Source organism: Corapipo altera, unplaced genomic scaffold, assembly GCF_003945725.1.
Source record: "Corapipo altera isolate COAL_440 unplaced genomic scaffold, ASM394572v1 113, whole genome shotgun sequence".
Classification (NCBI taxonomy): Eukaryota; Metazoa; Chordata; class Aves; order Passeriformes; family Pipridae; genus Corapipo; species Corapipo altera.
In genome coordinates this window covers 8,420,555-8,695,225 of record NW_020884895.1, presented here as the reverse complement: position 1 = coordinate 8,695,225, position 274,671 = coordinate 8,420,555, and the positions used below count along the sequence as shown (strand labels likewise).

The following is a 274,671-nucleotide window of genomic DNA, read 5'->3' as shown; positions in this document are numbered from 1 at the left end:
ATCCTCACATCCCCACATCTCACATCCCCACATCCCCTCATCCCCTCATCCCCACACCCCCACACCCTCACATCCTCATCTCCTCGTCCTCCAGAGCAAGTAGGGGATGCTCATTCCCCTGTGTGAGGGGAGGGGGATGAACAGGGGTGTGTATGACACGGGGGGTGTGACATGGGGTATATGTGACACGAGGGGTGTGACAGCGGGTGTGTGACAGTGGAGGTGACACACAGCTCATGGTCTGTGTGGCACAGCCAGCACCGTCTGGGGCTGAGAGGTGAGAGGAAGGCAAAGCCCCAAAGAACCTGTTCTTATAGCCAAGCACCTGAGGCACACCTTTCATAAAATCATAGAATGGCCTGGGTTGGAAGGGATCTTAAAAGTCATCTCATTCCCACCCCCTGCCATGGGCAGGGACACCTCCCACTAGCCCAGGTTGCTCCAAGCCCCATCCAACCTGGCCCTGGACAATCCCAGGGATGGGGCAGCCACAGCTTCTCTGGGCAACCTGTGCCAGGGCCTCATCACTCTCATGGGGAAGATTGTTTCCCCCAACAGTCAGTCTAAACCTACTCATCATAATAACTTATTTTTTCATAGGTTGTTTGCCACAGTTTGCTTTGGGTGCTGTGTCATGGCCTTCACTGCTCTTGGCCTTTCCCTCTCCCAGAGCCCAGCCCAGGCCACTTAATTCAGGCACAGAGTGTGTCTGTGGTAACAGTGCTCCCAAATCCCACTGGGGTGTGTAAAAAGGTGAGACATTGGCATAACTTCAGAATTAGGCTAAACACAGTTCTCTCTCCCAGTCTATTTTATTACAGGAAAAACAAAACCCAACCAAGACTCAAGCTAAACTATCTTGAGTTAGTTAATTAAAAAAAAAAAAATCAAAGATATACTCCAAAGTTATTTTTTCTAAAAATATCTAACTAATTAATCTATGTTTTTCATAGGCATTATTCTGGCCTTAAAGTAAAAACTACATCAAAGAAGCTTAAAAAAATTCTTACATACACCAGTAATTAATAGCAGTCAGTTCCACAAGCTGGTATGGTTTAACTAAGTGTATTTCAAATATCTGTTTGTTATATTTTAATTTATCAGAATGCCTTTCTCTCCATCTGAGGACCAAAGTTTTCAAAATGATGCATTAGACACCCAGGAAGAAACTGTAATGGCTTTGAAATAGTGATAGTTGGAAAAAAAAAAATCATAATTTTTTTCCTTGCCTTTACAAAGGTACTTGAAGTTACATCTAAAATCTTTTGTTCCAAACCATGAGTGTTTCAAGTTGAGGCATTTTCGTGCTGCTTTATAGCATCTATTTCTTTCACGAACTGTTCCCAGAAGGTTTCTTAGTATCCCCCAAACTCCAGGTCCCTTCTCTCTCACAGACTCCTTCAGAGCTGCCCTGTGCTTTTCCCCCTGCCAGGCACCTCAGGCTGAGCTCAGCTGAGTAAAATGAGACAATTCTTTATTTTGAGAGTGAGACTTTGAAATCACTGAAGGTGATTTATACTTCAGTATTGCAGCTCTTCAATGATTTAATTTCTTGTGCTTACACTTGTTGTTTACATCACCTTCCATAAAATCAGCCTATGACTTTATTTTTGATTAGTTTGCACTGGAGAACAATTGGCTAACATTTAAAAATGTTAAAAAATGTTTAAAAATGTTAAAATGTAAATTTAAGAGGACACTGAACTCACATTGTTTTTAATACCTATTCCAAATACATTAAATTCATTATGGTGTAAATATACTTTATCTGCTTTTAGAATTTGACAACATCATTAAAAAAAGGTTAAGGAAAAAAAAGCAAATTAGTATCTCATTCTATTTAATCAAATATTACTTATAACCATTATTAGCTAGTGATATATCTCCTCTTCACCTTGTGTAAATTGTGATTCTTCATGAGCAAACCAATTAAAGCTAAAATGAGGAATTTATTGGGAGCAAGGGACTATTATGCAAAGCTATTAGGCAAATTTGAATTGGAAGTCCCAAAATAGAAAGGTTTGGACCTAAAAGAGACTCCAATATATTCAAAAGCCTTAAATTAGTTGCTAGGAGTGGAATGTTGCTTTGACTAATCTCTGGGTACGTTACTGATATAATCAGAAAAGATGGGGGATAAGTGCTTTCGGAGCCTGCTTGGAGGCTGCAAAGGGAATTCAAGGCAGGAATTTATACCCACCTATTTATCACCTTTAGCTTCATTTCCCGAGCAAATGAGGCTTGTGCAATGAAACCCTCAGACTGTGCTGTGAGGACGAGCCGTTGGCCAAAGCATTGGCCAACTTCAGTCAGATATGACTGGGTTGTAGAAATGCTGAGCAAAAATGAAGTTCCTCTAAGTGTTGAGAAATGAGAGGAGTAATATATCAAGTACAACCCTGTGAGATCCCTCGCAGAAGGAAAGGCTACATGGACTCAGATTCAACTGGAAGCTGATCAGGGGAGAGATGGTGAAAATACCCCATTTTTCAGGGACATGGGTTCTCACTGTTAACACAAGATGTGGGAAGGCTGTAATTTGGGTATCACAGAACTATGTTTGGGGTTTCTTTTTTTTTCCTCCTTTGCCCATTTTCCTCCTCATAGTGTAATTCTTTCGCACTTTCTTTTGTTTTTTTCACTGTCAGTTTTACTAAACTTGATGCCACAATTATTTCGTAACTAGGGATACCAGTTGCTAACAAAAGTGAGCACTGAATAGCTTTGAGGTTTTCCAGAAGGATGCAGTGAGCACAGCAGTTGGATGGATCAGGCAGCAGGTCTTTTATTTACTTATATACATATATATATACATACACATATATATATATATATATACACATATATATAAAAATCCTACCAATCACTGGATCAGGGATCCAAAGTGATGGAAATGTACAGTGAAGGTTGTCCCACACATGTCACAGCCCATTCCCTTGGTTGCCAGAAGCTAAGGAATGTTCTGGCAAGGCATGTGCTTTTACCTCACCAGCTACAAAGTGCATTCCAGCTGCAGATATTTAGCCAAGAATGACCTTTCTGTCCAGTGGCTGAAGCTTACTAATGCATACAAAGATTGCTTTAACTCTCAGTGCCATTTATTAGTGATCAGGAACTGAAGGAATAAAAAGGTTGGGCTTGAAGAGGTGAATGCTCCTGGGAAAAAATTAATTTATCCCTGCCTGAGGTCACAGTTTGTGACATGAGGGGAAGTCAGGATTTTTATAGCTGGCCTATGTCTGAGTGCCCAGCTTGAATAATCAGTTGAACTCTGTTTGTTGATGCCCAAATTTGAGGTGAGGTCAAGGAGGGTTGTGTTTTGATATAGAAAGTGCTGGGGGGAAAAAAATCAAACAAGGTATCCCAAACTAGACACTCAAAATTAACAGAGCTTTGACATTTGTGTTCTAGTGCCCTCAATTCCGGGTGTGGAACAGGAGGTGATGACTGATTTCTACTTCATGAATGCATATAAAGATACATTTTTCTGAATCTCTCAGCACTCATAGTAGGAATGGGGATGAAATACCAGAAACAATTCTGTGGCTCCATAGAATAATTTAAATAACATTTCATGCTGAGGCGAGAAATGTGGATACTGCTGGAGATAACTGAGGAGGCTACACTGTGACTTCGGGTATCTTGTTCCTGGTGCTTCCTGACTTAAACAATCTTGTCATTATAGTGGCTCCAACACATTATCCTTTGTAAATAATTAATGCAGGTGAGCAGATGCACTAAAATCCACAGATGTTTTAGCAGGACTAGGAAGTAATGGAACTGTATTTGCCACACCTCTACAAATTCACTTATGTGTGACATATAGGATGCACTTGGAATTGCCATACATTACTTTATGTCACTGCCATACAGTCACCACAGCTGAACCTCAATGTATCCTGTGCTGGAGACATTACTTGCCTGTCAAGGCAGAGAAACTTTTAAGAAACACTGAAATTTGATCAGCCTTTTGCTGCAATCCCCAGAAAAAAACTCCCTCCTCATGCCATTACATGCTCCGTTGTTCTTAATGTGACAGCTGCTATAAAAACAAGAGTAAACACTGAAAGTAGGATCCCAAAACAACGGGCAGATGATCCACCTTAGGAGAAATTTGCAACTGGAAACCCCTGGGTTCCCGAGGAACAAAAAAGAACAATAATAATGATTGAGTGCTAATGATAATCTGTATACTCCAACGATTATTTGGATATTTGAGCCTTTGGGCACTGATCTAACAGCACGTTTTATTTGCATTAAAACAGGGATTCTGTGGGTATTTTGCTTTTGTGTGTTTTGTTGATGCTGCTGATCCCTCTGAACCACCGGGTGAAACGCAAACAAAAAACAACAATTCAGGCTGCCCCGTGCAGGGGGATGAGTTTTGTAGCACGAACAACAGCACATCAAAGCCGGGGGGTTGTGCTGCGGTGAGATGGGAATGGCAGGGAAAAAATCCAAGTCCTGGGGGAACACCATGGAGGTGTAAGAACACAGGAGCCTGGTGGTTTTTCCATGCACTTGAGGGCTGGGGAATTCTGTGTCCTCGCTGTGAGGGAAATGGGCTTCCCCCTTTTACAGTTTCAAAAGGCAGCAGTTGCATTCCGTATTTTATGAGTTAGAGGAAATTGTTGAGCTTGGGAACGCTGACTACAGACATTGTTTTTCTTCTCATACATAGAATAATCTGCAGTGATTACATTTTCCTGGTGCATTTCCCACTGTGCTGTCCAGACTGGAGGCCATGGTAGAGGCAGGAGCAAATAAGTCAGTGAATTTTGAATTGTTCCATCCCCTGATTTTTCCAGTCTTGTCAGACTTATCCTTTTTTTTTTTTTTCACAGTCTTTGATTTTCCAGCACCTGAACAAAAGCCAGGGTCTGATATCCCACAGCTGTAAAACTGGCCTTCCAGAAATCTCATCTTCATAATAGTTTCCATTATCATTGCACTGTAAGATAGTGAGTAATGAACTAATGTACTTCTCATTGATGTTTATATCTGGGATATCTTTGTGATTTAAGGATGTGAAGTGGAAACTTTTGAATGGAGTTTGGAAACTGTTACTTTGTAGAATTAGAGGAGAGAAAACAAACACTCTGGAATTTACCTATAAAATCTGAAGAAATGCAGATAAAGAAATTTAAATGAGCTTAAAATGAACTCTGGACTTTAACAGCCATATCCACATTCAGCTTTGTCTTCAGGGGACTGCTATCTCTGATAGTGATGCTATCTAAGCCTGCCAGACTCAGAAGCTGTTTTTCCAGTCAGTTACAGGATTATCCCCAAATTGTGGTTTTAATTTAATTGGAGTTATTGACTTCTAGCTTTTGTGCTGCCCTTATTCACCAGGAAAACGTGTGCAGGCTTCTCTCCCAGAGCACGACTATCTGTCCTAATTGTTAGTCTTGGAAGTGTTTACTGTTACATTACAAACTAAAATTAGCTCCAGTGCAAAGGAATTTTACAGATTTGTTTGGGAACATATAAAAATACAGAGGAGTGGAGAAAAGACTTGAATTTGAGTAAAGCCTGTCTGAAAAATCTCAATCTCTTTCCCTGAAAGATATCTAGAAAAATTACTTCAGACCTGTTAGTGAGGAATTTCTCTTGACTACTTCCTGTTGAGACAATTAGTATTTTTTATTTGCTACCAAAACCTTTGTGTAGGACTCTCTCTCCATCCTCTTATTTACTGGAAGATAAATGGCTGCTGGCAGCTCTCAGTCACTGCCACATCAGTTTTCTTCACAGCTTTCCCCACTTCCCAGCTCCTCAGTCTGTCTGGGATAAGGGATGTCCTTGCAGAGATCAGCTTTATTATGCACGTGAGGATGACAAAGTAAAGAACCACTAAGGGCTTGTCTGAAGGTGGTCCTAAAAGAAATAATTAATGGTTATACCAGTTAGATTCTTGAACCAGCTGTAGAAATGACACTGGGAATTGATCTTGGATCCGTTCAGCACTGTAAGGACAGGGAAAAAAGATCCCAGGAGGTGTTTGTTTTTGCAGTTATTAAAACCGATGAGCTCAGAGTTTGGAAATGCTGCAAAAAGGGAGAGAAGACCTGGAGCAAAGCAAGAGGAATTCACACGCAGGGCAGAGAGGGAATGCTGGATATCGGTGCCACCTAGTGGGAACTCTCCAGAAGATCGAGGACAACCGGGTTGCTGCTGTACACCCTAAAATACCTCTCAGAGACATAAAGAAATCCCTGATGAGGGTGGGGGCGCTCTGCAGCATCAATAAGTAAGGCAGGGAGTGTGTGAGATGAAGGCAACAGCTGGTTGATGAAAAAAATAAAGTTAATTAAATCTCTGGTACAGCTCCTTACAAGGGGACTTGTGTCTTTTAGAATTAGTTAACAAAAAACCCTAATGACACTGCTCATCACTGTAGAGGAGCTCTTTGCCTGTGATGTGACACGAGCTGTGCCCTGAAATTTTGGGGAGGGGCAGGAGACACTGTGCACATGCAGGATTTATTAACCATACCTGGATTGTAAGTGCTTGGAGGCAATGGAGCTCATAAAGTTTTACAAGCATTTACAGAGCACATTTACATCGTGAATAAAGAAGTGCCATGGCTGCTGGTGAGAGCCTCAGTGAGGAGTTACTGCATAGTAAATCATGAACCTTGAGAGTAAAACCTGCTCATCTACGTTATCAGACATTCTTGTGCTATGGCCATGATGATGAGCAGCCTCTGAGACACAAAGTCCAGCTCAGTGATTGTCTTTTTTGTTTCATTTTTTTTTTAATTAATTTCCTTAGGAAATTATGTTGCAATCAGCCAAGGGTGTTGTGTTTGTATGTTGTTCTCCTTCAAACCTCACAATTCATTATCTGATTCAAGCAGAATTACCAGAGGGCAGCAATGTCAGATATGACATTCCTGAAAGTTTCATGCAAATAGGTGTCTGGGTAGAGGGGAGTGAACCAGGAGGGAAAGGCCGAACTCTGCCATCAACTAGCCTGTAATGACATGGAAAAACACTTTATACATACTGGAATCACAGAAAAAACCTATCATTACTTTTCATACTAAACTATAAACCACAAGATTTTCGAAGAGAAGCTTCTGTTGGAACTATTTGTTGAGGCAAAAGTAACAGGAAGGAAGTAAAACAGGAATGTGAACGGGATTAGGGCATTAAGCAGCATCAGGGATTTTACTCCTGATTACACTCCCTGCAGTGGAATCACATTGCCAGAGCACAGTCATCACCCTCACAGCCCAGCACCTGCCTGGCACCCTGGTACCATTCAATGCCACAAAGATCTTTGCTGGAATACATTTATATCCTGGCAGAAACCCAAACCCAGGCTGTACCTTACCTGGATGTCTCTTGCTGTTTCGTGACAGAGCAGCCTGGTGCACTCTGAACATATTCTTGCTGTTTGCCACTCATTCTACTTTAAATGTGAGATCACTTTGTGCCCAGGTGAGGGTTCAGAACTGCAATGTGTGATGCCAGCAGACACAGGAACTGGTGGTGCCTCAGGAAGGTGCCCTGTGGTTTAAAAGGGGGTGAAAATTCACACAGGAATGGGCTGAGCTCACCATCTCTGTGCTGCCCTTGGGACATCTTTGCTTCTCTTGTCTCTGGGCTCAAAGAAGCTCTCTTCTCCCTCCCACTTATTCAGCCCTTGATGTGAAAAGAGGAGGATTTGGTTCATGAGGCCTTGCATCTGTAGAGATCAAAGGTGTGTTTACAATAAGTCAGGCCAATCCTTGAGGAGGAGAGGGGGAGAGGGAAGAGATACCACCAACCTGGTGATGCAGTTCATAGAATCACAGAATCAGTTGGAAGGGACCTTAAAGATCGTTTCATTCCAACCCCCCTGCCATGGACAGGGACACCAGACCACTCAACTCCATCCAACCTGGTCTTGGACACTTCCAAGGATGGGATATCCATGATCAGTGGGGACAGTCCACATGTTTCAGTAAATATCCCAAATCCCCACAGCATCAGGTAGACTTGGAAACCTGATTCTCTGTGGTTTCTCTTTGGATATTTTGTGCTTTTTGGAGTCTCACTTATGCTGACCTGCTACAAGGTTGGGACACGAGACTTTGTATATGAGTTTTACATGTGTGTTATCTATAGCATGTTGTTTATTATCTTCAAAGGGAATCTCCTTTCCAAACAGCCCCACAGAAGTTCTTTTATTTAAAAATAGCAACCCTGAAGAGCCTTTGGGCTTTTCTTCTTACAGAGTGCATGAGTCAAGGAAAAGCCTGAACATATAGGGAGGAAGTGACACAGACATACTGCTCATGATGAGAGCAAATGGAAAACAGAAACTTGGCAGAAGCAGTAAGGAAGATTAAAATACATCTGGACTAGAGCTGTGGTATTCCAAGGGGTAAAATAACCAAAACAATTGGAAATCAAACTACATTATTGGATATTTTAGCATTCAAATGCCAGCAACGGCAAGAGTGAATCTGCCAAATTTTGGTGAAATAACATTTTATTATGCTGAGCTTTCTACAGTGGCTCAGGTAAACTTCCTGGTTGCTTAAATTTAAATTGCTTGATTTGTACAGTGCCTCAAAGAATGGAGGCAGCTGCTGCAACAGAGCAACATGGCTTTTGAGTTCATACAGGACATGTAGAAGAAACAGGCTGCTTAGGAAGTGGATGTTCTCCAGTTTCAGAGAACAGAAAGGTCGAAATCTGAAGGTTACAGTTAAATAAAATAATTCCTGAGCTCTTACACTTAAAAATGATGGATTAAAAGTGGAATTCCTAATCAAATCAAGTATGCATTATATTTACCTAAGGTCTGCACTTCTCTGAATTACTCTGTAATGTGTATTACGTGTATGAAACAAAGACTGGAATTCCTACAGGCAGTTTTCTGGGTGACACACTGGTTCTATTAAAGCCAGCATCAGATTATTGACTGTAGCACACTCAAGATTTCACTTTTACTTTCTTTTCCCTTCACAATTTAATATGTGATTGCTTTGTTTTGACTTGACTTATAACCTAAGGCATGACTAATGCTGATATGGAGCGATAAAACTTCCTGTTAGAGTAAATCCCAAGGAACTCCAGGAACTTTATTGTCAATTTGGACTCGTACCAATGTTACAGCGGAGAATTTTTTCATTTTTATTTCCACAGTAAAAGTAAGAGGCCCCAGCTGCAACATGACAGCCAGGCTGTGTGTTAGAACAGTTTAGGTCCAGAGCCAGAACTGTATTCTGCTGTCTGAATCTTTTTCTAATTAAAATACACTTGATCTACTGTTACAGGGCTGGAGAGTTTTTGAAGTCAGATTCTCACTTTTTCACTTTTGCAGGATATTTTGAGGAAAGAAGGTTGTCTCTGTTTTGGGACACATAAATGGAGTTGGTTAATAGATTATATTAACCATAGGGTAGATGACATTGTAAACTTCATGTTCCACTTTGATTTGCTCATCCCAAATTTTTACTACATTTATCACAATGGTATTTGGAGAAATAATTAGGTTTCAGAGGGAGCTTACTGAAATTTCTGAATATGTCTTTTTTTTTCCCCTCAGGTCAGTGTCCACTGTCTTTTGGGGCTCTGTTCATGTGTTCCAGTGCAAATTTTGAAACTAGTTCAAGAAGTAGGTTTTATATGATTATCTGAAGACATGAAGCCTTGGGATCAGTCAGGATTACCCATCCTTTTTGGACACATCCCTTATAACAAAAGATGCCAATATTTCTCTATAAATATCAAAGGCACATGGTCTGGTCTGAAGCAAAGTAAGTTTTTTTAATGGAAAATAAATTTCCATTTTTTGAGTGCGAGTTATGGTATCTGGGATATTTTTCTTGAAAACAAGTTCTTTTCCTTATTTAAAGGGAACAGCTAAACCCCTGACTTTAACAAGCTTCACACTGTTAGCAATGTGCTTTTTACAGCTCACTTCAAAGCCCATGCACATATATCATGTTATATGATATATTCCTGTGAGATGGAACACACAGCCCAGAACTTCAGGGTTTGCAGAGGCTGGATGACACTCCACAAAGTCACTTGAAGGGAGCACAGTTGTTCCAGAAGAGCAGGGTTTGGTTTAAACTTGATGTTTGGCACATTAACCTCAGAGGATACTTTACAGGTGCCTCATTTGGGTTGTGGCTGCCCCATCCCTGGAAGTGTCCAAGGCCATGTTGGACAGGGCTTGGAGCAACCTGGGATAATGGAAGGTGTCCCTGCCTGTGGAAGAGGTGGAATGAGACGGTCTTTGAGGTCCCTTCCAACCCAAACCATTCTGCGATTCTTTTCTGTGATTCTTTTCTATGATTCTATGATTAAAATATTCCAAACCCTGGCCTTCTGACTGGTTTGGATATCACGTTGAAAAGACTTGATGTCATCCCAAGGCAGATGGGGATCATAGTGTAAATCTCCAGTTTTTTGGGCTGATGTGAGTTTCTCCCTTCAAATAATAAGCTGCTTTTACTAAAACAACCAACCAGGAATGTGCTCCTGCCAACTTAAGTTATTTTCCTTTGCACCTAAAGACTGAGACTGGAAAAGCTAGGGGGTTTTTTTTATGTTGTACTTTGATCATACTTTTTGTCTGCCCAGTATCTTATAAATTCCTTATCCCTTAAAGTTTATGTGGACTTTACTTTGGGGCCATATTGACTCCTGGGATCAGGACCCTGTTGTTGCAGGGAATTTGGAAAAGGAATTACAAAATACAGGGTATGAGCACACATAATAAATGTGCGGGAAAGAGCTTTTAGCTTGTGTCTTTCCATCAGTAGAATTTATCTAGTAGTGGCCAATAACTCTGACACAACTGAAAAGAGGATGATGGGAATAGACAAAAAGAAGAGTTATGTTGATCCCCAACTCATTAAGAGCCTTTTTAAAGGAGGGAAACACACTAAAAATTCCTTATCCAAGCTCCCTGGTGTGTCTTAGTTTTTACATTACTTCTAGAATGCAGATTCCTTCTGGACAAGGGCCACCCATGCTATGCATTATTGTGGGTTTCTTATTCATATTCATCAGCAAGAAGCTTATCCAAGCTTTTTTAGGAATCTCCATTTGGATTGAGAGCTGCATGACCTGTAACTTCATCTTTTCCTGACAATAAGCACCACAAAAGTAAATGACTTGAGTACATTTGTGGCAGTATTTGCAGAAACAAATCCAACAGATCCTTCTGGGGTTCTTAGTCACCTCTCAGATGCTGAGTCCTTTGAAGTGAGTGCATAATCCTTTTTTGGGGGGTTTCAATGAAATATGACTTCATTGGCAGTGACAGGGAAGCCTCTGTATGCAAATCAACTTGTGCAGATGAGATATTGTTTTACTTTTTAATGAGAGGAGAAACGCTGACTGAAGTACAGTGGTGTTGTACATTAAAAAGGAGCAGTATATTTGTTAGCCAAATTTAACACCTTGTAAGGAGAACATGTAGTGACAGAAATATTCCTTACAAGCACAGCCTTGTGTGAGATGTTCTGGCTCTCAGTCAGCACAGTTCTACTTTAGACAGGTATGGGCACTCTCAGGATGGGGTGGTTGCTCTCCAAATTACTCAGGCGTGGTTCCAATGTTCATTTTGTGCTGTATTTATTACAATCTATGGATGGCACTGGCATCTGAACCTCTCAGCAAATGCAGAGATTGTAGCCAGGTGGGAGTCAGTCTCTTCTCCCAGGTAACAAGTGACAGGATAAGAGGAAATGGCCTCAAGTTACACCAGGGGAAGGTTTAGATTGGATATTAGGGAAAATTTCTTAGTGGAAAAGCTCTTCAAGCATTGGAACAGGCTGCCCGGGGCAGTGGTGGAATCAGCATCCCTGGAAGTGTTCAAAAAATGTGGCACTTGGGGACATGGTTTAGTGGTGAACATGGTGATGGTGCTGGGGTGACATTGGACTTGATGATCATAAAGGTCCTGTCCAATTTTAATGACTCTATGAATCTGTGATTCTGTGATCCGTGGTCACTACCGAAGAAACTTCTCCAACCCACATGGTGCTTCTCTCTGACCCAGGTTTTTATCCAGTAATTCTGGTTTCTATTCAGGCATCCAAACTGGGAGCCAGCTTGAGATTTGTCCTTCCTCTCCTTTCTTCTCTCCTTGTTCAATCATGTTGAACCGTAATTTTTTTTTTTTTTTTTAATCCCTGCTCTATTTACGCTCTACGATTCCCAACAGCACCGGCACGTGTCAGGAACACGATCCCGAGGATCCCGCAGGCGGAACTCTGAGAACTCCGGTTTGTGCGGGTCTTCAGACAATGACATTTCGGACTTTAGTGCAGGCCCAGAGACCCGGTGTGTCGTTCCTGTGGGGTACAGGTGGATCAAAGACACAAAATCCGGATCCCAGAGGCGCTGGAAAGGCGGGATCGGGCGCTTTCCCGGGATTCCCCCGCCCGGGCGGCTCCGCGGCCGCCGCTCGGTGCCGTTCCAGGGTCCGGCCACCAGGTGGCACCAGGGCACTGAGGCTGGGGAATATCCCGGGAATTCCCGCATCGCCCGCGCGTTCCCGCATGGAATCATAGAATTAGCTGGGTTGGAAGGGACCTCCGAGATCATCAAGTCCAACCCTTGATCCACTACTGCTGCGGTTACTAGACCATGGCACTGATGCCACATCCAGTCTCTTTTTAAAAATCTGCAGGGACGGAGAATCCACCACTTCCCTGGGCAGCCCATTCCAGTGTCTGACCACCCCCTTCGTGAAGAAATTCTTTCTAGTATCTAACCTAAACCTCCCCTGGCACAACTTGAGACCATGTCCTCTTGTCTTGCTAATAGTTGCCTGGAAAAAGAGACCAACCCCCCCTGGCTCCCCCCTCCCGTCAGGGAGTTGTAGAGAGTGAGGAGGTCTCCCCTGAGCCTCCTCTTCTCCAGGCTCCAGCTCCCTCAGCCTCTCCTCACAGCACTTGTGCTCCAGTCCCTTCCCCAGCCTCGTTGCTCTCCTCTGGACCTGCTCCAGCCCCTCAATGTCCTTCCTGAACTGAGGGCCCCAGAGCTGGACACAGCACTCCAGGGGTGGCCTCACCAGCGCTGAGTCCAGGGGCAGAATCACTTCCCTGGACCTGTTGGCCACACTGTTCCTGAGCCAGGCCAGGATCCATTGGCCTTCTTGGCTACCTGGGCACACTCTGGCTCCTGTGCACCTTCTTGTCAATCCAATCTCCCACGTTCCCACATCATCACCTGGACAGGGCAGCCTGGGGAGAGCTGGGTCTGTCTCGGAGAGGGAATGCTGGGCTGAGCAAGGTGAGCTTCAGCCCCGCCTTCGCCTCCTTTTTGTCTGACGAAACTTAAGTCCTGCGAAAGCCAAACCACTTTTGATTTAGGTTTCAGATTTAATAAAATGAAAATTTCTCCAGAAGGTCACTGCGAAGATTGGAACTAAACCCCAAATATTCAAACTTCCTGAAAGAAAAAAAAATGTGGTTACAGAGTTCTCTACAGTAACATGTTTTTTTCATGGGCATCCAAGGAAGTGCTAACTCCTGGTCTGAAGGATCTTTGTGAGAGGATCTTTGTGAGAGGTTCTTTCAAAACATCTACCCTTCATACTCTGGGACAACTTTGTGGAAAGCCATTTGTTGTCATCCACCTAACTCTGGATTCCTTTTCCTCTTGTTTCCTACAGATCTATAGCTGAACAGATTCTGTTCCTTGGGTGGATTTTATGAGCCCTTTAGCAGCTACGTGCTACTGTTGGTTTATTGTTCCTCTCTCCTTACTCCTGCAGTGCCTGTGCAGCTCCAGGTGTTTGGGGAACATTTGTCAGCTCTCGGGAAAGGATCTGCCAGATGTTATAATACATTCATAGACTCACAGAGTGGTTTAGGTCAGAAGAGACCTTAAAGACCACCTCATTCCACCCCCTGCCATGGGCAGGGACACCTTCCACTAGCCCGGGTTGCTCCAAGCCCTGTCCAACCTGGCCTTGGACACTTCAGGAATGGGGCAGCCACCGATTATCTGGGCAACCTTTGCCAGAGCCTCACCACCTTCTGAATAAAGAAGTTCTTTTTAAGTTTATTCTACGTCACTCTGATCCACTTCAAACAGCCTCAGGAAAAGTTCTAGTCTAAAGAGCACACTCAGTTTCTGAGTGAGCTGGTTTGTGAGTTTGGAGATGAATTCATCACTGTACTGACACAAAGGCACTGCCTCAGAGTGCGACGCTTTGGTACACATGTAAATAAAGAGGGTTTTTTTGTTTACTGTGCTCTTTTCATTATTTGCATTGGGCAGCATCTGGCATTGTACAGGGTAGTCTGACTGAAGGGGCTGGTTACTTGGAGCAACAGCATTTCCTCCTCCACAAAGCAGTAAATACTCTATTGACACTCATCTTCCACTCTTCTACTCTCTTCACTTGTCGGTAACCCCGTTCAAGGAAAATCAAAGCTGGTTTTATTTCAGAGGGTTTTTTTATTCAACAGTTTTATTTCAGAGACAAAAAAGAAACGTGAAAAAAGGAAACAGAAAAAAAAAATCCTTCCCCGGATGGTGGCGATTTCTTCACAGAGATGTTCATTATGTCACTAAACAAGAAACTGTATGTTAACGTTCATCTAAAATTCCCATCAACTGATGCGCTTTCATGGGTTAGTTCTATGCCCTCTACTATCTTGAAAAAACCCAAAATATTGTGTTGTACTAGAGTTGTGGCTTGGGAACTGGACCAGGCTCCAAGATAACCATGCCCTGAGCATCCTATCCCTGCTTCTGCTCGACCTTGGGCATGTTACACACAGCCTGTGTCTGCCTGAATGAATTAGAGATGTCCATTTGCTTCTCCCCATATGTTGTTTACTTAAACTATAAAAATTTAACCTCTCACTGTATATTTTTTCACGATTGATTTTGTCTCAGTGGACACTCCTAGATGTTAATACAATGGAAAAATATTTGCTGTGACATTTTTTATTGATTTTTTTCCCCCCTTTCTGTTTAAAAATTGCTGATAACACTCAGGAGAACTTTCCCAGAACTTTAAGGCAGCTTTTGCCAGAGGTTTTTAAATTGTTTTGAGATCTGCAGGAGGAACATTCTGAAGTGCCAAGTGAGATGATAATAGTGTCAGTTTATACAGTCCATAGAGTTTCAGTGCAGACAACTAATAAAGTGCTTGTACCCAGCTGAAACTGGGGGCTTGCAAAACATTTTAATTCCCTTCTTTCCCCCACTCCAGGTCTTGTCCTGCTTTTCCTTGACCTGCTGTTCTCAGTGTGCTGGAAAGTTGCTTATTTTCAGTGCAAATTTGATTCACACAGCCCAAAGTCTGCCCTGGAAGTGAAGCACTTTGGTTCATGTTGCCTCATTATTTTCCTTCTTGACACAAGGGGGGTTTTGCAAAGCTTAATTGAAACCAACAGGAACTGTCTCACAGTTAGAAATACCTACTAGGTATTGAGTTTGTATACTTGGGCTTGGACACCAATATTTATGGCAAATTGGTTTAAAACTTACTGTGACAGAGTTGCTGTGGTCCCATAGGATTATTTATATCTTGGCATTTCACCCCTTAAAGTCCAGGGTTTATTTCACAAATAAAAAATGCATCTGTTCATGTCTGGTAAATGGATTTTTTTGCTGCTGTGAAGTCCCATCACTGGGAATTGCTGAAACTGGAGGCCTCAGTCAGGCCCCTGAAAGGAGAGGAAAGTGGAAATCTGTGTACATGGGGGCTCACCAGGCAGCTCCAAATGGGGCCTTTGGTCACTCATTTTTCACAGGAAAAGCTTTTATAGGAGATGTTTGTGGAAGAAAAATCCTAATAATCTTAAAAGCATTGGAAACATGTTTTTCCTTTCAATGGACATCTGTTGTGCTAAAGACAAAGCAGGGTTAGAAAATAACGATGATTTTGTAGCTCCAGATTGCCTGCTCTGTTTGTCCATCCCCAGAACAAACTGCATTTGTCAAAAGTTTTGCTAAGGATTAGTAAGTGTTGATGTAAGTACAACATGCTGAAGTGTGCCTGGAGAAATCACATCATAACTCATGGAAATGTAAAGCCAAAGGCAGAGCATCCCCAGCAGTCTGGAGTTCACAGTGCTGGAGGGGAGCTCTTGGTTCTTAGGAGAAATTATAAACGCTCCTGGAATGCAACTTCTGCAGCTTTGGGTTGTCATCTCTGAGCACGTTGACTGTGCTCTGTTGGCAGCTAAAAGAGAGGCAGTTATGGCACGAGGAATGTGCTGAACAAGGTCAAGAACATTTGAAAGCAGTAATTTCTTTCCTTGGTAACATGAGGCAGGGATGTTTCAACGGCTAAAAAATCAGGATGATTCAGGGCAGGCTTAAAAGTGCCAGCCCTAAAAGAGTGATAAACACAGAGAGACCCAGAACTTTCTACTGTTCAGCTGGTTTTATAGCTGATTACTCCAGAGTGAGCACAGTAGTCAGTAATCATAAAAAGTCCTGTTGGGTTTGTACCTAAGGGGAGGAGAAGACGGTGGAAGTTTTTTAGAATACCCGTTTTTCGGTAAGTTGTAAACATGCCTTAAGAGTTCTTTGCAGGATGAGAATTTCCTCTGGAGTCCAGGATTTGAAAACTGGATGGACTAAGTAGTGACAAGTCTTTCTTGCATCTTCAGCACTAGCTGGATATAGCCCCTTTTTCTGGAAGAAGATAAGATTATGGGTATTTTGTTTGTTAGAAGAAGATTCACTGAGTGAGAATAATTCATGTTTCCTAAGCATGCCACACTTCCTTAATGTGCCTTTTCTACAGGCAAAATGTGCCTGTGTCCTGTCCATCATCTGTCCTAGAAATGGGGAAATGAGTGACAGAAACTATTTGTTAAAAATTGTTAAAATTGTTCCACAAATGCTGCAGGAAAGATACATTCATGTAGTTGCACTGTGATATATCCTTAAAGTGAAATATACTGGGGGAAGAAACGTGGTCAATGGGATGTGTTAAAGGGCTTTTATCTGCATGGGTGCTTCACTTTGCCAGCTCTGATTTATCAATCTGTGGATTCTGACTAAATATCAATTTGATATTTGTCCCTTCTAACCACATACTAGAGCTGGAGTTTGCTCAGCAAAACTGTCACCTCCAGCTCCAAAGATCAGCTCTTTTCTTATCATCCTGATCTGCCTAAGCCTTAATAGGAAGACATTTGTTTTACATATCTAAGGGTAATAAAACAAAATCATTGCAGAAGGGAACAGGTGGAAACATTCATGTTCTCTGATGTTTAGACTTGTATATCACAACAGATACTGATTTCCAGAGACTGATGGTTTATTATTAGTTTATTTCTCATAATTAGGCTGTCTGTGTGCTCACATGGGCTTCGTGACTCACATCTCAGCACATTATCTTGGGAAACAGACCTATTATTTTTGAAAGCCATCCAGCAATAAATTAGCTTGGAAGAAATGATAGTCCAAAACACCTTTTGAATAGATTGCTGTCATGCTTGGCTCCTATCAAAGAGAAGACTGGATTTTTTGTCATGACATATGGATTAACTGAGCCTCTCCTGCTGTGAGAAAACAAAAGACAATTGGTGATGCATGGAGAAAAAAGATCTTAAAACAGAGACATCAACAAAGAAACACAACAGCATGAAAAGACAGAGTACAGTCTGCTGTCCACATTTACAAAGTCATCTTGCCTGCAACTCCAACATACAGATATTGCCTATTTTTTCCTCAAAGTAAGTGACAGTGTTCCTTAACTACAGCATCTCCAAACCCCTGCACCTCAGGCAGGAGGAGGGAGATGTTAACCATGTTTGTTTTGATCTTGATCGTGCTTTCCTGCTTGCTGTGGAGCCACAATAAGCTAACCCATTGCCAACAAGGAATAATTCTCCAAGCACAGTTCCTTCCTTTACTCTGGCTTTCATTTGCTCTTCCACCCCAGTGGGATATTTCAATGGATATTTCAGTGGGATGCAACAGAACAAGCTGATTGCTGCATTTCCCCTTCATTATTTATGCATGAATATGGCTTTCACCTGACATAATTTTATTTTTTTTTGTGTTATATGCACTTCTGAGGTATTTCAATAGCTCACTACACACAGTTTAATGTGACTTTGTAATTGCCAATTACCTCTTGATGCTGCACCTCGAAAAATATGGAAGTTTAACGCAGCTGGGTCTCATCCGTGTGAGACAAAGGCTCTGTGCTGGATCAGATCACATCTCACTAGGCCATAAAGTAATAGAATATCCTGAGCTGAAAGGGACCCACAAGGATCATCCAGTCCAACTCCTGGCCCTGCACAGACACCCCAACCATCCCACCCTGTCCCTCAGACCAAACACTCTGGGAGCTCTGGCAGCCTTGGGGCCATGACCAAACCCTGGGGAGCCTGGTCAGTGCCCAATCACCTTCTGGGGGAAGAACTTTTTCCTGAGATCCAGCCTAAACCCCCCGTGACTCAGCTCCATGCCAGATCCTGAGGCTCAGAGGCTTGTTTTATTGTGGGTGAGGGAAAGCCCCTGGCTGCCAGCAGAAGTCACACAGCCATGGTGACTTTCTTCCAGGAGTGCAGCTTCACAAATTTTGAACTTCCTGATACAACTCCTAGAACTGAACTGAGTGAATCTTGATCATTGTCTCATGTTCTTGTTCAGGTGGTCTGAACTGGTGCGTTGGCTTTTACCCCTTGAGCATTTTTGTGTCAGTGTCTTCAGTAATAAATGCTGAGCATTTTCTCGGTTTTTAGAGAACCAGGCATTTTATTTCCTATCTCTTTAAAAGTATGTCTCTTCTCTGAAATTCAGGCTATTTGTGTGAAAAATTATTCATCTATTGTGCAGTTGCTGTCATACTGACTATTGCTTTTAAGTGTGATTGATTCTTAAAGAACAGCTAATAGAGCTCTTTGCCCACTATCCTCTTGTCATTGTTGTAGATAGAAAGAACCCTTTCAGCAAGAGAAACTATTGATTTTATTACACCTTCTACAGACTGCCATCAAAACAGAACCAGAGAGCTTGATCCTTCCCTTACTAATCCCTGTTTTACATTGGTAATTCCTCTAGCTTATTGCTGTGAGAAATGAGAGAGGCTCACACAGCCCTCTGCAGATGGAAGGATTGGAACTGTCATCCCTTAAAACACTGTCTCAAAATTATTCATAAGAAAAGCACATGGACTGTGGGACTTGCACAGAAACCCTGAGAAGGTAGAAGAAAATGGTCACATCTTACTTTACCCAAAAAGCCTTTAATTATTGATGAGCTCTACCTGCTTACATAACCCCCATAATGTAAATATACCTGCATATCACAGACATTAATGGATTTGTCCTTAGGCCACCTTGGCAAGGCAGGGAGAACTTAAAGGGAAATTTGAAATTAAAGCACAACCCCCCAGTGCCTTAAGACATCGAGGTGAAATACAAGTGCTTTAATCCTGGCAGTGCAGTGAGAATTGCAAGCCTAAAGCTCATAATGGCCATGGTTTTGATAGTGATGCTTCCCTAATGCTTAACAATCTGTTTCAGCTTGCGTCCAGAACTGTCTCTGTCGTAGCTGGGCTCAGCAGCTCTGCCTGCCCTGTGCTGACACCCCTCTGTGCAGGCTGCTGCCCGAGATAACCTCTCCAGAAGTCATGAAAACAGGATTTATCCTCACTAGGAATTACGCTGAAGGACACAGGTCTCTATTCTTGCACAATAGTTCAAAAGGAAATATTATCCTTCTGTGTTTCCCATACTTCTGCCAGTCTTCCTCTATGGAAGCACCTGACAGATGAGAAATAGGGATGAGAAATCGGGGATTTCTGGAGAAACACTGAGAGAAAGAGGAATCTGAGGCAAGGATGCAGATGGATGGAGGTGCTCTGAGCAGGCTGTGGCTCCTCAGCCTGGTGCAGGAGCAGAAGGAGGCATTGGAGGTGAGAAAGAGGTGACTTGGCCTTGATCCCTCTTCTAAAGATTGCCAATTCATCAGTGATCACTGGACATAAAGATCAGGATAATCCCAGACTGCAGATTCCAAACTGATATAGTTATTTTTTCCTAGGCCAGTTTTATGCCCAGAGGAAGGTGAGATTTAGGACATGTCTTTGTATTTTTCTATAGGATAATTTATAGGCTTCCTCGTGGTGATGCTGTGGATTCATTTCTTCTCTGCTGCAAGATTAGATGCTGCAGCTCTACTTTAGGAGCTAAACAGCCTGAAGTTATCTTTTTTACAACTTTACAGCTCTTCTCATGGCTTCTTTTCAGGTCACCTATGAGCTTTGGGAGCAAGAAAATAAACCCAATGGCCCATAAACTTTTAATTCCTCAGCCATTAAATTCTGGTTCCTGTGCTGCGTTTACTGACTTTTAAGTAAGCGAAAACAAGCCTTAAGATGGACAGGATGGTTTGTCAGTAAAAAATGTATATCTGAAAGACATCACTGCTGAAATCAACACTTAAAGAGAGCAAATACAAAAACCACCATAAATTTAAAGATTCCAGCTGAGTAATGTTGCAACAGCCAAAATACACTACAGCAGTGCAGGAAGCAAATCCCATTTTCACTGAAAATTACAGTAAAATGTATACAAAGAGCAACTGCTTTTCAAACTAGCTTTTAGTACGTTGATGTGATTTCTAATAACATAAGCAGATGTCCCAGGGAGCTGATACCTAGTTCAACACACACAGAGTTAAGTGACAGGGGAGGAGCACCACAGCTGCAGAGGCATCCCCCTTTATCCATATGGCATCCCCCTTTATCCATATGGCATCCCCCTTTATCCATATCACGTCCCCACCAAGTCCTGAATGTCAATTACACATTGCCCTGGCCCAAATTATCAGCTATAATGCAGCTAATTGGTGTTAAGTGAATGTTTTCTACCATATCAATTTAATGAAATTAAATGTTTCTGTTGAATTTTGCTCCCGCGAGTCCAGCACAAAAATGGGGAAAATGCTGCTGCACAGGATGTTCTGCAGTTGTTTAGACCCACAAAATCAACTTTGTAATTGCTGATCAATGGATGGTCTTTTTCCTGTATGTGTCATTGTTGGAGATAAAGGTTCTTTAAAGAAAATTTAGGAGAGAACTTGCTGACGGTGTTCAAAGACGTGATGGAAACTCTAATTCCTCTGTTAGCCCTGCAGTGCTGACCTTGGCTGAGCTGGCTGATTAGCAAATACTTAGTTGCAAAGGACGGTGCTGTCACACTGAAAAGAAAGTTGACATGTATTATTTTCCAACTCTAACTAAATTATATACATATAAAAAAATAACATTTCCCATTGCTAATAACATTGCAATTAAAGTCAGGCTGCAGGTCTGGACTGCCTTGGCACCACCGGTGGTGTTACCCATGCTATCAAGATATGGGTGCAAGAAAATATGCCTTTTGAAATTGTAGCTGGTCTTTGTTTTTTTTAGCCTCTGGGTGTTTTTCTGTGATCTAAAAGACAAAAATATTTCTCTGCTAAGAGAAAACATTATAGCATGCCCTAATATCAGGGTTAGTTTGCCATTTTTTGGTTATTATTTAGGTTAGCGCAAGGCTGAAGATCCCCAGGATTCTCTTGCACACAGACCAAAAAGATTATTCCTATTGCAAGGAGCAAAAGGCTTGGCTGTTGGAAGTCACTGAAAGTTAGTTAAATTGGCAACCTCCAAAGCTATTTTATACAGTTATTTCAGGTATAGCACTGATTTGAGCAGGGGAGTTACTTGAAGAAGATCAGTGTGTTGTTCTTGTACCTGGAGCTGCAACACACTTTGGTTGTGGGGATACAATTCATAAATGAAAGGCTCAAACCCAGCAAGGAATGTGGGATTGAAAGGCACTGCCTGGTGACCAAGTCCAGTCCCCTGTTACCACATAAAAACATATTTTAGAGTTCTTTGAATGAGTTTATAAATTTCCACCACACAGATAGCTCTTTATTTTGTTCCTATTGCTTGTGTTAGGAGGCTATTCCAGACACTCTGCTCAACCCTATGTGTGGCTGGTTTGGACTGGCCTGTTCTCATACCATGTCTTTTCCTGTGCCAACATCCTTGTGAGTCCCTGATATTTATCCTGTCCCACCCCCCTTTTCACAGAGAGCACTCAAATAACAACCTCTCTTTCTACCCTGACCTTCATTTTACTACTTTAAACAAGTCTTATTGCTCGTCTAAACAGATCAAATTCCTTCTCTTTTCCTGGCTGCCTGTTTTGTTCATCCTCACAGACCTGCTCCATGTCTGCATCGTTCTGAATTCTCTTCTCCACACCCCTGTAGAGTCAAAGTTGTATGTGGTATCTCAGAAGACCCCCTGGTAGGAGCAATTATTATTAGTCCCCAAGTGTTCCTTTGAGCTTCTCATGGCTTTAGATTTCATCCACGTTGTCCATAGACTTCAGCCTCAAAATAATCTTGTTTTTCCAGCGTGAGATTCTCGTCCTCTTCAACCTTTTCCCCAGGAAGCTCCATGAGGTTATGCCTATCATTTGTACTATTTTTTCCCTGAGACTCATCACTGAGGCTTCATTAATGAGCTTCCCATAACTAAACAATTCCCTTTTGGACACAACTGACCATTGCATCCTCCTTAGCTTTCCTTGAGGTTAAAGAAGTTATTTTGCACATCTAAGTAATGCTTCACTGAAGTCTTTAGAGAACAGAGTTTGCACCTAAAGAGTCAATAGTAAAAGAAAAATGTTGAGTTAGTTGGACAAGGTTTAGCTTCATAAACTTTTTACAATTTTTTGCCATTTCCATTAATCTTTAGTTTCAGAAATATTTTTGATTTTCGCACTAATTTGGAGGTCAAGTCTAAAACACCTGTTAACTGCTGACATTGCCTTTTCCCTCTGTATATTTGGGTGCCTGATTTCTTATTGTTTTGATATCTGAATTAATAAAGCATGCTTGATTTGCAGTACTTAACCCACTCAATGCTGATTTTGTTGCAGCAAAGACTGCTTTTTGCCTGCTATATATATTCTTAGTCACTTTTTGTGTAACCCTTTGTAGCAATGTGGGTTTCTCAGACACTTTCCTTGCGAGCCTTTTGTGGCAACGTGGGTTTCTCCACAAGTTAATAACGGGCACGGAATTATTATCTGGGGATTCCATTCCAACACCATTTTGTTGTTGTTGGATATAGTGGTGGCACAACCCGTTAAGCTGCAGATAAACAGTCATGCAGGCATGTGTGAAATATTTAATTGCCACTTTCCTGCTGCAGTCCTGTGCTTGCTGTTTCCTGGAGCACGGTCAGCGCAATTCCCATCCTCTGAATGATTTTATTTGCATTTAGCAACAAATACTGCTGATGCTAAAATCTGTCTCCCCTAAGAATTTAAAAAGAAAGCTTATTAAACCATTTTCAGTTCATCAGCTCCCTGTAGACAAGAGTGTTTAAATCCTGCTGTATAATATATAAATACCTATCCACGTGTGCATGGCAGTGTGAGGTTAACTCTGTGTATTAACAGAGCTGTTCCAGGATATGTAGGATTCCTTGAGAATAAAGGAAATTAAATACCTTTTTATGTGTCATGGTTATTACAGTGACAAGAATCCCCTCTGCTCCTCAAAGCAGGAAAACAGGATCTATGTGCTGGTAACTCTTTAATACTTCATTTATTCTTTTAAGGGAACTTGGTTACTAACATTTGAATATTTTTTTATTTATTTATTTATTTAAATCATGGCTGATGAGTGCTTTTGGATTATATGTTTTAGCATGAGACATTCCAGGGAAGCTGTGGCTGCCTCATCCCTGGAAGTGTCCAAGGCCAGGTTGGACAGGGCTTGGAGCAACCTGGGCTAGTGGAAAGTGTCCCTGCCCATGGCAGGGGGGTGGAATGAGATGAGTTTTAAGATCCCTTCCAACCCAGGCCATTCTGTGTTTCTACATTTCACTTTTCTCTTGTCCTTGGTCTCAGACTAAAGTAAAACTGAGTGGTGGTGTTTAAACCACATGTTCAGTCACCTGAGTTTGACCTGTTTTGGTTAAAAGAACCTGGTTAAATTTTGGTGGTTGTAGATCACATGGATCATTCTTGTCTATGGGGAGGGGACCCAGCAGGAGGGAAGGAGAGAAAAAACCTCCTTGTTTTTCTATCAAAATATGACAAAGTTAGCCTAATTTTAAAACATCTGGTTTAGTTCTAAAACCATCTGAAAATCTGGGTCAGGTCTTGCAGTTGCTACTCGTTCCAAAGACATACTGCAGTCCATGAGTGTTAATAGGGGAAAAACAAATGCAAAATCATTTTTTTTTCCCTCTTAGATTTCAGTATCATCAATCCCATGAAATTCGCCTGTTTTCTGTTAATAGTTGGTAAATAGATTTATAGTAGGTGAACTGTCAGGAGGAAAAAGCACAGACAAGTTCTCCTTTATGCTATGGATAAAGCACCTTTCAAAGGCAATAAAAACATGAAGAATAAGGAAAAAAAAAAAAATCTCCCTTTTCATTTCATCCTTCCCTCCAAGCCACTACATTAATTAGCTCTCTGACTGATTACTCAGTCAAGGACTTAAAAGATCAATGGTGACAGTAGCCAGGCAGGTAATTTAGAGGCAAAAACAGGAAAGTCTAATGTCTTTGGGAGAATGAAATGTGGTCTAGTTGTGTCAGCAGAACAGACAGAGAGGAAAGTTATACACAGAAACACACTATTAAGTTTCAGTTCTTCTGTGACAAATTACCTGAAAGTGTATTCCTGGGATTTCATTAGCTCCTAATTGGAAGCAAACAAACAAAGCATTTATTGCTTTGAATTTTAGTATTTTAAGTACCAGTGATGTGCTCAGCACTGTGTCAGACAAAGGAGGAAACACAGGCTCACATGGCAGCTCACATCTGCAACCCATGAGCAATTCCAAAGGGATTGGGAAACCCTGAGGAGAATTCGACTTCTGAGCACTTTTTGTCTTTGATATATTTTGCCACTGCATTTTCAGTGATGTAGATGAGAGTTACTGGTTTTAACATCTAAAACCCAAATTTTGAGGGGGCTGCCTACCCCGGAGGATAAATTAGAATGATTGAAGTATCAGGGCTGGTTTAAGCTGCAGTTTTACCCCAGTGTTGTTATTGCCTGGTTTGTGTGATAGAGTTCACCCCTTTTGTGTTGCCCTGGCACTCTCTGAACTGTGCTGTGAACTAACTAAAAAATTCATCAGGGGAAGAAGACCTCTTTTATCACGTATTTCAATATTTTTTGCATTTATTTGTTCAAATTTTCTTAGAGAGTAACTCTTTGAAATTTCCTATCCTCTGGATAGATCAAGAATATTTAATAATCAGATTGTGTTGTCTCCCTCTTGTTGGCTGTCCAAGTCTCAAAGGACTCTTTGTATCTCCTCACTTGATGAGCCTTTAAACCCTCTGAGCACGAACACCCTGAATTTGATTTCTCTGAACATGTAAGCAAACAGGTACTCTCCTAAATTTTTGAAAGAGTTGCTTGTTCAGCTGTTTGCAGATTTTTCAGGTGGGTAAGAGCATGGCCAAAAGAAAATCCCTGAGAAAAAATTGTTAAAAAACCAAACAAATTATTTCCTCCTAGAAAATATCTTGTAATACACGCACAGCCCTGCCAAATAATGGATGTCTCTGAAGTTTCTAAACCCTAATTCTTCCCTTTGTGTTGAGATGAGGCTGGAATAGCTCCATTAAATTTAGAGTTACATCTGGCTCTCACCTGTGTAGGTCAGAGAAGATGTGAGTCACCCCCAAAAGCGTGATTTTAATTTGAATGTACACAAGCACACCAGATTAGCCACTCACTGGAGTGTCATTATCCCAAATCCAGAAATAGATAAAAGTACTCCCAGTTGCTATTGCCTGCCAACATAAAACTTATTTTAGGATTATATTGTCAAGAGCGTGTTTTTACCAGGGTTTTGGTTAACTAATGCTAAAGAGGAAAGCTCAGGAATGAGATCAGTGTTCTTTATGGAAGTAATTGTGAATGTGGGTAACATTTTATTTTCCCAATCAGATGTAATAGCTCCCTACAGAAATATCCTCCTGACTTGAATATCAATGGGTTTCTACTAATTCTGACAAAAAGAAATACTTTGTTTGAGCATTTTGTTTCCTTTTTGGAGAGACTGAGGGGAGTGAGGGGAGATCTTATTGCTCTCTAGAATTACCAAAAGAATTACCTCCTTCATGTTTTGATAAAGGGGAGGTTTAGATTTGATATTAGGGAAAATTGCTTTCTGGAAGCATAGGAATAGGCTGCCCAGGGCAGTGGTGGGGTCACCATCCCTAGAAGTGTTCAAAAAACGTGTGGATGTGGCACTTGAGGACATGGTTTAGTGGTGAACATGGTGGTGGTGGTGGTTGACATTGGACTCGGTGATCTTAAAGGTCTTTTCCAACCTTAACAATTCTGTGATTCTGCTGCTATGGGGTCAGATTTTTCAGACCCTTTTTATTTTCCCTCCCTTCCAACCCCTCCTGCTCTCTCTTCTCTGAAGGAACATCAGGCATGAATGAAAATCTCTAATTTCTGTTACACTGGGCAAGTGCAGCTGGTGACTGTGGGATGGGCAGCGTGGAAGCAGATGGGGAATGAGCAGGATTTTGACAGAAAATTCCACAGGAGGCAAAACTATTGAACACACATGCCCTGCCTCTCATCACCCCCTGTGCTGGCACTTCCAAAAAAAGGCCCACCACCAGCATCCCAGTCTCCAGTTTGCTCAAACACAGCAAGTTTGTCACTGCACTCCATGCAGGGGCTTGGCTCTGGGTGGCAGGGAGTGTCCCTGGATGGCTCTGTGGCTCCCAAGTAATGGAAGAGAGGGTCAGAGGGCAGAAATGCTCAGAAAGATAGAAATGAAGCAGGAATTTCAATTCAAAGGTAATAGATGGGGTTCGGAAGCTGCTATTAGCAGAAATTATCACTGTGTTAATGTATTTCAGGCAGCATTTTTTACAGTTAAATGGTGTTATTTTCCTAGTTATCCATTCCCTGACAAGTGGTTATAATCAAAGCTGTCTGTGAGCACTATTATCAGAAACTTACTATTATGTGCTGGAGGAAAAAATATCGGGGGACGCTGCAGTGCCAGAAACCTATTATATGTTTTAAAGATCTACTGCAACACCAAGTATTTATTTATGTACTACTTTTACCTCCTGTGGAAGAAAATAATTTTAACTTAATTTTCTTGTCTTCCCCAACTGCTTTAGAAAATGTACCTCCCAAAATAAGCCTATAATTATGATTAACAACGCGGGTTGAATCCTCACTTGCTGTAAATTAGTGTTCCCTACTCCTTGCAATGGAGCAAGGCCAATTCCCTGCAACAGAGAAAGCTCCCAGTGCCCTTGGAATGCAACTTTACGTCTTTAAGGGTATTAACAAACCTTCTTTAATGTAGTATTGCAAAGAATTTGCTCTGGCCAGAACTTAAACCCCAGGATAAATCAGGCATCGTGGTCCTAAAAGTCTTTGAAATTATCTCGTAAGCAAAATGAATCCCTTCAATATATTCTGTGGATGAATTAAATCAACAAAACTGCTATTGCTCTGTCATGTGGCCTGGCTTTGGAGCACAGCTTTATTTTCTTCTTAATTTTCAGGTTAGCCATATATTTAAAAATATTACTGTAATTCTGGCGTAGCTCTGTGAAGGAAGGAACTCCAGTGAGACAACATAGGAAGGAGGTAATTATCAAAAAATGTTTATATTTATATAGTTGACTACAAAACATGAAGGAAAAAAAAATTCACATACCATAGGGATTTTGAGGTCAAGGATATGAATAGGCAATAATAAATTCTTCACTTTTCATTTATTATATCCTTAATAATGATCAGATTAATTGGAGCATCAGAGTAATCAATACATTTTTGAAAACATCCTCTTTTAGGCTGCTCTGCCACACTTTCCATTCAGTAGGTGCTGATGAAAATGATGGTCCAAGACTAAAAGTAGCGAAGAAAAATTCAGAATTCCTGAGGACACACAGATAGACACTTTGCATCCAAAACAGGCACTATCCCTGCAACTTGTTCCTTCCAGATCTCCACTTCTCAGCATCCCCTCTTTTTCATCTTGCACCTGGGAATTGAACAAACAGAATCCAAACAGGGATTTGGAACAATCCTAAATCAGGGATACTGTGAAGACAAATGGTAAATGTCTGTTACCCCAGCTGCTAAGTTAATTACTGTAATGGGAAACATCTTGACAGAAGCATTGCATATGGTTATTAGCAATTAACCCACCACTCCAAAAATCACAATTCCTGCTAATAACAGAACAGAGCTCAGCCTTCCTAATTACAATCTCTGCACGAAAATTTCTTTATATCAGAAGGGAATGTGAAATCCTGTAACTAGCTACGATTTAAAAAGACTGGAAATGGAGATACTGAGAATTAGACAGAAAAATGAAAATACAACAGGATGCTGTGTCACTGACTCAAAGTTGTGGGCAACACTCATTCATGCTTGGGGATACACAGCAACTGTCACAGCATCTTTGTAGGAAGACAAAATTATAAATCAAAATTAAAATGCTAATGAAGAGGGGAATACGCTTTAAAATGGAAAGGATAGGATGGAATGTCATGAGAGATACCAACTCTCCTACAGAATTCATGATCTGGACAGTGCTGTAAACAATGTGCTGAATTTGGATTGCACTGGAATCTGACAGAACAATTTTCTGATCAACAAGAGAGGAGAATCATGTAATTTCCATCCCGCAGAAAGTCCTTCAGTGATATATGGAGGGCGTGAGCTGCTTTTTCCCTAACCACTTGTATTCCAGGCAATTGGACCCCATCATAACTCACCTGCACAAAGCCACCAAGGGGAATTGGTGCTCAGTTCAAAAGCTGGTGTAGCTGAGCAAGATGCAATTTGATTCCCCAACAGGGAAGGGAACTCTTGTCAACATGCTCAGTGACTGGTTTAGTGGTGGCCCCGTTATGCTTTGGAGGTGTCCAGATCAAAGATGGACAATTTATAGCAAATTAATTTCCTGACAGTAGGCACGTGCCTAGTTGGCCATGGCAGGGATGTGGAGTATAAAGAAGTCACTAGTGCTGTATCCAGTGCCCTTTTGTCCTGACACAGCCCACTGTCACCACAGTAAGAACTAGAACAGAGGAGTCAGCTTTTACCTCTGTGTCGGGTCTGAAGGTTTAACTGACTTGGGGCACAGCAGATCAAACATCCCAGCAGGCTTTGAAACTGCTTCCACCAGTGCTGCAACTCCACTCATGGGAATGATGCCATTTAAGTCAACAGCTTTGCAGAGTATTCTCAATTAAAACATATTCTGAGGAGAAAGCATTAGATAATATTAATAAGCAGGGCACATTGCACAGACTGAGTTTACACTGGAGTTCAGGGCAATGCCAGTGTCACAGCAGCTAAAGCCAGGCCTGCAAAGCTTTCTGCCCAGGTTGCAGGAGATTTTACACAGCTCCATCTCCAGAATTTGGCTGCAGCTGTATTTTGCTGTGTGGCCCCCCAGCAAAGGTCTCATCTATTAAGTGGCCTTCACTCTGCATTTCAGTACCTCCCAATTTGCATGTTGCTGTTCCATTATCCTTAACAACTGAGTGTAATAAATGTTGTGTACAATTTGTAATGATCACACACAGCTTTGAAAAATAACATTGAACTGTTTATTTTTGAGTTCTTTAAAGATGGAAAAAATTATTTTTTCAAGGCTAATTTGCCTCTCCTGGAAAAAAAATCTAAACAGCTGAGCAATAAGATCCTTTGCTATTTTGCCATGATGTGATCCTGAATATAAGCCAGGTTGGGATGACATCACAGGACATAATGAACACTCAGCTTTGACATAATGAAGGTCTATTATTTTATGAAGAAAGATTTTCTGGGGTTTAAGAAATAAAATGATTAGAAAACTATGTGCTCTGCAGGAGGTAATGAGATTAGCTCAACACATGGTCCTGCAGAGCTAGAACTACTCCAGACACAAGAAAGACTCAGCCATTCAGTGGAAATTTCAGGGTACAATTAATCTGCTCTAAGGTCAGATAAGGGCTGTGTCTTTGCTTTGCCATGAAAAAGAAATCAGTTGATAAAATCTCAAGGGATCATGTCAATGCAAGCTTCAAAGCAAAGAACAATATAAACCCAGTTTTCTTGTTATGAATGGTAAATGTTTACTTACTTTAGCAAAGGCCTTGGAAAATAAAAACCATACAGGAAACTGCTCGTAAAGTGTGTGTGAAAGGAACAGCCGGTGGATCTTGTTACAGGACTGAAAGGAAGATAAATTAATGCACTGTAAAATGGAGGCTGACTCCTGACCTGTGAGGATGCTGGTGTATCCATCCAGTTCTCTCTGTCACGAATCTGTACAGGAGCTGGCTTGGAGCAACTTGAGTCCAAGCCCATTCTACTGGAGTGGAAAGAAATCGCAGTTTTTAGCATGGGTTGGCTCAGGGCCCATCTGCTTGTTCACAGCCCAGTGCCTGGTTAGTCACAGGTCTCTTGAGAGAGGAAAACCGTGGTGTAATGGACCCTGAGACCTACATTAGATCATAAAATGTTTAAGGTGTGTTTTTCTCATTTTTTATTGCTACTATGTGCAGTTCCCTTTCCAGGTCAGTTGGTCTCCCGTCTCTCACCAGTAAAGGGGAAAGAGTTTCCTTCTGACAGCAGTAAAGGTCTGTAGAGAACATAAAGATGAGAGGATGGATGGTCTAGAGGATGGCAGGCAGCTCTGGGATTTTAAACCCACTCCTCAGTCCCCGATTTTATGTTCTTGCTGTCACTAACTCTCAGCCGTAGCAGTTCATCCCTCCCTGAAGATGTTAAATGCATTTATTTTCATGGTTACCTCTTTGAAGTGCTCAGATGTGATTGCAATGGGCATCACGCACAGAACAAAGGACCAGAGGAAAAAGGAGAAGCCAAGATATGTCTCTGGCAGAGGAACAGAACCAGAGCTGAAGGCAGAGCTGGGGGTGTTCAGCTCTCACATAGAATATCCTGAGTTGGAAGGGACACACAAAGATCATTGAAGCCCAACTCCTACCCATGACCAGGACTATAGCAAGATTCACACCATGTGCCCGAGAGCATTGTTTGAACACTTACTGAGCTCTGCCAGGCTTGGTGCCGGGACCACTGCCCTGGGGAGCCTGTTCCAGTGCCCGACCACCCTCGGGGTGAAGACCCTTTTCCTAACACCCACCCTAACCCTCCCCTGGCACGGCTTCACGCCCTTTCCTCCCATGTTCCTCCCCGGGAACCGGCGACGGGCACGAGCATGAGTTTGCACGTCCCTTCGCGTCCTACTCAGTGCAAACCAACCCCTCCCCTGCGCCGCGCCCGGAGGGATGTGGAGCGGGACGGAACTCCCTTTACAGCAGGGGGATGAGGGGACATTCCAGGGGGGGCAGTGAGGACACGGGCAGCGCACAGCAGAAGCATCTCCCATGCTCTCGGAGCTCGGGGCGGTGCGGGAGCCGCGGGACAGCCCCGGCGGGGGCGGGGCGGGGGCGGGCCGGGGCCGCCCCATCAGTGGCGCGTCTCGCCGCCGCTTTAAATGATTTGGGGGCCGGGGGCGGCGGGGCTGTTGCTGCTGCGGGTGGTGCTGGAGCTGCCGCGGCCGCTCCATCCTCCCTTTCCCCCCCGGCAGCGCGATGGGAGCGGGGCCGGCGCTCCTGTGCCCGTTCCTGTGCTGGGCTCTGGCGAGCGCGGCCGCGGAGCCGCGGCTGCAGCGGGGCATGTGAGTGTGCCGGGGGGCTGGGGGCTCGGGGAGGGGGCAGCACCACCGGGACACGCCGCCTTTGTCCCTGCGGGCGGGTCCTGCGGCCCCAAAGAAAGTTTGGGTGGGAGCGCGCCCCAACTCAGCGCGGTGCCCGCAGCGCGGGGCGCTGACCCGCGGAGCTGCTTTGGGTGGGCACTTGCGAGGCTGCCCGGGCGGGCTCGCCTTTGATGTGGGATCTGAAGGGAGCTCCAGGGAGCGCGTCGGCATCCCCGGGTCTGCTCCTGCCTTCCCGTTTAACGAGCGAGAGCGGAGCTGAGCCCTGCGAGGGGCACGCTGGGCTCTACCCGGGGGAGAGCAGCTGGAGGGAGATCAGAGTAACAAATGTGAATCGAGGAGGGGAGAGCAGAGTAACAAATGTGAATGCAGGAGGGAAGAAAAGAGACGGGGAGCGGGAGAGGTGGGAGCGCGGGGAGCATCCTCCCGCAGCGGTGAGCGCACACAAAGGAGCCGGGGCCACATGTGTGCGGGTGCGGGGGGAAGTTTCTGTGAGGTGTTTTTGCATGGCGTGAGCAACAAATGGCCTTTGTTGCAAATGCGGCGTAACATGTGTGTCTAGATGTAGTTTTCTGATCAAATTCCAAACCAGGGTAGCCGGCAGCGTGCGCAAAATCTGTGGTTAAAGTTTGTGCTCGTCGAAATTGAACGTTTCTGGAAACTGTTTCCTGCTTTGTGTACCTTTTCTCTACAAGGCTCTTGTGTTTTTAAGGAATGTCGTGTGCCTTGCTTCCCCCTCAAAGCAACCTGACAACAGCCTTCAGTCTGTGTATACCCTAATTTCTAACCTCTTCCTGGTTTTTTTTTTTACTTCATCAACTTCATCCCACCCTTTCATGATTTGCTTTCAATGTAGTTATTTCTTCTGTCAGAAAATCGAGATTTCCAAGCCTATTGCTCATTGGTTTTCTCTGTAATACCATGTGTATATATGTATATGTATTCAGCAGAAGTGCTTTTAAGGTGGTTTATATTACTCCATTTTGCTGGAGCACAAAGTATCCATCACAGTGTTTAGAGAAGTTAAGTTCATTCTGTGGTAAAGCATTTTCCTTTGTTAAAAGTGCTCTGTGTTTCTTTCAGACGTCCTCTTGCTCTCTTTCTGAGCAATTACTCTATTAGGAGGAAGAATAGCATTGGCCTACATTAATCTGTTTGCATTTGACATCAGTAATAACTATGATTCTGCACTTTTGAAGCTGGAGGTGCTGTTAGCTGTGATTTGCCTCCAAACAATTTCTGTTTGCTTTTACCTTTTTCAAGATAGTGTCACTGAAAGAATGCAGGAAACATTCCCTTCTGGAAAGGGTGCTGTGTGAGGATGGGCTGAAGTCACTGGGAGCAGCAGTGTACTGTTTGCCAGTAGCAATCACAAACACCCACCCAGACCCACAGACCTGTGGCAGAGCCTTGAGTGCTTCTCCCAAGAGGCATATTCCTGAAATTGCTGCAATTCTTACTGCTTTCCCTGAGCTGTGGCAAGAATAAGTATTACTCCAAACTTATTTTATGCTATTTAGGGACTTTACCTTCGATGTAAACAGAAATACTCAGTCATGACTCCTCAGCCTGCCAGCTTTCACCGAGAAACAGTGGAATGTCCAAGAGGACTCTTTTCATGAATTGTCTTTTTCTAGTAATTCTGGTTTGTTGTTTTGACATTGGTCATCTGCAGTCAATGGAATAAGAACAGCAAATGTATCCCTTGGAACACAGCACTCTGAATATGTTCTTTGCTGTTGTTTTGATTGAGATCTTATGTGGCTGAGGCTATACAGGATATTCTTCGTAATTGTTTTTGTTCTGCTGCTAACTTGAGTGCTCGCTCCTAGCTAGAAATGTGAGGGATCTGTGTAGATGTTGGTGTTCTGCTTCCAAGCCCCCTGAGGAGATTTAATGTAGAACAGATTACAGGATGACTGGTTATTTCCATCAATTACATTTCCAGACAATTAGCCCTTGATGATCTTGTGTTAGAACTTTGGAGAACACTGGAAGGACCAGAGAACAAATATGCCATTTTCGTTGGAAAGTGTATTTGGGCCTCGAAATGAGGAATAACCATCTCTTATGATAAAAAGCACATTTTTAACAGTGAGCTCTGTAGTCCAAAACTGGGGTATGTAAATGAAAGTGTAGATGTCATGTGTGGTTATCCAGCATTGGGTTCACTCTCAGCATCATGCTTCATGGAATTCCAGGGTGGTTGTGGGACGGTTCAGAAACGGGAAGTGAGAGTAGGGGGCTTGAGTTGCAAGAATAGGAGCTAAGAGGAGAGGGCTTGAGCTGCTGTCAGAAGTGGTAAATCCTCTCTTAGAGAAATATTCCACTAGGAGTTTGAGCAGTACAAATATCTGCTCGTAGTTAGTGGTATAGGACAGAGCAAGAGGCAGGAGTGGTTATGAAGTATGTGCAAGGAACCTCCTTTGTGCAATAAATATTACCTTCCATGGTTAGGACTGGGCTCAAGAATGAATTCCCAGGTGACATGAGTGAGGACTTCTTTGAAAAAGCCATGAAACAAGCTTTGTTCCTGGGTTTTCTGAGTCCCTTGACTCGCTCTGTGGTTTTGCAGGTCCAGGATGACATCTGAAGGGGCTGCCTTGGTCTTAGAGGAGCCAGTCACAATCTTGCAATAAAACTGTTTTGTTTAGGGTTTTTCTTTACTGCTCACATGTTGCAGCTGCATATTTTCACTTTATCCATAAACAAGTAAATCTGGTCACATTCCAAGGAGCACCTGGATGTAGAGCTGAATTCCTGGCTGAGTAACTGTTTTCCAGCTTCTTCAATTCTACGGGGCGCTGTAGGATTTCTTGTGCTTCTCCAGATAAATCACGTTCCCAAAAGCAAAATCTTGCATTCAGATGTTTATCTGCACTTGCAGCACTCCAGGAAACTTGGCCTTTCAGCTGTACCAGTTGTTGGGCTGGAATGATACAGGTCTCAGTGCAAACAGATGTGGCTGTGGACGCTACTTCCAAGTGACATAAATAAAGATTTCTTTTAAGGAATAATTAAGAAAGGTGAGGTCCACTTTTCTTGAGGGCTGGAACATATTTTAGGTTAAACTGCTGCTGTTGTACAAAGCATTTCCATATGAAGAGACGGCTCTGGGTTTTGATTGCTACAGTGAAACAAATTGCACAATTTGAATATGTTGGAATGCAATGCAGAAAACAAAGTAACACAAATGCTTCTATGAAGTATATGGTGATACAGCTTGAACTTGGAGCCTGGAGTTGTGTCATAATAATGTCTAAATGATGTGGAAAGTAGGTTATGTAGTAATTTCTTGGTGAGAAATTATCTCAGTGTATTAGCCAATACACTGTATTTTCACCTGTCGTGATGCCAATTTGCAGGTGTGAGGAAAGTTTGTATTCCCAGCATTAAATAGGGGCTTAAAGTATTTCTAGTTTGGTTTTTTGTTTGTTTGTTTGTTTGTTTGTTTTTTACTGAAATCGGTAATGTAGTAGAATCTCCTTCCATTTCTTTCAATGGGTTATCTTCTGTTCAGAGATTCGACACTTTTAAAAAAAATTTAAAAGTGAAAATAAGGACGTGATAATAAAAGCGAGCCACTAGTTTATTTATGTTTGCATCTTACCTTAAGATTAAATCTTATCAGGTCTTTAAAGTGATGCTGGCAGCCCAGAGTCACTGCCAGTTGTTTTCAGCTGAAACCTCAAGCACTGCTTCCCATTTCTGCCTCACCAGAACCTGTAAAGTTGCAATAAACCCTCACTACTCCTGAGTAGCAGCTACTCCAGCCTTTGGTGTTTGGGAAATGTGATTCTAGGAACATGGTTGAAATGCTTTGGCATCAAATTTTATGGTAGTTTCATGCCTTCGATTCCACATCCCTTCCCCCCCAGTCCTTTAATATGCAGTTGAAGTCTGAGGTGTTTCTCATCTTTGTGAACATGAACATCACCCTGAACAAAAATAGTCTGTTTAGCCTGTGCACTACAGAGTGTTGCCACCAGATAGAGCTCATGCTGGTCAGCATTAGAGCACAGAATCCCATTTTTCAAGACTTTGCACTTAAAGCTTCTGTTTCCCAGTTCCTAAAGGAAAATTAATTTTCAATTTAGTCTTTTAACAGATGGTAAAAGGCTCTTCTTTCCCTCTTTTTCCCCCCCTGGTATATTTGCTGTCAGGAGACTTAAAGATAATGAATGAGTGTCATCTTGCTATAGTACTTTTCCTGATTTATGACATTTTCCTGCTCTTCTGGAGAAAAATGAGATCAAGACTTTCTCCTAAACTCTGAAATAGCTGTAAGACAGGACCATAAAATGTGATTGCCTGAAGTTGTTGTATTTATCAAAGATCTCATGATTGACTGGAAATATTTTCCAGTTTTATAAATATTTGTTTCTATGTCAGAGACATCACGAACTGTACTTCTAAGAGGCTCAGAAATTTGCTACCCATAATCACAGTAGCTTATATATACACTGTATGATTCTTAAATCTGCACATTTAAAGTAGGTAAGAACCTGCTGCTTTTCAGTTTTAATGGGATTTGGCTTCTCAAGTTACCCTTGGAAAATGTCCACTAAGAGAGGGGAGAACTTATCAGGTTTCTTTAGGTTTAATTGTTCTGCATTATGAAATGTTGATATAGTTTAGTTATTTATGCAACAGTTTAATGTTCATATACCGTGTGTTTGCAGTATTGCCGATTTCTAGGAAAATTACCTGTTCTTTGCTTTGACTTCTTTCTTCTGCATTGTTTTTTGTCTGGAGCTGTTTATCTATCCTAGTTCTAGGCATGCCATGATCTAGATATGACAGAGAGCATGGAATATTTTTAAAAATTTGAAGAAAGCTCCTGGTGAGGAGGGGTGAGATCATCTGTAATTCAAAACTTCATCTTTGGATGACTTGTCAGTAGAACCTCCTGTGATGGAAGCGATGCTTTGGCTCCCAGAGAGTTAACAGCCCATGTTGCAGACTTGTGTTATTCACCAATTAAATACCTTCTCTTTGAACACAGTTAATAGATTTCCTTCCTCTGAAATTCGAGCCTGTTATTGCTTATGTTCTCTCTCAAATCTATTGCTTTCAATTTATTTCCGAGGAGAAAGAAATTTCCTTTCATTACTGCAAAATCAAAGCATTTTAAAATTACGGACTGAACATATGTAGTCTTGGGTCTATGCTTTGGATTCTAGGCTGGTCTTGGTTTAAAACTAATCATTAATTGTTCCTGAGGTGAACTTGAGATTTCTGCCTTTGGTGTAGGATGATGTGTGCTTTAATGTGTACACAAACTGAGCCCACACTGAGCTGTATTTCAGTGCCTTTGACCTGTGGATGAATATTTGATCTCTTCAGTTTGAAAAGGGGAATGTTATTTTAAATCACTGCTGATGTTCTTATTTTGTGTTCTTTAGTAGGAACACCTTGCTTTCCCCTAAAGTCAGAGCAGAACGTGGCACAAAATGTTGTTGAGTAGGGAATGCCATGCCCAGATCGTGTTTTTATGTCCACAAATTGCTTCAATATTGAAAATATATCACAATATCTTGGACTGTGCCTGGAGAGGAGTTATAAGGTGCTTTGTATTGTTTTATAACAAAAAAATCCACTCAAAATATGAAACACTTTGGTCTTTTCAGGTTAGAATATTCTCATATAGGAAATGAGTTTTCATACATTTTATCCCTTAGAAGACTCTTCAGTGGTTACCCTTGTGTTTGTCATTGCTGGGGCTCTCCCTGCCTGACTGGTGCATCATCAATGGTGAAAAATACCATTGTATAAAGTTATCTCTTATAATTGTATTGTTCATGAGGCAAGTCCTGTCCTTCTCTTTGTCTGTAGAATAATATCAGGAATCTGTGGGTTAATTAGAACTTCAATGTAAGTTTCTAATCCAAAAGATCAAAATGTTTGAGGTTTCTCCCCCCTTCCCCCATTTACCACCCTTGAACAGTAATCCAGTAATGCACACTTGTTAGTTGCCATGTTTATGTGGCTTAACTTCATAAAATATTGAGCTTTACTGAAATTGCTTAATGTTTAAGAAACAACAAGCAAACAAACAAAACCCAAACCAAACAAAAAACCCCATCAAATGGGTATTTGCATCAGTGGTATCAAGGTTTATAGAGGAGTAAAAGACGAGGAATATTTTAACATGTAAAACCTTGGCATGTAGGGATTTTTCTGACATATATTAGATGTTAATTCAAAAGTAAGCTTTCAACATAGAGGTTTTGGCTTAAAACTGTCAAAATCCAGCAACCACCAGAAAAGCAGTGAACAGTTCTTAGATATTGGTTGCCCAAATGAAATGGAGGATTTCACTACCTTCTAGCTAATTTAATTGTCAAACAACAGGGCACTTGCTGTGAACCAAAATGAGTTTTCTCTCCCTATGACAAAGATGACAAAGTGGTGTGACACTTAATGATTTTTTTTTTTAGTATTATTATTTATTTTAATGTTTTAGTATCAGGTCCCTTTGTGCCTTGTTGCCAAAAGAAGCTCAGGTGTGTGTACCTGACAGATTTACTGGGGTAACTTGTGTTACACACCCTTCTGCAGTGGAATGATAAGGGACATGGGTGTAGTGAATGAGAAATTTCAGCTAGAGATGGATGTTGCTATTCAATGCTTTCCTCTATAATGTTGAAATGCTTAGTTTTGTCTATACTTTGGACATTTGTTTGCCTTGTGTTAACAATGAGAACATGCAAGCTATTTCTTAGCATTATATGTGATGTCCTTGATGGTTTTCTAATTACATTAGAGATGGATCCTTGGGACAAGGGTCCTTAAATTGTCTGTAAAGCTGTGTGTTGGTGCTGCTTGAGGCTTTGCAGACCTGATCACTGGCAGTGATGCTGACCCTCTCCTGGATGAAGGAGAATAAACTGTAAAAATGGATGTTGCAGGGGGCTGAGACTACATGACACTATTAAAACCAGGCAGTGATTTTTTTTTTTAAATGCAAAAAAAAAAAAAGGGAAAAAAATGACTTGGCAAATCATAGTAAAATGATCTGGATGTGCATGTTTATCTCCTGCTTTTCCTGCTAACCAAAATAGATTATTCTGTCTTGGGGGAGGGAGGAGGATGGTTAAATAGGAGCTGAACGACAGGAGCTGCACTTTGATAGCAGTAAGAACTAAAAATCTTATTGTTGTTATAATAGCTGAGTGTGTAATTAATCATCTCCTATTGATCTGCTCTTCATCTGGATGCAGTGCACAAAGGCTGAGGGACTCTCCTGTTCTTTAGCTGCTCCCTCTAATCAAGGGGGATGTGAGTAAGACACAGCAGTGCATTAGTCACCTGTGGGCTGGGGAGAGTCTTCTGTGGTGCACCTTCATCCAAAGAGCCAGAGAACAGCAGTGATAATGAGACCTAATCTAAATGAGCTTGGTGCTTACAATCCCCATCCCAGAGGGCATATAAACATCACAAATATTGATACAGGATCAGGAGAGAGCAGGGATTGATTAGTGGTCAAGAGAGAGGGATGTCCTAATTGTCTCTGGTAGTGCTGATGAATTTTATCAGGGAAATGTGGGAAAATGAGCCTTAAAATAGATTAAGGGTAGAAAGGGGAGTTTGGCAGTATAAAAAAGAAAAGCCTTTTCTGTCATTCCAGGCTTTCTGAATTAATATTGCTATGTACATCTAGAGACAAAATTTATCTATATAAATAAATATATGTAACTTGTTCTTTGGACCTTTTGTTTCTGTGGTCTATTTCCGAATTTGACTTTCCTTTTTGTGTTGAAATAAAATTTGCTTTTTTCTCCTTTCCAATTGAGATTATATATATAGAAAACTTTCAACTGACATCTTGTTTGCATACATCATGTTGCTGGCTGTTTCCCCTCTATGGTGCCACACGTCTGCACGGGGTCACCTCGCCTTTCTAGAGATCTGGGGATGTTTTGCTCATGTGGTTGGAGTTGTGAGGGCATTCAGACCATTTTCTGGCCTGAGAAGTTTGTAACCAAAGCCATAGTAGCAATGTACAACTATTTTCTGATCAACATCGGTGTGTCTCTAGAGCAAAAACACTTGTCATCACAGCAGTGGAGAATTTAGCCCTGACTATAATCTTGGTTTCCTTAAGGAGAGTTCTTATTTGATGTTGTCAAACTGAATCTGGAAAGGCAGACTATGCTTTTCTAAACTTTTAATAACGGCATAAAGGCATAAAAGCACTGACCAATTAGTGTTTTGAAAATACAGGATTCCAGCAAGTTGCTTCTTATGACAGGTTTCATCTATTGACTGTTTTATGGGAAGATCAATAGTGTTCAGGCTGCAAATTTGTCAGCTGAGGCAGTACAGGCTACAACAGCTCATTTTTAAGAAGATGTTAACAGCCATCTGACTTAGTGTAGAAGGTAGTGTCATTCACTTAGTCTCTATGGAAAGACCTAAAATCAGACAGACAAATCAGTCTTTGCTTCTTATTCATTAAGGTTTTGATTTAAAGTTTGCACTGTAGAAAGAAGCCTTTAGGGATATGTTGATGTGTGTTTGCTCTCTCACTACGGTTAAATCTGCCTAACTTTAGCTTCTTGTATTGAGCTGGAAGAAAGTAGGCTGGTAGAATGAGAGATTTAATTTAATTGTCATTCCAAGAGCCAGGTGTCAGGCTCATGTTAGGCAGAAAATGAAAATATCCCTGTCACAGAGATATGATGTATGTTCGTAACCGAGAAACAAGAAAAGGAAGTGTCCAAGACCAGGTTGGACAGGGTTTGGAGCAGCCTGGTGTAGTGGAAGGTGTCCCTGCCCATGGCAGGGGAGCTGGAACTAGGTGATCTTTAAGGTCCCTTCCAACTCAAATCCTTCTGTGGTTCTATGGTAGAGCTATTCCCTTTCTTTTTAAAATTCTAAACACAGGAATGACTTACATCCTGCCTGGAGAAGCTTTTAATTGTCCCTGAACTTTCCTGTTGTGCAGTGGTTCACAGGCACCACAGCCACACGATTAGCCCAGGCTGCTCTTGCTTCATGTTGGTCTAATTATCTGTTCATTAGAATCTCAAGTCTTCAGCTGGAAGTGTGTAGGGTGTCTTTTGTTTAAAGGGCAGTCTCCTAATGCAAATATTAAGAGAGCTTTCTGCCTCGCCTGAGTCAGACTGACAAGCTAATAATAGCCTTCGTGTTAGCCTTGGCTAACGGAGAGCATCAGGATAAAAAGGTTTTAAGGGACTGGTGTATCAATCAAATCATAGGCCATGATATGCATTTGAGTGTTTTGCTTGTTTTAACACTTAAACTCCCATTAAGAAGTATTTTCTGAATGCAAAGGGCACAGGAGTAAAAATGGAGCTGTTCTCCTCTAAATACACCATTACATCCACTTGAGGCTTCAGGTTAGCCTTGGATGGCCTCTATTAGCAGAATCCCATAGTACAAAAGCTTTCAATAGCTTTCAATAGCTGTGGCCTTGTTCAAGTCACTGTCCTTAAGTTAATAGGTAAGGTATCAAATAAGTCAGATGGCTTAAAAACTGTTGTGTTGGCTCTGTGGGGGGAGCTGTGAAGATGGTGAATTGTTGGAGAGGGCATGTTTGATTCCCAGCTTTGCCAGCAGAGGATTACATGTTATGCAATTGCTGCAATTTAATTATAGTGTTTCAGTGGTTTTGATATCTGCCTTTAAATTATCCCAAGGGCATCTAGGAGGAATGGCTTACTTTGAATAAATCTTAATAAATATATGACTCTGCTGCTGGCCTGTTTTGCTCTGTGAGCGCCATTTGTTCCTATTAACCATATCCTAGAAGTCAATACAGCTATTCCTGGAAACATGGCAATATCACATGAGCAGGAACTTATGGGATGGGCTCAATATGTCATTACAACAATTGTCAGCTTCTCCCTTTTATTTATGGAAAAGTGATGCATATGAATGTACCTTTATCTGGGAAATTTTAGGCAATTCTAATAAAAGGAGATATGCATGAATTATCAGAACATGATGTTCTATTCACTGGAGGGAGAGTCATTTTAAAAAGCCTGCTAAGTGAGACATGGTTGCTAAGTAAGGAGAGGGTTTTATTAGACCAACTGACGTAATGGAACAAAAAAAAAAAGGCAGGCAAGATTTTGGGTACGCAAAGATCTTCTTCAGATGGGAAACAAATGGCAGACTTTGGGCTAAGAATGGCTTGGGAGCAATGGCTCTGAACTTCAGCTGAATCTGTTAAATGGGGAGGTCATTCCAAAGGGAAGGGGTGGCTGGAACACATGGGAAGGATTGCTTAGTGATGGAAGTGGCATGGGAATGTGGAGGAAGGCTGGTTTCTGGAGGAACTTACAGCAATCTGAAACTGTGCTGTGAGTGTCTTCTATTCTCCTTCAGGGTGTTGGCAGCTGCAGGCAGGGCAGACCCAAAGAATGGGAAATACAGAGCAATATAGCAATTAGACTCTGCTTTGGAGAAGGAAGAACATGGGGGGATGTCCACTGGCAGTGTGGTTCAATATGATGGAGATGAGCAGTTTCTCTAAAGCTTGGGAGCAAGAAACATTCTAGTTCAGGAAACTAACTTCTGTCAGACCAGATTTTCTGGTACGAATGGACTCTTTACTCTCCTTCCATGGTGTGATGGGACAACTGGAACACACAGTTGTGGACTTTTTTCTGACATCCTTTACATTGGCTACCTGAATTCCTGAGGGGGTGGTTGGCTTCAAAATCTGTTTTTAAATCTCATTTGTTTCTCTACTGAAGTGTCCTTGTTGGGCAAAGGACTTCTTTCCCCCGAGGTAAGATCCCAGGCATTTCCCTGGGAGCTGTGGTACCTTTGGGAGACCTGGCTGGATTTCCCATTCTCTGGGCTTGGCAGGACCACTGGTCTCTGTAGAGTACAGGGAATATTGTGGAGTGGATTTGATCTAAGCAGGGTTTCTTCCATGTATTCAGCTCAGCAGTAAAATTGATCATGGTTATAGTATTTTCCTGTTCTGCACAGGCTTAATTTAATGATATTTGTAAACTACTTGAAGACCTGTGGATGAAAGATGTGCTCTATTATTAGCAAGGCTACTTTGTGTGGTGTTCAGACATAATAGGGAGCCTCCGAGATAAAAAGCACCATAAATCTTGAATGAGATATTAACAATATCCAGTGTAGCTGATGAGAACTAACTGCCAGGCAGCTGTTGGGCTGGAACTGTTGTCTCTTATTAGAGCAACCCCCCCTGGTTTTGTAGCACAGGCTCGTGTTTGTACCTGTGTCGACTGACAGAGGAAATAAGTGTGACAGTGTGTGTGTTACTTGATCACTCTTTAGCTTGAAGAGAGGTCTCAGACTGAAATTTGGGGAAAGACTTGTCTGCTGAATGTTGTTGTTGTCAGAGTGGGTAAACAAGGTGCCTGTTCCCCTCTGTGTTTTAGTTATTGAGGCTTAAGTTTGAAAAACCTCATCAGGCTGTCTTGGGGAATGGGTAATTAAATTATTGTGTTAACAATCTCTAAACTACTCAAAAAAAATTAATTTCATTTTGTTGCAGCAAGCTCCTGCCTCAAAAGATGACAAACCCCCTCAGTTTCTGTGGTTTTAGTTAGACTCTGCAAGTTTGCTGTTGTTTTCTGTCATAGAGAATTTCCTCATTTACACCAGGACAAAGGAATTGGGATAAGGCTGACAATCTCTGCAAAACCATCGACATGTAACCTTTTTTTTGACCCTCCATAGCTCCTGCAATCCTGCTATTTTTGAACTCTGGCTAGGTAGCAGGATGAAGATTACATATCATCCTCCAAAGCAGCGCTTTTATTTTGGTCTTGTTATTTTAGGAATAATCAGCAGAGAACAAGGATACTTCCCCTTATGAATTTCATGTGCTTCCCTGAGGGGACTGATAGCAAGGGAGGGCTCTTACAGAATACACAATTTCCCCAGCAATAGTTTAGATAAATCTTATCTGCCCTTGAATCTGTGGTAAATCTTTCAGTGACTTGTGTGGAGCCTGAATTTCAGTGTATGTTTACGTGCTGCTTCCTAAGGTGTAGAGCTGCAATAGTTTTAAACAGCTGTATAAATTCTGTTTCAAACTGTTATTAACTGTTATGAATAGAATAATTTTATGTCTATTTCTCTAAATGTCTGAATTTTATGCTGGAAATAATAAAGTATGTGCTTTTCTTTCCCTCAAGGCCAAATGTGTGCCCAGTGTTTGAGTTGGCACTGGTGGGACACCAAGAGCCCTGTGTTCAAGCCTTTAGTCGGATGGTCAAGATGTGGAAACAAGGGTGTACAAAGAGGAGATGGTGTGTGAGCTATGAGAGAAGGTAATATATTATCTATCCTTATAAATGGATTTCATTGCTAACCTTTGTGCAAGTTCCTTTGCTTTGTGAGAAAGTTGTAAACTTCATCTGAAATATGTGTGACTTGGTTATGGACATACTGCCCTGCTGAGACTTTACTTAAAATCTGTTATTAGTGAGTAGAAAATGTGACTTTTTTAATGTGTTTTGGATTGGTCATGAACTTCTTGGCTGGCTTTAGATCACAATTTTACGTTATCAGAAAATGCTCCTGTCTCATTCTTGTTCAGGTGAAGTCCAGCTGTCAAGTCATTGACTTTGAAAAATTAAACTTCTTTCTGTTTCTGTCATATGCTTGGAACTGATGGGAGATCTGACTCCCCCAACAGCTAAACCCAAAATTGATTGCAAAACAAAATTACTTACCTTTGACTACCCTGAATACAAATTCTTCAAAAAAAATACGTGGACATAATAACATATAAGAGCTATTGGATGATATCAGGATGCAGTTTGCTGTATTTGCTTCATTTTTAACAAGAGCTTCTGATAGAGGCTGAAAAAAAAATATCTAGTAAATATGACAGATGAGTAGAGTTAGTTACTGATGAGATGTGAATAAGTTGAATAGGAGTTGTGATTGTTCTCTGAAACTTCCTCTCCTCAAAGGTCTGGGTACTACACAGTTTACAAGCAGGTGTACAGGATGGAGCACCAGACTGTCTACAAGTGCTGCCCTGGGTGGGTCCAGCGTGACAACGAGCCGGGCTGTTTGCACTGTAAGTTGATGGCAAAACTGTGACAAACCAAGGGAGATGACATCCCTTAGCCCTTGCCTTCCTATTGATGCCTGCTTCTGGAAAGATGGATCTTTTTTTTTTCTTGCTGTCTATAACTGGGATTTCCAGTTCTAAAGAGGTGATCTAGTGATGGGGAAAGGAACATCCTTTAAAATACAAAAGCAGTCATGTAAAAGTACCAGATAGCTCTAATTTTAATCTGACTGTTTAGATTAACAGTCTAAACTCTGATTATAGTTGTTGTAGCATTTTTGTGCCAGTCTGGCTTTGACAGGCCAGCCAAATTTATTGCTGTTACCCAAATTATGCAAAGAAATCTGCTGTAAGGCACTTGTTTCTTGGACGTAGCACTCACTGTAGAGCCTGCCTGGGTTTGGCTTTTTCATTGCTGTTGTTGCCATTGGAGCAATTGTGTTTTTGCCCTGTGGTTCTCCATCTGATGAGAACCTCTTTCTATCTAAGCATGATTGGATGTTTTCCTAAAAGATTGAATTTAATTTAAATGATAAGGAAGCGCTTCAGCCACTGTTAACAAGACATCAGTAGAAGATGGCAACCTACTCAGTGTTTAGTTTTGTTACTGTTTTGTCAGTAATTGTTTTTTCTGTATGAAAGTTAGCATCTGTTCTTATGTATTTTTTTTAATCTTCAAACCAACTTGAGGGCTGCATTCAGACATCTTGCTTTTATGATTGTCTTTGTAGTTAAAAAACTAAAACAAGCCTGAGAGGTGTTCCTGTTAGTTTTAGCCTGAATCTACATATTTAGTGTGCACCTGTTTAGTTGTAAGAAGTCAAAGATATGTTTACAATCTGTATGTTAATCTCTGGTGTAAAGGAATTTAATGTACGTGAGCACCAGTGGCAATATGAAATTATTTTCTTCCTGGAAGAGCAGTGCAGACTTGTTTTGAATTCTTTAAGGCACCGAAGTGGTTGAATTACTCTTTTATATTTGCTACTCTTTGCAACTTTGGCTCAAGTCTGTGGAATTCAAGTTATTGTAAATAAAAACTGTTCTGTGTTGGAGGAAGGGAAGAATTGTCATTCCCTTTAACATGTAGAATATTTTTTAGTACACCAGTGGGTCTTAACCATTGCTGCTTTGTTGTGGAGCAGTTCCTCTGCTCTTTCATTTCTGATTCAGGCAGTACTTTGAGACCTTAGAAACTGCCTCTGAAGCATCTTCAAGTTAAACTGCATTATCTTAGTCTTATTTTTACTAAACTTCTTCATATCAACATGGTAGTTATACCCATGACAACAAGTTCTACTGAAGTCTAACCTTTCCACTTAGATAAAAAGCTGGGTTTCTCCTTATTTGGAAGGTGTTGTTTCAACAGGACTATGACAATGGCAATTCTGGAGGATCCTTGGCACAAAATCCACTAAAATCCCCTGTTTCATTCTGTTTGTGTGCACCAGTGCTCTGCACAGCTGGCACTTGTTTCAATGGAGGCAAATGTTCTGAAGAAGGATCCCAGGTGTGCCAGTGTCCTGCAGGATTTCAGGGTCCTCGCTGCCAGTATGGTGAGTCAAATGTAAATTGTCTCAAATGCATCTGGTGTTTGGGGAAAAAGCACATTCAACAACAATTGCTATAACATGAATATTTTTTTAATGTTGACTTAAAATTAAAGATGCCTTTGCTGCACTTCTGAGCGTTTATTTGGTCATTCTCTTCTTGTCTTTTTTTTTTTTTGGTACTGATTTATAACAAAGCACAATGAAAATTTAATTTGATTGATATCAGATGAGCGAGTGTCTGTAAAGGATTATATCATTGAATATCAGCAGTGGGGTCCAGTGGAATATCTTTCAGCGGTTTCTCAACTTCCACATCCTTGTGGTGCTCTTACTAAATTTCTCAGCATTGTTTTTACACTTGTGAAAGTAAATTCTGAGTAAGAAGAGGTGGGCAGTGGGTAAAGAATGTAGCAAGTGAACCAAATGTACTTGCTCATGGGATTTCTTTTGGTGCATCTGAAAGTAGGAAGGCTGGTTTTACAGGTCGCTACCAAATATTTCCTAGTATTCTTGGAGTAATTTATTCACCGATCTTTCATTTCACTAACTGTTCTAGCATATGATGGACTAAATTCTATATGACTTAGACTATCACCCACTCTCAGTGAGAATCCTTTATGTCTCATACACTGGCTCACAATCTACAAACCCACAATGCTTGTCTTGTAATTTAACATACTGTGTAAAGCTCTCCAAAATTACAGAACTGCATCCATTTGGCTTCTTAAGGGAAGGAAGAAAGTAAGTCTTTTAGAGTAGGCTGTGATTGGGACAAAGGATTTCTTTTGTATCAGGCAAATGATAATTTCCTTTTCAACTGAAGCACATTTTGTTTTGTTCAAAGAAAGGCAGATTTTTAAGTACTTTGGGTCTTCCCTTTTAAATTCTAATATGTTCCTGTCCTCACCTGGCTTGTCTGTCATGAAATATAAGTGAGAAGGAATGTAACAATAAATAAAATGCAGAGCTGCTTACAATGAATGTTCTGCTGACATGAGACCACACTGCCAGCAGCTGCCTTCAGACAGAGTTAGTTCAGTTAAGCTGTGATTGTGTATCTCTTTACTGCCCAGAGAAACCACCAGTTTATATGGATAAGTTGATATGAATCAGAGTGACACCAATGCAGGTTGCTTTGTTCTTAGCTTACAGAAGAGCTGCTGTTTCGAGGTAAGAAAGATCAGGCTCTCTGAGAAGCTTTTACCAGATGCAATATAAGTTTTAGCAAAATGTGAATGTCCTTGCTTGTCCTTTGAGTCTTGTTTTGCTTGGAAATACCTACAGCACTAAGGCATTCCCAATGGGCAGATTATGTGGGTGCAGCCTGTGGACAGCACAGGTCAGGTTTTCAGACTGAACTGAGATTGTTCAGTCTCTATTTCACAGGTTGGTGACTTCAGACACTGTAAAACAATGAGAGGTATCCTGCAGTTCTTGCTCTTTGCAGTTGGGTGGAACTTTTTATCTTGGTCGTTTTGTCTGCTCTCTATTGATTCCTGAGGTCTGAATGGAATTCCAGTCGTCATCATTTTCAGGTTTGTACAGCAGCTGCTATCGCAGCCTGGCAGGAGTAAGTTTATAAATTAAATTCTGAAGGAAAAAAAACCTCCTTTCAGGAAGAATGTTATGGACCATTCACCTGCCTAACAAAAGCAAGGTAATTTAGAGTGTAAGGCCTCTTAACCATTGCAGGCATCTCCAGTCAGATGCTTGTGAGGTTTGTATCATGTTTGTGCAAGCAAAACTGGATAAGAAATGTACTGTGGGACTAGCAGCTACAGCCTCTAGTTTTTCTGGCTGATGTTGGAATATTGCTGTGAAAGTAGCTTGGATTTAATGCATCTGCATTACTTAATGATAATGCACTGTGGGTTTAAATGATCATTAAGTCTAGACCCTGCCTTGCCTACTTGCCTGTGCAGCCTTACTGTAAAATTGACTGTTTTCCTTCCAGCACTTGAACTAAAGGAAAAGGGATCTCTCCTACCAGCATCTTTTACTTTGAGGATTCTGTGGAACAGATGAGTTCCAGGAAAACCACAGATTGTTTTTTGGAGCATGTGCTATAAAACAGTAGTGGAAAAGCTGGTACTATGAGATGTGAGGCTGTCAGTGGGGACTCTTGGTGCAGAGGCCCCTGACCTTGTACCTCGAGACTCTGTCCCTCAGCTGCCTCTTTGGCAGGAGTGCTCAGGAAGCTGTTTCAAGGGCTTTTACACAGGGGAAGGGAGGCTCTAACTGGATATGAGACCATAAACTGCCGGCAGAAATCTGCCCCTTGGACGTTCTTGGTTGTAATCTTGGTTTCTGTCACTTTTGGTTTTGTGGCCTCCTGTCAATCTCCTGACAGAGGAGGAATCATGGGCATTTCATAGCTGCACCTGCACTCACTGGAGCAAAATTGCTGCATGTATCCCATTTATATCTCCCCCTCTACAACCCTTTTGCTTATCTTCTTTCTGTTTCTGTCATCAGTGGTGACAGTTAATTTTAAAGTTCTGCTTTTGCAGTAACTCTCATGATCTCCTTGCTGGGTGCTATGATCTGCAGACAATAGACAAGGAATTATTATAAAAATAATATTAAATTCAGTTACTCTAAAAAGTAAATGGGAACATACATCTCAAGAACCTTCTAATCTTGCTTTTCCTGCTGGCAAAATTTGCTTGCCATTAAGTTAGGAAGTAGATCAGTGTCCTGGAAATGAAGATTTGTTCTGGGCTGTCCTACAGAAAGTTTGTGATGGATCATCCAGAATGACTTATGACAGCCCAGTGCCTCACTTCAATCTGAGCAGAGATGATTATTCACAATAGGCATGATCTCAGCTAATGACTTTTCAAAGATATCCTGTGGTGTTTTTTGCAGCCTGGAACACGACACATTCCTGATTAGATGCTGAAAGGGTCAGGGTTCCTGTAACAAACTTACTGTAATTGTGTTTAGAAATATGTTACTGCATCTCTTGTACACGTCACTCCACAGTTTTATTATTTCACACACACAGGCAGCAAATAAAAACTCAGAAGAAAGATTTATGAGTGAAATGGTCGAGTTCTTCATCCAGCCATTACAGGGATTCGGTAACAGATTGAGCTGTCTCTGGCATTGTCTGCTGCAATTCATCTTGTAATAATAGACTTATATCAATTACAATGTGAACTTGCAAGCTGGATTTCTTTCTATTTTTTTTTTTTAACTTGTTTGGAAGTTGTGATCCCCACTTCTCCCAGAGAAAGGGAGAGAAGACTTGTAACAAAATGAGAAGGTAAAACCCAGCATGGAGAATAAAGTCTGCTGCAGTGCTGGTGTCATTGTTATTCACTAGTTGTCCTGGTAATCTTGTTCAAGGCCTGCTGGCCACCTGAGCTGGACATGGAAGTAAATTAATTTCATTTAGCTTGTTTAATTCAACCCTGGGACTTGCACTTGGACATGCAGCTAGTGAAAACATCCCAAATTCTACAAACCAGTATTATTTATTTACTCTTTGCGTACATAAAATTGCTTAGTGAAAAATGAGGGGTTAGTTTTGGCTCTTTAAACGTTTTGTCATCAAAACCTCAAGTTGTTGCTGGTTTTACCAAGTGTCTCCTGATGGTTTTAATACTTAGAGTAAAAGACAGAGTGAGAACTGAAAAAACTACAGGGTTTGTAATTTCATGACTGCAACAAAGGTTTTGCATGAGGCTCCCATAATTAGGAAAGAATAACTACAACTCTCTGACATGATGGATGTTATCAGAAGATGTTTAAAAATAGGTGAGGAATGTCCGGGGCAGACTTGTCAGGAGAGTCATCTTACGGTGACATGATGTTTGTCATCTTAGCTTAATCATTTGAAGAAAGCTGAACAAAATATTCCAGTGTTTAACAGATCAAGTGTCAATAGATTTAAATTTTACACTGTAATGTTTGCTGTAACACAGGTGGAATTTTAAATGCTTTTACAGTGCCTGATGTAGATTACTGGGGATTGTAGGAAAAGCTTCCCAAGCCCACATCTCGAGGGCAGTGTGGTCTGCTGAGTGCAGTGCTTGCCTGATAAGAGCTTTCTTTTTCACCTGCTACTGACCTTGGATATTAGTGCAGTAACTTTTAGCAAATTATCCCACTATGCCTCGATTTCTTTGTCCATGAAGTGTTGATAATGACAGCGTGTTCCTTTGTAAAGCGCTTTGAGACCCAGGTAATTATGTGTCAGATAATGGCATTGGAATGTGTGTATAAAGGCAAAATGCACACTGCATGGGTAGCTAAATGAAATGCTTATGAGATAGATATTCATCAGTTCATTGACTGGCTGTCAATCTCTTCCCTAGCTCTGGTCACACGCTATTAAGATATTGAACTATATAAAGATTCTAGTAAAGAAAAATGTCAGCACCTCCTAGCCCAGGTAGTTCAGAGTTTTTACACTACAGAGCTACTTAAAACAAAAGTGGCTGTGTTTGTTTTTTTGCTTTTTTTTTTTGAAACCATTGATTAAAATGGCAAGAATTTTGATGTTCCTTCTTGCGAATAAAAATATTTGCTCATTCACCATGAATGAGCTCATTCTTCCGTTTTCTTCTAGGAAATACTTCTTCCTGCAATTAATTATTTGATACAACTTCTGATTAATGCACTGTCTGCCATCCTGGTGTCTTGTAGAGATGCAGATTTTCTTCTTAGAGACTGAAGACCTACACCAACCTTAAAGGGCAGTGTACATCCAAGAGCCAGTGCTATGAATTTTCCTTCTCTGAAGGTCCTTTAAAATAGCAAATGGGAAAGTGAGAGCTCCCATGGATCTATTGCCCATGGATATGTCTTCTGTTTTCATGGATCTCTCTTTCCCAGTGAAAAGACATAATTTGAGTATTTGTGTGGGTAGATTAGTTCTTAAAGTGCTTATGCAGGGCTGCTGATGGCAGAACCTTCACTGTTCCAGGGGTTCTGGCCTTTTTTCCCCCTGTATTTTGGTTATGAGTACTGTGCAGTTTTACCAAAGGTAACACTTTTAACATGAAAATTCTCCATTAGCCCACAGGGAAGGCGGAGAGGAAGGTGCAAAGATAATTTATGCTCAGATTGCTCTACTTTAGTGCATGTAATATCTTGAAGATATCAGGTTTTTTTCTGTTCTAGCACAGTCATTCTGCTCCAAATGACTCAGTCTCATTAGCGAAATTCCAGCGAGCCTCTCATGGCAAGGGAAGCAGAGATGACTGATTAGGCTGCTCAGGGTTGCAAAGTACCTGTCCTCTGATAGGAAGAAACTTTGTGATCATCCTCTACTCCTAGTGGGACCTGCTCTTCTGTTCTTCCTCTGCTCCTTTTCAACTCTCAGGAAAACTGATCCATCAGTCTTGTACCTAATTTTTGGCTACCATACTCTTCTGGTGATTGAGAAGTGCTGGCAGACAGCAAATATGAAGGTGTAGGTGCTTTTAGTCCTTCCTGTGGCAGTGAAGGAGCCCCAGAGAGCTCTTGACAGCTTTGAGAGCATCCTGTGGGCTGGGTATGTGCTGCAGCACTCGAGAGCTGTGCCATCACTTGTGCCTGCATTAGGGACTGTGCTAATGAGCACTTCCTTAGCACTTGTCAGAGCAATAGCAGTGCTGTGTGCTAGAGTGTCCAAAACCCTTCCAAGCAGTAAAACTTGAAAACATGTGTGTTTAAAGCAGCAAACACAGCTAACAAGGTGTGTTGATGTGTTTCATCTCATCAGAAGTTAAGAGCAGAACGTGGCACCTCCTTTCTCTTTGTCATGTGTGAAGCACACGGGGCACGAGCAGCAGGGAGGATGGTGCTTAAGTACCTTTACTTTGCATGTGGCAGGTTGGTTGTGGCCAGCAAGTAATGCTTGATGTGGTGTTAAAGAAGCAGACACTCTCATCTCAGCCAGTTCTAAAGCAAATGGTTTTAATTCAATGAAAGAACAGGCAGTCTTGGTTTTAAACCTTAATATAAATTTGTCATATTGCAAAAGCAGAAGCCCTTGATTTAGATGAATTGATCTGAGAATCCAGTAAATATTTATCTCTTTGCTGTGATTCTTTCCTATGCTGAAGAGATTACAGACACTTAAAAACTACTTCAAAGGCTGTTTCAGGTGATTTTTATTCAGTGTTAAGTGTTCTACTGCTCAACATGCATTTGAAAAATACCCCTTATTTAACTTACTTTTGGTGACTTTGGATTTAAATTCCTACTTCAGTTGGCTTGAAAATTCTGCCCTTGCTAAATGCAGTCTAAAGTAAGGGTGACTTTTTCAAATTTCCTCTCATTGTCAGTATCTTATCTCATACTAAGATACTACTGTTTTTACTGTGTTAGTCCTCTTAGTCTGCACCTCTTCACCTTCCTTGGTGTTGTCTGTAGCACACTGGCATCAGGTGAGTTCCCACCAAAAGCAGCTTTGTGCCTCAGTGTAATCCTCAGGGTATCATCAGCCTCTGTCAGCTTGGACTTGTCAGGGCTGAATTGGTGTCCTGCCTTTGGATGCTCCTTCATTTGGATGTTCCTCATGCAATCTGCCTCTTGGTGACCTTGGAAGCTGCCTTGGGTGGGGCTGTGAAGCATCACAAGGTCTACAAATCCAGGTTTGGCCTTTCCAGGAGCAAAGGGAAAATAGAAAAAAACCCTGATGTCATTCTCTTTGAGTGCATAATTAGTTTACTAACTTCAATGATATTTTAGCCAGAGTAAAGTCTCCTGATATAACCTTTTAGGTAGCTGGAAACCTTTAGCACTTCAGTGACCTAATTACCTCAAAAAGCTGAAAAACAAAAAATGCACTGGTTAATTTTTTTTTTATAATTATGTTTGGGGTTTTTTAGCCCTAAATCTTAATGAAGCCTGTAAATTTTTCATTGGATTTGAAAATGTTTTGAAAAAGAAACTATTTTAAGTACTTAAAAATCTTTCTAATCTACAGTGTCACCCCCTAAGTGTGGATCTGTCAAAACAGTCACCTGCTGTCAGGGTTTGGTCTCATGGTGACACACCTTTCTCTGGTCTGTCTCCTGTACTCTGCACTTTGATGGCAACTGATAGGTGTCCTGAAACTTCAAACATACTGTGATTTGAATATTAAATTTTAGACATCATATATTCATATTTATTTGTGACTAGAGATCATTGGACCTAAATATAAAGGTGTCACAGGCCTGGAGCTGATTAGAAACCCATGAGAAAGATGAGTTGGATGTTCTTTGGTGCAGAGACAAATGTAGTGCTCAGAACACTGCAGAAGGTTCAGGCTATCTGCAATGTCTCAAGAAAAAAAAAGTTATGATTAAGATAAAATGATGTTATCTAAGTGATAGATAACAGTTGATTCAGAGGTTAATTCCAGTTATGAGCAAGACCCTAGGAAGGATTCAAAAAACCTGAAAGCATGGCTTCCTCCAACTTTTCCATTCTTTTTTCTTCACCTTCCCCCTGCCTTTGCTTCCCTCTTCACACCCACCTGCTCTTTGCCAGTGCTGTCTATAGAAACACCTTTCAGTGCTGGTAAGATATGAACCTCTCCAGATAAAAAGCCCTTTAAAGTAGCCACTAAAAAGCCAGGAGGAATAAAAGCCTAGCCATTCTAAAATGAGAATGGTAAAACACTGATTGAAAAATCGTGACTGACTCTCTCCTGGATATGACAGGATATAATAATCAGCCCATCTTGCTGAAAGGCTCTTGAGTGCCTGGGCTTCACAGCCACTAGGATGGAGGGACAGGTAGAGAGGCAGTGGGGAAACAGCAAACAAAGATGTCAAAAGTAAATGAACCTCAGAATAACCACCCAAGAGCAAATTCACCCTTATTGTCTTTGCTACAAAAAGCTGTTTACCTTTGGCAGCAAGCACAAAGTAAAAAAACAATAGGGGAAAAGTTGCTTTCTAGCTGCTGGCATTTATTTGTGGTTGGTTCAGGAAATGTGCTGAATGTTGTGTGCAGAGATGTTGCAGATTCATTCTTCCCACACACACACACAACCAAAAGGTGAGTGAGCAGACCTTGAGTCTCTAGGAACATCTGGGTTCTATTTCATGACTCCTGCTGGTCTCTGTGACCGTGGGCAAATTTATTTGGGTTTGCAGTTTGCTTCAGTGCAGTGCAGAGGGATTTGAGCTGGATCACAATCAGGTAATGTGGAGGAGTTTAGCCTGTGGAACCGTGGCTGGGCTTTGACAACACCCAGTTCATGAAGTGATGTAGCTCTGAATGCAACCCCTATATTACAAAAGCATCTAGATAATGTGGGGTTTTGACTGATTTGGCAGAATATCAAGCAGATCATTATGTTTTTAAAAATCATTTTGCCAGTGTATTTTGGGAGTTTTTCAGAGTGAAGTTGGAGATGGTCACTATGCATCTCATTCTCCTCTCAACAAATAGCTCTCTCTTTTTTAACCTCCCTGTGTTTGGAGTGAGAGGTCAAGCACTTCTGCCTTCTGCTGTGCTTTCTCACCCATCTCAAAAATGTTTGGACTGATGTAGGTTTCCAAAGAGGTACAAGCAAGAGAACACAAACAAAGCTGAGTTGACTGTGGCTTTCTACTTCAGTGCATTAGTCTTGTATGTCATTGCTGATTGCTGTTACTGCCATGAAGTGTTCTTGGGGATTGTCATTGCAATGTTTCTACTAAAAGGTAGGAAGTGGAGTTGCCTTGAGCAGCACCTCAAGAATTGTGACTGACAAAGTCAAATTTAGGTAGCTAATTATTTTTGCTGACCAAAACACTTTGACATATGAGGGTGAACAGATTTTTATCTGTAAAAGAAAAAAGGATACCTCTAGAAATGTGTGTGTACAGCTGTTCAGTCAGGATTGAATACAGAATCATAGAATGGTTTGGGTCTTAATGGACCTTAAAGATCATCTTGTACTACACCTTCCACTACACCAGGTTGCTCCAAGCGCCATCCAACCTGGCCTTGGACACTTCCAGGGATGGGGCAGCCACAGCTTCTCTGGTCTGGTATCTCTAAGTCTGATTCAAGACATGGACAGTGGTCTTTAAGAAATTATTTTAGCATCAAAGGAAGGCCTGTGGTGCCTGTCTTGGTTCCTTTCCTGTCCTTGCCTGCATTTTGTTCAGGCTGGATCTTGATATGTGCTTTATGCCAGAGGCTTAACTGTAGATCTTTAAATGTGTATCCTTTCCTACTCTCTTTCTACAGGAAACTCCTTTCATCCTGTGCCTTGTGTCTCCTTGGGTGTCCTCTCAGTGCTTTTAAAGAAACAGCCATCATCCCCCCTAGAAATTTGTTTTCTCAGCTGTAAGGACTGCAACAGAATTCTTCTATGTAAACATGATTTTACAGTCGTTTAACAACATTTTCAGTGCCGATGTTTATTTCATCTAAAAGGGGCAAAAGAGTTAATTACATTGTCTAGAAAGAGAGACAGAATCTTGCCAGCAACCACAAGGCATTGCTGCTCACTTCGATATAACTGAGCTCACAGTGGTGGCAGCTGGATTTAATTATAAGTTTGCAACCCTGTGGTTTCAGCAGCAGCTGCTGAAGAATGGATAATGCAAGTAGCCTTCGAAGCCATTCACATTAGAGATAAAACCTTGTCATTCACAGAGACAGCTGACTGAACAAGTATTAAAATGAATAAAGATTTCCCCAGGGAGGTTGCAGGATGAGGTTTGTTTTTTGTCTCTCTGGATCTTGCTCAGATATGTCAGGCATGTGGTGTTTTATTCTATTTTCACCCAAAAATATGAGAGTATTCACGAATAAAAGTCTTAGAGTATCTAATCCAAGCATTGGTTGTGTGATTAACCTAAACAAGTTAGAAAGGAAATAATACTTACTGGATTATTTTGTATTTCTGTAGCAGTCTTAAATAAGTACTGTCCCTGCCTGGAACAGGGGGAAGGATGAGAGGAGGCTTAAACATGTGCTAAAGGCACCTTAAAGTTTCACTTTGTTATTTTATACAATGATATATCAGTAATAGGCCATCACAACTGACATACTCTGTGGCTATAGAAATTATATTTTCATCTTCATGGTTGATGTATTTCAGTTTTTCTAGAATGGAAAATTTAAAATTCTAAAGTGAATTTGAGTTTCATAAAACTTAAACTAGAAGCTACAGCCTTCACAGGCAAATTCAAATATTCTCCAATTCAGAATGGAGCAAGAGCTTGGTCTAAATGATGCAGATTATAGGCCTAGTTTCAAACTTGGCTGTAGTGGTGCCATTCAGTATGACATCCTGATACACCTGAAAAAGTGTTTGCTGCTCTGACTGCTTTCTCCAGGAAGATAAATCTGCACTATTTCATGTGTGGATACAGACCCTGTGGTGTCATGTGCAACACAAGGATTTGTCCTAACAAGTTTAATTACCCTTGCTTAATTTTCTCTGCTCAGAAAGGCTTTCCAGCATCTCTGCAATGACAGTAACTACAGTGCAAACCCCAACAATTACTCTGGAAATATGGAGCAGGTTTTCATCTCTATTCAGTCCAACATTTCCTGCTGTCATTTTCCAGCATCGTTGGTCACAGTCACCTCCTAAAATGAATTCACATACTCTTAAATTTTGAGGTGAGTAATGATTTGGAATCCTGGAAACCCTTTTCTGTTTTCCCTGCCATGAGACTTGCTGTTCTCTGAAAATAGGCCCTGTTTAAGGTGAGTTTTGGTGGGCACTTAAAAACCCGTGAAAGTTGGGCAAATTCTGGACTTGACTGTTTCAAAGCTCAGCCTTGCACTGGCCTTCCTTAGGCCTGTTCCTTTTCCCCCAATTATAATGAAGCATTGAATTACACTGCTTAAAGGAAATGCAGCTTTTATTTGTCTAGGCAGATATCTCATTTCTGCTTTGTCACATCCCCTGTGGAGGAAGAGGCAGCTGTGGATGAGGTGGTCCCTGGAGGTGCTGGCCCTGTCAGTCTTTGAAATTATTTTGTTTTTATTGAGTGTCTTCATCAGTCTTCCTTCTTTTCCCTCTTTATTTTTTTTCCCTGTCCTCACTACTTTCCAAACCTGGAGTTGTGACTTAAACTCTAGATCCAATTATTTCAAAATTGTTTTCTTCTTCTTTGGGTGCTTTGTAATAACCTTTTCTAAGTACACCAAAAGTTGAAAAGGCCAAATCTATTTTGTGGCCATCTGGAATAAAAGTGGCTGTTCCTGCTTTTGAGATATTGGAGAGATTCTGATGGTGGTACTGAAGTGAGGGAAGTGGTGTCTGTGCTATCCTTTTAAAGAAAACTTATTTCTAGCTGTTTCCCTTTTTTGTAAAATCTAATTGCTTTTGCTTCGCCAAGAATTCACGGGCAATTGCTTTTCTCACTCTTACCCACACTGCAAGGACAGCTTTTGTGTTCAGGGTTGCTGACCTGAATCTGTTTTCTCTCCCTGTAATCTCATCCTGTTTTGGAGCTGAGAAAGCTGACAGGAGTTAGGGGAGGCAGTGTGATCTGTTGGGTGTCTTACATCGCTTCCTTCATATGTGAATACTAGAAATCCTGTTACTGCATAACATAAAGGCTAAATGAGGGGGGAAATAGTCCATATCTAGGGCTAGAATTTCCACTTTTCCATCCATCTCATCTTCCTACATCTACTCCAATCTAAAATGTATCTGCAGTGTGACTTTTTCTTCCCCCTGACCCTTTGCAACTCCTGCTGTGGCCTCTGGATCCCTATGCTGCATTTATGCTGTAAATAATGTAAAAACTGTAAATGGAACTTATTTGGGGTGGTGGAAAAAAGTCAAAATCAAAGTGATGTTAAACCTCCTGAACGTCTTTCTCATCTTGGATCTTTGTACCCTATGGAACATAGTTTTGAAAGTGTGTGTAGTACTTGTTTAACTGAATAGCCCTGTCTGCTTGTTGTGCTACTGCTACAATTAAGGGGATGTTTATGTGAGTGATGTTTTTCAAGCTGGAGTTTGCAGTCTGTCCCTTCTGGATCTTTGTACAGTCAAAGAAGTTGAGGGTTCAGTTAAATCCTCTCTTCCCTGTTTCCTTTACTTTGTGGTTAAAATCTGCTTTCATCCTCTGGCAGGTGGTACTATATGAATAGATCTGAGAACTGAATTTGTTTATATGGTGTGCAAAAATAATTCCAATCTCCACTTGTAATAATCTTCCTTTAGTTTTATATGGTGTGGGAAGCAACAGGAGGGAGAATGTGCTAACAGAGTAGATAAGATAGACATTCATCAGAGGGCAAATCTAATAACTGTGAAATAAGTGAATGTATTACAATGCTTGCTGAATTCTTTGCATGAAGAGCAAATCCATCTGTGGCATGACTATGCAATTATACATTGATTGCAGCAGAGTTGTACTTCATGTCTCTCAAGAATTTAGCCACAATTTGTTTTGTGTTCCACCTTTGTTCCAGCCAAGTAAACTCGAGACATAAGAAAATTGCACAATACATGGGGAAAAATTGGAAAAAGGGAAAAACTGTAGGTGTAGCTTTGAGTGTTGCTCTCGTCATCATCTTTGTGTTTCAGAGAGCTTTGTGTGACGATCCATTTCTCCTGGCAGTTGTTCATTATCCTGCCAGCACTTGGCATTATCATTCATTCTGACAAGCACATAATAAAGCTGAGAGTTTTAGAGCTGATGAACTACTGCATCTGTGAATAAATAGTCCAGGATCTTCGGGTTGTGCAACTAATTCAATTTCACTAAAAACATTTTCTTTTGGTTTCACCTAATTTTGTATGAAAATGGGATGGCAAATAAAGGAATCCCCTAAAACCTGAACTACCATCACTTCTCTATCATGGATTATGGCCAGCTTATTGGAGGTGAAGGATAAAGCTAACCAGAAATTTAGACAAGTGGATGAAGGGTAACAAAACTTATTAAAGTCTCAGAGAAAATTATAGTTATCCATCCAGAACAGTTCCAAGTGGGGTTTGGTCAGCACCTGACTCTTCTTTCATTTTCTCAAAATCCTTGTGTATTTTGGGATAAGCATTTGTTGCTGTCCTTATTAAAAATAAAAAAGGTGACGTGTTACAAGAATTTTTTTTCCTTTAAAACTCTAACTGGGCACTTGGTGAGTTCCAGCACTTCAGAGTCCAGTTACTCCATCCCAGGAATGCTTCTTTCCACATTCTTACAAATAAATAAGGAAGACTATCCAAAGAAGAAAGCTCGAACTACCACAAAATATCCAGACCCCCATATTTGTGAATTTTCAGATGTACCTAAACATTCTCTCACTACATCTTGCTTTTCTGAGAACTCATGGGAAAAGAACTGAGTGAGGTTAAATCTGCTCTGACTTGGTCTTGGTTAACCAGAATTTCTTGAAACAGGGATATTCTATCAGTGCAAGTTTTCCTTATTAATAGATATATTACTCTTGAGGCCTCTTTATAAATGTTCATTTACATAAGCTTTCAAAAATGCAAATTCAAGGCCAGTATCTTTATTTTTAATAGACATATCAATGTATCAAGTGGAAAGCCTGTATAGCAACAGCACGTTCTAATTTATAAATATGAAAGTATACTCCAAGTATATTGGGATTCAGAAGTTGAATATGCTTGAAGTATAGTTCATCATAATGTAAGTTATAGCCTGGTTACCTTGCACGAACACCTCTGACTGACCTGCAGTGCAGTTCATTCTCTATACAATTCACTGGATATAATGCCTTGAGTTTTGTTTGCCCTTTATCTTGACACAGGTACTTAGTAACTATCCCCTGATTTATTTTATTGGGCTTGTTCCCTTCCAATATCAAATTTCCTGACTTGATTGTTTTAAACAGGTCATATTTCTTGCTCTGTTGGGAGGCCCATATTTCTGTCACCATTTCAAAGGTTTTCTGTGTGTGGTCATTATTAAGCTTGTTCAGTGCTAACAGGAAACCTGTGAGATTTTTAACTAGTGATGGTGAAGAACTCTTGCCCACATAACATACAACATGACAAATGTGCCAGCCTCTTCCTGATGATACTCTCATGTCTGTGGGCTAAATTAGTTGATGACTTACCAGCTTTGCTGCACTGAAGCACCAGGACAAAGGATGGGTGGTTATCTTCAGTCAGAAACCACATCAACATGGTTCATGTCTTATATTGTACACCAGCTTGGGGAAAAGAAAATAGATATGGCCTCTTGTATGAGAACAGAGTGACTGGAGGTTGCTCTCCAGTGTTGCTGTGTCATCATCCCAACTGAGGGACTGGGTATCCCTCCTTTATCCAGCACTTTTGGCAGAAAGAATCCAGCACCTTTCTGAAGTCCCTTTGCCAATGTGATTCAGGGTCATCTTTCAGTGTCTTTCCTTGCTTTCCTTCTGTGTTCAGTCTTGCACAATGTCAGCATAAGCTGTGAGGCTCAGTGCTAGGTGGCTTTATTTGGTAGTCCCTCAGACATGGGCGAGAGCACATTGAAATCTCCTGCAGAACACATCTTGTGTTTTAGTGCACTGGAGTACAAGTGAAGGCTGTACAGGAATTCTGGACAGCATTTGTGAAGCACCTACTCTCTTTCCCAAGCCAGGAAGAAGTTGTTGCTGTTCCAGCAACAATAATCCCCAAAGGAAATGTTAAATGGCACAGTGTCCTCTGACCTGTTCCTCCATGAGTCTTTCCTCCACTGTAAAGGGTTGTCCTATTCCTGCCACTCAGCTCTTTGGGCTTAATACATATGTGTTTCCCTGGAAGGACTGAGTACTATATAGGCCTTGCTATGAGTTTCCAGACCTTAAAGAATCCCCAGGCCTTGTGAAGGAAGTGATGGCTTTTGGGTGTACCCACCAACATAACAACAGATATTCCTCAGGAGCACCATCCCCATCCCTGCTCTTGCCCAGTTCAGCAGGAGCTGTTTCTATTGCTTCTGGCCTCTCACACCCTTTTTGGTGTGGTGGGTGTTTTACCATGTTTAAACTCTACATCAGGTTTATTTTACTTTGCTAGAGAAAATGAACATTTAACTTTACTTTCTTGGGTCTGTCCTTGGCTCGTTCCGTGTCTGGGACAAGCAGCCCTCAGACTTTTCCTCCTTTTACCCATCTATGAAATACATGTAAGTGTGGGTTTGGTTTTTTTCCTTAATAATTTTAAAGCTTTTTGGAAGCCCTTATAAAGAATTTCATCTGTATGGAGAAACACTCATTAAAAATCTGTTCTGTTCACAATGAAAGAAGTAAGATTCTGTGGTTTAAAAAAACCACGCATATCAAAATCCTCCAAGTATTGCAGCAACTACATTAAAACTGAGGAGGGCTATTGATTTAATGCACACAATATGATATTGTGCTATGTTAGGCTTTTCTTTTGCTAGAAATGTATTATTGATTGTTTTCACTTTGATCAGATATTAATGACTAGTGAAGTAAGTCTTTACAAGTTGCCAATATCAAGAAATGCTTGAAAACTTTCTTGCCATTTTTGACTGTAGTGTACTTGTAATGTTCTCATTCTTTGTCATGTTTAAGTAAACATCTTAATTTTCTTAAAAATAGATTTAAGCTGAAAGCACAAGTTTATATAAATGGCAGTACTTTGTGACTTGCAGTTACAATTCAAAGGTAGGAAAATGTGAATGTTGCAAAAACTGGAAGGGACTTTGGCTGAAATTATCCTGACTTAGGCTCTTTTCAGCCCTGTTGACTTTGAGGGTGGGATATGAGGCAGCAGAAGACTTGATGCACCATTAACCTCCCTGAAATAGAGGACCTTCTTGATTCTTATATACTTGCAGCTCCTACTGAAATCACTGGTGAGTTTAAATGAAACAATGTGATTTCAGGTTAAAATGTGTGAACCTGAAGCAAACTGTGGCAGCAGAATCTGGGAGAGCAGGAGCAAAGCAGTAAAATACCATGTTGTATATGGTGGCTGTCTCTGGCAGGGTCCCTCCTGACTGCACACACCCTTAGCATGTTTGGAAGCTTCAATATCGTTTTGGCAAGTGATGGGCTGTCCCTGTGGAGTAAATGAGAAATGATCACCTTCTACTACAAGTGCTGGGAGACTTCACACACATGAGGCACGACTGAATTTTTCTGTCCAATGCCCAGAGAGCATGGCAGAATAGAAGTCCCTGCTAGTTCAGGTGGAGAGGATAAAAAATAGTCAGAAGGGAGAAGAAGAGTTTTGACTTCAGCGGATAACAGTGTGAAGTGATGTGGAGTGGCAGTTCTGCAATTATGGGATCTGGGACTATGGGGGCAGAGGGAATAGTCCTGGAGCCAGAGCAGAAAATTAGGAATAGGAGCCAGGAGAGTGGATGATTGTTTCATTTTTATTCTTATTATTTATAACATTAATTTTTATAGATTTTTTTTTTTTCTTCCTGACTGACGCCAGAAAGTTCATGGTTTCTGCTACAAACTGAGGTTCTGGTCTTGGCAGTGAAATGCAGCTCCAGGATTTTGGCCGGTCGGCTTGTTTAACTCTGCCCATCTGTCATCAGCATCCTTTATTCCATGGCAGAGAGAAACAGGGAGTTTGACTTCAGAGATGCTTGTTATGCCTGGCATGTCACTGTTCGTGACAGATCTGATGTACTCATGTAGCAATTAATGGTGGTGCAGATTTTCTTTTGGCACCATCGTGTTTCATGAGTTTTCATCATCCTGCACTTAGTTGGAAGTGAACAAAATACCGAATATTAGAGACAGAGGAGGCTGAGGCTGCAGTGCCTTTGTAAATAGCATGAGAGAAGGTGTGCAATAGTGTAGGGCTGGCTGGGCAACAAGATTTGTTCTGAGATTATTTTCAACATGAGAGAGATATTTTGTCTTGATCTTGCTCTGATTTAGAACAGAGCAGCAAAATTCAAGTGTTTATGGCCCTGAAGATCTCCCTTATTTTACTTCAGATAGAGAACACCTATAACTTTAGAAGACACCTGATCTTGCAGGTGCTGAATGAACCTGAAATCATCATTGTGACTTCTATTAGACTCATCAATGAAATGAGGAGATGTTCAGTCGTGCAACGGGACATGTCCCTGGTTCTGTGCAAGCCTTGCAGCTTGGCTGTTCCCAAGAACATCCCATTCTGTTACTGAAGGAAAACCCTGTGGTTTTGTGGACCATAACCCTTCCAGATGGGCTCTTAGGGTTGTTGCAGATCAGGAATCTCCAGTAGCCACCTGCACGAGCTGCTGAGCAGCTTTGCTCTGCACGAGCATGTACCTCCTCCTTGTCTCATCAGAACTGGATTTCAGCTCATGTGTTTTCTGTAAGATACTTATTTTATTGAATGATCTAAAATCTAAACAATCTTGTTTTTCTTGGAAAGTTCTCAATAGCCTTTATTGTATATTTAATTCTGCTGGTGTTTCTGGAAGATCTGATTGGCATCATCCACTGTAGTGGGCCTCTTCTCATAGATAGTCAACAGAATGGGTTTAGTACAGCATTAAAATCTCCTCTGCTGAGAATGTAACTACTTTGATTTTAATGTAAAACTAGAAAATAACACACTAAGTTTAACTACTTTGCCTCAGAATGAAATTCAATACAAATATTTAAGCTAAAATATGAAATATTTTAAAGCAAGATACAGTATTCAGCATCTATTCACATAAAATAAGGTAATAAAACAAAGATAGTCTTTATCTTCACCAAATTAAAAAATCCACAATGCTGATCTCACTTAAGCCTGTATAAATAATTACTCTGAATTAATTTTGGGTTTATGTTTATTCTGCAACGTGCTTGTCTGACAGCTGTTTATGTGCAGTTGTAGCTTTATAACCCATTTCTGCTGCTGCTGATGTGAATGTCAAACCCAGCTTCCTTTAGTGGAAGGAGAATTGGACCCATCTGAAGAGTGAAACTGCAAGTTTTTTTCTTTATAAGAATAAATTGCTCCAGAAAACCTTCCTGTCTGGGTTTTCAGTGTCTAGAATGTGTTTTCCACATTCAAACTGTAACGAGTAACAAGTTGAAACTTGCATTATCTTTGCTGGTTTTACTGGCTATTACAGCATATTTCCAAACTGTTTTACAGGCATAATATTTCAGGATTTTGCTCATTGTAGCCTTTAAACTGAAAAATGGCCTTCTAGAGTGGAGCTGTCCAAGTCCAGTTTGGCAGCTGTTCCTCTGCAGACTTGTGTGCGTCTCACTTTAAATCCTGCCGACCGAGTTATTCCATATTGCATTACAGATTTCTTATATAAATAACTTTAAATCTCCCGGGGACTGAAACAACAGTTCTGCACCGTGACTTTTCTGATCTTTTATGCCTTTGCTGGCAGTGATGTGTGTATGGGTCTTGACTCAGCTACTGCACTCTTCTGCCTGCTTTTTCCCCCCCCCCTTCTTTTCCATTATTAATATCAAAGGATCACTTAGTTGCCTCAGCCTAGGTCTGCACACCCCATTTGCTGGTCAGTTTTGGTCTTCCAGCCTGGAAGGTCTGGATCATCTAAGCTTTAGAAAAACCTTAAAGTAAATCCTTAATATAGGAAAAGATTCCTTAGAGCTTGGACTTTATTTTATTCCCATTGCTGGTGCTATGGGTGACAACTGAAAAATCCAGTAATAGTAGTTTCAAACCAGTGCTATTTAGGTTGTTTTTCTCAAATGCTACTTCATTCCTTCTCTGTTTCCCTGCTGTTGATAGGGATGGAAGGGACAGATGTTAAATGTGGTTTAGTCACTTCACCATTTGCATAACAACCAAAAGCATCCACTAAAAATCGTTTTCTCTCTTAAAATAACATAATATGAAAAAATGAACAAATATATTTAAAATGTCCATACCTTTTAATTAGCAATGCTATCTGCCAGTATTCTTGCAGTGAACATCCCCTGTGGAAGAACTATTATTTTAATGCCTTCTTTTGGGGTGTGGGGGAGTAGATCTGAAGATATACTTTAGCAAAAGCCTTTTTTTGAGAGAGTACATACATATATCTGCAGAGCAGTTGTGATGGGTGTCACTGAACTGAGTGATTGATTGGTGTCTGTGTGACTTTCAAAACAAGTTAGTTTTTTTTTTTTTTTTTAAATAAGTCTTTCTGGTTTCAATAAAGAAAGAACGAGCTGGTTTTAGATGCTGTGAGAAATTCCTAACAGTTTCTTTATTTTCTTTTTCCCAGCCACTCGTGTTACAAGGTGGGAATTCTGTTTTATTCCAATTTTTAGGGTTGCCTAGGGCACTTAGTAAAGTCCCTATTGTTTGTTCATGACTCTGCTGTGCACAGAGATTGTCTCTTAATGAATATGTAATGTGGAGGGGTGTGTGTGCCATGTGTATGTACACAAACATTATCAAAAGGTAAGAAAAAAGGTTAATTCTGTAAATCTGCAGAGTTTTTTAGTGAATCTTAAAGGTAAGTAAATGGTGTTTCTCTGCTCTGCTTGTTTACAGAGTAACTCCAAGTCCAAGTTCACTATTGCTAAATATTCCCTATGCATTCTGAATATATACAAAGAAATTCTTTAAAGGTAGTTTTTCCCAGCTGACCTCCTGACAGATGCTTACAGAGAGAGCAAGACCTTTCCAAGACAAGCTTTTTTCAGAGGATCTTTTTCTCAGCTGAGAGTCCTTTAGGACTAATGCTTCAGCACTAGCCTGGATATTGAAATCTAGGCACCATTAGCTGGAGTGTCCCAATTACTTTAATTGACACCAACATATTTGAGGAGAGAGGCTGTTTCCAAGGTTACCAGGATTTGAATTACAGCATTACTTTTTAAAAAGAAGAAGAAAAAAAAGGATAGAAAAAGCCACCCTCCCTCTAAACTCCAGTCCTACTAAAAGTCAAAGAAATCATAGAGTGGAGTAGGCTCTTCCCAGTGCTAGTAAATACAGTCCTAAGCAAAATTATCCAATGTCTTATCTAATGCTGTGGCCACTTTGATTTGATTTATTTGCAAAGTACCAGTGTTATGATTAAATGCTCTTAAAGGATCGGTTTTGGATTATAGCTGCAGCCACTGGGGAATATTGTGGAACACTTTCCTCAGTGTCAGATCCATGTGCATGTCTGGCACTAAAAGAAAACACATCTTCTCTCATCACCCATTTTCAGGAGAAATGTGTGTTGCAGTCGATAGAAATGAGAGTTGAGGCTTCAGCTCTGTTCTATATTAATGTTAAAATGTTCATCTTATTATAAGTTGGCCTAATTCTAGAATTGTGGTGTCTTCCAAACACTTTTAAATAATTCTTCAAAATAATTTCTGTACCGTGATGCAACTCTTAGTTCCACTGCTGCATTCCAACATCTGTTTCCCTTTAGTGGGAATTTCAAACACTTATCTTCAATATGCTGTGTGAAATTTTTAGACTATAATTTTATCCAGTTTTCCAGGGCCCAGCACTGAAAATGGCAGCAGGATGGGTGTGAGTTTTAGGCTGCTGTGGATTACAAGAAGAGGTACAAGACAAGTTAATGCTGAAAGGTTCTGCCTCAGTTGTCCTTCTGCCCCACTGCTGCCACTTCATCATGAATACTGCATCATAATACAAAGAACAGGAGTTTTCTATGATATCTGGAGCTCCTTGTCTGGTTGGTGGCTTTCTTTCCTCCATAATGTAGTTCCATATTAGAGCCACCCACCCCTCTACCCTGCAGACCCTCTTCTCCTCCCCAGGCTCACCAGCAGTTGTGGAAACGTTAAGGACCTGCCAGTGGTGATTGTAAAGGAAGACAAAATGTTGGAAGGATGGAGGGAGAATGCAGCAGGGGAGCATCTATAAAATATACATTAATCTCTGTCCTCTGGCAGTCAGCTTTGCATTTAGTTTGGGGGATGAACATTGTGGGAATTGACTCAGCCAGTGCTGGAGCTGAACACTTGCTGTTTTCTCCCCTTCTGTTGTCTTGTAGACTAAATTGTGCTTAAAAGTTCAGAGGATCATTTTGTTCTTAATTCTATGTTTTCTGCAATGGTCTAATGGAGAAAGTCTCTCTGCCTGTAAGTTCAGCCAATTAACTTTCTGTGAACTCTCCTGCAAAATTTTCCTCTCTTTCCATCATTGTAAATCAGGAGCAGCTTTACTGGCCCCAGTCTGAAATTACTTTATGTAATTGAAACTGGAGAGTTTCAAAACTAGTTTGCAAAAGGTTTTGTGGCAGGAGTTGCCTTAAGAGAAGGAGCTTTTAGTCCTCCTGTGACAGTGCTATGTCAAGTAGGCAGCCTGTATGTTGTGGAACAAGGATGGGTCTGCAGTTAATTTATACCTCAGTATCTCCTGTAGATGTGATATGTCCCACTGACTCAGCTTTCTGGTTGAACAGGTCCAGCACCATTTTGCCTAATACTCTGGCAGGCCTACATTCCCAAAATCCTCACTTTCTGGAGCATAAAGCAGCAAAAGGCACTGAAAGCCTCGGTGCTGGTTCAAAGCTATTGATAAACATCTGGACATGGAACGAGAGAAATTGTGAGATCTCCAGAGCAATTATGTAGCTGTGATGAGTTTAAATAAAGTTCAGTAAGACACACTGGACTCTCAGATCATCAGTCATCTGTGTGGATGAGACTGTAATTGTTGCAGGCGCACTGTCCAGCTCTGGTAAGGAATTGTTTTCAAGACAGGTTCATCATCAATTTTGTTGTGTAAGGCTGAAACAGTTTTTTCTTATTGGACAAAGCTGAAATATCCATGGATCTTATCCGGGGGATATCTTCTTTTAAAGCAATTCTGGGTTATATCAGCTTTACTGAACTGTAACCATTAAGGAACTAAAAGGCTGTTCTTGGAGCCTGAGATCTTTTCACTGGAGAGGTGGAGAATACCAGACCAGGTGGGAAGGACTTGTGAGAAGTTTCTTTTCTAGTCCGTGGTTCAGGTGTTTATGTTTACAAGAGGAAGTTATTTATTAAATGAATCTAGATTTCAGACTGTGTTTGGCCAGGAGAAGAGGCAACAACACCCTCTGAACAGCATAATAAAAATAAGGCATTTAATTTTTTAACATGTTCATTAAGTGAAGCTTGACAGTTCTAGACATGTGTGCCATTACTCTTTTAATCATATAAATGATACATACACAGAAACCAAACACAACTCATGTATTTGGAATTATTTAGTGTTCTTTATGCCGCTTCTGTGAAAAATAGCCTTTTCTTATAATCTTTTAGAGCTCTGAATAGAGAATTGCATTCCTCAGTGTTGAATTGGAGTTTTTAGGCACTGTGACATGTAGCAGAAGGCTTGTGTTGAGGACTGGATAAATGCTGAGCAAAAAGTCTGTAGAGAAAAGGCTGACAAAGAAAAGAGTCATTTTCTTTGTTAAACCAAATCTACCAAGAACACCTTCTATTGAGCATATTTTTCTTAATTTTAAAATTCAGTCACCTCTTTCATTCTGTACAGAATTCAGCACTCGGGATAAATGAATTGTAAATAAGACCAGTTCCTTTAACTGCAGAGGTACACAGGGTTCTTCCAGTGCTTTTATACTGGGACCAGTATAAATGTTGGGCTGGGACCCAGTGCAAGCTGTACCAGCAAGGAAGTCTTTCTGGATGTGTCTGAAAGAGTGTTGGATGCAAAGTGACTGTGGCAGTGCAGCCCTGCTGTCTGTGCTTGCCTAATATAAAGGCCAGGAAGGTGCAGAAACACTTTGTAGTCTTGTTAAAGGCTGGCACAGATCCCGTCTCTGGAACTATCCCATATAGAACACAGGTAATCGAGACTTAAATTGTGAAGAGGCCAAAGAAGAAAAGCACAGAGTGCAGTTGCAGCTTTTTTTTTTTTTATAAGAATGTCAGTTAGAGATCTTATTGCAAGAACTTAAAAAATGATAAATTCCGAATGTTTTGAAACAATTTTTTTTTTTTTAAATATTGTCTCTTTTTAGCAAATGTGGTTGTGTACACCTCACAGACATGTTGTAGGAGTTGCTTATCAAATCCATGGAGGCTGTTTAGTCACCTGGTGAGACACCTCCTGATACCCAGCCATGATTTCCTAGTTCCAGTTTCACAAAAATCATGTTGGGGAAGTGGAGTGAGATTGCAAACTTTTATTTTGTTCCAAGCCATTGAAGAATTGCTTTAACATACTTCATCATTTATCTCCTCATTTGTATTCAACTGCTGTTCTGGGATTTGCCAGACTCAAAGGTTTTTCGTTTTAGTATTTCTCTCTTTGTTAAAAAAAAAGAAAGAAAAAAGAAAGATGTAGTAGCTGGTTGCACTTCATAACAGTCTGGGAGTGAAGTCATGGCTCCTTAGAATTGATGGAAAAGCACTCCTTGACTGTAATGAAACTGAGTTTTCCTTTTGAAATCTGTTTATAATTACGAAAACAAACCTTTCCTTTTTTATTTTTTTCTATTTGCCTTCTCCTCCATCCTTGCTTGACTTTTCAGCCCTGCTCACTTGCATCATATTCAAATGCAATTTGTAGTAACAACAACAAACTTTTATTTCTTTTGCATGACCAACTTAAGGGACTCACGAGGATTGTTGAGTCCAACTCCTGGCCCTGCACAGGACCATTCCCAACAATCCCACCCTGTCCCTGAGAGCGTTATCCAAATGCTCCTTGAGCTCTGGCAGCCTTGGGGCCATGATCACTGTCCTGGGGAGCCTGTTCAGTGCCCCACTACCCTCTGGAGGAAGAACTTTTTCCCAGTATCCAGCCTAATCCTCCCCTGGCACAGCTCCAGCCATTCCCTGGAGTCCTGTCACTGATCACCAAAGAGAAGGGATCAGTACCTGCCTTTCCTCTTCCCCTCATGAGGAAGTTTTAGGCTGCTGTGGGGTTTCCCCTCAGTCTTCTCCAGGCTGAAAAGGGCAAGTGCCCTCAGCTGCTCCTCATTTGACTTCCCCTCAGGGACCTTCACCATCTTCATAGCCCTACATATTCAAATTTCCTCACAAATTTTGTTGCCTTTTGAAGATGAGAAATAGCCCAACAGTTTTTGATCCTGACAGCAAGTAGAACATGCTTGACAAGTCTAAAAAAACACACTTAGGTTATCTGTTCATCCCTGGAGTTGTTGCTGTAGGGATCTACAGTCCTGACTGAAGGTATTAGAGTGTATGTAAGTCTCTAAGATCTCAGCCTAAATGTCTCACTGAGCACTCAATTGTCCTGCTGCAAGTAAAAATGAATTAGGACATGCTGTAAGCTCAGAAGCAGTTGGTAGAGTTGAAGCCTGGTTTACAACTATAGTGTTCTGCTTCCCCAGCGAAAACTTTTTGATGTCTTCTTAGAAAAACTGATTCTGGATACAATGGCCAACAGGTATTTGAAGAAAGCAGATAGCAGTGTTTTCTAAATTTGTCCACTGTAAATAAAGCCCAGTGGTTGCTTCAGCCAGCATTGCTGTGTGGAAAGCCCTGGGTTTGTGGTGCCTTTGTAAAGAGGGAATTGGATGTACAAGTTCCTCCATTGTTAGGTAACCTCAGCAACCAGCTCCTCTGAAAGTGAACATGAAAGGGGCTCGTGTCTCTAGACATTGCCTCGCTGCAATTGCGTTTCTATAACAACTTGAGGAATCATTAATAAATTTGAAACACAGCTTCTCCCCCTAAGCGTTTCTTGCAGCAGAATGGGGGCTCGTACTGGATTTCAAAGAGAACATCATGTCTACAATTTATTTTCTGAGTAAAATACATTTCTTTCTGAATCAGAATTGAGCTGATACACTGTAATAAAAAAACCCCTGATGGCTTTAAAATTTGTCCAGTGGGTAGCTTGCTTAAACAAGTAATTATCTCTAACATTCTGTAAATTATTAACTCCTTAAGATATAAAAACATTTATCTGTTGAGCTGTTTTTGCAATGTTTTCTCGTCCTATCTTATTTTTCCTCTTCTCTTGTATCTGGAGATTCAAAAATAACTGAAGATCTTGCAGGTTTTTATGCCCACTTATTTTTATTTTTAGTTTTTTTGTATTGCTCACCTCTTAGGATGAATTTTCAAAGGTTGCTTCAGAGAAAATTCATTAATGATGCTTTTTTGAGATATGTATTCCATGGGATTATAAAAAGCAGCTTCTGATCCCATTTTTACTACCAATTTGTTCTTGGGGTTGTCAGATAATTTGTCTGTTCCTCAGTTTCTGAAATAAAACTGAGCTTATCTTGTAATGAGGTGTTTGGCAACTGTTACATAGCTAACGAGAATGAGGAAGGGTAGTCACAAAAGAGTTTTAGAAACTCTTGTAACCTTTTGCATATATAATGATATTGTGGTTTTTCAAAGGTTTTACCTTTGTGACTGCCATCCTTTAAAAAAAAAAAAAAAGGACAAAAAGGCAACATGCAGAAAACTGTTTTCTAGATTTTATTTGTCTCATCTGTAAGTTCCCCAAAACTTTAGGAAAAATAAATATAATTAAGGTGCATGCTCAAAGCATTTATGGATATTGCAGCATCTTCCTGTTTGTGCTTTGACTTGGTAATGCTGCATCATTTGCAGAAGGATGTGATTTAGGGCTGTAATTAATATTGTTCAGTGCTCATACTAACCTGACTTTCAGTTGAAATTATTCTTCCAATTTAATTTTAGAGGTAGTAGATCTCATTGCAGGTACACACGGTCTTCCCCAGTAATGGCAAAATTTCCTTGGTGCAAACGGAGTGTTCTGAAGAGTCTGTAATTATGCCAGAGATTTGATCAATATTTATTTCCTCTCAAGATATACTATGGCTTTCTGGGTGGAGAGCTGGTGAAGTGATTTACCTCCTGTAGCACTGCTGTGTTGAAATGAACCGAGCGCGGCATCATAAAACCAGATAAGACAGTTAATCTAAAAGTCCATTGTAGAATAAGAAATGTTATTATTATGGCCTATGTAGAACAGTCCAGTGTGTTCCTAGAGAGCAGCTCAGATGATTCACACAGTCCCTGTTTCCATTATGGCTGTCCGTGATGAGTAATGGGGTGCTGTCCAGAACACAGGATTTTTACAGCTCCTCCTCTTTGTGAAAATCTGTTGCTCTGCATCAGCTCTGTCTGCTGTTATTTCAATGTCTCAAATATATCCTTTCAGAGGACAAAAATACACAGGCATTGCTGAGTGAAGTTGAGAGGAGCTCTGCTAATCCTTCTCTTATGTTCACTCAAGTTACTGAGATCATCTTGGGATGCAGAGCCCAAGTCACTCCATTGCATGTCTGTTGCTGTTGAATATAAAACACCAACATGGAGCTGTCTCTTGTTTGCCTTATAATTTTCAGCCATTGACTCTGTTCTATGATGCCCTCAGGAGGTTATTAAGAAAGTAACTAATTATGGGAATCCAAAGTGCAGTGATAATCGTTTGCCATAAACTGCATAATGGAAGGATTTTGTAGATTGTTAAAGCTCATTTTAACATTCTTTATTTCACGTTCGGCTTTGGATTAATGCAAAGGCATTGCAGACAAAGAGTGGATGGTTACTGCTGGATTCATGAACTTTGGATCAGGGTGGATAGGAGTCAATGAATAGAAGCAGATGGTTCCTATTGGGCAAACAGGGTCTGGGAAATCAAATTAGTGTGTATTTTTACTCATTTTTTTCTGCAAATAGTAAGAACACCAGTCATGATTTCAAGGTCTCTAGTGTGCTTTTACCAGATGCTTCCAGTGCAACACTCTTACTCTTTCTGGCAGTGAGATTAATGCACTCTGCCTGCCCAGCATACTCTGTTCTCCACAGTTAGTAACATTAGAAGACTAGAAAATACTGGTAAGTGTAATAAAACCCTTTTAGCATAAGCAAGTGCATTGTCCCTCAGTGTGATATTGAAGGGGGTTGAGATGGTTCACTGGAAAATACTTGATATATCAACATACAGACCTGCCAAATCACAAAGGTTGGGTGGAGGCCAGAAGGAGAAAGAAAAGCAGCATGTTCCTGATGATTTGGGGGGAAAAGTGGGACAAAAAATACAAAGGTTATCAATCTCTATTGAAAGATGCAAAGTAGTAGATTTATTTCTTGTTTAAGAAAGCATGTAATAATTTTTATGGTATTTCACGTAAACACCATTACTGTGGAGTTCAGTTATGGATGAGGTTTTCAGAGTGGTGAAAATACAAAGGGATTTTGCTTATCACTGCTCAGAATTACACCTTAAATGTAAAAGGAAGGTAGAAAACCAATGAGAATTTAAACTATTTATTGGTTTAGGCTGTGTTTTTGTCATGCCCGTGACATAATTGTTGAGTTTCTCAGTAACAAAGTTGCTACAGAGGTTTTTGAAGGTGGGCAGTGATTTAGTTTTGTTCAGGGAGAGTTATGTCCCTGCCTGGTCCCGCAAGGTGAGAGACAATGTAAGACAATACGCAAGGAGAGAGGTTTGCTTTTATTTTTATCATATGGGTAATGAAGTCTGACATCTTGATTGATGGGACAGAGCTGTTGGGGACCTTGGAAGTGTGGTAAGGCAGGAAAATATATGCTTGATGTCTCAAAGAGGAAGGAGCCAGTAGAAGGAAGAGCACCAAGATCTGGCTGCAAATACCACTTACCCAAGACTGGGGTTTCACAGGTCTGTATGGATGTGAACAAGGGAAGTTGCAACACTTGGACTCACAGTAAAATTAAAAAAATGATGTGCAGGTTAGCAGATAACCTCACAGAATGGTGATGTACCTGGTAGGCAAAAGATACAGGAGGTTTTTTTACTCCAAATAATACCCAGACAGAACAACCCCGTTCTCCCCACTGCAATTAGTCCTCAAAGGCATTGGAGATCCCTTTAAAACATCTAACCAAATTGTTAATTAATTGTCCATTCAAAAGTATATATATAAGAGTCCAAGTAAATAATTGGAATACCTGGAATTTCTGTGGGAAAACAGGATTATAATCTTAAATCCAGGGAAGAGCAAACAGTAAGATAGCTCCTGATTTGAGCAGAACCAAATGAGAATTAGAAAAAAGGCAGATGAAGCTGATAAACCAAATCTCAAGCAATTCATTTTGGAAAAGCTACCCCAGAGACTGGATGGATCTTAATCTAGAGTTTTCCTTACTGACAAGTGTTTGCTCCCCTTTGTCACCTGCAGCAGGGTCTGTCCTCACATTTTATTTCTCCTTTTGATATTTTATTGTTGCTATCAATTGTTTTGATCTTCACTTTTCCCACCTTCTCAGTTTGAGAAAATTCATCAAATGCCTGACCATGACCAGAACTATTAATCTTTTGTGCTTCATCATTGAATATGTTTTGTATCTTCTTTTCTAAAGCCGAAACATATTTAGCATCAGACCTGTGTGGCTGACACATTCCCCTTTCATAAGGATTCTTTATTTTGGAAGTCCACTGAGACTTGCAAATAAATTGAGTTGACCTGTGCAGCTCTCTGTGTGTTTGTCTCCTGCCTGACCCTCCCCTCACGCTGCCAGCAGAGAGATTTGAGGGAATATGATTATATAGGAAAGCAAATCCTTTGTTTGTAATTGCTTTTAATTGCTGTTGTTTGACACTAAAAAGTGCCAATATTCCTTTTTTTTTTTTTTTTCAGAAATAGTTTTTTTTCTACAGGAACTTTTGTTTAAAATTATGATCTCAGTTGTTGAGTGACTATGCCATGACTAGTTCCTAGCTACTATAATTAGCAGCTAATTAGAAGCATTGATTGCATGTCTAACACTGCGTCTATTCAGGAGCAAATGTGCCTTTTCTCTGGCTCAGGTGAAATGAGCTCAGTGTTTTGTTATTCTGCCCTGTGATCATCGCCCCTGCACCGGGAGCTTTCCCTTTCATGTGCTATCTGCAGGAAATTTGTCTCTGTCAGCAGCGTTCCCTTGCTCTGCATACCCAAGGATGTGTCTCTGTTTTCGGAGAATTAGTCGGTGTTGTGGGGGAAGTCTCAGAGGAGGAATTGGTCCAGCCATTTGGGTCAGGAATCTCATCCCTGTGCAGGATTTTCAATCCAACTATTGCAGTATTATGCAAAGACTTGCAAACTGGAAGATGTAGCATGCTGTAGACAAGGGGGATGTTTATTAATATACTTTACCTGTGCAAGCTGCAGATAACACACAACAATAACTATGCAGTGTCTGATACACAGCTGCCAGTAAAATGGAGTTTTTGTTTAAAAAAAGGTGATCTAGATAACATCTCACAAAAACTAAGGGCAAGGATTTTCATTTAAATATTTATGTATATTCTATCTTGCTTGGATGTGAATCACTAGTTAAATCCCTATAATTTTTTTTTTTTCTGTGTCAGTTCTAATAGTGCTACTTACAGGGCAGTTTTTGTATATGAAACTTAGGAAACAGTCATTTTAATGACAAATTCTTTGCTGTATTAAGATACAGTTTTGTTGTTTCTCTGCGTAGACAATGCTGAATTATTTTCCCTTTCAAGCAGCCTACTGTGAAGTGAAGGAAAATATTAAGTACTTCAGATAGCAAGAGCAAAGCTAGAGGTTGAATGGAGATCTCTGCCTTGCTGCCACTGCTGACAGCGGTTCTGATATTTCTCTGGCACTTTGTTTACCAGATGGAAATATTTCATCGCTGATAACTTTTTCTGTTTGTCACAAAAACCAGAATTGGACTTCATCTCTTTGGCCATGGGTAGCAGAATTAATACAAGGAGAGTCACACAGTGGTGCCGAGAAGGTTGGAAAAGTTAGCACTTATTTTTTAGAGAAAAATGAAATTACATATGCGAAAATGAAACTTTTTTTCTCCCCTTACCTTAATGTTTCATCACAGACCTTGCAACTTACATTTTCTCTGTCTAATGCTTAAGGTTTTGATATGATAACTCATACTGTTCTACAAACTTGAAAGCTCAAGGAAATGCCTGTAAGCACATATTAATGATACAGTTTTTCTGGATTAAATTCACTTATATCATTCCTAAAAGAGGAGATAAGTTTGAATTCCTAAATCTGCCCAATTACTCTCTGGTGCAATGTCTTTATGCTTCTGATAAAGGGAAAGTGGAGATGTGACTTTATTTAAAACAAAATGAATATTTAGGAAAAGAGAAGTATTGGAGTTTTCATGTGTCCTGTAGGAGCAGAGAAGATGATTTTGCTGAAATACCTTGACTGTTAAAAGGTGCAAAATTTGAAGTCTTACCTAGTCTGATACCAAATGTACAATGTTAATTTTGTCTGTGTATGTTCTGAGTGTTGGCTTGAGGTTTTTTTAAGCATTTGAGCCAGGAAAGTACCCAGAAGGATCTTACTACCCTTGTTAAGACTCCATCCCTCTAATTACCAACAAAAGTGCCCTATCAGCAATATGCACAATGGTCACAGTACCAATCCCAAATATATTTAAAGCCCTAACTCCACTCAGCCTGCATTTTATTTAATATTCCTTTTAAGCATGATTTTTGTGAAAAGAGAAACAGAACCATGTGAAACATCAGCTCTGGATCCTTCCATCTGTCCCATAGTGGGAGTAGAGACACTGCCTTCCAAGTTACTGGATCACCAGTGTGCCTCAATCATGCTGTCCCTGGTGGAAACCCTCCCCTTCAAGCAGAGAGTGCCTTTGTTCCCACTTCAGGCTTCCAGTCAGGCAGTTTGTGAAAATTGGGGTTATTTGCAGCGTGGGGAGGTATTAGCTGTAATCTGGGTTAAAGCCATTTGACTTTGGAACTAGTATTGGGAGCACAGGATTTATTTGAATAGGAGCCATAGTTATTTTCAGCATTTTTAGAATGAAGTAAACCTAACAAATGGTGGTTATCTTTATTTCTTACCACTACGTTACAAACAGTGGTACTTTCAGCACTATACATATTTGAAAGTTCAAAGGCTGTTTCACATTAAACAGCTTTATTCCCTGAAAATGTGTTCTTGTACTGTTACTGGAATCTCAGACCTCCCTGCTTGGTCATAAGTCCTCTAAGCTTCCATCACCTCTTTGCAATGATGCTTTTAATGAGGCTCTGCAGTTCACATCTGGCTTTTACTACTGTGGATGTGTGACAGAATACAAAGGGTTCCTTGTTTAAAAATGAAGTCCTGAGGTTTGTAAGAAAGCAGTAGAAGTTGAAAGTGACTCTAAACAAAATCCATTTAAAATGGATTCAAGTCTACAAGAGTGTTTCTTGTATATCAAAGGCTTTCATTTCTTGTTTATGATAGGTAAAAACTGTATAGGTCATTGCTTGGTATTGTTTTGCCCTTATTTCACTATATTAATGCCTGATAACTGTAGGGTAGCATCTGTATTCAGTAAATCTATTTATTCATAAAGAGCCAGTGAGTCTACATTCTCTGTACAGCAAAGTATCTTTATGTTTACACGGCACCAGCTAGTTGGCCTTTGGTGACAGGTAGTGAATAATATTTGCAGTGGAAACAGAATAACCTTTTATCTCATGGGCAGACCCCTCAGAAAAGGGTTGAAGCTCCCAGACACCAGCAGTCAGGAGGCAGAGAGGGGCAGGTCTGGGAGGGGTTTACTGTCTGATGGATCCAAGCAGTTGGAAGAGGGCTGGATAATCCCACAAGCCAAAACCTCTCATGCTTTGGAAAGAGGAAGAGAGCAGGCATTTGGGAGAGCACTTTTCCATCCTACTGTGACACCTGCGGAGCGACTGCCGTGGCAGTGGGGAGCTGTGGAGGGTGTTACCATCCCTTGTGCTGTTCAACAGAGGGTGCTTGCACAGAGTCCCCTTTGCAAAGTGCAGAAATACATTCACTTCAAGCATCGTAATTTTTGTAACTCATTGGCAATCTTGCAGAATTTCACCATATGTTATGGGATGATACGGAGGGCGAGCTGGGGGAGCCGAGGAGGCTCGGCCCGTGTTGGTGTGACTGTGGGATTGCTTTGTGTGGGTTCTTTCTGCTTTGCTGTGTTGTTGTTTTTCACCTCCTACCACTTCTTTCTGGTTCGTTTGAACTAATTCAGAATGGAGACAGTTTCGCACTGCTGTGTGCTCTCAGCTGGGTTACCTTGGAATTTCCCCCACACAACTGTTGCTCTTTTTTAGCTAATTTAGCCACACTGCATTTGGGAGCTGAGCTAACAGGACACAAAGCGATGGAAGTGGTAATTTGCTGTGCCATGTTGGCAGCTTGCTTGATTTTGTACAGGTTCTTGCAGCTGAGACCTCTGAATGATCCCATATTTGTGCTGATTTCAGACAGGCTGACAGTCAGGTTGTGTCTTTTTGTACTGCCCTTTGGTCCTCTAATTTTACTTGCTTCTCAGTATTACTTATGTCATACAAAGAAGTAAAAAGTGATTCAAATTAATGGCGTGTGTGAAGGCATGAGATGTGCTATTGAACAAATGATACTTCTGGAGAAATAAAACATTTGTGATTGTGCAGTTACATACGATCCTACTTACAGTATACGGAGAAGTGTAAATGATAGAGCTAATCCCAGAATCCCAGCACAATGTTTGAATAAAATAAATTTTTTCAGGTTATTTTGAGGAATGCTGACGTTAACCTCCTTAATAAGGATTGAACAAAAAAGTTGATCTCTGGAGATATAAGTATATTCAATGCTATCTCTGTGAGATTCAGTGATATGGAATAAAAAAAAGTTCTTGGATCACATGCATGCAGTAATTTTACTTAAGATGATTTTTGAAGTTGGAAACCAAAACCAATGGAATGAAAAGAAATACTGTGGAAAAAAAAATACAAGCTTCATAGATGTTTTTAGTTAAAAGGTAGCCTACAGAGCTTTTCTGTCACTGTTGTGGGTGCCAGGAATCCTGGGGCTCTCTTGGCTCTCTGTGCTTATCTGGAGTCTTTGTTTGGTTTGCCGGGTGGGGTTGGTGAGGGCCCTGGTTGCTGTTGGCATTCAGAGGAACATCTGGTGGGATTTAAGGGGCAGGTGAGGTGCACTGCACATGCACAGTCTTTAGAAATTCGTCTTAAGCGTAATAAGCTGTGGTAGCCTGTGATTCAGTGCAGAGTGATGAAGAGACAATCTGTAGACAAACTTGAATAAAGCCTGAACAAGTGAAAGTCAGTGCAGAATTTCTGTGATTCTGTTTTTCACCTGCAAAACACTGATGGGCACAATTTGTAGGTCAGAGTGTGAGTTTTGTTTGGCAGCCTGTTCATGGCACGCTTGGCTGGACCGTGGTCCCGTTGTCACAGGGACTGCTGCCAGCCTGACCTTGTCGGGGCTGGCAGTCTCCAGCTCAGCCCCATCTGTGAGATGGACAGGTTTGTGAGCCTCCCCGTGCCCATGGATGCTCAACTCTGCTCATCTTCACTTTTCTGATGTATGACAGATGATTTCCCACAATTTTGTTTTCTTGGAAATGACACTGTATTTACTTTTCCCCCTTAGAGGTTGATTTACTTTTCGTAATTCCTGCCAGGAACGGAAATTTAGAAGACTTGGTTCTCTAGAGCCAAAGCAATCCCTGTGGTTTGGCATCTGAATGTGGTTTGGCATCTGAATGTGTTCCAAAGCAAGAAAAGTCTACCCTCCCCTTTGAGATTAGTGAGAATATTGCAAGAGCTTTCAATCCAGGCAGAAAGAAATATTGTAAAAATAGTTAATTCAAGCAGAATTTTACAAATGCAGCTTGCCCTACTCTTCTGGTGCAGGTATGGATTTTATTATGTAAATTTTCTTAAGTAATAAATATCAAAGACTTCCAGTACCAATTAAATTTTGTACTGTGTTGGTGTGTTTATCGGCCAGCGTGAAGTGCCAAGAAAACATTTTGACTCTTTGTGATATCTCTGCTCCTGTTGTGCTGTATTCTGTAGCATTGGTGTTCTCAGGGACTTTGGTGGTGCAAACACTTTGTATAAAATGCTCTCCACTGTGAGTGAGGTTACCGTAATCTGTCCTTAAAATTCAAGATAAGGACTTTCTGCACCTCCAAGTCCTGAATAGTTGCTTTTGTTACACACAGCATGATGAGAAATAGAGCCGAGCAATTGAATGCAGGAAAGATCACCAAGGTCTAAGGGAAACAAATACAAAAAAAAAAAATACTGTGCTGAACAAGCAGAAGCCTTTGCATTGAACAGGCACCAGAAACTTTATCTTCTGGGGGCAGATTGTGTGATCTTTGCCTGGTTATCTGCTCCAGAAGCAGAAAGCACTCTGGCCAGGAAGGTTTCTCTTCCCTTCGTTCAGTCTCTCATTATGTGGCCCGATTTTTTGCCTGTTTAACCTTTCGTGCTCATACAAGGTTAGAGCTTAGAGGATATTTTTTGCTGTTCCCACTAAAAGCTGCAGTGTGAGGAAAGTACAGAATGCAGCTTCATCTGCTGCAGCTCCTCAGTTAATCCAAAGTGCCGCAGAGGCACCGAAATTGCAGGGCCAAGTGCCAAATTGGCTTTGTCTGCCTCTTGTTTCTCAGGGCTGAGTTAAAGGCATCAATACACTCATGTTTTTTTAAATGACACCCTTATCACCTCATCTCTGAGCACGTGGGAGTTCCATCACATCAACCTTGTGATGCGTGAGGGGAAACTGAGGCACATTGTTCAATGTTTGTGGATGTATGACTTGGTAAAAATAGCAATAATTAAGCCAAATTTCCCTATCTTATTTTTGTGACTCCTATGTGCCAGTTTATGTGGGGTTTAACTCTTTCCATCAAGGGGTATCTGTTTTGCTGGTAACTTGCTCACCTTCCTGAAGGACGGGTTGCTCCTAGATCTTGGATTTTCAGAAATACTGGTTACCTAAACAGTCTGAGAAATAGAGGGTATGTGAGCTTGACAACTGAGAAAAGACTTTTGGGTTGTAAAATGTTGGTCACAATCTTCCAAAGCTGAGTCACAGAATCACAGGATGGGAAGGGACCACAGTGGGTCATCAGGTCCAACCTCCCTGGTCCAGCAGGGTCATCCCAGAGCACAAGGCACAAGATTGCATCCAAATTGTTCTGGAATATCTCCAGTGAGCGAGACTCCACAACTTCTCTGGGCAAACTGTTTTTCTCAGTTCCAGAAAAAATTTCTTTTACTGGTGTATGACACTGTTAAACACTCGAGGATTTAATCCAAGTGCTTTGGTTTGAGTAAAGTTCAGTGGGGCATAAATGAGACCCCTTAAACCAGCCCTGTCCAAAGGCAAAATACAGTTCCTTCTCCTTCAGGTTGTTGGCCCCATATATTGAAACAAATCTGCAATGTGAGTCCAGGTCAGGATTTCTTTACTCCTTCTGTTTTCAGTTTGATCCAAAGACTCTCAAGTCTCTCCACTGCTACTTTGGGAATAGATCAGGCACTAATTGTCCCTTTAGTGAGAAAGCTGACCTCTTGTGTGATTGTCTGATTATTTTTCTTTTACTGAATTAATTTCTTTTTGTATCAGAAAAGAGACTTCAGATGCCACTGAAGTTGACTCTGTCATAGAAAGGGAACTGAGATTTAAAAAAAATAATGATGATGCTTCTCTTGCATTTCCTTTTGATGTGCCCTATAGGAACATCCTGGCACCATCATGAGTGGACGGCAGTAGAGTCTTCCCATTAACTCCTAACGAAGTTCATACAAAAATAAATAGAATTTTTCATGATACTTAATAAGATAAGCTATACCTTCAGATACTTTTCTTTATTCTATAGGAGCTTGATAAAACAATTGGCTTTAAAGACACTAAACATATCTTTGTGTATTGCAGCCAACTCTTTTCAAAATTGAAGCATCCTAGGTTGGTTTTTTTTGTTGTTGTTGTGGAACCCTGACAGCATGAAAGGTTTTGTGTTTATGCATGTATAGTTTTTATAAGTGAATAAAATTCTGACTCATTATAAATTAGCATTAGAAAAACACTAAAGATAGAATGTTTTGTGAATAATACACCTCTATTGTGACTGTGTGACATCTTAATACTTTAGGTAATACTGTTTTAATTGAGAATTCCAGGAAGCTGCGACCCATATGGTATCTTTTCTGAATTTTTATATCCAAAAAGTATTTAGAGGTCACTCACTTCCTTGAAATGTCTTCTCTTTAGCTAAATCACAAGCATTGTTCTTTTTAAAAAGAGCAAGAGCAGTAATGAGATGCTGCCTTTCTCCCAAAGAAATTTGGAGACTAGAAAGAAACTCTGTGGGGAAACCAAATGTAACCATCTAATATTTTCTGAAGAATGACTTCTCCTCCAGGGTTGCTATTTCATGTTTTTATTCTAATAGATCTTGTTAAACAATGAGGCAGGTAACTCTGTCCTTACTTTTAATGACTGCTTTCAAAAAAGTGCAGCTGTTCATCAAGTTAACTGCTTAATTATGGTTCCCTAGGCCATTTACAAATGTGCCCTGAAACAGTCTATCAGAGTAAAGATTAATTGAAGTCTTTTTGTTGTCTGGGGAAAATATGAAGTAATTTTGTTGTCTGGAGAGAATTTCAGAAACTTTTGTTGATGTTCCTCGATTTTCTGAGTAAGCTCATAGGTGAGGTGTCAGGGACTTGTGTTGGGGTTGTCATGTGTGACAACCTTTTTTTTTCAGCTCTAGACAGTGTGTCACTGTTTCTAAAACTATACCTTTGTTTGGGAGCTGATCCCAAGTCACTATCTCAGACTTTCAATCAGCTCATGGCTGTGTGTTGGCTTCCTGCTGTGACTCAGAGGACCAAAAGAGCTTCCACTTCAGTGATCAACAGGCTCTGATAATAAGAGGGAATGTAGAGACAGTGATTTTTCTTTGAACAGCTAGAAAAAGTTAGTTCATTAACCTAACATCAGAACAAAAAATGTCTGTTCAAATAGGCAGTGCCTACCTGCTAAGAGGTTACCACCCTGAATATTGTTTTATATTTGATGTATATTCTGCTTTTCATCAGTGCCTGTGGGCTTTATGAAGTGTTTATGAACTTTTCTGCTTTTCTCCTTATGAAAGTGCATTAACATCCAGGCTGGAGTTCCTCAGTCATTACATCACATGCCAGTAGCATTAGGGAAAACTGAAAGAGAATGTTAAAAATTTTATTCTCCTCTTTTGGTAGTGTAGGAAAGTCCTGATCATTCTTGGGGCCCTGTTTTGCTGAGCAATATAAAGCTACATAACAGGAAGATAATTTATTTCCCAGGTATTATAATAAGATAAATATAAACTTAACAATAACAGGTGGAGGCAACAGATTGAGAGAGCACAAGTTAATGATGATGTGGCTATAATTAAAGTATTAGCACTGGTTATTTTACAACAGCTGCTTTGTTGTCTGGAACAACCTATCCAGCCAAAGTAACAATGATATAGGTGAGATTGTAGCTTCTAATAAAAAACCCTCAAGAAGGCATTGCCATCTTGTCATTAATGCAAACTCATCTTACCATTGCTCTGCACTCATTAGTGATTTTGAACAATTACTGCACCTTTTCAGAATCTGGTCCACAAGATGGATCTTAGGGCAATCTCAATCTGATGCTGTAGTGAGATGGGGGTTTGCTCCTTACCCGTGTTACTTTTGACATTTTTAAAATGACTTTAAAAAAAATTAAATACTTGTTCTTTGAAGGGAAATTTTATTAAGGCTTAAATAATGAATTTTTAAAGAATTGTCCATTCTCAGCCACATTCTTGGAGTCTATAATTTTAAAAATTGATGGAGACAAAGAGAGGACAAGGGATTTTTCAGTGCTTGTGAAAAGCTCAGAATCTTATAAAATCTGAGTGCCTGTTCCCACCAGGAGGGGACTTTAGTCCTCAAACTGCTAATTCCCTTGTAATAAGTAATTGGAACAAAGATACCATTAGCAACTGAAATATTTATCATGGCTCTTCCAAAAACAGTGACAACCAGCAACCTGGTCTAGTGGAAGCAACCTGTCCCTTCCAGTGGCAGGTGGTTGGAACGAGATGAGCTTTAAGGTCCCTTCCAACCCAAACCATTCTGTGATTCCATGGCAATCCCTGGAGCAGTGTAGGGGAGCTGGAGTTGTAACATACACACTCCTCAGCTTTTGCTTCGCTTCAGAGAAGTGCTGCCATCCGTGTCTGCTGAAGGTGAGCTGGAGAAGCTCCTGGAGTCGGCCCGAGCCAGCAGAGTCAGCACGAGCCCATTAATCACCGTGACCTGCTCAGTCCTTGCAACCCTTCCGTGATTCCCGGTGCTCTGAGCTGCACCTTGTCCCTCTGCAAACGGAATTAAAGCAGCAGCTGTTCACAGAGAACAATTTCCTGGGAAAAGGAAATAGCTTAAGTTTTGAAATAATTTTTTTTCGGAGCAGAGCAGGAAAAAAAATACCGTATTCGGGTCAACAATTCTTTAGGAGAAATTCGTTGAAAAGGCAGTCTCCTTGGTTTTGAGTGATGCAGCTTTGCAACATCCCATTTTGCAGTGTAAGCTTGCAAGACCTCAAATGTGTTGCCTTTGCTCAGCACATCACATGTATTAATAATTAAAGTTGGATTTCAAGGGACAACTGGGCTTTGATATGCAACTCCTCTGCCTCCTCCCTTTTCTGTTCATTAGGGACCTTTGGGTGAGAGAGAAAAAGGGAGAGATTTTCATTCCACTTTTGCTTTGCACAGTGAAAGGGCAGTTTTTGAACTGCAGTAACAAATTCATTTTTTCATTGGACTTGCTGATTGGATTAGCAATACTGCTGGCTTTATTACCCCTGATTAAAGTCAGGGCACTGGGGATCTGACAAATGAATTCTGTCTGTAGTTCACCCAACACACACTGTTTAATCCTGTTGATTGCTAGGCTTACCAAAATTGTTTAGTCACAAAGCTAGTTCTGTAAGTCAGCGAGGAGAAAAAAGGTAAATAAAAGATGACTCAGGAGGAAATGAGTTTGCAAATTATGTAGACTTATGTAACCTCTACTGAAAATCCAGAAAATCAGTGTTAGAAGTTAAGCTCTGGGGAGACCTTTCAGTCCTCTAGTCTGTCCCTGTGTTGATGCTGGATTATTTTCAGTGCTATACATCTTTTAAATCTTGCAGAAAGGAGATGAGGCTTGAGTATTCTGCTCATGAAAATTACTCAGTGGTGAAACAAAAATAAAAGCAGTGCATATTTCACTGTTTTCTGTGTTCCTTGGACTTCGAATCTCTTGAATGCGGATGAATGATTAAATTATTTCGCTTCCATAAACATTTCCTTTCCTCCATAAAACTGAATAGAGTAATGGCTCTTTACTAAAAGTATTAGTGGCAGAAAAATTAGTAAGCAGCTATTTTTGGTTATAATTATGTATGAGGTTTGAGGTTGTCATTGTTTTCTAAATGACTTATGTCTGCAGTCCTCAATTTCTGCCACATTTTTCAGGCTGCAGCCCTGCTTGGCTCCCACCATGTGCCCTCAAGGAATTAGGCAGACTGTGGCCAGATTTCGTGGTGATCCTTCTACATTGCCGAGGTTTTTGCAGTGCAGTGTTCAGTTGGACCTCCTACCCCCTGCTTCTGGCTTCTCCTGCTCTGTCACTGCAAGAGAGCCTAGTTTGGTGGAGTTTTTCAGAGTTTTGGTTTGCCAGTTGTTGGGAATCATGAGAAGGAAAGACAGGTCCAAGCAGGGATGGAGGACTTAAACCTGCCCTGAGCAACTGGTTGCTGAGGGTGCAAGTTACACAGCAAAGATTATGTATTTCATGACCTCCTAAGGAAAAGCCTAATCTTAAAAGATCTTGCCAAATCCTAAAGAGATATGATGAGATTCACCTTAAAAATGGAAATCTGGAACCCCTCTCCTTCTCCAGGTGAAGGTCATGACTGGTTGTTCCTGCATGGAGCGTGTTTGTGCTCCTGGAGTGAAAACTGGAAGCATTTAAAACTGTGAGCATTTAAAGTCTTGTTCGTTGGCCCTGCTCAACAACACTGCTTTAGGATTGAGAGCTGGCCTTGACTTGTCAGTGTTGTTGCTTAATTCAGTACAGTAATATTGGAAATGTTCTGTTAGAAAACACTGAATTAGCTTTTGACTGTAGAAGGAGGTTTTATAAATGAGACGTGATAAATCAAAGCTTTTTTTTTTTAGGGGTATAATTGTACTGAGTACTCTTGGAACGGGTTTTGTGGGTTTGGAAGCTGAACATTGCAATTTCAGTGTGGCAGAAATATGTTTTGGTGAGAATTAATTCCTGAGTAACAGAATTATGTTTATGTCTACTCCGCCTCTATCCTCTCCAAGGAAGCATCTGGCTTATTCTCCTTCCCAATTTTACATTTGGATAAAGTCCGAGTGAGAAAACTCCAGGCTGTGCTGCAGTTCCCCAAGTAACTCAGGGAACCCAGTCCTGCTGAAATCCTTTCCTAACTCTCCCCTCAGTGCTGTAACAGGTCATGGGAAGTCTCTGAGTACCCAGATAAGGGGATGATGTGTTTGTGTCTGTAATTCTCTGACTTTCTGTGAGAAAGAATTCACAGAGTCGCAGAATCATTCAGATTGGAAAAGATATCCAAAATCACAAGAGTCCAACCTTATGCATTCATAATAGCTTGACCAGACTTGCAGATGACAGGCCCTGACAGGACCAAAAATCAAGGGGAGCTTTTAGTGCAGCAGCTTCTCCTGGTGCTTGGATTTGTGTTATGCTGTGGGAACGGGCTCTTCTGCCCCTCCCCGTGTCCTCACCAGGTGAGAGTTAGGGGAAAGCTGGTAGGAATGAGCTGCCTTGGCTTCCCTTTGTGCCTCTACTTCATCAGCAGCTCCTGCATGTTTAATAATCTTGCAATAACAAAGCAGGACATCTGGGAGCATCTCTGCTCCCATTAAGGTGAGGGAGTGGTGTTTTCCCAACAAGGTTTTTCCACCACTGCCTTGTTATCCTTTTCCATTGCTTCTCCCTGCCATGTTTGGGGTCTTGGCTTCTGTATTTTTGTTAATAAATTGAAAATACACAGTGGTACTCGAATCTTGTTAAATGATGTTTGGGTTGCCTCATAAAACAAGATAATTGTGCAATCACAGAATGGTTTAAACATCTGATTTGGATTTGAAACAAAAATGCTGTGTAATTGCTCTCTAAAACTTGTAACTCACACGAAATGGATGTTATCAGGCAGATGTTCTTTTATTCCACCAGCACACTTGGAATCTCTGGCTCTTAAGTACCAGGATAAGTGAAACATGCTCAATTAGCTCAATTGGCTGTGGCTAACCCTTCTGCCCAGCTTCTGGCTCCTGGGCACTTCTCTGCAATGGCTCCTGGCAATTTCCTCAGGCCCTTGATGGTGTTATACCAGTGAACTGAACCAATGCTATAGGATATAAAAATCTGTAAAAGTTTGGGGACAACAGCACTTACACCTGCTCCCTGAAAATTGAGGATTTCATGATAAATAGGCTTCAAATGGCATTGATATGTAAAACAACTCGCGTCTTGCTCCAGAGTTACTTAGATGGAAACCCCTTCTTTCATAAAGATAGGAGGTTTTAAAACCTGAATTCTTTCATTTTAAAATATAGCCTAATATTTTACTGACCCAAAATTAAACACTGTCATTTTTGTGTGCACTCTCTCCTTGGTTTCACATCCATTTGTGTGTTCTGAAGTAATTTCTGTAACGTTTCCTGGGGATGGGCCACAAACCTCCCGAGCAAATGCCACCTCTTGCACCAATCCGTGAGCAAATTCCAAAGAAAACTTAGCCTTTAAGTAGTATGCCAGGGGGCTGTCGACAGGTATTATCCTGATAAAGTACAATGCCAGTGGTCCTTCTGAAATCTCTCTTCTGAGAGACTCCTTAAGTGCTTGGAAGTTCTCAGGGCTGTGGAGTAGGAAGTTAAAGATGACTGGAAAAATTCCCTTCTAACCAGAATAACTTTTGATACTTCTGTTGCATGGCTTTCCCCTTGTCCTGTTGTTGCATGATTGTTGCCAGGTCTTAAGTCTTCCTGCTCATCAGTGATGTCCAGTGTTCAGTTTTGGGCCCTTCAATTCAAGAGGGACATTGGAGCGAGTCCAGAGAAAGGCAACAGAGCTGGGGAAGGGTCTGGAGAGTAAGTGCAGTGAGGAGCATCTGAGGGAGCTGGGGGTCTCAGCCTGGAGAAAAGGAGGCTCAGGGAGAACCTTCTGGCTCTGCAACTCCCTGACAGGAGGGGGAGGGGTCTGCTCCCAGGGAACAAGGGACAGGAGGAGAGGGAACGGCCTCCAGCTGTGCCAGGGAGGGTCAGGTTGGACATCAGGAGGAATTTCTTCATGGAAACGGTAGTTAAACATTGGAAGGGGCTGCCCAGGGAGGAGGTGATGGAGTCCCCATCCCTGGAGATGTCCAAGGAACAACTGGACTCAGTGATCTGGGCTGGGGGACAAGGTAGTGTTTGGTCAAAGGTTGGCCTCAGTGATCTCAGAGGTGTTTTCCAACCTAAATGATTCTGGTATTCTGTGGTCATTTCACCATCTAAAATGAAACAAAGCAAAGCAAAAGTTTACCATATAAGCTTGAAGACTTGGTATGGACAAATAACCCAACAGTGGCCTTGGTTTCTAAAGCTTAGTTAATGACATCTGATCAGCAGTTACATGAGCAAGCACAGGATGAAGCAGAAATTGCTTTTAAATGTAGCGTGGTGAGCAGAGGTTGTGTCTGGTCCTGTGTTGAACAAAAGCCAAACCTTGGACATAAAAGGATAGTAGCAGGCTTTGGGCACCTTTAAACCCAAAATTTGATTCTCGCTGCCCTTTCATGCTGTTTTAACCAGCTAAGATCTAACCTGAGATCTTTAATTTGTCTAGCTAAATTTCCCTTGAGGATTCAGATTAGACACTTCTCCCAGCTCTCCATTGCTGATTTCTGGCAGATTTTTCTTTCTATCCTTTTTGTCACTAATGTAAGAAGAAATGAATATCCTCAAACATAAACTCTTTTATTGCATAGATGGGACCATCTTCTTTCAAGTTCATTTTCTTTGCAGTACATCAGCTCTTAAAGGCTCCATACACGAGAGAAAAGCAGATATGGTGACTGAGGTTTGCATGACTCAACATTCTAAATAAAACACACTCCTGAGCTGGAGGTGAGAGTAGCTGGAGATGCAGTGAAGCAGCACAAAGGGGGCCTGTAGGCACCTCTGTCTTCTGCAGGACAGAGAGCTTCCAGGAACCTTCCTTCCTCCAGAAGAACTATAAAAGTCTGTTGCTGAATTAATTAATTCCTAGAAATGGAAGTTTAGGTCATAAAAGAAAATTAAAATAACCACCATACCACAAAGCACCTTCTGATTTTATGAGAAACACTGATCCTGCTTAGAAGCATTTATGGGATAATTTTTCAAGTAAAATAAGGACAAACAGAGAAAAAATAATCATGTGCAAGCAAGGCTTCCAAACTAATTTTAGGAGACAAAAACAATGACCAGATACCAAGGTGCAGCATGAGACTGTAAAGGATTGTAACTTGTGTGGTTGACAGCCTGATAATCCCTGTGCAGTCATCCTGAAATATTGTTAAATTAACTTAAAGTTGCCTCATAACAAAAATTGATTTTTTTCCCTCCTTATCAGACTTTTCTTTCCTTCAGGAGAAAGAAAGCCAGCATCATATTTGTTGCATCTAAAGTGTTCCTGGGTGCCTTGAAATCTAGTCTGTGGATTAAAGTGAATTAGGGATGAGCAGAAGTTTATTTCTGATCAGAACTGAACTTGCAGTGGAAATTTTTATGGCTTTTTGGGGTCTGCTCTGGCTATGCTGGACAAATCTGTTGAAGGCAGCTGGGGCTGTGCTATGCAGGAATGTTGGATTCATGGTTCTTATTAACCTGTGCAGGATCTCTGACATGGGCAGTCAGGAGATCATGGAAATACGGTGCTGCCTCACTGGACCTCTTTAATAAAGAAAATAAAAATAGCCAGTGCACTTGTACTAAACTAAATGGGGAATTTAACCTTTCTAGCAAAGTCAGGTCTGCCTGGCAGTGAAATTGGGCCAGCTCTTAAACCCCCCCTGTCTTTGTGCACTGTCAGAGCACTGCTGTGGGGCGTTGGAGGTGGGAGCTGTGGGATGCCTGTCCTGGGCACAAGGAATGGGACTGGTTTACTTTAACATTCCTTACTGTCAGAACATGAATTTCTGGGATGTGAAGCTCACTGCTGGAGTCAGGCTGCACAACAGGACAGTGGTTATGAATCCGTAGCAGCTGGAGGACTAGGTAATTTTGCAGCTAATTTTTTTGTGGCTTTTAGTGACTGATTGATTAACTCAGAGCTTAGAATTAAAGTTTAGTTTATGCCACTCTGTTGCTGTCTTTAATCAAATAGTCTTCCTTCGAAGCAAGTGGATTTGACCACAGGTTCTGGTGTCTGTATGTTCACATAAGTTGTTCTGAGGTTTGTGCTTGGAAATGGAATCTCTGCCACATTTAGCATTATTCTGATTCCACCAATTAAACCTCTCATGAGAGTACCTTTGGAGAAGGCATGGTGGTGAGGACAGCAGCACTGGAACAATGTGAATTGAAAACCAAACCCCTTCAGAATGTTATTGTTAGTTATTTAAGACCAAGTGTGCCAATGCTGTGGTAAGTCCTTAACCCAGCTGGTGGTGCTTGTGCCTTTAAATTGCAACTAAATAAGACTTGACCATGGATGAACACAAGATCATACAATCACAGAATGGTTTGAGTTGGAAAGGACTTCGAAGCTCATCTTGTTTCACCCCCTCCATGGCCAGGGACACCTTTCTCTAAACCAGGTTGCTCCAAGCCCTGTCCAACCTGGCCTTGGACACTCCCAGGGATGAAGCAGCCACAGCTTCTCTGGGCAACTTGTGCCAGGGCCTCCCCACCTTCAGGGAAGGATTTATTCCTGAGATCCAGATATTGATATAGAAAGATGATCTCTTTTAAAGGCTTGGTATTTCAAGATAGTCCTTACTGGTTTTCTTTTATTTTATTTTTGTTTGTTTGTTTGTTTGTTTTTGTTTTCTTATGGCAATACATTCTTTATTGATTAGCACCCCAATAAACCAGAAACAGAGCATCCTATGCTTTACAGACTTAAAAGCTTTACAGACTTAAAACCAATTTATACCATATATTTTATATACATCTATATTCTTGGGTGGATAGAGAAAGAATTTGATTTGGCAACACTAAACTGTGAATTACATATCAGTATTTGAAACTCTTCCATTCAGAAGCTGTTTCTGACTTGTTAATAAGAGTATGAAGGATTCAGGAAATAATTGTGGTAGTCGAATTGTGTGCTATGATAAGAGAGTTACACTAATGAGGGCTGACTGAGATTTACTGATCTTGGAAAAGGTGGGAGAATTGGTAATTATTTCATTGCAGAGGAGATTAAACAACATGGGGGAAGATGGTTGGTGGGGTGAGAGCAGCATTGATGGGATCATGTTATATAGGAACACAACATCCCTCTCAGAGCTTGGAAGGAGGTTGAAAATGTGCTAACTTGGATAAAGGGAAAACAAGCAGCTGGTACTTGCTAAAGTAAATAGTAACAGAAATGAGGTTGTAGGGCCTGGGACAACTTGAAAGGACTCCAACTGTTCTTGGAGTTTCTGACACTTAGGAAGGGGATGGATAATTCTGAATGCACACAGTATGCAGATGTCTAACAGCAGCAAGGGAAGGTGTGGAATTTGAGGAGGTGAAAGAATAAAGGAAGAGTGTCAACAGGGAAACATTCAGCAGCCTGGGAGAGTCTGAACTGGAGGCACTGAGATCACAATGTGGAACATTCTCACTGGGGCAGCAGAACTCTCCTTCCCCCGTGAGCCCAGAGAGGGCCCTCAACCTCCCTGTTTGCCTGGTAAAATGGGAAGATTAGTGTTTCCAGCTGCACAGGGCAGCACTGATAGTAAATGCATTAAATACTAAAAGATTCTCATGAAAAAATATAGACCTAGGACTGGAAGAAAGCTCCTGGGCCACTGACAGGATTTCCAGCTAGCATGAGCAGATGTGTCTTATTAATCCCCCTATAAACTTGTTAAGCAATTGCTTTAAAAACCTTATGTTCTAGTATTTGTATCATTCTTTCAGATCTTACTGTCATTAAATATTTTTTTGTTGCTGTTGCTGTTAAACCATCTGGCAGTGGACGCAGATCTCTAGTTTTTCTAAGGGTTTCTTCAATTTTTCCAGTTGGATTTTAGGCTCCTGGTTTAGTACCAGACATAAATCCAAATAAATGAAGAGTTGAGGGGCATAAAAAACTATTAATTCTTTTATTTTATGACCCTTGTGCAGGCAGTGCTCGCTTGAACCATAGACTGAGACTGAACCTTCACTGTTGTGATGGAAACTTTGTGTTTTCGTATGTGTTTAGTTAAAATACATTTCAGAGCACCAGATATTTATAGATCTTGGACTTCTTGTGTCAAGCCTCTGCTTTCTTTTTTTTTTTTTTTTTCAGGAACTCAAAAAAAATATGAAAAAATAAAAAAGAGGGGGAAAAATCCAGTTCCCTTCCCTGCCCATTTTGTTCATCCTTGTACCAATAGGAATGTTTTTGGTGAAGGAAAAGGTTCTCAGATGAGCATCTCTTAAACACACCACACTCCACAAACAAATTGTGTATCTCAATTAAAAATCTTAATTGAGGCTTAATGTTAATGGAAGCCATGGCAGGACACCTACAGGTGACTGATCAGCTTGTATGTGGCACTAGGCAGTGACTGGGGAGTAAAGTCTAATAAATAAATATGGGAAGGGGAGCAATGGGAGAGGTGAATCATAGAATAACAGGTTGGAAGGGGGTCTCAAGGATCATCTGTTCCAGCCTTTCATGGCAAGATCAAGCAAAATGCTGTGATGTTATTTTAGAACAAAAGCAGGTGGTTGTTAACAGGAATATCGAATGCGAGCACAATAACATTAAACAGAAGGGAAGAAAAAATGGTAGAGGACAAGGATAAAATTATGTTTGAAGATGGCATTTTTGGTTGCTATGACATTTCATTCAAAAATATTAGACATGCTGCTGTAGATTAAGTGCAAAATATTTTGAAAAAGCACAGAGAAAAGTCTTGGTTGATTTTTTACAACGTGCTTGGATACAAGGTACAACTTTTCATGGTGTGTTTTGCTGTCTTTTTACATGTAACTAAATCACAATAAGTGATTTCTAGTCTTCAGAAAGCAGATTTGTGGCATTATTGAAACACTCTTTGTACTCTATAAAATGTGCAGTGGCCAAAATGCAAAATGTTAAAGCCAATTGTATTTGCCCAGGGAAAGATTAGCTATGGTAGAAACCTTAGGTTATGGTTTTTTCCCCCATTCACGGAGGAGTGAAGTTCTTTCCTCTTCTTTTCACTTTCTGGTTCAAGAAGAAGCAGAAATGGCTAGTGGCCTCATCACATTTCTCACCTCATCTTTTAACTGGCTGTTTTATTTAGGTTCACTTTAACTCGGGTTAGTGAAGGTCACACTCCTCTCTGATGTCATTAACTGTGAGACACTTCTTACAAACCTTCATTCCTGTAATAAATCTTAGAAATGTCAACTGGAATGCGGGATAAAGTCCTTTTGCTGTCCTTCCCTGTTTGCATGCTGGGTTTTTGTGGACTGTAATTACACTCTCTATTTTCTTTACTTACAAGGTCAAGGTATGATCCCTGTTTCCACCTTGCCATCCCGGTTGGAATTGCAGCTCCAGCAGTTACTGTCGACATCAGATATATCTGCTTCCCCTCCAACAGCTGTAAGAACAGGGAAGTCAACTGAACAGTAATATCAAGTTCTGTTGATGCCACTCTTTCCTCAGGCCAGTTTGAATCACTTTCCAGATAAACATTTCCGTCCCAATTATTTGTAAGTGGTTTCTATCAGTGTATCAAATTTTTACTTCTATTTGTATTCCATTTTGATTTATTTATTTGAGGCAGAATTGGCTCTAAATGAAACTCCACACACACACAGAAAAGTATTTTTGTGCTCCAGGTTGAATCAGCTGGTTAAGCACCCTGTCTGCCACTTGGATCCTGTTATCCAAACTAACTTGCAGACTGACACCAGACTTCCAAGAAAGTCTTGGGATGAGCCATGCAGCTTCCACCCTGGAGCTGTGAGTTGTACAGCTGCACTGATCCTCAGTATTTAGCAAAATGATCAATGTGAAAGAAGAGACATCCCTGTGGCAGCTGCTGCTGCTCTGGGTTCTTGGCCAGGATGGCAGCAGAAGTGCACATCAGCATCCTCGGTGCCATACGGCTGGAGACTGTTGTGTCGCACACCATGTGGAAGATGAGAGAGAATAATTTCAGCTGAGTATTTAGGGAAGGCTGCTGGGTATTTTAGGTGCCTCTGTGTCCTCACATTGACCCTTTCTCTGCAGTGTGTCTGCTTAGTTAAATCTTGTCAGTGTGAAGGTTTGCGACACACACTTTTCCTTATATCAGATAAATTAGTCTTGTGAGAGTATTACTCCAATAATAAATTTTACCTTATGTCTCCCTCTCCTCATCTCTCCTTCCTGTTTTGAGCAGGCTTTACATCCTGATATGCCCTTTAAGTATCTTTACAAATGACTGAATTAACTTTCTTTTGTGACTTTTATCCTATGTGTTAGATGAGGCTGGCGTTGTTGTTGGAGCTGATTTTTAGGTAATGACTTGTGTTTGATACCAAATGCCCCTTTTTAAATGCAAACAAAACATATCCTGCCAAAATGAAAACAAAGCGTGTTAAGCGAAGACCAGGCACACAGGGCTTGCCTGGTGTCCAGAAGTTACTTTTTTTTTCCTCTGTGAACTCTTGTCAAAGTCTAGAATTCATGAAAGTGAAAAGAGAGCCTTGATTCACTTCTCGTGCCCTTGGGGAATATAGATGGCAAAAGGATTTAAAATTCTGATCCAGCAGCTTCAAAAAACGTGGCATCTGAAATAAATTATTTTCACTACAGAGCAGCAAGTGAACTTTTACACTGAAGTTATTCCTTTTGAACTCGTGCGGGGTGTGCACCACGACTGTCTCGAGCCATACGGCACCGAGAGAGCACCGTCTTCGGAGCTGTCGCCTTCCTGGCTCGGGCTCGTCCCAGCAGCTGTCAGACTGCTGTCTGTCCTTTGGTATTGATCATCTGACTGGAAAATGAGAAGATAATTAAGAGCCTGAAATTTAATAGGGCATTGTTTGAAAAACAAGGCAAGGCCTAGGTGGAAGGGATTCCTGGTGGAAATCACCTGGAGATTGCATGTTTCACTTAACTGCAGATTTGCCTCATAAATCTTAACAGTTCTGTTCCATATTGAATGAATTTAGTGTCAGCAAATTTTAAAACTCTGTCTAAAGTGTCTAATGAATTTATAAGCCACTAGAGAAGATAGGATGCTTTGCTTGCAGCGTGGAGCTTAATTTGATATTCAAGGTCAGCACATCAAACTTCTTGATCAGGACCATTATGAGGGAAACATTCCTGCTCAAGCAAAGGAGCAGCAAGTCGGATCAATGCAAGAAGGAGCATTTACACAGCTGATTAACATGTTCTTGGTTTAGTCTCCTGACAAAGTTGAACCAAAACTCTTATATCTTCTTCTATTAAACTAGTGCATTAAAATGTAAAATAAAATTCCCTTAGTTTCCAAGGGTTTGGTAAAAGGCTGTGAAACCACATCATCCCATTCTATTAGCAAAGTGACAGTGTTCTGGTGTCCTACATTTCAGATGGAGAATCTGAAGCCTTCACGTTTTAATGCATTAAATGGTCTCTTAAATTGTGCCACAATAGAAGTGGAACAGGGGGAAGGAACTTAAGGAACACCTTGCAAAGGAGCTGGGAGCTGCTTTGGGGAATTAGTGAAGGTATTCTGTTTATATTAGCAAATGAAGATAAGAACTCCTCAGCTCTTTAGCAGCAGAGTTAAAATCTCAGTCCTTAGGGCACTCTTTTCGATGGAAAAACAGTCTGATGGTTTAATAATTTTATTTGTACAGTTGATAACAGGAATTGCTTCTGTCTTCACAAACTAATGTCCAAGGGTTGAAGTAATAGTGTTCAAGTATAGCTGCTTTCCTGAGTGCTTTAGGCATTTGACCTTCACTTTGCCCTTCAACTGGGTGTTTTTGGCTCTGTATCTGCAGACAATGCAAGCAGAGTGTCCAAAATTATTTCAGGCTGAGATACTGTCAATATGTCATCAACTACAGCCCTACTGGGGAGTTTTAAAATTCCTTCCAACACATAATGGATATATCTGTTTAAACAGTTCTTAAAATTCTGAGGAGACAGACAAATCCGGCAGAAAATCAATAGGGTGTTGCTAGTGGCTCTATTATTTATTAATTTCAGCACCATCCAGTACTGCTTGGTGAATACCAAGGGCCAGGGCTTTTTAAAGTACATTATAAAATAATATCTTAGGGAGGAGGGGGTAATTTGAAAGTCTTTGATCAGATAAATATCTTCATAGGGTCCATCAACTCAATTCCATTCCTTTTGAAGTCTGAGGTGCATTTTAGAGCCAAACCTGGGCATATAGATTGATATTTGCATGGATTCTGTAGAGATACTTTTCTTCTTAGTGTTTTATTTTCTCTGAAATTAGAATATGTAGGCTTTTGGTGTGATCCTTGTGTCCATGATGTTCTGTAATCTTTCTAAGAAATGAAGTGAAAACTAATACATAGAAATATTTCTTTTCACTTATTGGGCTATCTGATGTGTCTTATAAATAAAGATTTAAGAAAAGCTGCTTCGGTAAGTATATTTATATTGAGAATAAATCTGTTTTATCACAGTACAAGCCATTATTGCTCAGTGTGGGTGTCTGCTATAAATTGGCAATAGCTTGGGGCAACTTCTAAATGGTAAATTGTGATTATGAAGATACTAAAGCCAGGCACTAGCTTCAGAATAAGTATGTAATGATGACACCTTACTTGCAGATCTACTTCCTGCATGTATTTATGGTCCAACCTGCTGATGGAAGAAACTAAAATATACTCACTTTGTTGACTATCTCCTGGAAATGGGGCTTTTCTCAGGGCTAAGCAAATCTACCCATCCTTTTTGGGAGAGCTCTGATAGCAGCATCTTCATGGCCAGTAATAAATTCAGCATGAAAAAAAAAAATGTCAGGGTTTTTAGATTCAAAATGAAATTGCTATGCTGTCAAAAATCAATGTGAGGAAGGCAATAAACTGATCAAGATAAACCTAAAGCTCTCCTGGGAATAGGGCAATCTCCTGGGCATCTCCTAAGAGCACTGTATTTATAAAGAGATGCAGCATTTCAGCACTCACAAAAATACTGGCAGGAGGGAAGTATACATCTTTTCTGAAAAAATGTACATTTGTAGGGAAAAATGTGGCAGGTTTTGTGTTTTAATTTCTCTTTTTCAAATGGAAACTGCAAATCTGATTTGCAGGGAATTTTGTGTGGAGCCTGGTCAGCAGTACAGAGGGCTAGAAAGGGAAAACTAAACTTGAACTAAACTTCTACAAAACTAAACTATACTTTGAACTAAGAACTGGTTCTTTTGATGTATTCCTAGAACTGTGCAAGTGTGCTGAGGTAAGACAGAATGGAATTTTTTAGGACCATGTTGGAACTGCCCATTTCAGAGGAATTTAGGGCAACTGGATCAGTCTGGGTAACCAGATCAAATCTGCTGCTCCTGTAGGCCAGCCATGTCACATAAGCCACATATATTTGTTTTCAGGCTAACACTATATTATTCATTTCATTCTCTTCCCTTTCCTGTTCTATAAATGAGTGACCAGGGGTACAGGACACACTCGGAGTCTCCCTGCCTGGTCACCACACAGTTCCCTTCTCTAGTCTTCAGGAGCTTACTAAGAAGCCTCCCAACTATGAGTGTGTTTCTCATTTGCCATGGAACGGACTGAATCATGAAGCTGATGTCCCAGACAATGCAAAACTTCCATCTCCCTGTTTAAATTACTCCAGTAATGTAGCCCAGATGGCTGGAATCAGCTCCAGGTGCATGGACATGGCTCGTGGCTGCTGTTGCCCTCCTGAGGAGCAGCCTTCCCTCAGCCCCTGCTTGGACTTAATGTGAGTTGCTGGTTGGTGCCTACTGGTGTTCATAAAGTAGTGATTAGTTATTTACATTGCATTTTTAAAATGTTTCTTTGTGGTTCTCTGAGAACTTTTCAGAGGGAAGAGGGCAAAGAATCAGCTTTCACAGCAAGTTTCACATCCCTGCACTGTTTGGGACTCAAGCCTTATGGTTCACTCTCACCTTGTGGTAGGGAAAAACTACTTGTCACAGGTACAGAAATGGAAACTTTCTCTTTAGCAGTAATAAGATTGTTAACTTATTGTTTTTAAGGGAATTAAATACTGGAATTATTCTGCTGTAGCTATCTTAGAACCTTTGTCTTACACTGTCATTTTCCTTCCATGAATTGAGAATAAAAACAACTTTTTAGAAAGTTTTTCTATCACTATAATAGACTGAAGCATTTTATAGTAAAACCATTGCACAGGTTTTTAAGTCTGCAATTTAGAAGGGACTGCTCATGAGGGTTTTATATTGTATTATTTCAATATTATTTCAGTTCTGTTGTTGGGAAAGGGCCATTCTCATTTTGGCTTCCATGCTTGATGTGTTATTTGTGTAATGGGGGTATAAATTCCATTTGGACGGTTTTATGGACATTGTAGGTTCTGCGACTTAAGATACAGAAATTGTTTAAACTATTTAAAACTGGTTGAGTCTGATCCTAAACTGTGGAGACAAAGTCAGCTGCCAGTACAGTGAAAGTGAATTTATTCTCATTTGAAATAAAAACATAAAAAACACGTGCGATACTTGCTTCTAGAACCATTTTTGGAGTTTGAGTCTCAAGAGCTGTTTTCTAGTATAATGAATCTAAGTAAGATATCTCTATTATCTATTAATGTGTTCGTATACATAAAATCATCTTAAAATCATGCATGAATTAGGTCAAGTTCAGTCAAATGTCTTCACTGAAGAAACTTGGCCAAACACAGTAAAATGTGAAGCTACACATGAAAAATAAACTTTAATCCACTCAGTAGCTTCTCTGTACAAAAGCTGAGAACATTTGAACTGAGTGGTGGGATGTGGATGTAGAACTCCTAGAGGAAAATTATGAGGGGATATTTGGGAGAAGGTATGAGCTACAAAGGCAAAAAATCTCATTCTAGTATTTCTTTTGTTCCTTTAACAGTAATTGCATATATTTTGGGGTTTTGTTTTTTATTAAATCTGTAAGTGGATTCTCTTTGCCAACTGGACTGTGTAGCTGTATAAGTCTAGTGCAGCTTATTGTTTCATTTGGAATTCCAATTTACAGCAGGAAGTCATTTCTTAATGTCAGGTTTGAATTAGCATATTTTTCTGTAATATATTTGAGCATGCAAATATTGTATTCTAGTTTATGGTATCAGAATACCTGTTAAATACACTTTTATCTTCCCCTTCACTAGAAAAGTCACTGTTGCCTGAGATATACTACTTTTGTCAAAGACCGATATTTTTCATTTTCAATAATTTATTACATATAAATCTTTGCTTATAACTTCATGAAGCCTTCAGGCTGGAGGCATTGTTGAAGAAGAGTTATAGGAGGCAATCACTTTTTATATGTTCCTAATAAATGGAACTAGGCCAGGTAAGGGTATAAAAAAGTCAATCCGTGAGAAGCGAAGACATGAAGCCAGTGGATTGCATTTATGTTCTCATCTGAATAAGAAACAGTGCAAACGCTACACAGAGATCTAGTAAGGTTTGTTGTGCATCTGGGTACAAAAAGAAAACTTGGGGAAAGGAAAATTCTTATTCTGGGTGACTTATTTTTTCCTTCTAAGGAGCCCAAGTAGGGTGCGTGTGTCAAGTGGTTACAGCCCAATGCAGTTGGTTGTGTTTCAGATATAGACAACCTTTTGATCTAAGTTTCCTGCAAACTCAGTTCAATATGCAGCTGAATTGTGGATGTAATTTTTCACCAAATACACTTGAAATTATATTGACTGTATGAAGCTGTTTTTCCTCACACAAACCAGTGCACAGGGACAATTTTCATGTTCAGCCTTGCTGTATCAGACCACGTGATACCAGTGCCACCATAAAACCTGAACAGTTCCTGCTGAGTGCCAGGTGACAGAACAGCCAGGATTATAGAGCTGTGGGGCTATAAAATACAATTGAGATTCCATGTTCATGTGGTTGTATATTAAAAAACCCACAGAGAACAACAAAAACTCCCCCCAAGACTTGCTCCCCTTGCAGCATGCGTGCCTTCCTGGCTTCTCTGCTTCTCCTACCACTTATTATCCTACTAAAGTTATAGACATATTCTGACACCAGCTTAGTGCTGTAAGAGCAGCAGTCAAGAGACTTCAGTGCCTATGCAGGTGTGTCAGATGTAAAATCAGGGTCTTAGGGAGCACACAAATTCACCTAAACTGTGGTGCAGCAGAGCAGAAGGCAGCGCCGTGTCCTTGTCCGTCACATTCTTGTGTAATGTGGGGAGGAAACTCAGCTCCTGTAAATGCTTCTGGCTGCATTTGGTGTAGGGTTCACTTAGTGCTGTTTACAGCAGTTGAGGACGTGTCCCTGTTGCACCCAGTGCTGACACTGTGTCAGCCTGACTGTCCCATTTGTGCATTCTTTGGTTCAACAGCAGCTTCTGCTTGACACCTGAATGGCAACAGAAATCCTGGTTTGTTTTTAGTGGGAATGGAAGGAGTTGAAAAATTCACAATTCTCAGAATTCTTACAAGTGGAAATCATGGTTTTCAGGATGTTGGATACCCTGAGAAAAATGGTTTTGTGTTTGTGCTGAAGAGACTGAGCTTCAGGGTCAGCCTCGGCACAAACATGATTAGCAGCTGTGGGAGAGTTCAGGGCTCCTGGTGTTCAGGTATGGAAACAACAGAGAAAAAAATGAAAATAAACTTCTATCTGATTTTTTTTTTTTTAGGAAAAGAACATAAAAATAACTGTACTAAATCTAACAACTCTTAAAAACAAGGCAAGTAGGAATTTCTGTGACCTTCCCCAGTGTGGGAATGTCTCACCCGCCTGTGTCTCCCCAAGCCAGGGCTTTGCTGTTGGGAGCAGTGCTCAGTCTGAGACACTACCTGAAGAGAAAGATTAATGTGTCAGTGCTGGCTTAAATTGTCAAGCAGGTAATATTTCTTTTTTTCTACAAAAGTAATTACTAGTGAAGTGAAGGATGGGTTTAGGCATCCAGAGGTTTAAACTGACATGAAGTATTTGGTGCAACTGTTCTAAGAAGTGATTTATCCTGGTGGATCCAGAAGGTTGGTGCAATGAAAATATTTCTGGTTACTTTTACTGCTTACCATGCATAAAATCCCTGAAAGAGAAATATCTGAACCATCCTGAAGAGTAATACTGAAGAGAAACCCAAGATGTGTGGTTCCTTGTAGTTTGTATTCATCATCTCATTCGCATTGTTTTCTTTTTTTTTTCCCTGGAAAATTCCAGTAAACTACGAATAATATTTACGGCTAAAACACCCCAACACTTTCACTGTGTTGTTAGAACTGCAAACTGCAGATCTTTAAATGAAGTGAACGCAAGATCATTTGGCTGATTACCCATTTTCACAATGATAGGTTTCCTAGTTGTGTGCGAAAAGTAAATGATAATGTTTAAGTCACGACTGCACCTTGGCAGCCTTTGAATTTGGATGTGCAGAGCTTTCCATGAGGTGATATCAGAGCCTCGTAGCGTAAAGCAGTAATTGATGTGACTGATCCATGAGTGAACCCTGCAAGGTGTAAGATGAATAGCAATGACTTGCAGGAGCTGCAGTAATGAGACAGGCTGTGCTTTGCTCTGCTAGGGGTGCGCAGCTGCAGGTTGCAGGGACTAAAACTGTGCTGCGTGGTAAGGGCATCCTAATATAAACCCAGAATTCTAGTTTTCACTTTTTTCAAATAGACCCCCAAACTGATGGGTTTGAGTCTGGAGATTTTATAGGAAGTACAAATTCTCTTGTACATATGTTGTGCTAAAAGGGTTTTTGTATTTTTTTTCTTTTCATAAATCTTCCTTCTAAGCAAAATCCCTGTGGTATTTCAAGCGTTTCTTTGGTGTTTTCATAACAAGTTACAGGATGGTTTCTTGCATATAGCAAAACAGGCAGCTTAACTCATTCAAATTTTTTAAAAGGAAGAACAGTTTCCTTCTGCAAAACTGTTCTCGAACTAATGAAGGTGTAACCTGTAATGCTTTGGTTTAGTAGTAACACATTCATTTGTGAGTTTGTCCATCGTATTTCTTCTACCAAAAGAACCATCTGCAAAACAACTTTCTTCAAACAAGGGCTGTAAAACATCAGACTCAGAATTTCACAGTCACTTATTTTATTCCCTAACCAATATGTTTCAGATTTAAAATTATGCTTTTGCTGACTTCTTGATATAAAGCACTTCAATTGAAAAGCACCTGGTGGTCACTGCTGAAGTGCTTCCTGTGTTCTTTAGGCTGAGGAGGTGCCTTCCAGCTGTTTTCACCTGATGTTTAGCTGATGGTTCATTGTTTCACTTTGGTAATTGTGGAGCTATGGTGGGATATTTCAAGAAAAAAACACCAAGTCTCATAGGCCACGTTGAATGGGACTTTCTTTCCTGGGTTTTTCGATTCTCATCAGTGAAACTGTGATGTGAAAGCATAAAGTTGAGGAGGATTAACAAAATGGGTAGCAGTTAAACTGACTGAACCAGCCCACCTCAATGCATGTTGTGTATCACACCAGCGGTGGTTTGCTCAGAGCTCTGGCACTATGAGCAAGATAGATATTTAAACCCTAATTTCCTTTGTTTTTCCATGTCTTCTGCATTCAGCTCCAGCCTTGGCAACACTGCTGAGTTTCAATTTGTTTGTTTGTAAGAACGAAGTTGCGGGGAAGGAGAGTTTGTGTTGCTGGAGGTCAATGGCAGCACTCTCACTGACTTCTGGGGGGTGAGAAAACAGCACCCAGGAATTGGGAAAGGAGGGAGGGGCCATTACTGTTTGGATCTGAGGGGTGGTGGGAGTTAAAAGGGTCATGAAGTTTATGTATTATTGACAGAATACCCATAATGACTCCTTAGGAGCTATTACACAGTGATATGTGAGGGCCTGAGTTGGGGATGGTTTAATTTATGAATCATTTCTGTGATGGATTGCCTGCTCTGTCAGCCTGGCTGCTGCACTAACTCGGGGTTCTTAATTCATTATGAAAGATTTTATGCAAAGTAATTGCTGTACAACACCACTCTTCAGAATGAAATAATGTGGATGCTTCCCCTCCCCTTCCTTCTAGTGAAAGCTTTTGTTCATATTCTGAGCAATGCTCTGTTTGTGGAGTTTCATCTGGAAAAGCTTTGCAAGGAAGCAGCTCTGCTAAGGAACAGAGCCTCTGAAATGGCAAATGTTTTTGCACTTTGAGGTCTAATCTTTCAAGGTTTCAGGTTCACTTCTGTCTAATGAAGTCTCATGTTAATTCAGGCAGAGGGAACATATTGAAATTCTTCATTCACAAATCCTCCAGAGGAGTTCAGGAATTGGTTCTAAAATATCAGAGGTGAAATTTAAAAAGGTCTTTTTATTATTTTGGTGGTTATCCTGTACAGTCTTGAGTGAGGCTCATAATCTTTCTCTGCCTTTCTCTTCTTATTGCAAAACAAAGCTACCCATGTGCCTTTTTTTAAGAAAGTAAATTACTTTTTCAAGCAAGATGAAATGAGGGAACTCAGTTTTACAGTATGTGAAGTCCCAAAAAAATACAATGAGTTGAGAAGAACTAGAAAAATCTTGTGCCTATCTGTAGTGCTTGGATTCTGTGGCCCAGATGCAATTTTTGTCTTGGGAAATCCCAAAAGAGTGTGAACAGAGATTAGAGGAATGGACCACCTCTCCTATGAGGAAAGACTGAGAGAATTGGGATTGTTCACCCTGGAAAAGAGAAGCTTCAGGGTGTCCTGACTGTGGCCTTCCAGTGCCTGAAGGGAACCGACAAGATGGAGAGAGATTTTATTTACAAGGAATGGAGTGGCAGGACAAGGGGGAACGGCTTCAAACTGAGAGGTGGCAGGGTTAGATGGGATATTGGGAAGAAATTCTTCCCTATGAGGGTGGTGAGGCCCTGGCACAGGTTCTCCAGAGAAGCTGTGGATGCCCCATGCCTGGAATGGGCCATCCCTATCCAAGGCCAGGTTGGACAGGGCTTGGAGCAACCTGGGATAGTGGAAGGTGTTCCTGCCCTTGGCAGGGTCATGGAACGAGCTGGTCTTTAAAGTCCTTTTCAGCCCAGGCTATTTTCTGATTCTTCCTTTGCTCCTGATGTGCTGATTTCCCAGTCATCAACCAACCAGATGCTGAACCAGGTCAGGCTGTGATCCTTAGGGACATGTCAAGGACCCTCTTTCCTCACCTGGTTTCAACTGTAAGCCCTTCCCAGCAGAGCCTACCTGTCCTACAGGCCAGGGTAGAGCCCTGTTCTTTGAGGCATGGAGGAGATCATCTTCTCCACACAGTGCAGGGGCACACAGGGATACTGAAGTCAGTTCCAGAATAAGAAACTTGTTAATATGGTACATGCTTAATTTATTCTGCTCCTCAGGGGGTGAGTGGCGAGTCATTATTGAGCGAGAGCACAAACACAGAAATCCAAGGCATGGTTTTGATAATTATTTTAAAAATCTTAATTCCTTCATTCTGCCTTCTTAATTCAAAGCAGGGATGGAATTGTACTATATTCTTCTGGGAAACGCAAAAATTGATTCCTCTGGGGGGAATAAAATTCAAATGTGAGTTTAAAAATAGCTCAAGTGATCCTTTTTCCTTTCCATTAATATGTCCTATTTTTGAAGCCTTGAGATGAAATCTTCAAGATTTTTTTTTTCTTTCCAATAAATGGATGAATAACTTAAAAGTGCAATCCCAGAAATCTTGTAAGAGGGTACAAGCTCTTCTGCCTTGGCTAAGATTGATGAGGTTAGCCTGACTGGCAAGTGTGCAGTTTACATGCTAATAGCAAGTAGGCTGTCTTGCAGGGAGAAAATACATTGCAGAGTAAGTGTGGAATGTTTATTAGTCCCAGTAAAGTGCAACAGAGACAGTACAAATGATGTAAGAGGAATGTTGTGCAGGAAATATAAGTCATAAGAGCAGGCATATGTGTTTCTGGGCCAAACCCCCTTTTGTTTTATAATCAATCCACGAGGGCTCGGAGCAGACAGACGTCACACTCACCATCCTCACCCCACGCTGGGGTCCACAGGGATGCAGCAACGTTCCCAAAGTTCCCCCATGGCTCCAGAAATCAAGGGTGGGTAAGACCTCGTAAGCAAACTCTAAGGCGACCCATACTTGGTTTCAGGGGCTGTGTGGTTCTCGTCGCCTCTGGGGATCAATGTACTTCCTAAGGACTGGTTCCTCACACCAAATACAGCATGTGTGGCAAGTAGACAACAACTCTGCTTTTCTCCTGCTTCCAGCAAAGTTTGTGACAATGAAAAGCTGAATGAACTGTACATAGTAAGAGCCTTTTGCATTAGGAGATGTCAAGCTTTGCTTTTGTTGGTGAAGAAGGAAAGAAGGGAGGGTTTAAAATCTCACCCTTCTTTTTATCCATAAATTTGAGGGAGATTTTGAGGCACAGTGACCAGAAACAAAATGAAATTTATCCCTGATGCCTCATAGATGGTTTGTATTTGGCTGGAGCTTCCTTGTAAAAATAGGAAAAAACCTTGTTTCCTTCCAAGTTTTACATAACCTAATACTTATTAATTCATCACATCTTGATTTTAGTACTACTGTATTTGTAGGAGGTAGAAGGGTGTCACATTGTTCATGCTGTACCTATTTTCCCCTAAATTTTGTTCTTGAAGAAGAGAAAATTCAATTAGTTTTCCTTAGAGAATACTGTTTTTATACAAGAAACCCATCAAGAAGTGTCCTTCGGTAATGACTGTACCTTTGTTTTAGTCTTGCAGTACTAAAACGTCATATTTTTTTCTGGACAAGTCCATATGAGCTTTCATTAAGCACAGCTAGTGACTTACTCAAATTCCCATTTACCAAAATGAAATGGAAATTTCTAAAAAAGCAAAGGGAAAACTGGCAGGAAGCAGTATGAGGCTGTGATGCCTGTCCAGCATTATTGAAAAGGGTTTTTTTTCCCCCATGAATGTGAATTTTCTGGTCTCCTGTTTGTGTAACTGTTCATATTTGCCTGCACAGGTGTAGCTTTCTGAACTAGTTATTCCAATATTTCTTGGATTGATGCCCCTTGGAGCAGCTGACAATGTGATGGACCAAGGAATCAGCACTTTAATACAGAAATCCATTCCATGCCTTTGGGTTTTGGTTTTGCCTCTGGGTACAGACAGAAACATATAAATAAAAGAAGTATGGACAAATACAAGCATTTGTTATATGATCAATAACCTTAAACAAAACAAGTTACCTGCTCTAAGTAAGCTCCAAAATTCACTATCGGGAACTCTCTGAACTCAAATGTTTAGAAAATAAAGAAATAAGAAAAGCCCTACTATGATACTTTACTATAGAAACACAAAGTTCATGTGTTGCAATGCTCTAGCTAGAGTTTTATTAAATAAATAAAATCACATCTCTACATGCCATTTATCCACATCCTTCCTCATTTATGTACTGGCAATCAAAATAACCTGCTCCCCCATCCTCTAAATAGGCTTTTGCAGCCTGTTTCTTTTTTAATTACTCTATTTCCTTCTGGCATGTAAGATAGGGTCTTTATTTTTTTTCTTACCTCATATTTGAGGTGTAATAGTTTTCAGATACATGCTTTTCTAGGAATATAGTGTTTTGGGTAGTATATTTTTAAAGCTGATTTACTGTTTTTCTTTTATTAGCTTAAGGGTTAGAAGCTTTGGGCAGATTTTAAAGTCTGTGTTTGATCTTTCTTTTTTCTCTTTCCTGGGAAGATGACAGTTCATGGCAATCAGTAAGCTTTATCTTCCTGAGTTTTCTGCAAAATAAGTATCTCCTTATGTGAAAGGATATTTTTACGTTTTAACAGGGACCATTTCAGAAAAGGCCCTACTTTTATAATTTTTGAAACAATGATCTTTAATGATAAAAATAATCCTTAAAAAACTAATCTAAACTTCATTCTCTCCTTTTTCTCTGTGCAGGTTTTGCAATTCATAAGGAGAAAGTCAGTGGAATGTTAGGGATTTGTAAATCCAAACTTGAGGACAGGCACACTTAGAATCGATATGGATGTTGATTGTGAAGAGGGACCATAAAAAATGAAAATATTCTTATTTACAGAGGTTTGATTCATCTTTTGTATGTTGACATCCCTTTCATTTTCCATTTAGAACATAAATCTTCTGAACAGTTTATAGATGTTATAACTCTAATTTTGGGTGTGCAGCAGTGTCCTACTCTGGGTATAGCTCCAGTAACTCCAGAGCTGTCCCCAGTCCTGGCACTGCCTGTAAAATCCACAGGGCAGGAACTGTGGGTGGAGGCGTGGAAGTCCCAAGCAGAACATCTGGAATTGCACTGCTTCAAATTCTGCAAGGGAGAACAACTCTCCTTTTACTTAAAAATTAATCTTCTTCCAGTTCCCTGCTTTGCTTCAGCACCGTGTCTGCTGAGACAGCATCTAACGCTGCTGGTCCCCCGACTGCCTTGTCTTGGGCTTTCATGTTTGTTCTGCTGTAGCTGGAATATTTCTGCTGCTTATATATTGAACCCCTTTTTTCCCCTCCCTCTTTTGCACTTCTCCTTTATTGTTTGCTTTGTTCTCAGTCTTCCCTGAATGTGTGATTCCTTCTTATCCATTGCCCAGGACAGAAGGACCAGAATAGTTGTTAATCATAACAGAGAACTGCAAGGCACCATGTCACGTCTTTTTGGGTGTAGATAAATTACATTGCATCAGTAGCTGTTGGTATCTATGACGTTTAAGGAACGTGGTTAAACTGTGACACGTCTAAAAGTGCTGGAGGTATTACCCTGTTTTGAAAGATTTTGATTATGCTGAAGAATTATTTGTAGGAGTCAATCCCATTCTGTTTTCTCAGTGAAAAGAGGGAGAATCTCTGTCTCGCCTTTGTGGAAAGCATTTAACCGTTCAATTAGCAAGTTCATCTGGAAGCATGGGAAGAAAGACACAAAAATCCTCCTGGGCATGCTGTATGAATACCAACATATTAATTAAAATCTACCTAAATATGTCAGTATTCTGCAGTTACAGCCATATCAAAGATATTATGGGGCCATCTTTTATCATAAAGTTACAGTTTATATATCATTAGGTGTTTATCTTTTAAAAGGGATATATTTTCTGGGACATATAAAATTCTGGAAGGCTCCTGGGTTTATAAAAATGTCTCATAACTGCAGAGAACCATATTACCATTAGAGCAGAGAGATCTGCTGGGATGCCTCGTGTTGAGCCCTGGAAAGGCAAGATCTGTTTGGGTTTTTCCCTCTGGTCTGCTTTCTTTGTTTAAACTATGAAATGCACAATGTAAACACACAGCAGAAATGGCCAAACCCAAATGTAATCTATACATTTTGCTGCTTTTGGTTTAGGTTTTTTTAAAGCTCTGAAGTGCTCAGGCTCCTTGAACTTTGTGCTGAATCAGCAAATGTGCCTCTTGGGATGATCCATTCCACCAGGTTCGGGTCTTGTTATCACCTTACCTGCTTTCATTCCACTTTCTCTTACTGTCTCCCTTACTTTCTCCTGTTCTTTTCAGTTATTCTCATTTTTACTCTAGTACTCCCTACCCAGCTTCTAAAAATGACTATTTTGGGACTCTAAATCCTCGTGAACTTACAGCAAGAACAGATGCTGGTGCTTTGGAGTCCATATTTTTTCTGACCGCCTTTACAAAAAGGACTAAAAACCAGGATTTCCCTGCTGAATTGTGGCATGAATCCAGGAAGTGGGTTTTGGAGGGAAAATTAGCAGCTATTGCAAGGCTCATGCTAAATCTCAGGGGTGAGAGACCTCACATAATACCCTCAGTTGTGGCTTACTTTAAGTAGGCGGGTGTCATTTAGGGTGAAATTGGGTGCTGTGCTGAAAAATATTTAATATATGTTGGATTTTATATTAATTTTAAATTAATATGTGCTGAAAGTATTTAAAAGAGCTGTAGCTGTGGCATTTAGGGACATGGTTTAGTGGTGGGCTTGGCAGTGCTGGGTTAACAGTGGGGCTTGGTGATCTGAGAGGTCTTTTCGGACCTAAACAATTATATGATCCTACGAAAATCCAGTGAATCCTGTTGGCAGGAGGGTCGGTGCTGCTGTGAAAGCAGCAGGACTGGGGTCTGTCTGCACCAGGACACACGTTCACCCACCAGTGCCTGTAACCAGTGCCGTGTCCCTTTGCTCCTTTGTCCCTTTGCTGGGCTTATCCATGTGCTGCAAGTGAGAAGGAGCAGGGCACAGACACAGGTGTTCATCTGTCCATGGACTGTGCTCCCTTGGCTGTGTCCCTTTAAGCCCTTTGTGTCTCCTGTGTTGCTTTAAAAAGTTCATAAAGTTTCCTCGTTCCATTTGCTGTTGCTAGGTGCTGGGTGGTGGAGGTTTTTTTTTTCATTGTGCTTGTTATGAACAAGCCTTCAGCAGGCTAAGAATATTTTATAAGGTTAGAAAATGGTGTTAAATGTTAATTAGCAGTTGCATAATCCCAGGTGGCATCCTCTCACATGCACTCGTCAATTTTTAATGAGTGTCACTCGTGCACATCAAACTCAAAATTAGCTTTCTTTCCCAAGTACTCTGTTTGATTTTCACACTCACTTCCCCTCCCCTTCTCCTTTGATGTTACTGACACAATATATCATGCTGGCATTTGCTTTGGTTTCATCTCCAATGCATATTGTCATGTAGCTAGTTAGTTATCTGCAACATAGACACATCCTCCTACCCGTAGGAGCGCAGTTCAGAGAAGCACAGAATGAAGCCTGGCTTTTATTTTTTTCCTTCTCAGGCGTAGCCTCCCGTAACTTCAGTAGGGAAAACTTGATGCAAAGGCATTTTGGGTTTTGATCTGAGAATTCAGAGTACTAGAGATGCATTCTGAGCTTAGCTGGAGGTGACCCTCACTGATCTGCTCTGCAGCTGCTGGAGCCCTGATGTAGTTCCTCCAAATTAAAATTTGGAGAAAAAGTCTCTGTGTCTCTGTTTAATTCATCACAAGTTAAAAAGACTAACAAGGAGTGTTGTACATCCATGTATGTGCTATCTGGTGGATATTTCCCCACCTTATCCGTGCACTGTGCTGGTATAAAAGCATGAGTACTCAGAGCTGGGAAAGTAGATTTAACATCCCTTTAGTACAGGGCAAGCCCAGCCCTCTGTGGGTTGGGTTGGTTTCTGAAAGGTGTAAGGAATGAAAGTGGCCCAAGCCCAGTAGTGGTTTGCAGATCTGCACGTGCAGGTGAAGTAACCTGATTGTTGTAGCCCTTACACCACATCTTTGGCTGAGTAAGATCATCTCGACTCCTATGGAGTCTGTCTCTTGGCTTTCTCAGTTTGAGCTGTGGACTCAAATCTGTTAAGCAACTTCTTGATAAATTCCAGACCAGCGGAACAGAAGCTCAGATAACTGAATTTTCACCGCTGATCATTTCCATTAGTCTTCTTGCTTGTTAAAAGCCAAACTCCATCCCCCCTCCCCTTCCCTCAACCTGCACAACTTGGCCCTTAGGTTTTGATTTGATCATGGAAGTAATTTCACTTTGGTCTGCATTTTGCTTTGATTTTTGTTTGTTAAGGAAAGAGTTCTTCTAAGCATCAGGATGATTTTGTTTTGTTAAATGGAGTTGTTAGCTCACTTGGCAGGAGGCTCTGTACAGACTTTGCTTTGATTTCCCCTAAGAATACCATGTGTTTGAAAAATATTGGCTTCTTGACACTGTAGTGCCAATGACCTCTCTTTCCAATGAACAAACTCAGCTTTAAATTATTTTTATTAATCAAGATTTTATCTCTTACCAGAGATTGACAGTTTTCCAAAATCCTTTTGACAGCTACTGTTACATGCAAGAGGTGAACCAGAATTAACGATCAAGGGTTACGGGCCTGATTCCTGCTGTTACTTCCCAAAACCTAAAAGGGGGGGAAAACTCACTGATCCTCCTGCACTTACACCAGCACAAATGAGATTAGAACCAGTCGTGTATCCAGGAAAATGAAAATGTCATGGCAATGACTTGTGTCCAACTTGTGGAATAAACAGATCAAGCAGGAGTAATTGCGTTTCTCTTTCACCCTCTCTGCACACGGACACTTCTCACTGTTCTTTGATGATTTGTACAGAAAATATAGATGATAATAAATATTTCCACACTCTCTGCTAGTTTGCAAGAATAATGTAGCCACTTAAAGGGAAGAAAGTGGCAAGATGATACACAAGGTGTTGAAGTGCCAAAAAACCTGTGCATTTTCTGAAAACTCCCTGCTTAAAATGTGGGGTTTGTTATCTGGGTTTCTTTTAACTTACAGTAGCAAAAGGGGGGAGAATCTGGGGGGGGTGGGGGGTGGTGTTGTTTGTTTGTTGTTTTTTTGTTCAGTTAGCTTTTGTTTTTTGTATCCCAGCAGTACACAGAAGCCTCAGTCCTGTACAGACACCAGTGCAGGCACTGTCCAAGGAGGCAGTAGGGATAAATCAAATGGTGCCACACTGCCAACTCCCTCTGCACTGTTCTCCAGTGCAACCAAAGATACAAAATACTCAGATGTGTCCACTGAAACATATTGTGATTTCATTTTGGAGTTCTTACTGTGTGGGAGAACTTAAAAGATAGTTTTAATATCAATTAATCTGGTTTTTATCCTTTAAAAGAAAAATTCTGATAGGAATCCAGCCCTTGCTGTTCCTGAACTTGCATCTGCTCCAGACCCATCTGGAAACTCAAATGTGGTAGATGACTTGAGGAAAGAAATGATTACTAAGTGTTTATTCCAGTCTGGATCAGAAGTTGAATGTTAAAAATGTCATGAGATAACTTCATATGCCGGGATCTGTCACCTCAATTGAGATTCTTAAAAGCTTAAAAGCTTTGAACTGTACATACTATTTATTAGGACTGAGTTTGGACTTGATTTGACTCTTGCTGTCACTCTTCAGGTTTTCATACTTTCTTTTCAAGAGCTTTGGACTGTCCATTGAAGCTTTTAGGTACCATTACAGAGGATGTGTTTTTCAGACTATATTTGTTGGTAGACTATCAGACAAATTGTCAGCTGCTTCTGGAAGATCTCCAGTCATTTTGTGATTGAACATGTCCTGCCAGGCATTTGCCTCCTGAAAGCAGCTTATTCTCCTGTGTCTGCTAAGCCAAGTGTGTCAGCCTTAAAATGCTGCCTGAATGGTGCCTCAACCCGGAGAAAGGAGCAGAAAGGTGTTCTCAGTGCATTACTTCATGTTCTATTTCCTGACTCATAATTATTTATTTTCAATATATATAGTAAGTGAAACCTATTCATTTGGCGGGCAGGGTTTTTTTCTTTTCCTCCACCCTCCTCGCTTTTGAATTATGATTTACTTAATGTAAGACATTCTGCTTTCCAAGAGACAGAAAATTGGTTGCTTCTGCCAATATTTGGAGTTATAAACCATTGCTGAACTTTATGATGCCATTAGTCCCAGTGTATAGATTGTTACTGTGGTTAAGGATTGTCTGATCAACTCTAACAGCCCTTGGTGTTGCTTCAGGCCATTAAGCAACAAATTGCCTGTAAGGAATAATTTGTTGCATTTCTCCTACCTTGTTTTATAATGGAAGGTGTTATGTTTAATGTTATGTGTCCTTGGGTTCAGTTGTCACCAGTTCTTCAGCCTATATAAGTGTCCAGTTATTCCCTCTCTTGGGAATATGCCTTAAAAAAGGCGAGGTGGATTTTAAAGTATTTTGAATTAACAGCAGAGTTTTACTTGTTCAAATTGTGAGTCCAGCAATCCTAAGGAATCTGTGTTCTAATGGTTGGGTTTGTTTTTTAGCCCATGACAAATTTATAGGACAGCAAATGAAGATGTTTGATCAGCCATTTGCATGTCAATATTGAGTCTAATGCATATGCTGGCTTACAGAAAGTTGTGACAGAAAAAGGATGTCAAAAGACAGAATTACTGCAGAAATGTAATTATGGAATAAAATTATTAAATAAAATTGGAGACGTGACAAAATTAGAGTGTGGCCCTATTTTGAATTAAGATTATGTTTCATGTCATCTTCTCACATTGTGTTAAACCCTATTTATTCAAACTCTAATTGACTCCAAGCTGTGTAATGCAAAGGAGAATCAGCCCATTGTTCTGAATGGGTTTTGTTGTCCACGTTTACAGCTTGTTTTGCCAAAGAGAGGAGTTCAGGTTTTTTCAACCTTCATAACTTTCATTGTTGTTTAAAGGAGAAAGAAACAAAGACACGAGTTCTCAAGACACAACAGCAATATTGACTGCCTGTGTGTTCTGTTGACAGCAAGGTCCCTCCTCCGTATAAACAACATCCCTGTCTCCATCCAGGCAGTGGTGGAGCTAACACACTCATCTTTAGCCAGGCCTCACTCACTGTGCTCGTTTCATTCTGTTGCTTCACTGGAATCAATTTGGTTTCTCTGGAAATGGGCTGAGATCTGTCCCTAATGCATGTCTGAAAATAGGCTGAAGGGCTGGGAGTAATGACCAATTATACTGCATTATATCCAAATCCACCTGGAACTGGGAGATCACAGGGTTGGAAAATGTTGCGACAAAAGGTAAGAAATGTGTTTGATGGTTCTTTCCTTCTTCCTGGACCATCTTCTATGTATGGCTCTCTTTGAAGCAAAGGCTGGATTCCAGCCATCCCCAGTGATCTGCTCCAGACAGGTGTTAGCATTTCACAGTTACTGATTTGGGCAGGGTGATTTAAAAACCTGTTAAATGCCTTTTCTCCTTCTGCTGTTAGACTTGAAGAGCCAACAAATCCAAGGACAGTGCTGTAGAGAGAGCTGTACGTGAGTGAACTCCATTGATTTTTGATGGAGAACTCCATCGATTTTGATGGAGCCACAGTGCCTGACACCACCCAAGGAATCTGCCTGAAGTGAGAGCTGGATTGTATTTTTTTTTCCTTATTATTGAGAGAATTAGAGGGCTTTGCATTCTAGTTGGCCTAGAAATGTGCAAATTTGTTGAAAGCTTTTGGTGGCACAGGGAACAAGAAGGACGTAATTTGGCTCTGTGGAACTTTAAGCAGGAAGGTGAGAAACTGAGGGGTTTAATTTTCCTTTTAGAGGAATGTAAATCAGAAATAACTGCTGAAATCAGTGAGCTACATGAGTGTAAAAATTGGAGAAAGCAAAAAGCAAATCTCTCCCATTAGCATTTTCCTTGTAAACTCAATGCATCTGATAAAGAAATCATTTAGAAATAATAAACATGCCATTTTTGCAGTCACATTTCAGAGCAGAACCACACTTCAAGGGCTATAATTGTGACCTACATTTTGAATTATTTGATAAGGCTGACCCCCCATGATGATCTCAAATTAAAATCTTATAAATTACCACTTTCTGGCAAATAGGCTTGCTGTTATCATTTCACTCTGACATTTATTCTTTGCTATGGGTCACTGCTTTATTACTGTAAGAGCTTTTGGCCAAGTGCTGTTCCCAAAGCATAGGAAAGACGTTAAAGGTTAATTCCTTGCAAACTGTGAGAAAATGTTATGTCTTATTCATTTAGACTTGCATTACTGAATTTGCATTCTTTTTATAGTATGTGTATTAGTATGTATCTAAAATCCCTCACAGCAAATCAACCAATAAATTGCAGTGAATTACAGTGCAGTAATGAATTGCTTGTCATTTGGTTTCTAACAACAATAACAAGGAGGGTTTTTTTACGGTCTTGGCCAGACAATTAACATATTCTCTGGTGGTGTAACTCTGAAGTCTTTGGAGCTCTGCCTGCAGAGGACTTGGCCCAAAAGTTGCAAGTGCCATAAAAGTTGATTGTCATGTCTTCATCTGAGCATGCCTGGGGCTGTAGCCTTGCTATAAAAAATTATAATAATGAGAGCTAATGTTTGGTTCTACTCAGCACTGGGTATTCAAATGGACAGGCAATTCCCCTGGAGATTTGGAGCAGTACCTCGAAGGTAAAACAATTCTTGATTGTCCAACACAAGACCAGATGGGCTAATTCCCCCCCCAGAAAGAGCCCTGTGAAGTGTTTGTTCTGCATGCAAACAGGATTCCTTTGGGGTTTGACACAGGGACTGTGCATGAGGGACTTTTTGGGATTTGTCAGACCTGCCTTTCAGGTGATGACAAAGCCAGAAGGCAGCAGGAATGATATGAATGTGCAATTGCCTTCCAAAGATATTGTATTCTATATGAGGGTGTTTTTTTTAAGGTATTAATGTCTACCTTCCCTATGGGAAATACTGTAGAGGAAACTGTTAATTGTCTCCATACTCAGCTGGTGTCAAGGAGAAGGAGCTGAACGACTGTGTAATACCTTCATATGGCCCATGCAAGCACTTCCCTGGGGGATTGAAGTTGTCCTTAGAAAGAAAAGGGGTACAGCACGGAGCTGGTAACAGTAGACACCTCCACACACCTATTTCCCTTTGGGGTTACTCAGAGGAGTTTGGCTATGAAGAGGAGGAGGGAGGGAAACACTGACACAGCTCTTTACCAGACAGAAATGATTAAAAAATGAATCATAGTCTACACCGTGTGAGCGATCACTGGGAGCTCCCTAAAGAAATAGGTTAATAAAGTTGTGACCTAATTAAATCACAGATCTTGTTTGTCTCCTTGCCTGTTGGAGACTGACATGTTCCAGGCTTTCCATGACACCAACCCCGAGGATTACGTGCCTCGTGTGGGACAGTGCGAGCAGGTGAGAGATGTTTTACACATGGAGTCACTGAATATTCCACTTCTATATTGGATGGGGACTTGCATTAGTTAGTTTATTGTATACTAGTTGGGTTTGCAGATAGCTTCTGCTTAGCATCAGGAAACATCTGTGTGATCTCTCCCAAGGCTTTTGTCATTACTACACTGTCTAGTCTTAATTCTCTCCGATTATTTTGGCGATCATGCAGTCTCCCTCTACTGCCAAGTTTCGAGGCTTCAGTAAATAGCAAATTAAATGTGTAACCTGCATGTAAGAAAAACCTACATATCATAAAGGCACTGCTTCACTTTGCACTGCATGACTCATTCGTACAGTAAAAGGAAGATTAGCTGTTGTAGCAAGGATTATACAAAGTTTACTTTGTGCCAGCTGCTGGTTACTCATAATTGTGGGTTCTCAGGGAAGCACATCCTGTGCCTGGTACTTGTGGATTGTTGTTGCCCTTTCCCAGGTTTGACACTGGCAGAGGCTGGAGTTGACTCCTAGTAAGGTTTGTAACAGTTTAGAACCAGAAATCGAATTAGTGCCTCATTCCTGGCACTGAATGAGGTTCATTTGCAAAATGAGAACAGTGAAATGTTCTCTGTCAAGTTGTATTGTGCAATGTCCCTATACAATAGGGAATATACATATATATTTGAGCTTCGTATCCTACCCTTTTATGGCTTCATTGGGGTTAAGATAGGAAATGGAGCATTATGTGTGTCCCTATTTGACCATAAATCTGACCTTTTGAGATTTTTATTTTCTTCAGTGTGTGAGCATATTGTGTCTATGCTTTCATCCTGATTTGGACTTTTATTTTGAGTTAAGCTCACTGATAGTTGTCAGTGAAGGATGTAGAACTGCAGCTATGAAATTCAATAAGCCACTGATATGATTATAAAAGCTTCAACAAATAGCTGTGACATTCAGCCCTCACAGAACTCGTTTTTTCATTCTCATTCTTACCTAAAGAAGTGCTAATGAGAACATTTTGGAGTGACTTCTATAACTTTTCACTGCTTTCTTGTATGAGACTTGGAGGTTTTGTTTGGATTTGTAAGACAGCTTTTTTATGAGATTTTTTTTTCAACAGGGAAACATCAGGGACTGCAAGGAGAAAAATGACAGAAACATGTTGGAGATGAAAATAGATCAGTATTTGGCACTTCATGCTGTTTAATTAGGAAACATTTAGTTCTTTTTAATTTAATTATTTGTTTGAGGTAAAGAACTTCTAAGGATTTTGCCATTAAAGATCTCATTGTACATCAATATACACATTGATTTTTGGAGTAGTTTGAGATCAAGCATGTTTTCTCCAATGGATTCCTAGTGCAAATCCACAAATTGTTATTTCTGTGCCAGTCTAATTGACTAAGGGGTCAACTGGTGGGACCTTCTGTCTCCAGGAAATCCGGCCTCTTGGATATTTCCTTAAACTGCCTAAGGATTTAACAGCTGAGTGAGGAAATACATTTGGTGAAGGGTCACCCAGTTTTAGTGCCATAATACAAACTATATTGAAGAATAAACAAAGAAAGTGTCTTGAGCTTAGAATTTATCACTTGGATGACAAACTTATCAGTGCACTCTGACTTGCCAGTCGATGCTATGTCTTAACTAAATTTGGAACTTGCTGTGTTAGGCATCAATAGCAACTAATCCTTTTTTTTTTAAATGTGGTGGTAATTAAATCTCTATCTGATTTAATTCTGATTGTTTTAAAGCTTTATCATGTACGTATTAATGAAAATTAGCCAATTCAGTTTTTCATTGTTAAGAGGATACATCAGGAAGAAGTTGCGTTTCCTCATTTTTCCAGAGTCCTCAGCCCAAATTTACCATAACAAAAAGGCTGTTTGGATTGAATTTTAAAAACAAATAATGAATGGAAACCCCCATTTAGCTCCTTTAATAATAAAAAATAATTCATGAAGGATGCAGATTGCAAAGTAGGGGATTTTTAAGTGCATGATGATAAGAAGTAATTTTTTTTAGGAATGAAATGAGACCCTTTCAAAATCTTGTGCCAGGAGAGGGAGTGAATGTTTCTCAGTGCTGTAGAAGTCAGACTGGTGACAATTGTCAGTTGAGTGGATTAAGGGGAATAATGAGTGTCTCCTGTCACACTGTTTTGCTGCCTTGCTCTCCAGCTGCTTCCAGACCCTCGCCCTGGATGTCTATTACCTATTTCATTGATAGAAAACTGTATGAATTTGTCCTCCAGGTAAACACATTTCTATTTTAAAGGGTGCTGAAATTGTTCCAAGGTACAACTAAATGATCAGAATGTGCTCTCAGCTCCAGGTGTAATTTTTGGCTTATTGATTTGTTCTGTGGCTGGCTACAGCACGTTTAAAACCACTCAAGTGAATGGAAAATAAGGAAATATCCTACAGCAGCATGGACTGGCCTGATGATGCAACAGGGTTTTTTTTTCTACTGTAAATCCTGGTATTGTACAAGTTTAAATTAAAAGGGAGATTTCAATTTTAATGTAAGCAACGAGGATAAAATGTGCAACTTCAAAATAAAAAGGCAGAAATACAGTATTAAATGTAAGTATTCAGTGTTAAAACTCCTGAGATTTTTACCAAAGTTATTATTCTTCTAAATTTAAATACACAGTAGTAATTTTCGAAAATCACTTGTACAGACATGCTATTTCTCTTTGAGCAATAATGATTTGCCACCTTTTGTTTTATCTTTTGGATGTCCTGGGTAGTAGCATTACCATGCCAAAACTGAATCATATTTCTTATGTCCTATTTCATTCCCTTTAGCAGCATTTGACAAGAGAGAGAAGAATATTTTGTTTCCAGCAATAAAATACCATACATCCTTAGGAGAAATTATAAAACTTATGAGACACATTTTAATAACTTCAATCACATGTACTGAAAGCAGGCAGAAGCAAAATATTGACTAATGAAGTGTTTACACGTGGAAAAATTTGGTATTTACTGTGTTGCAAGGGCTTATGACCATTTTATGGAGATTTCTATGCCCTGAGATTTAATGATCTTTTTGATTTGTCTCTCCAGTGGACTGAAGGTGCTCGTGAATTTACTCTAAATAGAATTTTCTAATAATCCTTAAGGATAATCAGAAATATGTGGCAGATTAACAAAGCAGCCATTCATCTGCTGGGTTAAACGCACTAACATGAACTTAACAAGCGATGTCGTCTTTTAACACATGCAAAGGACCAAATTATCTACTGAAAGACTGACATTATGTAAATGTAACATTTGCTGGACCTCTAAACCCTGTGATTAAATTACTGTCTAAATTATTCTGCAATATGACTGTCGCCTAGAAAAAGAAAAGCTGTAAAAGAAACGACTGTGACATCTTCGGGGTTTGCAGTATTTCCATAATGAGTGTTTGAAATGAAGGGTTTGTATATATAACTCAAAATCTTAATGAAATGGGAAGAAAGAAAGGGAAGGGTATGACGTGAGGAAAACTTACTTTGCAAAGAGGTAGATTTATCCCAGGGTTTCCACAAGGCTTTGTTAGCAGAAGAAGTATGGCTCAATTAAGAGGGGAATTTAATCCACAAATCAAAACTTGTCACTTGGAGAGACGCTTCCCCCACCTTCCTCTGCGGATGTGTTGGGTAATCAGTGGCAGGTAATCTGTTTTCACTTAGTACTCTGAGAGTGACACATCCGTAAAATAGCAAAAAATGAGAAGGGAAGAGTGTGCTGAGACTGTGGTATTGCAAGTAATTATGGCCCTGAAAGGCTGCGTGTAAATTGTTCCCTGCGAAAAGCCATCTCCTCGTGCAGAATGAGCGATCAGTTAACTGCCTCTGTATCATTAGCTCATGGAAATTATCTTACTTGTATTTCACTCATTCAAAAAAATTAAAATTTAGCAGAACAAATGTGCTTCAGCAAATGGAGGAGTTGAATGTTTTATTAATTGGCTGCTTAGCAGGCTGTGACAACAACGGAGAGGGGCTGAACTTGGCCGGGAGGCATCATCTGAGCCTTGTGGTACACCTGTGAGGTGAAATTCCTGACTGACAGCCCTTTTGGAATTTCACAGCACCAGAGTCCACAGTGATGGAGAGTTAACACTCCCCTGAAAATCCATAAAGGCCAGGGTCCTGCTCCTTTTGTGTCTCCAGGAAGCCCCACATGGCAGTCCAGCACACATGGAAAGCAGCAAAACTGAGATGCTCGGAGAAACCCCTTGATATCCACCCTCACTGGCAGGTTAAAGATTTCTGTAAAGCTCAACTTTATTTCTTTGGTGGAACTTTTACTCTTTGATGAGGACCTTTTTCTCTCTCCTCTCTGTGCCTCTTTCTCAGGGGAAGAATTTGGGGAGGACAGGGGAGTCTGTGGGAGAGAAGGGCAGCTCTGAAACCTTGGAGAGGGAACACTCCTTGCTTCCCTCCCTGTTCAGCATTTAGTAAACATATAATAACAGATAAAAGGAGACAAATACATGTTCATTTAGTGAAAGCAAGGTGTGACATTACTGGTTTCAGCATGGTTGATTTTAGCTCATGCTAAGGAAGACTGACAGAGAAGGGGAGGTGGGAGGAGAAAAGACAGGAATATTAGCAAACCAACATCAAACAAATACTAATTTTGTGTGTTTTCAGGCTTTACCAACCAACTGAAACATCCAGAAGAGACTTTCTCCACAAAAATCTCTTGTAGTTTGTAAGACACCTTGTTTTATTTGTACTCTTAGCTTTCCTTCCCTCCCTCCCTTCCTGAAAATAGGCACTGCAAATTTTGTTTTACCCCATAATTCTGTCCCCTTCATATGGAGATTTTTTTGACTGTTTGTTCACAGGTCTTTATCAGAAAAGACAGTCAGTATGACCAGTGGTGGTATATGTCAGTATGAACTTAGCAGACTGATTTGGGAGAGGGTCCTTTTTCACATGGATCTTGCATTTCTGACCAGTTTTCCTTCAAGGTTTGTTGTTATCCTAAGGGAAGCTGCTCCTGATCTCGGCCATCCCCGGTGATACTTTATAATTGAGAAAGCTGGTTCCAACACATGGACATCCCTCCTCGTTTTCTCAGTGGATTGATGGGACTTCTTGATTCTTTATATAAATATTTGTGGTTTTAAGGACCAGAAAATTGGGTGTGATCGTTTTACCTGCAATGTGTACGTGTTACCTTTTCTCAGACAGCAGCAAAGTTTCCTCTCAGACAGTGATGTTTTCCTGAGAACCTTGTTCTTGCTTCATGTGCCAAATCCTGTATGTTTTCCATAGAACCAGCCTATTCAGGTTCTGGGGAAATCCAGATGTCTTTCTGGATTGGTTTGTTGTTTCCACCAGCCGAGCGATCCCGGTGCTATTTCCAGATGAAGCAAATGTCTTTTGATCCTACAAACCCTTTATAAAACTCACCTCTTCTCCCTGCCCCCCCCTTGTGATTTTGTTCAGTGAGGGCAGGACTGAAAAGGGTTTAATTCAGGTGATTTTGTAGTGATGCTGCCTGTTACAGTGCACTGCTATCTGCCACTTCAGTGGGGTGTGATGGTTCAGTTCTTTTTGCTAGAAAAAAACTTTTTTTCATAAAACAAGCCTGCAGGTGTCCTTCTGGCTTCCCTTCATCTGAAGCCTTTCTAGTGTGTGGGAAGAAAAACAGAAAAAAATGCAGATAGTAATGATAGTAATAGTAATGAAAACCTCTAAAATAACCCCCCTCCCCAAACTGTTTGCAGATTCAACCAAAATGGCATCTTAATGTTTGAAACTTGCTTTTTACTTATGCCTTGTCCTCACTGACCCTTACTAATGTACCCTGGCCCCTTCACAGCTGGGAGAAGACTCTGCAGAGTGACTTACTGGTTTGGAGTTTTTCCTCTTTTGAAGTGAAAATACAATTTTCTGTGCAACTGTGCCAAAATTACCTTTACAGAATTGGCTTTATTTTTCGTTTGACAAGGAAATGTTTCTGGTTTTCCTTTCTCCATTCCCTGTTCCTGTTTGGTCAGTGCCCCATAAATATACCTGAACACAACCCCTGCTCTAAGCAGTTCAGTTTGTGATTGAAAATATCAGGAAAATAGATAAGCACAGGAATCAGTTGTAAATGTACTTCCTTTCAAGTTTATTTAAATTCTGGAGGAAGTGAATTGCACAGGTAATTATACAAGTTTAAATGCTTTGAGGGTGAGGGCTGGTCCTATATTTGATTATCTCTGATATATATATTGTTCTTAATTATACCACAATCCCTGGTAACTGAGAATTTTGGTCATTTCTGGCACAAAAATAACTAGTTCTTCAATATCTTGCTATTAAGCTTTAATTACCACAGGTTTACCCTTGTGTAACTATAAACTGAACTTTATCATTAATTTTTCAGCATTAAAAAGAAAAAGTAGGCTAAACTTCAGCTGTTGTAGATGAAGTATTTAGAATAATTTCCCAAAGCCCTTCATAAATGTGACATTGATTCATTGATATACAGACCATTAGCAGTTAGTCTCCTCTGTTCATCTATCATTTCAATTATCTCTAGACTTCCCCAGGGTCTTTGACAAATGGGAGACAATTTACATTTTGTACATTAATGACCTTGGTGGAATTTGTAATTTTATTCCCCCCATCTTATAATTATACTTTAGCATTGGAGGGGAAAACCCCTCAAAACTACACTTGACCAGTTTTTAATTTAATCAGAAGTGTGTGGCGGTTGAGGTGTGGGAAATGGAAGAAATAAGGGGGAAAAAAAAGAATTAGGGAATAAAATGCTTAAAAATATTTTTCACCTTGAGAAGAACTTCTACCTGAGGTGTCTGTGTTACAAGGGAATGGGTCTCAGGATTAGGGAACTCTGACAGTGCACAAGAGGAATTTCAAAAAATGGTCCCTAAAAAGACAAAAAAGTAGAGGAAAAAGAACCATGTTTTAAAACGTGTTTTGGAGGTGTATGGCATAGTTGGATGTCCAGTCATCTAACATGGAGCACAACATCCCTCGTTGGTTTGCACCATCAGACACCTGCTCCACAGGGAGCCAGGCTCGGCTGTGGAAAGCAAGTGAGAGTGATTCTATGATCATAGAATTGATGAGGTTGGGAGACACCTCTAAGATCTTCAAATTCAACTCTTCCCCCAGCACTGCCAAGCCCACCATTAACATTGCCCCAAGTACTGTGTGCACACACCTTTTAAATCTATCCAGGGATGGGGACTTCCCCACTGCCCTGGGCAGCTGTACCAGTGCTCAACAACTCTTTTGGGGAAGAAAGTATCCACCGAAACCTCCCCAGCACAATTTGAGGGCATTTCCTCTTGTCCTATTGCATATTGTCTGGGAAAAGAGACCAACTCCCACCTTGCTGCAACCTCCCTACAACTGTGTGTAGCCTGCATGGACCTGGCAGAGGTCAATGTTGAAGCTTTCCAGACTTCAGGTGTTGTCACCATAGAATATCACTAAAACTCCTGCAATATGCAGCTGGAAGGTGAACTGTGGGCGATAGTGGCACCAAGGCTGGCTCTAGGTAAAACTTGTCAGGTGCTAAAACAATTTTCATTAATGATTTTGAGTTGTCTAATACTCAGAAATAATCCTTCTTAGCTTTATGTTCTGTAGAACTTTGCCTGTTAAGGTAAATACTAACTTCCTGCTCTCCCATCTTTGAACCACTGGTGTTTTGCTCCAGTGGTGTAATAACCAGGTTTTAGTGTTACCTGTACTGGCCACTGTTCACACATGTCCTGTGTTTAAAAGAATAAATGTAGAGAAGTATCTATATGTTGTCTGTTCTTTTCACTGTTAATTGTCATAGTGTGGGAGATATAAGTATTTAGTAAAATTAAAAGGTATAAGCATCTAGTTAAATTAAGAGGTGTAAGTATCTTGTAAAATTAAGCCTTTTAAGCTTCTAGGTAGGCTAAAGACATGGTGAAGTGCAGACAGAAAAAGTAAAATTAATAACTAAAATATCCTGTAATTGAAGAACAAGTTATGGCCTTGCTGCATTTGTTCCTTCAGCAGAAAAGTTCACAGCCAACTTTCAGGATTTTGGGGTAGTGTGTTGTTTTTTGAGTAACACAGGGACACGTTTGCAGTGACTGCATCCATCGTGGGGAAGGAATATTCTCCAGGAATATTCTCCAGTTGTTAAAAATTCCCCGTTGCCATCAGTAACGGCAGCGTGGTATCTGAGATACCAGAGGCTTTGCCTTTCCCTTTGAACATGAAATCACTGCAGTCTCTCAGACAACATTAGGTGGTAGCTGTTGGCAACAGAGGCAATGTTGGGAGCGACGTGTGTTTCTGGCTGGATTTCCAGAACCATCCATAACATTACACTACATGTACTCCGCTCGTAGATCACACTTCCCTTTTGTGCGTCACAACGAATCTGGCTGTCTCTTCCATGCAAAAAAGCAATTAGCCTGGGCTGGATGTGAGGGATTTATTTTTTGATTGGAACTGAAAGGGTGAAATTCCAAATGCGGAAACCTGAGCTGTGAACTGGCACAGACCTACGGGCCATGGCAATCCCACCTGGATGCTCGTGCTTAGGAGGGGGTTTATGCACACAGGAAGAAAGATCTTGGTTTTAAATGGTGCTCAATCCAGTCTGGGATGTGTTCAGGCCAGGCTGTTCAGCCTTGGATCCTTCTGACGTACGCTGTACAACTGTTTTTCCAAAAGCTGAAGAGCCAGCAGCACGTGGTTTGAAGAGGTTTGGTCAAATGAGATGCTCTGAGTGGTCCATAAGAGTGAGTAAAAGATCAAGGTAAACATATTTATTGATTTATTTCCTCACTCTTCTGAAAGCAGAACTCAGACTCCAAACAATCCACGTGTCTGTGGAATATACTTGTCTTTGCCTGCGCTCATGTGCACACAAGTGTCAGCTGGATGCATATTTATTTTCACACAATCTCGTAGCCTTGCTTGGATTTTTCTACCCCAATAGTGTTTGCTCTTTGCTGCCTGTTTTTAATTTTTTGAACATCTACAGTAGATCTTTAAAACTTTGAGCTTATTTCTAATACACGTTCTGTTTAACAGTATTGAATTTAATGCTTGGACCTTACTGCTGCTCAAAAAATAGAGTTGGTCATCCTAAACCCAACAATCTTACAGGAGTGTGGTGTTATTTAAGATTTTACTGTGGTACACACTTTGTTAATGGTGAGAAACATAAAATATTTCATCTGTTTGCAGGGAGAGAAGTGGAGGAACGCATGTTTTAAGGTGTAAAATGATCATGTATAAAAAGATCAACTCATACAGTAACTTGAAAGTTTTAAATTATTTACACTAAGACAGTGATGTCTTGCTGAAAACACAAATGCAAATTTCTCTTTGGTTATACCCCCTGAAAAAATTGGTTATGGCTCTCCATCAAAACCAGATGCCTGATATCCAGAGAGATTTGAAAGGCAAATTTCGTTTGTGTTGGGAACCAGAGTGTAAAGTTTGGGTTACATAAAACCAACTCTTTCTGGCTCTGGTACAAATCAATTTTAGCAATGCAGGATTAACAATTTCAGCCCTCTAACTTCTGCCTGCAATCACCTTTAACATCGGTTGGTTTATAAACCTTGAGATCACATATTTTTATAAGCAGGACTCCCAGGCTGTAAAGCTGAGCCTGCTGCCTCTGCTCAGGCCAGGAGCTACACGTGGGGAACACATGTGTGTGCAGGAGCTGGGCAGGTCCTGGATTCAAATGCTGGTGTCAGGCAGAGGGAACTTGCTGCCAAGTTGTTCTTTCTTCAGAGTGTCTGCCTTACCCCATTGTGCTGAGCCTGATTTATTTGTTTTAAAGGAGACCTCTGTTCTGTTCTGCTAGGAAAGGCCCCGAGAAATCACAGCTGTGCTCTGCTACTCATTGTTAATTTAACTGGAAAAAGAAAATCCTGTTTCTTCAGTTCTTTGCTTCGAGCTTGTCACTGGTAAAGTCTTCATGCAAGTTAATGGTTTGTACATCCCTCTTTTTTCAGGCTTCATCTAACTCTGTATCCAAGTTTACGTGTCCTGCTTAGTGGGAATTCCCTTTCAGTTAAAGGATGCTCACCTTACTGCCGTGTCTGATGAGGGGGATTCAGACCTCTCTGAAATATTTAGCTCCTGTTCAGCACTAAATGACATCTCTGCCTTTCCAAAGCACCCAGGGACTCCCTTAGAGCAGGGACATTAAGCAATAGTTAACAAGCACCCATTGGTGTCAGATAAGTTAGAAGAATTCATAAAACAAATTAGGTAATGGAATCTCTGGGAATAATGACTTCCCTTGGGTTGCTTTACAAATTAAACTGATGAAGATTTAATCTTTTTTTTTTTCCCATGGGTTGTTTTGCCCTTGACACACAAGATCAGTTACTAGAACACACAATGACTGTGTCTTAAACATCTGTCTGTGTAAACCAAATAAGGAGTTCTCATTTATGTCTCTTGTAAAAGAGTGACCTGGTTGTGTGGTTGTGTTTCAGCCACGCATGATTACAGGGAATGATTAAAGAAATGTTTTTTTCTGTAGTAGAAAGTGAGGTGGCTTTGCAACTATAGTTAGTGCAGGATTTTTGTCAGGGCAGTGAGTAATTCTGCCCACAGAACTGTTAGAAAGATCCTCTAGAAATGGAAAAAAAGATGGGAGAGAATATTCATGAGGACATAGGAAGGAAGAAATATTTAACCTGTTTCAGTTTGTAGCAGAGGCTGTTTGATTCCAGGCTAGATCTGAGGATGAGTAAAGTTTTTGATTGACTAACAAGGACAACTATTAAGAAAAATAAGAAAAGAAAAGAGGAGCTTCCATTTAAATCTCAATAATGAATTCCTGCTCTAAACTGGAAGCTGGGCACACATCATCCTTTCTCTGCTGAGAAATTTTTTACATTCATTTCTGTTCATAATGGTTTGGGAAAAGAAAAAAATAAAAAAGGTGTTCATTATTCATGTGAAAAATGAACTAATTTGCTCACATGCTTAGTCCTGGGGTTAATTATATTATGAAAAAGAATATTTTGTAAGGAAATGGCTTATTACAATAGGAGTGCCTATTGAAATTTAAGCTGCCCAATTTGTCAGCTTGCTCAGACCATACTATTGTAATAATCACCCTGTTTTTAGGTTAAGCAGCAACCTCTGGACTTGGGGCTTTGGTCCTGTGATGGGGACTGTGGACAGGAGAGGGTTTGATGTGCTCTCTGCCCTGCAACAGCACCTGTCACTTTGCACCCACATCCTACCATGGCATCAGGTAGTGTTTTGTACGAGGTGAGAGCCTGCCCTGGTGTGAATTGAATTATCAGAATTGGCTGTGGAGTGCTTCAGGTGTCCCTTTTCCATAGTGTTGCAGTGGAAGAAAGGACAGTCCTCGATTCGAGACGTTTATTTTACAGGCATAGATAAAAAGAGCCATTCACTTTCTCAGACTGATCAGTTCTGCTCCTGAGTACAAAGACAGGAAGAGAAAAAGCTGGAATAAACACTTACCTTATTCTACACTTACAATAGGACTTTTCTTTGCTATAGCTGTGATTTGAGTTCCCTTTACATGAAAGTTTGGGAGCTGATTTCCAGGTAAGCCGTTCTTGTAGCGCTCGGTCCCCGTTCCTGCACCCTGCTGGCTGGAGCTTGTCCTCCTCACACTCCTGCTGTCACAAACTCCAGTTGCTGCCATATATAGCAGAGCTTTTGAGCATCCCACGTTGCACATGGAATGCCAGCACTGAACTGGTGGAATCTGACCCATCCTTACTGGTTTTACCTGGAACAAGCATTTATTTCTGTTTGAAATGGCTCATTCACCTTCTGTCCTGGGGAGTCTGAAAGGCATCAGCAATGGACACCTCTGTCTTTATCTCTGGTTTTGTTATTTTTGTGTTGGACTATTGCAGTGGTCTTCAGAGGACATGACATCTTAAGTCTCTGAAAAATACAGGTTGATCAGAACACATGAGCTGCTGCCTTTTCTTCCTTTCTATTCTCTTTTAATGCCAGTGCTGTGGTATCTGGTCTTGTGTTTGGTCCTGAAGACGTTGGCACTACCGTGGGTACCTTCAGGTTATTTACACTTATACATGTCACTGGCTGTCACTCTCCAGCTGTCTTGGCCTGAAAACTTCAATAAATTTGCATAGTCTTGATTTTTATTTTTATTTTTTTAAATATGGGAGCAATTAGTTCTTACGAAGCTCTGTAAAACTTAATGACTGTAAATGCTAAGCTTTTAGAAATGACCCAGAATATTTTTTTCTGTATCCATTTTCAATTCAGTTCTGATAGCCTGGTTTATAGACCTTTGCAAGAACCTGAAGGAAAGACAGAAGTTCTTGAGATACAGGAGCAAGAGAGGAAAGTTGGACATCTTGTTGGGAATAATAGAAAATACTAGGAAAGAGCCAGATTTAGTTCATGACCACGTGGCTGATGCCTTCTACTGACTTCCTCAGTCAGGAAAGCAGAAGGCAGCAGGATACGAGGATGTCTGGGGTTCAAGGTGCACTTTGTGATCTCCTTTGGGCACCAGGACTTGGCTCAACTGGACTCAACCCCTGGGCTTGTTCTTGGGATTTAGCACTCGAAAGATAAAAGAAATCCAGTTGCTGAAGTCTCACTAATAATCACTGCTGTGGAAATGATGTCTGAAGAATGTTTACCTACCTGCAAAAATGTGTAAGGGCTGATATTGTGGAATCAAACTTTCAAAGTTCAAAGTTTTTTCTTGTTTGTGTGTGCATAAGCAGCACTTGTCTGTGCTGGAAGTTAGATACACCACAAAAAGACTGCATTTTTAGGGCAAAAACACTTCTAGACAAAAGCAAGGGCTTTTAAGGATGTCACTGCAGAGTCCTGGATTCTTTCTAAAAAGGTTCCATTTTGTGGCATCAAAAGTCAAAGCAGAAAGAAACCCACCTCGGCAGAGCTCTGATGTGGAGAAGGTGCCCTACAGCCAGCAATGCTTTCTTTTATGTTTTGCTCATAACCATCATAGCAGGCAAAGGCAAACACTTGTCTAATTTGATAAAATATCTTTAATTGCAGCAGCAGTACTTGAGGTTTGGGCTGGCTGCATCAGCTCTGTTTGTAATCACAGCTCCAGCCGCACTCCACAATCAGCTCCAATTGCCGCCAATTAACATCCGTTAGGCTGGTGTTGCTTTATTCAGATCTTCTGGGGTGTTCAGTTGCATTATTCATACCTTGTCTGGGAAAACATAGTTTAAAAATGAGCACTGTTACAGGATTTCATTGTACTGTGATAGACCTTTTTTCTCCAACTCTTGGTTTAGTTATTCTAGTTGGTGAAGAGAAGAAAACTTTGGGCATGATTTAGGTCTTGCATTTCACTTTTAGGAAGTAGTTGTTCCTGCTTGATAGAGAATCTTAAAGAGGGATTAAAAGAAATCAAAGCTGATGTTTTTTCACATCAAAGTTTGGGTTTGGAAGTCGTCGTTTCGAAATGTCATCGATGTGCAGGACATTAGGAATGAAAAGAAGAACAAAAAAGAGGGAGAGTAGCCATGTGTATGGTTATGGAGAGCTGCCATAACCAGGGATAGAGATTTTAAAAGGACTTTTAAATGCTAGGTTTCAGAAGTGCATCTGGTCTGTAGTTAGCAGAGAGCAGGAGGGTGAGGGCCATCTCTGTACCCAGAGCACTGAGTGTTTTCTGCCATGGCACAAGATGAGCCACAGGTCCAGTCTAACACAGCTGTGTGTGCCAGCACTTTGGGCTTTAAGAGTTTTTTATTTCACTTATTTAAACTTTGAGCCTGGTTTTTCCCCCCGCAGCATTTTATTCTGATTTCAAAGGAGTTGTTCTTAATGTGAGCAAGTGCAAATGATTGATTAATGTGTTTGTTTTTTTTTTTTCTCTTCAGATGATGATTTTAATAAGGAAAAGTGAATTCCAGCTAAGTGTGTCTAACAAGGAGCTTTATTTGCTTTTGGTTTTGCATCTAAGTTGCATTAAATGGAAGTTTTTAGTGCCCCAATCAGAAAAGAAACCAAACCATGGCAGAGGCCCACATCCCTGGGGAGCATGGACCATGCACATAATCATTACGTGACTGATGTTCTCTGCATGTAGGAATGTGACATGGGGCTAAAGAGGAATGAGTGCGGCAGTAATTTCTTTAATTAAAAAATAAGGAAAAAAAATGAAAAAGAGGAGGTGATAAGTTGTGAGAGCACAGGTGCCACAGCTGCTGATGGAGACAGTGGCAGTGATGAGTGTTTTCTGGGAGGTGACGCTCTGGGAGCCTGTGCCAAACTCCCAGATAAGTTTGCTGCACTAATCAGGCGCTTGTTAATAACGGCTCAGATTTACGATACTTCATAACAGCCCAAGAAGAAATATTCATCCTGTTATTGACTTTGTGGAGGAAGAAAACCTAATAAAGCATTGAGAGTGCTTAATCAATAGCCGGGCAGGGCTGCGCTGACTATCAGAATGAGCAGCTTTGTTTGCTATTCAGGCGGGTAATTTATGGTTAGTGCTGGAAGTGATGTATGTAATTTATGTTTTAGAGACAATTACTGCTCAAAGACAACTGCTGCAAAGCTTTTGCAGCAAACCAAGGGAAAGACAAATGCAGTCTTTGGGGTGTGAGTGTTGTGCCCGACAGCCTGTCCAGTCTGTTTGCTCATTACATTATATTTATGTATAATGCTGCTGTGATCTATGTGTGTATGTGCTTGTGTGAACCACTTTTTCTCATAGCAGTGAGTAGCCTTTAAAGTTCAAATCAACTGTTTCAGGTTTCTGGATTTTTTTTAGACATATGGTTTTGGTTGCAGACCATCTAATCTGCAATTTGAAAAAAAAACACACTGTGTAAAACCTAAGTTTAAGATGGTACCTATTCTCTGGATCTTTAGCACTTTAAAAGAATCAAATCAAATTATTTAGATCTGTGAATAAAAAATTGTCAAATATGCATTGTGATTTGCAGACACTTGCCTATAACACCTCCTTATAAAAGCACATTGTAAAATAGTTGCAGATATACATCTTTGTGTACCAGGCACTCAGATATATTAAGTTGCACATGACAAACTATATTTAGGTTTGGATCCTAACCATTATGAGGGTTCTTTTACCTGACAGCATTTGAGTTATGTTTTCTGAGTTAGGAATTTACATCTCTAAACTGCTATAAAAGTCAATATAAGCTACCAGTGCCTCTTAGAGAGAGTAATCAAACTGCTTTCTTAAAGATATTTAACATTTAGATTCCTGAAGTCAGACCACCTTCATCACAGTCTACAGAAGAAAGTCCCAAGTGCTATTGCTGTTATTAGTGAAATGCTGTCTTCCCACTGAATAATGAGTTCTGGTTACTTTGACCCCTAATTGAAGCTCGATGTTTTAGCCTAATGCTTTTAAACTAATCAAAATCACCTTCCCTCTCCATGCTGGTGGGCTTTATTCATGCAGGATTGCAATAACAATGTGAATGATTTTACAGATTTTATTCCACTTCAGTGATTTATTACAAGTCCAGGGAGCTCTGGAGCTGGCAGTTCATGGGTCAGAGCGTGGGAGAGCCCCAAAGCTGGGCACCAAAATGGCAAGTTTGCCTGTGATTTTGTTAAATAAATAAAGTTGTTGCTCATATGCAGCTGATAAATATAGAAACTTTGGAAAATGGGTTTGAAATACCAGGCTGCAGCTATGAGATTCCTTTAGTTGTCTTAAAAATTAGTCTTCATGTTAATGCATATTGCATAAAGTTGTTGTATGGGTAAAATAAAAACACTTTAACTTCTAGGCAGTGGGTTAACTGGTGTGTTCCACAGGTCTAAACATACAAACCATTGCCAAAATTTGGTGGTGTTTCACTCCTTGGAAGGCTTAATCTCCCACTGGTTTTTAAAGATGCTGAATTCAGCTGCATGTGGAGACCCTGCAGAGCTGCAGCCCTCACCTTTAGCTCAGTGTAGAGGACACTTCTGCTCCAATGCCAATATATATTTCTGCTTTTCAGACTGATTTTTTTTTTCTCCATCTGCTTTCTACATCTGAGAGCTAGTGGCAGTGCAGGTCGCTGCTGCTAGATTTCAAATTGGAATTACCAATGAAAAACACTTTGTCCAGTGTCTCCTTTTATGTAAAGTTTTCATTTATTTGTGGGAAATCTGAAATCATCCAGATTTTCATAAAAAACTTAGTGAAGGGTTGTCTTCCCCAGAGCTGAGGATGTGTGATATTTTTAGCCAGGGAGTGAAGAGCATTAAACAAGAATAGGAGTTGGGATCAGTCCTTCTCCATTTAGCATGTAGCTCCTAAGCATGGTTAATTGGGCAAACATGGCCCATTTCATGAAAAAAAAAAAAAAAAAAGGCATATTACCTTACATATCAAGTATTTTATGAGATCTTTGGAGAAAAGACATCTTTTTATGTAGTGCCACTCTATAATAGCACTTGTGCAGGTAGTGTGGGACATGGACATGTCAACAATCCATATTTTAAATGCTAGTGGATTTAAAATATATTGTAGACTTTTCCCCCACAGTTTGTGGACAGATCATTAATAAAATTAATATCAGGTTAATATAGATGAAAGGTGTTTTCAATTATTTTTCCCTATGACTTCGCATGGCAGGATTGAAGGCTCACATCCAGCGTGTCCCACGGATAATGTTTTTGTGTTGCAATATTGGCTCTATAAATAAATGTGAAACATTGCAGTAGCAAACATCACATTTATTTCTTTTTTTGAAGTGCCTACAGCGTGTCATTACAGATGGATTGATAGGCTTGATAACATTGAACTTTTGTCAGACCTAACGTGGCAGACTTGTTACATGTCAGAAATTTTCTGTCATTTTTCTCACTATTCAAAAGGCAAAATATATTTGCAACCTTGAGTGACATTGAATGTGGAAAGCAGACAGAAATTATTTATCATTTCACAGAATTGTTTTTGTTGGGTTCATTTTTTTATGTGTTTTTGGTTGTGGTTTGTGGGGTTTTTTTCCAGTGGCAAAGCCGTAATCGGATTTTAAAACCCTGACTACTCTGTTTTAGGAATATGGAACAGCTGACTGTGGCTTGTAAGAGGCGTATGAACCATCCTCTTACAAATGTAAAACACATTCTTTATTACTTCACATTCAGATCATTTATTTCTGTGCTTCTTGGACTGAGGCAACATCTGACCTTTTATTATGGAGCTGCAGAAAACAACTTGGCAGGGTGCAGGCAATGGAGAAGGTCTTGTACAAGAGACAGGACAGTGAAGGATGTGGATGCTTAGAGAGCAAATTTTCGTGGAATTTAACCATAAACTAGTGTAATTTATACCTATTGAGTGTATTCCTTCAAATGTAAATGCTCTGTAATAGGGATAAAGCTGCTTTATTTTGTGATGATTAGCTTTAAACAAGATATTTGTTTTAAAGAGATGTGAAAATTAAAAGTCAGGTTTTGTGTGTATAATAGAAAAAACAATGGGTTTCTGGTGTAAAAAAAAAAGCAGCAAAGAAATGGATAAAAACATTTCATCAGAGGATGAAAACAAGTATTAAGGCAGAGGCAAGGAAATCCTGGACAGAGCATTAGGAAGATAGAGTTGGAAGAAGTAGAAAATGAGTTCTCAGTCATACAGCACCAATACTTTCATAGCTGGACCATGGCATTTTATGCTGAACAAGAAAGGAGAAGATTTCTGATTGCTAATAGACCTACAATCAAAGGAGAAACATTCTATATATTAGTATGCAACAGCACTATACACTTCCAAATGGATTATAGCCTAGTGAAATCAAGAGGATAATGATTAGCTCCTCAGCTAGAAAGGTTTCCTTCCAATATTTTGGTTCAAAATATAGACACTGGTGTTAATAAATCGGACTGTATATTGCAGACAATCTCAGTCAATGTTTTATGCTGGGAGATCATGTAGGTTTGTGGGTGCTATACACGATGTGGAAGAATAAAGCAGCTCTTCCCTTTATTTTGTTTAAAGAAAATAAAAAGAGCAAGGGACTTTATTAGTTTTCAATACTGTGGGTATAAATAGAAAGTCGAAGCTGTGGAGCAGGGTTATTATGTGGCTCATTACTGTTTATTACCATGAGGCACATCAAGATGTCTGCGAGTAGAGGGTGTGTGTGGGGGGGTAAATCACTTGGAACACGCCTGTTTGTCGCTCTCCTGCGCGGTGCTGGGAGCGTCGTTCCTCCTTCCAGTGCTTTGAGGAATATGTCCAAAATCTGTCGCTTGTCATATGTTCTCTCCGTCTCTTGCCGAGGAGAAGCGAACAGACGCACGTCTTATTTTGGTACCATTTGGTTTTGCATTTTGGGGGGGGGGGGGGGGGGGGGGGGGGGGGGGGGGAAGTGTTTTTCCTCGGAAAAGTTTCCGTCTGAATTGCGTCCCCATGAAATTGGGAAGAGCCTTGTTGACTTCAGGCGAGTTAGTGCTCTGTTTGTTGTCTAGCTTTGAGATAAGTGAATTATAAGTGAGTTTTCCTTTATTTTTTTATGTAGCCTGTCACTGTTTTTTAGTATCACTGAGAACAAAGAAGTTTTTGTTGTGTCGGTCATTGCACCGAGTCTGGAGTTGTAGAGAAAAGAGGTGGTTCTAGTGAGTTCGTACCTCTTCAGCTGCACTTTAGCAAACATTTGTGTTTCATGACACACTTTTCTTTTAGCTTTTTAATAGTCTGAAACCTCCTCAAAAATTTCTTTTAGCCTGTGGCTTTTAGCCAGGATCAGAAATGAGCCAGTAAAGTGAAGCTCAAGCTCATCAAAGAGCTAACAAACCTTGGTAAATCTTAGTCTTTAACATCGAAGATTTGCAGTTGAAAGGCTTTCACCTCTCTTGCATGAATGTGAAATTCTTTTTTTTGATTTGTCTTCGCAAACTAATTAAATGGGGTTTTTTTAAGCCTCATTTCCCCATTGGGAACGTGGAGTGCTGCTAATATGAAGTAACTGCCTGTGGTTTTTACAGTCATACTGATGCTTATCTTCTGTTGCTTAATCTTCCTCCTCCTGATTTTCATTCTCTCTAGCCTGAATGCAATGTCTGATCCCAACCAGTGCCAAAGGCCTTGTGGATGAGAGATCTGGCACCTGCAACCTCATCCTGGGCCTGATGATTTCTTTGGAATTCCATATATAGGGTACATAAATACAGGGTTAAAAAGCATATGTCTTTGCTATTGATTTTTCTCTGCCACAGGCTGCCTATTTACTTATTTCTTTTTTCCATACTGTTCTTTAATGTTCTTCATTTATAATGGGTAAGGTTCTATTTTGCATGCAGGCAAACAGTAACTTATCAGTTAAATAAGGTGTATAGATACCAGTGGCTGACAGAAAGCAGGACCTTAATTGATTTAAAATACTACCCTCTTTCAGAGGTTTCTCATCTCTGCTACGACTGCTGGAAGCAACATAATACACAAGTGAGGCTGCTGGAAGTGTCTGTATAAAGGTTGTTCCTGATGTTGCTGCACAGAGGTGGAATTTGGTGAATTGGGTAGAACCTGCAGCGAGAGCCGGGTGGACTCTGCACTCAGCCTGTGCAGAAGAGGAGTAAAATCCCACCCTTGCAACTCTTAGCATCATAGAATTGTTTAGGTTAAAAAGACCATTAAGACCATCAAGTCCAGCCATTCCCCCAACACTGCCAAGCCCACCACTAAAGTGTGTCCCCAGGTGCCACATCTACTAATGGTTGGGGTCGATGATCTTAGAGGTGTTTTCCAACTGTAATGATTCTGTGATACTTGTGTCTTAAATCCCTTCAGGGATGGTGACTCCACCACTTTACTGGGCAGCCTGAGAGCTTGACAACCCTTTCCATGAAGAAATATTTCCTAATATCCAATCCAAACTTCCCCTGGCACAACTTGGTTGGTCTGGGGGCCCCAGCAACATATCTGGGAGTTGCTGCTCCTGGGGTTGCTTCGAGGTCCTTATCTGTACATCCCAGTAGCTGTCTCATTTTGTCACATTGGAATTGTACACAGCTGTCCTCAAATCCCCAGGAAAAATGGTCAATGCCCATTCCTTACTGACTTCTGTGTCCTTTCTTCTGACAGATGTCAACGAGTGCACCGCGGAGAATGGGGGCTGTCAGGACCAGTGCTGCAACACCGTCGGCAGCTACCACTGCAAGTGTCCAGCTGGCCAGAAACTGGAGGAAGATGGAAAATCATGTGGAGGTAATGTTTTGTGCTCTGTCTCACTGCTATTAAGGAATCAGAGGAGATGTTGGTAAGGAGAAGAGAATGCTGGGTTTTGTGTAGCGCCAGCTGAAGTGTGTGTGCTCGGAGTTGTCGAGAGTGCGGATCTTCTCATGCCTGGATTATGAAGATGTAACTGTAAGAACACTTCAAAGGGTTGTGGGTTTGTTTTAGTTTGTTGGAAAAACGTTATCACTTAACCTGGATTGGCTGTGCCATGTTCTGATTATGGGATTTCCATCATCAATTTGGAAACTTGAAGAAAGTGTATACATTTGATAATATTTCATCTGCCTCTAAAGCAAAATGGTCCTTATCAGAAAATACACATACATTTCACATTTCAATCACAATTCCACAGCTAGAGATTAACCGAATAAAAAAGGATTTAAAACCACATGCTATGTAAACCCATTTGTCTTTTTCCTAAGGGAAATATAAGTCTAGTTAGTGCATTATAGGGTAAGATTTTTTCTTATGCAAAAGCTTGACGTTGTGCAGAAGGAAAACATCACATAAGCTTGTGTTAGAACACATGATGAATGATGGTCAGTCTTCTGACTCGTAAACAGAGTGGGTGTAAACAAGCCCAGCTGATGTGTTGACCTACAGTCACTACATTTTGTGCAGCATCAGATGCTGCAAAAGGCAGAGGAGACCAGGAGGTGTAAGGTACCCAAAGTGTAATGGATTGCAGGCCAGATCAGTTCCTTCCTCCTGAGCTCTCCCCTGACACAGGTAATGGGTGTGTGCTGCCATATGATCTCAAGAGCTCTTCTGTGTGCCTGGATTCCACCCTCTGCTGCATTTCATTGCTGCCATAACTGCACCATTGATGGTTTTTTTATTATCTCAGGGTAGGTTTTCCTGAATTGCATTATCATCTTTTCACAAGAAACTGTCTTCTCTGGCTTTTCCTGTTGCACAGTGTCTGACAAATTCACTTCTTCCAGGATTTCCTCTTACCATTGTCCAACTCCCTTTTAAGATTAAATACAGATACAAAGCACTGTATTTCTTGCTTGTCATATGCTTTATCCTAACTTTATAATTGATTTGGCTGCACTCTTTTTTTCACTAAAAGACGATAGAATTATTTTCTACGGCAACCTATCACTTGAGATCCACCTTGAGAGTGTAAACAAGCTGTGGATGATTATTTTATTTTGATTGAAGCATTTTGTTATGATCCTCCATGCTTTCAGTTCGTCCTTTTGAAACCTCAGCCCAGGAGTACCATGCATGATTCACAGATTCCTGCTACTTCACCTCAGACTGCTCCTACCTCTTTCAGGGACTGAATGGTAATATGCCCATGAACCAGTGTACAGGTCTGTATTTTGATGACTTAATGATTTCAAATCTGCGTAATAGTTGTCCAAACACCAAGTTTTTGAAAGCAGGGGTCCTACTTGTTGTAATCCTAATTTTCTTGGCATGCAAGAGTCCTTTCTGACTTAAAGTAGTTAATTAAAATAATGTTCTTCTGCACAATTCATCTATTCTTTAAATATACTTTAAATTCTAGCATTTGGACATGCTTTAAAAACTCAAACAGAGCTTAAGGTATTTGATTCTTGTACTATATTTTATCTTACGAAGAATTGCAGGAGAAGATATTAGCTTTTTTGAAGCCACTTTTTAAAATCTTTAGACTACAATGGAAACAATGAACTGGAAAGGTTCAAGTCATAGAACAAAGTGAACATAGTGGTGACACTAAATACACCTGACCTTTTGCAGAGGTGATAATACAAGGAGCACATGGCTGTATTGACCTGCAGAAAGGCCAACTTTGGCCAACTTCTGGCCATCAGATGTTACAATATGAGTAACTTAGTGGTTGATTACTACATGAGGGAAAGTGAGCTTCCAAACAAAACTGCCTGTGCTGCTGGAAGGTCTTTTAGGACATGCCACTGAATTGGTGTTTTATTGATGCCTCTGCATTGCTCAAAGGAGTCATTTTGCTGATGGGAGTAAAACAGCTTCTCATTCAGGTTAACCAGAGTTTTTGGAGGAATAAGGCTTATTGTTACATTCTTTCTGCCTTTATAGCATCATTGTGCTTTGTGTTACCCCTCAGTCTAAACTCCAGCGTTAAATAGATGTTCACTATTGTTCTGCTCCCATTATTCGTCTCGTGGTTGGTTTTATTTCACTGGTGACTGAAATGATCGATTGGTGTACAGGGTTTTTTATAAACCAAGGTACAAATAAGGTCCATTGTTAGAAAAGCAGCATGGAAGTAGCACAGATTTTATTCAGCAAGTCATTATTAGTGGAAAGATTGATCGTGTTTTTCAGAAACAAAATAGAGCATCCTTCTGACAAAAGGGAAAGATGTTGTCAGAAAATAACTATGGGGTTTTTTACAATATTTTTTAGCCATTTGTAGCTGTTTAATGCTAAGGAAGGGAATCCAACAACATAAAGAAATATACTGCTGGTTTGATCAATCATCACTGGAAGGGTTGTGAGCAATTTTTTTTGGAGACCCTAAAGCCTAATTTCACAACTAGAATGAGATGAGGATGCTCAACATTCCCACCTTCCAGTGTGTCAAATGTGTATGCAAGACACGAGGCTCCATGAATATGCACAAGACAACAGAACATAATAGCTGAGGTAATCTTAAAATAATTATTGCTCTCAGCTTTGACTAAACCTTCCCTTCCTCAGGTGGTTCTGTGGCTGCTTGGAGCCATGTGAGGAAGGGGATTGAGCAACACATCCTGGGACACCCCACACTTTGGGGTCCATGCTGCTCCTGCTGAGGGATCTTTCCTAAATAACTGGGGACTCTTATGGCAGGATACATCATTCAGAGTTGTGTGGTGTGTAAAGTCTTACTTGCACCGAGAGGCGAGTTGTGGTGAGGTGAAGGCATGTGCATCTCTAGAGAAATGCCAGCCAGAGCTGTGACCTGATTAGCCTTTCAAAACTAATTATCTCCATGTTGTACTGCAGCTTTCACTCTCCAGCCTTCATGCTCAGAACTTCAGTTTGCTTCTCTGACAGAGAAATATTTTCTGGCAGTTACTGGCACAGGCATTACAGATTGTGACAGAAAGCTCCTGCTTCCCTCCCGCTCTTCATGTGTCTGATGGAAATGAGTGATGAGAAGGGATTTGGATTTAAATCACTGCACAAATAATATGACAAATTAGGATTTGACATTTACTAGCATATGACTGTTGGCCTGATGCAGTGCCCTGTGGATCTGTACTAGTGTGTGGTGTTTCAGGGACATTTCTCGTCAGGGTCTGTGAGTGGATTTGCTCAGAAAGCTGTAACGTGGTCTGAGGAAGGCAGTGGAAATGTGTATGTGTGCAATACCTCCTTGTTTGTTAAGCAGAGGCACCACTGACAACCCATGGCAGTGAGATATGCTGTGAAATGTATAGACATTTAATTTTTTATTCTAATGCAAAGCAGTTCTACTCTAGCATTGCAAAAGGCAGAACTGGTATTTTCTGAACATAAATACCATTTTAAATGGTAATTTTAAAGCTCAGTTGTTGGCACAAGTCCAGATCTGTAAGGGATGCTGAGGTTACAGCTACAAAAGCGTGTTTTCACACATGAATAAGCTGCAGAAGTCAACTAGAAAAAAGGTCATGACCTTATGTTAACCTTCTTTGGCAAATTGTCATTTCTTATTTATACTATTGCGCTCTCATCTGTCAAGGCAGCTGAAGGAACTTAGAGACAAGTGAAGTTCTGTGATTAACTGTTGATGAAAAGAAGCTTCTCTTTTACTGATTAGAGTGATATTGCAATCGCAGTAACCCCGTCCCTGGGGGTTTCGGTCAAACCTTGGAGCCCTGGCAGGTTTCCTGACCTTTGCCAGAGGGACTTTGGGAGCAGCTGCTTCCACAACCAGTGTGTGACTTTGCAGGGCCACTGCTGGTTACCCCAGTAATGGGAGAGTCACCAGTGTCACTGCTGGAACCTGATCCCAGGATGGATGGGAACTCTCCAAACACTGTTGCCTCAGAAGAGTTAATAGCCGGGCTAAAAGGAATACTGAGGGACTTGTCTGAGAGCAAGGAAGTGTTTATTAAAGTGACCCTGGCGTTATTAAGTCGGTAAGGTTTGAGATATAACTTATTCTTGTCAAATTCTGATTTTATCAAAGAACAAACGTTAATTCTACATTTGGACTGTTTTCCCTGCCCAACAAATCAATGTGCAGGCTTCTGCCATGTCCTGTGCTAAAACCTGAAGGACATAATACCATGCAGCTCTAGGGAATTGCCAAGGCATTTTTAATTCATTTATTTAATTTTTCTTAGAACAGGGGAGTTTAGTCCACTGGAGGGATTCAGGATGCTTTTGCATCATTTTATCTCTGAAAGTTGCATTTGACTCAACACATAGTATCAGCATGCTGTGACACAGAGGTAGTTATTTCCAGGATCACTTCAACAGAAGGAGAACCAGGAAAATACATTTTACCAAAAGAAAAAATATACCAGTTCTTATTACAGCTGCAACAAGTACCAAACTGCATGAACTCAGCTCTTAGGGCAGTCAAGTGAAGGTACTTCTACATTAGGTTTAGCCACCCCGACTTCTTTGTCTTTCATTATTTCAAGACCTTGTCTTGAGAAAAAGAAATAAATCCAGTTGCAGGAATTTAATCATAATTATCTAATTATTTGTAGCTGAATTACTCTGCCCCCACCCATGTTCACCTCAGAGGGCAACAGACAACTCCATGCCATGACCTTAACTGACCCCATGTGAACAATCTTGATAACTAAGGTGTTTCAGTGTATTGGAATTTTACAGCAATTCTAAAAGGAAAAGAAAAAGAATAGGCAAAAGAAAAAGACTTTAGAGAGGAAAGAAGGTAAAACCTGATTTCTCATTTTTCCACTGCTGTGGTTAGTTGCTCTCAGGTATCCTGGGACTCCAGCTTTCGGGGCTAAGTCAGAAAATTCCAAGTATTTATGTTTCAAAGTATAAAAACACTCTGTGCAGTACTGCCAGGGGGTTAAGAATAAACATTTTCTTCTCCATTAATTTGCACATCCAGAATACTGGTAAGTGTCTGATATTTGAAATTAATTCAACAAGAAGCAATATCTGTTTTTACATTTAAATATTGTTTATTTATGGTTGCTCCTACCTGTCAAATAAGTATTTTTAGTCACAAGCAAGAAGCATAATTACTGCTTTTGATTTCAGATCCCAGTTGACAATAAAAAAAGAAAGGTTCCCCTACTTCTCTTACAAAGGGAACTAAATTAACTAAGACTAAGGATAATTGTGCATTATAAACGCCATTATGCACTCAGACTTCTGTGGTTTTCTGGAGACTGTTGGATTTAGGCAGGAGAACTGAGGGGTGTTTGTGCTCGGCTGTGGAAACACTCCTGGCAGAAACTACTGGAGACATTCACAGCTACGTTTGCAAACTATTGGGAATATAAGTTTATTTCTACTCCTGAGTAAAATTCTTTCAGAATTCTCTTTTTTAAGTGTTTGTCTCTGGCTTTTGAGAAGAAATGAAGGCTGGAGGTGGTTCCTCTGACCTCCCTTACAGTCTCCTATGCTGCATTGGAGCTGGCTGGGATCTGCTTGGGATCAATAGCTGTGTGAAGCTGTTACATTCTCCTAGGCAAATAGTGTCATCTGTCTGCATTCGTCTGTTCCTGGCAGTTCTACACCAAAGAATGTGCTCAAAATAAGTAGTAAAAATGACAACAGATTCATGGTAAAGGTAGCATTGGCTGCAGGTTATTGGAGTTTTTAAATGGATTACCTAAGTCCTGATTCATGGCAAGCCCAAGCAGGCAGGAACCTGAGCTGGATTCCAGGGGCTCATTCCAGGCTGGCAGTGGCTGTCAGCACAGCAAATGCCTTGGTTTGGTCTGGTTAGCCCCCTTGCTTTTTGTGAGGCCTCCCCAGCCTAATCCACTCAGTGACACACTGGGGACACATAAACCTTTCAATCTTATTAGAGTATATCATATACTAAACTCAGCAAATCCCAGTATTTTGTGTCTGAGCTGTTTCTCTTCATTCAGGAGAAGGACACATCACTTAGGCCAGAACAGACACTTCCAACCTGGTTTAGAGCATTTATGTCAGTCTTGGCCAAGAAGAGCATCTGATGCTCTGATAATTGATTTATTGTTGAATTTTAATTACCCTTGCTCAGTTTTTCTCCTGATTCCTGCTCAACTGTTGCTAAAGTCTCCCCACTCCTCTCTCACACACTGAACAAAGGCGGCTGTGAGCTGAACCACCCAATTTCTCACATCTGCTATCCCTCGGGGTAGACAAGCTAACAGTTATGACAGCTCCCTCCAAAGTGAGTATTGCCATTGAAGGCTCAGCTCGTTTATCCTGGATACATGTTTTTATCGATTGGAGCTGAGAACAGGCACAGTCAGTTTTCAGTCACTTTTTAAGTAGAAATTTTATGCACACCAGTTGGGTGTCAAGAGCATTATCCTAATCCAAGGCTCCAAAGCAACAACTGAAGGAGCCCTACCTGTATTTACAGCCTTGACTCTTGGGGCAGGCTGGGACCACTTACATTTCAATGGTTATTTCAAGATAATCCTGGTAAATCTCTTTTTTTCCATGGAGGAAAAAAAAAATCTCTTTTTTCCATGGAGCTTGTTTTTTTGGTGCCTGGATTTTTCTCTTTGAATGCTTAATTCAACTGCAACATTTTAATAACAGTCTTTTGCATAAACAAACCATGGAACTGGCAGTTTAATGTTCAGGTTATGTCAGGATTACATGGGGTTGGGTGTAGTGCAGCTTGTCACCGTGTCATACATTTCCTGCAGCACATCTTCTGCTGTGTTCCAAGGCAGCGTGCCTTTTAAAAAGCACAGTATTATTCATACCCCACAGAAAACTGGCACCTCTTCCTGCATTCCACTTATCAGATGAATTATTGATCACTGATCTGACACGGACTGAAAGGGAAAACTTTGTTTCTAGATGTCACAGGTAACAACAAAGGCAGAGTCCCATCTCAAGAGCATCTGCTGGCCCCATCCATATGGTGCTCGAAGCTCCCCGTGCGTCACAGCTGATTATAGACTCGACACATGGGCTGCTTCCCAAGGCTTCCAGCTCCATTCTCGTCCTCTGGGAGCTGAAAAGCCTCACATGGGCTCTACCAGCTGGAAGGAAGCACAAAGTGGGAAGCATAACTTGCCATTGTCTTTGAAGAGGAGCGGTTTTGGGAAGTGCAGGGACAGGGACAGTGACAGTCACCCCTTCTGTGGTTTCTCTGTGTGTGACTCCAGGTCTTGCAGTTGTGGGTTTGTGCAGAAAGTTGGGCAGGAGCTAAAAAAAAAAATGGTCTGAAAAGTTTTCTTTGTCCAAACGACTCCATGAATAAGGCTGTATTGATCAGCTTTTGACAATGAAAACAATTAAGGTTCAGAAATATTGTAGTATTTGCTACACTACTCAAGGATTTAATGCTTTTAATTAATGCAGGAGCTTTGACTAGTTACATGAAAAGCATTATATAACTATTTGAAAAGACTATTATTGTCCAGACAAAATAAAATATTTAGAAATAATATGACAAAAATGATAGACTGCAGTGCAAATATGTTTTGAGATATTTCTAGGGCTCTGATTAGTTTATATTAGCTAGTTTCTAGCATTTATGACTACTTCTGAAAGGCAGGTTATGGAGAATGTTAACATTCCACTGGGCTGATTGACGATAATTAGTTTATTTTAAAGGAAAGGAAAGAAGCACAGTATTGTTGGAGCTGACTAATGTGAATTAAAAGCCAGGTAATCTTTTCTGCAATTACAGAGATACAATGATTGCCGTTGTCAGAGAAGAAAATCCACTCGTACTTTTAAGAATCATTATGTAGGAAGAGTTTTGCAAGCCTGAAATTGAAGCTCTGGTCATGGTCTCCAAAATTACGGTTAGTAGTAATTTTATGCAGAAGCAAGACTTTTGAATACTTAAATTACAGCTTGTTTGTAGCAAGGTATTTACCAGCAAATATAAGCATCTTATAAACAGCACATGAGTCATCTTGGTGTTCATTTTGAGCACATCAAAAATGTAAATTGCAGCCAAATTATTCTTGTGTGGAGAGGCGAGGCTTAGAAACCCTGAATTCATACTTTAAATGGAAATTACGAGAGGAAAAATGTTCACATTCGCCTTGCAGTGGAGAGTATTGTGTAGGGTAACTACAGCTTTTTCTATAGCTTTGCCTACAGGCTCCACAAACAGGGACTAAGACAGGAAAGAGCTCAGCTCCTGAGTGGTATTTATGTTGCTCTTTAGAAGCATTTAATCCTGATCTTCACCAGGACAGCTAATAGAACTTGGTTTTGGGGTTTCTTTTTAATTGAAATGCCTGTGGATTTTACGAGCCATCTGATATATCTTTAAAAAGCTTTAAAACAATTTGTGATAAAATCTAAAGCAAACAGAAATCTGTCAGCTTCTCTGTTCAAAGCCTTGGCCCAAAGGAAGCGATCCAGACATGGCTGTCAGTGAGATAGCAACTGCTGGGAGAGCTCCACTGCGTTATTAAAAGATCAGTAGTTTGATCAGCATCATATTGGATTACTCAAACTTCAATTACAGGAGTACCTGAGGGCTTTAGCTGGGATATATTAGAAGACCAACTTGAAGTAAACCTGCTGTTGTTGCATACCAGGTCTGTGAAAGACCCACCTGAGAACCTTTTAACAGCTCCTATCCCAAAAGAGACTCAATGTCAGCCAAGGAGCTCAAAAACAAGTAATAAAAATGGAGCAATCAAGTGATTAATTTGATGTGATTTTTTAATCTCAGGAAGAGGAAAAAAAGCAGGTAAAATAAATTCTTCTGTGGCAGGTGTCATTGTTCCTACAAAGACAGGCTGAGAGAGTTGGGGTGGTTCAGCTCAGAGAAGAGAAGATTCTGGTGAGATCTTACTCCCTATTCAGGGGATACAAAAGCTGGAGAGAGAATTTGGATAAGGGCATGGAGTGATAAGACAAAGGGGAATGGCTTCCCAGTGCCAGAGGGCAGGTTTAGATTAGGTAGGGGGAAGAAATACTTCACTGTGAGGGTGGTGAGGCCCTGGTACAGATTGCCCAGACAAGCTGTGGATGCCCCATCCCTGGAAGTGTTCGAGGACAGGTTGGACGAGTCTTGGAGCAACCTGGGATAATGGAAGGTGTCCCTGCCCATGGCAGGGGGATTAAAACTGGTCGATATTCAAGCTCCCTTCCAATCCAAACCATTCTGTCATTCTGTGATTAGGATCCAGCTCTGGAAGTTGGCATGGACATGTTTTGGATGTGTTAATGCCACTTCTCTCTTCTTGTGGCTGAATCTCTGCAGAGTCTCATGTGATGTGTGTCATAAGGAAGCAGAGCAGGAAAATCTCTGTAAAATGCTGGCATTTGCTCACTGGCAATTTGTGTTACAGATTGTCCTGGAGCTGGGATGGCTCCAGTGGGGGATCAACGCTTGTGGTGGTATCTGAAGAGGCACCCCATGAACAAATGGCTGTAGAGCAATACCAGGAGCCAGCTCTCACAGAGATAGAGGAGATTGTGCTGTGGGCTCTAGTTTAGAGGGGCAGAGATGGAGCTTGGTGGCTGAATGGTGTGCGTGCCCTCCCTGCTCTCCTAGTCCTGCAGAGCCTTGTCACAAATGACATCCGTATTTCCAGCAAGGTGGAAACATCAGATTACAAAGGTGTGTGCATGATTGTAATTTCCTTGTGCATTTTTTACCTACTGTGTGTGGAAAACACATTTCTCCGCATTCTGTTGTAGTAAAGACGCTCACGGAGCTCAGCAAGTGTTCATTAATATTGCTGCTGGCAAAAACCAGGTGTTCTCATCAGATCAGGCATTCCTCTCTTTTTATTCCATAACTGCTCTTTCAAGCAGCCATGTCCTGCTGAGAAAAGATGCTGATGGCCCAACATATAAACCTCCTTAATGCGGCTCAGATCTGAGTCCACACAAGGAGTCTGGGCTGTATCACGCTGTCCCTTATTAAGTACACGTCCTCACAGAGATCCTTTCCTCCTTTGCCACCCTCCTGCCTCCCAGCATGGCCCAACTGGATTGTGCTGAGGAGCTGTATTTAAAAATTGATGGCCCCATAACAAATTTTCTCTCTCCTCTTCTGGCCCACGTCACAAAATCTTGCAGGAGGGTTGCAGTAGCTGCTGCTGCTGAGGATCTCAAAGCCTTTCTCCTAAGCAGAAATTGCATAAAATTCTATTGTTGTCTTTCAGCACAGGCAAAACATTCCCTTCTGACTTCCCTGTTTACATCTGGTACATTCACTTCTTTTCTACAGGAAACAGTGAAATTAATGAAGCTGTTTTATCCAGTATATAAACATTTTATAAGAGCCTAAATTACGCATTTATCTGGATTGTTGTTCTTCAGCTTTTGCTCCCGTGTTATTTCATGTGGTCATTCACTTATCCTGGCACAAGTTCTCCACGGGGAGTTTGTGTCCATCTGTGTGGGTTTCATATTGATGGGAGCTGGAGTCTTCAAGAGTGTGCAGTTGCCAAAATATCTATTAGTGTAACCCCACCGTGGAGGCTGGTAACCCTATCACTGTTCCTTTTCGGCTTTTCTTTGCTGAGATGCTGTGTGCTGCACTGAGGTCCCAAAATGGATCATTCTTTTTTGCTTTAAAGACTGAGAGTGGAGAAAAATGTACAGATCTGCTTTTCAAAGAGGTGGAAAATATGTATTTCTTCACAGCTGTATGAAAACATCACAGTATTCTCAGAGGTCTGTCTGTGAAATTATCATATTCCTTCCTTTAATTCTATACCCTGATTTTCTTGCAAATTAGCTGGTCTAAATAATTGCTCAAAACTTATATATATATATGTGTGTCTGTGTGTGTATATTTAATGAAGAATGCCTTGAAACTCTAATTAGGGCTGCTTGACTCCAAAGCAGTTTACATATCACAGGCTTACACAGCTATCAAACAGATGCTTCTCCTTTTTTTCATTCAGCTGACATTTTCATTTTCTCTGCATATTTTGAGGACTGAGCAGTGATGTGTTTTGACTCCTGAGGCTACAGATGATATCAAAATGAGGATTAGAAATGAAGCTTTACCTGTCAATTAAGTTGTTAAGCTTGTCCTCCACAGTGTCTACACTTTGAAATGGCCTGTTTATTGAATTTGAAATAGTTTTCATTCTTGACTTTGTTTAAATTGAATGGACAGTTCTAATTATAATCTTCAGGGTTTTCAGCTGCAACATATGGTTTGCATATAGAGTTGTGGATGAGGAACTCTTGGATGTTTATTGAGCTAAACCACTGTTAAATATCTCAGGAGAGAGTGGCATGTCAGGCACTGAAAGTGAGAAGAAATGGGCAGTACAAATATTGGTCAATTTTCTCTTTTCAATTCACTCTGTCCAGGAGGTCTCCTGGGGGACATCTGAGAAATGAACTGTGGTGGAGGGATCCAGGCATTGGTGAGGAACAAGTCACCACTTTCAGTGGTTACCTTGTGCCCATCTTCACATGAAAGCAGTATTAAAACAAACAAACAAACAAAAAATAAACAAACAAGGAAAAATTCTTAGAGCATCTTTTCCCCTGATATATTCCTCCCCCATCCCAACAGTGTACTCAAATTACCAGGATCTTTGGCAAGTCAGTGTCATTCTTTCCAATCAGCCGTGGCCCCACTAACAGGGTTGTGTGACATCTCACAGCAGTTTCATCTGTTTATTCTCCAATACAGCCAAGATCATGAAATGGAGTCCATTTTTTTAGACTTGATGGGTTGAATTGTCCCTTTCAGTGCCTGTAGAAGTCCCCTCCCCAAAAGCAGGTTGTAGGGGAGGTCACAGTGTGCTGGGAGCAGCTCTTGCCATTTCTCCGCAGCTGCTCCATGGATCTGCCAAAAATGCCATGGCTTGGAGATGCCTCTATCCTCTTCCCTCCTTTAAAACAGGCATCAGGAGATGTGTCTCCTTTCAGATCTGGACATAAGTGTTTATTACCTAAGGCAGACACGGTCCCATCGATGAAATGTTCAGCATCTCACATCACTGTGGTCTCTGTTCTTTGGTGTTCTCTGTATAAAGAGAGATAAACCAGAGGTAAGAGAAAGGAAAACCCAATTTAGGCACAGCTAGAAATCCTTGAAACTACCTGGGAAAACATCTGAAGCCTAGGGCAAGGTACCAATTACAGGGTAAAAGATTCTCCTCTAAGATGTGACCAAATCTCCAAGGGAGATCTGAAGGGAGGTGACAGACTGAAAGACAATGAATCCAGCACAAAAAGCTTTGGTTATTTAATTTGGTTATTTAATGCCATTATTTACATTCCCTGTTTTCAGGGGAAGGTAAATAATCAGGTAAGTTGGAAAGGCTATTTCTCTGTGTGGCTAATTGAACAGTCCTGCCAAAGGGGTGCTGGTTAAAGCTGCTTTGTCCTTAATCCTGGGTGAAGAAATGTAGAAATGTAGAAATCTGACTGCAGTAATAAGGGTGCTCCTTCACTGTGGAGGCTAAATGGGTAAGGAATCACTAACTAGGCCTTTTAACCAGCAGCTTACCAGACCTGATGTGTCCCTTTTGATAGTTTGCTGAAGCCATTTCATTAATTAATTCCATTGCAGCAGCCTTGCCTTGGACACCTGTGACTTAGAGGAATGTGAGTGAGCTGCAGTGATCAGGGTAACCTGGCTGGCTTGGAACCAGAGCAGACAAGGGATGCTCATCTAATCCATCAGAGGGGCCAGGAAAGGGCAGAGCAAATAGCTGAGGAGCAAAAATAAAAGCCTGGGAGCACTAACAGTTCAAAATGACCCAGCTGGCTCTGCAGGAGCACATTTATCTATGCTGAAAGCTGTTTCATGGAGGTGTTTTAACACCGGGTTCTAGCAGACCACTCAAAAGAGCTTGTAGCATATTTGTGGGGTTTTGTGAAGCATAAAACCGCCCTATACTAGGGGGTTTGCAACTTAAAATCTCCCAACCATCCAAAACTGCTCTTCTAAATCATTGCTGCTCACTTTGGTCCAATGAAAAAGAAATATGTTTTCTATTAATATGAACATTTTTTTTTCTTTTTGATTTTAGACTTTGTTTTTGACCAGACTTTAAACTTGTATTTTACTTCCTCGAATCAGTGCCAATGTCAAACTTCATTCATGGTGGAAAAGATGGACAAATATTTTTTGAGTAACAGGAGTTTCAAACCTCATCCAATCAAAGTTTCAAACCCTGGAAACCACTTTAGTGTTAGTAAACCAGGAGAGATCCTTTAAAAAACTTCTACTGCAAGAGCAAATTATGTCCTGCTTAGTAGTGAGTGCATTTGTGAAAGGATTCACAAGGATTCACACTGGTTGTCAAATTACGGACATTTTTAAGATTGAGACTTGAGAGATTGTGATTTAAAGGAAGCTGTGAGTTGAATCTATTATAAATTTACTTACTTATAGCAATAACAAGGTCTTTTTTTCAGTTTTACTTTTATAGAATCATTTCTGACTTTTGTGATTAACTTAAGAATGGCTGGGAACCAAGCCTGTTTCCCTTCCTTCCCTTAAGTGCATAAATTATTTAATTTAGAGACACACTAAATTAATGTATAAAATACACCATGTAAATTAGTGGGGAAAGACCATATGATATTTTCACTTCATAACTTGTGTGAGGTTTAAACATCCTTTGGAATATATAGAAGAGAGTAGTCACAGTGTAGTTACAAATAACAGAAGGGAAAGCACTGTCATGCATCTTTGTTGATTTTAAATAGCATGTTAAATAGCAAACAATCAGAGTTTTCATGTCAGATGTACTAAAAGATCTTCAACTGAAGAGATGGGGGAGCTGGTCAGGGCAAGGGAGGGATAAGACAGATTGTTGGAACTTACTTCCAAATGAATGTTCAAGTTGAACAGTTTATGCACTTGTGATAATTTTAAATAGAGGCATTTAAGATTTCTCGTTGTTGTTCTTTACTTAAGATCCAATCTTCTCTCTTTCTCTATCACCATCATAACAGGCTGATCCCCACAATGTCATGTGGGGACCAACAGCCTGCAGAACTCTCTGGGTAAAGGGGAGCCAAAACCTGAGTTTACTGAATTTTGAGATAATCCTGCAAAGATTAGACCATGCTTCCTCTTTTTGGTCATGATTTTTTTTTTTAATAAATAATTACTATAATTATTTTTAATTATAATTTGACTTTAAAACCACCAGAATAAACTGTCCTCTAAGTAAAATACAAGCAGGGTTTTGTGTTTCTCTGCTTTTGCTGGTCACATCCTTTCTGCAGTGAACTGGGGGATTGTGGTGGCTGGGAAATGGAAATGTGTGTGTCATTCATTCCAATATTATGTAGTATTTCTCAGGATTTCTGCTAAAAAGAGTGTAGTTATGCTTCTGTGAAAGTCGTTTGGGCCAGATCTGCAGATGGTACTGTAGTAGTTTGGGTCTCTGGGTGCAGGTGACTGTGCCAGCAAGAGCACAGAAACTGTTCTTACATCAGCTCCCAACTGGACAGAAATATTTTCATCCATAGGAAGTCTCTGGTGTCTGTGAAGTGGGTGATGCTCAGAACTTCTTGGTTCCTGCCTCTCCGTGGTGTTCTTTGCTTGCTAAAGTAGAATTTTTGCCAAAAACTGAATAAATGGTGACTCCACCACTGCCCCAGGCAGCCTGTTCCAGTTCTTTACAACCCTTTTTCCCCCCCTTATACCTAATCTAATATTTTTCCTTATATCTCATCTAAATTATAAGGTCGGTACAATCCAGTTCTGGTTTCTTTCTCCATCAGTGCCTGTGCACTGGGAAGAGGAAATTTTGTCTCTGTTTATCTGTCAGAAAGTACTGGCTTTGAACAGCTCTCAATCTGTGCATGTTTTTATATCCGAGAGAGAAATCCTGTTCATTTGTCACCCTGAACCAATACCACTGGCTCAGTGAAGCTCCCTGAGAGTTAAACTTTGCTGTCACCCTGTGCCTACTTGGACTTCACGTGGTGGTCTTGGCAGTGTCCTCAGTGTGAATACCATCCCTGGGATACCCTTGGCACACCATCTCTCTTTCCATTCAGGATTCTGAAATGTGATCCTTCAGGTGTTTATGTGCACTTTTAAGGATGTACCTGGTTTGTAGTGTAAGCACCAGAGCCTTTGGCAGCATCAGCTCTCCTCCATTCAGGGCTGTGGGAGCTGTGGTTGCAGCTCTTGACCTGCAAGTGCTGCCGGGCTGTTCCAAGTGGAGAACTTAAAAACTGGGAGCTGAAAAGTAGTCCGCCCACTCACAACTCTGTCTTGCTCAGCATGGTCAGAAAAGAATGGAAATATCATAAAAATTGAGAGGATAATGCAAAAATGCAGTCCTGCTGCCATCAGAGCAGCCTTTTTTCCTTCTTTTGGGATTTAGTTCTGTATGTTGTTTACATTTCTTATAAAAGCAAAGCTATTAGTTAGGGAATTGATCTGGCAGCATCTTTCTTTTTTTTTTTTTTCCTTTGTAAAAAACATGATTTCAGGTTTAGTATTTACCAGTGTTTAACACCACTGTTGGTGTATATTTTAGGAACTGATTGATCATAGCTGTTCCTAACATTTTAGTAATGATACGAAAAATGCCACTGATGTGATGACCCTGAATTCCAAACAAGCAGTCACACAGCTCTGCACTGGGCAGAGAAAACAGACTATTGCCAATGTGGCTCCTCAAATCAATTAGGGACAAACCTCCCTGAAGATTAGCAGGTCCCTTAGTCAGGGGTGTGGAGAACTTCACAACCTGTAACTCCTTCAGCAGGACCAGCCCTTGGAAAGGGCACAGTGCTGACAGCAGGTTGGGCATTGGTACATTTTTCCCATGCTCAGAACTTGGGATGTACCTTGTGATGGGATGGAGGAAAGGTCAGTCCAAATGCACAGAGCTCAGAAACATGAAGAGACGTGAGAGATGCATGTCATGATGGCTAAAATACTTTACATCTTGGAAACACACAGACTACTGGGTTTTATTGAGTACCAGATTATTCCTCCCAGGTTGTTCCCGGTGAAAAGTGGCTAAACAGGAACACAGGGAGATACCTTCAGTGGGGAATCCCACTATAAGGCACCTCTGTTGAAATCTTCTGAGAATGAGAAGGAGAATATCCACAGTGCCACCTCTACTTTGATCACCCAGCAGTAAAATCCCCTTTGCAAGGCAGCCTGGGGACAGCACACAGTTCTTCTCATTTCCCCTCTTGTCTCTGTGGATTGCTTTCCCTCTGTTTTGTGGGAATTCAGTTGCTTTCATCATAGTCTGACTTGTGATAAGCAAGCCATAAGTGGCTTGAAATTCAGGTTATTCAGATAAGTATCCTAAGTTGTAACTATAGAAAGTTGAGCACGTAGGTGTTTCAGCTTGATCTGCAGTGAAAACTAATCCAAATTTAGTCACAGATACAATTTTCCATAATCCCATACTATTCTACAATTATAATATAATGACTTTATATTTCTGGAATACTTAAAAACAGTTTTATACGTTCATTATACTAGAATACTTTCATCTTTCTGTAGGTATTCCTGTGTAGAAAAATAAATGAGTATTTGTGTGCCTACAGCAGCATAGGCTGTTATTTTGTTGCTGTGTGTGTCCTTTACTACCCTAGCAGTTCTAACGTAAAAAGACCAAATAGTTTGGAATTTTAAAACTTTCAAGTGCAGTTCAAGCACTTAGATCAGTGTCTGCTTTCCAGACTGCTCACCAGACAAAATAATTAAGGAATTTTTCTGCTGTAACTGTGGGCGAAGCTGTTTCCTGGCCTGGAGATGGAGGAGACACAGAAAAGCGACTGCGCCTCGCATCATTCTTGATTTTATCTGTGGGATGTAAAGGAATCTTTCAACGTGTAATCCTTAAAATATTGATCTTGCAGAGGAAGGCTGAGGCTGGAAGGGATTGTCTGTCATCAGGTTTGCTGCTCGTGTGGTGTCGTGGAGTTGCATTGCGGGTTTGAGGGTCTCGCCTCTGGTTTCCCCCCACTTGCTGCAGGGAGTCTCAGGGTGGGGGTAGGTCCAGCTCAACTATACAAGCATTGTGGGTTCTTTTATTTTTCATTGAATTATATTGCCTTTTAGCAATATCATTGCTTTATGGCCCTCTGAGATGTGCCAGCATGAGGGAAATACCATTGAAGGAAGAGCTGCTGGGCTCAGAGCTCCCTTTAAACCAAGTCCCTTCTTTTAAATCTTCAGATCAAGACTAATGAATAGCACTAACTCCAAGCTCGTTTTTATTATCTGTACTATTTTTTCTCCTTTGCAAGTGCCAATATTCTAACTTAAAACTGCATTTGGTGTATGAGAAAAAATCTGGAGCTGATTGTAGACCATAAAATGAATATATTGAAGCTCCCGGTGTTTGAGTTTATTGAGGTATAAATACTAGAATGTGGCATACTATATAGTTCAACTGATTCCTTGTTCTATTTTTCTGAGTCTTTTTTCTAATTTTATTTCTCAGATACTCAATACAAATAGTTTCCTGGGTTTGATTTTGCCCTGGCATTTTTCAGGCTGGTTCTTAACAATATGGAATTCAACAAGTTGAATAACATTTTCTGTTTACTGTTTACATTTTAAAAAGCAAAGTTTCTGTTTAAAAAAAAAGGAGAAATTCCAGATGTCTCCAGGCAGTAGGAAATGTATATAGTATACAGTCTAATAAAATGGCAAATATAGCAGAAGTATAAAAAAGTGGTTCATGTTAGCAAATGGTCTGAATTTAAACACCAGTCAACACCAGGACTTCATTTTAGGTGAGGGAAATTCACATGTGAAATATTAAAATATAACTTTATAAATACATTTCCTCAGGACTGGGATGTTGTGCATTTCCAAATCATCTTTAAAACTTCCCTTTTCATTTAATTTTGATTAGATTTTCTAAAATGTAATAAACATAAAAGCATTAAAAATATGTTAACCATGAAAGCTAAATGCAAAGCAGATATATCCACAGCAAAGATATGAAAGCCAGACCCCCTGTTACTCAAGTGCAATATGGGAGGGAAACCCCTTCATTGCCGGCTCCTTTCCCCACAGGAGCACTTGTGGATTTGCCCCTCATTAAATGATTTCAGAACATGATGTAAAGGGCAATTAAATCAACAAGAGGCTTTAGTGTTGAAAGGGCGGTTCTTTTTAGATGTCTGTTGCAGGAGAGAGGTTTGGCTTTGGGAGGAGAATGTCTTTGGTGTTTGGAAGAATTCCGTACTAGCGTTGCCTCTGGGTGAGTTGGTGGGAGGTGGAGTTGTCATCCCTGGGGACTGTTACGGAAAGGGCAGACAAATTCTAGGCCAAAACCTGCCAGGTGAATTTTTTTCAGGGATTGGACTAATTGACCCTTATTTTCAGTGACCTCTGTGTTGATTTTTAAGATAAGGGTGTCAACATGCCAATCAACTGCTATTTACAGTAGCTCAGCTTTGCTGAAGAGATGCAGAAACTGCTTATGTGGTACTTTTGGAAATTCAGTTTTATGGGTTTGTTTCAGACCTGTTTACTTAAACTGTTCTTGATCTTTGTCCATCATTGTCCATCATTTTCAGAGATAACATTACAGCAGTGTTCTCAAGTTGGTTTAATGCTCATTTCCCTCTGCATTTGAATGTAATCCCTTAAAATATGAAATATGGAATGATACCTGCTTAGCTTCAGAAAAGGTATCAACAGGAACTCACATCATTTTTTTGGGAGGTCATCAGAGAAGATGCTGTGAAAAGTTCAGGTGAACACAACTAAGATCAAGGGACAACGTTCTTCCCCATCTTGGCTGTGTTCAAGGCCAGGCTTGATGGAGCTTGGAGCAAACTGGTCTAGTGGAAGATGCCCCTGCCCATGCAGGGTGTTGGAATGAGATAAGGTCTCTTCCAACCCAAACCTTTCTGTGATTCTATGATTCTATGACAGGAGTCACAGAAAATGTGGCACTAAATTTTAAAATTTGCTTGTTAAGCTCTCTGTGCATTCCATGGTTGAAAATGTAATGGTGATGGGGAGTGTGGCTCATTTCCATTTATGTCAGTTTTATGTGGTTGTACCCTCAGGAGCTAATAGGATTAAAGGCAGAAGAAAATCTTCACGCAGCAAATTTTTACTGAAGCCGTATGTTTGACCAGTGGTACCTACAAGCTCAGATGTTATCTTACCCTAATTCATTCCCTGTATTTTTCTCTTGGCCCCAAGGAAACAGCCGTGTCACAAATCACTCTACTTAACAAGGGCTTCGGAAGTAGAGACTACAGAGGCAGTGCCCGTGGGAACTTGGAAAAATATACCATAAAATTCTGATTTTCTTTGCCCTGTTTATGGTGCCGAAGCGAAGTAAACAACAGCCCAGGCTGAGTGCAGGGGCTACGTTATGTGTGAGCCGTGCGCTGTCCAGGAGAACCGGGGTGTGCCCGTGCTGGGGCTCCCTTGTAAGCCTTCCTCACCATGTCCCTTCCTTCTCCAGACGTGGATGAGTGTGCTGTGGTGAACGGTGGCTGCCAGCAAGGCTGTGTCAACACTCCCGGCTCCTTCCACTGCCAGTGCCGGGCGGGATTCCGGCTCCACGCCGACGGACGCACTTGCATCGGTAAGGAGGCTTTAACAAGCACTTCACCTACTTCCAAGGTGTTGTTTTTCTCTACTAAACCTGTCTTTGTCTAAGTGCAAAGGTTTGTAGACTTCCCCAGTCTTAGTTTTTACTAATTCACAAAGGGTGTCATTATCCATCCCACTTCAAGCAGCCTGTGAGAGTTCAGGTATTGCCAAATTTACTGCTTTTTTGTCTGATTTTTTTGTGAACAAAAAGCAGTGATGGTGTCCCATGTTTGTGAAAATTCCTTCTGTTTTGAATTGAACAAATACAGTGTTTTCATGTCAAATGACAGCGTTTTTTGAATTCTGAGCGTTTTTTTCTTTGTGGCACATCTCCCTGTCCTGGGACTCGATGGTTTTAAAGGTCTTTTCCAACCTAAATGATTCTGTGATTTACAATGTGGAGTTACCCTGTGTGTGCTCATGTCAGTGACAGCACCACAGGGCTCAGCAGTTCAGCCCATTTAAGTGGAGAGGATTAGCAGCCATTAGAAATAAACCCTCTGTTTCTTAGGTTGGACTCTGAGCCCTGAAACAAGACATAACAGAGTAAATTCTGCATGTTGCTGAAAATAATAATATAAAATATACAGTCCTTGTATTGCATTTAAATCAGTACAGAAGTCAAGTTGTTGAATTCTGAAAAAAAAAGATTAAAATGTTCTTTCGTCTGGGAAGAGGAAAAGGGCATCATTTGTTTAAATTTTTAACCCTGATTTGAGGTAATGTGAGAAGAACAGTCAAGTGTGGTCAGACCACATCTGCAGAATAAGTTCACTCACACTTTGGTCATTGTCTCAGTTCTTGCTCAAAGTCCCTTGGTTGTGCTTAACATCAGCCAAGGGTGTCATCACTCATTCCTGGTATTATCACAGCAGTACATTCATTGGTGCAACTAGAACACAAGAGGTACCCGTGCTCAAGCTGTGGGAATAATGGTTTGGGGTTTTTTTAGTTAAAAATATACTCTTTTGTTGGGTTTATCACATAGAGAGACTTTTCAGTGTTTTGGTAATTAACTGCAATTAAAAATATGGTAAAGTCTCAATCTTTTCTTGATTATCTTATTTAGTGAAAGAATGGGTAGGAAACGCTACTGTTAGAGAAAAAATAATGTAAAAGCAGAGTGGTTCATATTTAACTAGAAACAATAGTGGTTTTCTGTGAATTAAAAGAGAATTTTTTTCTCTCTGTGATCAGATCTGACCAGGGAAGACCCAGAAGCGAAAAATGTGAGGTTTGAGTTACATGACTTTCTCTGAATAGTCTCATTTTCAGCTGTGGTGGAGAGGGAATTTAACACAAAAAAAAGGACTAAAGTGACTTTGGGGGAAAAGAGGATGATAAACTGAATGAAAAATGCAAAAAGTAGATATTATGGCAGTCGAATGACTTTGCCTTTGCAATATGTAAAACTTTCTGTGGACATAGAATAGCAAAGTTTTCTCAAGGTCCAAATAATCAAGAAGCTCAGTTTGGAGTTGTCGGAGCTGGGAACAGTATCAGAGAAAAAGTTTTCAGTTCACAAATGTAAGTATTCTCAAGAAGTTATTAAAAATACTTCATGCAGTGATCAGTTTTGTTTTCAATATCTCAGAAATTATCAAGGAGACACAAGAAATAAATCCTAAAATGAGAGTCAGCAGTGAGTTTCAGAAACAACTGCTATCATGATAATGGATTTTCACAATACTGACAGAGGATATTGAGTTCTGTTTCAACTGCTTAGGCAAGACACCAAAATAAATGGATATAATAAACTCTAATGCACTGGAGCACAAGACAGATACTAATTGATGAGAAACATTTCCTATAAACCAGTAATCCAGGAGTGCCTAGAACTGGGATTTGGGCAGAGGTGCTTGTTGGGGATAGAGAGTTTGTTTCTTCTGCTGCCCCAGGTTTTACATTCAGCTTTCACCACTCATCTGATCGAGAAGTAAACCCAGTAATGCACCTCTCTTTTGACCTCATGCAGCTAAACAGAATATGTAGCATTTCAAATAGGGTTTGGATTAGCAACAGTATTTCTTCCATGGATGCTTTAGAGGGTGTAACGATCTCTCCCACATGCTGAGAATAAAAAGGGACTACATTCCAGCACTGTGCTGTTTATGGAAGGTGATTATCTCAGCTGCAGAAATAAGAAACAATCATCCCTTTAGACAGGCTTTTCAGATGAGCCCAGCCCAGATTGCTGTTGCGTTCATTCTTTCCACGTCTTCTTTTTCTTTTTTGGCAACCCTGTGTTTCTGAGAGCAAAAGTGCCAAAATCATTTGAGGGGAAGCAGATTTTGCAGCCTGGATGGCTTGGACGTCTCCCATACATAAGGAAGTGGATCTATCATCTTATAAGATATTCAACCTACATGTGAAGACTCAAAAACTTGGGATAAGCTACTTTCTCATGTGATTCATGGAATATTAATGAACTTCTGTCACGAGCTCTTTCCAGTGAGTCTGGTCCTCCTACCGTGTCATCATAGTGTGTTTGGGATCCTGACCAGTTGCTGGTGCTTCATCCCTCCATTGCCAGTATGATCCTCAAAGTACATGGATTGAGGAAATCTGTTTGTTGTTCCTCCTGCTCTCATTAGAAACTTCTGCTTGTATCCGAAGGCAAAGAACCTCCAAAATGCATTCCCTTGTTCAGCAAAAACCAGTTTGTGAATGTAAAATACTTCATTCTTGGATCCTTTGATAATATCTGATATTTTGTGCCATGCCAGAATCCCATCTTTTTCAATGATCCTTTTCTTTCTTTAGCTTTTTAGGTCCCACAAATTTTACTCAATATCTAATTCATTTTTGGATATATGTGCCAGACCAAATATTCACTACAAATTAGGTAATTAGAATAAACAGAGGTAACACTGTCCAATTTTTTGTTTGTTTTGTTCGTAATGCCTTGATTATGTTATTGCAATGAATTTGGCTTCACTGGAGTTTAACTAACTGCTATCTGGAAAAGCTGAAGCTCAGAAAGAACATGTTTATTGTAGTATCAGGCTGTGGGTTTGGATTGTTGTAGAGTCATTGTCTTCACTGGAATTCATTCCTGTTTGAACTCCTAGAAGTGAAAGCAAAGCATGGCTGTTAGACCCCGATTCATCTCTGGTGCCAGCTGTTATCTTTGAAGTCTGCTTTTTGTTGAGATGCAGGTTTTTATGGAGATTTTAGCACACTAAGGCTCTTAATAGAGGAAGTAACAAAGAAAATATCTCTACAACTCTATAATCTATGTTTTCCCACATAAATAAAAGCACTGTATTTCTGAAGTTACAGTTCTTGCATTGCTAAGCTTGGATTTAAGGTGATGGAAAACATAGTCTTGAAGAGATTTCATGTTCTGACCCCTTGGTTGCTATACATGCATCTAACTGTGACTTCAGACTCAGCTCTTTGTCAAAATACAACCATTATAAAAAACTAATGGGTTGAGAAATGTGTATTTCTCAACTATCAGGAGATCAGGCCTATGAGAAAGCTGGAGAGGGACCTTTTACAAGGACATGTAGTGACAGGGCAAGGAGAAAGGGCTTCAAACTGACAGAGGGTAGGGTTACATTAGATATTAGGAAGAAATTCTTGGCTGTGAGCGTGGTGAGGCACAGGTTGCCCAGAGAGGCGGTGACTGCCCCATCCCTGGAAATGTTCAAGACTAGTTTGGACAGAGCTTGGAGCAACCTGAGATAGTGGGTGTTCCTGCCCTGGGCAGAGAGTTGGAACAAGGTGATTGTTAAGGTCCCTTCCAACCCAAACCTTTCCGTGATTCTATGATCCTTGTCTTTCCTGCATGATGCCTCCCACCTCTGCCCCACTTCCAGCAACACTGCCTCCCTCTCTTGGCATTCCCAGACACGGCAAAGAGCCATGGCTGTGCCTGTGCCACCGTTCCTGTTGGCACTTCACAGAGGAGCTGGTTTTTCACCAAACTTCAGGAGTAATTCCTTAAAAGCAGAGGGCATTCCGTATTTCTTCCCAGATCCTGTGGAGATGCTCAGACCTCCAGCCACAAGCCCCTTTAAGACAGGTGGAATTTGACTCATGTCATGCCAAGTCTCTCCCTCTTTCTGATCAGACAGCACTTGGCAGCACGAGCACAATCAATCCTGTTCTGCCCCCGGAGGCTCTTCTGCTTCAGTCTAGCACCTCCTCTTATGTATCCAGCGTGATGCCTCGGCAGCAGCCATGATAAACCTGCCCTGGCTGCTCCAGAGGAACCTCTGGCTGCCCGACCACTGGCAGAGCCCACTCCGGACTGGGATGAACGACCTCGCCAGCACAGGCTCTTGACACAGCACTCCACACCTGTGCCCTTCTGCCTTCAAAGCCTCCAAAATTTTCATCATGACAGGTTGCTGCTCATCTCCTCTTGCATCCAGATTGGCTTGTGCCCAGGAAAGGAGGGAGGAAAATGGCACTTTTAAAAACCGAGATGTATATTCTGTCACTTGGTTTTAAGATGCTTTTCATCTTCTGAAATATTTTCATCTTATTTGAATATTCTTGCTGAAAAACAGGCCTTTGGATACAAATGTACAGGAAACTGGAAACTCAGAGTGTATGGGGTCTGCTGCCTCGCCTCCCATGTAGACACAGAACTGCTTTCAAGTTCCATCACTAACAGGGCAGAAGGTTCATGGACATCGATGGAGATCAGAAGCCAGGTCAGGTCCTTGTGCAGTGAGGTGCCTCCTGCTGGGTGTGCATCCAGGAGAATGTAAAAATTTGCTTTTCTTTTTGCCATTTGTCACATACTTGACTGCACACACTCAGTATTTGCTAATTGGTGGCACAGGGTGAAACGAATCCTGCAACAGGCTTTGTGTCTAACGTTTTCTAATGTCTGTTACAGATAAATGAGTCCAGATAAATGAATTACAGATTAATATGAATATTCCTAAAATAAATATCAAAGCTCTTTGATGAATTTCATTGGGTTAAAAGTTTGGTGCCTTCCGTGAACGACCAAATAGTCTTTCCATTTGCTCATGGAGAACATGGAATTGTAGAGAACATAAAATCACAGAATGACTTGGGTTGGAAGGGACCTTAAAGATCACCTTAAAGATTGTACCTCCCTGCCATGGGCAGGGACACCTTCCACTATCCCAGGTTGCTCCAAACCCCATCCAACCTGGCCCTGGACACTTTCAGGGATGGGGCAGCCACAGCTTCTCTGAGTAACCTGTGTCAGCACCTCACCACCCTCAGGGTCAAGAATTTCTTCCTAATATCTAGTTTAAATCTCTACATTCTGCATCCCTGCTGTTAAAATATATGTAAATGCAACCATGCACACAGTCACACTTCCATCCATACAGCACAATAGCAACTTCAGACCATCACTCTTATTTTTACATGCAGCGTGTGAATAGGTGTGGGTGTGTGTGAATATATTTTGGCAGGAGGAGAAATGTTTCTCCAGAGGCCAGGGATATGTGCTGAACAAAAAAGAATATTAATTTGCTTGGGTGAAAGAAGCAGCGTCTTTTGAGATGTACTGAAGACCCTCTGTTCCTGTGGTTTGCTTTGTAAATCTGTCCTGTGGAGCTTTTGGCTCCTGTCATTTGCATTTTCCTATGCACAGGGCTGAGGAAATCAGCCTGAAAGACAATTTTTATTATTATTATTATTTTTAATCAATGAAAGCCAGGAGAGAAAAAAGCAATCATTGGGCGAGTGCCAGCAGGGCTGCTCTTTTTCTCCCCTCCTTACCTCAGTGGATTCTCAGCGCTTTGGTGCTGTCAGATCAAAGGGTGCTGTGCTTCAGTCAGCATTACAGCCCTTAGATCTCACCTGCCTCTCACTGGAATTAGGCTTTCACTGGTGTGGGACACTGTGTCAGACAAGCCCCGTGAACACAAGGGAGGGTAATCACTCAGGGGATGGGACAGGTGCATTTATGAAAGCAGTTTGGAGAGGTTTGTCTATTTTTACTGTCATTTATATATTTAAAATAGGAAATAAGTTTCTCAGGTTGTTGACGTGCATTCCTCCCTTCCTTCCTTGGCTCCAGCCCTCCATTCCTGCAGTGTTAACAACGGGGGCTGTGAGCAGGAGTGTGTTCAGCTCGATGACCACTACAAGTGCCAGTGCCAGCCAGGCTACCAGCTGAGGAGGGATGCCAAATCCTGTGAAGGTAAGTCCTGCTCTACCTGCCTAGAGACACACAGTAAAGGCAATTTAAAAGACTCCAGGCTGGTGTTTTGGGTCACTGTATTCATTCCTGTTTCCCCCTGCTCTCCAAAAGCAGCTTTAGAAATCACTTATTAACAGGGTTTTAAAACGACACATGTTTGAGGTGTGAAGTTCACATTGAATCACAACTTCAAACAAGATTTTGGCCTCGCAGACCCCTGGCTGCTCCTTGCACACTGACGATGATGAGACAGGTTAGAAACTTAATCGTGTTTTAACTCTAACATTTTGTTGCTCATCAAGTTGTATATAGAGTTGGCCTGTATAACATGTTTTATTCTGCATGAAGTGTTTTCTTTATCTTCTTTTGGCTTATCACAGTCTGATTCATTCATCCTCCCCTTCACGTTTCTAAGCACTCTCACAAGCAGAACAGCAGTGCTACCTTTGATTGTTGCTTTTATTTTCTCATATATCTGAAAATATTCATCAGTTTTTAAGGCAGGCCCCCCCGTTCCTCAACACAAGCTCACACACTCATACCCTTGAATATGCCAGAGAAAGATAGGGCCAAATTTATAGATTTATTGCACTAAAATCCCTGTCACAAAACCGTTTCCATATGGCTCCTCTTCTGCTCATAGATTTTATATGCTGTGTATGAAGTGTAAGTAAATCCTGCTGTTCAGCTTGATTCCAGCTCCCACCGTGTGCAGCAAGCACTCGCCCTTCGCTTTTGGCCCCCCCAGATCCTGCCTTCTGCAGAGGCTGTGCCTCACTGAGCACCCACAGCAGGCTGACCTCTCTCTCTCTCACGGAGTGGACAGGTTTTGTCCCTGAGATTATCAGGAAAAGTTGGAAACAGGGAGCTTTAGTGCAGAGAGAGCACCAGAGACCTTGCTCCGCTGTCCTCCATCCTGCTTCCAAACTTCTCGTGTCTCTTCCGCTGCCTCTGGCACTCCAGGTGTCCTTTGCCAAGCCATGTGCAGACACCTGCATAGAGCTTTTTGGTGTTTTTTGTGGTGTTGTGGTGGGACAGTGGTTGCATCAGTGGGGTCTAATTGTGGCAATGCCTGGGGGGGGTGAAAGTTGTCCCTGGGTGGCCATGAAGCAGCTCAAACTTTCATGTGCCACCTCATGCTCTATCCCAGCTGCCAGCAGCTGGTTCAGCTCAGCAGCCAAACCAGCAGGCTGGGACCCCTGATGGGGGAAGTTTTGCCACTGCTGTTCCCTCCCTCACATCGTGGGGCTGATGAGGGTCAGCCCCTCACTAAAGGCAGCGATTTGTCACCAACCAGTAATTACTGAACAGTGGAGAAGGGGCAGGGTCAGCTCTGCAGGTGAGACCTTGCCTGGATCTGGCCTGGGTGCCTGCTTACCTGTATTCAGGGTGTGGAAATCAAAATAAATCAGTGCAGCCTCCCCAGGAGGGCAACTGAGCTCAGAGGAAGGAGACTCTGTAAGCAGAGCTCAGCTTGCAAAATTAATACCAAGTAGGATGTTCTTCCCCCGTAAATACCTTAGTGAATGAATGCCTGGGAGAGAAAAGTGCTAGTTGAACCAACGGACAAGATTTTTACAGGAACAAATGAGGCTGAAGTGGCCATGAACGCGTTTGGGTTGGCAATCAGAGGTGTTTTAAGTAGAAAAGGTGGGAGGAGGTGAGCCTGGCTGCTTGTAATTTCCAGCCACAAAGCATGGCTGCTGTAAGCATGGTTTGGATCAAGAAAGCTCAGCATCATGAGGGTATTTACCACAGCAGGGGTAGCTGCTCTGCAGGTGTGAATTCATGCCTGCAGACTCCTTGGGAGCTAATGCTGCACCCCATAGCCCTGAAAAGCCATAGAGAAACACTCAAGCCTAGCAATTTTAATCTTACCCACTTTAAGTTTTTCCCAGTGTAAAGTCATGATTACTGTGAACAAGGAAGTTAATTTGATAAGGCCCAATTCTCTATGTGCTCTAGAGGTCATGGCAGGCAGGACTGGACACCCTGTTCTTTGCAGCCTTGCAGTGAAGGTCTGGAAGGTCCACAGCACATGCAGGGGTCATACTCACACTGCACCAAGAGCATTTGGTGCTGACCCAGATCAGTGCAATCACCATGGCTTTCTCACACGACGTTCCTGGATATCTGGGAAACCTCTTCTTTGGTGACACGTTGCCCGAGAAACTGTGGATGCCCCATCCCTGGAAGTGTTCAAGTCCAGGTTGGATGGGGCTTTGAGCAACCTGGCCTAGCAGAAGGTGTCCCTCCCCATGGCAGGGGGGTGGAATGAGATGATCTTAAAAGTTCCTTCCAACCCACAGCGTTTCGTGATTCTGTGTCCTGGGACATCTAGGAAATCAAATCATTCCAGTAAATTTTTTTGCCATAGTGTTTGACAGCTTGGATTAGATCTTCGTAGGATGTAGTCTGTTATCTACTGAAGACATTAAGTGGAAAAAAAAGAGCAAAATGTGTAGGAAAAAGAACACTAATTAATCATTTTTAGCTTCTCCTGAAACCTGCCTTTACCAGGAACAAATATGTCACTGGAAAGCAAGTCAATCAGTGATTACCTTATGTCCTGAAGATCTTTCTTTTACAAACTTTTATCTCATCTTAGGACTTCCAAGGCTGCTATCTTTATTCAAATTACTATGTTTTACTACCATCTACCATATAATTTGTTGTTTGCCTGTTGTCATGTCACAGAGCATTACAAGTTTTACTCTCTGCTGTAATCATTCTCAAATTAAAGCTCTAGCTGCTCTGAAAACCTCTATAATATGCAGGTTTAACAGATGCTGTTTGATAGTGATTTCATTTAATTTACCCAAATAGAAAAAGAATCAGCAAATAACTCAATATTTCATATCAGCAAGGAGTGAGTTCTTGCTTGAAGCTAAATCCTTTGTAGAGTGCAAATTGTCGAGCTGCAGAGCCAAGTTGTCAGCCTTGAAAGTGTCGTGTACGATGAAGTGCTGCTGTTCCTTGGAAACCTATTTGCAACCTATCGTGTCAGAAGTCCAATTTCAGTTCTACATCCCTAACAATGTTTTTGGGGGTTTTTTTTGTTTTTTTATTTATTTAAATACTGTCAAGTCAAACTCAGCCTTGCAGACTGGAATGGTTGTGTTCTTGAGACGGTGACGTGAGGGAGTTTGAAGGTGTTCTGGGGCAACATCCTCCTTTGCCAAACTGTGGCACAAAATGCTACTTGGCTGTACAGAAAAGTGAAAATTGGTGGAAATGAAAAAAACCTACCCCATGTTTAAATGTATCTATAGAAAGCAGAGGTTTTTCTCTCCTATTCCCTTCTCCTGCAGAGCTACATATATATGGATAGCCACTGGAAGAGCAAAGCAGCAAGGTCTAGATCAAAACTCCTTCAGCCCAGGGTTCCTCAAACCCTGACTCCACTACCAGTGCTGTGGAACTGATGTTGATTTTCTCCCTGGGGCTCTGATAGAAGGTGGCTTTTACAGAGCTTGGGAAGGAGATGATGGGCTGGAGGCGAGTGAGGAATAATGGTCAAATATCTCAAATCAGACAATAATTAGTAAAATGCCAAAACTGAATTAGAGCTTGAATTGTAAGGAAATAAGCATAAATTTTAAAAAACTTCAATTGAATCTAAGCAGAACTCTAGAGGACACATTTTAAAGGTGTCCTCCAAATTTACCTACAGAGTGTTATTCACCAGTATGTTGGTGTAATGAGTGCTCCAACCCAAAACCTCAGCCTGGTGCAGAATATGAGATCTTAACCCAAATCAGACCTGTCTAAACAGTCCTGGCAGGTCTGTTTTGGTGTGTGCCAAGTCTTTATTCGGGCAGATACCTAGGTATGCTTCCAGCAGCTATATGTTCCAGAAATAAAACCATAAAACACAGTGAAATCTTTGAACTGGAGACTTCTCCAGGCACTTTTTACAAAGTGTTTTTAAGTACTTGCCCCTTAGAGTGGCTTATCCTTGAAAAAGTATGTTATTGTTCAAGAAAAGGGAAAAACCTTGATGTACAACATAAATGGCATATGTTTATAGACTGAAGGATGTCTTTTGGGGCTCTTCAAAGTTTATTTCCTCTAGAGCCTTTTAAATATTCATTGTCTCATGGTGAACTGCACCACTGTGTGTGTTTATGGGTTCACGCATATTGGAGTGCTAATTGCTGTTGTTTAGCGAACTCTTGAAATCTGTTCAGGTACAACAAAATAAGAATAAAATGTACTTTTTTTGTCCTATTTCCCATGTGTAATACAAGCTCAGTTTCCTGCTGTTTAAAGCATTGCTGGTACTCCATGAAAAATATTGTCCAGCAACAGAGGAAATAACACCCAGAAAAACAACGGCTTTACTATACACCAAAGTCTGTCAATTTTTTTTCCCCAGTCTAATCTCTTACAGCTACTTCATTGTAACGATGGCAGGTAAGACCATTTTCAGGCAAAAAAGTGACCTTTCAGTTGACAGTGTGCTCTAATTGGTTTCAGCAATAGACCCCTGCACAAGTGGGAACGGAGGATGCTCACAAATCTGTCAAAACGCGGGAGGAATTGCAAAATGCGAGTGTCATCCAGGGTATTATCTTTCTGCAGACAAAAAGTCCTGTTTAGGTAAGAAACTATGGACTATTTATCGTGAAGAAAGTTATTAATCAGAGCTCACTGAGCTCTGGGTGGAGAGGAATGTGTTACACAAATATATGTGTGCGTTTTGAATCAGCGTCTCTCTCTCTCTCTCTGTGATATTCACATCAGCCCACAGTCTTGAAGGACCATTTTGGTAATGAAAACTCCTCCATGATCTCCTAAGTCATGCTTTCTAGCATCTGGATTTTTAGATACTGTAGTGTTATTGTTGTAGTGTTCCCTTTAAAATAATGTCCCAGATACAACTCCTGGAAAATTGGTTCAAGTAACACTCTGAACCAGGTCACTGAAAACCTATTTAGAATTCAAAGGGCTTTTTAGCTGGAGAACTGTTTCCATATTAATGGAGAAACTACTGTGAAGGAAGAAATCCTGATGTGTAAGATTTCCAAAGAGAGTGGCTTAAAAAGTTGAATTCCAAAGTCCTGTATTTAGTCTGGGGTTCTCAAAAGGATCTATAGCATCTCTGACCCAAAATGTGGGGGAATTAGAGATCAAAATACCTGCTTTTCTCTTCCAGTATGATGAAAGCATTGGTGGACTTCATGGTGCACAGATTTTTAACAACCAAGTCAGGATCAACATACATATTCAGATACTAATTTTAAACTCCTTCTTTTAAGAATTTGGTCAACATTTTGCCAATATTTAAATTATTGTCTTGTATAAAGGGTACTGGGTGCCTTGCAAAATACTTGCTTCCTATCCTGAGTGTTTTATAGTGCCTGGAAACCTTTCTGTGAGTGGCAAGGAACACCTCAGCAATTCTCCTCTTACTGGGGTACCTCATGAGGAAGTCACTGAAAAAAAAAGTATTTTCAAGTAGTTTAGACACTTCACTGGTGATTGTTAGATGGAAACAGCATTGGTTTAACAGTAGGGTCAGCATGTTACTTGTTTTATCTCAGATTCACATTGACAATTCCGTTAATTTATGTATAAACTAAAGCACTGAGTTAACTTGCAGTGTTATATATTGGAACAAATTTTCTCCCCAGCCTCATGGCAACAATCTTTTGAATCATTAAGCAGCATGTCTTGCCATGGATATACAATTATTGGTTTTTCCTCCTAGAAGTTATTCAATGTCTTTTGCAAAATTCAAGCTGGTATTTGACTCTCTGGAAGCCGAGCTGGAAGGACACAGAGGGCAACTGAAGTCTCATACTTTGGCTGCATTTCCAAGACAGGAAGAAACACATGCAGGATGGTGGCTGTTTATGGGTTTTCCAACCTTTTATTATTATTTTCGAAAAGAAGAAGAGAAAAGAATATTTACAGCACTGTCCAATGTACTCTACTTGCAAGCTGACAATTACAGAAAAAGGAGAAATAAGCCATTTTATTTTAAGCAGCAGCTGCTCACAGGGCTGCTTCAGAGAAGCTGTCATTTGTCCTGAAATTTTCATGAGCCCGTGTGTGGTGTTTGCACTGCCTGGGGCCTCTCTTTGCAAGGAGCCTGATTGCATTCATCAGGCTGCTTGTGTTCAACTACAAGGGGCCACGAGTACAGCGCTGCTTACAGCACACGTGGAGGAAAAAAACTCCTGGGAAGCGGTTTGCTGGGATAAAAGGTGAGGAGCTGCACACCGGACTGTTCCCTCCTCTGTGCGGGACACTGACCCAGGATTGGTGCAATAAATAATCTGCATTTTGCAAGGAAAATGTCGGAACAAGGAGCAGGAGGTGGGTCAGGGGTTTGCCATCTGTAATGCCACTCTTTGCACAGAGGTTGGTGTTTTGTCCAACTGTGCAGTACTTAGTGTAAGTTTTTGCTTTGCTTTTTTTGCAGTAATTACTTCTTAAAAGTGTTTTTATGCTCCACTGAGGTTTTAGGAAGATGGACAACTTTGGTGATGTTTAACTCCAAAACGCAGACTAGTACATGTGAAGGTGAGAAACAGACTGTTTGACAGAGGACTGGGGGAAGAACAGCCTCTCCACCTATAGCTCTGCACCTTTTTCTTTTCTTACAAGTGGGATGAAGCTCCTCTGGCTGGAGCAGGTGCCTCCTGCTGTACCGCTGTAGAAGCAGCTGAAGGATTCAGGGATGTGACAGAGGAGTTCTGTCTCCATCATCCCTGCTGAAACCCAGCCACCACTTAACCCAGATCATTTGACATTCACAAAACAATCAGCTATTTCCTGCTCCATTAATTTAAATATAATGGCATTGAGGACCTGATGATAATTTCAGAGTAAGGACTTTCTTCTGTGTTCTTCATGTGGCATCTTTTGCCATTGCTCTTTTACAGGAATAATAAACAAGTTGCTTTGGCTGATACTGTAAATATAATGTTTGATGTTGTAGATACTCACTCTGAGAAGTTCAAGGTCAATGGTGTTTAGAAAAAAAAGATTGTTTTGGAGAATAATGTCACTTCAGTGTTCCTGGATTTGTCAGATGCCGCCCTTTGTAGACTCACATCAAGATGCCGTTTTCAACAGATGTTTGGACATACAGCCATGTCCACATAGAGCAATAATATGCTTTATTTTAATATCCAAGTGAATGTCTTTGCCTTTCTCCCTGCTCTGCAGACATTGACGAGTGTGCAGAAGGCAGAGCCAGGTGTGCTCATCGTTGTGTGAACACTCTGGGATCCTTCACCTGTGCCTGTAATCCCGGCTTCGAGCTGGGGGCTGATGGAAAGCAGTGCTACCGTAAGTGACACCTGTACAGCTGCACATTTCAGGCTGGTTTAGCTCCAAACTGCTATGCTTTGCTTTTAATTCAGTGAGATTAGCATTCCCAGGAAAATAAGTGTATGCAAAAGCTCAAGCTTAATAGTATTTTCTCTATCTTCTGCTGCTGCTGGGTTTGCAGGGTGACACATTCCTAAGCCTGTGTTCACAGACCTTAATTACTGCATTTCAAAGAGCAAATAGCCCGGTTGGTTTATCTTCAGAGTCTGGTGAATTCTACTGCAGAGCTACCAGACTATTGCTACTCTATGAAATGCTTCCTGCCCTCCTCCTCCCAATTTTCTTGTATGCTGAAGTCGATGCAAGAGAAAATGAACGCGATGTTCTGCTCTTGTCTTTATCTATCTGGGTTTGCTTATGTTTCTCCTGAGTTTATTGACTCTATAAAGAGGATGCTTTTTTAAAAAGGAGAAAAAAGAAGAAGGATTGGGGATTAAAAAAATAGCTGAACATCTAAAATTTCCTAAACTAAAGTGAGCTCTGTTGTCTTCTCTCACATACTTACCTCTTGCCAGGGGGCTTTCTTAATCAACACTGCTTTTCTGGAAATGGGGGTTGACTCCCAGCACTATTAGTTGATAGGTGATTCCTGGGCTGTCCTTGAGGGCAAATTTAGGTTAATAAAGGAGGTGATGTGGAAGAGTTGGGGTTATTATGGACCTAACATAAGCTCACTGGAATGCAGACAAAAGCATGACCTGTTTTAGCAAAGAGGTGGGCAAAGATCACTCAATCTAATAATACTGTGCAAGAGCTTTCAGCAGTGTTTCCTTAGGAAAATACAGTGCATGCCAGAGAATGAGTGCTTTATTTAAGAATGTGTGTGTAAGAAATACTTATTAAGGATGAAATTCAGTTTCAAAGCATTAGCATACATTAAAAACAAAACCGAATTATGTGAGAGACATCCTGGAGAGCTATTTCATAGGAGATGGGGAACTGTGAGTGGTACAATGGCAGAGGAAATGTGATTAATATATAGATATGAAATGTTCTGTTATAGGCATAAAAAAGAGGTTTAGACCACTTAGATTTCATTGTGGTTTTCTGATAATATATTTTCTGGATGTTCAGCAGATCTCAGGGGATGGTGATTCTCTGTGCCTCATGAACAATATTGCAGAGCAAACAATAAAAATAAAAACATTCTGCATATATTTATGATCAGGATTATCCCAGTGTTTGAGCAATTTACAATCTTTGTTTATTCTTTCATTTCCCTGGTGGCTTGGGGAAGAGCTGTTATTCCAGTTTTACTGATGAAGAACTGAGACAAAGTAAATGATGAAGATTGTGTATAAAGTCAGATTCTGCATTTAATCGCTGGGTTTCCTAAATCCCAGCTTAACGTACTGGACAGGAGACAGGATTTCTTATCCCTGGTGCACATAATCATCCTATGCATGAGATGTAGCCCTCAATATTTCTTCTCCTAATTTATACTCTCTTTTAGCTAGACTTGCACTTCTTGTTGGCAAACTGGTTGCTCCCTGGGAGCGCCAAGAGGGGTAGGACCAGACCCACAAATGTGTCTGGGGAAATTCTGTGCCAGAAATGAGCTGGGGTGTTTCTGGAACTACAGTGGCTTCTTTAGGAAGGTAACCTGCGTAGCATGGGAAATTAATTCTTCTCTAAATAGCTCTGTAACAAGACAATCCAGCTAATTCTTCAAAAGAAACTTTATAATTGACCCCATAGTTTCTTTTCATCCTGAAGAAATCATCTGATGAAGCACCTGGGTGGGACTGAGGTGGGCAGGTGTTCCCTTTTCTCTATGAGGGTTCCCACTGGACATGGCCAGGATGTTGTGAGGACTGTCCAGCAGTGCAGGAGGGTGGGGGAATCTGTCAGGGTGAAGGGGGCTGGCAATAGCATTGTACCACCAGCCTGTATTAGCTCTGGGGGACAAAGTCTCAGCAGAGGAGGTGCTCCATGATGCTGGAAAGGACATCCGGGGGCCAAAACCTGCAGATTGTTCTGTATTGTAGTTGGGTGCCCACTTCACCAGCGAGACTCTTCTATGGAAGTTTTAATGCCTTTGTGTTTGGTGGATGTTTCAGCATCCAAGTCTTTGCCATTCCCATACAAATCTAGAAGCTGCTCTTTGGAAAGCACAAGCAGACTGGGTTGAGATGGACCACCTGGGCTCCTCAGATGGTTCTTTTCCTCCTTTGGGGCAAGGATTGTGTCCAAACAAAGCATAAATCTGAGGAAACCTGTGGAGGCTCCTGTAGCAGGCAGGCTGCTGGAATGCTGAGCTGGCTTCACGTTGCTGAAGTCAAGTGAATCCACTGTTATGACACATGGAGACAAACACCCAGAGCTCAGTGATTCCAAAGCGTGCTCTTCTGGGACGTGTGAGGGAGCTGAGTTTATGTTCCCTGCTGCAGCACTCGGCTCGTGGCTGCTGTTTTACAGAAGGCTGATTCTCCAGTGACTCCCCCCCTGGGCTTGCTTTTTAACATCCTTTTGATTTATTTCTCTGCAAGGCATCGAGATGGAAATCGTCGATAGCTGCCAGGAGGGCAACGGGGGCTGCTCCCACCACTGCGAGCACACGGCCGCGGGGCCCCGCTGCTCCTGCGACAGCGGATATCGCCTGGGCATGGATGGACAGACCTGCACGGGTAATCCAGGGAGACAGGAGGTGTGGGGTGCTCTGCAAGGGTTGCTGTCGCTCTAGGAAATACCTTCCCTTCTTTTGCAAGTGTTAATTAGTGTCGTCCTCTGGCGCTTCCTCGGCGCTGCTCCAGCTTGCCCTGCTCCGCGTGTTCACTGGGATTGTTCACTAACGAGGGGAAGGAGTTCTGCCTCCCACATGGAAGATGACACTGGTGCATCACCAGTTGCCATGGCCATCTCTCACTGTGTGCAGCCCTGACTTGACTTGATTTTCCTTCCCTTCTCAGCCGGTGGCTGGGAAGAGGTTGGCTGTGGCTGGGAGCAGCAACACGGCTGCTCTGAAGTGCTTCATGCACAAACCTCACTTTGTGATATGAAGGTTGTTGTGTTTCCATCAGATTTACTCAGTGATGAGATTGCACTTCTGGCTGTGAGAAGTCTCACTTGGGAAGTGAAAGCAATATAGTTATTTTGGGTTTACTTCAAGAGAAGAGCTTAAAAATTCATGTTTTGAGCAATTTTATTATGTGATTTTTTTCTTTTTTTTTTGTATTTTTGTTTTTGTTTGTTTGTTTGTTTATGGCATTTGTAATGCAAACTACATCTCATTCTGGTTTTGACTTGCTGTCACTAAGCCAATAAAGTTTTCAAGAATAGCCAAGAAGAGAGGTGGAGGGAAAGGAGCAGGCATCACAAAGCAGTGTAGTAAGACATGAGAGGTAGAGAGTGGGAGCACTGGTGAGTGAGAGGCATTACAGACAAAATGAGTCTTGCAAGGAAAAAAGCCAAGTGCAGGAGAGAGAGGAGCAGGGGAGGAGGAAGGCAAAGGTGGGTGATGATGCAGCTTCAAAAGCAAAACTTAAAAAGGTCTGGGAGGCAAATTTGGAGCCAGAGCCTCACAGAGGTGGGTGGGTTACACAGTGTTGTCTGTCTATGGCTGACAGGAGCAGAGCAGCCTCCTGCCCACATCCCAGCTCAGTGGCCTCCTGATGGGGATTTCAGAGGGAAGCTGTTACTCCAGACACAGAAAGGGAAGGGAGAGCACAAAGGAAGGGTTTGGCAAGGCTGAGGACATGGAAAGTTGCTCTTAATAGCAAAAATCTCCTTTTTGTTGGATGAATGTTTTGTATTCCTACACAAACACGGAGCTGTTGCTGGACCCCAGAGCATCACCTGACATACTGCAGGGGAGCTCAGCTTGTGACGTTTCTGGAAAACACTGCATTCAAATAACCTGCATTAATCATTTTCACAGTGACCTCCTCACCTCAATTGATTAATTACATTTTCTTTCTCCTGCCCATGTTTCCTCATAAAGTTGGTGCTCCTTCCAAGGTTAATTGAGACACTGACCTCTCCCATCTGCAGCTGCTCAGCTGGGCAACCTTCAGAAGCATTGTGCAGACTCAGCATTGACAAGGTGGCCCTTGGATGGCCACTGACCTGCTCAGCAGCCTGCCCGGGCTGACAGCAGCCAGGAGCCTGCAGTGCAAAGATAACAGCTCAGTTCTTGTGTCTAATCACCAGAACAGGGGTGTCAATGCTACCAACTTCTGGGTGAACACAGAGCAGGATGAGGCAACAGACAATTAGTTATCAAAACTGCAATTAGTTAACAAAGGCTCTAATTGCCCCTACCAGCTGCTGATGTCCAGTAAAATGCCTTGTTGGATCAGAGCATTGTTTCACTGTTAGTTTGCATTGAATAAGGGTAAATGTAAAGTCCAAGTGGTTAAATGTAGGTTACTGCTAAAGAGCAGGTATTTGAGGGCTGGTGGGTCCTAGCTGTGGTCTGTTTTCATAGAATCATAGAGTGTCCTGAGTTGGAAGGGACCCACAAGGATCAAGTTCAACTCCCGGCCCTGCACAGGACATCCCAAGAATCCCACCAAATGCCTGAAAGTGTCATCCAAACACTCTTGGAGCTCTGTCAGGCTTAGTGCTCTGGAGAACCTGTTCCAGCGCCCAAACACCCTCTGGGTGAAGAACCTTTTCCTAATATCCAGCCTAAACCTCCCCTGACACAGCTCCAGCTGTTCCTTTGGGTCCTACTGCTGGTCACCAGCGAGACCAACTGGTGTTCTGTAAATCACCTCGTGGCAGCTGAGACTTGTGGAGGAGATGCCTCTCCCTGGACATGAAGGGTGTTGGCTGCTATGGGAGAAGGTAGAAGACAGCTGCTGTCAGGATTCAGGATTCAAACAGTGCTTTGGGTGGGTGAAGTGAGAGGAAGACATAGAAAGATGTCTGCTGAAGCACAGTAGCCGTGAGCAGAACTGTGGCAGCAGCTCAGACTGTGTCCAAGAGCTAAACGTGCTGCCCTTTCCTTGCAGAGGTGGATGAGTGTGAGACTGGGGAGTCCTGCTGCTCCCAGTTCTGCATCAACTACGCAGGGGGCTACGAGTGTGCCTGCAAAGGGGGGTTCCAGCTCAACGCCGACGGCTGCGCCTGCGACGGTGAGTCACGGAATCATGGAATGGTTTGGGTTGTAGGGGACTTAAAGATCATCTCATTCCCACGTCCCTACCATGGGCAGGGACACCTTCAGCTAGATCAGGTTGCTCCAAGCCCTGTCCAACCTGGCCTTGATGGGAGCATCAGGAACTTCCAGGGATGGGGCAGCCACAGCTTCTCTGGGCAACCTGTGCCGGGACCTCACCACCCTCACAGGGAAGAATTCTTTCCTAATATCTGATCTAATCCTGCCCTCTGTTAATTTAAAGCCATTCTCACTTGTTCTATATCATTCCATGCCCTTGTCAAAAGTCCTTTGATACCAGAGGCTCGATCTAACTAAGCACAACCAAGGGCAGAAGAAATGCTGTCAAAGCCCATTGCAGGGCTTTGTAGGCATTGCCCTAATGAGAGAATCGCTGACCCTCTGCCAGCTTTGCTGATAAGGTTTTACAAATGTGTAATTTCCTCTTTATGAGGCTGGAATATAGGAATAACCCAGCATTCAGCATGGCAAAGAGGGGATAGGAGAGATGAGCCAGCAGAGAGGAACTTTTCCTCCTTTCTCCATGGACACTGTATACTAATGTGTGTTAAAGACTCCCACAAAAGAAGAGCCCTCAAAATAACTGAAGGATCAACTGGGCTTAACAACTTAAAGCAGCTGTTTGCACTTGAAACAAAAACATCAAAATAATCTGTTCCACGTTGCCCTAAAATGTTTTCATATCTCCAATACTAGCGAGAAACTAGTATTTTCAAACCCAAAGTACAAAGAAAATTAGGTTTTCTTATGTGCAGAGCAATCTGTCCAGTGCAGCCAGGTACAGTGTGGTACTTGCTCCTAATCACCATTTCTATCTGGATTTTCTAGATGTGGATGAATGTCGTGTGGATAATGGCAACTGTGACCATTTCTGTGTTAATTCCCTGGGGTCATACGAATGTGCCTGTAAGGAGGGGTACAGGCTCGGTGATAACAGATGGGCCTGTGTCGGTGAGTTCTTTTTATATCTTGAGGGCCATTAAGTATTCAAAATGTGATTTTGGAACTGGGATTTTCACAGATCCTGGGATTTTGGGAACCCAACTGGAGCCATCTCTGAACCATGGCCAGGGTAGAGCTACGTGCAGTGAGTGGATCCAAGTTCATCCTCCAGTAATGGGTTTTGCCAAAGATTAATGGGAGATGAACACTTAAATACCCTGGACATGCTCAAAAACCTAATGCTCATGTTTTTGAAATAAATAGTGTTTTGACAGTTTTCTTTCACTGTTTGATGAAGTTTAACATCCTGTGGAAAAGAAAAGGTAGCCAGATTCTGCTTTGATCAACCACGGCAAGTTTTCCATTAGTCAGTGGTGTGAGGCTGGATTTCTGCCAGTGTAACCAGTACAGAGTTTAGCTAAGCAACTCAGTTTTATAACCAAGTTTAGCACCTGCTAAAGCTTGGGCAGAGTTTGATACTGCAACCAACACCAAAAAGAAAGCCAACTGATTTCTCGTCATTTTAAGACTCAAATTTTAGTGTTTCTGAAAATAAATTGCACAGCCAGCCTGACTCTCTATTTGTCATCTCCCAAACGAGCAAGAGTAATGACCTTCATTAACTAAAAATAATCTCAAACTTCAAGTGAGGAAAATTAATCTCCTCGTTTAATTTTTTTTTTTTTTTTTAATCCACCAGGACCAGAGTTTATTTCCAGAAAAAAGAAAATGGAAAGATGAGGGGGGTTTCCCCTCTTCTCTTTTTTTTTTTTTTTTTTTGGGTAGCAGAAACTCTGTTAGTCCAGGTGAGAAAATGACTTGGCTGTGACCGCTGGGCAAACTGAACAGGGGTGTCGCTGGAAAACCTACCAGTGTCATAATAATAATTAAAAATATGTAAATGAGTGGAAAGTGCTGTGGAGGAAGACTGAGGTGCTGATGGTGTGTGTTTCTGTCAGCCCTAGGTGGGGAGGAGGTGGATGCAGACGAGGCAGTGGGGTTCGCTGGTGCTCCGGGGCTGCAGTTCCGAGGTCCCCCCCAGCTCCTCCGCTACGCACTCGGGGCCCTCTACGAGGATGAAGACCCCCGAGGAGAGCTCACCCTGGTGCACAGGGTCGGTGAGTGCCCTGAGTGCTCTGAGCCACCACAGCAAACTGGGGGAACAGTCTTGGAAAGAGGATTTGGGGCGAGAGTTGTGCTGGGCTCGAGTGTTGGGATGGGCGTTAATCCTGCTTCCTGCCTGTCTCCGTGCCAGCAGGGATGAGGCTGTGTCCCATCCCAAATGGGACATTTTTGAGGAACTGGGAGGCTGCCTGGATGCAGTGGGGAGGGATATGGGGGAGCTGCAGGGGAAAAGTGAGCAGCACAGCAAGCAAGGACTGGGAGGCTGCTTGGAAAACAGGATGTCCGCACAGAGCCCCAGAGGTAACAGCCAAAGAGATCTCTTCATCCCGAGGGTGAAGATTGTGTGGGTTACTGAGTGTACAAAATCCCTTGGGAAATGCTCCCTTTCTCCTAGAACTGGGAAAGGGAGTGTGGGGGCAGCATGTGTCCTTGTTTACAAACCTTTTATAACAACTGGAGGACTTTTGTTTAAGATATTTGCATTTTTGTTTGTGAAATAAACAACCCTCTGAAGACTCAGGTGTCTTTTGATGTTTTGGGCATGTTCTCCAGGAAAAGGACAGACCCATCCACATATTGCTCAGGCTGGCCAAGGGCTCAGCACCAGTGGTGATGAACAGCACAGGAGGACCCACTGTCACAGGAGTGGGTGCAGAGCAACTTTGCAAACCCACCTGGGCTTTGCATGACTTCAGTCTTTCCACCTTAAAGTAGAAACTTCACCACTGAAAGACTATTATGAGGTGAAACTCTGTGTTTGGTTCGTGCTGAGTGCTGGTGGGTCACCAGGGACAAGTGAGATTTCTTGGTTTTCCTCTGTGTGTCCTGTGATTTTTATAGAAGCCCTAATTACTCATCTGAGGACTGTGCCCTACAGGCAAAAATCAGGAGCTGGTCTTGACTTTGATAAAAAATTAACTTGTTTTTATGAACAAAACTGTTAAGACCCCCCCCAAATCACACAGCATCCAGCCGGACTCAGCGACACCGATAACCAATTGGGAAACTGATAAATGAGATAACCACAGGCAAAATTATCAGGCCTAGAAACCACAATCAAATATTTATTGACCACTTTTTGCATGTTTTATTTATATTTAACCACAGAAATTTGGGTGTTATCACTCATAGCTGAGAAGATGCACTTTTTCTAAGGCTGAGGCTTTGCAGCACACAGTGGTTTGTAGGAAAAGGTGATGGAGAAATAGAACTTTAAATGGTTTAGTAGATTCTTTTATCTCCCAGATAGTAATTTATTGCTTATACTTTCAGACATATTTTTTGAGCTGCTATCTGTATTACAAAAAGATCATGTTTTATCAATAAGCTGGTGTAAGTAATTAAATATTTTCTACAGCTTGAATGACTTTTTAATGTGGAAGCATAATGTTTTTAATGGTAATCTGTATTCTTCTGCTGAAATATGAATTTGTAACCTGTCTCAAGTGGGAGCACTGGGATTCTGAATGTCTCTGAAAGCTTGGGCATTTTTCCAGCTGCAGAAAAGGGAACTAAGAGTTGGGTGCTCAGACCTAGAGGAAATCTGTCCTCACATAGAAAATTGCTGGTGAAAAGCAACCAGCCTGTGACTTACTGGAGGCTGTAATAAGCTGCCAGCTCGCTTTCAGGTGCTGTTCAAAGTCTCCTTCCAAAAAGCCTCCAGCCACAGCCACAAAGCCTCAAAGGCAATAAAGTGACCATGTGGATGGGATCTTAATGCCACTGAGGTATTTTATCACAGTAACACTTATTTTCTATGTTTTTCTCGATAGACCCCACAAAGAGAACATGAGGGTGCAAGAGAGAAAAGGAGAGTGGAGAAGGGGAGGGAGGAATGCATTTTCATATAAGGTTTCCTGTATAAACTAACTGCTTTTTTTCATATCCATGAAGAAAAAAGGAAGTGATAAATGTGTATTTTGCTTTGTTATCCTAGAATAACACTCAAACTATGCTGTTAAAAATATCAATGAACAATATTTAAATAGCACTACATCCACTTACTCCAGTAGAACAACAGGGTTAACCTAGCAAGGAGAGAAGGAGAGTCTCTCTCAATAAATTCAATATTAAGCATTAGGTGCAAATTCACTTCTCTGAAGGCAAAATATTTGCTCTTAAGAAGTAGCTTGAAGTGCTCTTTGCTGGGGAATTACAGTGTTTTAGGGGGTAAATTCCAGCTAAACTCCCAGCTTCCCTTTTACTTAGAGTCCAAAATTCGAAGAGGAAAATTCAGGCATCTCTGTTTTGGACTGTCTTGTGCACTGAATTGGTGGCATTTGCAACCTAACAATAGGTAAGAGCTTGTGTGGAAGCATTTTGTCTGGCTGCTCACTGAGCATTGTGTATTTTTTTTCATTTCAGTTTGCCTTGATAACACTTTTGGCCACGACTGCAGCCTGAGGTGTGAGGACTGTCTGAACGGGGGCTGGTGTGACAGCGACCACAGCGGCTGCATTTGCCCCCCTGGCTGGACTGGAGTTATCTGCAATCAGAGTGAGTACAGAGGGTTTGAGAGGTGGGCAATTGGTCCTCATGTTGGGACACTGCAGGTGGGAAATAAGCATAACCTGTCATACTTCTAATCTGCAAAACTCTCTAAGGAGCACATCAAAATTGTATTGTATTGGGGCACAGTAAATGGAAATTGTAAGGGATGCTGTGGGACACAATGCAAACCCTCAGAGTGAGGTCCCTGCCTTCCAGTACAGGACAGCATCATAGCCCTCCTAAATATTTGGTTGCTCTTCATTCACTCTGCTGCTAATAACTGCCAAAGTTTGCCGGCCATGCTTCATTCCACAACTTGCCTCGATGACTTTCAGAAGTCTGTCCCAGCAGCTGGTGTGACAATCTGGGTGGACATGTACATTAAACTTCAGTTTTTCCATCATAGCATCCCAAGACATTGTCTTTATTCTTTTTTTTTCCATTTTTTTTCTTTATAATTCTTTTTATTATCAACATCATATTCTTGGGATGACTATTTTTTCATATTGGAAATAGTATTTTTCAGAATTCTCTTGCCAAGTCAGTGCCCTTTATAATAGCTTTCCGCTCTTCTTATTCCTGCTTCCTGGCAGAAGATCTTTCTGATTCAGAAGTATGTGTCAAAACCAACTGGAAAGAGAGTGGTGATTTCTTGATTCGCTGTTTTTCATCTGCAGTTTGGCAAAACTTGTCTGTTGCTTGTCTGAGCAGATTTCCTGTGCTTTTGAGATGAGTTCCTTTGTTTCATGGTGTGTGATATGATGGCCCATCATACTCAGAAAGTCTGTGCTGTCACTGGTGAGACAAAGAGTCGATGAAAATTTATTACTTGACATCAGTAGACAGCAATCTTCAGGTTAATTGCCATCAAGATTGTTTATCAGGCGTCATCACAAGGACAGAAATATAGAAAATCCAGCAAGTGATTGAAACCAACAGTCTGCCCATAGTTATTTTGGGAGACTGATGATGGGTTTGGTTTGTAAACACTGGGGACAGCTGAGAGAATAAGAATGGAGAGGATTAAAATGATAATTTCCAGCCTCCCTAAGACAGTTATCAATTATCAAATATATCAAATTATCAAATTAGCATATTTTTCTATTCCTGGTGTTCCGATGATTCAGGATAGATTATAAAAATCTCAAAATAGAATATAAATTCTTTAGTTATTTTTATAAATAATAACTTTTTTGGTGTTTATTTACAGTCAATATCCACCGGTGGAATTCACCTCTGGAATTTAAAGAACTTTAATAGGACTGTGTTATTGAGCCAAACCTGCAGTCCAGCAAAATAGGCATTGATAGTGATGATACAATATTTAATCTGTACGAATTAGCCATAAGTGATTGCTTTCAGTCTTTTCTCTTACTTTTTTAATATACAGAATAGTTCCTGGGTTTGGGGTAAGCTAAAACTGTTGAGAAAACTGCAACTAAATTTCTCTAATAACGCACCAAAGAAGCTGAATGAAAATTGATGTGAAATGTCAACTTTCTTAATGTGCATTGATAAAATGTCAGTTAAGTCAGATGACTCCAGCAACTGTATTCACTCAGGCAGCTCAGGCTGCAACAGTGGTGTGAGGCTTCATCTCACAGTTTGGTTTTGTGGCCCCATTGCTGCCTTGATCATCTGGGCAGTTTCAGAGACTGTGTTGGAAAAACACAGCGTTATTTTCATAATAGTATTTGAGAGAGGGGAAAAAAAAATGTTTAAAATTTTTATCTCCAAATATTCAAAGCTGTGCTCTGATTTTTAAGCTCTGGACTTGACAGGCAATGGTTTTGGAATTGTGGGGAGGGGAGCACATGCAGGGGAAGGTTGGATGCGTGATGTAGTACTTCACAAAGCTTGATTATTTGGGGTGTCCTTTGAAATGTTCTAGTAAATGCCAGATGGATGTCCATTGCCTTATATAGGAAGAATATGACTTTGTTTAGAGCCCACTGGACTAAAAGGACTCTCTCCTTGCTCAGTTTTGATGACTGAAATCTTATTTCACTTCCTTTACAGTGAAGTGGAAGGATTTCTTAGTCTGCTCACCTTCCCTGCTCTCTCCACAGCTTGTCCCCCCGGGACCTATGGCAGAGGCTGTGCTGGTGTCTGCAAGTGCCAGAACGGAGGCTCCTGTGACCCCGGCTCGGGGCAGTGCCACTGCCCGCCCGGAGTGCACGGCCGGCTCTGCGAGGACGGTACGGCCCCATCTGTACCCAAAGCATCTCCATTTCTTCCCCCCTTGTTTCTTTTTTTTTAAATAATGAGCAAAACAGTGCATGAGAAAAAGCAAGTGGCTGGTGAGCCACTGCAGGTCAACCACCAGCCAGCCTGGGCTTTCTGTAGCACCAGCTAAAAGCAAACCGATTTGGAGCTGGGGTTTTAACCCTTGGCAGCTGATTCCTTGCTGTGTTTGTGCACTCCAAAGGTTGCCCGAAGGGTTTCTTTGGGAAGAACTGTAACAAGCCGTGCAGCTGTGCCAACAAGGGCTACTGCCACAGACTTTATGGAGCCTGCCTGTGTGACCCCGGGCTCTACGGGCGCTTCTGCCACCTCAGTAAGTCCCCAGCATTTTTCGGATCTGCTTAATGCGCACCCCATGTAATAGTCTTGAAAGATTCCACACTGTATAAAGGAGGCTTGCAAAAAGGGAGGACAGTGACTTTTTACATAGGAAAGTAGTAATAGGACAAGGGGAAATGGCCTTAAGCTGAAGGAGGGAAGGTTTACATTAGACATTAAGAATAAATTTTTTACTACAAGAGTGGTGACTGGCACAGGTTGCCCAAAGGAACTGTGGCTGCTCCATCCCTGGAAGTGTTCAAGGCCAGGTTAGACAGGGCTTGGAGAAACCTGGTCCAGTGGAAGGTGTCCCTGCCCACGGCAGGAGGTGGAACTAGATGGGCTTTATGGTCCCTCCCAACCCAAACTATTCTATGATTCTGTGATAAAATGAGTGAGGCTTTGGGTTCTGCAATGGGCTGGGAGCAGGAGGACAGGACTTCTGACATGTGTCAGGAGGCCCCAAAAACTTCATTAATCTTTTCCTCTAGCAATTAATCTTTGCCATAAGGACAGAGATTTACTGACACACAAAGGTGAGGACTACAGGTAGGGTTGGGTTGGGGTGGGCAGGTTAACATTAGGGTTACTGCTGAGGTTAGAGCCTGGTTGGAGCTGGTTAGGGGCTGCCAATATGGTTGGAGTGGGAGCTGAGGAGCAGAGGCAGGATGAGGGCAAAATGTTAAATGGCGAAAAAAAGGAATTAAAACAAAAACATTGCAAGTTTCGTTCTACTTACAGGTTTTGTTTGTAAAATCTGTCCAAGACTGAAAATCTTCTGTGTTTTGTTTTATTTTTGTTTGTTTTTTTTAATGAAAGCTTTTATCTCGGAGCGCACCCAAATATTTTTTCATTCAGAAACTTAGTTAAGTTTGCTTTGAAACGTTTCTGGTTCACATGCTGCTTGACATGAAATGAGTCACTTAACACAGGAGTCATGTGAAGTCTATTTTGCCCACCCACACACGAGCAGGCGCTGCCACAGGAACGGGGATCGCGTTCGCTGAGAGCAAAGTGAGCGTTTTTGCTTCTTGCAGCAGTGGCGTTCTGCAGCGGTGTGCAATTCCAAACAACTCCTGCATAATTACAGAGCTAATGGCTCCTTTTCATCTGGCTGCAGCCTGTCCCAGGTGGGCCTTCGGAGCGGGCTGCTCAGAGGAGTGTCAGTGTGTGAAGGAGCACACGCTGGAGTGCAACGCCAGGAACGGCTCCTGCACCTGCAAGCCTGGGTATCACGGCAAGAAGTGTCAGAAAGGTACCCTGGAAAGCCAGATTCCCCATCTCTGCTTATTCCTTTATCCTAGTAATTTCTCATTCTTCTGCCCATCTGTTTTGTTTGGCTGCTGTTACTAATATAGTCATATTCTACTGATAATTTAGTGTGGGGTTTTTTTAGCCCTGATGGCACAGGGTTGCAGGAACATCAAGGGGAATACAGCTTAAGAATGCAGGAGTTTTGGCCTGATCAAACAGCAACAGAAATCCGGAACCAAAATTCTAATACAGCCCTAAATAATGAAGATTGTGGGAGTTTTCACTTTTGTTCTTTGCTTTTTCCACACAGACAGTAAATAAGTGGGAAACCTCGTGTTTTGTGGCAGCAGCGTGATTTGTAAATGGGTTCAGCAATGCTGCTTTTCCTTCAGATTTGCAGCCCTTTGAATTCAAACTTCCTCTTTGTAGTTTTTGGGGGGTAGTTCAAAGAGAATTGTGTTCCACATTCATGTTTGCATGTCTCAGTAGCCCTTTCCAGACAGCAATGGAGTAAAGCAATAGGGTTTCTTCTCTGGGCAGACAGGAACATGACAGATTGATGGCACTGGTTCTGAGGGTTTGGTAGAGAACAATAGTGACAGTATTTAATATTTTTAGCATTCTTGGTGATGGGCTCAGTTCTGGCAGGGAGCATCCCTTACCCAGCACTGGCTTTGCAGCAAGGCAGAGAGCAGCAGAATGTACAGGCATATAAGAGAATTCTGTAATGGCTGTAATTGAATATATCCTAAAGTATTCTAATTGAATAAGTTACAATTTAATTAAGTATTCTGCCACTCTGTTTCTGGCTTATATATGAGCAGAAACCTCTGTGAAATGTCCACGCAAATGTTTATTAAGTATTTATACTTTGTTATCACCACCTCTAAAACATACATTATGTTTTCTGATTTTTAGTTCTGTTTTCTTAACTCTTCCTTTTTCTTATATATGTTCTCTGTCTCCCTCCATTTCCAGAGTGCACACCTGGCTTTTATGGGGCTGGTTGCAAGCTGAGGTGCAACTGTCCTCCTGATATTTTGTGTGATCCTGAGACAGGAGTCTGCAAACATCTGTGTCCACCTGGGTTTCATGGAGAAAAATGCCATTTATGTAGGTACTCACTGCATGTTTCCCTGGGAGATGCACTTTGGATGGGAAAGATTATCCAGGAAACTTATGTTCAGATATAAAAGTTGCAAATAAAAGGGCACATTTGTTGTTGATATGAGTTGGCAGTTCCCCACTGAAACCAAAGTGATATTTGGAGCCTGGCAAATGCTCTCTCCCCCTGCTCGCAAAGGCCGAGGCACAAGGCTGAGGCCAGTTACTAAAACTAGCATTTGTCCAGGTAACTGTAGCTGCTTTTAAAGCTTCAGGCACAGAATTTTCCACAGCTCTGTTGCAGTTAATTACAGACCACCAGTTGCTGAGACACTAACACTAATATTGATCACTTTTACCAGGGCAGCTCAGTTAAAAATTGGTGGTGGTGGCGCCTCTTAATGTCTTCAAAATGCTTCCTAACCAGGTCTTTGGGTTTCTTTCGTCCTAGCTTGTCAACCTGGGAGCTTTGGGGTGAGCTGCAGGCAGAGGTGCAACTGTGGAGGAGCACCATGTGATCCAAAGACAGGGCAGTGTGTTTGCCCAGCTGGGAAGACTGGTGCTACGTGTGAGCAAGGTGTGTTGCACCAGGGTGATGAGTGCCTTGCTTTGGAAGACATGATAAGATGTGGCATCACTCTGTCTCCCACCCAAACTGCTGCAGTGCAATGTGCTTCATTTGCAGAACGGGTAAAGGATCAGTCTTGGTGCACAACAGGTGACATCCACTGCATGGAATTGCTTGGAAAAGAGGTGGTGTGGCTCAGTTATCCTGCCCCATACCCCTCTGCTCCAGTTAATAACAGTGATTTGTATGTTGGGCTGGGTTTGTACAAGTTGGGCAGAGATGTTGGTGCATTGCAGCAGCTCGGAGTCCCAGAGCAGAACTTGGGACTGTGCTGCCATGTGCACACAGGGTGTCTCGGTGGAGGGGCCTTGGCCAAAAACAGCTGTCATGGAACCAGCAAGAACCTAGAATGGAGGAAGTAATTAAAAAGGACAGTATTATTGTGAGTAATTAAGTAAAGGGATGTGAAAAGTCTCAGAGACACTGAACTACTGAGACATGGGCTGTACCCTGGCCACTCTCAAAGCTCTGGCTGTCACACACCTGAGGAGCATCTGCTGGACCCAGGTTGTGTCTCACTACTCCACAGAGCACAAAGGAGGTGGAGCTGTGTGGAGACCTGGGCTCCAGCTCACATCCAGTCCCTCTGGGCTGTATGACCAGCCAGACCCCCACTCAGCCCAGCAAAAATACAACAGCAGCCCTCCCCTCCTGCAGATTACCATCCTCTGGAGATCTCCTTTGCTGAGTGCAGTAATTAATTTTTCAGATACATCCAAATACTCCTGACATTACTGTGTCAGAAACCAAACTAATAAACAGACACACAGTGATGGAAGTTGGGAGAGAGCCTTTGGGTCTCTCTTTAGCTGAGTTCTCACGTGCTGCAGTATACTGTGACAGGGCTGTAGGTCTGTAGAGATAATATAACAATCCAGCTCAATTTTACTGGTACTTTTAAATTCTTCTACAGAAATCTGTAATTGTCCTGTAACAGAAAATGGCACTGGGGACACCTTATGTAATTTTTTCCCTAGATTGCCCAGCTGGGTGGTGGGGACCAGACTGCCAGTCCTCCTGTGAGCCCTGTGCCAACGGGGGACAGTGCAACAGAGAAACTGGAGCCTGTGACTGTCCCCCTGGCTACACTGGGGTATCCTGCTCTGACAGTAAGTCCTTGCATCAGCCTTCCCCATGAAAAGTCAGATTGAAAATTCATTTAATGATTTCTACCTTTTTGTTGTTTTGTGAGATGCAACGTGCTGATCCAAAATAAAGTGCCCTTCAGCTTCAGGAATTCCCCGGACATTATTTATGGGAGGGAGATTGCAGATAAATGCAGATGACCAGCTAAACTGCATCCCAAAAGGATGTTATCATTAGACCTAATTTATGGCAAACTGTACTAAGGAATACAGTGCTTAATAAACACAACACTTGCATTGTAATCCTGGCTGTTTGGCAGGAGGTGCTGACCAGCTGGCCTGTATGGCATCATGTGGGTTATGTTTTCAGCAGCATTCTTTAATGTATATAATTTAGGATTAAATAATAGTGAGGATGAAAGATTAGTATCAGGGCTGTCCTTGCAGCTAGAGACCATGGGAGTACACTCAAGGAACTGTTTTGTGCTGCTTATCCAGCCTCTGGGTGTTAAAAGGCTGCTTGAGTATGGCTCTTGTGCTGCACAGACAGCCCTGCTTTCAGGGACAGCCCTACTTTGTGCCAGACCTCAGTGTGGCGTATTTTAATCCTTGTTAGTCACAAAGTGAATTTTAAGGAAGGTTTGCTCAGCAGTTTTTCCTCCTCTGTGCAAGACAGATACACAGAAGTACCCAAAAGTCACTCCAAAAGCTATTCCCACATTACAGGACCTGGCCTCACCTACCCAGGGTATGAATTAGTTATTTCTTTCATCTTGCCATTTTGATTTCTAGACTTGGCTAAATCACGTTTTAGGGGGTGAGATGTTGCTGTCTGTTTGGAAAGATCAGTCTGTGCCTGACCTAGGTGAATTGACAGTCTGCCCATCTGTTCTCAGCCTGCCCTGATGGCTCCTATGGACCAAAGTGCCACTTGCTGTGCAGCTGTGGCAGCAGTGCCCAGTGTCACCACGTCACTGGAGAGTGCTCGTGTCCCCCGGGCTGGACTGGCCACGGCTGCAAACACCGTAAGTCGGGGCACACGGTGCCTCCCAGGGACTCAACTGCACATGGAAGAACCAGCTCCGTTTGTTCTTAGTCTGTTACAGTTTTCTAATATAGTTTTGTTAATCTTATTGCTTCTGAAATTGTGTGTTTATGGGTTTGCACAGCCTGGGTGGTTATAATCCTTAATTATCCAGGTTCAAAGCGTTGAAATAGATGGCTGATGAAGCGCAAAGTATTGATATAAGCTCTTATTTCAACACTATGGATCCCTTTGCCCAATACCATCTGTCCCGTCAGCTTTTTGACTGACAGACAGTTTTGTTTTTCATTTTCAGCGCAGATTAGTTTTGAGATTAATTCTCCATTTTTCATTTTGTTTGGGGGAGATTTATTCAACAAGTGAGTGGCATGTAGAGTCATGTGTCTAAAGGTCACTTTTTAACTTGGGAATATAAATGCTGTGAGAAATTCTGTTCTCTGGAAGAGCAGAGCATCCTTCTGTTGACTTTAGCATCACTCTCCATATTGGTGGCTGTGTAAGAGAGTAGATTTACCCTTTTTGGATGGCACCATATAAATGTGAAGCCATCCTGCTTGATTCCATCCTTTTCCTGTGACACATCTATTCTGCTTGATTCCTTGTGATGCCTCTTGCAAAAAGCCAACGGAATACAAACCTCTCTCTAAATGTGGTCTTAAACACATAAAATCATTTAAATTGATTGCCAGTGTTGACAGCAGTAAGTTTTGGACCTGACTTCTCAGGCTCTGTGCTGAAGAAAACTCTGGGAAAATCTGAAGTTTCTACCAATATGGGTATTTTAAAAATCAAACCAGCTGGCAGTGTGTGGAGCCATTGAGATGGCTTTTCAAGACTCCCAAGGCTGTCTAAAGAACTGAGAGATCACGGCAGAGAAAAGCTTTCATTTCTATTCAGTATAAGATCTGAGAAAAGTTGTTTTGCAGAGATGTCTCGGCAAGGCACCTCTTCCAGCAGTTGCAGACTGGCCATGAAACAGATTCCCAGCTCCAAAACCTCCAAACCCAGGGTTTTGTTGCCCTAATTGACACTTTCATCTTTATACTCACATGAAAGAGAGGAGATGCCTCAGTGCATTGTCGTGATTGTGTCAGATGTGATTTTTACAATGAAAGTAATAAGTTGCTTTAACAAACATTGTGAGATTTCTCTATATCCGTGTTGCATTTCCCAGTATTTTGATGAAATCATGGAGGGTGCTCCCAAATCTGTCTGGTTTTACCCATTAACTATTCTGGTTAGACAGATTTTTGTTTAGTGAGTCAACAGCTGATATTTTATTTCCATGTAATTACATGTTTGTGGCTGTGGATTGATTGGTATGGATTGACTACCAATGGTTAGTTTTACATATACGGGATAATATCTGCCTTCTTTCAGCTGAAATAGGTCAGCAAAAGCTGTCTTTATTTCCACTGCTTCGTGCCCACACTGCAGCGGAGAGTTTACTCCAGGGCTGCTGTACCGTTTCGCGTGTTTTCTGTTCTCTCGTTTAGAAGCAAAATAATCCCCGAGGTGGGTTTGAAGGTGGTTCCCCCTGCAAATCCCACTTTCCCTTGCAGCCTGCAGCAGCGGCCGCTGGGGCCCACGCTGTGAGAACTCGTGTGTCTGCAGCAACGGCGACGGCACCTGCGACCCCGTCAGCGGCTCCTGCCTCTGCGAGCCGGGATTCACCGGGACACGCTGCGAGCACAGTAAGTGCCCGCTCTGTCAACGCATGGAATTTGCAAACCTGAGCGGCAGAAACTGTGTTTTCCAGCTAATTCCCCTGCAGGAAGGACCCCCCCGGGCTGTGCCGTCCCCGGTCTGCCCGGCGCGTCGCAGCGCTCTCGAGTTTCATCGGGGTTAGATCCTTTCCCTAATCTGAATTCCAGAAAAGGTATTTTCAGACCTGTTCTGGGCTCTGCAGTAATTTTTAATGTTAAGACCTCGTGTGAGGGATAGGACTGATGCGTGTTTGGTTTGTGGCATAAGGGTTTCCGTATTGGTTTTATTTATTCAGTTTTAGGGCTGCACTATTCCTCCATAAATCGCTTTTTAAGATCAGGCATATAGAAATGCTTCACATGTATAGAACATAAGAAAAATAAGGAAGTTTTAGAGTCCTGTGGTTATTAACAACAAAAATGCATGTTGGTCTTACCAGAGGCCCATCACGTTCACCTTCACCTCTGGCAGAGGTCAATATCAGAGGCCTTAAGTGTATAAAAACAAGCTTATAGGTAATTCCTGATACGTCTTCCCAGGTTTCTTCACTTTGTCATTCAGGAGCTTCTTGAGACAGAAGCAGTATCTCTATATTTAATACAACTTGATTTTTTTTTCTTTTCCAATTAATGTGCCTATTTTCTTTTTCATTCCGTGCAAGCATTTGGAGTCCACTTCATCTTGTGGCAGTAAGTTGCATGGTTGAGCTGCTCTTATTATTATTGATTATATTGATGTTGTTAAATAAAATAAACATTTTATCTATTAGTTTAACAATCTTACAGTAGCACAGATGTAGCTACCAGAGTCTCAGTAGCGTAGGCAGGATTAACTGCTGGTGTCACATGGAAATGTCAAAACAATTAATCTGGAATTGTGACCTAAGAAAAAAAGCCTGGAAAGTTGATCTTGCAGCCCTTGTTGCTGTTGGCATAGAGCGAGTGGAAGGGCAATGTGTTGGGAAGACCAGCTCCCAGAGAAAGAGCTGCCAGCTCCACTTCTCTTTCGCTCTTGATCTCTCTCAAAATAGCAGCTTTGCAGACAGAAAGTAGCCAAATAGCTGGCTCTAATCTTGGCTGGCAAGCAAATCAGTGAAGCCATAGCCACTGATGAAACATCTGGCAGTCCCTAAAGTTCTGTCTATGGGGTTTTTTTTGTTTTATTAAGTCTGCTTTTTACCCCACTTTGTGTGTGTGTGTATATATATATATCTCATCATCATCATGGCTAGGCTTCGCAAATATATAAAATGCGTATATATATTTATAGATCTCTGTGTGTGTGTGCAAGATTCTGAAAGCCATAATTCTTCCCTAAACATTTTATGCTGCCTTGAAGGTTAGATCTTTATCCCTGGAGAGCTCCTCTGCTCCCAAGGCACCCCCAGCCTCTCCCTGCAGGTTGGGCTCCTTCCCTTGAGGAGCAGGCTCTCTGGAGGGGTGCCTGGATCTCAACATGCATCACAGCAGCCTGTGCCTGCTCGGGCAGGGGCAGATTCTCTGTGATGTGGACTGTGAAATCATTTGTGAAGTGTACTGACCCCTTGCCATCACCTTGAAAGCCTCAGCTCCGGGCTAAGCATTGTGGGTTTAAAGGAAGCTCTGCTGAGAGCCCCACACCTGTGGCTGCTCTGCAGTGTGATTTCCCTGGCATAAATTCCCTGAACTCTGACTGAAATTTCAAGTGAAAACGCTGAGAAAGATCCAGCTTTTAAGGCACAAGTGCACTTCAGTGTTTTTACTTGTTGAACTAGCACGGGAAGCAGGATGCACGGGGATCTGCAGCTTTGGGAGCAGGAGAGGATGCTAATGGGGGGACTGAATTTCACCTGTAAGTGCAAACAATGCATTCAAACATATTCATATTTAAACGACGGCCCGTTTTTTGACTGTTTTAAAGGAAAGAAATACTTTAGGTACCTTGCTATTCTCCTGCCTCCCACCCCAACTCCTCTGTAAGAGACACAGGGGTTGGCTCCAATTAGGATAAAGTCACTAAGCTGCAGGAGCACCCGAATTCACACCAACTCCCATCACTGCCCACCTATGGCACCAAATAGGCAACACCAAACCTACTCCTTTATTTCAGGTATAGAATTGTCTTTGAGAACCCTCATTGCTTTCTGTTCTCTGTGATTCTTTCCAGATTGCCTGAAAATCACTTTGTTGATGCAAACACTAAAATCATATGCTTCTAGAAGAGATCTGGCAATAATCTACCTAAGTCATTTAGAGGAATGGTCTTCAAAAATGAGTGGAGGCACTGTAATATTGTGTTTAGCCAAGTGTATCTCTGTGTTTCAGCCTGTCCAAAATATCTAATGTGAATTAGGCAACTGGCCCTGTTCTTAATTGATTTTCCTATAATCCTGGAAGAAATTATTTTCTTTCTCAAATGTTTTCTTTCTTCCAGTAGTGAGTACTATGCAAATCTTTTGTAACTCCTTACATTAACTGCTGTGGAAATGTAGTTGTTAATTTGTCCCCCAGATGTAACATTTTCATTTGAATTTTTCAAAGTAGAGCATGAGAGTAAAATGTGCAGCACTTAATTTGGAGCTTTCCGAAGGAAATCACCACATTTCATGTTTTCTCCAGCTTTCTGGGGAAAGAGGATTTGCAGGAAAACAGAGGAGCTTCTCCCCTCCCAGTTGATGAAGTCCCAGAGGAGATGTGCACATAAGCAACTCCAGACCAGTGGGCAAAATGTCATCAGGGAGAACCCGTGAAGTCTCAGGCTTTACAACTAGAAGATGTCAGTTTTCTTCGCAGAATTTAGTCTTTCAACACCGTGGTGTTTTCCTAAAATGGATCTTAAAACCAGCCCAACTTACCTAGACCCCAAGGAGAACACTTAATCTCCTCAGTTTTAAGCCCTTACCATTATGCCTTGATTCTTCTTTTGGAAATAGTAAGATTTCCCATGTATCTCAAAACTCCCTGTTGATCCCTGATCTGCTGCAGCACTAACCCATCATGTGGCTGTGATTCCTGTGCTGCAGGGTGCCCCGAGGGAAGCTTTGGCCCGGGCTGTGAGCACAGCTGTCAGTGCCAGAATGGAGCTGCCTGTGACCACATCAGCGGAGCCTGCGCCTGCACAGCGGGCTGGACAGGAACCTTCTGTGAGAGAGGTACTGCTGCTCCCTCTGGTCCCTTTTGGGTTTATGCAGAGGGTTTTGTTTTATTGTTTGGTTGTTTGGGTTTTTTTTAATTCAGAGAGCTGATTTTAAAATTTACAATGTCAGATTTAAATAAAACATTGAACTTACTTGGAAACCAACACCGAAATGTGAGCTTCCATCCTAACTCAACAAAACATCTTGCTGAGTGCCTGGTGTTGGGCACATATTTTCACGTGGTTAAAATTAGATATATGCTTAAGGGTCTGGCTGTATCACGTCTTTAAGGAGGCTCTTCCTAAACAGAGTCCTACTATTTGAGCTCTGAGCAGGAAGATGCTTGCTCAGCCTTATACTTGCTTGTTTCTCATGCCTCCCTGAAACGATCAAGAGGAAAACATGGATATGTGCATCATCCCAGTGGAACTCTTTAACAACAGATATACTTTTAGACTTTACAAATCCAGCAGATCACCTTCTATCACCTAGTCCTTTGGTAAAGTGTTGGACTGGATTCCTTAAATACATTGTTAAGTCAGTCCTTGGCATCACCAAAGGAGGTTGCTGTTGAGCTGCATCACTGTGCAGATCATAAAAAAATGCAACAGAAACAGCATATAGTCAGTCAGGCACTCTGAAACTTATTTAAGTGTAAAAGATTGAAGATTGCACAAATTATGATCCTTAAACCACAATTGTTTTGCTTAGAAAGCAGCTTTACAGCCAGTTTACAAGGGCAGCGTTAGAGCCACAGCAGAGGGAAATGGCAGCACTTGCAGGCAGCTGCTGCCCTCTCATGGGAAGGGAGATGCTCCACAGCCTGACCAGGAATATAGCAAAGCACCCACTGGCTTGTGTTCACACATTGCCTGTTGTTTCCTTTTCATTCTTGCCAGGGATTATTATACAAAATAAATATTTTTTCCAAGGCTCTACTGCAAACAGCGCTTCGTAATTTATGGTTTCTCCATTATGTCCCCTTTTTATTATGATTTAGTTGAACTCTGTTTTCCTAAATCTGTTTTTTTTTAATTATTATTTTTTATTGGAAAAACAAAGCATTTGTCTGTGTTGTTGTGTAAATCTGCTCATTCCAGCAGGAATCATAATGGGGACAAAGAAACTAAATATCCTTTGCCAAAGTAGGTGAGAGGAATATGACGTCTATAGGGAAAAAAAAAAAAACCAGCTCTCACATTCCAAATCAGTCATGTTGGACATTTTTATCTTTTTTAATTCCTGAAAGAAGATTGTGGAGGGGAGAGTGGAATTTAGCACTTACCATTCGTAAAACACTGTTTTCTACATGTTTTCTCTCAAGCAGGCAGAGTGCTTGATCTGGGCTGACCTGAGTTACCTTTTAACATAAAACATTTCAGCCAGAACAGTTTGGCTGCTTCCAAAAGACGACAAGGGAGGAAAACGTGTGGGTGGTTTGCCCTTGGTAGAACCCTCTTGGCACCTTTTCTGTGAGGAGCTGCAGCGCTTCTGTTTCTGGTGACTGGGAGACTGGCAGGGTTTCCTTCTGGCAGGGATGTGCTTTTTGCCGTCCTCTTGGCAATCCACCCACGCTGGCCAGGCTCTGTGCCTCCCAGGCACAAATTTAGGGATTGACACCCCGCACTGCGGTGTTACCTCAGACTTTTCACGTCCTGCTGGTGCCTTATCCCATGGCTGGGAAGGACTTTTCCGTCATCACAGAGATGTTGAAACTGAGACTTTTGCAGCCTTCGAAGTTCAAAGCCCTAGGAGAGGGCAGTCCCTTACAAAATCTAATATTGACTAATATTAATAATTAATATCACCCCTGCACAGTGAGGGTGTTTGAACCTGCAGTCGTTGCTTCTGGTATTTTGCATTGTGGCAGCATGGGATCAAGATTCAAGGTGAAACTGCAGAAGTCCCAAAATTTGCCTTTGGGTTTTCTGGAATTGGTTTTCATTTCTTCAGGTAGGAGCAAATCTCCTGTTCCTTTTCATTAATTTATGACCTTCAGTATGAAGTAGGGCTTCATAGGTTAGCCTACCAGTCCCTGTTGGAAAACACCACTTCAGTGACCATTTCCAAGTTCTTTATTTGCCACAAATTTCCATAATCTCTTCTTCTTGTTTATTAGAATAATTAATGTAATTTTAGTCCTTCCTAAGTCTCAACCTACATATATCACCTGTCAGTAATACAGATAGCAGCCAAACACCCACCATCATCATCATCATTTGCCAGCACAAGACAGTTTCCAAGCTCACTCATAGCAGGAGATACCTTTGCTCCAGGCTGCTATTTCATGAGACCTTGCTGTGAATTATTTGGGAGGTGACTGAACTTCTGTGCCCTTGGCCACAGAAAGCTGCCAAAAGACCTCACACTCTTCAAAGTACTTTTGTCTGTCCCCCGTCATCTCAGTTCAGCTCTGCCCAGAGTCACCTTTGATCAGCTGCCCTTCATCTGGTGTCATTCATACTGCTGCCCCTGCAGTAGTGCTGTGGTCACATATAATAATGATGGGTAAGAATAAAGCTATTGAGACACTTCCTGAAAGAAAATTAGACATTTCTGAAAGTGGGACGTGCCTCCTCCATCTTTCACCCCTACTCAATCCTCTGTGAAAATGAACCTCGTGAATCTTTTCAAATCTATTTCAAAGGAGTTGCAAAATGAGCAGAACTGTTTCAGCTGCAAAATAGGTAACGTTTGCAAATAAGGCTGAAAACAAAATAATCTACAAAGAAATGTTTTCAGTCTGTAGGAACAATCTAGGAAAGGCTTCCTTTGAATTTTCTTGAGAGCAGCAAGTGACACAAAAAGAACACCGATGAAATAATATATGTTTCTTCACAAGGTCTTGCATTACCAAAGGAAAGTGATTCATTTTTGGTAGATGCTACTAGGAATGCCACTAGATACCTTCCTTATCTGGGTGGAGAATGTTACTTGCTTGGGGACAAGGTACCAGAGGCACACATGGAGTTCTGGCTGGTCCTGAACTCAAGTAGCAATTAACGCCTCTACGTTCCTGGACTGTGCAAAGGCAAGGATCATGGCAAAGATGGCTTTGTAAAGTTCTTTCTTTCTCCTGTTCAATCACAGATAACCTAAGTAGCATCTTTTCCAGAAAAGATGCTTCTGCTGAGAGGCTTTGGTTTTAATGCACTTACAGCTAAACAGGCAAGGGGGAAAAAAAAAAATCAAAAAATCCCAACTCCAAAACCAATCTTTATTGTGATAATTAGATAAATATATCAATTCTTGCTTCAACTGAATGTAAACATCTGACATGGAGGAAGCCTGAGCCTGGGCTCCTGATGTCAGGCAGTTCAGCAAACCCAGAGGAATCCAGGTGTGCCTGCCTTCACCAGCCACGCTCCCAGCTCTGTCAGAAATGTGCCGAGCGAGCAGAGTCACCCTGCCCTGAACCGGGGCTGCCCCTGTTTGGGGAGGCAATTGTTATAATTGTTTTAATTCTGTGAAGTGCTGAGCATCTGCTGCTCTCGCTTTGAAGGTTGGGGTTGCCTTCACTGCACTGTAATTTTGTTTAATTCCATTCCCTGCTGCTCCCTGGTATGTGCTGTGTGACCCAAGGCTGTGTCCAGTTATGGAATCAGGCCAACACAAGAATTATTCAGTTCACTGGTTCATCTGACCAAATATCCCCAAATGCCAGACAATTAGTTCACTAACTGGAGGCAGCAGGAATCTTGGACCATTCCTGCAGAATGTGTATTAATTGATGCATTAGTAACAGCAACATATTGCCCTTGTGGGGCACAGCACTTGGCTTTTGCATCTCAGCTACTGATCAGCACTGCCACAGGATGGACAGACTGGACTTCTCCCTTGAGATATCAGCCGTTAATCATTGTCATAAGATAGCCCAGCAAGATTGCTGTTTTAATAAGATAAAAAGGGAAAATAAATACTGTGCATGTCAAGGAACAACTGACAAGGCTGTGTAGTCCCTCCGTTAAATAAAGAACTTTGTTGGGCTTTGAAGTCACTGAGGGTTCAGCAGGAGAAACCTGTCCTTGTCTGCTGAAGCAGAATAAATAGGGACAGAAAGATTAAACCACACATGGGTGGCTCATCCTTACAACTTGCTAACAGCTCTCTCCCAGTGCAGTTTGAGCAGAGGCTGATGGATGCATTATGGTGTTACACTGGTATGAAGCTCTTTCCTGTTTTCCTGAGGCAGCACAAACTTGGAAAGGGCGGGAAACCTGAAATCTTTCTGGACAGGACAAAGGGAAGAGCAGCCTTTTGATTCTGAGTAGATGAAACAGTGGTTTGTAGTTGCAAGCTGAGCAGAAGCTCTGAGAATAGAGGAGCCAAAGCAGATGCTCAGTGTGTTATACTGCTGCTGTCACTGGATGAAGGTCAGGTTTGCCTCTGGCTATGGATGTGGAATTCCCCCAACTCGTAGCCAAAGCAGACAGCTCACTGCTGGAGAACAGAATCTGCATCCATGGAAGAGGCAGGATGAGCAGACTGAGGCAAAAAACCTGGGCATGGAGAAGACACAGGGCAAGGAAAATGACTGAAGAGTCCAACAGTGAAAGATTCACATGGATAACTCCCTGGAAGTGTTCAAGGCCAGGTTGGACGGGGCTTTGAGCAACCTGGTCTAGTGGAATGTGTTCCTACCCATGGCAGGGGGGTTGGAATGAGATGATCTTTAAGGTCCTTTCCAACTTAAATCATTCTATGATGAAACCAGTGTTATTCTGATCTGGTTGAGAGCTGTGAAATTAGTGTGGAGGGTTGTTGGGTAGTGTATGTGATAATAATTGTCATAAGACTCTATTGGAAGACAGTTGTTCTGATTTCATGATAGAAGTGTGAGGATTTGGTTTTAAATATAAGTTTATATTGACAAGGAGGACAAAGAGATAAGTTTTATTGAATAACTTATGCTTATCTCATAGCAGCATAATTCCTGAGACTGATTCAGGGATTCTGGGGAAAGAGTGACACATAATTGTGTATCTACAGTTTTATTATCACTTAGTGAGACATAATTATACAGGTACTTAAAGAAGCTAGACACACACATATATATGCAGAGATGTTAAATAAGGCTATTTTATTTTTTTTAAACTCTACATAGCAACCTTAACACTCTTGTAGTGAAACATTTAGCTATGATGTGGCCCACTGACGAGTACCAATGCTTATTTTCACTGCTTTCAGCACTGGTAAAGATATAAATTGAACCCATGGTGCTGCTCTTCCTTACATCTCCCAGATGTAGGTATGGAGCTCCTTCGGCTCCCTGGAGTTGTTTTGCTACATTTAATTCATCTTGGTTTTCTCTGTTCATTCACTTTGCCAGTTTTTCATTTCAGCACTGAACTGCACCACTGTGGCTTATGTTCGCTGTAAAAAATCTTTAGAAAAGTGTCAGGACAGTAAATGGGAGCAGAAGTTTTGCATTTCCAAAGGGAGGGAGATCAGCAGGGATGGCCCTGGAGTCTCGCATTATGTTGAATTATTTCTTTTTTCCTTTGTTTGTTACAGAAGCACAAGTACCAGCTTGTGTAAACCCAGCTTCATTCTCTGACTTGCTTTATGGCTTTTCAATACTCTAAGCCATGTTTTACTGTGCAGAAATCCGATGCTTATGTAAAAGGGTCACATGTTTCCAAGATGCTTCTAGCAGAATTGTGCGGGCTTAGCCCCTCGAAGCAACTTTGGTTGTTAAGCATCTGTGAAAAGATGAGCTGGAGTTTACACAGAAAAACCAAACAGGAACTGTGCTAAAAATGAATGTTTTGCATTTGCAGCTTGTCCAGAAGGATTCTTTGGGCTTGACTGCCACCAGGTGTGCAAGTGCAAGAATGCTGCTGGCTGTGACCACGTCCTGGGCACGTGCCGCTGCCTCCCGGGCTGGCTGGGAGAGACCTGCGAGCAGCGTGAGTACATCCCTGCTCCCAAACTCCCCCAGCACGGGCATGGGTTTGCCCTGGGAATGCAGGATGACCTGCCGGGGTACAGTTTTAGATAGGTCACATTCCTTTCCAAAGATGCCAAAAAAGGGAACAATTTTTGGTAGCTGCGGAAATCGTCAACATCATTTTTTTTTTTGGCCGCTGTTGGCACTCGTCAAACATGATAAGCATCAGGTTTTAAATAGCAGAGCTGTCTCCTGCCATATGACAACTCCCTGCTTTTTATTTTTGTGTGACATTAAGAGATGAAATGTTGTGTATCTGTTTCTGGTGTGTCTCATCTAATTATCAATTATAAAGTGACAGATTACAAATGCTCAGAGTGGAAAAATCAGAGCTGGGGCTGTTTTGTTATTTGAGTGTGACAAAATAGGTTTTTAACTAATTATTAGAAAAATTATTTGTTTTAAGACAAATGTCAACTTCTTAGATGTTCACAAACATGGATTATCCCACACTCTTTAAGCTAAAAAGGTGTTTGTGTGTATGTATAGCATTGTCTCTTCTGAGAAACTTTTTACTACATTTCATGGGAAATTATGTTTTTTTCTTTAGCTACATGACATTACATATGGAAACACTGAGCCTGTTTGCAAAGTTAGCAAATATGTGGGGTTTTTTAAGATCAAATATGTGGGCTTTTTTAAGATTTTCAGGTTTTAGCCTCTCAGCTTCCTTGTTTCACTTTAGGATGATTTCATGGTCTAAACTTCCTTTTGAAAATACAACTGCTGTCTGCAGGACCGTGGTGTAGAGCTGAACTCCAGAGCAGTTCCACAAGGAGCCAACTCTGATTGTTTGTGGACACTTCTGTGAACACTTCTTTAAAGCATGGGTAGTAGTTTTCTGCAATAGAGAATTGGTTTAGTTTACAAAAAAGGAGAGAAATGTTGCTCATATTGAAGCAATTCTATTCTCCAGCCATATGCCATCTTATCATCAGCCATGTTTGAGGGCAGCACTTGCTCTTCATAATATTTTTCCCTTATTTACCCCCACCATGCAACACAACCCATTTTCTTCTGCAGAATCCCCTGCTCTTGTGATTTACAGGGGAAACCTGTAAAGTTACAGGGGAACCTGCTGAATCTTCCCAGACTTTAGACATTTCTGCCAACATCTCACCAGTGCAGTCCTTTTTGCCTCCCTGTGCCCCCCATAGGAACACTTGGCCCTCCATCACCCACCACCTGATGATGCTGGTGGTAACACACTCTGTGGCTGTAGATTAATGGATTAACCACAATATAAGTGCAGAGCCAGAGTCATTTAGCCATCCCACAGAGCAGAAAAGGTGCTGCAGAACAGGTGTGGTGTTTGGTCCTTGGTCACAGCCTGGTTTTAGTGCTGAGCCACGGCATTGCAATGTGTCACCTCACCCCTTTCCTGCTCCTTACCTTGCATTAGGGACAGGAAGCTTTGTTATGTATTTCATTAAAGTCAATTAAGAAATGCAGCTCTTTGTCCATGGCCTCCTGTGCCCCCTCCCCTACTCACATTAGGAAAAAAACCTGTTTATTGTCTTGTGCCTGGGCCATTAGAGCTTTGTGCTGGTTGATTTATTCCTCAGGCTGGTGAAGATGCCAAAGCCTCCGAGGTCCCTGTAAGTAAAAGAGTGAGGTCAGTGAACGGTGCAGAGTGTAACCTCCTTTTCTCTTGGCTAAGTGAGGAATCTTCATTTCGATTTTACGACTGCACCTCGTCCACGCTGCCCCAGAGCTGCTCAGAGTAAGGCAGCCAGGGGTGGGGGAGAGTTCACCACTCCCCATCCGCACCAGGTGTTTAATATTCACCTTGCTGGTTCCTGGGACCAGCTCGAGCAGCTGGAAGGACAGCACTCGTGTGGAAGTAATCAGATTGCAGGCAATGTGCTGGAGGATATTGAGGAATAATTTTGACATCATGGGATTTGAATTGATCTTAAGCCAGCCATGCAGTGCATTTTATGCTCTGCTATCTAATTATGGGCAATAGAGACAGTGATGCCTTTTGTTGAAGCTGCCTAATGCTTTCCATTACCAGACTGTGGTTTTCAGTTTGTTTGGAAATGAATTATGTTAAACTGGGATGAAATCTGCCAAGCAAGCTCTGCCTCAGCCTCAGTCTGTGTTTGGAGATTTTATTTTTGATTTTTTTTTTTTTTTTTTTTTTTTTTTTTTTTTTTTTTGAGTGTGCACCTAAGATATTTTAGGGTTCCAAGAAAGAGATTTAGGAAAAGTATGTTGCCTATTCTTTTTTGGGGGGCTTTAATAAACTACTTCATTGAGTGTCATGGTGCCTCAGTGATACAGAAGTGAGGATCTGACATTTGGCATTTCTTTAGGACAGAGGTGTAACCTTCCTTTCTGTATACTCCATCCCTGGAAGTGTTCAAGGCCAGATTGAATGGGGCCCTGAGCAACCTGATTTAGTGAGTAACATCACTGTTCATGGCAGGGGAGTTGGAACTAGATGATCTTTATGGCTACTTCCACCCCAAACCATTCTATGATTCTATACAAACTCATTCATAGTTTGCAGTCTTTCAAAAATCAACCCAAACCTCCAGGAATCTCATGTTGAATATGATCTGTAGAAGCTAAACACAATTAAACATCTGAATTTTACCCTAATTCTATCAGTACTAAAAATACCTCTTTTTGAAGCTGTTTGGGCTCAGCAGGAACTTCACAAAAGAGGTTCCTTGCGGTAAAAAGAGAAACTTCACTGGAACACTCTTTTATCTTCTCAATAAGTGTAACAAGAGCTTTGCACACATCCTCCAAAAACCTCACACAAACCACTGGTAACCAGTCAGGGGACCTGGTGATGAGCTGGTTTTTCCTTTGGCTTGGTTATGCTATAGTTCTGGTCTGTATTGTGGAAATATTTAGTTCTGCTCCCAAAATCGAGCCAGAGCTTTGTAGGATGGGCTGAACTTTTCACTTGGCAACCAAGCTTCATTTGCAGAGCAAAATTTTAGCTGTGATGGGACTGAGCTCCTTCTCTTTCTTGTGGTTTCAACGTGAATGAGGTCCAAGTGATGACAAAAATGAACAGTGCTGAAAAGAAGTCTTGGGAGAAATGGTGTCTGAGAAACAAGCTGGGAAGCTGGAAGTCTTCAGATGGGAAGAAAAGGGCTGAGAATGTATCAGATACTGTCAACCAAGTTCACCTCTGAGACCAAGATGGTTTCACACCTCCCTTCTGTCCCCAGAGACATGTCCTCCTGCAACCCTGCATCTCCTTCACTGACACCCTCAAAGGTTTTGAGGTTTGGGTGGAAAGTCACTGTTTGGGTCTGAGCCTGGGAGATGTCACATCCAGCAAGCGCAGGACACTCTTCTGGATTAGGGATCTGGTTTTTTTTTTTGCTTCTCCAGTGCATGCCAGAAGTGCTGCAGGGATGAGAGACTCTGGCAGCTTTGTCCAAGTGCAGGAGAGCCCCTGCAAGACAGAACAAAAACCGTCCAAGGAGGTGATCCAGCTGCATCAACTCGCTTTGTATATTTTTGGGGAGATATCTGAAGAAAACAGGGTAACAGTACTGTCTGTTTTCCACCATTTAAAGCTATCCAAATTTCCAATGCAACAGGGACTGCAGGAATTTTATCACTGCCATTTTTCACAGGCAGCAGCACTGAAAGCAGAGCTGTGGCGAGCGTACGCTTGCGAGATGGCCGCGTTAAGTTTTCACCTGGGAGCCAGCTGCTTAACCAAACTCATTGAAAATATCACCCCTCTCTGACCAAAGAATGAGAGTCGGGGTGAGCGAAGGCATCCAGCTGTGAAAAATGAACACTGAAAACAATGAAGTTGTCAGTTCTCTTACCAGGATGCAAATAAATACCCGGGCTGTCGGGCTGGTGGCTCTGCTGGACCATTAGTTTAGCACAAAGACATTCCGCAGGGCCGGGGCTGACAGCTGATCCATCACCCCAGCGGTCCAACCCTTCCATAAAAACCTCTTCAGAATGTGCTATGATACATATTTTTAAGCCACATTATTGTGCTAGGCTCTCATAAGATACATTACCTCTAAACTGCAAGTGTTGCAGAGCAATTTCATTTTATGTGATCCTAATTTGCAGAATTGCTTTAAAATACGCTTTGCAGTTGTATTGGCTGATGCTGTGGTGGACTTGGTAGTACTGAGTTAATGGTTGGACTTAATGATCTTAAAGGTCTTTTCAAACCCAAACAATTCTATTATTCTATCTAGTGTCAGGTTAATAAATGGTTTTATAGATATGTATATATATATTTCTGGGAATGGTGGAGTCACCATCCCTTGAAGTGTTCAAAAAAATGAGTAGATGTGGCATCCTGTGATTTGGTTTAATGAGCACAGTGGTATTAGGCCAAAGACTGGACTTGATCTTGGAAGTCTTTTCCATCCCCAATGATTTTATGATTACATATGTTCTTAGGCACCCTTGTGATGTGAAAAGTGTATCATTAGAAGACAATTCCAACCTGATTTCCCTGGCGCTGGGTTGTGTCTCAGGTTTGCTCTGCGCAGTGCCTCCTTTGATGCTTCCTGATGGAGTTTTATGGAATTCTCTCATTACAGCCTGCCAGGGGAATAGCTACGGGCCGGGCTGCAGCAACACTTGTCACTGTCACAACGGAGCACTCTGTCATCACGTCACTGGGACGTGCCTTTGTAGCCCGGGCTGGAAAGGAGCCACCTGCCAAGAAGGTACAGTTGGAAATTCAACCTCCTGAAGATGGATTATAGGACGGAAAAGAAATAAAACATCTGCTTGGGGGAAGTTCACTGGTATTTTAACTATCAGCTCATTGCCTTGTGTTGTCACTGGTTCTGTATCCGCAATGACGTGATCGGTCCATTAAATAAATCCACGGCACCATTGCAGGGTGTAGGAGCTCAGTGTGCACGGGGCAGAGGGGGCTGAAACAGCCATAAACTGGAAAGAGAGCTGAATTTGAGGTCTGATGAAGGGAGAAAAGGTCCATAAAACTCCGAATTATGACACTGAAGTGAAGCTCTGTTTCTTTTCTGTGGCCTGATTTACCATCCCACGTGCCCGACTGATCCTCGTTGTTACCGTGCGCTGTTCCAGACGTGGGCTAAATCCAGGACATGTGAAAGGCATTGAGCCTGGGCAATTAGACCCATACGTGTGACTCAAACACAAGCCCAACTCCATGGAGCCTTAAGAAAAGAGGCTGGCAAAGAAAGGCTGCACTGCAGCTTGTGTGACCTAATCCTCTGCACCTCACCCGCTGGAAAGTCTGTCCATCCCCGTTGCAGAAGGCTCCTTGTTCTGTGCCTTCCCTGTGCTGTCAGCAGTGCCATGGAGCTGGGAATGCTGCTGTGGATGCTCCTGGGTGAGCTCGGCTTTGGTGTCAGCCCTTCACTCAGTGGCCTTCAGCATACCAAGAGGACTGTTAGGGAAAGGGGATGAAAGCTGGCAGGGGTAGAATAATATATAAATTAAGTGTATCCCCCTTTAAAACCTGATCTGAAGAGCTCTTTCCACAAAGGATCAAAAAATTGTGAAGGTACCAAACCGCTCTTGATGACATGTATGACATGACCTAAATTTTTCTGGTTTGTCTGAGAACCTCAAATACGAAACCAAAGCAAAAGTTAAAAAAGCTGTTGTCAAATCTGAAGACATTGTCAAATTACCCTTTTCCTTTAAAGAAATGTTTGGAGATTTCTTTTCTCTTTGGAAGTAAGGAGGTGGAAAAATTGTGTGAGGCTGGGGGAGCCATCCTCCTGTGACTGTGCTTTTGCAGAGTGAGAACTCACTCCTGTTGCCATCCTAAAGAGGTGTCACTCTGGCATGTGACAGAGGTTTGGGGGTTTTTGTGTTAAAAAATTAGAGTTTGTCCATCTGGTTGTGATGGGAATTAATACAAACTTGCTAAATTAAAACCAGGTAAACTGTGAAATTTCATCAGCCAGCTGTGGGCAGCAGGATTAATTGGAGAAGGAGCTGTGATTTTAAGTGAAATGTACAAAGAAATTCTGAAAAGAGGGGAATCAATAACTCCCCTCCTTGGTGTTGAGAAAGCTGGTGGGAACCAAAGGGTGTTTTTTTGTTGGTACAAACAGGAAATCTCAAGGTCATTTGGTGGGTCACAGCTAATTCACTTCATCCACTATTTTGTTCCCAGACCAGTTTTATGCTGAGTAATTCCTTATCAATCATGTCCCCATTTCTACTTGGTTGTACCTCCCACAGCATCTTCCAGGGCGAGAAGGGGTGTGAGCTGGGAAAGGGTGGTGTTTAACCTGCATCTTTCTCCTGCACTTCCTAATGGAATGTTTTGTGCTGCCTCCCCTTCCCAGGCTGCCCTCCTGGATGGTACGGTGCAAACTGCCTCCAGCGCTGTGTCTGCCACGGCCAGGCCACGTGTGACAGTGTGACAGGAGAGTGCCAGTGTCCCCAGGGCTGGACAGGGACAGCATGTGAGCTGGGTGAGTCTCATCACATCCTCCATCCCTCCAGCACCTCTGTTGCTCTGCTAGGAAATTCAGTTGTGGTGGGGTCTGGTTTGAGACAACACAGGAAAAAAGGAGAAGGCAGAGGGATGGAGAGCACTAGGTGTGGAGAGGCTGAAAAAATTGGGGTTGTTTAGTCAGAGATGAGGGAGATATTGGCACTTGAATGTACGATGGTGCTGGAAACTTGTTCAATAGATAAGAAAAATAAGCTATTCCCTGTCCCCTGGGGATGGTGAAAATAGGTAATGACCTTCATTTGAGGAGAAAAAAGTAGTAAATCCTCCAAGAGAAAAAATTATTTATTTCTAAGGAATTTTTTCAAGGGAGGCTTCAAAATCTCTGTCAATGAAGGTTTTTAAGACCAGTTTAGGTGACTCACTGTCTTGCAGAGGCATAAGTATGTTCCTCCTGGAGCTCCTCCAGCCTGGCCCTCTGTCAGTCTCCCCCATCTCATTTCAGATTGTGGGGATGGGCAGCATGGAGAGGGCTGTGGGCAGAACTGCAGCTGCCACCATGGGGTGTGTGACCAGCCCTCGGGGAAATGCGTCTGTCGTGCCGGCTGGACTGGGGACCACTGTGATGTTGGTAAGGGCAGCTCCTTCTGCAGATGCTTGATTTTAACAGCTAGCCATTTCTGCCTCCACAGTATGAAGTCCTTTTCTATTTTATGTCTTAGTTTTCCAATATTCTGTAGACCAGTCAGAATGCATGCCTGCTCACCCGATGTCTCAGCCCCACAGGCTCTGGGGCTGTGATAACCATGCCCTCTCTGCCCAACCATGCCCTTGTCCAAATCATTTTATCTCCTCCCACCTCTGTTCTCTGCCTGCTAAGAAAATGAAGGTGTTTCTCTGCCTTAGGGGTACAAGGAAGAACATACAAAAGGGAGGGAGTTTTAAGGACAATGTGCCAGATCAGCCACCTGCTGCTGAGTCTCTGTGGGTCACTGAGGGGAGCTCAGCAAAATAAACTGTGATGGTTCAGATTTACAGATCTTGCATTTGACAAAGATCCAGATCCAGATTTGACAAAACTGTTTGGCATGTTTAGAATCATCTGAATCCCTGAAATAGGGATGAAATCTCACGTGCAGTAGATACCAGGTGACTTGAAATGTGCTTTCAGCTTGGCCACTGACGTGTTGTGATTTTTGCAAGACACGAGCAGTTTTCTGATATCTCCTCAGGTGCTGAGTGCACTCAAAGCCTCAGCCAACAGCATGGCCTGTAAAGCCTTCGCAGTTCCCCCCCTTTCCTCTCTTCAGGCCTCACCTTCTCTTTGACTCTTTGCACTGAGAGGTGGAAGCAGTCTGTGGACAGAGCATGTTTTCTCTGTTCAAACAGCTGTTTCTTTGTGCGCAGTTGTGTCAAATCAAATGACATCACCATCTCTGTATCTGGATTAACACTCCAGACTACGACTAAGTAGTCTTTTTAAGCTTTCCTGTGCAGACTTATTAACAGCCAGCACTAAATGCTTTTGATATTTTTAGTATCTTCTCTTTCACTGATTTTTCTGGCCATGCACTCTGTCAAATATGCATCCCACAGTCAAGGATGATATTGGCTGGTTACCAGTGGTGGATGCTGTCCATGCAGCAGGTAGAGCTGTTGCTCTGTCTCCTCCCCCTCAGCCTGCCCCCCGGGATATTTTGGGAAGCGGTGCGAGGAGCGGTGTGACTGCGTCCACGGCTTGTCCTGCCACCACCAAACCGGAGCGTGTCACTGCCAGAAGGGATGGCGAGGGAGGCACTGTGACAAACGTGAGTGAAGGCAGGCAGTTCAGGTTGGTGCACACATTCCTCCCAAATCCAGGGCTGGTGGTGGGGCGTTTTCATTCCCACCTTGTGCCACGGGGTCGGTCTGGAGGCGCTCACGGGGGTGGGAGCAGTGGATCCACTGGATCGGGGTGGCTTTGCCCCGTCCTGCCCGGGCCCTGCCCAGCGCCCTGACGAGGGTTGGTGTCACCCCTGCAGCGTGTTTGCCAGGCCGGTTTGGCACGGGCTGTGCCCAGCGGTGCCGCTGTCCCCCCGGCAGCCCCTGCCACCACCTGACGGGCGCCTGCGGTTGTCCCCCGGGATTCACCGGCCACGGCTGCGAGAAAAGTAAGTTGGTTGTTATAAAAATGCAAACGCTTCCCGTGTAAATTAATTAAGAAATTAATTTCTTCAGTACCAACCTGATGATATAGTGCCTGAAGAGGGAGGAGACAACAACCTGACAGCAGGGAGGATGGCCAAGGGCTGCTTGTCCCTCACCCAGCTCTGAGCTCTGTGCCAGGTGCAGTTTGGGCTGGTGGGGTTTGCTCTCTCTGGGTTTGAACATCTTGGAGCAACTGGGGGCTGAACTGGATCCAAATAGGCTGAGGAGGTGACAGTGGAGCCCAGCTCCTGCCTGCAGCCATCGCTGTGCTGACAGTAAAGCAGCAGCTCAGGTTTTTCTTGGCCTTGTCCCCATGAGAGACCATCTATTCCTGCTCTCAGAGCTCATGGGAAGGGCATTATCTGGTTTTTCTTCAGCATGGAGTTTTTACCCCAGAGCTGTCTTTGGAAACAGACTGCTGCTCTGACCCCAGCTGCAGCACCCTGACTTTGTTCCTCCTTACAAAGCTTTGCCTGAGCCCTGCTTCTGCAAAAGGAAAACCAGAAATAAATAAGAATTGAAAGAATTGACATCGGTGTCCTGTATCCCCCACTAAAGGACTCTAAATCCTGACCCATAGCTAGGGCAACTTAATGGAAGTCAGACCTAAGAATTACATGTGGAAGGTCCAAACCTGCAGGCAATGTGGCTGTCAACAGGCAGAATGAAACCTGTGGAGATGTTGATGCCACAGCAGCTTTGCAAGTTTAAACTCTCTGCAAAAGGTAGAATGTCTTTATCCACATTCCTGGTCCCTTGGGAATTATACTGTTATTTTAGTCAATTTTACCTGACATTTCCCTATGATTTTTTTCTAGTGACAAGAAAATTGTATCTAGCCCTTGACAGTTGGGCACAAATTGACTGAACAAAACAAAATCAAGCAGTCAAGTAACCCCCAAGTAAATGTAATAAATCCAAAGTCCCGGAGGAGAGCGTTGTTCCATAGGCAGGGATTTTATTTAATAAATTTGAGCTCGCTCTTTGTTTGAGTGCTATATTTACCAAGACAAATTTAATTTATTGGTTTACATTTCTTCTTCCCAAAGCTTGTCCACCGGGCACATACGGGAGGAACTGTAACGGAGTGTGCCAGTGCTCTGCCGAGAACCAGGAATGTCACCCTGTGACTGGAGAATGCTCCTGCATCCCAGGGTACCACGGTGACCAGTGCCACCTCCGTGAGTACCTTTGGGGGATGCTGCCTTTTGGAGAGAGGACTGAGTCATGCAGGAGAATGTGCTGGTGCTTTTGAGTTCATCTGTATCAGTACCCTCCGTGTTGACTGAGAGAAATAGAGGTTTTTATATAGATATCTATATATAAAAATTTTAGTGTAAGAAGTTATAGTATAAGAAGTAAACATATTAATTTACAGTAATAAAAATACCTGTATTATTGCAAGGGATTAATTTAAAAACATGTATTTTAAAATTTTTAATTAAAAAATGTAATTAATTTAACATTTAAATTAATTTTTAAAACCCCCAGATTTATTAGGTAAATTCTTTCCAGTTTCATGCCATGCTAAAGAATATAAATATATCCTCTGCATTTACACCTCCCATCTTCAACTATACCTGGATATTGAGTACCTCTTTCATTTCCAAATACCAAGTCCAAAATACTTCCCGAAATCTCTGCGTGCTCAAGTAAGGACAAATGGTTATGAGAAAACAACAAGCTGCAATTGGCAATAAATCTGAGTGATTCATAAAGTCCCTTCAGTTGTAGGGCCTTCTGAGGAACAATCAAATTAAACCAACTGTTACTCTGGATTGAAAAATGGTGACTAGTGTAGAGGACAAAATGCCAACTGGCCCAATGCTCCATCATAAAAAATATTCCCAGATCCACACGCCTCATGCCGGTATTTTAGGACATCTGTAAAATTGTTTCTGCTGGAATGTGGCAGCTGATAAGAAACACATACCAAAGTAGCCAATAAAGGAGACACTTAATTACCTTTTTATTTACAACTTTAATTTTGGTTTTACTCCATGGCTTGTAATAGTCTCATTTTGAAGGGAAAAAAAAAAAAGGGGAAAAAAAAGCTGTTGTCTTTCGAGCTCAGCCTTTCTCTCTTTGGCGAACGCTGATTTTCCTTTCTTAGGAATTTAGTGTGGCCCTGCTTTAATTGCTTTTTTGGGTGACAGTTTGTATACAAAAGCCAGCTGTAACATGTGCAGCTTTAGTAAGGGTTAAACCTGTTCTTTATTCTTTGAGTAGAAGCAGGAAAGAGACTCATTTTAGACATTGGCTTTTGCGGTACCATCATGTCATCACAAGCTATTCTTTAAAATATAAATTATAAATAAAATAGAAAAGATTGATTCAATCTTCCTTTGTACATCAGTTTTTGCTGTAAGTGAGATCGAAGTCTGGCCTTCAACATTGAGACTGGAGCCATCTGGATCCATTATACATCAGATTATAATAAATGTTAGAGCAGTAGTGGAGATCAACTATTTAACGGTATCATTTTAAAAGACTTAATCATGGTCTGCCTATTACTTTTATGTAGCAATCCCTCAGGACTCATTACCTGTTTGTGTAGCACTAAATCTAAATTATAAATTATGGTAAATGTCTTCGAACTTGCTTTAGTCCTTAAGATTTTATTTCAGAATTTTAAAATTGAAAACATTAACAATGACACTGAAGTTCTGATATAAAATATATAAAAAGATTAATTACAAAATGAAATCTGTGTTTTGCTGCATTCAGAGGGAATTTAGCCATGGATTTCTATGTAGCTGGGATTAAAACTATAGAGCATAAGACAAGAGACTTCATGGTGTTGTGCTCTCTGAGATTCCAAAACTGCGCAGTGTCTTGCACAGCAAATTCTCACTTAAATACAGGCTTGTTAAACGTTTACTGGAGAAATAATGGAATGGTGGAGGTTCATGAAGAGAGAACCTCCTATTCTCCCCTGTACAACTCTGAGCATTGCATAGACAGACACAAAAATAGAAGGAAAACATTTAATTGTGAGTTATTTTTAGATTGTGGTCAGTGAAGGGAGAGATTGTGGGCCTGATTCTAAAGTGACTGACTGAAAACCAAGGACAGCTAGCGTGACTTCGGTGGGAATACTCCATGTTCCTGCTGTCCTCACTACAGGGAGAACTGGGGCTGCTCCAGGATGAAGAAGCTTTCAATAGAATATTAAAACCAGCACAGGGAGCCGCTCCCAAACACGTGAAATGGGCTTCAGTCCAGTCAACATGTGGTTGGATGCTGCTGGAAACAGTTTCTGGCAACTATTGCTATATTTATAGTACTGTGAAAAAAGGTTGAAAAAAGTATCTATAAAAGGTGTAGTTGGCTGGGAAGTCAAATTTCCAGGAGCCAAGAGCAATGAGGCTTTCATGTTCTCAAATTTTGGAGTGAAGAGCTGAAACAGTCTCTTGGCAGGATCCAGAGGAAGCAGACAAATTAGCAATAAGGTTCCCATCACTTGTCCATAACTTGGTGAATGGGAAGATCTGCTTGGGTGAAATGAATAAAAAGCAGTAAGTGGTGACATCGACTGGGCTGGGGACACCTAGAGCCAGAAAGACCTCACCAGCTTCACCTCTAGGCTCTAGGTAACAGGATGTGTCAGGAGGGATTATTTGACAATGCAGTTAATAACGTTGGTCAGAAAAGTCTCAGAGTGTGCCACTGGTATGAAAAGATTTGGGAGCTCTTGGTCATGGCAAACCAACTCAAACCAGAAGGAAAAAAATTGGGAAATGAGGTGGAAATCTGGCTGCCACTCATTTGTTAGCAGAAGAACATAAGTGAGAAGCACAGGAAACCGTTAAATTTGAAAATGTCTCTATGAGATAAAGACATAAAGACATATGGCAGTGAGAGGATAACCCTCTTTAGAAGAGCAGAGCCTACTGAAATGGTAGAACACGGTGTAAATTGCCCCCGGTGTCTGCACTGAAAGTCTTCTGCACAGTAGTAACAGATGAGGTAGCCTTGTTAATAAATATGTGCACATTGCAGTGACTGAGCTTGACCTGCTTGTGCTGCTCCTTCTTGAACTGAAATACAGATGGTGCTGCAAGAGTAAATAAATTGGTAAGGGGGTGTGAGGGAGTGTTGAATTACTGCATCCCTTTCAGTGATGGAGCATCTATCACTGGCCTTGAGCTGAGGAACAGCTCTGGAAGCTTTGCCAAGGAGAAGCAATGTGTTTGGGAGTGTGGGAAACAGAATTAAAGAAAAGGAGGAAAGCCAAATGATAGCAAAAAGAAAGGGAAGAGGGAAAGAGAAACTCACGTAGAGTCCAATTAAATCATAGAATCTGGGTGTGTCCTTAACTTCATGTTTCAGTGGGAATGAATTAGATGTTGCAGGGCTCACTCCTTGATGCCAGGGTTTGCACATGAATTTGTGTAGTAACAGGCAGAAACACTGATGACAAAGTATTCATTGAGAAGAGTTCATGGTTGAGAAGGGCTGGGGAGAGTATCTGCATGTTATAAAAGTGTGTATCTGTTTAGTCCTGATGATCTGCTATCCTGGTTTGAGCAGAAGCCAATGTTCAGTTTTATTGTAAGAGGCACCCCTTCAAAGCTTCCCCGTAAGCTCTCCCTTGCTATTGAATAGTTCAGAAAATCCAGAGATTTCTCCAGCCACTCAGGCCATGTTTTCATGCCTTCAGGAAAGAGAAATAACATGAAGTTATTTATGCACAGATTGCAAGGGATCTGTTGCTTGGAGACGTGTGCGAATATATATTCAACCAGATTTCCAAAGTAGCCACAGACTTTCCTTTTGCCAGGGAAGAGAAGGAAGGAGCAAGTAAAGAAATGACATTTAGACATAGCAGCACTAGTGGAACTGTTTGATGATGATCATGCTGCTCTTAAAGTACCAGGTACTTTCTCTTCCAGTACACTGGAAATTAGGAAAATAACCTGTATCGCTGGACTGGTGGCACACTGGAGGTTCAGTGGTGACAGACAGAGGCACGTGCCCAACAGCTCTGCCCAGCTCTTTCCCTCAGTTCCAACCTTCATTGCTCTAAAGAGCATCTTGAAGACATAAGCTAAGCATGGCAGATGCATTCAGATCTCCCTGATCTTTTGTTCATGTCTCCTTCCACGTTAGCTGACTAGAAAGAAACCAGAAATAGTCAGTACAACCTGGAAAACCTCTTCATGGACAGCTTGTTGCCATGTAACACTGGCTCAACAATCCATCCAGGTCTAATGATCCCACTGGTTTTTATGAAATACAGCTGCTTTGGTTTTTTCCTCAGGGAATTTTCTGACTTTGCATTTAAACCATCTTTTTCCTGTGTCTGTCTCCTGAGAAGGTCTCTTCTGAAATTCCATGTTACTGTCATGTGCAGGTTTTCACAGTCTTCCATCCACAGGGTTGGAAGGGGCAATCCTCCGCCATAGGTAGGGACACCTTCCACTAGAAGAGGTTGCTCAGAGCCCCATCCAACCTGTCCTTGAACACTGCCAGGGATGGAGAATCCACAACTTCTCTGGGCTACCACTTACAATGCCAGCTCCTTTTTGCAGGGAATCACTAGACAATAGAGGAAACAAGCTTCCCCCAACTTCCACATTTTTGAAAGACATGACCTGCCCCAGTATCCATAAAATGGCTGCTAAAAGACACGGGGATGGCTCACGGCTTCTCGCCGTCTCAGGCAAACCAGGCTGCTGCTGCCCAAAGGAAGAGGGAGCAGGGCCCCATCTTTCCCTCTCTGTAGGAGGGAAAGAGGGAACAGGTTTATTTGGAACATAAATCCCAAGAGGAAAACCTCTCTAGAACTGGGTTTGCTTGTCTTTCTACAGTCACATATGGGGAATGGAAGGAGCACAGAGCCAGGAGCAGTCGGACCAGGCTCGGCAACAGCACTTGGTCCAGCTTTCCAGGGGTTTGATATTCCAAGTCAGTGCTGCCCCAAGGACCATGCTGCCCCAGGCAGCCGTCTGCTCACCAAGGCCTGCTCCTGGCCCTCTAGAAGCGACTAGACTTAGAAAATAAAAATCTAATTTCGGTTGTAAGCAAAAAAAGTGTTTATGGCGTGAAAAGCAGCAGGCCCAGTAGCAACGTAGCCTAATTGATGGGGTTTTTTTGTTTTCAAACAGGGTGTCCAAAAGGTACTTATGGTTCAAACTGCCAAAATCCCTGTAAATGCATGAACGGAGGCCACTGCGACCCCGCGTCGGGAACGTGTGATTGCGCGCCCGGTTTCATTGGAGCCGACTGCAGTAAAAGTAAGCCAACATTCGTGTCCTGCCTCTGTCAAAACACAGCACAGAGAATAATTTGCATAAGAGCTTGTCAGTAGAAAAACAGACAGATCCCAGCTACCTCTTCCTTGAATTGTAAATCAGGATTCCAGCTTTGTAAAAAAATCTCTTGCAAAATATTTTCCCTCTCTTCTGCGCGCGTAGGAGCAAGGACACCCATCCCAGGATTACAACCTGCTTGCCCAAATGTATTTCTAGAGCCAGCTCAGCATGAGTTGCTCAAGTTCCTTCTTCCTGTCCAAAATTTCGAGGTTGAGAAATTATCTCAATATTTTGCTTCACACTATGGTGCCATTAGTTTCAGTAAATGGGAAAAAGATCAAGTTTTGTCGTGGCAAAACTGGTAAAGGCTCCATGGCAACTTTAGTGTTACTTCTGTGTTTCAGAGCTAAATGGCGTGGCTGAATTTCTGTCCTGTTTCCAAAGCTCTGATCTCTGTGAAGTTCTCTTCAGCTTATTCACTGAAAGGCAATGTTTGAATGTTTCGGAGCCTATAGCTTTGTTCTCTGGTATAGGACAGCATCAGTATTAAAGATGGAAAGATATTTTTAGCTGGAAGGATGAGCAACTGATATTTTAGTAGGAAATCTTTTAAATACTCCATGTGAAACCACGGATTATATTTATAACCTCAGGTAAAGTCTCAGAGGATGAAGCAGTCATCTCTCTCGATGGATTTTGGTTTCATAGGTGTTGCTTTGAAGCACACTAGGTGGAATAAAAACGAAGCAAACTCTACCTATAAGATCCTGCCTATGTTAAAGATGAAAACTGGCATCAGGATGTTTAACAAAAGCCTGTGTTTCCTTCAGCTTGCCCTGAAAACCGATATGGGAAGGACTGCGCCCAGTTCTGTGCCTGTGGTAAAGGTCAGTGTGACCCACGGACTGGCAAGTGCTCCTGTCCCCCTGGCCAAATGGGACCTGGCTGTCAGCAAGGTAACAAAGCGGGACCTGAGGTCACCTCGTCAATGGTGACACACTTAAAACACCCAGCAAACAAAAGCCAGCATCAAACATTGTTTGTAGCTGCATTCCCAGTGCCTTTGCTCGATAACGTCGCAGTCAGGTGTACTCAGCTCTGTCCCTCTCTGCTCCATCACTCTTCCTTATCCTGCCACATCTCCCCGCTTCGCTCTGCCACCCTCAGTACCAGGGCACTGGGATCTCCACAGGGTTGAGGAGATATGGCAAAACAAAGTGTTTGGATGAAGCTGATAACAGTCATGGAGTGGTGTCTGGTCACGCTCGGGAGACACCACTAACTTGGAATACTCTGTGGGGAGCATGTGTTTGTATTTATTCCCTATCACCTTCATCCTTTTTTTTTTTCTTGAATGCTAATTTATTTTTCTTTACAAACTTTGTTAATTCTCTGTAGTGTGTCCCCAGGGACAGTATGGCCCCAGCTGCCACCTGACATGTACCTGTCAGAATGGTGGCATCTGTGACCACGTGGATGGCAACTGCACCTGTGGGCTGGGCTGGACAGGAAGATCCTGTGAGAAAGGTGATTTTCTGCTTTGATGCCAGTGGACTTGTACATTCAAGAACAGGTTTGAACTGTCCCCAGGCAACCACAAAAGGGGACAGTTTTTGCTTAAGTAGACTACATCACTGCTGCATTTCCCTCTGTAGCTTCTCTCACACAGAACTACCCCTAGTTAGAGCTTCAAGTCATTTCTCAGAGACAGTAACCTTGTGAGTTCTGCTTGTAACTCTCATAAATTCCTTTGCAAGGACATTTTTTCTGCTGTCCAACTTTTGTGTTCTTTTGTTCATGGGAATGTTGTTTTGTGTCTTCTTTCGTGTGCTGCTCCTCAGTCAGCAGAAGCCTATGTCTCCTTTCTCTCTTGTTGTGTTCTTCTCTTCCATTTGACACTGAACTGCAGTTGAACATCCCATATATTGACTTCACAGATGTTCTGACAGCTTCTGTCCAAAGCAGTTGAGATTACCCTGCTATCTCTCACCCTTACTTCTCCATGACAGCTCTCCCTTACACAAGGCAAAGCACACTCACAGAATAAGCTCAGTTTTCACTCCAGAACCCCTCCTGCCAGCCCAGAGTCTTCCCACATCTGTCCTTCTGTCTGTCTCCCAAAAATAATTCTGCATTTCTACCTTCCCATGTTTCTCTGTAGATGAAATACCTGAATATTTGCAGGCTTAAATGTTCAGGAAATCACAAGTTCCGAGTTCACATTCAAGACAAATGGCATTCTTAGAACATAACTCCCATAGTTCAAACTCCTCAACATGTTCTTAGGAACTTATTTACAGCTTTCTGCCCCTGACACCTGTAGAATGTCCACCTCAAACTCCATAAGTATCTTTACCACGCACTGCTCTTTACAGGGCAGTGTCCCTATATAAAAGTATTATATAGAAATGACACTTTTTAGCAGCATTCTGAGATATAATTGTTTCACTTTGCACTTGAGAAGACCCAGAAGCCCAATTCATGCATGTGTGTGTGCAGAGAAGAAGCAGGAAGAAAAGGAAAGATGCTACATGGAGGTACTCACAGTGTGAGTACTGTGAGCATTCAGTGCACAGTGAATGATCACCGTGGACAGGCACTAAAAAAATTGCAGTTAACCAATAACTGACTGACCTGGCATTTCGCAGGTTGAACACCAATTGTGTTCATCTCTGTCTGTTCCTCTAAATCCCTGTAGTCACCCACAGGCTTCATGGGGGTTGCCAAGGCTCAGCAGGGTGATGCAGGTGTCACCATATGGAGTCGTGGCTTGTTGGGTGTATCTTACAGATAAAACATCTCTGGAGTGGAGCATGGGGGGCAGACTTGCACACGTTGTATAAGAGACTGTGTGTTGTGTCACTAGAAAGAGCTTCACTGTTTATCTTCTGACAGAGAGAGTGAAATTATTGGAAAATCGAGTCTTGATCTCCACAGCAGTGTGGGTTTGAGTGTGTTTTGACTGGAAATCAAAGACAGCTAATCAGGCATCCTTTTAATAGTGATTAGATATGATGTTCTTGAAAGATCTTGTCTGGCATTTGCAGAGTTCTGAATCTGATTACTCGGACGGCCACGCTCGTTTAAGTTCGTCTGCCCAGATTCAAATTATCACAGCAGTGGGAAGTTAACTTATTCAGAGATGATGCTGGGGTTAATTATATTGGCACAGTCCCCTTTGCATGGCTTGACTTTCAGTAATTTGAGATGTGTTTGGTACTGTGAAAGCAGATATCTCATTATACATGTAGAGGCTGTTGCTATGTGTGAAAAAGATTCTCCTGGTTTTATTAGAAATTGGAATAGCGTGAACTCCAATGATAACACAGAGGAGGAAAAGCTTCATGTTTTCTTTCACACTTTCTAAGTGCCTAAAAGAAAATATTGCTCTGGATAAAGAAAAAAAAAAAGAAGATAACATTTATACCATTCACTACACGGCTTTACAGCCCATAGTATGGGTTCAACATCAAGTATGTGAAGAGACAAATTAAAAAAGGCAGACTATTAAAAGTACGAGGAAGTTATTGTTCAAACATTTATATAATATAAACGATTTTTCATCAAAGTATGTAAATGCATTGCATTTGGGCAGAAGCTCTGTGTCTTCATAACACATATTCTTGGGTCTGCAAGTTATCCTCTGGGCATCATCTCTCAGCAATACAAGCTATCCCATATGAGTATTTTTGGGGTGAGGTCAGTGATTGTTTTTTTGTTTGTCTGTTTTTCTGTCCATGCCCTGCCAAGCAGAATGTCTCCCAGGGAAGTACGGGTCTGGCTGCACCTTGGACTGCTCGTGCCAGCACAATGGCACCTGTGACAGGTTCACAGGGTGCTGCCAGTGCCCCCAGGGCTACTACGGGCACTCCTGCGAGCACAGTAAGTGGGGCCCCCGGGGTAATTGTGGGGGGAGGTGGGGCTTCAGAGTAGTCAAGAAACACCCTGCTGGTTCAGTTAAATTTTTTGGGATGGCTCAGATCACCTGGCTGCCTCCAGATCTTGCATGTCTCTGATGCTGGGTGGCACAAGTTTGAAAGCACGTGGCATTATTAGAGTTAAGGGTAACTTTTGATGGCTCCCGGGGAACGTAGCCGAGAATACAAAGGATTTTAACAGGGTGTATGATTTTCTTCATGGACCTTCCTCATTTTAATTTTTCAGGGTGCCCCCTTGGATTTCATGGGCTGGGCTGTCTTAACCCCTGTACCTGTAAAAATGGAGCGAGCTGTGATGCAGTGACAGGACAGTGCATTTGTCCTTTGGGGTATCATGGTGTCCACTGTGAAAAAGGTACTGGTACCCCTCTGATGCGAGAGAAAAAAGGAAACAAAAAACCAGAGCCAAAACAGATCTCGAAAAGCCTCATGTAATTACTCAAATATTTGTTTGTTAAGAGCAACTTCTTCCATATTTTCTTTGTGAATATCCTGAAACATTGAAATTGGGACAGATTTCCTGTTAGACAGCTGGGTGTTCTTATTCCCTTAGAAATTAACTAATCTGGTTCCGATTAATACAGTGAAAGTCCTGGTCTCCATGATGTCTTGGAGCAATGAGTTCCACATGTCATTTATTAAAAATAAGTCCCTTTTACTGATTCTAAATTTGCTTCTAAAGCTCCAAATAAGATTATTAAATAGGTGCATGTCAGACCTGTTGAGTGTTATGGAATAGTCTTCTAGAGAATTCTAATTAAAAATGAAAATAAGTACCAGTTACATTTCTGGGACAGATTTACAGATACCTTTGATAAGTTAGATTAGACAAACCCGACATAAGGGGAGCTCATACAAATATTATGCCTATTCCACTACATTCAATTCTTCATTAAAGCTGGCATTTACACTGGCTTCAGCAGAGAGTTTATGAGCTTTCCTCTGAGACATCCTGGGAAAACTCCTCTGGCTTTAATGTACACCTTGCCATTCAAATGTGCATGTAAAAAGTTCTCTTGGTATCAGCCTGTGACAGGGGTTGGTTTGGTGAGAGGTGCCAGCGTCAGTGTGACTGCGGAGATGCTCCTTGTGATCCAGAGACTGGGAAGTGCCTTTGCCCACCTGGGAAGACTGGAGACAAATGTGACATTGGTAAGGATAATGTTTTTGAGGGCTGGACTGTGAATAGTTAAACCACTATGACCTGTTGGTTTAAGAACTGTAGAAGGACTTTTGCCGGTGTTCAAGATCACATTGTTTGTAGCAAATTGCTCTTATGGGTTATCAACACCTTTATCAGCAGGGCTGTACCTCATGATTTAATCAATATTTAAATTGATACACTGATAGGAAAATTGTTTATGGGTCAGCTGTAAAATGTCGTTTGCGTGGAGCTTTGGAAAACACGGATTGGGGAAGAATAGACCAAGAAATGTTGCAAAGGTAGTGGGGAGGACTCCAGAGGATGCAGATAGACACCAAGAGCTCCAATTTCTGTGTGTTTTTTCACACTGAAATTTGTGACCCTTTTCAGACCAATGAAAAAGTATGTCCAGCTCAGGATTTGCTTTCCCTGAAAGTAGGGGAGAATCCCTATGGATGAGGGTAGTGGTCCTGCAGCAGCTGTGCCTTGTTCAAGGCCAGGTTGGGTAGGGCTTGGAGCAACCTGGTTTAGTGGACGGTGTCCCTACCCATGGCAGGGGGCTGGGACTGGAACCAGATGAGCTTTAAGATTCTTTCCAACCTAAACCTTTTGGTGATTCTGTGATTATGATAGAATGGATTTAGGATAATACAGGAGTAAAAGGAATTGCAGTGGTTTAATTGAGTGTAAGAGGTTTGTGATCCAGATGCTGTGGCAAACAAGATAAAAGGAGTGAACATCCACGTGCTACTATGGAGCTTCACACCAGGAACCATAATCCTCCAGAGCCTCTGAAACACTGGGGGAATATTATTTCTTCTTTTGTCCTAGGATAGGGCAGGAAACAGCTTTGAACAGGCAATTAATAATAAAAAGTAATTGCTGGAAGCTTAAGCACTAGTGCAACCTGCAAAAATAAAGTGGAAAATTATTTGATTCCATCTGGGCACTGTCCTGTGGTCAGAGAAAGAAGCCACCCAGTCTGCAGTGCTGCTCCAATGGGGAATATCAACCACCCTTGTGGCCACACAGCACTGGACATCCACAGGCCTTTCCAAGGAAATTTTAGGCAGAAGTGGAACGCAAGGGGGAAGCTCAGCACCAAAAATGGGAACTGAGGTTTTGCTTCTTGCAAACTCTGCGAGTCACTTTTATTTTTCTCCAATCAGCTAGGGTAGCCCCCATCCATGAAAAGCTGTTATGGGGTAGGTTTTATTTGCATTTTTATTTTCAATTAGGCTCAGTTCATCTGTGATATAACTGTGAGCAGCTGTGACTCTGCAGCAGCCATAAAGATAAAAGGCCTGATTTTAATTTGAACTCTGGTAAAGCACCCATTAAACAGGCATAATGTTAATTAAAAAAAAAAAAAAGAGAGAGAGAGAATATAACAGACTTTTATGGGCGTTCTTTTTCTGTAGTAAATTAACATTGCAGACTTTCAAACAGATGTCTTAAATACACATTGTTATTAACATGAAAATGTGGTATTACATAAATTAAAATCAGGTCCAGAGGTGTTTGAGGAGACCTTTTCTCATAACATTTCCTAATTGAAAAGGCCAAGCTTGGAGCACATGGGGCAAGTTCTCCCACGTGCTGAGGCTGCAGCTGATGGGGGTCTCAGCAGAGCTTTATTTACCCCAGGGTGCTCATGGGAGAAAGCAAATGCCCTGGGTACTCACAGGGTTTCCCAGCGAGGTGAAGGAGAGAGGGCTATTGTTTGCAGAGTGTTTCACACCCTGCCCTGTGACCTGCTGCTCACTTTCCCTTCACACCTGTACCTCTGATGCATAAAAAAATTGCAGTGAGGATTTACCAGGTATGGTGTGAAACATATTTGTATTTGGAAGTGTGGGTTTTTTGTGAGTTTAATTTGCCAGGAGGCAGCAGAATCATGCAATTGGAGCAAGACATAAGAGTGTATATAAAACGGATTAATTTTCAATTACACATTCTGTGAGTGAAGGCTCTTGGCCGGCACCCACTGACAGCCAAGCCGTGCAGGAAGGAGAAGGGCAGGAGATAGTGTGGATCCAGGATGCTGACAGTAACTTTCCTGAGCAGATCCCAAGATGTTTTCTGTTGGGCTGTCAACCCCTGTTTTTACACCAGTAATGATTTCCATTCTGGGAACTTCTTTGGGACAGCTGGGCTGCAGTTTGGGCAGACCATGTGGCAGACGAAACTTGAAGGCTGCAGTGCTTTCCAAAATGTCATGTTTTAATGTTAACAGATGTAGGTGTCTAAGTAGCTTCCTGATCCCAGAGAACAGGGAGACTGCTAGGAAGTGTTCCATGTCTTCCAAAGACCTCTGTCCTTCCAGACTGCAGGTCAGACCGGTATGGCCCCAACTGCTCCCTGCGGTGCCAATGTGCCAGCAAATCCCAGTGCAATCCATACAACGGGAACTGCGCCTGCCCAGCCACGTGGATGGGGCCAACCTGCAGAGAAGGTAACACAGGCTGGGAGTGTGCAGCCTTTATTAGTAGAAGAAACCATTTGTTGCCCGTGGTAGTGGTCAGTGTTTGGACAAGAGGATCAATTATTTAGATATCTCCTCTTAATGAGGTGTAGTATTGAGTGGAAGTTTCCTCTCAATTCCTCCTTTAGTTTAAGAAACACATTGGGAACCTCCCACCTGAGATGTATTTTGCCTGCTCTCTGCCTCTGTGAGGAGGACAATGTAACTTCCCCTACCTTCTTTTAAAGGCTACCATTTATTGAATTATTTAAGTGTAAATTGTATAATCTATGTACTCTTTCGGTATTATGTTATATAGACCTGAAACCGTATTTCTACTTAATTCTCTAGGTGGCCCTGCAAAGCTTCCTTTTTATGAAGAACAAACTCAAGAAAAAGGGAGTATTTTTCCAAGAACTCTACAACAGTAACATTTGGACTAATAAATGGACTGTTTTATATGCACAGACGGTATTTGAATTTGGATATGAAAAGTTATTCAATTCAGCTTGAATTGTACTGAAGTATTCACACTTCTTATGGAAGACTACAGAGGCCATTTAGTAGTTGGATCCTTTTAAAAAGCTGAATCTGTTTCATGTACTTCTTTCTAGCCTCTTGCCCCTCCATTAATCTACTCTGGCCATTCTTTCTGATATTAATATAATTCATCACTTGAAAGCTCAGACATGTTTTTAATCAGACCAGCTCCAAAGAGTATCAGGATAAGCAGTGTGTAACACATCAATGTTCAGTGAGCCACGCCACGTATCAGAGACTTTCTAAACCCTGTCTCCTGACAACCACCACCACCACGTTTAATGAGTGTTTCACAGATTATGAAGCTGATACAGATCCACTGCAAAATCACACTGCACAGAAACTAGTGGGATTCACCAAAACGATTCCTCTTTGAATAACATTGTGTGTTTTAGAGAAACATGCAGTCTAATTTTAAACTTGCAGCTGAAGAAGGTCTCCATCTGTATCTTGCTTATGTCTGAATCCATCTTCCAAAGAGCGTGGTGTCATCTGTCAGACTGTCTTGGCTTTCTGCGTTCTCACATCGTGTCAGATGAGTTTCAGTGGTTTGTCAAGTCAAACTGGGCAGCAGATCTCCTCAAACGGTACCTGCTAACACAGAAGAGGTTTTATCTTGGATGGAGAAAACAGACAGTGAACAACAATAGATGTTTAAAGATAATCTCTGTGGGGTTTATGATTTTACTGCACAATTTTTTTTTAATGAACTCAGCTTAAAACAGTCCTCATACCATTCGATGGCTGCTGTTGGTCACTTCATGGAACAAAGACATTTTGGTGCTATTTTGTCTCTTTAGACAGCTTGTTCTTTGATACGGGACTATGTTGTTATAAAGAACTTATGTTCTATATTTTAATATCCTGAGTTAACTAGACTGAAAGATTTCAGAGTGCCTCTTTATACCTCTTTAGATTAGAAGTTGCAAAGCTATGCAGTAACCACTCAAGTCTGATTCTTTCAAAAGTGCACTTAGGAAAGGGTATCAGGACCATGGGCTCAGTAGACATGGAAATATGGGCAGTCCCAGGTCTTGTGTTCACACTCCATCCACCTACCATAACGAGCTGCAAGAGCAGATTTTTGTCTTAGGAGAGACAAAATTACAGTAATTGATGGTAATTTGTGATTTTTTAAGACCTTTTGTTTTTGTGGTTGCATAAGTGGTGAGTTGGTGAAGTAGGATCCAGTTAGTTGGACGAGTAGGTGAAGTAACAATTTTACCCCACAGTTCTTCTCAGGTTTTAAACACATCTGCAATCATTAACTGTCCAGGACAAAGCAAGGCACTTGCTCACTGGGGAGTTTAATTCAAACTGTGATCTCCTGGAAGCAATACTGGTTTGGAAGGTATTTTTTCAAGCTTTGTGGAAGTCTTATTGTTGTTATTCATCGCTTCATAGGTATTGAAAGTAAAGATATTTGTGAATGTGTCAAAATTAATTAACCAACTGTGCTTTCAGCCAAAATATCAGTGTGATTGATGCTGATCCCTTGTCATTTCTACTGTAGAGCTCTGTAAATGTTGATGGAAAGTTCATTCAGTGTAAATGTGACAAAATTCTTCTTCCAAAACTAGTCAGAAGCGTATGACTTTCAGTAGGGCTGTGGCATTTTAAATGTTCTTTTGGAGATTTGAAGGCCTGGGTCTGATCCTACAATTATGTGCATTTGGGGCAGTTTCACTGTACTGGAACTGATAAGGTAAATGAGACAATGAGATATAATCTAAGCAACTGCTGGAGAAGAACAATTCAAGTTGAGCAGTTGACATATTTTGATCTTAACTATGTATTTACTGCAGAGCCAAACTACAATAGTAATGTAAATATCTCATTTGTGTAGGATCATAGAGAGTAAAGTTGTAGGAGACCTCTGGAGGTCCAGGGTTCCTTTCAAAACCTCGTCGCCTTCAGAGTTAAATGGGGTTGCTCAGAGATTCACCCAGCTGAGTTCTGAATATCTCCAAGGATGGAGATCCCACCACCACTGTCCTAGTGAAGATTTCATGCTTTATTTTTTTTTATTTATTTTTCCTGTTTTCCAGGACATCCAACATTCCAGTTCAGGGACAGATGTCCAGAGACTGATGTGGTTACTTAGCATAAATAACCACATAAAACCCTGACAGTGCTGTCAAACAGCAAAATATATCAAATGTACTGTTTTTCTCTTTTTTTTTTTCATTTACTGATACATGATTCGAGCAGCTAATCCAAGGAGGCACTTTTTCTCAAGCCATATTATTTACACCTGTGTACACTTGTTTACATTTTCCACAGTACCTTGATAATAGAATTGTAAATATGTAGTATAAGGAAATAAAAGATTTTTGTATTAAGTGTTTTTAAAGAACGTCACAATTTTAGGTACATGATGAAACACATATTTTAGGGGACGGATATTGAGCCTGTGCCAATGAATTTAGAGGACCAAGTAGATCTGCTTGGGAAATATTTCAGCAAACCTTTTTTTAAATCAAAAACTACCAATTCATACAAAACCATTCATATGCAATAGTCTTTTTTATTCATTCCTCCTCCAAAATACTTCTTAGCTTCTTTATGATATTGCCTTGGAGAAAGAAGTTCCCCTCAGTGCCATCAAACAGATCATTCTGATTTGGGGCTCAGTATGACTTTTTGTTCCAAAAGAAAGTACAGTGATTTAAAGGTAAAAATCAGAATTAAAGATTTCAAAAAAACTAAGACATGAATTTTGATTGGGGTAGTTTGGAATGTCTTGTCTTAGTTCTCTATTTCTAAAGTTTTCACTTTTTTCACAAGGCAGAAAAAATGTTTACAGATTTTTGTTTTCTAGAAGAGCCTCAACTTTACATTATTAACTATTAATTAAGGAAGTTTACTTATGATGTCATTATTATGTTTTGATTCTGCCCCTTACTACAGATTAACCCATTTACCTAATTCTTTACCTACAAAGTAGACTTTATTAGACAACATGGATTTTTTAAATGAAAAATCTACTAAATCACCTCATCCACAGATTCATTTTATGGCAAGTGATTGTAGCTACTACTAAATTAATATAACTCTGCTTATTTGCTTCATCAGGTTTCAGTGAAACAGTGTCAGGGTGATACTGTCCTGACCATAGCACTGGGGCTTGTGGAAAATGAAAGTGAAAACTTCAGTGAAAATGGAGTTTATAGTTAAACCGATGTCCACCTTCCACTTTTTGAAGGCCTTTCTTGGCTCCCAGTTTCCCGGGAGGCTGAAGTTAATTACACTTTCTTGAAGAGAGTGCTCTGTGAATTCCTCTGCAACACACTTGCATGTGCAGATAACTCCTTTCAGAAAGACATTGGAATTATTTCAGCCATGCAGTTTCTGTGCCAAATCCCCCTCTCTTACCTTGTGTATTCCAGATAACTTCAGCTGGAGTGGAAATAAGTTGAGTGTAACTCAGTGGGTCCAGCAGAATCTTGCTCAATGAGAATTCATGAAACCAGAACAACATGTTTCAAGTTAGACTTCACTAACACTATTCTCATAGGAAAACAATCAGAATTTTAAAAATTCCCCGCTTCCCCTGCCAAAAATTATTATTCCACTTTTATCCTTTTTATGTTGAAGAACCATAGCTATTAAAGTTTGCCCAGATTCCTTGCCAACCATATTATTTTGATTGGCTGCAGATTTCTGTTTGTGTAAGTAATAACCAGCATAGTGTCAGGAGTTGCCAACGGGACAAACATGGAAATAATACCTTTATGTCCTTCCCAGAAAAGGCAAAGACACATTTTGGAGCCCTCATGGCTTCATACTGTAGATCAAATAGTGATTCTGTTAGAATTTAAGTTCTTATCAGAGCAAAGTAAGCTTAAGAATAATCTTTGAGAGAACTGATGGACCAAGAAATCTCCATCGTCACATCCTTGTGTTAATTTTGCTATATTTAGGCTAGAAGCCTTCTCAGTCCCTAGTTCCAAAAGGACTTCTCCTGCAGGTTGACCTGTGGCTGACTGAGCAGCTCCATGCATGAGCTGCAACTGTGCCCAGTAATTCTTTTGCAGGGTAAAAGCTTTAAATTCTGACACTGTGTAAAGCAATTTCCAGCAGTAAACACCAAATCTCAGACTTGTAGAGCATAAATTGTTCATTCTGTTCTTTTTATTGCTTTTAATAAGCACTTGCATAGCAATATATTATGTCTGTGAATTTGTAACCCCTCTTCAAGGAATATGTGGGATGTATCTCAGATCTGTGCTGTACTTTCTGTTGTAGACATATCATGGTGAAAGGATGCTGATTTCTTTTATATAAACATGTCATTAAAACTTGTTCTTGTTTTTTCCTTATTGATAGTCTTGAAGCAGCAGGTTTATGTTGTGGGTGAAACTTTAATCTGTTGAACCAATACTCTTGGGCACATGATGTGACTCTTGGTGGTCCTGTGCAGGACCAGGAGCTGGACTCAGTGCTCCTGGTGTGTCCCTTACAGCTCAGCATATTCTGTGATTCTGTAATTCCTTTTCAGAGGAAACAGACTGAAATCACACCTGCTTTTAGTATTTTGTATAGAATAAAAAATGTCCTCTGCACAAATGGGTTTATGTATGATCCCTGACCAGAGCAACCTGGCCAGTGACTGAGATGGATAAGTAGAGGTTTCTGGCACTCAGGCACCAGAGTATCAGAAATATTCAAAACACAGCATAAATCTTTCTGGAAGAGGATGGTTATGAAGTGTAACATTTCTGGAAGACTTGGGCATGAAGCACCTTGAAGGCATTTGAAAGCACACACCTGTGGGCTTCCACCAGCCTGCTTGGACACTTCCCAGAGCCTGATACTGCTGAACAAATAGCCTGGTTCACCTTCAGGGTATTGTCTTCTCACACTGGCAGGAGCTAAAGGAGCACATGTGCCTGTTTAATGCCAAATAATGCGGTAAGTGTGTGCTGGTTAATTGGAAGTAGCATGCTAAATTGAATTCAAAATGTGTAACAAAGGGGGGACAGTATATCAAGCTGTCAGAGCAAAAGTGGACAGCTATGGCTTGGTAGCTTCTGGGAGTGCAGCTCTGCAGGCTTGGAATCCTTTTTAAATTTTTGGGCAAATGTTTTAAATTGAGCTTTGTAATACTGCTGGGTTCTGTCTTACATGATTTACTTCACTTTTCCTACAGTTTTCAACAAGGAATAGAATAATTAAGTTCATTTGGTTTGTCATCTTTTTAACATATGTTCTAAAAATAATCCTAAGAACCTTGCAACTTATTCAGTAATTTCTTTATTAGAAGCAGTATTTAAATTATTCAAATAAGTTGTTGATGTTATTGCACTAACCTTTCAGATTGCTATTTAAGAACTGATCAAAAAGTAGGCATGGAATATTTAACCATAATATTCTCAACATATGCAGAGTTAGCACTGTCTCTGCAGCACTTAAATGTTCATAAATCATAGATCACTGAATGATTTGGCTTGGAAGGGAACTTAAAGTTCATCTTGTTCCACCCCTTGGCATGAGCAGGGGCACCTTCCACTAAACCAGCTTGTTCAGAGCTCCATCCAACCTGGCCTTGGGCACTCCCAGGGATGGGGCAGCCACAGCTTCTCTGGGCAACCTGTGCCAGGGCCTCCCCACCCTCACAGGGAAGAAATTTTTCCCAACCTCTAAGATATATGGCACCAGAGTAAGAGTGACCTTGTGACTGTAACCAGGGAGCAATGCTCCATGGGATGGTCCCTCAGCATCTTCAGAAGCTGTTATAGCAATCTGCAGCCAGCACTTCTTATCTCTTATTTTAGTCAGCACTAGAAGTTCACAGGGTGCTAATAGAATATTCTGTATGCACACAATAAAAACAGCTATCCAAAGCCCATGAATGATTTAAAAATTACTTAAAAGTGCTGTATGATAAGGCATTGCTTTGTTGATTCCTTCAAGCATGGTAGTTAAAAAAAAATACAACTCAGTTGTGTTGTTTTATATATGAATAAAGATGTCAGCAACTAGTCATCTAACTGTCCATGCCATTTGGCAGTATCTAGCTTCCTTTTCAGTAATAGCCCAATAAATCTTTATCTTTTAGTAAGCTGATGACAGCAAAGCATCTTGAGAAGCTGCATGTGGTGTAGATATTATAGTTAATGTATAAATGCTTCATGCCATCATCTACTGGGTGTTTTTTTCCATCCAGATGTAATATCTTGGTTTGAGGCATGTGCTTGCTTCTCCCTCTAGTGATTCCAAGAGCCTAATGATAATTAAGATAATTAATTATTTGATTAATTGGTCTTTGATTTCTTGGTATAAGAGATTGAAGAGTTAGGCTTGCTGTTCCTCAGAGGTTGAGTCATGGCTAATTAATTAGTATATTAAGTGATATCTACTGGCATCAGTCGTAGACCATGGTCCATCTAAGCAAAGGCTACACAAAGGTATCAAGGTGATGATCCTGCCCTGAAACCACCATGTTGGTCCCCAACAACTGAGTTTCTGTACTTTGAATCCATGTTTTCTTTCTACCTACAAGTCTTTCTTGGTTCATCCAGAAACGTGAAGGAAACCTCTTGTGAAATCTGAGGGTTGTCTCATCTCTGTCTCCTACTTTGGAGGTGGCCATGGAGATTTCCCAGTGTGGGAGCAGCATTGTTAACTGAGTGTATATTGGTCAGTCAAACAGAGCCACGTTTGGGGTGGAAATGCTCCATGTTCCCATTGATTCTGTCCTGGTTTTCCAGTTCTCGTTAACAAGAAACTGGCCTGTCATTTCTTTGCTATTTTATAAGTCTTGGAGTACCATAAATAACTTACAAAGTGACTTAATGAAAATTCTCTAATTTTCTCATCTGGAGGCTTTTTTTAACTAGAAATGCAGTTTTAAATGATTTATTTATCCTGTAAGACCCATATTAGGATTCCTTGCTGTACGCCACCAGCAAAGAGTAGGATCAGTGCAAGCAGAGGCTGTGGGGTAATTCCTGCATTTCCAGTTGCTTTTTTCTCTTTTCTCTGACATTTCTGCTGTGGTAGCTGTCGTGGATCTCAGCCTTGCACTACCAGGCACAGGGGAGGCTACTCTTAATTATTTCTTTAACCTTAAGTACAAAACAGCAAGCCTAGTAGCATTGCATTAAATATGGTCTGTATTCCCAGGTAAGGAGAGATGGGAATGCTGCAGGAACAGCCTCACAACAACCACTCTGGCCAGGGCATTGCTCTGCTCCAGCCTCTCCTGGAACCCTTCACCCTCTCAAAAGTAAAAGGTTTGAACAGACAGCTTGAAGGACTATTAGAACTGCTCACGGTCATATTTAGCCTGTTAAAATATTTTACAAGAACTAGTGAATTTGATCAGAAAATAGTTATTTTTGGCTGCCAACGTGGCAAAACCACTTAAAATACAAACTCAAGAAGGTGTTGAAAGAAGTTGGTTTGCCAGCACAGCTATTGTTGTAGCTAAGTCTCCCCTCTGATCCAACAGGAATCCTCTCCTCAAGTTTTATTACTTAAAAAGTTAAGGTGAATGTCAAGCACCTGGAAAATCTTTACATCTTTGAAAAGAGCATTGATGGGGGTTGGTATGCTTTGGGTTTTTGTTGCAAACCTTTTTGCTGTGGAGTGTTAGCTGGAGATTTCCTGCCCTTGGGCAGCTTTGCAGATTAATTTGGTAGTTCAGTGTCACTGGTTGGATAATGTGAGATGTGTGACTTGGTGCATCAGTACTTTAAGTCCAGTTTTTTTACTCTATACTAAGTATAGAATCATGATGAATTTGCAGTGTATTTTCTCTTATTTCTGACCTCTAACTTTAAAAAAAAAAAAAAACAAACCAAACCAAAACTTAAAAAAACAACGTTGACTTTTTGGGGTTTTTTAGCTTTTTTTTTTTTTTAAATATGTAAAAAAAACCCCAGTGCTGCTCCCAGGTGTGCAGCCCAACTACTACACGGGGTCCTCTAGAGAGCCAGGGCTGCCTCCCTTTAGAAAAATCCAAAAAGCTCTGTAAGGACTTGGGACAGAATGATTTCACTACACATGGCAGCAGTAAAAATCCATTTTAATGCATATCTCAGTGAGGGCTTGTGCAAGCAGAAAGCAGCCCCTGAATACCTGAGGAGCTGGAAAAGGGATGGATCCACAACCCTTGTTATCTTGAGTACATAATCCATGCTCCAGCGTCTGCTGCAGCCTCACATAATAAGTGTGTTCCAAGTCATGGGAGACGTGAAAAGCATCATGGTCCATAAGTGGATGTATTATTTTGAGTAGGCACGAAGGAGAATGTTGAAAACTGGGTTTCTTCCTGCCTCTGCTGCCAGCAAAACAAAGCCCCACACAAGAGACTTTGAAGGTCCCTCTGGGAAAAATGCCATTACCGGCTCGACTGGGGTGCCTGGTCCAAATTGCCCTGAAGGAATCTCTGCCAGAAATACCTGTTAACAATAAGGACTTGTTAATGTTTCACAATTGTTTTCCCAAGTATGTAATTGCTACACCAGTCCCCAACGCAAGAAACTTTGGCAAATATTAAATACACGATAACTGTGGAAACCTCTGGTCTGTCTGAATCTGCCAAGACCAAGATACAGCTGCATCTGCAGGTCTGGTGAGGGCTCAGTGAGCTGAGCTTGCACTCAGCAGGGAGGGATTAATAGGGTGTGTTGGGCATACCCTTGGGATCTATTCTGAACCAGCACTAGGGAAGGGATGGAGGTCCATAATGAAAAATTAACTATACCAGTGCCTTCTTATCATAGTATTGAAAATCTTACTTGTTGTTATTTGTTTGCCCAGCTTTGTGATCCTGTGATTTTTAATCTATCCTTTTTCAGACCCAAGGCTGACCCACTTCATAAGAGATGAAAATAAATCTCAGACTTGTGCTTTTCGTGCCATTCCCCTGACATGGGGCACACCTGACATCAGGTATTGTCCTCCCCTGCTCTGTGTGTAATCAGGAAGAATAAAAACCTGGGGCTCTGTCAGTCCTGACTACAACTCTTCCAAAGAAAATCAATGTGATTTTCATCTTTTGTGGAAGGAAGTTAAGCAACAAACTCCTTATGGCTGGCACATCCTAACTTTTCTGTTAGAGGCTGCACAAGGGAACAAAGGAGAGCTGTGCTGGTGGTCAGTCAGGAGGGATTGCTGGTAAGTGCCCCATCCTTCTGAAGCTGTTGCTTCATCACTGGCTTCAGATCAGAGACAAACTCCTGATTTATCAGAACTGTGATCTTCCTGCCTCAAGGTGTATTTACAGAGCTCTTCATCAACTTTCCCTTGTGAATGTTAAGGCTGATCAGGCTGTGTACTTTTACCACTGAAAAAAAGCCATGAGTGGTGGCTTCTCTGCCCGATATCAAGGCAACATTGAAGTTTATTTTGATAGTTTGTCCTCCCCAAGTGAGGAAACTGCAGCACTAGCCTGTCACCTTCTATATTTCTGCCTCACTCTGCAGGATCTTAAAGACAAGGCTGTGCCTTGATGGATGTCAAAAAGGCACACTGGCGTTTGAAGTGGTTCTGAGAGCCTGTATTCATTCTTGAGCCTTGATACACCTTTTCACCTTGTAAATTTAGATGCCTGCCTAAATCTCATCTGCTTGATACAGTTTATGTGCAAGTTACTTGACAACATACCTTCCCAATTAGTGACAGGCTGCTAAATGACACGGGTCCTGTGCAATGGGTCACGTTTATGGTGCAGCGCTGCCGGATTCTCATGTCTTGTGACATCCATTGCTTGCAAAAGATATTCATGGACTGTGATGACACAGACGGACTCATTTTGCTTGGGTTTTCCAGAGGAATAGGTGGTTTCAAACCTGCTGAGAAACAGGGAGCTGGAGCTGGGGTCTCCTACACCCTGGTAAGAGCTCTAGTCACTGAGTGATTTGATAAGGAAAACACTCCCTGTGGCTATCTTCCCACAGGCTTATAAATATAGCTTGAAGGTTTGTTTATTTTTAACTGGAATGAACATATTAGTAATTTGCACGATTTTTCGGCCTCCAAAAATGTCTGAGCGACTCAGTAGGTGGCACCCTTTCTATTCCTTTATTTTCCACCAAATGTCAAAAATAAGTTGGAGCTGGAGCTTTTGTGTGTGTGTGTGTGTGTGTGAAAGAAGTTTGGTAAAAATGTAAATGCATATTTGTCTCCTTAATTGAATATAGTATATTGTGAAATCATTACTGTCAGGGCACACTTGGGTTTATACAAATGCTTAAGTAAAGAAAATATATAAACCTAGATTGACTTGAACAATTTGAATGTGATAGTGGACATCTGTGTTCAATAATGTTACTTTGGTAAGCGGTGTTTAATATTTCATGTCAAAGCAAGCAGAGTAATAGAACGGGGTATTTTCAGAATTCTTAGATTGCTGAAGTTTATGGTATGGCATAATATATAATCTGTCCTTTGTCAAGCTCACCAGAAAGAGCCCTACTGCAGCTGAAGACGTAAAGTGCTCTAATATATATGTTTCTAGACCTCTCCCTGCTTGAGGAATTAATCTTGGAAGGTGCTGAGTGCCCTGAAGTGCCAGTGAAGTCAGTGGGATTTGAAGTTTCTCCCAGCTCAGAGGACCAGGATCCTTACAGGGGCTAATTACCCTCCTCCAGTCCTGGCCAGGAAAGCCCTTCAGTGCTCCTTGACTTCTAGTGTGTGAGGAGTCCTCTTAAAATTGGCATTAGGAATGCTGCTGGGATAGTGTCCAGAGGTCCAGCTCATTCCTCCATCTTCTGATAAAATAAGAGCTGCTCCCTAACCTCAGGAATTTAAAATTTGAAGGTGAAGAGCTGAAAAAGAGGGAGAAAGTTCCTTTCCCAAGAGCAGGTCTGCCACTGAGGGCTGAGCCCAGGGTGCCCCAAAGCAGACTAGAACCATATCTGCTGGGTTTTGGGCAGTGTAGGAGGAAGCAAGGGGTACCCCTTCACTCCAAGTGAAGTCCATGCACAAGTACATCACCAGCTCGAGGACTTTGTTTGCCTTCAGAAAGTTCAAAGGAAGAGAAACATTTCTAAGTATCTTCCAACTCTCTTAATAATGAGCAATTACACTGATGTTCTTGGATGGATTTGCACACAGTAATTCATCTACAAACAAATCTTTCTTTTGTATTTCTCCCCCCGCCCCCAAACCCCAGTCTTTTGTATTTCATTTTTAGGTGAAATTCTGTAGTGGAAGTGGCCAAAAGAAACAATCTTTCTCAAGCCTCATGCTGAATGTCTGTCTGGATAGTTTCATTTTAACTGCAGCTTGGGAAAAAAAATGTAAACATGGTGTGAGTATCATTTTTAAGCTGAAACTGTTCTTCCCCCATGTTCAAATAGCATTATAAATGTTTGCTCAAAAGAGGCATATTTATTCATCTAGCCTCTGAGAGAACACTGTGTGCATAGGTAGTAATAAAAATGTATTAAGGACTGAGAGAGATTCCCCTGGTAAATGGCTTTTCTCTTGACCTCCTTTTAAGCATCTTAGCGGGGCTCTGCTGCTGCCTCTCTGAGGAAGTATGTTTGCACTGGGGAGGAAGAATTTTTAAAGTTGCAGAGTGTTACAAACAGTGAGCAAATAACTGTGGGGGTTTGAGGGTTTTTTCTCTAATGCAGGAAAAAAATTCCTGTGAAAAAGGCATAGCATGCAGAGCAGTCACACACACTGAAAGTTGTTTCAAACATGCTACATAATTTCTTACCACGAAGATGATCCATGCAGCTGTTATTCCCTACTTTTTTTCTCACTAATTCCTCTAAAAATAATTTTTTTGGTGTGACTGTTCACCACTCCTGTGTTTGATAGTGAGATCTAGCTGTAAGAGAGTTGTTTAGGCTGGAGGAAAGGAATCTCAGGGGGACCTTCTCATTCTCTACGACTGTCTGTCTGTAGGTTGTAGGTGGGTGATCTTTTTTCCCAGGTAACAAGTGACAAGACAAGAGGAAACAGCCTCAAGTCGTGCCGGGGAGGTTTGGTTGCATATTAGGAAAAGTTTCTTCACTGAGATGGTGGTCAGGCATTGGAACAGGCTTCCTAGGGAAATGATGGAGTCACCATCCCTGGAATTGTTCAAAAAACATGTAAATGTGGTGCTTAGGGACATGGTTAGTGGCAGACTTGGCAGTGATGGGTTTACAGTTGGACTCAGTGGTCTTGGAGGGCTTTTCCAACCTTAATAATTCCATGATTCTGTGTATATTTAGATGTGGATCAGATACCCAACATCTGACCATGTGGCTTCTCTGGCACATGATATTATTGTCCCCTAATTACCAGCCCAAGTATTTGTATGTGCAAAAATGACTCCCAGTAACTCTTTTACATGAGACCATGGGATTGCTTTTCCATTAATTGGGTTCACTCAAATGTTTGTGGAAAGGAAATGGAAAACAGGGGGGACTGTAGCAGAAAGAAATTCATCAGGCTGTATGAATAAGGGCACGACTCGCCTGTTCTGCTCACCCAACTCTCTCTCCTATCCAATTAAATGTGCACTTGGCAGTCGTCAAACTGAATGATTCGACTCACCATAGAAGCTGGAGATGGAAAACACCTGCTCAGATCATCTTCTGTCCAGGGTAGAGCCATTTCCCTGCAGGACATAGGTCATCCCTAAATTCTGCAGCTGACACGCAATATACAGCCTCAACTGGCAACATCCTGTCCAGAGCTGCACTTCATAAATCAGGGTTAGGCCCAGTAAACCGGGAAGGAAGAGCAGTTACCAACAGCATATCTCCTCTCCCAATGGCTCTCTTGCACTCCGAGGAATCAGTGGCATGTCAGAAATGATGCTGTTACTCAAACACTAAATAGCATCCTGATAGAGCCGTATCTTGCCAAGCAAGAACATAAGCAAACACTCAGGTCTTCACTGGGGACTTGAGCAATCGCCCTCCGTGGCCAACATTCCTCCCAGCTGTTTATGTGTCCACCACAGGGTCGTTGCTGTTGTTATCAATAGCTGATGTTATTGCTGCTACAGCACTGTGTCGTTTTATCATTGCTGGGTGGGAGGATGAGTTAAACGATGAATCTGTGCATATTTGTCACGATGGGAGCCTCCAGATCGCCGTGTTTCTGTGGAAACCTGGCCCTGGTTTAGCTGAACTGGCCCCATCGTGGGTGCTGAGCGCTCAGAAAAGGAAAAAAAAGCTGGCGCTGAGCTCCACTTGGAAATCTGCTCCCAGATGTATGGGTGTTTGTTTATTTTCGCATTTAAGAGATCTAGAAAACTGCAGCAAGATGCGATATAGCACAAAAAAAAGTAGTCTTTGCAAGTTCTAATCCTCAGTGATTGGCATAAAGTGAATATGTATTCTTTCCATAAAGTTTTGGGTAAGATTAAATTACAAGAGGCATAAAAGGAAAGATTTAAAAAAAAATGCCTATCTTAGCCAAGATCATTTGTTTAGAATATATATAGTGCCAAAACAATACAAGTTGCACAATTTCACCCCACATACCCATTTCTTAACCCGTTCTGGTTTGATCAAGCTCAACAGAAGTTGACGACTCCAGTAGCCTGTGATGGAGACTTTACACTGGGCTGTGGCAGCTGATCCTACTCCTGTCTATGGCCTGTCGACCTCAGTGCAGGTAATATGGGACAATGTAGGGTTATTTCTGCCTTACCTGGTGAAGCAGTGAGTATTTTGAGTACAGGTTTCTCAGAGACTAATCAGAAACAGTCCACCCTGCCCTCTGTTAGACATGGGTTGGAAGCAAGTTCTGATGAAAGGTTGCTGCTTCATTTTCTGAAAGAACCCTATGTTACTGTGTGTGTCTTCCTGGGCTTTGAGGTGAAGTTTTTCAAAGCGCTCTTGAGATACCTGTAACATGTGGTGACACTTTCAGATCTTCATCAAGCTGGAGAGTCCATGCTGTAATGTCACTGTCACGCTGCAGGGGCCCTGGGGAAATGGCAGAAGTCTGGTTTACAGAGCAAGGATTAAATAATATTGTCCAAATTTTAACGAGGTTATCACGCGGCCCTGGGAAAACTTCAGCCATGTGGTTCTCTGAAGACTTTGAGGTATTGTTAATTAAATGACTGCTGTGTTTTTACCTCCCATAAAAAAACTTTGCCTCCTGTAAAACCTTTTCAGCTTCACAATGCATGAGGCAGAAATCCTGCCCGGTGTCTGCTTTATGTTGCTCTTTGGGCTGTGCAGGCAACACAGCTCCAGTGCCAGCGTCCCAACCCAGCTGTGTCTGGGTCCATTTGGTCACAGGTGAGACAGTGGCCACAACCTTCTGGGTGACAAACATGCCAGGCAAGATGGGAAGGGCATGAAAATCCTCAGATTACAGTGAGTGAGAAGCAGCACAGCATCCCTGTTGCCTCTCTTGCTCTTGGCATTGCAACAATGCATAGTTTTCTGTTGTCTCTGGAACCACTCAGGCCTGTAATGAATGGAGTACCAGTGATTGGAAACGGTCCTTTTAAGGGGATGTTTCCATTAATTTGTTTTCCTCCTAAAACCTTGTAGTGCTTTTTTCATGTGTCGGCAGAAGGGCTGAAGCATCTCTTGATCTTGCAGACTGTGTGGACCAGTCCAGGCACTATGTGGAATTTTCAGTACAATATTCACTTGTTCTCCCAGCTCTCAGTGTTTTGATTATTTCATTTCACTGGTGCTAGGAAGGGAAGGCATCCAAGGTCTACATTTTTAAAGGTGATCGCAGACAGTAATTCTGTTCACAAACATGGGACGTACAGCTGATTTTCAGAAAAGCTGACGTCACCTTCTTCTCCATGACTCCAGGCAAAGTTATGGGAGTTTGATATCTCCAAAGAACTGAAAAAATAATGGCCACCCTCTAAAATATCTGTTGAATGTTTAGAGTTGGTTAGAACAGCTCAATTAAAACAAAATTTTAGAAAATCATTTGTCAACACCAAAGCCCTGTGGAGGATCAGATGAACTTAGAACGTCCCTTGAACTGTCTCCACTTCTTATTCTGGGATTTACCCAAATCCCAAGAATTTTGCTGTTTTAAAGAGCGCAGTGGTCAGGATAGCTCACGTGTGAGAACTGAGATTACAACCTTCAGCTGAATGTGTCTGAGCAGAAGTTTGGTCTTGAATTTCCCACACCCAAAAGCCTAAATTCCAGGATATTAACAAGATAGAAACAGTTGTCAGGCATCTATCTTGTTCTCTTGGAGAGAAAAAGGCAAAAAAAAAAAAAAGAGAAAGGGAGAAAAAAACCCCTTGGCTTCATCCCAGTGTGGAAACCTTTTCCCATCTCAATTTAGCTGAAAAAAGAGCCAAGACTAACAGCCAATCCTTAGGAACATAGGGACCCCATTCAGCAAGCTGTTTAATCCCATACTTAAGTGTACCTATGGATATGGGTTATGTTCAAACTTGCATGTTTTGCTGGATTTGGATGGATTTAGATGGAAACTTGAAGATCTGGAGAAGCAAGTTTGTGTTAGGATGGTTGGTGAGGCACTGGAACAGGTTACCCAGAGAAGCTGTGGCTGCCCCATCCCTGGAAGTGTTCAAGGCCAGGTTGGACAGGGTTGGAGCAACTTGGTCTAGTGGAAGGTGTCCCTGCCCATGGCAGGGGGTTGGAAGGAGATGATCTTTAAAGGATCCCCTCCAAATCAAATCATTCCAGGATTCTATGATAAAAGAGGCATATCCTGAATCTGATTCACTTTTGCATCAATGCAGTAAAGTCCCACGTTTCCATGACCCCAGACAAGCCATAGATGCCTTTTGATGAGCTCAAACTGCAGGGTTGGCTGGGACCTTGAGAGGTCACTTAGCCAAGCTGCTGCACTGAGGCCAAGACCATCCCTGACATGTGTTTGCCTGTGCAGTTATTGCAAAGCTCTCCTCACGGGACTCACTAACTTCACTCTTTTCATTTAGCGCTTCACAACCTCTGCAGTTGGGGAGCGTTGCCTCACGCCCAACCCACACCACCTCTGCTGCAAACCCCATGGGACACAGTGTTCTTCATTGCCCTTTTCACAGCCTCCCTGGAGCTGTGCCCTTCTCCCAGGCCTCTATCCCATGCACTGCTCAGCTCCTGTGGATCACCCCCACAGCTACACATCAAGTGACCCTGAGCTTCTTCCCTCAGGTCATTTTCTTAGGCTTTGTCAGACTGTGCTGAATGGGGGCTCTCTGAAAATCCTCCCCAAATCCCCCCAGGTCCAATATGAGGAGGTGCTGGAGGACCTGTAAATCCCGGTGGCCACATGGGGTGACCCGTTATCTGTGAGTTCTCACGCTGATACAATGGTATCATTGTTCATAAAAGAAATATGCTGGCATTCAGGCATGACTCTGCCCCACAGGATCATAGAGTGATTTAATATTTTAAACTATGAAACATGGCTTTTAACAGTTTCTGCAGGGTGCAAGGGGACTTACAGGATAGCACTGTATTAGTCACTACCATGGGCCACCTTCTGAATATTATAAACCTTAATTTACTTTTTTTATAATCTGAATGGACTTTTTAAGTATATCTAAGGGAATTGGAGTGAGGAGAAACATTGCTTAATTCAGCCATTGCATCCTTAAAGCCAGATTGGAAACATGGAAACCATATGTGAGCTTTTAGCTAATAAAATAAAATGCCAAAATGTGGCGGCTGAAGCTATTGCACCCAAAATATAATTGCACATATGCTCATTTACTCACTTATAATCAAAACATTAAAAATTAAAAAAAAAATCTTTGATACTCAGACTAGGTGTAACTGTTGGACTAAGTTATTTTACAAAATTATTTTACATGGAAAGAATGTGCACGGGTTTTTTCTAATGGCAATATGAAAAGCAAACTGTATAAATACAGCCACACACAGCACCAATTGATAATGTTTTACCTGAACACAAAAAATCCTCAAAATCCTTTAGCAAGCCAAATTTATATTCATTTTACTATAAAGTAATCTTACTTTTAGATGGCTCTAGACTACATATTAATGGTAAATGTGCTTTTTGTGCTGAGTGTTGGTTTTCTTAGCGGCACATTCATTTTTTTATTACTGAGAGTCCTAAAGAGATATTTAGCCCTGCTAAAGGTGCCAGAACTGAAATCATCTCTTTACTTAAACACTTCATCCCTCATGTCCTGACTGTCTCTAAAACATTAGTTTTAGCTGGTTTTAGTCTCTCTTCAATCCAAGTTTTACTGTCCCAGAACTGATTGGAAGCCTCATGTAGATGTTTAAAATGAGCTGCTTAAAAATCAGCCAGAGAAGACCGTGTTCCCCATGCAGTCCTTTTCCTCCTCCTATTTTTCCCTGCGATATCAGTTGCATGAATCCAAGGAATATCAGCTCAGCTTGGGGATCTGAAAAGGGGTTTGCAGCGTGTGGTCCCTCGGGAGATGTTTGCTGGAGCCACACGGGAAGGGGCAGAGAACATTGATGGCATCAACCTTGAACGCCGAGGTCTAGTGCAAGGCTGAACCACTGATGGGGCCAAAATAAATTTTCTTTTTCCATGGATTACCTGTCAAGAGTGGGAAGCAAGAGGAGCAGCACTGCTCCCTCTGACCAACAGACTACACTAAACCTTGTCTAGGTGTAAACCTCAACGCAATGTGTAACGAGATGTGTTGTCTGGCTGGAAACAACAGGAGTAGCTCTTATACTTTGGAAGCAGTGACCTTCCTGGTCCTGCCCTCTCCAGGGGCAGCCCCCATGTCTGATCCAAAAAAGCCAACGCAAAGTTCCTAGAAATTAACCAAAGTGAAAAATGTGTGACGTGCAGGAGGAGTCTGATTTTTCAATCGCCAGCACTTTATTTTTTTAGAAACATGAGAGAAGGGGGTAAAAATTATAATGTGCCTTCTAAAAGGATGGGAGAGGAAAATTAATTAGTAGGGAAGCAATTGGATGGGAACGTGGGTTAAGTGCCTGGCTCTGCCACTGGCTTCTTTCGCAACTATGGCCAACATCCATAATTCTTCCTCTCTCCAACCTCCACATCTCTCCTGCCCCCGTCCTCCATCTGTACAACAGCTCCCATCTGTAAAGTGTTTCCATTGTTTGTCTCAAGAGCTTGATGGCTTTTGACTATGTGCAGCGCGTTGCACAATGGCCTCTGGATGCGATTTTATAAACAGCAAATATAAATAGAAGACTTTTAGGGAGACTAATAAAAAAAACTTTAGGAATAATCTGTTTAAAGTGAATTTGAAAGTGAAAAGCTGACATGCAGATGCAGTGCTGGGATATCTTTAAGACAGGCTAGCCAAGGAATTGGGCCTTGTTTATTTTCTTATGTGATAAGTTAGATAGCGAAAATGTTTTTATAATTTTTTTAAATTATAAAATCAGATGGAGCAGCCAAAGGAATGAGTGAAGTCAGATCAAAGATGATAAATTGAGTCTGATGAGATGAAGACTTTACCTATTTCAAATACCCAACTGAAAGTCTAATTTTATAGAAAATTCTTTCTTAAAAAAGAGAGAGAGGATGAAAAAAACACAAGAGAAATGAAAAGAAAAACATGCCATAGCCAATAAGTTGTGAAAAACTCTGGAGACTGGCACTTTCAAATGCTTGGCAGGTTATTAAGCCAATTTTTATTTAGTCCACTATAACTGTTGGAGGGTCTGTGATTCCCAACTGTTTCACATCAGAGAATGAAAACAACTATAGCCCAGCCAAGACCACATTGGTGACTGCCAGCCCCTTTATGTGCCAAACATGAAAGCAACAAGTCCAGATGCTTTGATCCCAGCATTTTTGGATTTAGCCCAGAATGTTTTTAACTCATGTTAGGACAACATACATTATAACTGGAAATCAATCAATAGCACTGTGACCTTCAAACGCAGTAAATGTTTGGAGTTAGTTTCTGAGCGTGTAATCTAAATTGGGGATTGGAAGTTGGAAGCAATCCTAACCTAACAGGAAAAAAAAAAGTATAGTTTTAAAATCTGGAGTTGCAAGGAAGCAACAAATGAAGGTTTAATTGTCTAGGGAAAGAGTATCAGGCATTAGAGATGCATCTGATGTGGAGGGAGGACTGGAATAGCCTAAGCAGCAAGGTAGTCAAGCCATCCACCCCAGTATGATGGAGAAACAATAAATGGGATGATATAGGAGAAATACATACAGACCAGCCCTTGCCCACTTCGGACTGGGGAGCATGAGACTGTTTCAGAGGTGAAACCACCCCTGGGTCAGTGCCACAATGGCCACAGACGCCCCCTCTGTCACCTGTGGGAGCCCATTGGCATCTGCCTTCAGCAAAAACATGGTTGGTCTTCCCTCCACACTGCAGGTCTGCAGAGCAGGGTGGCACCAAGGATGAGGCATGGAAAATGCATCCATGGAAAATCCATCCCAGGAAAGCTTATGCCCAATATTTACATGCTGGGAACTTCACGTGAGAAATGAGTGACAACCTGAGTGACATCCCATGCTGAGGGACTCCTTTGGCAAAGTTGTAGCAACTGAAAAAAAAAAAGAAAAAAGAAAAAATTTATTGCAAATATAGCTGTGCTATAGGCCAGGCTTTAGCCTGTCTTATATAAAAACACTATGATCCCTTTAACCTTTACACTGCTGCTACATCAGTGGAGCAACACCTGATGTGCACCAATTTAAATCAGATCAAGGTCTGACATCTACAGGGGAGAAGTGGCTTCAAAAGGTAATTAAAATAATTTAATCTCTTTTTCTTTTTTCTTCTGCAATATGATTTAATTGTATTGCCACTAAATACCAGTCTAGACAAGGTCTTGTTAAAAGCTTTAAAATCCCTGAGTAGTTTTACCTATTAGTGATGGTGAGTAGCTGTTGGCATGTGGACCAAGCTCACACAAAGCTCTCTTACAGTAATGTTCCTAAAGTTACAAACCCTATCACAAGGAATAAAAATAAACCTTAAAATTTAAAAAAAAAAAAAAAGCATTTGCCAGCTGAAAAAGCAACTTACTTTTAGCAAATATGAAATCTGTAATAATGCAAATCACAAATTAGCAAATGGGTATGTCAATGCAATACCAGCCTGGTGCCCAGTGTGGTCTTCACGTGCAGTTGTGGAGATGCAGGGACAGTGGTGATGGCAAAAAGGTGACCACCCCTGAGGTAGTGTAATGCAGGGAAGGGAGACAGCCAGGTCATTGGGAAACTACTGGGTGAGGAGACATGACCTGGCTGGTGGGAAAACCTCTGCTGTAGTGAGCAGAGTATGCAGGAGCAGGGCTGGGGAGGGGAACAGAGAAACCCCTGAAAAGGGCTGCTGGAGCAGGCAGAGGCAGCATCACCCCTGGACTGAGTTTGGGTGTGGGTATGTGAGCACCAAACCCCTGTCAGACAGGGCTGACTGCAGGGCAACTGTGCTCCTCATGGTTATGCCTTTACTTCTCACACCTGTATTTCTTCTGGCTGTATTTCTCACTCTCATGCCTGTATTCCCCATAGCAGTTACACCCTGCACCCTTTGCATTGTTTCTCTCATTGCACTGTATCTCCTTTCCCTATTCTTAGTGGCCCATTTTTAGGAAAAGGGCAGATGCATCAAGTGTCACAGGGGATCTAAAACTGTTTTCATGAGCCCCCAGCCCTACACTGCCAGAAAAAGTGCTTTATGTCAATACTCTGAGAAAATACCAGTGGTAGATAATTGCTGTCGTTTGTCAGTCTGAGCTGATGACTTTCCCGTTTCATTTCCTCCTGTGTAATGTTATAGGGGACACATATGAGATATTCAGTGAGGACTGAAGCAGGGAAGTCTGCAGGAGTGTTTAGTGGGAGGTCAGGAATTTTTAAGAGGTATTATTACAAGGCGGTGTGGTTTGGGTCATGTTTCTTGTAGACATCTTGTCAGGAAACTTTTTAAATAATAAATTATAATCTCTTTATATATCGTACAAGCTTATTAAACTTAATCTTTAAACATAAAACTGAATTTTGAAAATATCATCAGACAAGCTCAGAATCTAAACAAACAAAAAAAGGCATAAAAAGGAAGAGAAATAAAACATGTGCTGGCCAGAGTTTTAGAGACAGTAGCCACAGCACAGCAGATTTTAATTAGCAGCTACCTGCAGTGGCAGTGGCCTGGGATGAAATGTTTTGATGTGTGTAAATGTTTCTATAAAACAGTTGAAGCTTTCTTAGATCCTGTATCATTTTTTTCCTGAACGTTGTGGTTTTCCAGCATGGACATTTCACAGACTGCGATCTCAGGAAGATCTAAAGTCTTTGCTTTCTGTCTCTGTTTCTCTAATAGTAAATGGAGGATACTTAGATTTATTTGCTGTGAAAAACTCTTAGTTCTTTCAAAAACCCAGTATTTAATGACTGGGTAGAACTAGCAGTTGTGGCAGCAATAGCTGAAGGGACAATCTTACCATAAATCCTGCTAACACTTGGACTTGAAGAATAACTCCCTATATAGTGATACAGAATTCCTACTTGAAATATTTCTGCTGTGCCATCTTTTGTTAAAAATATTCTTGAGTCTAACCAGCACACATCTTTTTCAGAAATGTAAAGAAAATAATTTATGTTCATTCTCCCAAACCCCTCCTGCAAATGGCTGTGCACTGCTGAGTCTGACTTTCCCAAGACACTTCACAAATCGGATCCTTGAAGGTACTTGGTGGCCTGTCTCCAGTTCTGCTGGGATTTCCTCATGGCAGTATCTCAGCTCTGGTTTGCACATGTGGCTCTTTGCTTTATCATCACCCCTTCCCTTCCAGATGGGTCAGGACCACACAAAATCATAGCAAAAAGCAGTGGTGGAGTCATTGACATCACTTTATGTCCCTGAAAGCTGTGGGATGATAAAGTGGGTCCTGAGGAGCTTTTGGAGAAGGAAGGAGATGTCCAGCACCATGTTCATCCCTTGTTCATCCATAGGAACTGACTTCATGGCACAGAAAGAAATGAAAAGGCAGAACCAATCCAGCAAGTCAGGACTTCAAGGTAAGGGCTGATAATGTCTGATAAAGTTGGGAGAAAGTCCATCTTCCCAAGATCAGACTGATTTATATGATTTATACGGGGTGAGGTGTGCTTGCTGTCCTTTACATAATTCCTGCCCCAAGTCAGGCAGGTGGCTGCTGCTGCTTAAAGGAATGCCTGCGAATTGCTGGGATATCCCTTAATTCATGAGCACTGTTGATCTAAATGGAAGAGACAATATATGTAAATGTGTATATGTGTGTGTCCCAACTTCTGTGCCCATGATGCTCATTCCTGGGCCCATAATTTCCTGCAGCCCAAAATGAAAGCTCTTGTGTCACAGCCTATACCTCCACCCACATCCCCAGGGGCGTGACCCCATCATACCACACTGTCCTTTAGGGACCTGCCCTTCAGGTGGGTGCTGAGGACACACCATATCCTGTCCTGACTTACACTCTACACAGTCCAGCCTGGCTTTGTATTGACAGCTGGCACCAGGTGAGGAGATAATATTTGCAGAGATATAAATCAGGGAAACCCCTTTCCAATGTAAATAGTACCAAAAGGATTTGACCCTCAGTACTAATTTCCTTTCTTAATCCGTAGCCTAATGGAGTGTTCTCATAAAATGCAACTTTTCCTCCAAGGCGCTTTTACCAAATGCTTGATGGAATGATTGGTTGTGAATCACCAGCCTCAGAGTAAGGATAAATGTGATTCAGGTAATTAAGTTGTAGGCACTGTTACGTATTAGAGATAACCACAGATTTTTATTATCAGTCGTGTCAGGTGTAACTGGTGGCTATTAGTGTCTTGTCAGACCTAAGATCAGCTTTTTAATGGGAAATCTGATTTTACCTGGGGGCATCTTGTCTCTGCAGTCAAGATCACTTTTCTCTTCTATCCCAGGGAATACTTGTGTTCATCAGTACCACAGCAGCTCTTGATCAAAAAACAGCTTTCAGTGGTCATGAGGAGGGTTAGAAAGCCTAGGATGGACAGGCAACATGGACAGAATCACAGAATCATTTAGGTTGGAAAAGACCTCTAAGATCATCACATCCAACCTTTGACCATACACCACCCTGTCAAGTAGACCAGGACAGGACTGTCTGTGGGGTATCAAGGAACTGGATGTTTATTCTCTGCATTGCTAACAACCTTTGTTTGAATGTCTGTCCATTACTGCCTATTTTTGGAATTTCTTTAAGTTAAGAAGAATTACACTGTATCACTATATTTGTACTGAGATGACCATATTGCCCTTTGTCTTATTTTTGGATCTGTTGGTCTTCCTATAACACAAATAATAACTACAGAATACTACCAGACACTGGAGATCCTTTAAAAATTTTGTTTAAAAGTGAGATCCAGATCCAGGCTTAGAACAAGAATTTCTGGCACGGGTACAGTTTCGAGAACAGGAAAGGGAATTGTATGATCCTTTAATTAACCATAGACCGGGCAAGATATGTTGGCAAATCCCACTGAGCAGCTGCTGATTCCAGCAATTCACTACACGGGTACCTTGTGTTATCCTGGAGGGAGCGTCCTTGCTGCTGAACCACACAGCTCATCAGCTTCAAACAACATGCTAGATTTATCCTCTGCAAATTCTCATCCACATGTACAGACTCAGTCCAATGTTGTTAAGCTTGTGAAATTTGATGGGCTCACAGCACGAGGCAGTTTAGCTGCTGCTATGAGAGATTCCCATCTATGTTCAGGTTTATTGAAAACGTTATGTCCCATCTGTTTCTAGATGCTCCTTTCATGTTCCTCTTCTCTTTAGACTCTCTTTTCCAAAGAGCTCACTTGATCCATGTGGACTTAATAAGCGATTTTGGTGAGTGCACATACGCGTAAGGACCAAGATGTCTTGTTTCATAAAAGTCTGTCACTGATTTATTCCTCCTTCTGCTGCCTTGCTTCCTGTTCATTTCTCCTCGCACTTTCTGAGCGAGGGACGCTGTTTACATTAAGGATGTTTCTTGTGTTTACAGATGGGGCAGCATTTGTAAATGATTCCAAAGAGTTGTTGTTTCCAAGGAGCCTCTCCAGGCTTTCAGGAAGGGTTCTCCCCATGTTACTCCTTTGTGCTCAGTGTTTGTTTTAAACTTGTTTTATATGTCCTACAAACATCCCAACTGGTCAAGTCCTGATGCTGTTAACCTCCCCTCCATTTTCTGATGGCTGTGCAGGCGGGATGCACATGGACATCAGACCAACAGCATTTTGTCTTCTCCTTGTGTGTAATTGAGTGTGACACACAATCATGAGGTTTTATTTCAGAAAGACATCATTCTCCCTCTTCTCTCTCTCTGCCCTGTGTGTTGAGTCCCTACACCATAACTTGGAACGCTGGAGTTTTATAATAGTATTGCTTTTTTGTTAAGGAAAAAAAGCAAAACCACACTAGTTTTGTGTTTCATTGGTATGTATTCTTCATCTTTTGACTTCTACTTGAAAGACACATTTGTTGGTTTTGACATTTTCAGGTTAATTAGAATGGTAGTCCAGAAATAGATCAGCCAGAGGCATGGCTCCTCATGGAAGTCCTTCTGCCACTCATGGTGGATTTTGTGCTTCTCTTGATGTCAGAACCATAGAGGAAGACTGGAAATAAACACATTTATCAGTTAGATGTTCATGCACCTGGCACGGAAGAGTGGACACCAATTTGAATTGACTGCCATCCTTTTTATCCAGGGTTGCAGGGGGATATATCTTCCCTAGAGTCATGACATAGTTTTTTGCATAGCCTAAAATAAAAAGCACATGTTTGCACGAAGGCGAAGAGCAGCGATATCTAAGCTGTCAAAGAGGAGGAGTGACCAAGCCAAATATCTTCGGCTAAATGAGGCAGGAATTCAAAGCTGAGCACTGCAAATGGATAAAATGCCAAATTCATTGTCATTGCTTGCAGTTTTTTATAGAAGAGGAACGCCGTGGGCTGATCTCAGCAGGCAAATCCAACCTGGAGGGTTGCTGAGCCAGCAAGACCTGCAAACACATGTGGCAGCTGGCGGGACAGAAGTGATGGCTTTTGAAAACCTTGCCTGAGATGGAGCATTTCTGTGTCTTCTGAGATGGGTTTAGAGGGTGGCTACAAATAAAGAGTTCAGCTCCTAGTTGTTGAACATCTTTATTTAAACTGTACTCAATGCAATTTCTTGGATGAGATGGAAAACTGAGGTCTTAACCTCCTGTTTTATGGATTTATGTTTTTTTTTTAATCCAATTTAAAACTTCACAATGTCCTGATGTTCTTACTAAATTGCTGCTGGTTATACTCAGTCAAATCCTGGGGGAGTTTTTTAACCACTTCTTCTCCAAAGTATATTCCCCTGGGAAGAATTGAACTCAGCAGAAATATTTGCCTGAATAAGCATATTGAGAGAAGGTTTGAAACACACACTGAACTTGCTGGAACTTCTTAGGCTTGTGAAAAATGTAGAAAGTAACTAAAGTCACTAAACAGACATTTAAAACCTCAATTTTGTCAAAAAAACACCTCCATTTGGAGATATGTACTGAGAAACTGTTGCAACCTGAAGCACAGAGAAGTTACAGGGTTTGTTTAGAGAAGAATTTTGAATTAGACACAGAAGCCTTCATAGATATGAGTTTAATACAGGCAATTCCAATTTTAAACATAATCTCTGAGCCAAAATATAGGCAGAACTGCTGGTGCTGAAATGTTATCCAGGGAAAGGTCTGAAAGGAGCTGATACTTCTGTGATAATGCTGCTTTGGGTGCTTGATTGTTCTTTCCATTTTTGTTTTTACTATGCTCCATTACCAGTAAAATATGCAATGTCAGTCCAGCTCTACCGGTTTTGAAGTGCTGCTCGAGCATTGTAGGAATCTTTTGGCAGGAAAAATGTATCTTTCACAGGAAATTCTATAACTATCAAGATAAGTTTTAAAAATATTTTCTTTCTCAAAGAAATGCAAATCAAGCACTGCTCTGCAAACTGACACTCTAGATGAAGCAATGAGCCCAAGCTGCCCAAAAGAAAAGCGAAGAGGCTACAAGTCCCTAAATCTGCTGTTATCTGAGTGCCTCTCCAAAAGGTACTTGAATTAATTTGTAGTCTTGGAAATACCATTTTCTGGGTCAACCCTGTAGGATGATGCTGCCAAAAAGCCCCTCATCCTTCTGGGGAAAGTGGCAGTTCTGATGTGGATGTGCCTGACCGACATGAGCTGTTATCCCCACTTCAGTATGACAGCAGCTCCCTAGAAGCTGCCAAACTCTGGGATTCAGCTCCTGCTGCAATGGATTTGAGCAGGAGGTCCTTCGAGAGTCAGTTTTCAAGCCCCTTGACCATCCAGGCCTCGAGTTTTAATATTATCCCTACAAGCACCTCTGATGTAAAGCACCTCTGACGTAAAGAGAACCTCTCGGCCATTATGAGAAATATTACCTTTCAAAGGAAGGGCAGAATTTACATCTTTAAAAAATCAGTTCAAGATCAGAAGCAATGGTTTCCGATGCTATTTTTGTTTCAAGTTTTCAGTACCCTGAGCCATTTGAGCTCACCTAATAATGCTGCAGCATGTCAGCTGATCGATCTCCTCTTTGTTCCCTGGTAGCCTCCACCAAGATGTATTTGCTTTGGGTAAGGTACCATGTTATGCCAATACTGTTTTGCAGTGGACAGTTTTCTGATGTTTGATTGCCTTGGGTAAGATATTTTTGGTGAATCATTATACCAAAATGCAAAGAAGGTAACTTGAGAAAGATGCTTATGTTTCTGTAGCACTTCACAGCAGATGTCTCCTATTTACTGCTTTATTTTATTGCTTAATGACTGGATCTCAAGTAATTGAATGATTTGACAGATATTTATTTGTAAAACGTGATTCATTTAGTCAGACATTGTGAAACAGTTTCATGCCAGTTCTAGAGATTTTGGTAGAACTTTCTAAAGATGCAAACATTCAAGTAAATTGCTCATGTCAATAGCACATCCACTTTTTACTGTTCTTTACTGCACACAAATATTTGAGTTGACAAAAAAGCACTGGTGAACAGACTACAGGGACTTCTGAACTTTAATCAACCACAAGCACTGGCAGGGTTCAGAAGTAATTTCCTAACTATGAATCACCTGCAGACAATGAATCACATACTGGAGAAGATTGCCAAATAAAACAAGCCATCATGTATAGCTCGCATTGACTGGACTAAGGAAAGGCCTTTGATTCACCTAGCTGAAAGAGAAGCTGTGATGAAAGCACTGAAATAAAGGCATAAAAGAATGTAGGAATCCCAAACCACATCTGCTAGCAGTGAATGGCGACATTTAAGTTCGACAAGGAAGATAAAAGAAAGCGAGACTAAGCAAAATAGCAGGCAAGGAGACACTATCTTACTGGAAAAGTCTTGCCTGGAGAAGAACTTCACAAAGCATTTCTGGGAAGAAGACCTTAGCTTAACTTCAACCAGATGTGTGAGCTCAGATTTCGGCTGTGATGGAGCAGTTGTCTTTGCTGAACTGGCCAATGATCTCTGGGTGATTTTTAGGGGAACTGAAATGTGGGGAGAGCCGGGAAGACAAATAGCAGGGGAAGGCTGAGGGAGAAGGCGCTCTCCTGGCCGTCGGTCTGGTGCTTACTGAGGGGAACAGAAAGCTTCTCCAGGGATTCCACAGGCCAAACTCCTGCTGCTGGAGGAGAGGTGTTAGGTTTCCACCTCAAACGGAAAGGGGCCAAGAGTTTGGGTGCTAACAAAAAAAAAAGGACGGGATCTTGTATAATGTTTTTCAGAGACAGAGCTGAATAAAGGGATAGTGAAATAGGAGAAGAAACCGAAAACTTCCTGGAGACTGTAAAGAATCACACATAAGAGTAAGTCCTACCACAAGGAAAAGAAATAGAAGAAGGGATAAAATTGACTTTTTTGACTATTTTATATCTTATGAGAGGTCTTTGGCCCTGCTCACCCGAGCAGTGAGACAATAGCTGGTAAAGCAATGACAGCAGAAGCAACAAGAGCCCTGCAATTATCTCCACTTTGATGATTCCCCTCTGGTTGTGCCAGTATTCAATAAACCCTCAAATTGCATGCTGTAGCAGGAGAGTGAATTTACTGCAGCCAAAATCATATGAGTGCAATGAATCAAGACAGCCTTTCTGCACTGCTCAGGTCTGGCTCGTGCGTTCCACTCCACATACTAACGTGTACTAAAAAAAAAAAAAAAGGTAAAGCTGAATTCCAAAATCCTTATGGTAGCTACCAGCTAACAGAGAGAAACTGCCAGCACGAGAAGGTCAGAACTGGTACCTCTGCCCTGGCCCGGCTCCTGTTTTTTTCTCAGCTTCTCAAACAGCCAATAATTAGGCAAAAATCTGAATTTTCTCCCCACTGCCAGCCCAGCAAGGAGCTCTGGTAGGCCAGCGCTGAGGTACTGGGCTGTAAAGAGTCCTCTTACTGGGGACTTCACAGTCGTTACTTCCAGTTGGCGACGAGCCCTTTGCTTTGATTTGTTTTGAAGAAGTCTGGTCTGAGCCGGAGGAGGGACCGCCAGCACTTCCCTGTGCAGCCACGAGAGAGCACCCGGCAATTAGGGCTGGAGGGCTCCGGCTGCGCCGGGGAGGACATAAATCAACGCTGAGAGAAACGCTTCGCAGGGTTCCCTCCTCGCCTGACGCTCTTTAAACAGAATTAGAGTCAGGAATGCAAGCCAGGGTTAACTAAACCCTGGCTACTTGTTTTGAGTTGCTCCGAGGTTTACCGCGGGTGGGTGCACCGGGTGGGGGCTGCGAACATCACCCCGGTGCAGGGGATTGAGGGAGTTTGTCCCCTGGCTTGTGATACTCTTGTTCAAAGCCAAAGGCAGCCTAACGACTGCTGGCAATGTCGACAGCCCTTTCGCGGCGGCTAGCGCTGTACCCAAAAGTCTGAAAGTTAAGTTGTCCATTTTCCTGTGTGCTGAGTAATACTCAGGCACTGGCTGATCAAAGAGCCTGCCCGTGAAATGCAGCTGAAATAAGTTTTCCACACTTTATTTCTCACGTTAGATACATCGATAGAGACAAGAAATGCTGTGCAGACAGGCAGGCACGGGGAGGGGGTCTGTGCGGGTCTATCGCCTGCTGCTGGCCCCGCCAGGGCACGTTTCATTGGGCCATAGAATCATTTTTGGTTGGGAAAGACCTCTAAGATCATCAAATCCAACCATTCCTGATGCTCCCGTGAAGAATTGCAGCACTCCCAGAGCATATTAAAATCTTGGTTGCAAACTCAAAGGCTTTATCTCTGTTTTCATAGAGTTTATGCCAGATTTTACTGTAAGGTTTAGGGTGAGCTGTCAAAAAAGAGACATAAATATAATAAATAATAGAAAATAATTTACATTGAGGCTTTATGTTCCTGGACAGTGCTTTCAAACATGGATAGCATTTAAAATATGCAGAAATATCCTAAAACCTCAGATCACATATGAATCATGTTGTTCACAAGGCACATGTTTACTGGTGTGGTTCCTGGGATACATATTTTCACAGGCATGTAACAGCAGCTCCCAGGCACAGGTCCGAGGCAGCATGCCCAGCTAAGAGCTGTGATGTCCAAAGCTTGATCCCATCCCACTGCCAGAGCTGCTGGTGACTTGCACACCTCCAGACATGTGGCCTGGCTGTGCTACAGCAAGGCTGGGGTCGGTGGTCTCCCCGGAGCAGGGGCAAGGGCGATGCCATGCATGGCACAGCAAATATAGTTAGTAAAGGGGCTTTGGCTCTTTGTTTTCAGCTATGGGGTGTCCCTGAGCCAGGGCTCCATCCCTTCAGGGAGATACTTTTCTCCCAGGACTGGGTTTGGGAAAGCTTTCTTTTGGGAGAAGGAGGAGGAGGGAGAGTGTACCTAAGGCCGAAGAGTTTGTAAAGGGACTTTAGTGCTTTGCCCCACGTCCTCAAAGGCACTGAGCTCCCAGTGAGCAGCCTCTGCAGCACCAGCTCCACTCCCTGGTACTGTCAAGTTGGAGCCTTTCAGCAGAGATAACACCCCTCCCATATTTAAGAAACAACAAAGTAATTAAGCACCGAGTGAGCTCCGTGTGTTGTTTCATGTTTGGCAGCCCCTCTCAGAGACGCTCTGGCTCCAGCCATTCAAGCAGTTTCCTATGACTTCAAAACCAACCAACAACAACAACCAGCAGCTCTGCCACGCACTGACCAGCACTGACCCTGGGGCAGGGACACACACCCCACCTGGGCACAGGTGTGTGGACCCCTCACCTTTCAGCCAGGGGTACTTTGAAGTCACCTCCTTACTCCCACAGTCATTGTTGCCTCTGTCCCTTTGGTGAGCAATAAGCACTGCCTACAAATTGCATTAATGGATATGCAATTATATGCGATACTCAGGTTTAAGTAGTTGTTATTATATGCAATGCTGATATATGAGTTTTTTAAGTACATAAAATCACAGAGGAGTGAAAAGCGGCAAAATATGTTTGAAACCACATTAAACCCAGAGGTATTTCCAGCCCTGCCCTTGGGAGAATCAGCCCCTAATTCAGCTGAGGCTTCATTCAGGTTACCCTGTGGAGGAATTCCACTAATTGAGTCTATACTTAAATATCAGAGAAATTATAAGAAAACAAAATTTTGCTTAAGAAACACTTAATATTTATTACTTAATAAAAAGGTTTCAGTAAATATATTCAACTGAGAGAGATGAGATGGTTGGTTTGATAACCAGGTGCCAAAAAATTTACCAGAAGGTGCTTTGAAGGACATCCATAGTGTCTAGTGGGGAAGTGAAAAAAATTCTCCGAGTGAAGTACATAATGGGTCTATTTCTCTAAATAAATTTGGGGCAATAACAGGGAAAGCAGTGCCAAGCAGCCAGTGCTCGAGTTAGATTTTCACGATGTTCTCTCCCTCCCTTCATTTGATCATCTTAAAATGTTTGCAGAAGTTAAAATTTTTCCTTCTGATATGTCTTGTACCCAGTAAATGTTGTTTATATCGACTGCAAACAAATCTTAACTGAATCTACACAAGTAATGTCCAAGTTCAGAGAACAAAAATAATCATTCCAAAAAGTGTTTAAGGTGAAATCAAGCTAGGATTGCAAAAGGCTGGTGGAAAACATATTGGATGGTGTGGGCTGACAGTCAGGCTGCTAAAGACATCTTCTGGATCTGTTTTAGGAATTGCTTATTAACCACTTCAATAATAAACAGAGAGATTAAGAGCATGCAATAAAAGAAAATCCAGTGGATAATTCACTTGATATCCTTGAGCACGACACAATTATTTAATTCAAAAATTCTCTGTTGTTGATTCTGTAATGTGATTCAATGTTTACTTCAGTTAACGATTTTTAGGGATCTTTCATGGCCCTTTCAGTGCTATAAATGCACTGAAGATCTCTGAGACACGTAAGTGTTCATTTTGTTTTCAAAATATAAAAAATATAAAAGTAATTTAAATTATTATTTAATCTTCCCCAATTAGTTTCTGGATGGCCATATACCCCAAAAGTGTTGTGCAATAACACAGTGATGAAATATAGGAATGGGCCTGATGCTGCAAAGTAAGTGAAGGATTTTATTCCCATACCTGTCTTCATTTGTGTGCTTTGGGGTCAGCAGGAATGGCCCCAGAGGTGCTGCTCTTGGAGGGTGCTGAGCAATGAACCACTTTCAGGGCTTTTCTGTAGTAGACACTGAGAGCTTAGTGGCTTCTGGCTCATCCTCTAATGTGTGAGTTTAGCAGTAAATATGCCCATTTCCACTTTTCCCCTGAAAGAAATATCGTGGTGTACTAACTGTTCGATTTAATTGCATTTTAACCCTTTCTGAAAGTCATGTTAAACTGAGGACTGACTGCTGGGGAGAGACTGACCAGGAAAGGACCCACGTGTAATTTGGAGAACTGACATAACCCTGCCCAGACCAAAGGCTTAACAAGTAGCAGCTGGTCCTTAGAAAGCTTCTCATTTCTGCTCTGAGCTAAAATTTACTTCTCACGACCAAATTTCGAAGCGAGTGAATAAAATGCAAGCGGGGTTAGTTTTTTCTTCAGGCTTAAGAAAATAAGAGTGGGTTTGCTGATCCAGGATTGTTTTAAGATACAATTGTTAGGCATGTTTAAAAAAGAAAAAAAGATCTTTCAAGAGCTCATTTCCCAGAACATTACCAGCCAACAGCCCTAATGGGCTCACGCCACACAACAATTGTTGACTAATACTATGTGCTTTGCAAAGAAAAAAAAAAAAAAGAAGAAACAAACTGTTATATGTTTTTTGTTGAGATATATTTAGAGGGCTTTCTTATTGTTAAGAGCTTTAGGAACAATAATCAGTGGATGTCATTCTGGTATTGTTAGCAAAGTCCTTTCTATTGAATTTTCAAGATGTTGTAAAGTGAGATTATGTGAGTAGCACCTCTGGACACTTTTTCCCATCATTGTGTTGGTATCAATCGCTGACTTCCACTGTTTCTCCTGGTATTAAATGAAAATGTTGTTTCCCACTACGCTGATTGGAGGCTGTATAATGCATGACATAACTGATAACCCTACTGAGATTACGCATTGTAGGATTCAAACTGCACGAGAAATTTGGACAACAGAGTAGGTGGCCACTTGGACTGGGGAGACAGAGTTTAAAAGAAAATGTACTGGGATCATTGTTTCAGCTGAAATGAAGAAACATAATAAATGGATAATTTATGAGGTTGGTTCCTCAGGTTTTGGGAAAATGCTTCTTTTTTTTTTTTTTCCCCTTGTTGTTCTGTGGTGACAGTAGCTAGAATATATTTTCCAAGGGCAAAGTGTTGTCCTAAGGCACCCCAGCCTTGCTCACCCCTGGCAGAGCTGTATTAGAGCAGAAGCCCCCACCCTGCTGAGACTCCTGCCATTTTCCAAAGAGGAAATATTAAAAATTCAGTGGCAGAGTGGAGGAGGAGGAAGTTATAATTTGGAACTAGCAGCAAGCTGAGAAAGCCAGATTTTTCTACTTCATAATAAAAAAAAATCAAAATAATGAGATGCTTTGAGCTTCTGTGTTACACCCCACCAGTATCTGGGCAACATAAAGAGCAACACAGGGAGTTGCCTTATAGAAGTTTTTGGCTGGTGCTTTTTCCCTTACACCATGTCAGGTTGTTTTGGTTTTGTACTTATACTTCAGAAGGTTTTTCGGAGGGGTGACTGATGTTTCTGTGCCATCCTGCTGATTACCCATGTCTGCTTCTTTTCTCCTAGCACTGTGTCAAATTTAGGGTGATTCAAGATTTCTTTTGGTTTTTTTGGGGTGGGATTAACCCAGTCCCTTCTCCTGCTCTCCTTCATTCTCCATGCAACGACTTGCCTTCCAATTTTGTTCCTTCCTAAGCTAACAGAGGCTGGCATGTGCAGAGCTTGGCTTATGGCCGACACAAGGGGGAAGGAGAGGTCACTGTGGCTTCCCACTCCCTGTCCTTCCTTACAGGCAGCAAAGAAAACCATAGGGAAAAGCCAGTTACAAGCCATGCTCCTGCCCTTCAGCATCTCTCAGCCTGGCCTGTACACTCAGCCAGGGCAGGGACAAATTCAGACCTGACTCTGACATTCCTCAGCTGATGGGGTGTTAGGTCCAAAAGGTAGTTCTTGATCTCCCAGTCAAATATTTTATGGACAAGTGTAAAGCTGGAGCAAGTTACTCCATGCAGTGGTTAAGGTTTTAATAGCTCTTAAGTAATAAAAACAGCAGAACTGCTTCCAGAGAGTACCAGGGAATCAAGTCTAAGTGTAATAAAGGTCTTTCCTTCGTTACAGTGGATTGCAAAGTGTTTTGTGGCTTGTGGTTACACAGAGCAGAAGGTCTGTGGATCCTTCTGAACTAAATCTTTATTACATGGTGTGATTGCAGCTGACTGGACTTCACATCTATAAGAGTTCCCTCCTGAGGAAGGGTAGGCTTGTGTCAGCAAGCCAGGATTTCATACTGGTCCGAGGGTGGCAAAGATTATCCTCCTTTAAGACATGAGCCAGAGACTGGGTGCTAGAAAAGATCCCTGGCCAGGCTCAGACATGAGATGAATTCAAGAGAAGACACACCAGACTGCTGCCCAACAGATCCTGCAGCCACAGGGGAAAGGGGACAGACTCTAGCAGGGCCTGTTGCAATTGGACAGTTGCAACTGGACAAGGGGTGATGGTTTTAAACTAAAAGAGAGTAACTTTAGAGTAGATATAAAGCTTCTTGTAGGGATCTGTCTTGATCTAAGACCATTAGACTCTGCCCTCCAGTGTTTCACTTTCATTTGGATTAGGGACAACCTGAACCTGAGTCTGTTGTGGGGATTTTCACGCAAATCCCTCTGAGATTCAAGAGAGGTTAAAAGCTTAAATTAATTTCCATATCTCAGCTCATGCCTTAATTTTTCTTTCTCTACTTTAGTGTGTTAACACTTCAGATGTCAGAAAAGAACCTCTTTATTTTGGGAGTGGAGAAAGACCTGTGGATGAGATGAGGGAGCATCCCTGGAGGATGCTCATGTCAGGCTTACACTTCGTGTGTGGAGGCTACAGCTCACCACCTTTATTTCCTGTGGTGGTACCTATAATGCAGGAGGTAGGTCCCATGCTGAGCTAACTGAGCACCATGAGCTGTCCTATCCACTGCTACTAAAAACTCTCACTCCAGTTGTTAACTTTTTCCAGTTGATTTTCTAGCAGGAGTTACTCTGCTGTCCACCTTTGGGAAGACAGACCAGCTGGTGTGGCCTGGACAAAGGGGCTGCTTTGCTAAAGGACCATGTTACACCACTGCATAACTCAACCCAATTAGTGCAAGGCTCCCTGGGCCTTAATTGGGCCTGACACGCGCCTGCTGAAAGAGATTCCCCAGGAATTAAAGCGCTACTTCTCTAGTTTGAGTTGGCTGGTGATGTGAAACATGACATGATTTTTTGAGAATTTTCTGCGCTTACCATGAAACAAATCTGCCACAGGTATCAAGCAGGCTTTGTGTTGGGGCTATAATCATATTACAAATTGAACGCTTCCACATGTGCGAGCTGGCACATCTACCCTCGGCTATCTCACATGTATCTGCCCCAAGGTACAGATGCTGAGGTCTTGACACAGCATAATATAGACCTAAATATATTTTCCAGATTGCCTTAGCACATGCTAATGAAAATGAGGAGTAAAAGGCCCAAAAGAAGCAGCTGTTTAAAATTTTCTTCAATCCCCAAAAATCAACTTCTTAATTACTGATAATTTAAGCATCAAAATCACCACTAACCCTCTTTTCCCACTAGGCTCTCCCAAGCTGGGAGGCCTGCTCTAAGACTCTCGGGCAAAACTTTCTCTTAGAAGTGTAACATTTCATCAAATATCTTTAGCCCTTCTGGAATTAATTAGTATTAAAATAAAGCAGGGAAAAGGCGGGAGCCTCCTGGAGGTGCTCAGACAGCCAGAGCAGATGCTGCTAAAGCTCCTTTTGTCAGAATACTTTTATATTTTCACAGCACCTATTGTAATAAAATGTTCCCCAAACTTCCCCAAATGGATTTATAGATATAAATAGCTTCAATTGTCACTAAAATGTGGACCCTCTTGGTTAACAAAAAAAGGAGGCTCTGCTTCCAGCATGCAAAAGGATCTGTGTTCAGTCTGGTTTATGTTCACACCCAGGTGGGCAACCAGTCCCAAAATCTAGGCAGTAGTTTTAGGATAAAGTTTTCAGTCTTGCAGGATGTACCACAAGTTCCTGAATCCTGGCAGTGGGGCCTCTTTCCAGGGATTACTTAACTGTTAGTCTGATTAAAATCTAAATTCTGGGACAATTTTGCTGAAAATTGTTTTCCTCTAGCAGCAAATGAGTCTGAGTTGGGGAAAAAATAAGTAACAGAAGAGGAATACAGTATTTATTTTTTACGTTTTACTTGATGTTCACCATCTCCCCAGGCTTCATTACATGACATTGAACTGTAGAGCTGAGCTTTTCCTAAAGCTGGCACCATTTAGTCTATAGAAACAAAAGTTGAATTAATCAGGCTCTTGGAAGCCTTAGACTAGGTGCACTCACAAACCTAGAGAGCCATTCAATGGGATGGGAGACAGGATGGTTTTGGCCAGGCTGCAGGATACATTTTTCCCCTAACTGGAGTCCTGGCAAGGTACACGGGCTTTGACATGGAGAAAGGGGTTTCTGTTTGCTGCCGGATACCTTTGTTTTGTTTAAACCATTACTGGAAGCATCTTTAACTTTTCCACACCACTCTATGACTGACCAACAAAACCACAACTGAGACTAAATATAGCTGAAGGCAGAGAATGCAGCGGAACCATCCAGGAGCTCACAGTTATTCTCTGTCTGTCTGAGTAACGGGGACCTGACAGAAAGTTTTAAAGTTCAAGACACGCATGGAGAAACGGGCCAAACTGAATCACTGAGCAAAAGCAGCCTCACAAATGCTTTTATAATAACTTCCCCTCCCATTACTCCACAAATGTACCTATTAAAAACAGCAGCTGACACGGGAACGGCGACTGGGACCCACAGTGGTATCGAGGAGCTGGGCCAGGGTGAAATATTGATTAATCATCTTGTCATGCTGGGGCTTTGTTAGGTTCTGCAGATAGGAATTGAGGGGGTAATGTGCAGCTCCTCCATGTAGTAAGGCTGCTGGATCACATGGGAATGATTTGCTGAGTTACAGAGAACTACTGCAGTGGGGTGAACAGTAGGATGATGCTGAAATAAGCTGAAAGGTTTTTAGAAATTGGCCTTTTTTTTTTTTTTTCCCTCTTAAAAAAATAAAATCACTGTAGCAGAAAGACAGAAACCTTAGTCCTCACTCAACAATGTCTGCAACTGGACAAGTGCATGTGTGGTCCATCAGGAAGGGTATGACACAAAAATTACCCAGTTTTCTTTGTTTACTGGGGGATTAGATGACTAATTAAATCTCGGTTTGCTCTTCAGCTATTCCTCTGGGTGAATAACTCCAGGACTGAGAAAAGGCAATGAACATCAAGGTCGTGGTAAGGGATCTGCAGAGAGTTAGAGGACTCTTTGTGATATTACAGAAGTATGTTTCATTCCCTCAGCTCATCACATCCCATCGGCAGGGCTCCTGTGTGGGATACTTTGATAAGAAAATACCAAATTCCAGGCACCCAATGGGAAAAACAACTCAGGGATTGGATGAGTGGCAACATTTGCTCCTTAATGGTCAACAGACCTGGTTATGGGCAGGTTAAACTAACCCTGCAGCTCAGCTCAAGGAGTACTTTCCCTGACAGGTATATGATACGTGTGCTACTGTAACCCAGAACATTAAACCCAGGGGAGACTGTCCCACCCTTTCTCCACCTCCCAAACCCCCTTTCATCTAGGGCAGGTGAGGGTAGAGCTGAAAAGAACTGTCATTCCATCAAATTAAAGGGGAAAATGATCTGGAAAGTTGTTTGCAGATAAAAAGTGACTTGATTAATCTATTTGTTCTCTTTATTTGGCAGAAACCTAAAACCAAGTTTCACGGTGACTTTAACTGCACTAAAAATAATAGCCTATTTATGCAATTATCTGCATGTACCTGGCCATTGCCTCAGGCCAGTGAAGTGAGTACAAGAATATGCATACAGGCTTTAATTTTTTTTTTCTCAGTTCTAGTTTAGGCTTCCTGCATGGAAACCATCAGCTTGTAGGTCTCAGCTTGCCATCAGCCTGTGCAAGAGGCTCTAGAGCCGAGACAGCAAACCAAAGGCAGCCCACACCTGTGCTTGCTGGGTTTGGGCTCAGCCTTGCCAATGCCCTTGTTGCTACAGGATGGTTATACATCTGGGCAGAAGGCAAGAGTGACACATACAGGTCATTCTGAAATGTAACTTAGGAATCTGGTGAGCTATGAGAGGTCTTGTACTGACAGAGGCTGGGAGAGGAGCATCTCAGTGCTTCTATCTCTGCTGATGAGCAGAGCACTAAGATGGGCAGTCCCTGAGCCAATGCTGCCTTTCCTGACATCCCACCTCTCACTGCTCCACAGGCTGCCCAGAAGCAGGGGTTTGGACCTGATCTCAAAGGGAACACAAAATAAAATATTCTTTTTTTTTCCCCTTTTAGACTCTAAAGGCTCATTTCATGCAGTTGGAGGCTTGTTTAGCTCCTCAGCTATGGGTTTTGATCATTCTGGTGAGTCAATATTTCACTATGCACCATCCAAGACACTGCATCCCAACTCTGTTCCCATGAGCAGCACGTGGGTGCAACATCAGCCCAAGCTCAAGGCTCTACAAGTGTCTTTGAAGGTGACATTGCACCAATCCCTCCTGAAAAACCACTTAAAATATTCTTCTTTTCCAAAGTAGTGTTTTGAAACTTAAAGGACAGATCTAAACCCCTTCAACAGTCTGTTGAGAGGCTCTGGCTTGGGTCCCACGTTGCACAGCCAAGTCCAAGACACCATGCTCTGGTTACCCTTATCCTCATCACCCCACAGACCCATCTTTGCTGCCCAGAATGCAGGAAAAAAAAGGGGCCAATACTGCCCCAACCCAGAGGAAACCAAGACAATAAGGAAATAGATCCCTTCAGTTTTGTAGTCCTTTATTATTTTTTTTAAGTTGATCCTCCCATAGTAATGTACTGAAATGCGTAACAGTTACATTGTACAAAGCATTTAAAGAAAGTACCTCAACTTGCCGATTATTTCAAAATGAGATTATAAACAAAAAGAAAAATAAATCTGGTCCCTCACTAAAGGCCAAAAAAACCCCCAAAAAATAACTGAATACCTTCCGTTATTTATTTATTTTTTTTTTAAAACATAAATTTGGAACACTTCATCTTACAAATAGGATTAACATGAACATAACATCACACAAGCTCGCAGACAACCAGCATAAAATATTGGGTACAGTTTTTTTAATCAGAAGAATCATGCTTTCATGAAGAAATTATAACTGTTTATACAATCGAATCAATTTACTGTATTACAAAAAAAAAAAAACTAAGTCGCATCTATTAGTTATTTAGTTCATTAAAAGGCAAAAAATAAAATAAAAGAGGAATGTAAGAAAATTTCCAACACTGTTTTGCACTCCCATATACACAGATCAGTTCACCTCACTTTTTTGGAAGTACATGGGTGCCTTACATCGTAACGCAGTGGGGGACTGGAGCAGTGCTGTTTGTTACAGGAACAGTGCTATTGTAATCAACAAACAATCGTTTGCCAACAAATAAATACATGGTACACACAACACAAAGAAGAAATTAAGAGGGTAGGGGGGAAAGGAAACAATACAACAAAATAGTGACATGATTGTCGAAAATTAAAATCTCCTTACAATGATTCGAACTAGTGGTGCTGTCGATGAACGCGGTGCTTTCACGGAATTATCTGGATGATTTAGCTTCTTGGAGTAGTGAACATTCATAGTTTACAATATACACAAGCCTCTTATGTATTGTTTCTCAGAGTTCTTTCTTTTTCTGTCTTTTTTTTTTTTCTCCTCGTTTTTCCTTTTTTTTTTAACAATGCAGTTGAGAAGGCAAAAGAATTATGGAGAGAACAAAATATTCCCTGTTACTTCTTTCTACATTTACGATGGATAGTGTGCATTTGATAGAACTATTTTCTTTCTTTGAAGGGCTAAAATGCATAAAGCTTTAATGAAGAGATTTGTACATAAAAGCAACTGTTCCCAATCCTGTGTCAAACTATCTTATACAAAAAGAAAATCAATTCAGTTCCTACTTTAAAGGAGTGCCCATGTGTGTATCAATGCAGTCTTAACCCTTCTGCCCCTGCCCCTCAAAGCCGGGTGAACTGGAAGACACTTTTTCCCGGCCCCGTTTACATAATCCACTGAAACTTTTTTTTATTTTTAAGTCGCATTGATCCTCCAGAAGTCAGCAGCTGCCTTTGCTGTGCAAAACAAAATATTGAGAATAAATAGTTTCTTTTCTTTTTAAAATTATTCAGTTTAAGGTCACCGGACTTTAAATGAGTGACCCTGCAGATTTATAAGGCATTCTGCTCAGCAGTCTTTTTAAATAGTCATATATGAAAGAGCCATGCTACTGGTTTGGACTTGGTCCCATTCTCGGTAAGACTTCACACTGTCATACGTGACTGATGGATTGAATGGCGCTGGATTCCGCGGCGGCTCTCGCCATACTGTGCCACATGTTGGGAGAACTGTGGGATGCAGAATGAAGGGAGTCCTTGTCGGAGAGAGAGAGCATCATGGCATACGCCTGGATGGGGACAGAAGAAGGACAAAGAGGTCACGATCCCGCGGCGCCGATCTGAGCTTGGACCAGTGCCACTCCCACCCCGTCAGGCTACAGCCACTGTTCTCAAATTATTTTAAAACAAAATGAAAATGCATTAGGTAAAACCACTGTCAAGCCTTTCACCGACACTTTCGACTCACTAATAGTAATAATAATTTCTTCTTTCATCTGGTTTCACAAAGCTCTGAGAAACCTTTGATAGTAGACAAGGTCCCAAAGTCTCCTTTGCCTTCAGATTCTTGGCACAGGAGGCTCTTTTCAAGAGCCTGAGGAATCACATTATCCCTTGGCTGGTCTTGTACTTCACCAAGGTCTCCTTTGCTGACCTTTCCTACATGCATATTCTGCAGTTTTTAAAACAGGAATCTTTTAGAGGGGCTAAAAAGACCCTCTAAAATATTTTAAAAAATGTTTAAAAATATTTTAAAAAAATTGTAAGAAATAGCACTAGGATATAGTATTAGTTATTGCTGTTTGTAAAACACACTGAGGACCTTAAGGTGGTAACATCCAACAGGTTATCAAAAAAAATACCAAAAAGCCAAGCCAACCGGAAGATCGAGTCACATCCCTGGGAGGCAGCAGCTAAACTCCACAGCATCAGCATGACCACACCGGCTGCCTGAGAGCAGGGTGGGGCTAGTTCTTACCATGGCATTTCAGTGGGTGGCAGACAGGAACAAAACCAGCAAAAAAAAGTAAGAAAAAAGTATGGAAATCCTCCATTCTCAGGGACCCAAGCACCCTGTCACGTCTCTGGGGTGCAGTGGGAGCAAATGGGGAGTTGGGGCAACCTGAGGTTTGTGGACATGGAGCACAGTCCCATTTGACTAAGCTGGAACAACCCTGCCTGCCGCACACTAACAGCTTAATCCTGTGGGTATCTGGTGACAATAACACTTAACTGAGTTAAGCTTTTACCTGGGATTTGGATTTCCTGTACAACGGTTGCTTGAGGTCCTCTGGCAGCTGGGAAGCATTGAAAGCTGCCAATTCAGCTTCACTATATTGATTTTCTTCCATTTTCCTCATTTTGAGGCTATCTGTGAAGTGCCTTATGTGGTCCAAAGCCGAAAGTCCAGTCTTATTATACTCCTCTTCTTTATACCTACAAAAACACCACGGAGATTTTAATGTCAATTCAATGATCCTCTCTGTGTTCCCTTGTCCTCTCAGATTTACACATCTGGGCATTTCCCCCCTTTTTCACATTCATAAACCCCCTTGGCTCATGGAACGGTGATCCTGAAATAAAAGAAATTCCCTTTTCTGTTCTAAAGAATGGGTGGGAAGTGGGAGTGGGGGAGGGAGAGTTTGTTTCTCTCCTGGTGTCTCCACAGCCTTTCACAAGACCATTACAAGGGATCCAGGACGGTTCATGGAGCAGATAACGTCTCTCCCATGAAACTGTCTCACCCTGTTTCCTGTCTCACCCAGAACCTGACAATAGCTCCCCAAGCACAGTTAATTTTCCTAACAAGGGCTACAGATTGCATGGAGAGGCTGGAAGCAGGGCTGGTATTGACCCAAACACGGACACACGTTGCTATTGTAACTGGGAAGTCGGCTACTCCAGACCGGTTCCCACGGCACAGTCTGGGGTTGGCATCCTTGTATGGTTTATTGTTTTTATTCCATGTATCGGGCACACCAATACTCGGAAGGAACCAACCTGCCAGGGGAAGCTTTGCAGTTCATGTCCAAAGTACTTGTTTCCTCGTAATCCTCCTCCGGAGTCCCCTCGTGCATGTCACTCGTAACGGGCTCTTTGACTGCCTTCCCTGCCATTTCGCTCTCTTCATCTTCTTCATCCATCATTACTTCATCTTCTGCCTCTTCATCATCCAACAGATCTGAGTTCTGGCTGGCTACCATGGCTTTTTCATCCTTAAAGTGGCTGCCATTCATTCTGAAAGTACCAAAACAAACCCGAGCTATCAACACAAATCAGATATGAAAGCTCCTCACCAGCAGATTCTTGGAGGCAGATCTGAAAAGGATCTGTCCCAGCAGAATAAAGTGATTTCTGTATTTTTTATCTTGCTTGGCTTCAGACATTCAGGCAGCATTGGAGAAAATTCCACTCAAAAATCAGTGGGACATTACAGCACCATCAGCATGGGATTTTCCTGTTACCCTGCTAAAACTACTGTTCAAGCAGAGGTATGTTCAGATATCCATTCCAAATTTTCTCATGCATTATTTCATATCATGTTTCCAATCATACATGTAGTCTGGGCAAAACAACTCACTGCCTTTTAACAGGAGCTGTAGGGGCCAAGAAACGCTGAAAATCAGATCCGGCATTTTTTAAAAAATGACATCCAATACCACATTCAGAGTTTTAAAGTCAAAATTACATGCATAATTAATTTTGCACGCTACCACCCATTTGGAAGCCATACTGCTTCACTGAACGTATGGATTTCACACATGGGAACCTAAGGGACTTCAGCTGAAGACCTGAAGAGTGGCCTGCAATATTCCTCCATGATGAACTAGATTATGAACTGATTTGAAGGGCAAGAAGTAATGAAAAGAAAGGTCATATAGCATTTTAAGTGCATTTATTCTTACCAAATGAGTAATTGCAGCAATACACACACAGAAAACCATTTGGCCTACACACTGTAATTACGCTGTCCTTTGCTTTCAGACAATGACTTCTCTTAACTACTTCCTATGGGATTTTTATCAAGGACATAACACCCAGGCTGAAGTAGGGGCTTGTTTGGTAATGGTCCCAATCCTGTAGGTTTGGAGCACCTGGAGCTGCACTGCATCCACCACATTAAATGGGAGCTAAAGAAACTCGGCACCACCACGTCAACAAACGCCCATCCAGAGGTACTCGTGGTGTGAACATGCTGCACTTGGTGGAGCCCCCCAGATTCATGCTACCAGCCTATCTGTTCTGCCACATTATGTAGCACAGAGGCCTTGATTCATCTATTGTTCTCATTGTGCAAAAGGTCCTTAACTCTTCCAGGAATACAGTTATAAAAATGGAAACGTTATTGTCGGCACGCAGTTTGCTTCAGATTCCGTGTGCTTCAAACTGTGTGGAACAATATGGGATACACAAAAAGGAGGAGCAAGATAAGATGAGCCCTTCCAGCCTAGTTGGGTTTTAATGTGTGACTTGCTGCTGAAACATATGGACTTTCTGAGGAGTGTATGCAAGCAAAGCTGGTTTCTTACACAGCAGCATCGCCTTCCTAAACATAACAGTTTCATCTATTTTCCGAGCAAATTCCCACTGATTGTCATGAGTTTAGCACTGCACTTAAAAAAGTGCTCTAGGGAATGGTCTGTCTTTACAGCAGTATCAAAAAATCTGAGGTTGTGCAGGGAGAGCTGAAGCAGCCACCCCCCTCTAAGATCATCAGAGCAATATCTCTTTATCATCTTTTATTTAAATAGGCAGAAATAAGAAATTGTTGAGCACAGTTTGGGCTGCCAACTTGCTTGTTATGCTCAATTGAGGCTGCTAGAAATGAAAGGGAGATGGACTACAACCAAAGTAACAAAAGCCATGTGATTAAGAAAACAGATTCTCTAATTATGCTTTCAAATGCAGCAATTTGCCAGGGATAAAATATCCGTCAAGAGCAGTCTGAAGTGCCAAATTTAGAAAGGAAACACTGCACAACCCAGCAACCTTTCCACTTTGCTGACTTCCTGTCGGAGGACATGTTGAGACCAGATGTGCGAGGAAAAAATCCCAAACCCTCATTGCCAATCAGGATGGAATGAAATTTGAATATGCATGTAATCACTTAATCCAATACTTTTGTGGAAATTGTGTTATGTCCACCATTTTTATCCCTTCACAAAGGCATGTGGAAATTGAGAAGACAGCGAAGTTTGTCACCAACAGTAAGAATTTTTTGATGTTGATAATGAAATGCCAATTCAAAAGGGCAAATAATGCATAATGCAACACCAATCCCAAAGAAATATGTGGGGCTCATGTGCGTATCCATCCCACAGCCTTTTCTGCTTAGCTGTACTTTTATTAGCTGAAAATATTTAGAGGTGGTCTCTCTTCTGTTAGTTCAGAAGAATTCAAACACCCATATACTTAATAAATCTTAGTAGAAAAAAATTCTCTCACATGCTGGAGCACTGTGGACTACCAACGCCTACCCACAGCCTCACGGGCTTTTGGCCAGTCAGCATCTTTCTTGGGATTGAGTTACTTACGGGAAAGGACTTTCAGTAACAACCTTTCATTTGACCCAAGAATTTAGCTTAGTCTACTTTATTAATTACACATTTATATTGCACTTAAATCCTGAGGCTCCATACATTTAGCCACAGGATGTAGAATTCACCTGTTCTGCCGCGAATGTAAAGTGAAGGAATTTTCCAACAGACTCAAGTGAATGATGGGAACCTGAAACTGAGAGCTCCTGATACAAGGAGAAATGTGTTCACAGACAGAACCTTCCATCCAGCATCTGCCACCTGGAATATCTTCATGCATGATGGGGAGAAAACTGACACATTTCTTTCCGTAAGACACCAATATGACCACTGAAGCAACCAGATTCTAAAATAACTCTGGCTCCAGACATCATCAAAAGTGAGAAATCAGGTTTAGTCTGTAAAACTGGAAAAGGAGCAGTGGCACCTTTTGAATGCAGATCAGACACAACTCACCTCTCCTCTGAGTTTCGGGGGGACTGGTTGTTGTGGTTGCTGTTTCCAATAAAATTCCTAATTTCTGTGAAGTAGGAGTCTTCCTTGTCGTCAAGGATTGCCCCTGTGCTTTCCAGTTCTGAGTGAGGTGAAGATGTTGCAGTACCTTAAAACAAAACATATGACTTCTGTTGCTGGTCTTTTATATTTTCTATATTTAACTATTTAAATCAAAATGAAATTGAAACTATGGTTAAAATGGGTGAGAGCCAGAAAAAGTTGGTCATAGTGATCTATCAGCTTTTGGCCATAAACCCAGCAATTAGAAGGGAAGTATATTACCCAAGGGCAGAGGTGGTTTCCAGCCAAAATGACTGGTTGCATTCTGGGTGCCATTTCCATGGTTTATAATCGCTTTTGCCAAGTATCTATTTCAACATCTCCCTCCTGTCCCTTGTGATTCAAGGACTGTCAGTAACTGTCTTTGTTAGACCAATGGCTGAACTGAGCAAACGGAACGTCATTTAAGCTACTAATTATGCAGATTTGCTTATAATATGGAGCAGCCACTGACATAATCACCCAGGTTCATTAGCACCGAAAGAGCAGTGACAGACGTCTTTCTCTGAGCACAGGGGAAGGGACAGCTCTGGATTCACTGCCTGCACCCGGTTGTTTCCAGTGAGGGGAAGTGCAGACTGGAAGGACTGCAGAGAGGTTTTCATTAAACTCTGCAGATATCCAAACCAGAGCAATGACATCCCCTCCCTGCCACTGCCTTTGCTGCTGCTATGCGGTGACTGACCTGCTCTGGGCCTTGAGAGGCACCATTACCTCCATAATAGCCAGCACTCTTCAGCTTCTGACAGTGGGAATATTTTAGAAGGTGCCAAGAAAATCTTTTAGAGTGCCCCCTGAGACTCTAAATCTAGGACTCCCATGGTGAGCCAAGTGATTGCGGCGACGGGATTAAACCAATTTTCCCAGTCTGTTCTCAAAACGCTATGGTCAGCTTAATTAAAACCAAAAGAAAAGACATCATCCAGTGGTCTTAAGTTATACACGGGGAGAGTTTATGCTGGGATTTTCAAAGCACTTTAAATGTCAGCAGAGCTTAGGCACTTACATATTTTCCAACAACCCCCCCCATCAGAGCAGGCGGCGTGGAGCCACGTGTGCCTACTGACACCCGGCAGCACTGACAGTGAACGTGCAGCCCCTGGACATGGCACACAAGGCAAGCTGGGGAGGGAAGAGACACACATACCAGACATGTTCCCATTCTCGTGCTTCTTTAGATGTCTGTCAAGATTGGTTTGTTGACCAAAACACCTGTCACACAAGTGACACTTGAATGGCTTCTCTTTATTGTGGATGTTACGCACATGTCTCTGCAGGTTAGAGGATATGCTGAAGGATCTGTCACAGTATTTGCATCTGCAAAAAAAAACCAAAACAAAACAAGTCGGTAGAAGAGGGTTTGTTAGTAGCTGGAAATGTAAAATTTGTCCTAAGAGACATGAAGCACCTCCTGGGCTCAGTCTCAGTAGCCAACAGCAGTTCCTTGGTCCCTACTGAGGCACAATCCTCCCTGAAATAAAGACAAATTTTGGCTGAATAACTGGAGAGCTGTGCTCTTGGAATGGACACTTCATTTCTGTGGTCGGTTTTTCAGCTTTAATTCACATTAGACTTCATATTTTGCCTTCAGGAATAAGCATAATATTTCAGAGTTAATGGTATCAAATTAGCTACAGTAATTGAGTCCCATGTTTTTAAAACTGTTGCACGCAAAGTTGGGAAGTTTGAAAACAGTAGAGCAATAACTCTATTGTTTCATGTGCTGCCAATACAATACAATTAAACACTTTTGGAAAAAACATGAAACAGATCTCTTCTAATGCTCAAATAAGGTAAAAAGGGCTATTTCTTTTCCTATTCTAAATTATGCTGTGTGATTAAATCTTTTCTTGAGGAATTAGCTTGCTCGATTGCTAATCCCAGAGGAAATTTGGTTATCTTGCAAAAACCAGCAATAAACAATCCCAACCTTTAATACCGTGCCAATGTGAGTAGTTTAGTCTATCACTCTGGTACCAGAGGCATCAATTTTCATACTCTGTAGCGATTTGGAGTCCCTAAAGCCTTTACTGTATTGCTCTTTAAGCCATTACTAAGTCATACTATAACTATTCCAAATTCTCTGGCTGGCAAGTAGCCAACAGTCTTCACCACTTTACTTTTTCAATCTTTTACTTCTCCCGTGCCTCTCTTATGCTTGTCAATGATGTCAAAATTTTTTTAGTGCTGAAATCGTCCATTATGCTACTAATTGCTTGTGGCTTTTATGCAGTGGACGGGTTTAACATGCATCAAGACTTTCCTTCAATAAAATCAGATGTGAATCTCATTTCCCAAAGAGACTAGAGGCAAAAAAACATATTGTTTCCTCACAAACAATGAGCTTACTCTGCTCTTTACAGCTCATAAAATGCAGAAATCTGTGCATTTGTTTTACTGGAACATGAACTGGCTTCTTTCCAGCTTAAATTAGTCTTTCATTTTCAATAAGGTGAAGCTTCTATACACATTTCTGCATCTGACTGTCCTGGATTCAGTATCACACACATATTCTTATCAACAGGAGAGTACACCCACACAGGTTTTTGGCTAAGCAGACCTCAGAAAGGATCCAGATTAGGCAGGAAACAAATAAATACAGTAACGCCTTTGCAACCGGGACCTTTCAGAAATCAGATGATTGACAAATCACCAAACTTCAGGCTGCAAATAACACTGCAGAACTCTAAGAAAAAACATTTTTGCAAGAGAAAATATGCCCATGAGCCCTATTGGACATCATTTCAATCACACTGCTTCAGCAGTGCCAGCCATCTCTCCAGCAAAGGCAGAACTTGTGGACAGTGCTGGGGAGCTGCCTCAGCCAAAAGAATTTCACTAAACAGAACCAAAAAACTCCTCCTTCATGCAGCTCCAACACTGAGTATCAGCATCGAACGCACAAAGAGACCAAAATGCAATGGTGGGTCATCAGTGCTAAGGAGGAATAGCTGGAGCTGGCCAAGAAAGGATGTTGAACACCCATTCCCTGGCTTTATTCAGAGAATCCTGGAATACTTTGGGTTGGAAGGGACCTTAAAGATCACTTGACAACAGCACAGACAAGGGTGAGGGGTCATGGTACCTATAGGGTTGCTCTCCAGTGTGCGTCCTCAGGTGACGTGTTAGGTTTGCAGATCTTGGGAAAATCTTGCCACAGTATCTGTGATAAGAGAAGGTTTGATAAGACAACACAATCCTCAATGGCTTTGTCCCAGTTTGAGCTGCACTGGTTGCACAGCCTAAATGGAATCATTAATATATGGTACTATTGGCACTGCTTTGGTGCAACAACATCCTAATAAAAGCATTCAGCAAAAGTAAGGGATTGACACACACACGTGAGAATGGGACTGGAACTGCTGGTACTACCAAGCAGCTTTGTTTGTGCATAAGGGAGGGATATATGAAAACACACCGATTTTAAAGATCACTCCAAGTTTCTGAGCTCACTAGGTGATTATCAGCCTCATTCAGATTTGGAATCAAGAGAATCTGTTATTAAAGCCTTGGATTTCTGCCTCAGTGTAAGCAAATTTCAAACCTTTCAACCAATTCTACGTGTCAGCAAACGTGACACCGTTCTGTGCACTGAACAGGATCAGAGCAGACAAGACTCAAAGACCTAATCCATCAAGGTATGTTTCTATAACAACACGTCTTGAAAGAAGGTGACATGTTTTCAAAAAGATCAGATAAACCGATATGCCGGTGTCAAACACCTGCACATTCTGGAGATGATATAGAGACCTAAATAATGCAATTTAAAAACCATTCTCCAAACTCAATAATATGTCACAGGAAAAATAATGGCCAAAAAAAAATAATTATCTGGAGTTCTCCCCCTTTGTTCAAGTAAAGTATTAATATTCAGTTTATAATTGGCCCATTCTGTTAAGGACATTGAGCCCATTTTTTCATGGGGACAAAGCACACAGGGCACACTCTTAGGTGAATGAGGGTGGTGGTTGCTCCACATGATGACTTTGAAGATTGCATCCCCTCACTTTTACCATCCCATTTATTTTTCCACAACGTGATGTATAAGCCTTCAAAATACCCACACAGCCCAATTCCACTCTCCTTGACAAAGCTCCCATTCATTTTGGGTGCACGTTCAATGACTATCTTCATTGTGGGTTGTTTTTTTTTTTTTTTTAAGTCTGTACACATGAGTCCTAATAAGTCATGTATTTTATCACCGATCCCTTTGGATATTAAAACCAGAAGCCTGAGAGAAAACACGTCTGTAGTTTATGATCAAAAAAATCAATAATGAAAGCGCACTTTCATATATGAAAGCGATGAGAAAATCTGGAAAAAAAGGATTGTTTATATAATAGTTTCCACCTCATTTATCAAACTGCTATGATACAGGGAAAACTCTTTGTTTCGTAACACCCATAATTTAATAAATAAGAACCGCAAAGGAAAAAGGCTTTTCGCGTTTTGTTGGGCACAGAGAGCCCTGGAAGTCTCAGCGTTGTCCCTGTCAGAGACCCCCTGGGTAGGGGGGATTTGGGGAGTAGATTTACCTGCAGGTGTAGCGCTCCTTGCCCTTGCGCAGCAGGGTCTCGGGAAGGGCGCTCGGCGGTGCGCGGAAGTTGAACATGGATGGCACCGACTGGATCAGCTCGCTGGCCTCGGGCTTCAGGGCACTGAAGCTCTCCAGCTTTTCGGCCATGTTCTCTATAGCCGACATCTGCAAGAGAAGGGAGCACAGAACCCATCAGGGCAAATACCACCACGGCTTTCTGCTCTCACCGGGAACCCAAAATACGGAGAGCAGACACTGACAAGTGAAAAGAAACAGGGATAAAACAGCCAACGGAGAACCGAAGTCTCAAAAATTACGTTAAGTGAGGTTGTGGCCAAGATGTTGTCCCACTTGGAATACTGCCACCTACAGTGGGTGCTGTCCTAATTGTTATAATGGAAAGCTGCTTCCACACAACATCTGAATTGGCCAGTGTTCATTTCTTCTTAAGTCCCAGTTTCTATAAAATTCCAGTTTTTGCAGTCATGTTCTGTGGGTGTGTGCCTATGAGTCTATGCGTCCCATCTACTGAAACCATTGGCCATTTTGACCAAATCAACAGAAACAATAATTGAATTCCTACATCTGTTTTCTTTAAGGACTTGCAGAGGACAATACTGCAAAGGAAACTTCATGAACACTGTAGCTCAAACAAGGGCTGCAACAAGCCAGATCCAGAGAGGCTCCATCAATGTCTCAACCACATCCAACCATTTATGCCAGTTTTTTTTGCCCATCACAATCAAAGACCAAGAGATAAACCCATAAGAAATGAAGTTGTGGTGAGTTTGGTGCTCTGTATTTACATTACCTGTTAGATGTCTACCCTATTTTTCTACTACCTCTTAATATTCCTGCTCTGCCTTTAGTTGCTTGTTAATCCTCTGTGCTTTAGAATGTCTCCACCCTTGATTAGCTGTCTGTAATTTGCAGGGAGTGGGGATTAAATAATTTCTGGAGAATTATTTCCTTTAGATGTCTGGAACAGCCCACGAAAAATTCGTCCAAAACCTCAAATATTGCCACTTGAAGAGTTCAAGAATGCTGCTGAGCCTACTGACAGGTGAGAGTAACCATCCACCCCTTCACAACGCCACAAACAAACACAAAGAAATCATGCCAAGATCTCACCTACAGAGCACAAAAACCACAGCATGAACCTGTGCAATATCTGGTTTGTAAAGAAGGAAATTTTATGAAAGACAAGATGCTGAATGCTTCTCAGCTGGAACACCTCCACAAACCATTCTTTAAAATCCATAACAGACTGCTCTGACTGCTGGAAAATTGAAATTTTAATTGGAAGAACTGCACATTTGTTGGGGTTTATTTAATTTTATTTTAATTGGTGGAATTACACCTTTATCTCTGGAATGACTATTTCCAGGCTGGTTAGCTCTGCCTTTGGCCTGGGTTGCTTTTTTCCCTTTAGCCTGTAGCCTGCCCTCTCATTTCATGCTCAGATTCCTAATGCTGAGTACAAATTGCAACGTACAGGGTACCACTGCCAATTTGCCAAATGTCTTTCATCAAACACAGTGAAAAAAATAAAAAATCTCAGAGGGAAGTCAAGATACATTTACTTGTCAGGCAACAAATGTGAAAGCATTGCAAAGCAGTAGGGGCTGTAAGCTCTGGGGTTTGATTCATAATCACTCAGCTGCTAAAACATTCTCCACAGATGCAAGTGGACAGCACATTTGTCAATATGAAGGATTTTGACATGTACTGATCACAGGCGTGAGATATGTAATGATGATGCTGCTGGGAGAGGAGGTAATTCTATCTCGGCACAGAGATGTCATTATCAACCCATACAACCCAACATTACCATATATTTCTTTTTATACAGCTACATCTTTTCCTTTAGTCAGAATTGATTCTTAAAGCTTTTACAATAGTCATTCCACTGCCTTTAATTCCTTCTAATTGTTCCCCCCCCCCCAACAAATTCACTCGTCTATTTTACAGTTGCTGAAAAGAAATGGTTTGAATGAAAAATGCCCTTTGGCCTTCAGGTTGATTAGCAGTGACAAGACAGTGCATGGGTTATGAAAGCACATATTTATGGTGAAGAATAATAAGGGTATTGAGAAGTATAATAAATGTTTTATTTATGCATATTTAATATTCAAGTCCGTTTCATTAGCTAGTGGGTTTAAATCATTTTTGGATCACCATTTCTCATGCACATGGTCCCCCTCAGTAATATATGAGAGCAACTATTTTCCCCCTTACATTTAAAATGGTTTAGTCATGCTGATTTTTTTTTTTTTTTTTTTTTAGTTCTTATTTCCAGGATTTTGTAGATGAGAAATTGAGACTGATTCTCCTTTAATGTACAGCGATGCAGATCAGTGCTACCTCCAATACCGTCTCCAGGATTACATCAGTCCCAAAATACGTATGAAATCTGCACCTAATCTTAAATCCCTCATCCAGAGGAAACACAAGCACTTCCAATTATTTTAAGGTATTACCGCTTTCTAAAAATACGTTTCTCACCATAGGAATGACTATTGTGTTTTGGTCTGTTTTTTTCTAAAGCCTGATCTGTGCAGTTACCTGGAATGATTTATGTTTTTGAAGAACTGGACCAGCACCAACAGGAAGAGTTTGGCCCCATGTCTTTGCTGATACGAGGCACTGTCAGATAATTAGAGCTGGTACTATCTGCTGGAGGTAGGGCTCACTAGAACTAAAACTGGGGCATTTTCTTAACAAGTCCTGGAGTGTGTTCATGCTCAGAGCCTTCAGGATGTAAATACATATCATGAGATGAGCACCTGGGCTGTGGGGGTGTCTTCCAGCCCAGAGAATCTTGCCAGCACAGCCCCACAACATGCTCTCCCATCACTTCACGTGCAAGCAGACTGCCTCTGCTCATCAGTCTACTTGCAAAATACCAACCAAGCAGTATGAAATCTGGAGGTTGGTCTCATCAAGGACCAGCTCAGGCACCAAAACCAAGCAGGAATTCTAAACCTGTGACACAGACTTTTGGAAGGTAGGATCCCAGTTCCAAGCAGTGCCCCCAGGGGATGTGCAGGAGGGACAGACCTTCTTCCCAGTGTCTCCTGTCATGCTCCAGCACCGAGAGGTGCAAGAGCACTAACTGGAGGCTGCATCTCACTTATGGTGTTAAATGGCCATCGGCTGCTGCTCCCATTCACTTGACTAAGCCCTTTTCAAATCCATTTATATTTTTGTCAGAGAGAGTTCACCAATTTAATTAGGTGCATATGAAAAGATACTGGTTTTTGTTCCTACCAAGGCTTTTTCCTGGTAATGCAGCTGTGTACACCTCTTTTTTTTTTTTTTTTTTGCTATTGTTAACACTAATGAATAACCACTCCTCATTCAGGTTCTGCTCACCATTCATGGGCTACGGAGCTGGGGCACAGCTCCCTCAGGCATCTTTTTCCAAGCTGAAAAAATCAAAATCTATTTAGTCTCTTTTTGTATGGAAGCTGTTCCCTACCTCTGATCACTATTGTTGCACTTTTCTGTGTCTTTTCTAATTCTATGTCCTTTTTGAGGGAGACTTTGGCTGTATTTAGGACCTGGAGGCATTATAACATAACGATGTTTTCAATTTCTTTCTGCTAAGCACTCAGAAGATATTTTCATAAAACTATCAACTTCAAGATCTTTTTCCTAAATGACATGAGTTAAGAGTCACACTTTCCCCTTGGTATTACTGGGTATTTACTGACATTGAGTTTTATTGCTGTTTTAATCCTGGTGACTCAGCTTTCTCTGACTGTTCTGCAAAATCTTCACAGACAGCTTTGGATTTGGCTATTCTCAGTAAAGTCACAAACTCTGCTTTTTTCCTGATCACTCTTCTTCCTGTGGCATTTACAGACACAGGCCATAGTTCAGAGCCCAAAGACACCTCAAGGTAGACTCACTGATAATTTTCAATGACTGTAAAAATCACTACTTTATGCTTGCCCTTTTTCCTCTCCTTCTTTTTTTAATGACTAAATATTAACCCAGGAGACGACTTTCCTGCTTCTGCAGTGGAACTCCCTTTCAGCTGAAACACAACTGAAGTACCTTTTCCTCCTCCAAAACACCATTACTGCTGATGGCAAAGCAAGATGTGCCCCCATAGGGGTTGTGCTGGCCATGGAGATGCTACTGGTCATCAATCCTCCAAACTCCTGCAGCGAGTTGTTAGTGACAGCATCTGTCCTGGGAGGCCAGGTGGGTGCTCATGGTCACCTCACCTCTCCAGGGACGGCCCCTGGGGACCACCAGGGAGGCAGACATGTGGCTCAAGACACCAGTCAGCACTTTTGGGGGGTCTGCACCCCAGACAAGTGCCCAAGGGCTGCGGTGATCCCTGAGCAGGGCATGGGGAGGAAGGCACTGCTTGACCCCGAGGATGGGATTAGTGTAATTGCCATGTCCATGGAGAAAGCTCTCTGAGGAGGTAGAGAGCGAGAAGATCCTATTACATATTTTACATACAGCTCTTGCCTTATGGACAAGTCGTGCCTGCTCCTAATCTGAGATCAGTGAATGACAGTATTTTATATAGAACAGTAACTTTTGATTTACATATATAAGAGTTGTTGATTCTATCTGTGTCCAGATGTCTGGAAAAGGAAGCAGCTTTCCCCCACCTCCCTCCTGCTCCCTGAGAGGCTATTAACCTCCGACTGACGCAAACTAATGTGCAGTCACAATTCCCCAGCTCCGACTCAAAAATGCAGACATTACCATAATCGGCTAAAACAAGTATTTATAAACATTTCAATGGGCAAGATATCATCAGCAGGGGCCTGGAGCATTTGTCTTAAAATTTATTAACCAACCAAAGAAAAAGTGGCATAAATTAAGCAGAGGTTCGCTGTTGCTGCTTTTTAAGAATAACCTGATGATATGGAATAATCTCGCAGACAATGTCATGAATTACATGACCTCATGTTTCACAAACGCGACTCCTTCACTGCTACTATCACAAAAACAACTGACTTTATGGCTGCAACTCATGGGAAAAAAAATGATCAAGT

General features: G+C 41.6%; 2 protein-coding genes across 8 annotated transcripts in view; one reads left to right on the top strand and one right to left on the bottom strand.

Annotated features, from left to right (window-relative positions):
* The first annotated feature begins 31,529 nt into the window (after window positions 1-31,529).
* LOC113949163 (multiple epidermal growth factor-like domains protein 6) lies at window positions 31,530-220,646 on the top strand. The gene is made up of 38 exons (XM_027647410.1): window positions 31,530-31,673; window positions 43,865-43,999; window positions 44,648-44,757; window positions 46,203-46,307; window positions 135,887-136,009; window positions 155,530-155,652; window positions 161,680-161,802; window positions 166,282-166,404; window positions 168,982-169,104; window positions 171,636-171,773; window positions 174,102-174,224; window positions 175,097-175,219; window positions 176,170-176,328; window positions 178,700-178,831; window positions 180,895-181,023; window positions 181,254-181,382; window positions 182,508-182,642; window positions 183,620-183,754; window positions 184,197-184,322; window positions 185,351-185,482; window positions 186,355-186,483; window positions 188,066-188,197; window positions 191,212-191,340; window positions 197,106-197,234; window positions 201,823-201,951; window positions 203,575-203,703; window positions 204,190-204,315; window positions 205,364-205,492; window positions 205,706-205,834; window positions 206,921-207,052; window positions 211,982-212,110; window positions 212,959-213,084; window positions 213,527-213,655; window positions 215,879-216,010; window positions 216,293-216,421; window positions 217,093-217,218; window positions 219,537-219,665; window positions 220,026-220,646. The coding sequence occupies exons 1-38, from the start codon at window positions 31,588-31,590 to the stop codon at window positions 220,103-220,105; spliced, it is 4,785 nt and encodes a 1,594-aa protein (XP_027503211.1). The 5' UTR covers window positions 31,530-31,587; the 3' UTR covers window positions 220,106-220,646.
* A 37,988-nt stretch (window positions 220,647-258,634) lies between these two features.
* Window positions 258,635-274,671, bottom strand: part of MECOM (MDS1 and EVI1 complex locus) — a 333,793-nt gene continuing 317,756 nt past the window's right edge. For all 7 annotated transcript variants that reach the window (XM_027647464.1, XM_027647465.1, XM_027647466.1 and 4 more), the window contains 7 exons: window positions 269,646-269,812; window positions 268,196-268,273; window positions 266,258-266,427; window positions 265,012-265,156; window positions 262,019-262,255; window positions 261,268-261,454; window positions 258,635-260,307 (listed from right to left, as the gene is read on the bottom strand). In XM_027647464.1, the coding sequence (XP_027503265.1) occupies window positions 260,173-260,307; window positions 261,268-261,454; window positions 262,019-262,255; window positions 265,012-265,156; window positions 266,258-266,427; window positions 268,196-268,273; window positions 269,646-269,812 (1,119 nt within the window). In that variant the 3' untranslated portion in view covers window positions 258,635-260,172. The remainder of the gene's footprint in view (window positions 260,308-261,267; window positions 261,455-262,018; window positions 262,256-265,011; window positions 265,157-266,257; window positions 266,428-268,195; window positions 268,274-269,645; window positions 269,813-274,671) is intronic.

Bases quoted from the DNA above. Each gene is read 5' to 3' on its own strand.
- LOC113949163 (XM_027647410.1), top strand. From the start codon at position 31,588: ATGGGAGCGGGGCCGGCGCTCCTGTGCCCGTTCCTGTGCTGGGCTCTG. The intron at 136,010-155,529 runs GTAATGTTTTGT...TTCCTTCTCCAG, and splicing joins AGATGGAAAATCATGTGGAG to ACGTGGATGAGTGTGCTGTG. The intron at 188,198-191,211 runs GTAAGTGCCCGC...CCTGTGCTGCAG, and splicing joins CGGGACACGCTGCGAGCACA to GGTGCCCCGAGGGAAGCTTT.